The 288358-nt window shown below is 42.1% G+C and overlaps 1 protein-coding gene, 2 long non-coding RNA genes and 1 pseudogene across 3 annotated transcripts; 1 reads left to right on the forward strand and 3 right to left on the reverse strand.

Moving 5' to 3' along the window:
• The window catches only part of LOC131489569 (centromere protein N-like), a 2336-nt pseudogene extending 1876 nt beyond the window's left edge, over nucleotides 1–460 (reverse strand).
• Nucleotides 461–5633: 5173 nt separating this feature from the next.
• PHLPP1 (PH domain and leucine rich repeat protein phosphatase 1) lies at nucleotides 5634–220191 on the reverse strand. The gene is made up of 17 exons (XM_058691881.1): nucleotides 218536–220191; nucleotides 115142–115338; nucleotides 108386–108511; nucleotides 88428–88594; nucleotides 61833–61979; nucleotides 60777–61007; nucleotides 56579–56781; nucleotides 54712–54772; nucleotides 51783–51878; nucleotides 48282–48437; nucleotides 38134–38334; nucleotides 34493–34655; nucleotides 24062–24192; nucleotides 19117–19221; nucleotides 11131–11325; nucleotides 8642–8870; nucleotides 5634–7729 (listed from the first exon to the last, which is right to left on the reverse strand). The coding sequence occupies exons 1-17, from the start codon at nucleotides 220067–220069 to the stop codon at nucleotides 6596–6598; spliced, it is 5076 nt and encodes a 1691-aa protein (XP_058547864.1). The 5' UTR covers nucleotides 220070–220191; the 3' UTR covers nucleotides 5634–6595.
• On the forward strand, nucleotides 19215–28967 carry LOC131489966 (uncharacterized). Its single transcript, XR_009250858.1, has 4 exons — nucleotides 19215–19299; nucleotides 20379–20476; nucleotides 22819–22962; nucleotides 27705–28967. It is a non-coding gene; the product is annotated as an uncharacterized LOC131489966 (long non-coding RNA).
• On the reverse strand, nucleotides 25484–27708 carry LOC131489967 (uncharacterized). Its single transcript, XR_009250859.1, has 2 exons — nucleotides 26162–27708; nucleotides 25484–25931 (listed from the first exon to the last, which is right to left on the reverse strand). It is a non-coding gene; the product is annotated as an uncharacterized LOC131489967 (long non-coding RNA).
• Nucleotides 220192–288358: the final 68167 nt, after the last annotated feature.

Genomic DNA, 288358 nt, shown 5'->3' on the forward strand with positions numbered 1-288358 from the left:
TAGGCAGGTATGAACTTTTCCTGGTTCCCCAGGCATTTCGGATCCATACCGCATTCTCCACAGCCTCTCTGAAGCGGACCGTCACATTTTCTAACGCTGTCTGAAGAATCGTCCCATGTTGGTTCTGAACCAAAAAGGTCAGTGCCTTCACCTGGTCCTTTCCTCATCCGAAAAACATCTCAAACTTTCTGGTGCTCACAGGAGAGTATAAGCGGCATCCAGCAGGGCCGCTAACAGGGTCTCACGGAGCAGAAGCAAGGCCCGAACAAGAGATTCCTTTCTCTGCTGGAAGTCTACGGTCTGTTGAGTTTCAGACAAAAAGATTCCCAGGTTGGAAGAGTGGCATCATTTCGGTCATTGGGATCATCGAGACGGTCCTCACGATAAACTCGGCAACAGTTCCATCCGTTTCTGTGGCGTGGCTGTCCTCGCCGGCAGTTATCTCTTGTCTTGCTGCTTTTCAAATTCTCTTTCTCTGTAATCTTTGGCATTTTAACGATCGTGTGTCATAGTGTGGACTTCCTTGGGTTCATCTTGTTTGAAACTCTCTGTTTCTTGAACCCACGCGTCTGTTTGCTTCCCTTGGTTAGGGAAGTTTCCAGCTGGTGTGTCTTCAGATGATGTTTCTGCCCCTTTCCCTCTCTCTCCTCCTTCTGGGTTTCCTATAATGTGAATGTTTGCTTGCTTTACATTGTCCAAGAGATCCCTTTACCTGTCGTCATTTACATTTTTTTCTTTTTGTTCAGCTTTGCTGTTCTTTTTGCTGTTCCATGGCCCCGTCTTCCAGATCGTTGGTCTGTTCTGCATTTTCTAATCTGTTCATTCTCTCTAATGTATTTTTCACTTCAGTTACCAACTTCTTCAATCCCGACTGGTGTTTCTTATATTTTCTGTCACTTCGTTGAAGTTCTCACTGGGCACCTCCACTCTTCTCTCCATCCCGACGAGCATTTTTGTGAACATTACTTTGAATTCTTTGGGAGATTGTTTCTATCTGCATTTCATTCATTTCTTTTTTTCTGAGGTTTTGTCTTATTCTTTGGAGCATGTTTTTCTGTCCATTTTGCTTTTCTTTCTGTGTTCGTTTCTATGCGTTAGGTGGAACAGCTACTTTTCCTCAATTTTGAAAAAATTTTTTTAGAGAGAGAGCGTGCGCACAAGCAGGGGAGGGGCAGAGAGAGGGAGAGAGAGAATCCCAAGCGGGCTCCGCGCTCTCAGTGCACGGCCGGACGCGTGGAGCTCGAACTCACGCGTCATGAGAGCGTGACCTGAGCCGAAATCAGGAGTCTGACCCTTCACTGACTGAGCCACCCAGGCGCCCCTGCTTCTCCTAACCCTGGAGGAATGGTCTTGCGTACGGTGGTCCCCTGGGTGGACTGTGCCCGGTGACCTTGGCTGGCTGGCGGGAGCTGTCGCTGTCGTAGGCTGGGGGTCCTGGAGCACTCCGTTCTGGGGCTAACCCGGCGATGCGGCTCGAGCTGAGGCGGGCATCGGCCGGGGCTCCTGGGGGGGGGGGGCGGGGGGATGGGGGGGTGGTGGGTTCCGCAGACGGGACTCCGGGTGAGTCCTCTGTGGTCCAAGTGGCCCGGGACTGGAGCGTCGCAGTGCGCTCTGCACCCGCGTCGCCTTGGTGAGCCGCTCGGAGCTGTAGTGAGTGCTGCGCAGGGCTGTTCCGCGTGCGCCTCGGGTGGCCTCTTGCTGGGACAGCTGGGGCCGGTGGGGGCCAGGAGGAGCCTGCGACTCCCTGAGGCGACGGGTCAGCGAGGGCACCCAGCCCCTGCTCCCGTCGGCACTAACACGGGGGACGTGGACCGTCAGTCGCGGCCCTCGACAGCCTCTCTGCCCCGGCCGCCACTGCGTGGGGTTCCAGGCCTGCTTCCTTTATATTTTCATTGCCCTTTTCAACTGTGGCTTTTTTTTTTTTTTTTTTTCCTGTGCTTCACCGCAGACGAATCTGCTCATGGTCCCTCGGTAGTGTCCCCACTGCAGCTCCCGGTGTCGGGCTGGGGTTCCCTTCGCTACCGTGTCTCTCTCTCTCTCTCTTGCTGTTCTCTGTCTTTGGTGAAGCTGCTCAGTCGGCCCTCAGTTCGGCCCCAGGAGGAATTGCTCTATAAATAGCTGTAGATGTGATGCGTCAGCGCCGGAGGTGCGTTCAGGTTCTTCCTGCGTCGCTGTGTTGGACTGGAGATCTTAAAGAGCTATTTTTAGCCTCCCGAAACGTTCTAGGGAGAGGAATATTCAAGCAGTTCTTCAAATGTGTCATAGACGATAAAACAAATGGAAGAGTGAAGTTTGCGCGCAGGTTGTATCGCTGGCTTACGGCACGATTTCTAAATGGAAAGCTGCTGTTAATTACGGAGTTTTCTTTTTTCTTTTTTAAAAGATTTTTTTAATGTTTATTTTTGAGAGAGAGAGAGTGTGAGCAGGGGAGGGACAGAGAGAGAGGGAGGGAGACACAGAATCCGAAGTGGGCTCCAGGCTCCAAGCTGTCAGCACAGAGCCCGACACGGGGCTCAAACTCAAGAACTGTGAGATCGTGACCTGAGCCGAAGTCAGACGCTCAACCTTCCGAGCCATCCAGGTGCCCCTATGGAGTTTTCTTAAAGACCCAGGAAAGCCAATGACCTATTAAATGAGCTCACAGAGTCAACATCAAGGCACAACATTTGGGAAAATGATCTTTGTTGACATTTCAACGTTTTTCAACAGAGAAGACTAGTAATTAGGGCAAAGTACAGTCTTTGGAATAAGACCCAAATAATGGTAATGACTAGAACTTCCTTATAATTTCAGGTGAAAGCCAGTTTTAATTCCACCTCTTTCAGAAGAGGAATGACCGTTACCGTAGTCTGGTTGGTCATAAGCAGATAACAGAAAATTGCCTGCTACTCCCCTTTTGAACAGGATAGAATACACTTTCTGATTTGGATAATTTTTTAAGTTTATTTATTTATTCTGAGAAAAAGCACGAGCGGGGTAAGAGCAGAGACCGACAGAATCCCAAGCAGGCTCCATGCGAACGGCATGGAACCCGATGCGGGGCTCGAGCCCACAAACCACAAGATCACGATCCAAGCTGATCGAGGGTCAGACACTTAACTGAGCCACCCAGGCACCCCCGTGTTTCTGATTTGGAATAAAATGAAGGGGCTCATTAATCAGAGCCCAACAAGCAGGCAAGGGACAGCATGGCTTTCTACTCTAACCCACAGCCTAGAAAATGGAAGGTGGCCTCGGGGACCCCTTTGCCCATTTCCTCCTGTCAAATGTTCAACCTTAGTCTTCTACAAGGGAGGGGACAATATGCAGGGTCTTTGGTCCATCTTCCCTCTGGCTCAGACACTCAGGACCCCACGTGGTTGGCCCGGCCATCACCACCCCCAAGCCCCACTGCCCCTGAGGTCCTGTGAGCGCGTGTCCTGCGTCTGGACTGTTGAGTGAATGGGGGGTTGCGGTGACCGGGGACTTGCTTCCTGTTACTGGTCCAGAGCTCTGCCTGCCTCGCGTCGTTCGTGCTTTCACTCACTGATCAGGGCAGCAGGTGTGCCCAAGCCAGCCTGAATTTGTTTGCAGTTGTGTTTCGGCATGGGATGGGGACAGCCTTTTACTGTCCTCTTTCACATATGCAGCGGTAAGAACCAGTTCACGAGAGACGGGTGACGAAAGTGACACTGAAAAGCTTGCACAGGTTAATCTGCAGGAAATTTCTGTGGGAGGATGAACTAAAAGCAAAATGAGATTTAGTGGCAAGAAATGAGAAAAGCCGATTTTCTTTACTGTTCCCTCATCTCTGCCACCTGCAACCCCTCCAACAGACGTTTCTCTGAGAGCTTTTAATTTCAAAAGGTACTTCTGCTGTGCTCCCAGTTCTTACCGGTGACCGTCATTGGTTCATTCACAACCGCGACAATACTTCCGCTTGTATAAGGCTTTCCTCTCCACAAATTACTTTAAATACATTATCTGGTTCGATCCCTGGGAGGCGATCCCACACTGAACGAAATTCTCTTTGTAGCGGGTGAACTCACGGTGCCGTCTGACCAGTGCTCACGTGGGAGTCCTCACAAACGAGAATGTTCCGTCGTTCCGTGCTGGGCCGTGCCAGCAGGGAGCGGAGTCTCGGATGTGGGCCTTGAAGACCTAACACACATCATGGATTTGTGTTTCTCTCATCCTGGGGAATGGGGAGCTCAGTGGATGTTGGAGCCTGACTTCCTCTCTCCCAGATTCATGCTGAGATTCTGGTTACACCTTTTGATTCGTCTGCGTCTCCTTTTCCCACCTTGCAAGGCCGACCTGCCCTGGTGCCATAGTAAGGTTTAATGCAGCTTCTCTGCCTATTGGGTGCTTGGGATTGCTTTCTGGCACGCTCCCAAGAAAATGATAAGTAACTTTGTTTCTTCTGGAAGAGTGGAGGAAGGATAAAGAACCGAGAACCGAGTAAGCCCATTTCTACCCAGAGTCTGATCTCACCAGCAGGTGGCGCTGTGACAAAAGCAATCAAGAGAAACCAGGTCAGATCAGGTGGGTGTCCGGGCTCCAGAGACAGGCCCCGGCGGTGCCCCCTCTTCTGTAGAATAAGGCGCTCATGTGAAATCCCAGAGCTTTCCAAGTGTGCTCGGATCCCCCTGGGGCGGGGCAAAGCCTGAAGAAGGCAAGGCGTTGGTAGAAGGGTCTGGATTGGTAGATCCTGAGCCGGTTTTGCTTCCTGTCTAGAACGGAGAGCTCTGCCTGGGCTTGGGCAGTCTAGTCCCTTGATGCCTGGGTCCCTTATTGGGCTAAGATGGGCATATCCTTCTACGGCCTTGGTGGTTTTCAAAGAGCATGTGTACATGCAGCCAGACGCAGAATGAAGCATGGACATCACCAAGACCAGGCTGATCCACTGATCTGGACCCCAGTGAAAGAACAGACTGCCCATCACCGAGTCTACAGGTTGAGAAATACTATTTGCCCTGTCCTGTCACGGAACCAGCCAGGTCCCACACAAGGGCAGACCCGAAAAGGAAGACAGGTGTGGCTGGGAAGCTGGTCCACGTGAGACCGAATGACCACCAGCACCTTCCACACACGGTGCACAAGACGCAGGGTGGGGGTGAAGGGAGGCGCTATGGTCTCTAAATGGGGCCAGTAAGTCAGCTGGCAATACTGGGTTTCTTAGTGGATCCCACGGTGCCAACGTTGTTTCTGCTAGCGATGGAGAGTGAGGCAACCACTTCCTGACCTTCCCCGTTCACACGAAGGTCTATTAACCTGTTCCTGTGGGTCAAGGGGCCCCTGGGAGAATTGGAAACGAACTCGGCTTTGTGGGAGGAGTTTTCCAGGGATCTCTGCATAGCCTCTGTCCACCCCCCTCTTAATGTCCACCCGCCTCTCTTAATGTCCACCCTAGGTGATAATAACAGGAAGCAGAAAGGCTTGAAGGTCAGCTCTTTATATCATTAACCATAGGGCTGACTCCAGTAGTTCATTCAGTGTAGGTTAACCTGTTGGGTGTTTTCCCTTCAAAAACAAACAGCACCAGTCAGAGGTATCTGATAGCCCTGAAGTCACATCCATTCATTCCAAACCCAAGCTGGCCGTCATCTTCTAGACCCACCTGGCTCCTGGGACAAAAGCAGATGGGTCCAATGCTTGTAAATTTCGTATTTATTATAACAAAAATTATGACATGTTCATTTGTGCATTCTGCTTTAATAGAACTCTCGGTATGTAAATGATCTAGTTGAAGGCTCTACAGTCATGCTGATTGTGGCAGCAGTAAGGGACACACCAAGTGTCTGCGGAGGGCAAGGGGGTGGGGACGGGAGAGGAAGAAAAACGGCTCAGAGGCCCCTGTGTGCAGGTTAGTTTCCAGTGGCCTGAGATCCACCTGGTTGGAACAGAAGCCCCTTAGCTGCTCTCAGCCTCCACACCGAATGAGCTGGAGGCAGGTTAGGAGGGGGGCGAGGAAGAGAAAAGTCAGTCGTTCAGGCTTGTCCTTTCGCCAAAACTACAAAACGTCTGAAGCGTCACTATACAGCACTGAGCTATTTACAATAGAAATTTCTCAATCAACTGTTCTCTCAGAGAAAATTAGTGAATCCCAGTGACTTAAGTCACCTGACAGAGTAAAGCAACTCCTAGGAGTTAGTCTCCATATTCTACAAATGTCTATCATTTTCAAGACACACACACACAAAAAAGCCTTTTCCCCCAAAGAAATACAGAATTACAATATTATTAAATCATTTAGCACTGGCAACGCACCCTGCCCTCCAAACAAAACAAGAAAAAGCCATTTTAAAAAATATTACATTATCATTAACCGTTTCTCTGTAATATATTAAACCTTTTGTTCTTTGTCTTTACACATCTGATACGTTAGGGGAAGAAGTTAAACGTAAAGCCTCGCTAGAAGAAAAGTGGTGATTATTTAAACAAAATGACCAAGAGAGGGAGAGCCCAGGACTAGGTGCCGAGACAGGGTGGGAAAGCGGGAGAGGGCGTGGAGTGAACCCCTGGTTTAACGTGAGCCTGGGAGACTCTTGCAACTCAGTCTTTCTGGGTTAGTTTATTTGTTCAAGAGCGCCGGGGGGCAGGGAGGGGGGGGGGGTCATAGTGGCGTGTCACAGCAGTCTGGCAGCTGGTCCCCCGGGCCCGGCGGCTGCAGGGGTGGCGGCGGCGGCGGCGGCTGCTGCTTCATCATCTCCTTGACCTCCTCCTCCAGCTCCGGGGGGATGATGAACTGATCCTCGGGGTCCGGCTGGGCCGGCGCCGCGAAGTAGCCCCCGGGCTTGCGGAGAGGCGCGTCCGCGGCCACCTCGATCACGTTGTGGCTCCTCTCCTGGGGCGCCACGGAGCCGTTGGCCCGGCGGCGCCCCACGGTCCCCGCGGCGGCGGGGTCCGCCCTCCTGGGCGGCCCCGGCTCCTCCTCGTTGGCGCTGATGACGATGCCCTCGTCGCTGGCCTCGGCCGGCCCCTGCGGCGGGCGCCGCCTCTCCTTCTCCCGCGCCCGGCCGCAGTGGATGTCCACCTCCACCTCCACGCGGCTGCCGTTGGTGAACACGCCCTCGATGGGCTCCTCGTCGTCGCTGTCCAGGCCGTTGTCGGAGAAGGCGCTGGAGAAGGTGGCGCTGGACAGCTGGCGCTGGAACGCGTGGGCCAGGCCCACCGGGTGCAGCGCGCAGCGCGGCTCGCTGGCGTAGGCGGGGCTGCTCTCGGCCGGGGCGCCGGGCGGCGGCTCGTCCGAGGCCGTGGAGCCCACCTCGCTGCTCATCTCGGAGGTGGACAGCTCGCTGCTCATCTCGGAGGCCATGCCGCTGCTGGACGACGGCACGCCCAGCGCATCGGCCGGCCGGTCCCTGGTGGCCACGCTCGCGGCCGGCGGGAAGATGCCGGGGCTGGGCGGGGGCCCGGCCCCGCCGGCGCCCAGCTCGCAGCAGCAGAAGCCGTCCTCGGCGACGCTCAGCTGCACCACCACGGCGCTGAGGCTGTCGCGGCAGCCGTAGCTCTGCGCCAGGGTGCACAGCTTCTTGGCGGCCGCCAGGGCGTCGGGCACGTTGCGCACGGCCGCCACCGCCTCCTCGGCGGACAGGCTGTCCCACAGGCCCTTACTGCCCAGGATGAAGAACTCGTCCTGGGGGGTCAGGGGCACGGACTGCACGTGCGGGCGCGGCACCACGCTGGGGTGCAGGAAGGTGTACCCCAGGATGCGCGTGGACTCCGTCACTCCGTTCACCTTGCCGTCCTGGTGGGGGGGGGGGGGGGGTGGGAATCGACGTTAAGGAGACGGGGAGTATCCGCCGGCCCTACTCAAGGCCTGTCTGGGATGCGTCTCTTCCTCCGGAACGGCAAGCTTTCCCCACTGTCTACCGGGTTCTGGGGGTTTCATCAATGACGGGGGAATGCACACGTCCTGTGGGCAGGCTGGCTTCTGCAGCCCCGCACCGTTTTCCACACATGCAGTGTGCGCTCACCATCCTGAGGTGAGGGGGGAGCAGGACTCCAAGGGCCCAGATCCAGTGCCTCCCAGGGTGGAGACTCACGCCAGGGTGTCCCAAGAGGGGCACTGTCACCACCGAGGCCGAATCATTCTGCGTTATGGGGCCGTCCCGGGCGCTGGAGGCCGCGGGGCCCCCTGCCGGTACCTACTGCCTGCCAAAGGCATGAAAAGAACCCTCTTGGGAGGCGACTAAATGTCCGGGGTGGGGGAGGTGCGGAGGAGCCCCTGGTTAGAAACCACTCAGAGGGAACAGGAGGTGTGAACCGAAATCACAATTAGCTACTTTTATGTTGGCACTCGCATCGGCCTTGGAAGACGCACAGGTGCATTACCATTCCTCCTTTACTGATCAGAGGCTCAGAAGGCCTAGCCCACCGAGCGGCAGAGCGAGGACCGACTTCAGGGGCAACGCCCTCACGCTCCCCTGCACCGGGGCACTTGCAGGAATCAGCAGAGGGAGGCAAGGGCCCCAGGCACTGGGCACAGCCTCTGACACAGGCTACGAACTGCTCTGCCACCCTGTACCTTAGGCCTTCAGACCTGTCCCACAAAGGAGTTGCTCTGTGACACCGTGGATTCGGAACGTTGCTGGTTTCTGCCCTGACCCTGGCCCCCTCCTCCCCGACATCCCGAGGAAAACTGAGGTGCTCTCCTCACCTCAGTGATAATGGCCTTGTGCCGCTTAATTCTCTTCAGTTCTTCTTCGCAGCTCATGACATATGATCTGGACAGAGGCAACGGCTTCCCATTCCGACAGAGAACCGTTTGGCACTTCCCCACATTAGCAGAGGTCAAGGTGAAGGACCCTCCTGGGTCCATAGGGTCGTGCTTGATGTGACAGAGGACGGCAGCACCTCCAAGTTTCTGCCCAGCAGTTCCAAGCTTCCTGGAATGCAGAGAGAGGGAGTCAAACCACGTACGACGTATCACACAGCAGTTCTGCTCCTTCAGCAGGGGCCGTGCGCCCCGGGCGGGGCCGGGAGGAAACCTGGAACCTGGGGGTTCCACTTAGCCTCTGCCACCAAAGCAAGCACTGCTCCGCTTCTCCCAGGAAAAGGGCCGTGGATTCGGACAACCCCTACCCTGAGGTGTCTGCTCACACCTGGGGGCATGGGGAGGGGGTATCACTTTGCCACCAGAGGAACCCTTGTCCTGCTGCGTCCAGCCTGCTGCTCCCTTACTTACCACACCCCGAGGGACAGCAGGAAAAGGGCCTCTTTGCTCTCCGTCCACCTCTTTACATCCTCTCTGCTCCCAGCAGAGGAAACTGAAGAGACCACTAGACAGGTGTAACCATACGCTGACGCGTGTGCCCCAAAAGTACTTGGACTTTACAAGGACGTCTCCGGGACAAGCCTTTAATTACTGGACCGTTCCCGTTCTTGTCTTATGTGGGCCAGTATTATCTATTCCAGAATGTTCATAGGAAGGCCTTTCTAGTAATTAAGCTCCAAAGTGCTCGTGATAAACCCTTTTATTCATGACCCCCCACTCCACAGACTGAGTCCACAAAGCACCTACAAGCTCCAACAAAGAGAGCCAAGAAATCCTACCACAAGCCCCGCAGAGGGCAAGGCCTCCTGGGCTCCTGACTTCTTGCTTCTGCACCAGCAAGAAGGTCCGGACAGACTCCTCTGTTTACGAGGGCAGACCCGCCTTCAGCCCACATGGAGCGGCCGTACCAGCAATGGAAACCAAACTGGGGCTGCCCACTCGAAGGCGTCAGGATGTCACGCGCAAAAACCCAGTTCCCCGAGGGCAGAAAAGATGACTGTGTGTGCTGTGTCCTATTAACAGGGAAAGGAAGCGGCATACAACTGACCCCGGAGATGGGCTGACAGTTTAGGTCTTTGAACTCCGGCCTGTGGACCCCCGGGACCAGCTGGGCTGCTTTCTCCCTTTCACAGGCACAGTGATCCCTCTTGGCAAAGCCAGAAACCCGATGGTACTTGTGAAAGGCCCAGCTAGGAACCAGAGTTTAAGGTCCTTAAGTTCTTACTTCCTATTTGCTTGCCTGGCTATAAAATTATAAGCAGACCTCTTCCGGGTGGGGGTGCGAAGGGCGTACGGTTTCTGATACACCTGTGCTTTTCTTCCTGGGACACGATGGCAAAAACAGAGAAGGAGATAGATGTGCCTTGCGGTTGGAACCTTCTGTGGAGTCTTGCTGCCCCAGGTCAAATTCTGGCTGCCCCTCTAATAGCCCTTACGAGAAGCTGGCTTCACTTCTCTGTACCTCAGTTTCCCATCAGTCAAGTAAGAACAGTCACACTAAGTGTCTCACTGGGTAAAGTGTATGTGATGCGAGGACTGGTACACATTAAGGGCTCGCTAATTGTTAGCCACTACCAGTATTTAGCTGCTAATGCTACACACCCACTAGAATCTGCAAGTGAGCCTAGGAGCAAAGACCCCTCGCTGGAGCTGCCTCTACCAAGCTCTTCGGGAGGCGCTGTTTATGACTTAGGGTGACTTTAAAGGCCGCTCCACAGGGGCGCCTGGGTGGCTCCGTCGGTTAAGCATCTGACTTTGGCTCGGGTCATGATCTCGCGGTTCATGAGTTGGAGCCCCGCGTCGGGCTCGGTGCTGACCGCTCAGAGCCTGGAGCCCGCTTCGGATTCTGTGCCTCTCTCTCTCTCTCTCCTTCAAAAATAAGTAAACATTAAAAAGAATTTTTTTAAAGGTTGCTCCAAACCAGCGAGAGAAAAAGGAGAGGAAGAGAAAAGCTCATCCTTGTTCTCCTGACCTTCACACACTGGTTCCCGGTCCCGCACGAGTGTTTGCAGGACAGAATTAATAGGCAATTCCTTCACAACCTACAAAGCCATTAAAGTGACCTAAGAAGGCACAGTTCTTTGAAGGAGGGGACGCCTGTAAACATTCATCCCTATGAGTTACGAAAAACATTCCAGTTTCTACGGTGACCAAAAGCTCTAAACTACATTCCTGTCATTGACTCGGCCTCCTACAAAGTTGTCTGAACATCAGTATGTCTCAAACGGAACACGGTGTGTCCCCGATGCTTACGCAAAAGCAAATCACCTGAATGCATCTTGAATACCCACATGTGACAACAGTGCTTTGAGACTGTCGGGCAAACGCTCACGAGAAGGGCAAGAAAACACATGGCAGGAACTGTGTTTCACCTTTGCATAACAATGAACGTATTGACCATGTATTCTTCTTCATTTTTGGTTTTCTGCAGCTCTTCGGCCAAAATGTCACTCATCGTACACTGGAGAAGGTAGGGCACCTCCACGTTCCGGTCCCCGTCAAACACCCCGTACAGGGCCTCCCGGTTGTCACAGAAGTTGTTCACCGACAGGGCTGCGACACACAACCTGCAAAGCAAGAGTGATCGGTCCTAAGGCTAAGACGTCTTAAGTCATCTTGCCTTGCCCAGACCCACGCTGTTAACAGCCTTGTCTCCTCCTTCAGGACCTCGGACAGGTTAAGAATAAGTTAAGGTAAAGTCACCCCAGCTGATTCATATCAACTAATTTTCTGTAAAGCAAAGAATGATAAACATTGATACTTCACACCTGGCTCCCCCCAGCCCCTATCTTCTGATTTTAGCTTTATTTTGAGAGAGAGAGAGAGAGAGAGAGACTGGGGGAGGGTCAGAGGGGGAGACAGAAAGAGAAGCCCCGCGCTGTTAGTGCAGAGCCCAACATGGGGTTCGATCTCATGGTTGGTGAGATCATGACCTGGGCTGAAATCAAGGGTCAGATGCTTAATCGACTGAGCCACCCAGGTGCCCCTGATTTTATTTGTAAATGGCAGTGAAAAACCCGAGAAGAGGAAGTATGGGGGATAATACAAGACTCTGAATCCATGGGTTCACATTCAGTCCTAAAACATTTATTAAAGAGAACTTTCACACTGGGCAAAATGGAGTAACAACTAAAACAATGGGACCTTTTCTTACGCTTTTAATCTTTTTCCAAACAACTTAAAAAGGCAGGGGAAAAAAAACCTCTGAAACAACAGTATTCAGACACTGGATGATAAGAAGTACAGGTCAGAGAGCGAGCTTGAAGCCTGCCCAGCTGATTGCCTGGAGGAAGATTCTGGAGGAGGGGGGTGGGTGGTTAGGGCCTCGGGCAGAGCCTGCTCTGGAGGCCTGCAGAGTCTCGAACCCAAATCCCATTGTTTCCAGGTAACTTAACCGTGGCCCTCAGACTCTTCAAAATGAAACCCAGAGGGAAAAAAAGACTGGCGGACAAATAAAAATTCAGGGCATTAGTGAGTGCGGGGTAACCTCAAGCACAGGGAACCGAAGTCTTCAACAGAGCAGAGACAGGAAAACTTTTGAAGAAGTTAATGGTTGAAAAGATTTCAAATCTGATGAAAACTGTAAACCTGTAGATACAAGAAACTCAACAGATAGCAAACAAAAGAAAATGAAAGGAAAGTGTAACAATTGGTGAAAATCAGGAATAAAGGCGGGCAAGTAGGATGGAGGAACAAAATTTTTAAAGTACTGCTTGAAAAAAGCTGTCAACCTGGATTTCTAAACCAGTGAAAATTGCTTTCAAAAGTTAAGGTGCAAGAAAGACCTTTTCAGATGCACAATTTCCTACAAAAAAGACTGGCAGTATAAGAAATACAAAAGGAATACATGAAGCAGAAGGAAATACCAGATGGAAATCTGAATCTACATAAAAGAATGAAGTGTACAAGAAATGACAAATAGATGAGTAAATATAAAACTTATTTAAAGATCGTTTTAGAAGAGTGGTTCTCAATGGGGGCAATTACCCCCGAGGAGACATCTTTGATGGTCGCAGCTGGGAGCTACGATGCTGTTGGCACTTAGCGGGTAGAGGCCAGGGGCGCTGCCAAACACCCTGTAATGTGCACAGAAACACCTCCCTCCCCTGCCCACCAACTATCAAGAATTATCTGGCTCAAAACGTCAACAGTACTGAAGTTGAGAAACACTGCTTTAAAAATGACTATTTACAAATTATAACCATGTATTTTGGGATTTATAACAGAAGTAAAACATGACAACAGCACAAAGACCAGGAGAGGGGAAATGGAAGCACACACTGAAAGGTTCTTATATGTGAAGTATTACAGTTTACCTTCAAATAAGAAGTTAAAGGTTTTACTACAAACACTAAACAAAATGGAATCATAAATAGTCCAAAAGAATGAAGAGAGATAAAGAACAGAAGAGACAAATAGAAAACAATGAACAAATGATAAAGATCATTTAAAATGATCTGTAAAACTGATACGATTTAACCATATCAATTTCATTAAATATAAAAGTGGTCTAAACACTATCCCAAAAGAAAGTCAGACTGGATTAAAAAAAAAAAAAGCCAGACCTAATTGAATTTTATAAAAAGACAAATAGGTTAAAAAGGTAAAAGACCTACTATGCTAACACCAATCAAAAGAAAGCTGGAGTAGTTACATTAATATCAAAGTATAATTCAGAACAAAGATTACAGAAATAGTCATTTCATAATGAAAAGGATCAGTGCATTCATCACAAAGCTATGACATTTCAAATGTTTATGCACTTAATACAACTTTGAAATGCATGAAGCAAAACTGATAAAACTAGGAGACACAGACAAGCCCATAATTATGGTCTCGCAGCCATTGACAGAACAAGTAGATAATCAGTATGGAGATTCAAGACCTCAACAACAGTATCAACCAACTTGACCTAACGGACACCCTACCCCAACAACAGCAGAATACTCATTTTTTCAAATGCAGAGAATATTTACCAGTGTAGACCATATTGTAGGCCACTAACATGTCCCAATAAATTTAAAGGATTCAAGTCATTCAGAGTGCATTCTCGGGGCACCTGGGTGGCTCAGTAGGTTAAGCACCTGACTTTGGCTCAGGTCATGATCTCACAGTCCGTGAGTTCAAGCCCTGTGTCGGGCTCTGTGCTGATAGCTTGGAGCCTGGAGCCTGCCTCAGATTCTGTGTCTCCCTCTCTCTGTGCTCCTCCCCTGCTCATGCTTTGTCTCTCTCACTCTCAAAAATGAATAAATATTAAAACAACAACAACAAAACAAAGTACATTCTTCAATCACATTGGAGAATTGCTTAGAAGGAAATTTACAGCTCTAAATGCTTATATTAGATGTTCTAAGCTCAAATCAGTGACCTAAGCTTCCACGTTAAGAAATTAGAAAAGTGAGAGCAAAACAAAAAGAAGAAGATAAAAACAAGAAGTCAGTGAACTAGAACACAAAAGCAATAGAGACAAATCAATGAGGCCAAAATCTGGTTGGTGTTTTTTTTTTCTTTTTTTTGAGAATATCAATAAAATTAATAAATCTTAAACCAAACTGATACATAAAAGGACAAATTACCAATATCAGGAGGAGAGAGCGAGTGCCATTACTACAGATCCCACAGATTTTAAAGGATAATATTAATAAGTTTATGATAATAAATTTGAAACCTAGATGAAAGAGATAAATTCCGGGGCGCCTGGGTGGCGCAGTCGGTTAAGCGTCCGACTTCAGCCAGGTCACGATCTCGCGGTCCGTGAGTTCGAGCCCCGCGTCAGGCTCTGGGCTGATGGCTCAGAGCCTGGAGCCTGTTTCCGATTCTGTGTCTCCCTCTCTCTCTGCCCCTCCCCCGTTCATGCTCTGTCTCTCTCTGTCCCAAAAATAAATAGAAAACGTTGAAAAAAAAAAAATTTTTAAAAAGAAAGAGATAAATTCCTCAAGAGACACAAATTACCAAAGTGCATTCGTGAAGAAATAGATAATCCCATAGCAAAGAAACAGAATGTGTAGTTAAAAACCAAAGAAAATTCCAAGCACAGATGGCTTTTATTGGTAAATTCTACCAAACATTTAAGGAAGAAATACTAATTCCGTACAAACTGTTCAAGAAAACTAAAGAAGAAACACTCCTCAACTCATTCTATGAGGCCAGCATTACCCTGACACCAAAGTCAAAGACATCACAAGAAAACTACATGCTAATTAATATCCATCATGAATATAGACATGAGCAACAAATTACCAGAAAATTGAATCCAGCAGCATATAAAAAGGGTAATATGTCATGACCAAGTAGAATTTATCCTGGGAATGCAATGCTGATTCAACATTCAAAAATCAATGTAATTTACCATATCGACAGATGAAGGAACAAAAATATGATAATCTCAACTGAATGCAGGAAAAGCCTACGACAAAATTTGATACCCATTATAAAAACTCTTAGCAAACTATGATTAGAAGAGAATTTTCTTAACTTGATAAAGGGTTTCTACAGGAATACATTCAGCTCTATTTAATGTGAAAGAATACATTCTCACCAAAATGGATGGATGATAAACACATGGAAAGATGATTAATATCATTAGTCATCATGAAAGGCAAAATTAAACCACAACGAGATATCACTGTTAGAATGGCCACCACTGCCACCACCACCTGATACCAGGAAGCACCGGTGAGGATGTGCAACTAGGATTCTCACACACTGCAGCTGGGAATACAAAAGGGTACAGCCATTATCAAAAGGAATTGGGCAGTCTTACAAAATTAAATATATAAACCTACGTGTAGGTATTTACACAAGAGAAAACATAACGTCCACACAAAAACCTATATGCAACTCTAGCATTTATACTTATATTTGCTAAAAACCTGAGATATCCTAAATCTATTTCAAATGGTGAATAAACTATGAATAAAAGGAGCATGGGGCATCACAGATGAATGAATATAAAATGCATTATGCTAGGTGAAAGAAACTAGACCAAGGGGGCTGTATTCTCTATAATTCCATCTATACAACATTCTAGGAAAGGCAACACCAAGGCAACAAAAACAGGTCAAGAGGTGCCAAGGGCTGGGGTGAGCAGAAGGATGACAACAAGGGGCACAGGAGAATTCTGGGTGTGATGGACCGGCCCCGTACCCTGACTGTGGTGGTTACATAATGCCGTTCATCAGCACCTGCAGAGCTATGCTCCTACAAGGGTGAAGTTTATTGAATATAGGTAACTTCTTACTCTCTAGATAATAATAAACATTTAAGCACCTGATACAAATGATGGCTAGACAGAGATCTGAACCTGAAAAGATAATCCCAGCTCTCAAGGAGTTAGGAGATGAATAGCAGTAATAACCATTATCCTTAAGCATAGCTCACACTTAAATAGGGTTTACCATATGGCAGACGTTGTTCCAAGTACTTCACACATGTGTGACCCGGGATCCTTACAATAACCCTATGAGTACAGGTAGGATTTAAAAAAAAAAAAATTTTTTTTAATATTTGTTTATTTTTGAGAGAGACAGAGACAGAATGTGAGTGGGTGAGGGGCAGAGAGAGAGGGAGACACAGGATCCAAAGCAGGCTCCAGGCTCTGAGCTGTCGGCACAGAGCCCGATGCAGGGCTTGAATTCACAAGCTGTGAGATCATGACCTGAGCTGAAGTCGGACGCTCAACCGACTGAGCCACCCAGGTGCCCTGGACAGGTAGGATTTCTAGTGCCACTTGAGAGTTGAGGAAATTTAGCCGAAGAGGGCTGCATAACTGGCCAAAGTCACACAGCAGAAAAGTACGAAGCCCAGGTTCAAAGCCAGGTAGCCCGGCTCTTAGCACTTTGTAATCCTTGCCTCCATTTGTTAATAAGTCATCCTAAGTTATATGGCTATTTGAAGCAAAGTAAAATTTAATACTCATAATTCCATCTTCCTTCTGTAAGCTCCCCTTGCTACTCAGAATGGGGGTGCATAAAAACATCTTTCAAAAATAGAGTAGTGATTCTTTTCTACTGAGGTTTCCTGTTTGTTCTTTAGTCTGAGAAAGAATCTAAATTACCCAGTTGTAGCTCCTGCTTGGGTTTCCCCAAAGGATCTGAAATGACCTGATAGGGAGGGAACACTGCACCCCTTGGGGAGGGAGAAAAGAGAACAGACATCTGAGAGTGGGAGGCAGGGACAGCTCCTCTCCTTCCTTCAAGATGGCAAGCAGCAAGCTCCTTGTTTACACGACCACTTTATCTTTTTTTTTTTTTAAGTTTGAGAGACAGTGTGCGCATGTATGCACACACATGTGGAGGAGGGGCAGAGAGGGAGAGTGTTAGAGAGAGAATCCAAGCAGGCTCCCCAAGGCCAGTGCAGAGCCTGACACAGGGCTCAAACACAGGAAACCGTGAAATCATGACCTGAGCTGAAATCAAGAGTTGGACATTTAACCAACTGAGCCACCCTGGTGCCCCTACATGACCTCTTTACAATTAGAAAACAAAAACAAAAACAAAACGCTTGAGAGACTTCTGGCAAAACCAAAGGGTAAAAGAGCAAGGGGAAATGAAGGGAGGACCAGGGGTGACAAGGACTTCTGACTGAGGTGCCGGTAACATTGTATTTTTTAATCTAGATGGTGGTCTGCAGATGTATTCACTTGAGGACCATTCCCAGAGTTGTATGCTTATTCACTTTTCTGCACCTATGTCATACTTCAATATAACAACATATTTAAAAGTAACACAGAAGGGGGAATTATGCAGGAAAAAAAAAACCTAGTTGGTTCCTTTCTTCATTATAACATACGAGTAGATAGTTTTAATATCCAGAGATGTTTCAAAACCAACCTTTGGTTTCACACAGTGGTCTAGAATTAGAACACTTGATTATAACCAAGACATAAGGTCTTCTAAGTTAAAAAGATCTCCAGAAGGGAACTCTGGGTGCTTTAAAGGAATATATTAGGGGCACCTGGGTGGCTCAGTCAGTTAAGCGGCCGACTTCGGCTCAGGTCATGATCTCACGGTCTGTGAGTTCGAGCCCCGCGTCGGGCTCTGTGCTGACAGCTCAGGGGCTGGAGCCTGTTTCCGATTCTGTGTCTTCCTCTCTCTCTGCCCCTCCCCTGTTCATGCTCTGTCTCTCTGTGTCTCAAAAATAAATAAATGTTAAAAAAAAATTAAAAAAAAAAATAAAGGAATATACTAATTTCTCCCCCAAATACAATGATAACACAGTGCAAAATACACAGAACGAATACGACAACCAAAGCTCGGGCACAACCTTTATCGGGCAAATGGAACAGAGGCGCCGAGATGGGGACTAGACCTATTCTCTGGACCGCACAAAGCCAGGGCACACCCTTAGGGGAAGAAGAAGGGATCAATGTGTCAGACCCAGAACTTGAATTGATTCTACTTTCTATCTCAAAAAAGAAGAAAGCAGTCCGCATGGCAACCACAATTGTACCTTTTATTTTCCATGAAAGGTATTCAGCTAGTCAGTGGTTCCCATTCCTGGATGCACATTAAAATCACCTGGGGGAGATTTTAAAACATTCTGAAATACTCGGCTTGGTTGAAGAGTATTTTTTTTAAAGTTCCTTACCTGATTCTGATGTGAACCCAGGGTTGAATACTAATTTAGGTAGTTGAATCGTGTTCCACTTGGTTCTTTCCCTGTTCCCAATATTTTGTGTTCTGATACCTTAGCTAATTATGACTATTCTAATTTATAGGATTGTTTCCCTTTCTGGTACTAATTACTAATACCTCTTCATAAAAAGCAAGCAAGCCTGAAGAGCTTGATTACAATTCTCAGGAAAATCAATATTCGCATGTAGGACAAGGAAGGAAAAGAAACTGAGACGGACAAGTCCCGGTGGCCAGACCAGCAGGTGATGTCACAGGGAATGAACATGAAACTCCTTCCAGGATAACTTAGATTGTAAAAACTAGCTTCTTAGAACCCTGACTAATCAATACCGGAAGTGACTGAATATGGACAATCAAGGCTACTTCTCCTTTAATACTAGCCCCTGTTTTGCTTGGCAAACAGGCTTCAGAGAAAGATAAAGAGGCTTTTCAAAAGGGCAGGGATGCATTTCAATACTTACGTCTTCTCCAAACACTGGAGTCTCACACAGACGTGATGTGTCAGTTACGCCGTATCCTAGCAACATCTCACAAAGAGAAGAGTGTGTGATGCCAAGCAAGGCTTAACCTAGTGTTCAAATGTAAGTCATGAGGTGGCCTCGCTTTGGGGACTCCTGTTCAAGTAAACGTTACCCGAGGAAAGTGTGTGCTAGCACTGGGCATCTTCCCCACTAAAGAAAGGAGGTGGGGGGGAGGTGGTTCTCACTCCAGAGTTTCACCCACTTGTTTTTCACTCCTGAAGCTTCGGTGTAGCCGTGGCTCCATACAGCTGGGGCTCCAGATCCATCTCCCGCTGAAGGCTGATCAATCTTGAAACAGCGGATGTTACTAACGAGAAAAGGAAGAGACGGGAATCGTTAGAATCAAATAATGTGTGAATTGCTACCTTTGTCTGCTAAGCACCAGGTACTTACCACTCCTGTGTTTAACGTGTCTGAAATCTTTTATCAGCCAGAAGAACTAGCTACTCAACAAAGAGAAAGCAAAGGAGCGTTATATAGACAGAGCCTCAAAACTCGTTTTCGTCCGCGTCCTAGGGTGGTTATTAGAGACCTTTACACATCGCCCTAGATGGCGGCTGTCTCCCAGGAGCGAGAAGGACCCCTCTCAACCTTGGCATGAGAAAAGAAAACATTACGTTGGGTGTAGTCTTACAACATGAACACCAGATTTGAAAAGTAAGAAATCTAAGCCACAATTATACTGTATTTGAATGCTGTGAGCAAATTCTGCAACATTCATCCTCAAATCCAATTTCTGCCCATTTCGCCCCTTCAGAAGTTTCACAAATCCTGAGGACTTGCCATCCCCGAAGCTTCCGGTTCTTTCCTCACTCACACGGCCATTCATGCTAAGACTAATGACCATAAAATTATGAAAGGGGTATTTCAACAAATCACACATGAACTATGTGGATTTAAACTGGAGAGAAGTCATCTCACTTGCCACAACTGGCCCAACAGGACCCAAGACTGAAATACTAAAAGCGTAAACTCTTGAATGGGGTTTTTAAAATCCACCCTACTAGAAAGCATTCTGTGCCCCCAAACAGGAAATTCTGCAGATGTGAAATAGGTTTTTAAAAAGGCTGGCTACCGCATGGTGAACTTAATCCCACTTATAAGTTGCTACTAGTTTTCTCCCTCTATCACTTAAGAGAAAAATCATGTGTGTCGTCTCTTAACACAAACACTTTTGTCATGACCCCAAGAATTTATCCGTTGGCATTCATTAACTCCAAAATACAACCCTTCAACTTTAAGAAGGAAATCTATATCTAACTGCATTCACTTTGATTTTAGAAATAGCTGGTGGCGGTTTCTTTGAAATTTAAAAATATTTCGTGGAAGAAAAGTTTCTACTCTCAATCGGCAGCAAACATTCGCTCTTCCCTTTATCCTCAAAAGCCAAAAAAGCACCAACGGAAAATCCTGAAATGAGATTAATACCTTATTTTACAGCAGGGCTATTTATCCTCTTTTCAGAAGTTGTCATTCCTACCAAGAAAAGAGGGGCATTGAATGAGTCTGTCGTTATCTGCTGTTCATGGGACCCTGCTAGCAGATTTCATCCATGCACAACGGTAAGCACATGCAAAGGGTTTCTTAGTAAGGCATCACTAAGGGTTTCACTGCATCTCTGCTGCCTTTCTGAATTCCAGAGAAAAACTGAAGGCTCATTTCTAAAGACAGTTATGCTTTTTATTATAGAACACAGAGCCTTCAAAGAAATAATGCCACTTCCCGGCCTGAGTATGCTATTTTTTTCCCCTAGCCTGAGTATGAACGGAAAAAAAAAAAACAATCCTTGACCTACCCCCCGCCCCCCAAACGCTTCCCAGTGAAGCAGGGGTTTCTCCTTCTCTGCCCAGCTGATACAGGGTGGCTGAGCAGCTGTCCCAAACGACCTGAACGCCGACTCTTGCACATCTTCCGAGGAGTCTGAGAGAACATGCGAGCCGGAGCTCAGTCACAGTCGCGCAGAAGCGTCAGCATATGCCCTTACCCTGTCTCACACAGAATAAACAGGCCATCCCTCCAACAGCACAGGAAATACAGTAGATACGGAAGCTCTTCCAAGTTATTAAGAAGCCACAGCCTCCCAGCTGTGAAACAGAAGGCATCATTTTTACATAAAAGTGTTATGTGGGCCCCCGGGTGGCTCAGGCGATTAAGTGTCCCACTCTTGATTTCGTCTCACGTCATAATCTCACAGTTCCTGGGGTGGAGCCCGTGTTAGGCTCTGTGCTGACAGCAGGGAGCCTGCTTGGGGTTTTCTCTCTCTCTGCCCCTCCCCCCCCCCCATGAGAACTCTCTCTCAAAATAATTCTTTAAAAGAAAAACTGTGATTTCATGTCTGTTCCTTTTTAAAATTTTTAACTTTTTTAAAATTTATTTTTCGTAGCTTATTTGAGAGTGAGCGAGCACGAGTGAGGAAGGGGCAGAGGGAGAGGGAGAGAGAGAGAATCCCAAGCAGACCCTGAGCTCTCAGCGCAAGGCCTGATGCGGGGCTTGATCCCACGAACTGCGAGGTCATGACCTAAGAAGCCGAAATTAAGAGTCTGACAACTGGGTCACCCAGGAGCCCATGTCTTTTTTTTTTTTTTTTTTTTTTTTTTAATCTTAGAACACACATCTGATGCTTTGTAGTAGCTCAGGCCAGTCTAGTAACATGTCCATTGCAGAGACTTTAACAAATAGATTTTTCTTACGGATAATAGTGGGGTAATCATAAATATGTGGTTTTGCATCTTGTTTCTAATTACGTCATGAACATTTTCCCATGTCACGTTATATTCATCCTAAATATAATTAGATTGATGATCACCTCTGTGCCTAAAATGAATACCACAGTTCTGATTATTTTTTAGAATGAATTTTGCCATAGAAAACCTTGATCTAAGTATATGAATATTTTTAAAGGCTTGATACACAGAGTCCATAGCTTTTAAGAAAAGTTATGTTCAATTTACAGTACTCCAGCAGCACCAATTTGAGGGGGGAAGTATTAATATTTCCTTGATATACTAGTAAGTTTGAACATGACATTTTCATGCAAGTATCTGTACTTCTTTCGTGAAATGTTAACCTCCTTCACTTATTTGCTGTTCGAGTACTTTTCTTCTAAGAACATTTTTTAACAAGAATATTAATGCTTGTATTTTTCCTGTTTTTTTTTTTTGGCCACTGTTTCTTCTTAGTTTGTCATTTGCCTTTTAGATTTACTCTTGGTTTTTTTCCTGGAAGGAGATTTCAAACTTTTGTGTATACAAAGTATTTTTAAATACTTAGAAATATCAAAACCAATTATATATATTGATTTCTACTTTTGCGATCCCCACCCTCCCACCCCCACCTCCCACTTTTGGACAGAAAAAGATGTTTTCTGGCTTGTGAATATATTCATGTGATTTTTTTCTTACTTTTAGAAATTATTTCATTTTATAGAGTTCTTTAATTTAGCTTTAATTTATTTTGGTGTGTAATACAAATTCAACTTAATTTTGATATAATTGTGTTATGCAAAATTTCATATATTTATAAAAATACTCAAAAGCTAGCTGCGTTAAGATGAAAATATATTTTGATAATCCAGGTACTCTTAGTTCTAGAAGTCTCTTAGGACTTCCTCCTCATCATATGGAGGAGAAAGCTGAGGTCTGGACAGATTCAAGGATTTGGGCCGAGGCTCCACTAACTGAGAAAAAGTACAGAGCGCCTAGACCCCCTGCAGCTCTCCTAGGACACTCTGCTTAGGCAGTACTCCTCAATTACAGACTGAAATCAATCAGTACCTGAAACAAACAGGCACTAACTAGGCCAATTCCATCCAGGAATCGCCTCGAGCGATATTCAGATTTTAGCTGGCAGTAAACACCTAGGATAATATTAATGACTGCTCTTTTAAAATTCTCCTGCTTTTCAGTTTTGTTCTAAGACAACGGAAGAGGACTTTTAGCAGGAGACAGCACAAAAGGGCTTAAGCATAGAAGGCAAACACAATGACTAACGTGTGTCAGTGTCCAAGACTTAAGCTGGCTGCAAGAAAATTCAGAAAAGTTTAAAGAAGGTAATGATGACCATCCATAATCCTATCATCCAGAGAATAACACTATTTTAACATTTTTATATCCTTGCAGGCATTTTCTAGGTGTACACATGCACACAAATTTATTTTGGAAAAAGTGGGAACATACCATACAAATATTGTGTAAATATTCTTCTCGTTGAACTTCATACGTAGGGATCTTTAACTCTACATCATTTTAAGTGTATTATTTTGAGAGAAGAGAGGGTGCACATGCATGCATGGATGGGGGAGGGGCAGAGAGGGGAGACACAGAATCTGAAGGGAGCTCCAGGCTCTGAGGTGTCAGCAGAGTCGGACGTGGGGCTCGAACCCATGAAGCGTGAGATCATGACCTCAGCCAAAATCAAGAGTCAGACGCTCAACTGACTGAGCCACCCACGGACCCCTACAGCATTGTTTTTAATGGCTATATAATATTCAATTATGAAGCACAATTCTCTTGACAGACATTTAGAGTGGTGTGAGAAGAAATTTTTAAAGACGGTTTTTTTCTAATGAGGTTTCCTCCTTTAATGTTTTACCCAGTGAACTTCAACCTGCAATTCTTTGCCGACATCAAGAACGACACCACATCAATGAATTCTCTCCCCAAACACGATAACTTAGCAGGATCTAACTATCCCACACTCCCAGTTTTGTTCAAACCATCTGCATTTTACCAGATTGTTAGTTTTTCCCACATCATGCATCTCTTTCAATCCTTTCCTAACATTTGCATTAAGCATCACACCATATCCTCAGTAACTGAGATGTAAGTTTATGTCTTAGTTATTCATGGCCCTCCTCTGCGTTTTTCTTTATATCCACCCCCCCCCCCCTTTGTATTCATTATTCTCATTCTCTTTTTGCCTGGATACTTCCTCAAAGACTTTCTGAAAGTACACTTGAGTATCCAACTATTTGAAATTGTTTTTGGCCCTCCATTCTGGTGAACTATGGACTCACAAATCGCTCCAAATGTGTGTAGATACAGCTAAGAAGCCACCGGGCACTTGATACTGTTTAATGTTTTCACTGAGTTACAAATCGCGTTGTCAGTGAACGTGGACAGGGCTGCAGGGCATCACGAGATACTTACTTCAGCAATTCCAGGGTTTTGTGATCAAGGGCAAGTCGGGGGTTTCCAGTCAGGTCTAGTTCTTGTAGTTTTGGAGGCAGGTTTTCTGGTAAAGTGACTTCGCTTAGCTCATTACAGCTCAGGTCCACGCACTGCAACAAGAAGGGGAAACAGGAAGTGATGGCCCGGACAAGTGGTTCAGGTGGCTCTATGCTCCTACCCGTTGCTTGAGAATCAGTCTGCCATTCACTAGACTATGCTGGCCAAGTGCAGAAAAATAAGATTGTCTGCTACCCTCCCATAAACATTTAAAACAGATTCTGCTATCTGCAGCTAAAATGTTCACTTTCTTTGGTTAACACAGAAAACCCGTGTTCTTTATTCTCCCCCTCGTTATCTTTTTAAGTTTATCTCTACATGTAAAACAACAAGCATTAGCTGAAGATCCCAAGGATAGTTTTTCTGATTGCTCACAAAATCTCCACACCTGTTATGGCCATAAGGGGTAGAGTCAACATCGAAATGGAACTTTGAAGGGGCTTCCTTAAATCAAAATACCTTCAAAATGAGAAGATAATTCAAAAGAAGCTCAATAAGAAACTGGTAAAAGACTAGCTGTTGGGCCTGCCTGCCGCCTGCAAGGAAAAAGGCAGGAGTCAAATAAGGATCCCACCCCCCCAGGCATCCAGTACCTAGATCTTCCACCAGCTCCTGCCTAAAATCACTCGAAAACAATGACAAAAAGGGTCAGCGTGTTGATTAGAACAAAACTTGTGTTATCTGCGAATGGGGATAATACCTCCTTTCTCACAAAACTGAGGTAAGCCCTAAAAGAGGTGCTGCGTTTGTGTTCTGAGAGCAGGGAACCGGAGGAGAAGGTGGCTCACCATCGACAAGAGGGAAAAGGAGTAATTGGCAATTTTTCCGGAGAAAAGAACATGTAATCCACAATTTGGCAGAAAGGGGTAGGAAGAATTCAATTATCCAGCTTGAGGCTGCACCTTCTTATGATTTCAGAAAATGCCTCAAGAGCCTGTTAAAAATCTTAAGATGGTCTGAAAGGCAAATTGTATCCAAGAATTTCAGAATCTTTAAAGCAGACAAAATCATCTTTTTTGGAAAAAATTTTAACTTAAATCTGTTATGGATTGGGGAGGGACAGAGACCGAATGAACACCTATATTTTTGGAGAAAAATATTCTCAACTGACTTCAAATAATGCAATGTTTCCACACAAATTGTTTTATACCCTTGCTCTCAAGCAGTAGCAACGATATAAAATTATATTGTAATTTTAATTACTTTGTATTATGAGAGTGTTGTAACCACTTTATAAAAAGTTGGACAAGTGGAAAAGCTTAGAAAACTTGCCTTTATATGTAGTGCCCTAACATAACCAGTGTTACTATCCAATTTTTCTTATTAATATAAACAAAAATTAAAAAAAAACATAAATGTAGATACAATTTCATCACTTATTCCATATCTGGACTCCTAGCACCTTTAATGGCAGAAGACATATATTCATTGAGCCTAAACATCAATAGGGAGGTGGTCATCTTTTTGTTTTGTTTTTCCATTTATAAATAATGGTTGCATCAATAGTCAACTGGACTGTAATGAAAAACCGCTAATACTGAGAATACTAAAGATGGGCTGTTCCATCAGGATAGTCCGTGTACATCAGCACAGAGAAGGCAAATGCTGCCAGTGCTATGTGCTGGGCAGTGATGAAACACAAGCTTGAGGACTGGCTGGTGTGCGTAACTTAGAACGGGTGGTTGACAGAAACAAAAACAAGGTCAGAGCATGAACTATGGGGAAAGACTGTAGACATCTCAGAACATTATGGAATTTTATGAAATTGATAGGCATCGTTTTCTAATTTCACCTAATGATTTAATTTTTTTTTTTAACGTTTATTTATTTTTGAGACAGAGAGAGACAGAGCATGAACGGGGGAGGGGCAGAGAGAGAGGGAGACACAGAATCGGAAGCAGGCTCCAGGCTCTGAGCCATCAGCCCAGAGCCCGACGCGGGGCTCCAACTCACGGACCGCGAGATCGTGACCTGAGTCGAAGTCGGATGTTTAACCGACTGAGCCACCCAGGCGCCCCTCACCTAATGATTTAAACACTCATAGCTCTGCCGGTGTAAAATTGCTCGTTCTTTAAATTACCAAATTATAACATGAGTTCAGTAAGGTGTTTATTTATGACGACAATGCTGGCGTTGTCTTTATAAATAATCCTCTCAGAAGTGGTGCTTACCACCATCAAGTCCCTCTGTCTCTCCCCCTTCCCCCTCCCCCCAAGGCCCTTAATTCACTGCAGCCAGTTCCTGTGCCCTGTCCCACAGTGTTGTCGCCTCTACAGGGAGGTCTGGGACCACGGGGGTCCTGACTTTGCTCTTGTCTCATCTCCCTCTGCCCACTCCCCACAGGGCTGTCAGGGGGACTGTGATGCGCTTAATCCCATCTGATCACACTCGGGCTTGTCTTTCAGTCACTCCCTACTGCCTTCCAATCTGCCACCAGACTCCTGAGCCTGTCAAATAAGGCCCTTCATCTCCACCTTTCAGCACCTGCTTCCCTGCACTCTATATTCAGCGGTGTCACAGTTAATTCCAGTTCCCGCGTGTGTCATGTTCTCACTTGTGCTCTGCACATACTGCTCTCTGGGACCGGGACTCTTCAGGCTTTCCTCGCCCCTTACCTGGCACAATCTGCCCCATTCTTGTCAGTCTCAACGCCAATTCCACTAGGACCCCTCGTTCAAAGTTTCCGCTTATTTATTCCTCCCATTAGACTACGAGCTCCTAGAGAACAGGGCCGGTGGCTTCTCCCCCATGTCCTTAGTGCAGCACAGAGAACAGATGCCCACAAATGCCTGGGAATTAGTAGACAATTATTTGTTGAACAAAGAAATGAACGAATCTTCCGAGAAGATCCTCCAGTAATTCAATCCGCTAGGATGGAAACGGAGATACGCGTGCTGAGATTAAGTTCAGTCTGGAGTAAAGAGCATAATGGCAGATAAGGAGAGAAATACCCTTTCATAGTTCTATACATTGGAGGAGGTTTGATCATGAAAATTACAGGGTGTTGGTTCCCAGCGCTGACCTACTGGCATTAACATAAACAGTCAGTGCTCTACTTACAAGCTCTATTTCTTATTCTTTTAGTAGTCTTCAACAAACACTTGTTGACTGAGTGGTTGTAATGGCTACCACTAGGAAAACAGAAAATGTGGGGGTGAGACTGGAGAAAAAAAATAGTACTTGCGTATTCCATGACGTTTAATGTATGTTTCTCTATTGTTTAATGCATTAAAATTTTCTTGAAAATACATTATTAAATAGAATGTTAAATCAGCCTACAAAGTTACCTTTCCCTCTTTCAGGCCTATTTTAGGACATAGCTTACAAAAACTACTTGGCTATAATACAAAATTCTGGTAAGAATACTCAAAACAGAATTATCCAACCCTTGGAAAAAGTGAGATAACTCATAGTTGGAGGAACTCAAGGTTTAGAGGGAAAGGACCGCTAATATGTTTAGCTAAGAGCACAGGAAAATAATCAGTGCGTCTTAAAGAGAACTGATCCGACATTTAAGTATAATTATCACCAAAGCTCTGATATCTTTATTATGTTTTCCTCACAGAACCTTACCAAAGACACGGGCGTATCACTTTTCACAGCAGCGTATTACCTGTTATCCCCCCAGGAATCGCCTGGACTGCCCAGAAACAGCAGGGTCACCTGCTAACTCTGAGCGATTCTGCAACCGCTTGCTTCAGTCTTCAGACCACAGCCAGGCCACCAGCGCAGCCACGCGGCCCTCCAGGGCGCAAAGGGGCACTCCCAATCACCTTTGCACTCCCGTGCTCACGGTGGGAAAAGCTGCTGATGTAACTATTTCTGTAATTGTTCAGAAATGTATATGGTTTAAACCGCCCCACCTTTTAGGGGGTTGCAAGAGAAGACCTTTCATCTTTTCTAAAGCCTTCCCTCTCTGTATTTACATACACTGTGATTTTCCTCCGAACAGGTTCACTAATTTTCATTACGAATTCCTAAGAAGCAAATAAATGCAAGTGTTCATCCAAAAGAGCCTTGATTTAGCACCTACCTGGTGGCAGACAATAAGCCAGACGTCAGGGATCTACAGAGACGGCATCACAGTCCCCACCCTGGGGAATTCCCAGGCCAGAGTGGGAAATGATTCTCCCTCCGGCTGCGAATCAGTAATAGGTACAAGTGTGCACGGGTGTGACAGGTTAAGGCTTCCGAGAGGGCCTTCCAGGAGGGGATTTTTGTGAAGAATCGAAGATAACGAGGCAGAGAAAACAGGAGGGCATCCAGGGAGAGAGAATAGCACACGGCTTACCAGGACACGAACCACGAGTGACTGGCGTGGCTGGCGTGGCTGGGGATGGCGGAGAGGCAGGCAGGGACCAGGTGGGAAGCTAGAGACTGTGCCTCAGGTAGAAGTGGTCTGTACTCCCTCCCTCTCTTACCGTTAGGAGACACAGCCTTTTAGCTTAATAGTAAAATAAATACACACATGTATTGTCTCTCACTATGTAACTTGTAGCCAGATTCTCTTGAAACACTTAAACTATATTTATTCCTGATGTTGTATAGACTAAGTGGTCAGTACTGTAGGACGTTCATATATCTAAGTAAACTTGTTAACTAAATGAGCCAGTCGGAACCTGTCAAAGATACTCAGACTCCAAACCCAAAGCTGGAGTTCTATTTTTCTATAGAGGGGCGCCTGGGTGACTCAGTCGGTTGAGCGTCTGGCTTCGGCTCAGGTCATGATCTCGTGGTTTGTGAGTTCGAGCCCTGCATCAGGCTGTCTGCTGACAGCTCGGAGTCTGCAGCCTGCTTCGGATTCTGGGTGTCCCCCTCTCTCTGCCCCTTCCCTGCTCACACTCTGTGTGTCTCTCTCTCTCTCAATAATAAACAAATGTGGGGGAAAAAAAAGTAAAATTATTTTTCTATATAAGATTGTATCTGTCTGTCATTATTCAGAAATGTATATTGTTTAGACCTCCGCACCTTTCAAGGAGTTGCAAGAGAAGACCTTGAATCTTGTATACGTCTTCCTTCTCTATATTTACATATACTGTGATTTTTCTCAACTGGATTTTAGATTTAGAACACCTTTATTGGCAATAATTTGATAAAAATGACAATCAGGGTAAAAATTTCTTTTAAAAAATCCTCATTCCACCAAATAGTATTCCATTTCCCCAAACATGAATTCCCTTAAACACTGAAACTAAATTATTTGCAAAATTTGGCTTTAAGAAAAGGCATCCTTTAGGGGCACCTGGGTGGCTCAGTCGGTTGAGCGTCTGGCTTCGGCTCAGGTCATGATCTCGCGGTTTGTGAGTCTGAGCCCCACACTGGGCTCACTGCTGTCAGTGCAGAGCCCGCTTCAGATCCTCTGTCTCCCTTTCTCTGCCCTTCTTCGACTTGCGCTCTCCCACAAAAATAAATAAAAAAAAAAAAGAAAGAAAGAAAGAAAGAAAATGCATTCTTTATATAAACTGAGCAATTCCTTTCTATCACTACTTCTTAAAATTGGTTATGTGTGCCTTTGGAAGGATGCAGTGGTAGGTATATCACAAAGTTACAGGGCACCCGGCCCATGCTTCTGTGGGCTTCAGTTTTACTCAAAGATTATGGACAGAAAGGGCCTTTATGTTTACACGAAAACTAACAGAAATGGTAAAAAGCAGAATGCAAAAGGAGTGTGTGATTTTAGATTGCAGAGGAGACTTGAGAGAAATCTGCTTGTGATTTCAGGCCATACCCCAGACTTCTGGGCCTATCAGCTCACTTCTCTTCAGCCTTAGGGGCAGGAGACTTTGAAGAGCATGACGGTGACCACGTCACTGCCTACTTCCTGAGGACTCAGCCACGAGCGCTCCTTTCGTTCATCTGCACGTATCCATGCCCCACCGCATACGATGCACGCGGCGTTTTGTTGGAAAGGACATGGCTCTGAAGTTAAAAGGATCTGCTGAAATAATTGTTTCAACTAGAGTTTAAAAACCATCAAACAAACTAGTCTGACTTAATTCGTTACTCCAGTTTTGAAAGAGCATATGCAGTCCTGGCTCCCTGCTGTTCTGTCACGAGTGAGGCAGGGAGAAGAGTGGCATGAACGGCCACCTGTGGTCTATAGACGCTGCGTCATCCCTTTCCTTTGCCCTTGTCAGGAGCCCTGCCCCACACAGAAATGGACACAAGATTCCTGGCACGTTAGAAGATCCCCTACATAATTATTACTGACCCAGATTCTAGAACCCTAGTGACGACTGCTCCCAGGTTCTGGTTTTTAGATACACAGGACAAAGGCCTCCATGACCTTTAAAGTCTGCGAGGTCAGCTACTCTACCCGGCTGACACCGAACTGGTCCCTGATCGGTCTTCATTTGCATTATCCTACTTTCCAAAGAATTAATCCCTTTTCTTTCATCCATTTGACCCAGCAGTTCCCCATGTTCTTTGTGTCTTTATCACAGAACTGGTTCTCTCTCTCTCTCACCTCACCTTACAAACAACAGCAAACAGAGTTTGATTCCAAGGGATATTCAGCTTCCTGTAATCAGTGTTCTCAAGAGTGTGGCATATTAAAAATACTTCATGCTGCATTTCCCAGTGAAAAGAACACAGATCCTAGAGGTGAGTTCGCTCAACTTATCCAAGTAGTTTATTACTGCACAGTACAGCATGGAAATAATCTGCAGAAAATTTCAAACACTTTAAAAGACACTGTTCACCCAGTAATTAAAATCAAGATGCCACAGGAACATGTCAAATTTAAAAAAGAAATCGCTGACATGGTGTTTACACTACAAATTTCACTCACCATATGTATCACCTGTTTGTTTTATCTACTCAAACCACACTGCAAAAGGGGTTAGAATAAATCAAACAACTGGAGGTTACTCAACTAAGAGCTTGGGGAACCGAGCGCTGTATTCATGGTCACTTTTGCTTTTTGGATTCATCAGCCACTAGTAGCCCAAGTGCAGACTTCGGCCTAGGACTAAGCGAGCAGAGTCTGGCTTACGTAGTGACTCTGGGATCATGTTTTCCTGTCTAGCCCACGGAGAGCTGATCTACATCCAGACAAAGCCTGTCTATTTTAGAACCAGAATAGAACACAACCTGCTCCAGGAATACAGGACTGGAGGTAGGGACGACTAATTTGAAAGAGATAAACAAAGGGGAAGACAATAAAACCAAGGAACAAAAGTGCTCTGGCACTGGGTCCACGTGGGCTCACTGGAAAATTCTGAAAGGATACTTTTTCCTACTACCAACTTCTATGACCTTCCTGCCCAAGTACAGAAATTGATGCTGGAGGATGAGCAGATGTCACTGAATGTACCAACATGAGAAAAGGCCACACCTAAATTTTATCCAAGATTAGAGGAGGGTGCATACAGCCTGTTTTAGGGGTACAAGAATAGTGGCTTAGTTCCTCAAGTTAAAAAAAAATATATTTTAGCATATATATTTTAGTAGGGGAACTTATTTACCCTTTTAAATAGTAATTGGCTTTGAAGCTTCGGTAACAAAGCTGTGAATAAGCACTTTCCTTTAACGTCTTACAAGATGAGACTGTATGGAGAGAACAAGCTAGTTAAATATACCAGGGCCTGTCCCTCTTTAAATCATGTTACCTGCTCAGGTTTTATAACTGCAAGGATCTTAATTTATGATATACTTTAATTGTGGCACTTTACTTTCAAGAAGCAATGGGAATATAATCTAGGGTTATTAACTCAACAATGAAATTTTAGTATAGGCCGAGTGTTTCAATTGAGGATAAAAATGATCTCTTTTACATTAAAAACATGCTAATTTAGAGCTCAGTTTGCGGTGAAGAGGCGCCCAGGTGTTTTATCACTTGAGATGCAGCAACTCTTTTTACCAAGAATTTTCTTGGTTTAAATGCATGTACCTGCTTACACAGCAATTTAAAATATTCTCATGTGAAACAATGACATTTCAGCTCAGAGTTCTAAAACAACAGATCTACTACTTTTTCGACACTAGCTGCCCAGGGCTGCAAAACGGATACTTCTGTACATAAAGGATGCGAGAGGGTGCCCACCGCCACTCCCATCCCAGAGCAAACCCCGACAACAAAACCTCTATCTGCTGGTAGTGGAAGCGCTGCATGGTAAAGACCGGATGTTGTTAACATGCGGAGAATGCTAAGGTATATAGTAGCTGGGATAAAAAGAAAAGTCAAAGAACAAAAGAAAGAAAACCATTAAAAAAGCAATACCACAAGTAAAACCTTTAAAGGAGCGATAAAGTCAAACAGAGCGAAGGCAACGGGAAGGCGTTAAACAGATTTACAAGGCGCCGACCGACTTTAGAATCCAGGAAGGCAAGCAAGGGTCTTGGAGAGGATTCGGTTTCACAGAAGAGTCAGATTTTGCAAAATCTAGTTAAAGCCTGAAAAGTTTAAATGTCTATCTGTTATCTGTACTTTAAACCAGATACTTGGGGGAAAAAAAAAAGCCTCATCTACAATTTCGAGTAAGAAAACACTAAAAGACAGGTGCAGAAAGTTAAGACCAGCAAACGGGAGGTTGTTCTTGCGACTCTTCCCTTCTCGAGCTGGTGCCCCACCGGGCACGGTGCACAGAGACCAGTTTAACAGCCCCCGTGTCCAGTAATGGGCAGGAAAGGAGCCCTGGGAAGCTTAGCTGTCAACCTCGTGCCAGTGCTGGAGGCAAAGAAACATTTGTTTACGTAACAAATTGCCAGATTTTGATGGTCATCAGCCAGAATAGCTGCTGCATATAATCACAGCTGAACCACATCAGGAGTGTATTAATTATAGCTAACATTACAGAGTTCTTCCTGTGTGCCACTCCTATTCCAAATGTTCACACGGAGTATTTCCCTCATCCTCACAGCAAGACTGTAAAGGAAGGACTCGTCTTCCCTCAGTTTACATATGAGGAAATGAAGCAGTTAAGGAACTTTCAGCTGGAATAAAATTCCAGGTCTGTTTCCTTTCAGAGCCCTGCCTCTTCACCCTTGTGAAAGGTACTATATGGAAAGCAGAAGTAAACTATGTCTATGAGCTTATAACCAATGTTCTAAAATGCCACTGATGTATGAAGTGATAGTGTGCTCTAGGTAAAATATATCATGGCCCAAAGCATGCACATACTTAGAAAATGACTTGTATATACCTCAACCATGTAAATGGATAAAAACCACTGTAGTGAAAGATTATGCATGCTACTTAAAGTGTCTTCAGTGGGGCGCCTGGGTGGCTCAGTCGGTTGAGCGTCTGACTTCAGCTCAGGTCATGATCTCACGGTTCGTGAGTTCGAGCTCCACGTCAGGCTCTGTGCTGAGAGCTCAGAGCCCAGAGCCTGCATCGGATTCTGTGTCTCCCTCTCTCTCTGCCTCTCCCCTGCTTTCTGTCTCTCTCTCTCAAAAATAAACAAACATTAAAAAAAATAAAGTGTCTTCAAATGTCTACATAATTTCTTAAATCTGATACATAAAGATCATAACAGAAAGTGCCTGGAGGGTGGCCAAGAAAGATGACTTTGGTTCCTTTTTAGGAGATTAAAATGTGCTCCAAGTCTATAACCACGGAGTTATTTCTTACTAAGCACAAAACTGACGGTCAGAAATGCTAAGGTACAAATGCAAAAATACATTATATGTAAATAACTCCTTACTTTTGCACCAAAAATCATGACTAAAAAGCTGTTACGTGGCTTTCATTCTGGCAGGCTGGTTTCATCCTATGATCTACCCTGAGTCAGAAGTCGCGAACTGCAGACTGTTTCTGCCGCCAATTTACGGTCTTCATGGACACAAATCCCTTTGTTTTCCAGCACCTCACATCAGATGGGAATAACAGCTCTTCTGCTAGTTTCATTAAATTGAAATGAATGTTTGGGGATGGGAACGATGCGGGATCTATCAAGGGAATTAGTACTAACTGGGTGCTGTGCTGGTGGATACGATTTAATCGCGTGAGTCTGGGGGAGGAGCATGCAGTTTGTTAACTTTTTCAAACTGCTGTCAGGCATTTGAGTGACATACTCTTTGAGCCTCACAACCACCCTGGAAATGAGGAGGACAAGTATCGTTAGATGGGAAAGAGTTAGGTGACTATATGGTTAGCCTCAATTCACACAGCTAGTTATGGACAGAGCCCAGAGTATCACTTTCCCAGCTCCTGATCCTGTGTTTTTTATTTATCGCTGTTGGTTTTTCCCTCTGCTGACAAGGCAGCGTAGCCCAGTGGTTGGAAAAGATGGGGCAACGTCAACCGAGAGTCTTGAATCCAACAAAGGTGCAGACATCCTGAACTGATGAATTAGACAAAGCAATTCTCTCCTGTGACCTGCATCTTGGAGGCTACGGAGTCAGACCACGTACCTTGATTTCTGGGAGCTGCATCACTTCAGGAAAGACTTCAATGCAATTAGAATGTGCAATCACGGTGTGCATACGCCTGCAATTCATGACAGTGGTCGGGATGGCTTTCAGTTTATTCCCACTGACATCAATTTCTTCAAGTTCCTCCAGTTTTGCCATTTTACTAAAGAAAGGAAAATCCAAGGGGGAGCAGGTCGTAAAATAATCCTAAGGCAATTAAAAAATAATAATACATAACAAGAATAAAAAAGGAATTTACTATGAACCTAAAGATTCTTTAAAGATTCACTGTATAATATAACTGTGTGCTAACTATACTGGAATTAAAAAATAAAAGATTCACTTGTAGTCATCATTTTAACAAACAAGACCCGGGCGCCTGGGTGGCTCGGTCAGTTCAATGTCTCCATCTTGATTTTGGCTCAAGTCACAATCTCATGGTTGTGAGATCAGGCCCCGTGTCAGGCTCTGCACTGACAGCACGGAGCCTGCTTGGGATTCTCTCTCCCTGTCTCTCTGCCCCTCCCCTGCTTGTTCTCTCTTTCTCCCTAAAAAAATAAAAAAAAAAAAAAATTTTAAGACCATTTCCACTACTGGTTTTGAGTATCAAAGTAGTTTAACACCTCCTTTCCTAGTATAAAACAAAAACTATTAACTTCAACTGTTCAAATTAGCAAAAAAAGAAAAACGGATGTCTCTTTCCTCTTAAAACTGTGTGTGAATTAAGTTATCCTGGCAACAGTCGCTTTGCTATGTAGCTTAGTCTCAACGCCAATAAAAATCCTACTCAAGTGGGATAATAAGTTAGCATTAATCCACTGGAAGTGCTTTAAAAAAGCTCAGTTTGAGGGGCACATGGGTGGCTCAGTGGGTTAAGCATCTGACTTCAGCTCAGGTCATGGTCTCACAGTTCATGAGTTCAAGCCCCACATCGGGCTCTGTGCTGACAGCCCAGAGCCTGGAACTTGCTTCAGATTCTGTGTCTCCCTCTCTTTCTGCACCTTCCCTGCTCACAGTCTGTCTCTCCCTGTCTCTCAACAATAAATGTTAAAAAAAAAAAAAAAAAAAAAAAAAAAAAAAAAAATCAGTTTGAGAGAAAGACTTGTCTTTGTATTGGCTCTGAAAGGTCAGGGGAGGCAGCGTAGCCCAGGGCGTTTGCTCATATGAAGACATGCTTTCCCCAAAACCCCACTCCCCAGATTCCTGTGACATCATTTGTGATGGACCATCTCTGGACCTGGCAGGGCCCAAATTCAAACCGTGCCCAAAAGAAATTCCTTTCACCTCCTGTTAAATATCTGCCAAGGAGGACTCTTGCTAACCTTACTTTAATAACACGTCCTAATACACTGAACACTTTTGTTTAAGAATGTCTTTTACTGTGGTGGCGTCCAAGTCCTGATTTCAGCTCAGGTCATGATCTTGCAGTTTGTGAGCTCAAGCCCCATACTGGGCTCTGTGCTGACACAGCAGAGCCCATTGGGATTCTCTCTCTCCTATCTCTTTGCCCTTCCCTCTACCTCTCTCGAAATAAATGAACATTAAAAAAAACAAACAAAAAACGGTTAAAAGAATGTCTTTTATTTTTCAGTCTTAATCTACAGTTGATCTTAGTAATATTAACCAATAATTATAGTAACCAAATAAAGAAAATGTGTTAGGGTTTCTTGCCTTTTCTGCAAATGTGGAGGGAAAAAACCATGCACCTCTACAATCCTGTAATAGCATCTACCACTCCTCTGACCCTTTCTCTACTACTGGTGATGCTGGGCTCCAAAAACTGCAGGATTTCCAGTAAGTATAACTCAAACTTTGAATCATGTAGTTTACAATTGTTGGTATCTCTTCTGTTTGTTATGGTTTCATTTGTCATAAGAAGCCTTCAAAAAACATTTAGCAAGAAATCCTTTTATTTACTTTTCCTTCTGTCATCTCTCAAATATAAAATTTATCTTATTTATCTTGAAAATTAATATATTCCGAAGATACAGTAAGAACTAAGTTTTCATTTTATGACATCAGGTCTTTTAATATCCTGAGCAGGAATCAGGATATGCTACAAACAACACTGTGTACACAGACTGTGAAGGGATCGAGCTCCGACTGCCCGAATTTGTGAGACTATTACTTGAATATGCTGTTATCATATTTGGAAAGAAATATGGAGAAATCCATGAGTAATGGGGCATGGAAAATGACCAAAAGTATAGAAATCGGGCCCAAGAAAGAACCTAAACAAGTTTCCATTCCTCCACGTACAAAGAAGGTGACCAATGGACGAGACCACTGGAGCATGTTCTCTAATTTGGGAAGCCATTTGTGGGGTGTCTGCCCCAGACCAGACCTCATATATACACGGCACTGGAGGTGACAAATCACAGTCCTGGCTCTTGAGGAACTTGGGGTCTTTAGGGGGCACCTGTGCTACATCACAGTCCGTAGGGAGACAGAAATTGTAGCAAAATGCATTTTTGTGAGGTACAGAAAAAATTCTCTGTAGGTGGGGTGATTACAAGTGGCATGGGTCACTGGAGGCTACTATCGAAATCTGAGCTAGTGGTAGTTTCTCCTTCGGGGCTTATTTGCCTCTCAAATAGGATGAGGAGTCCTTTCAGAGATATTATTCTTAGGTGATTGCCATGTTTTCTTCCAAAAATATCATCTCCTCATTCCACAGTAAAATACTATGTACACAGTAAAAGTACATGGAAAAAAAAAAAAAGTACACAGAAGTAAAGTACCTAGAAGAAAAAAGAAGGTTTAATCATTAATATCAAACGAGAGGAAACAATACAGAAATAAATATGTACAACAACAACAACAAAAACCCAGAGCAATACTTTAAGTCCATGCATATTTGGCCTTCCCCACTTAGTGAGGTTTCGATAGGCTCGTAGCCTTGAGGGCGGCAGAGGGAAGCCGTGCCACTATTTCTCGCTCTGCCCGGTGCTCAGCTGGAGCTAGGAGCAGAATACCAGAAGGGGCTGGCGGCCGCCTCTGTGCTGGGCGTGTGTGTGTTCCAGGTCCTAACTTGTGAGATGGACAAACGCCAGTGACACGCACGTGGAGTATTTCCTTCGTGGCAGGCTGGGTGTGTAGATTCACCCCAAGTTAGACACCGTGCCACTGCCCCCCCAAATTACAAGTTCAGACTACAACAGAATTAAAAATGGAATATTCTGAGAGCCAGAAGTTATTTGTAATATGACATGGTGTCTCTGGTCGCATAGGCCACCGGGGCTTTTTATACCACAGCACAAATAAAAGACTGGTACCTAGTTAAGAACCGTCAGGTTCCTGGTTTACATTCTAATTCCCACATACCGTATTAGGTTAATTAAACAGAATAATAATTTGGTTACAAAGAACCAAAAGAAAAAACATGCCCACGAAATAACAAAACCTTATTTCAAAATCATAAGAATGCCATAGTGATTGGGTCCGTGGATACATTCACAGGAGAAAAGCGAACACATTTCTCTTTAGGGAAATGTTAATCACAGCTGATATGAAAGACAACTGTGAACTCAGGAGGGACAAGCTTTACTTTATCTGGGAAATAAACATTTTAGCTTTTGCCTTTCCACCTGTGAACCCACTTTCAGAAATGCACTGGAGAACACTTTGTGACCTTCCGTTACCTTGCTGGAAAACTCTGAAGTCGGTTATAGGCCATGTGAAGGATCTTTAGGTGGGGGTGTCCTGTTAACAAGGGCACACATTTATCTGTGAGGCTGTTATTTGTCAAATACAACTCCTGCAGGATGCTGCTCGTCTCTTCCGACAGAGTGGCTGGCGGAAGGGTTTCCAGTTTGTTGGCAGACGCATTCAGGAATCTCAGGCTACAATGACAAAATGCAACAAAATCCCACTGATAAGCCAGAGCTCTGGTCCAGAATCCGCAACACATCTGGAATTTTTCTGACTGATACCTGGCGTGTTCTAAACTGGGTTTAGAAACAGGCATTTAAAAATAAACCCTGCGGGGCGCCTGGGTGGCGCAGTCGGTTAAGCGTCCGACTTCAGCCAGGTCACGATCCCGCGGTCCGTGAGTTCGAGCCCCGCGTCAGGCTCTGGGCTGATGGCTCGGAGCCTGGAGCCTGTTTCCGATTCTGTGTCTCCCTCTCTCTCTGCCCCTCCCCCGTTCATGCTCTGTCTCTCTCTGTCCCAAAAATAAATAAAGAACGTTGGAAAAAAAAAAAATTAAAAAAAAAACTTTAAAAAAAATAAAAAAATAAAAAAAAATAAAAATAAATCCTGGCTTTCCTCGCCTGCATATGGATACGTGACCCCACGCTCTGTGATGAACACAGTAACTATCGATACGTGCTAGACACGAAAAGGTAAAAATCAACGTTTACGGAAGCACCAAGGTGAGAGGAGGGCATTCATTCTACAGCTGGTAGGGAGTGGAAGGGAAGGTGGCACGGGAAAGTTAATATTCTGTCTTCAGGAAGAGAAAAACAATTGCCTATTTTTAAATAAAAGGGCCCTTAGGGTAACAGGACAATCAGACATGAGGTCACAATACAACTAAATCACACGGTGAGTGTGATGCCCAAACCGCGTTTTGCAGACACGTGTTCGCGACGGCGGCGTGTGCTCCATCCACTGTCAAGCTGTAGCCCCCGCAACACGGCGAGTGTTCACCCCGTCAGACTCTCCCCTGTGGTTACCAAGGTCAAAGCTGCCTTGCCTCCCCACCTGGAAAAGCCTGTTAATGAACCACCTTTCTCTTGTTTCAAAACCACCTAGGTTTGAAACTTTCGGCATCCAATTCAGGACCATTCTGCCATATGTTAAGAAAAAAGAAGAAAATCTTCCTTAAAAAAAAGAATATGCAATATGAGGTATAGCAGTTTTTAATCCTGGATAAAAAGAAGGCTTTGTATTGAGGAGTCATCCCCAGGACTGTCATGCCAAGCTGTCAATCCACTAATACTCCCCAATCTTGCAACCCCCCCACACATACTTATACACACTGTCCAACTCCACTACTTGTCTAAGGAAAAGCAGTATCCCCAAAATAGAACATTTTCCATTAAAGAAACACGTATTCAGTTGACATTTAAAAAAAAAAAAAAAGGGAAGTTAGAAAGGGCTGTACAGACCATAAATAGTCATGGGAAATTATAGTCGTGTGTGCCACACGGAAGAAAATAAAGGCCATTCATGCAGTTTCTGAAACTAGTTTTGAACTAGGAAGGAAACCAATTTCAGCACCATAGTTCTTTAAAGTATTTTTACGAGTCTGGTTCGTTAGGTCCCATTTATATCACCTGACTTAAATACCCTGTTAAGAATTTCTTCAGTATTGCAATGCATTGCCCTAAAATATCATGGACTGGGGTTGGGGGGGGGGGTAAATTATATGACAATCTCATTAAAATATAACTCTCTAGGGAATATATCAGTTATGGACACAAGGGAAGAGAGAATTCATGAATGTTCACCTGTCTTCAGGCCAGAAAAAAGAGGGAACACTGTTGGGAAAGGAAAAAAGACAAAAGCTGCCAGAGGGACTTTGAAACCCCTCCCACCATGTGAATGAGGAGGAGACCGTGATTTCCAAAAAGACTCGTCCTCTCATCTTGTTGAAATTTGCTGCAGTGAAGGAGCCAAATACTCTTTTATGGGAAAGTAAGGGGGAAAAAAACCCTTACATCCTACCCCTCCAGGAAATGAAACTAACTTAAAACTACATGGGCTGGTTCCAAAGGATTTGATTTGAACTGAAAGGGCCTGGTTGAATCACCGTGTTAGCTAACGGCCAGAGAGCAGACAATCGGGCTAAAAAGTTTTTGATTAAATGGTCTTGGGAAAACTCAATTCAATACCCATCCTTTTACAAAAATTCCTAAAGCACTGAGTTTCGCCTCAAGTCAAGATGATGTGATAACCTCAAGCTCCTTCCCTTATAGATTTTGTGATAACTGTAGAGAACACGGTCTCGTGTGCCGAGAAAGGTTTCATCCCTATAATCCTCTTTACCAGGCAACCCTCTTCTGCTAAAGAGAGAAAAGGCAGTAACATAGGACTGCTTTCCATTCATTTGTAAGGTGCTATGCTGAGGCCACAGCTCTTTCCTATTTTCTATTTCATTTGATGCTCCCATCAGCCCCCAGAGATGGCTCTCATATTTCACAGAAGACAGAGACTCAAGCTGAGAAAAGTCAAATTACTTGGCAATTGTTAAAAAGTAATTAATGGCAGAGCCAGAAATAAAACCCAGACCTCATTAATCTTCAGAGTCCGCAATTCCCTGACACGTCTCTCCAAAATTCAAATGTTAAAAAACAGTACTAATAACACATTTTCCTGAGGACATTTTCATAGGCCCTCCTCGTGAAAAATGCTGGAGGTCGAGCAGGACACCTGCGGGCAGTGTGGCGACCAAATGCACACAGCACTTCAAGACAACTCAGATTCAAAAACCATTCTTAGCAGAAAGTACAGAAGTTGTGGAGAAAAAAGTCATGTACGGCTTCTGCCCTAAAGCATCTGGAAGGCTGCCCACAACAGCAGGGAGAGACAAATCAACTTCCTGCTTCTTGAGCAGTCGCTCTGTTCCTCCCTGACACGTTCTGTCCATCTGCTCTGGCTCATCTAGGCTCTGTATCCCGTTTTGTTTTTGTTTGTTTTTCAGTAATTTCCAGCACACCCTTACATTTTACAGCCGAGTCTGCCACTGAAGCCAAGCACGGGATTTGGTGGTGAAACCGATTCCCCTATTTGTAGGTGCGCCAGGCTGCCTGCACTTTAACAGTGTTTTTTTGGAGATCAGGCCCGGGACTTGTACTCTGTTAAAAATCCAAAAGGTTGAGTCTGAGCCCAGCAACTTTCCTACTTTTAGACAAAGACTTGATTTCTGGCCCCCAAATGTCCCAGGAAGTGCGTAACCCTCTAAATTCCTTATCATCTGTCTGCACAACATAACACTTTTACCAACTTCATTGTCTTCATAAGGTTGGTAGCTCGTAAAGGGCTTCCAAACTTTCATGATAGTAACCGAGAGTACAAAGGACATTTTACGTGACCACCCAACACAGATGCAGCACACACACATGTAATTAAAAGTTTCATGAAACAATCACTACTTAGTCTCACTTTATCCTGCAGTGACATTTTCCATCCTACTTAATTTCCTAAAGTGCTGGGAGGAGCCCACTAAATTAATGCCATACTCCACTCTTCAATTCGAAAAACAAACCACAATTATTGTCTGGCAATACCACCTAACAGTGCTGATTCCGAGTGGAGAAAAAGCACATGCAGTCTAACAGAACTATTGTTTCAAAAGGTAGGGAAATCTGCCTGGCTTGGGCACTAAAGGCCACGAGGCTACGAGGTAAAGGAACAAAAGGTATACAGATGAAAGAACTGTTGAACAAGAACACGAAAAGAATTAGTTTTAAAAAGAAGTACAGTTATAATTAACAGTGATGCAATGCTACGAGTTCATCTACAGACCTTCGCCCAGCTTCGTCAATTATCCCACTGACGTCCTCCACCTGGTCCAGGACCCAATCCGGGATCCCACCTTGCATTTCGTCGTCGTGCTTCCTTAGCCTCCTGTAGTCAGTTTTATTTGTCTTCAACAACTTTAACATTTTTGGAAAGTACTAGACAATTATTTTGTAGAAGGTCTCTCAATTTACATTTGTTTGATATTTTATCATTACAACACGGTGGTACGTTTTTGGCAAAAACACAGAGTAGTGATGTTGCACCCTCCTATCGGAAGGTACACGATTCTCGAATTCAATGCCCAGATACACTGATTAAGTCAGGTTAAGGCTTCAAAAATCTGTGGAATTAAGGATTCTGATGATCAGCCACACTGAGACAGCAGAACTGAGGTAAGGGCCAGGAATCTGCATGTTTAATAAGTTACCCAGGGCATTCTGAAGACACACTTTGAGAAACACTTTAATTTTATTCTCAAAACACCAGTACTTCACCAGTTAGCTCCCTTCACTTAAACAAAATAGTGTAGGCACCTTAGCTCTCAAAAATGCCAGAAATATCTGTCTTTGCCAAAAGGCACCAGTTGTCATGGTCAATTGATCACGCTCTCCAAATTCTCCGTTCCCGTTTAGTCCCGTTGATATTTACACATGTTCTGAGTCACTAAAACTTATGGTCTGTAATGTGACTAATACTCTCAGGGTATTTAATAATTACCATGTACTTCATCCGCACATACACTCTCCCCACTGCCCCCCTGAAAGTACCTTGTACCGCTCCAACCACGGATAAAAACAGATCCTAATGTCCACCCACGGCAGGAATCTACAACCGTCCTTTAAAGGGTCAGCTGCGACTTTGTTAACTAGACCAGCCGAATTCAGGAGCAGCTCTCCTGTGATCAAAAGAGTATTCAGGTGTGAGATGGACGGGGAGGTGGCCATCACCAAGATTTCAGGAACAGAAGGGTGGTGGTCCCCCCTCCACTCGTTCCAGTGACGCAGGGGGACTGTCTACCCCACCCTGCCCAGTTGTTGATGAAAAACTGATTATCTGAAACTCTCCTGGGGGCTTCCATCAAGGAGATCTCCAACTCTAAGCAAAAAGAGGTAAGCTGGGAGATCTTGGCCAGTGAGATCTGGATTAGAATACTGCCAGTTCACCCCACAGAACACAATCCCGCCCTCATCATAAGACACAAAATCACAGCTTCTCAGCAACACAAGGTCCATAGCATCTCACATCTGTCTACAGTTTTTGACACAGCTGCCAGTGAAAAGCAAGTCAAAATAAAGAAAAGTCAAAGAGGCATACAGAGAGTAAACTCATAAGCTAACATTGCCGGTTCAAGCTCTAAGAACTTTAATAAAATTGCTCTAAAGTTTTCAGAGGAAGAGAGAGATATTACTAAAAGTCACCTAATTTAGGGGCGCCTGGGTGGCTCAGTTGGCTAAGCAGCCAACTTCAAGTCATGATCTCACAGTTTGTGAGTTCCAGTCCCACATCAGGCTCTGTGCTGACCGCTCAGTGCTGGTTTCCGATTCTGTGTCTCCCTCTCTCTCTGCCCCTCCCCAGCTTGCTCTCTCTCTCTCTCTCTCTCTCTCTCTCTCTCAAAAATAAATAAACATTAACAAAAAAGTCACCTAATTTAAAGCACATTCCCTTCTCTCATTTGGTTACCAGATACCCTCCCGCCACCAGGTGAAGAAGATGAATATACACCACTCTAAAGCTGTAACACTTAACAGACAATATCATGTAATTAAAACCATGACATTGGTTTTAGCAGACGAGATTCAGAGCTAAAGAAAAACTCACAAGAAAGGGAGTCAAAGTTCAGTCTTTGGCTCTGTGTCCAGTGACGCAGGCTTCTCTGACAGTTCTCTTACAGCTTCCGGGCACAGGTTCTACGTAGAGCGCTAGCGAAACCACTTAGAACTTACAATGACCTGTATCCAGGCCCTCTCCTCAGTTATATAACCAGACACGGAGCTGGCAACAGTAATTTATTATCACAAAACGAAGAAAGAAACAAGGAGCAGCTCATATTTGTAAGATTTGTATCACGGAGCAAACTGAAGAGAAGGATCGGAGCAAAGTCTCATTGCTACCAAACAGCTCTGCATCGCACGGCAGCCACAGGCTGTTTGTTCTTCCACTCCAGGAGCTTCCATTGAAACTACCCGTATCAGTTCCCTCCCTCTTACCCTCTAAAACCCGCCTTTCCTTACGGTTTACCGTGCTGTGGTTTTAGAGTCTGCATTTCACTGTTAGCCCCTTGAGGGCAACACCGACGTCAGGCACTTTCAATGCCCCGCGGCACCCAGCAGGTACCAGGACCGCAGGATGTTGGCCTGGACCGTGCAAACTAGAACCAAGCACAACTGAAGTCACCTGCAAGAAGCCAGTCACAGAGATTCTTTTCTCAAAAACCCACTTTCATATTTTGAAGTTCGTGTTTTCTGGGCTGACCTTCTGCAACGGTCAGTTCTGGTTTATTCCTTCCCCCCCAAACTCATCAAACCAAATATACAGTATCTCCACATTTTCCTGCATGTAGATTACGCCCCAGTCAATTAAAAAAAATTTTAGATGACAAAACCTCCATTATTTAGACATTGGAAAGGGGAAGAAGTATTAACTCGTTAAGAAGTGGCAAATAGTTCAGTGAGAATCATTATAAAATGTTGCGTTTCTTGTCTTCCAACAAGTAACACAAGAACACTGCTCAAAAACAGCAGTCGGCAGCTTCACACTATCCCTTTCATAAGCCAATCTGCCTGTGAGGACCAAAACTCTTAACTTTTCTTTCTGACTCAGAGTCATGACTAATAACACACTATGCTGGAGAGGTGGCTATTATGGTGGTTGGAAAACAAAGGCACTAAAATATGTCTTCTTGAAAAAACTCATTTCAGCCTTTTTTGGTCATTTGCTTTTCTCTCATAAAATAAAGGAGGATGCTTGCTCCTAGTAATTCTCCCGGCCTTTTACTCCAGGACGTTCCTGTGCCAGAAATACATTTCACGTGGCCTGCCCTCCTCCCAGGATGCACAGAGGCTGGTTAATCCCCTGACAGCAGCTCCTATTTTCCAAAATGCAGCTGGCTCTGGATAGACCCATCTATTCCGTCTATGGGGATTTCTGCCTAAATGCCTTTAGCTTACACTGTTAGCTCAGCCTACACTCTCCATGACAGCAATGTCCTCTTTCAGTGGCTCCTAATTTTCCATGTTGCTTTACTAGAAATATTCCAGTTCACACAATCCTTCCTCTTCCAAACTACAGATTCTGTTTGGGAACTGTCCAGAATATGCAACGTGCAGAAACCTATATGCAGAGCGAGTTGCACAGGATCACAAAGTCACCAGTAAGCAGAATCACTGATGGGAGAATCTACATTACAGATGTCCCACCCAAATCCTTTTCTGAACACAAAAGCATAGTCTCCTTGACTACACTTGGGAGCTCCCGCTCAGGGACGTGTTTTCAGGTCTGCCCCAGCACCAAGGAGACTGAAGGACTGCTCACTGATTGCTTCTAGGGAATTAAAAATATCCAGAACTGTCCTTTTAAAATCAAATCCTCAAAAATGAATAAAGACTCACTATTATCTGTTGGAGAGTTCCAGCACTACTTACCTACTCTATTAGCCATGAACTTATCAGACTTGGCCAGATCCAGAAATGATTTTATCTCACTCAAAGACTCCTAAATCTGAATCCATCTATCTGTTTCTGTAGATTCAGTATAGACGCCCAGGAGAACAAGTAGATTGTCATTATAAAACCGCACCCAAGTTTTGCCTAGTTAGCCTCTTATGAAAGAGGACACAAGGTTATAACATAACTTAGAATTCCCCACAGGGAAAGAGATCAAATCCCACCGTATTCATGACAACAAAAACCATGTGTCTACAGTTGCCCAAAGGCTGTGCGTTGCAAAGTTGACCCCTGAACAGCACAGGTTTGAACTGCATGGATCCACTTATACATGGATTTTTAAAAATGTAATACAGTACTATACATGTATGTTCTTTCTTATGATTTTCTTAATACCTCTTTTCTCCAGCTTACTTTATCATAAGAATACAGTATAGAATACATACATAACATACAAAATGTTTGCTAACTGATTATTTACATTATCGGTCGGGCTCCTGGTCATCAGGTTTGTAGCAGTTAAGTTTTTAGGGGGTCAAACGTTACACACAGATTAAAAAAACACTTTTTTAATGTTTATTTTTGAAAGAGAGTGCAAGTGAGGGAAGGGCAGAGAGAGAGAGGGAGAAACAGAATCTGAAGCAGACTCCAGGCTCCAAGCTGTTAGCACAGAGCCCGATGAGAGGCTCGAACTCACGAACCACGAGATCATGACCTGAACCGAAGTCAGATGCTCAACCGTCTGAGCCACCAGGCATCTCCCACACACAGATTTTTGTGCCGGGGTGGGGGGCGGGGGGGTGGCGCCCCCTGTTGTTCAAGGGTTAACTGTACTTTGATATGAACGCAAAAGTAAGAATAATTCTTTAAATGATCTTGAAATATTGCTCCTTTGTCAGGGGAATGATAGAGCACTGGTCAATTACAATTTAACAATCCCATTTTCTCACAATTCCATTATTTCTCTGTAACTATTCCAGTAGGAATTCATTATAACTTATATTAGGTACAAAGAACAAATGTTTTTTAAAATGAGGATAAAAGAACAAAAGGAAAAGGAAAGGAGAACTAGAAATGTTCTCTATCCTGATCTGGGCGATGATTACAGGGGCATATACACATTTGAAAATTCACTGAGCAGTATGCTGAAGGGTTGTACTTTTTTTTTTTTCACTATACGCTATCTCTTGATTAAGAAGGGTTTTTTTTAGGGGCGCCAGGGTGGCTCCGTTGGTTAAGCATCCGACTTTGGCTCAGGTTATAATCTCATGGTTCATGAGTTTGAGCCCTGCATCGGGCTCTGTGCTGATGGCTCAGAGCCTAGAGCCTGCTTCCGATTCTGTGTCTCCCCTCCCCCACTCACTCTCTCTCTCTCCCTGTTGTTCAAAAAAATAAACATTAAAAAAAAAGTTTTTTTTTTAAAGGACATAGAAGAAAAATGAAAATCCACAGGTGAAGGTAGTATTTAAAATTCCTTAAATTTTCTTTTGTTCATTAAATAAGTATTTGTTCAGCACCCTGTTTTATTCCCAACACACTGAAAGATGCTGAGGCTAACACTGTAATTAAGACACAGTCATTGGACACAGCGTTCGTGATCTAAGAGTGGGGACAGGCAAGTAAACAAGAAATTATAATACAGTGTGTGGTGAGTATTATGACAAGAATAAGCACAGGGAGTTGGTACACATGGTCAGGTATCTAATTCACTTTCGGAGAACCAGACTTCTTTTTGCCCATGAAAAATCTCACAGGTTGAAACACATCTCAAGTTTTTATTTTAAGGCTGAAAGACCCATCATTATTTTCTTTTTTAAAAGCACCACAAAATTAACTTTTTTGTCTTTCTCATGAGGTATACTAGAAGTTCAATCCTTTATGTCATCTCTAAGGTCACAGTCACTCACTAAAAATAAACATTAGCAGCGGTCACAATGATGCAGGCCATCAGGCTAGGAGCTTTTTAGAACGGTGCACAAGGACTCTGAAGCAAACAAGATGTTCCCAAGTAAGTTACCACTCAGTTGACTTAAAGCTTTCTTTAAGGAAAGTGCTGCATGTGGCCACTCTTACTTAATGTTTAACCCCCTCCTCACATCAAAACAATTTCGTTAACTACTTAGTGTAACATAACAAGCTACCTGGAAAAAGTCTGTTCAAAAGGAAATAATTTAAATGCAAGGGGAAAACCGTGGTAAAGGTAAGAACAACTGGTTAGAAAACAACAACGAGAACTGAGCAAACCCTAGGGAAACGATGGCCGTTGCCCAGAGTCACAAGTACGTGAAAGCAAGACCAGAGAGGCCTGAGAGAATGTGGCTAAGACTGCCGCAGCTGCACAAGTCGGAGCAGCGGCAGACTTATCCTCGTGTTACGGCTACACCCCCACGACACGTGCTTGTGAACGACTCCAGGCTGTTCTCTCCGGAAAGCAGTCAAATTAATAAAGAACCTACAGGTTCTTGAGTCCAGGTTCTCGCCCTGACTCCACACGCTACCCAACAGAGACGTGGCTGGCAAAACCGTGCTCTTCGTAAATCTCGGGCAGATGAGCAGAAAACCCACACAAACGGTGTCCTGCCACGTAAGACGGGCCTGCTGGCGAGGGGACGCTCGCTCGGCGACTCAGATCAGTAACCGAAACACACCAGCTGCGTTACCTGTCGGCCTTCATCAGGAGGTTCGGCGGCAGCTCCAGGAGCTGGTTGTGCTGTACATCCAAGACCTCCACCGAGGTCCTTTCCAGCCTCTCAGGGAGCCTCGTCAGCTCGTTGTGTCCCGCCAGTAGCTTCCGGAGAGCGCCGTTACAAAATAAGCTGCACAAAAGGGGACAAGACAGAAGGAAACTCACTGAGAGCTAATTCGGGACAAAGAATAAAAAATGAACAGGAGTCGAGTACTTAAAACAAGCTCTCCGAAGAAACAAATTCATTCAGAGCAACTGCAAATTCACATTAGCCTAAGTTCAAACTTGGAGCTCTTACATTTCAGTGTTTTCCATACTGCGTGAACAAACAAGTAAATAAGAAAACCTATGAGCAGGAATATTTAACAAAGAAGCTCTACTTAGTGAAAGCGAAAAAACAAGTTTCATAGGAGATACTGAAGAGAACAGTCTACCCTTGTTAGACTCACTGGGCGAGCTTTAAAAGGTTGTAGGCTTCCCACGGTAGGCCTTGTTTCTCGTATTGCCCTGGAACACGGGTGTTTTACCCACAACAGATTCTGAGTAAATTCAGTCGATCAATTTTTAACCATAGGATCCACATTAAACGAGGATTCTTCTATCCAATTAAACTTTTACAAATGCCAACAGATAAAATGTTACGTTTTTCCTCATCTGCATTTCACAATCACAATTATTTCTCCGTTTCCTCACTCCCTCCTCTTTGGTTTAATCCTAGGCCGAACAGAGACCCTCTCCTAAAGAGAAGAAAACACACTTAATCCACTATTTTCTCTCGAGACTCAGAGAGCTGTTTGGAACCTTGGCTGTGTTTCTTCCAGGAGTTATCAAAAACGGAAACAAATGTTGAATACTTTTTGATCAAGTACAAGTCCGTTTTATGACCAATTCAGACTTCTCCAACAGTGGTAGAGAACAAAACGGGCCCCAGGGTGAAACACAGAAGTGTGGGGCCTGTGGGAAAGAGAAGTTATCATTTGCATCCAGGATCATCCGGAGTGAGAATTCACTTACACTGCTGTCAAAGAGTGAGGCTGCCTCACCCCACCTCCTGTCTTCTGGCACTCTGACCTCACTCACGGACGGCCAGAGCTGTTACAATCACTCCACATTACGGTATAACTTTATTCACCGAGAATCAAGCTAGATCCTTCGCTCACAAAGATGCAACCGACCTGTCTCAGTGCTGTGACAGCACAGGCTGCCACGAAAGGGGTGTGGCCTGCCCGCCTTTGAAGATTTAGCTACCAGTGTAACAAGACAGGTTATCCAGGACTGCCATTCAGTCACAGCTACTACAGGGGGCAGTCTCTGTCATTTACCTGACACCAGTAATTCAGGACTTGCTTCACCATTTTTACTGTCTCACTGGGCCTGGGGTACAATTCAGGATTCTTAGAGGGTAGAATGTATAATTTATTACTACACACACACACACACACACACACACACACTTACACTTACTTTACCCTTAAACAAATAAATATCTGAAGGGCCGGTGAGAAAATCTTTATTTTGATTTTTCCAAATAAAGGAGATTTTATAACTACAGTATGAGTCTTAACTGCTAATTACTGGACTTAGCTAAATTCTTTTGGATACTATCTAAGCACTGTTTTCCTTTTAGTACATTTCCACTTTTTAAATATTAATTTGTCTGGTGAAGTTCTTCACATACATGGCTTAGATAAACAAAGCTTGAATATCAAATCAACTTCTAATGAATTGCTGTCTTGCCTGAATATTAGATCAATGATAGGGCTGACAGAAAGTGTGCAAGTAAACACTACAAATAGGAAAACGATATGTATTCTTTTTGTCCCACATATTACACACACTACACACACACACACACACACACACACACACACACACACACAGGCTGTTTAATTCCTCGACAATAGGGCATTTAGAATTTATTTTGAATAAACATCCGTTTAGATCCCCCAAAAGCATGACTAATGCAGACCCAATCAAGGATGAATTAACTTTGGAGAAAACTGGATAAAATATCAGTTATCTTGTTTGTTTAATTGTTGGGTTTGTGTACAGAATGTTTTTTTGGAGCCTCCCGTGAAACAGAGGCCTTAAATGCCAACGTGCTATCTGTTGGATTGGGCGGGTCGAAGTGGGGAAGAGAACAGAGAAAACAGAAGAAAGGTAACATTGCAAGATTTTTCCAACAAAATTTTCCCCCATTAGTAATAGCCTATTATGGTTTTTGCTGTTTTGTCTTCTGAAAGGGTCTGTCTCTCACACGTATGCACACTGCTGTCCACAGGGCACACCATCAAAATCATCTTGATAATGGAGATGGGCTACACAGGGTCACCTACATGCTCAGTCAACACAAAACTCTAAAGCAGAAAGCATTTTCAAATAGAACTGAAATTCCAGGTATAACATATGGCCAAGGAACAAAGTAAAATTAACTGAGCTTTCCAGGGATTGAAATGTAACCCAGATCTCTTTTATGAGATCTATATTCTAACAGCATTAACCAACGGAAATCTAACGCAAGCCACAAATGTCATTTAAAATGTTCTAGTAGCGACAGTAAAAAAGGTGAAAAGAAACAAATTCAGTCTTACATTTTATTTGTCCCAGTATCTCCAAACTATTATTTTAACATGTAACTAATATACAGTATTGAGATATTTTGCATCTGGTGTATATTTTATACGCAAGGATGAGGAACATTCTAAATCTCAATGGTCACATGTGACTAGTGCATACCATACTGGACAGAAGAGATACACACTCATATAAAAGATAAATAGCATTTTCATCATCACAGAAAATTCTATAGGATAACACTGGAATAGCCTACCTTTTGTTATTAATCCATGGCTAGTCACTAACAGTCAATACTATTTTGTACTAGAATTAGTTCACCTGAAGGTATCTGTATCAATGGCCTTAGACATCATTACATGGCTGTTTTACAAATCTTGCCATTAAAATGAAAATTTACGAAATTTACATTAAGAGAAAAGAGAAGGAAAGAAAAGTCCTTGGACCTTTCTTTCATACCAAGAAAAGGAGAATCTAGTTTGCTCTTTCTAGGTTTAATGATCTAATAATCTTTTTTTCCAAGGTTATGTTTGAGGAAAACCAAAACTTATTTGTGGGGAAGGCAGGCATGTTAAGTCAACAGACAGAAGTGGAAGATTCTGAAAGAACTGAGATTACAGAAGTGAAGCAATCGTATTGTTGGCTGAGTTTTCAAACAAAGCTTATTTAAAAACATCCCTAAGCACGGCCCCGCATGGCTCTGGAAAGCCTGGTTGACGAAGTCTCACTCTATCGTCCACTGCATGAAGAAAGTTTGTAATTCAAAGACACCATAGGAGAGAAAAGATATTAAAAATGAAGCTTTAAAACAAATTCTTGTAGGAGTTCACAATAATAAGCTAACTTACTTAAAAACTGCTGATCTAATTTGAGACCCTCTCACTTGATCTGTAATACTCACCGTGCAGGAAGTTCGCATATTTGATTATGACTAATATCCAAAACTTCCAGCTTTCGGCTTTCGCATACCCACTCAGGCACGTTTTCTAAGCAGTTCCTAAATATAAGAATATACAATTTTGTTGTTGTTGTTGATTGGAATTTGGCCTAAAATACGGTTTGAAACTGTAAATAATTATGTAGAATAAAACTTTAAATGAAATACCAAAGTATAGTGAGTATTAACCAAAAGGATATGTATATTCACTTTATATTCACAAGATGAAGTGTGACAAGGAATAGGACAAAAAGAAAAAGTAGAAAAGGACACAGCTACAGCATTTCTAAAGTCTTCAAAAAAAAAAAAAAAAAAAAAGAGGTATGTTTTTCGGAATTGCTATCCTAAAAAGTCTATAAGCCCGTGCAAGTTTAGCAAGAAGATGTCTTCTATTGGAAAAAACAAATGAACAAGTAAACATACACATTCTTTCAATTAAGTCAAATGGCATAAAATAGTTTTATTTTCCAATTTACTTTTTTCACACTTAACATTTTTTAAATGCTTCTCTACTCTCGTAGGTATCATGGGATCACAGGTAAAAGGAAAGAAATGACAGCAGAGAAAAGGCACACTGACTCTTAAGAGTCAGAATTTTTATTTGAAAATATTAACTGAGGCATTACACGGTAATCATAATTACCAGTAACGAGTGAACTAAACTAATGCTGACTTTATTGTTAAACGAACCGATCACTTGTTAGACAAATCTAATACCATGAGTACCTCCCTAGTCATGGATGATGAGTAGCCTTTTCTCTTCTTTTTTAAATATGTGAAGTGACCAGGCACAAGGAATGTAAAGTGCTACGTACATTATGAGCAGGTGAACAATTCCATGAAAAGATGATGCTTGGGATGGGACTGTATTAGAGCAAAAGTGAAAACAGGTGGGATATTAAAGGTGGTGGCCTTGTGTGTGACTTAAAAATAATGCTCTTTAATTTTTCACGAATACTACCTTTTCCATTAAAATACAGAAAAGGTGGCATTGTTTTCTGCTCAGTGTTTGTATAGGTACACATGGTTGTGGCTTTGAAGGCCAGAAGACACAATTTGTTTATTTTCCTATAGTTAACCCCTACAACATCTTCCCAGGATAAGAGAGTGAAAGTCCCTCTCGCTGTACAGAACCTCATTATACAGCAATAAGACTCACAGAAGTGACAAACATAACCAGGGACTTTGCTCTGGAGGACCTAGTAAACACCATGAGGGGGGACAGCTCAGTTCCTGTACCCGACATGAATACAGAAGAGGAGGAAGGGAAAGACTCAGAGTCACGTCAGGGGAATCAGGTTCTCCGAGAGCAAGTCCGATAGTTGGGGAGGCGAATGAGGCAGAGCGTGTTATAGTGAAGGTCTGGACATGAGAGTTACAAAGCAAGACGAGCAGCATTTAAGGGACAGAATTCAGGGAAAAGCAAGACAGGGTTTCCAATTCAGTCTCACCCAGGGGTTTTAATGGGAACCATTTGCTAATTACGTCCTGTAAACAAAGGGTAAATAGATTTACTCCGACTCTCTTACAATACATCTGTTCAAGGTATTTATATACACTCATGCATGCAAACCCCACTCTAGTACCATTCTCATTTAAAAGTTAATGCGGCATTCAAGATTGGTAGGAAAAAATAACAATTTAATCATGCAATAATCTGACTAAAAGTTTTATTAAACAAACCTGACATGAGTTTAGTAGAAAAAATGCACATAGCACTACTCACAAAGTAGTTTATAATTACAAATTTATGATAAAATTGTAATTGTAATAAATCTGACACTTTCTTACATAATTCTGATTGAGAACCTTATCAGAATAACGAGGCTTGTGTATTTTCAGGACGAAAGGCAAATTCGGCACCTGAGCAATTACATGGCAGTTGTAACGGATTTTATACACTAAAATGAATTAGCACTTGGTGAGCGGGTCATGTACTGTGGCTATTCAGAAAGTTTTCCTTTTTTCTTTTCTTTTAATGTTTATTTTTGAGAGAGAGACAGAGACAGAGAGAAGGAGGGAGGGAGGCAAGAAGGATGAGTGGGGGAGGGGCAGAGAGAGGAGAGACAATACAAAGCAGGCTCTAGGCTCTGAGCTATCAGCACAGAGCCTGACGTGGGGCTTGAACTCACAGACCACGAGATCACGACCTGAGCTGAAGTCGAACACTTAACTGACTGAGCCACACAGGCTCCTCTATTCAGAAAATTTTGGATATTTCCTTTGGAATTATGTTAAAAGTAAATTTCAATTTTTGTGTGTTAAGATTATTAAAGTCTAATTTGTATACATACATGTTTTATGCCTTCTGGAAAAAGTCTACTATAATATTTGTGGGAACTGGGGTCAATATGACACATTGCAGTAGTGAATTTGTATAAAAGGTGACATGGTCTGCCCGTTTGCAAATGAGCTAAGTAAGCAGGCTGTATGGAAATCCTACCCTGGGAGGCTTAGTTGCTAAGATGTAGGTACACAGTTAACAGAGGGAAGGAAAAAAAAATCAAAGAAACATAGCACAATATTAAAAAAAAATGAAATTAACATCATTTCAGCAAAAGACCGAAGATATGGTTAATAATATTAAAGAACCCCTAGACCTTCCAGCCATAGAGCTTCAACTCACTAATCTTTCAGGCTCAAACATGGTGGTCAAATCGGGTCCATGGGGACCTAATACCTTGATTCTCCTATTTTTTAGGTATACTTCACAAATATTATTTTAACTGACAGATATTTACATACATTTTTCAGAGGACAAGTAAAACTATTGAATTTAATTTGTAATACTTACAGTCAAAATATGTAAAAAGTTTTTAGGCAGAAGCTCAGACAGGATCATCTAAATAGCTTTCAAGCAGCCTCTAGAGTGCTCTAGGACTTGGCTTCTTACCTTGAAACGTCCATGTAGGACAGATAATTTGGAACTGGGTAAACATCCAGTTGTACAAGTTCTAGGAGGCAGGAAAAAAAAACCACAAAGACATTACCATTCAAGTCACACAGAGACTCTTTTTGTATACAGAACATCATTACTGCGCTTTATTCTCCATTGTTTACATTAGGAAGTACAATACATCCATTTGTTAAACTTGGAAACTACAGGAAAGTACAGAGAACTTCCAATTTAATCACAAGATCTTATTCAGAGATTGAAATAAACCACTCGTTCTATTTTCCTACCTTTTCCCCAGCCACTTACTGTGGTTCTCCTCTTGTTATGCATGCTGAATGTTTACCTAGAAGATTAACTTTTAACATTTAGATTTCCTTTCAGAAAATCAAATGCATCTGGCTTCTGCCTTCTTCATTCTAGTGAAACAGCGCTCTTAAGGGTCACCAATGACTTCCTCTACTCAGATCTGAAAACCCTTCCTCAAAACTGTATGAAATGCGACACCACCATCTACCTAGGGCTTTGTTTCCCAGAGTAGTTTCTAGATGTCCTTATGCTTCTCCAAACACTTACCGTGTCGTTCACAAGTTCAGCACCTGTCTGACACCAGCTGTGAGGGCTTTGTAAGTCTGCTGTTGGTGCCAGCTCCCTTCTCTTTCCCAGTTACCTTACTTCCACAGTTCCAGGTACCACCTCTAAACAGATGAGTGTCAAACCAACATCTGTAGTCTTGACCGCAAGTTCCCATTTGCTCCCAGGAAAACCACTCCACTGACGGGGATCAGCAGGGTGGCGAGGACTCCACTCTTCTCCCATAAATACACTCTGTACTCTACTCTCATGGGAACAGTCTTACAGCATCCATCATGTGTCCCTCCTCTTAAGAATCTCCACGGGTTCTTACAGCTTACTGCACAAGCTTCAAAGCCATGCGTCCCATAATTACTTCTTACCATTTTCTAGCAGGCACCTAGGAGTTCAGAATTCCCTGTCTTCTCCCATCTGCCGAACAGACCACATTCAGATTCCTTCCTCTTCCACGCCCACTTTGTGCCTTCTGGCTATCCAAATCCTATAACCATTCAGTGATGGAGACTTATCGCTATTTGAGGTCTAGCTGGTTTTTCCAGTGAGATGACAATATTTAACTCATTTAAAAAATAAAATCCCCTATCCTTTAGGACTCCTGCACAGCACGATGCATGGAACGGGTGCTTGATAAACACTGTTCAACTTGGAGTACTAAATACTAGTTTTCACTCAGTTTTCTGATTGCAGGGAATCAAAATCCTCCTGTTGGCAAATATATGTCCATATGATCTTTTCTTTTTTAGAAATGTCATGATTTCTAGATTCTGAAGAAGAGACCTCATTAAATGAGTAAGACTCTTGACTTGTGGTGTCCCTGTGGGTATATAATTCAGGTCTCTCTTAAGATTAGCTCCTTTGTTAGTGGAACATGAAATCTGAGACCCTGAATAGAGTCCAGAATGGACCTTCCTTTCATTTTTACTCTCCAATATTAAATCACGGTTCCAGATTTACTATCCTAACAAGGTAGTCCAAGAAATAGTTTATTAAGGCCCGTTAAGCAGAGGAGCCAAATCAAAAGTGGGAGTAACTTACCTAAATACCACAATATGAGAAAAACAAATTCGAAACTATAAAATCTCCTGCTTTGATTCCTTTAAATACCATACCAGCATTCTGCTTTTATTATTTTTATCGCAGCAAAATTTGACACTTATTTTAGTAAACGGGCAAAGCAAAATCAAAGTGAGGCATCATCACATCAAAGCAATGATGTTGCTGAGTAAATTCTTGGAACCAAAAGAGAAACTTTGATGTGGTGTATGTTACATACCGTTAGAAGAGGCATAGAGTGCTTTTAGGAAGTAGCCACAGATGTTTAATGTCACCAGCTGATTCCTTTCACAGTGCAAAACTTCAATGTTGTTGAAAATCATAGCATCGAGGTCACCAAGCTTATTGTCGCGCAGATCCAGCTGAGTGACGTGCTGGAGAAAGTCCACTTCATCTGCTATTAGCTTCCTAATTATGTTCAGTCTTGAAGAGAAAGGCCACAAACAGAGACTCTAATTAACCGCAATGCTAGAAATAAATGGCCACACCCTGATACGGTGAGCTAAGGAGAAGGGATGCACGCCTCACTATGTTACAGTCTTCCATCATTTCTTACATCTCTGCATCTGGACTTCCTTAACTGGCTAGATTCTTTGGCTATTTTTAGCGACAACTCCAGGAAGGTCTTAATCTTGGCAATATATTCTGAAACACACTTTGGACCACTTAGGCTGGAAGAGAATCACACACATTGTTTTTACCTTAATTCATTGCAAGAGGGAAAAAAAAAATCCACTTAATCATTTATTTCCACAGAATTTGATTGAAAGAACACAAGAAACACAACCCAGACCAACCCATTAGGCACATTACAACTAGAGTGAATGTTTAAGGAAGGAGAAAGGATTCGTGAGCAGGGAGGTGAGCAGAATTTAAGGGAGAAGGCGGGAGGGGTGTGTGTGTGTGTGTGCGTGCGTGTGTGTGTGTGTGTGGAAATGAATGGGAGCCACATATGCACCAGAGATGAAAATGCAAACATCTGGATTTCTGGCTGGCTTAGACTGAGGACTGATTGCCAAAACTATCTCCATCATTAAAATATTGCTTGAAAGAGCGAAGCACAGAAAATACTGACATTTGGCATCTAGGATTCGCTGAGAAAGTAGAAAACAAAGGACGACAAATCTAGGACAGAGCAAGGCACAGGGGAAAACTGGCAGAACCTCCGCCAGGAGAACCAGCTAGCTGACGGACTGAGGTGGCCACAGATGAGATGCTCCCAAGAAGATACGGAAGTAGTAACGGGGACTAGGAATCAGCAGGATGAAGACACACTTAACTTCGAAAGGGAGAAAAAGAGACGGAAATCTCAATTCCTAGTCTGCTAGGCTACCCCCAACTCCTTTACCAACCAACAAACAAGAACCCTGCACTTCTCATAACAAAGTGCTGAAATAACGCACGTGGGCTACAACAGCATTAACAGGAGGGCTGGAGCTTAGGAAAAAGCTAAAGGCTCCTGGCTGTGAATTTCTGCCCTTTGAAAAAATAAAATAAAATGATGAAAATGGAATTACTACTAGCAATATCATAAAGTCACTGGAACACTGTGATGAGTGACGGACAGCAAAGAGCTGGGATTTGTCAATCTGTAAGCATAGCATATGGCCTCTTTAAATGTCCCCAACAGGATTTGTTTTTTGCTTTTCTTTTTTTATTCTGGGTTGTAAGATTTAAAAACTGGCCTCAACCCAGCAATTTGCCTATTTCCAAATGCTCAGGAGATTACTAGACTATGTACACAGAATTTTTTAAAAAGTCTCATTTTGGAAGCAACAGACTGTAGGAGCTGAAAAAAAATGTCCCGTGTTCTTCCTAATTTACACTGTAAGTAACTTTCCTAATGTGGCATCACCATCTTCGTTTGAAAGAGCTCCCTCCTGTAATTTCATGTATTAACACTAAAATAATTAAAGCGTTTACTTAATGAGGAGGCAAAAGAAAATCTGTAATGAGAGGGAAATGTTCAGTTAAAATTGCCAAGTCTTACCAGGGTCCCAATATCAAAAGTTTCCAGGCTCACACAATAATATAATTACCTAGGATGAACTTTCAAAGAGGCAAAATGTGATGAAAATTTCCTTTCAATAATCCCCTCAGCTAACACAGCCATTTTATTTATTCCATAAACATTCACTGAGATTTACTTTGTGTGAAGCAGCATCACATTCTAGTTCCTGTTTGCTGCTCATCGCATAGGACCTTGAACAAGTCACTTTCTAATTCTGGTTAAGCCTAATTCGAATCTGTAGAACGGGGATTGCACCTTACTTGTCCTACGAGGCAGCTGAGAAAGTCAAATGAACGTATGTGCCCATAGTTTGCAAACAGTGAAAGGTATGGTGGTGATCAGCATGGTGACCTATGGCTTGTGTCACTACGAGATGAATAAAACAAGGTGTTTGTCAAGAGATTTAGTACTTGAGCGAGGAAAGTCATATGCTTTAAAATACAAAGACCGTAAGTACGTGGCGAGTGCCATAACCGACGCACGAAACACACAGAACGGTCAGAAAAGGTGCAACCCTGGATGAAGCACCTCATCCGAATGGCAAGGGGAGGCGGAATTTCACAGCTGTAAGTGGGCGAAGCAAGCAGTGCATGAGCTCGGGCAGAATGGCCTCTGGACTGAAGAGAAGAGCGAGACAGGGAGAACTCCACACACGAGTGCGGGAGAGCAGGGCATTCGAGAGGCCGCAAGGACGGGTCAGTCAATTAAAGTACCAACCAACTGCTAACACTGGCTAACAAGGATCAAGGACAGCAATGCTGCTTGGTTATCTGTGGTGAAGGAGCTCTGTGCTAGACACTTTTTTTCAAGTTCATTTATTTTGAGGGAGAGAATGCGGGCAAGAGTGAGCAGGGAGGGGTAGAGAGAGGCCTGGAGGAAAGCAGTTACCTAGGCACAACCGTTCAACATTTAGAGGGTCCCGTGTCTGCTTCCGGTATTTAAATATCCTGTAACCGATCTCATCTAAAAAGACCCAATTAGAACTAGAAATCTAGGTGGCTCAATTTAAAAGGGCTTAAATTCTTTAAGACCGAAAGTTTTCTAAGTCTAAGTGACTCAGAGACAAATAATGTTGACAATTTAGAAAGAAAGTTAACGAGACAAAGTGTTCAGTGTCTCCTCCTGTCACATTCGAGAAAGTTCTCAACTTCAGATCCAGGATTACCATTTGTCCTCCTTCAATGAAGAACCGGTTCGCAAACTGCTAACCAACACTTCCCCAGGTGCAACAGGCTTGATTTCTTTAGTCTGAGGAAAGGGAAAAGGAAGCCATTCTTTGAGGGACTGGAAGAAACGGTTTCCAAGGTCAGACCGTATGAAGGAAGAAAAGGACCAAAGATGATGCTTCTTTACACTGACAAAAATCGACAGCTCTGAGTGAGGGCCTAGGGTTATCAACACAGAGGAAAGTGGGGAGTAAGGTGAGGAAAGAAACACCCTTGACAAATGAGGAGTCGTGAAGACGCCAAGAATGATAGCTGAGTTCCACGAGGAGGAAGGCGTCCTCAATCAGGTAAGATAACAACACATAAGACATTGGGAGTAGGAGGCATTTAACTCAATTCCTTCCCAAACCCTATGATTTAGCTTCTGTTACTAACTATAATTTAGAGATGAGAACACAGCTGCACAGAGACATTAAGTATCTTGCCCAAGATCTATCACGATGACTATGTGGTCATTGACCTCTGGACAATGGGGGGATTAGTTTGGCTGAAAAAAGTATCAAATTGGGCAAATTAGTATGAGACCTCTAAGCCTGATATGCTGCTTTACAGGAACTCAGTCCCATGACAGGCTTTTGTTTTTCCTTAAGAAAGAGAAATTTAGAATAGATCCCTCCTTGTATACCGGTTCTTTGTATATTAGACACTAAAACTGATCCTCGCGTACTAAAGGACGATTGAATCTTTAATGTGGCAAGGACCGTGCTGGTGGGTTTTGGTTGGAGTTGCGCACGATCAGGATTCAAAATGCAGGTTCCTTGCTCTTGCAAGGGGTGAGAGTGGAGGTTCTAGTCAAACTTGGGCCTAACGAGGGATTATGAGTTTTGTATTTTTGTAAAGAACAATAAACTAAGGGCAGAGCCACCTGGACAGAAAAATGGGAAATTAAAATAAATAAGTTAAGCAAATTAATTTAATGAATACATTATATTACATTAGGGAAGTCAAGGAAGGAAAAAAAAAAGTAAGGAGATGCTCAATGGTATTAGCTGTCTCTCACCACAGAAAAGGAGGACAAAGAGAAAAAACATCCACTTTGCTCTCCGTGACAGGGTCTTCATTCACCAGAAACTGCAACCAACCAACCAGCTTGCTTGAGAATGTCACCCCCACAGCTCTGACCCGCTCCCAGATCGAAGCCAACTACTTACAAATAGGATAGATTTCTTAAAATTAGTTACCTCAGATCCACATGTTTAATGTGAGGCATTCTTCTTAAAGCCTGTAGCCGCAGGGTTTCCATACAGTTTCCAGACATACAAAGTTTATCCACAGCAGTCAATTTCTCCAAAACCTCTGGAATGTCAGTGAATTCATTAAAAGAAAGACCAAGATAACTAAGCTGGTGCATGTTCTCCAACTCAGGAGGAAGGGCCTGGAGAAAGTTTCCATCCAACAAAAATGTCTGTAGGCTGTTAAAGAAAACAGAATAAGGAAGAGAACGTGTAAATTTTACATGTTTATTATCAACATACCAGTTCCACAGGTATAGATCATATTATTAGAAAAAGAAAATGAACTAGATCTTTTGCAAAATGCGTAAGGGCAGCGCCTGAGGCAGTAATATACCAGACAGAAAAGATCAGAGATAAGTATCTTAATCTTTTATTGAAAACCAAAATATGACCAATCTCCCTAACTTGGACAGGCACAAATAGCAACAACGTGAGCTAAATGCAGTGAGAATCAGCCCAAATACCCATCTTTCGTTGTTATTTTAAATTCTTAGAACTCAACAGAAGTCAGAAAAAGAGAAAGGAAGCCCTTGTCCCATGGGTAGGCACACTCATCTGTGGGGATCTTCAGCTCTAAACAAGGATATTTTAATATTTTACGACCCTATAGAGTGTAAAAGCTAAGACATGAACTCTGCCCAACACCCTGCTCTCTGGATTTGGGGTCAAGACTTACACACCCAACATAACAGGTTGGCTAATTTCACGTGCTGCGGCTCGATGCAGCTTCCCGGGGGTTTCCGAGGGATACAGTGGGGTGGGGCTTCAAGGACGCACTTGTGTAGGGGCGCCTGGGTGGCTCGGTCAGTTGAGCGTCCGACTTCAGCTCAGGTCATGATCTTGTGGTTCATGAGTTCAAGCCCCACAACAGGCTCTGTGCTGACAGCTCAGAGCTGGAGCCTGCTTCGGATTCTGTGTCTCCCTCTCTCTCTGCCCCTCCCCTGCTCTTGCTCTGTCTCTCTCTCAAAAATAACGATTAAAAAATAAAAAAGAAGTACATACTTGTGCATAACTCGGACGGCTGCTGGGACTGCTCGAAGGGCGTTGCAGGACACATTCAACTCAGTCAGGGTTGGAATACTGCAGACAGCTAATGGGAATTCCCCTAAGTGATTATTGGAAAGGTTAAGACTCTTCAACTTGGTGAACCTATCACAACGAAACAAAAGGAAAGAAAAGACAAATGTGACAGATGCATAACGTCACATAATTTTAGCACAGGTCATCTAATCCAATTCAACGAAGGAGGAAACATGCCCTCAGAGGTCAAGTGCACAACAGAGCTGAGTGTACCTCTTCAGACTCTAAGGCCAGTGTTCCACCTAAAATATATACATTATATTTAAAAACAAATTTGGGGCGCCTGGGTGGCTCAGGTGGTTAAGTGTCTGACTTTGGCTCCGGTCATGATCTCGCGGTTGGTGGGTTCGAGCCCCACATCGGGCTCTGTGCTGACAGCTAGGAGCCTGCAGCCTGTTTCTGATTCTGTGTCTCCCTCTCTCTCTGCCCCTCCCCTGCTTGTGCTCTGTCTCTCTGAAAAATAAATAAACATTAAAACAAAACCCAAAATAAAAACAAACTCGTCAGTCTAGAATGAGACTGAATGCGTGAAGAGGTGAGTTCCGCTGGAGTAAGTTTTCTAGCTCTTCCTGGGCCGGCTTCATTAACACACCAGTAAGTGATGATGGAGAGAGGGAAGGGACTTGCAGTCTTGCCTTTCTTAAGTTGTGTTATCCCACACAAGCAAAAAACCCTTCCATTTCACTTCTCCCCAAATACACACCTGCAATAAAAAATTAATTTATTGAAACTATACACTCTCTCGGGAAACCTAGTTCCATAGTTCCCAATTTAAGGACCAATTACCATTCTTCAATCTCAGGCCAACACTGGATACCGCTAACCACATACCCCTTCCTGAAAAGCCCTTCTCATTTCACTTGCAGGACATTTTCCTCACCTGGTCTCTTCCAACACTCTCCAAATCCTTCCTCCTGGGTTGCCTTCTTTCTTCTTCTTCATCTCCTCTTCCCCACTCCAAGGGTAAATAGTGCTCACAGAGCTGTTGTCAGTTTCTTCCCTCTCTCTACCTTGCCTTCCTCAGAAATCATTTCACTGCTCTGGGAGGAGCTCTCTCTAACCCACCACAGCCATCTCCTATCTCCTGAGCTACCCTGCCACATTTCCAGTGGAAACTCAACTGCCTGTCTGTCTCCCAGACCAGCACTTCTCCTATTCCATTTTTGTGAATGGCTCTTTCATTTTCTCAATTGTCCAAGCAATTAAAGAACTCATCTTTAAGTTTTAACTTGTCTGTGTTTGAAACCTGTTGGCCCACTGCCAACCTCTCCATTTTTTTATTTGAGATGAGAATCAGATTAGTTATTGCAATTATGCCAATTACTCATAAAACCACCCAAGACTAAATACGGGGCAGCACGTACAATGCCTAGAACAGACACACACATCTTAAAAATAAATCCAATTCAATCCAATCAGCATTTTAAGGAAATTGTCATGTGACCTATCTGCTGAATTCTATGATAAAAAATACTAAGCTTTGTCTTAGGTAGCAACATAAAGTTTATTCTAAACAGAAAAGTGACACAGGGCCTCTTTGACAGGTTAAAAGTGTTACGTTGATTTTTCTTTTATAATAGTTGTTTCCTTAAATGGCAGAGTATAGACCTAATAGTATGTCAATTAAAAAAAAAAAAACTTATCCTCTATTCTGATTAAATTATCCATGATCTATACTCTACAAGCTAGAGTCACAGGTTCTATTGTTCTTAGTTCAGAGGTTCTCAATGGCTGGAGGACCCTGGAAGAGGGCCCTGAGACCCTTTCAAGAGATTCCCAAGGTCAGAAGTACCTTATAACAATACTAAGACGCTACTTGTCTTTTGCCATTCTCCTTTTCCAGTGGAGATTTCCAGATGGTACAGGTCTTTGTGATAGCGCACCTGACTGGACGCAGAAACAGGAGAATCCAACGATCTTCTATTAAGCTAGACATTAAAATATTTACAAAAATATAACACAATGACAGTCTTCTACCTTTTTTCCCCTAAAAGTTACTTTTCATAAAAAACACGTATGTTAACAAGAATGGGTTTATTATTTTTCTAAAGAATATATATTATTTCTCAGTTTAAGTTTGTAATGTTGTAAATATCAATAGATTTAATCCACATAAATAAAAACTCTTCAATTTTTGAGAGGGTAAAGGAGTCTTAAAATATGGTTGCCAGATAAAATACAGAACGCCCAGTTAAATAAGAACTTCAGATCAATAAGTGTTTAGTGTCACGTATGCCCCAAATATTTCACAGGGCATACTTATACTAAAAAAAAAAAAAGAAAAAAGAAAAAAAAATTGTTGTTGTTGTTTTTCTGAAATTCCAATTTAACTGGGGTGACTTTTTTTTTTCCCCTTCTAAATCTGCCAACTCTATCCTGAAATAGATGAAAGTGCTGTTCTAGTCCAAACAAAAACAGTATCCTACTTTCTAGATATGATTCCTCATTTGGTAGAACTGGCCACAGTTTAAAAATACACATGCAATTAAACTGAACCTAAAAAAAAAAAAAAAAAAAAAAGTCCCTCTAGGAAGGAAAAAGACCCACTAGACATTATCCAACACAATGGAGTACAAAGGCTTTTCAGAAAGTAGGCATGAAGTGATTACAGTTCCAGTACTTATGACTTGGAAAAGTATTAGTCAATAACATGGGGGGAAGGGTGGGGAGGTATATTCATCTTTACAAACAAATTTACTAGAACCACAGCACTTCTGACAACAAAGGAAAGCAGCACAAGTACAAGTTGAATGAATATAAGGCAGTTGACAAGCTTAAACGGAAAAAGAGAGACACAAAAATAAAAAACTCCTAACAAGTACCCTCCATCGTCTTAGGTATATATATTTGCATTTCAAAATTGGTGCCAGCTCTAACTACAAAGTGCAATTATTCTTTGCATCAATTCAATGATAAAAACTACCAGACCTCATGATAAAGAGAACCGCCCTCAGTCCTGGGGAACAAGCGCGCACCGCCCCCCCCCCCCCCCCCCCAGAACAAGGAGTCTCCACATCCAATAAAACAGCAATAGTAATAGATGACCACTGAGCACCTGAAATGGCTGGTCCCAGTGGAGATGTTCTCCAAGTATAAATACACTGAAAAGAACACAAACTAGGTAATAATTTTTAGAACAGGTAGTAATTTTGAAATACTAGGTTAGATAACATTATTAAAATTAATTTCAGGGAGCCTAGGTGGCTCAGACAGTTAAGCTTCCGACTTCAGCTCAGGTCACGATCTCATGGTTCACGAGTTCGAGCCCCGCGTCAGCCTCTGTGCTGACAGCTCAGAATGTGTGGAATCCCAAGGGGTCTGAGGATTCTAAACTTGAATCTACGCTTGCAAGTCTGTTAAGGTAGGAGGAGAGAGCATATTTTATTTAACAGTTTATTAGCTTGATTATAATAAATATTTACATATATGGGGTGGGCCTCCATTTATACTCTCGCCCTAGACCTGTACATTTTAAGCACCGATTCTGATTTTCAAATATCTTAAATGTCTTTCCTTCCTTCTTATCACATTCCCCACATCCCTCATACTACTCTTGCTGCAGCCCATCCCCCAAATTCTTCCCAGAAAAGAACACAGTGTCCAGCAGACTTGTTTAGCAAACAAAGTGTGTATTGTTTCTGAGAACTCAAGTTCTTGATCCGAACACATTAAAATTCATTTGTTTTGGAAACTCTAACCCTTACTCTCCTTAGAGTTCCACTTTTTCTTTATAGATGTGAAAGGCAGTCAGATTACAAGCATCTGCCGATTCAAGAACCCCTTCAGAGAAAGATAAGAAGGCCCACCTAGAATTTACTTCTCTTAGGTCTTAAAACAGGGAAGAGACACCGAGAGGCAATGGTTAAGTTAAAAGAGAGAGAAATCAAAATGGGGAGTGGATGACCTTTCCTCCCTTTACCTTCATTCAAAGAGAATGTAGAAGAGGGATCCAGGTGATAACATAGTGTTAGGGAAGAAAAGACTAGAAAATCTCTTTGTCTCCTACAAAATAAGATTTTTAGCTCTGTTATCAATTATCAAATGTGCACAGACCCAGATTTAAAAAAAACAGGCTAGTTTTGGAAAGATACATACTTGTCAAAATACTTCAAATAATTTCATTTTAAAACTAATATCATTCTTAAACCTTAAAATTAAATCCTTAAAATGAAATTACATTATATCCATGCAGGTATACAGATATTTTCTCAAAGCTGTTCAATATAGGTATGCAGAGGAGAATCAGAACATCACAAATTTAAGATTAATAAAAATTGGGACGCCTGAGTGGCTCAGTTGGTTGAGCATCCGATTCTTGGTTTCTGCTCAGGTCATGATCTCCTGATTCGTGAGTCTGAGCCCTGCATTGGGCTCTGTGTTGACAGCATGGAGCCTGCTCGGGATTTTCTCTCTCTTTCTCTTTCTCTCTCTGCCTGCACTCTCTCTCACTCTCTCAAAATAAATAAAGATTTTTAAAAGATTAATAAAAATTACTTTAATAATGATTGTAAAAACTATAGTGTGGTTGGTTTAGCAGTTAATGAGGAATGATTTTTCTTGATATTTTAGAAACTAAAGGACAAGAAACTCTGTAGTTTGTTTTTTAAACACATCTGTTATATATATATGTAACATAACACACACACACACACACACACACACACACACACAGTATATACACATACACAGTGCTGAGGCTAAATAAAGTTACTTAGAGTGGATGTATCCTCTTCATGTCTCAGTTATCTACAGTGAGACTAGAGGGGCCTCTGAGGTCATTTTCCTTCATTTGTTTCCACGCTGACAAAGAAAGAAAGTGGGCTCAGAGAAACCAGGTAAGTATCACATACAACCTGAATACACTGCCTTTCAACATCAGCACTACTACTCTTCATCTCTCTTGTTCTTTTATCACATCTTATTAGAGACTTTAATACAAATAGATATCAATTACTAATAATTCTAAGTCACAGGTCAAAGAGTGGTCTCAGACCAGAGTATGGAACACAGTCCTTTTTCGGCCTCGCATCTCCCACTGAGGGTAGCACTGTCGGTAATGGAGGACATGGTTATTTTGAACGCCGTGTGCCATTCCATTTAAACCAGTTCAGACACAGCCCAGGGCTCACAACTACCCAACAACCGCAAAGACTGACTTCACTCTGCAGAGCAAGCAATCTGCTTTATGGAAAGAGCTGTAACTTATGTCCATCTGTTCTATAACAGAGCTCAAAGTAGGGGAAAAAAATCAAGTTAACATCTATCCTGAGTCTAGTAAAGAGTAATTTTAGTTAATTCTTAAAGTTAGAGGTACAGGATTATAATATTACAGTTAGCTAATGGCAATGGGCATCGTGGGCTTTTAGAACTCAGGTCTTACTTCACCCAGAGTTCCAAGGCACACTTTTGTTTTTTAGTACTGAGTGTCACAGAAAAGTATAATCAACAAAACACACTTGAGAAACTACACAGAGGGAAAGCTTTAATTCTGTTCGCAGAGAAAACTGAAGTCCCTTTCAAACAAGTATCCTAAAGGCCATATAACAAAGTGCAAGAGGCACCCGGCTGGCTCAGTTGGAAGAGCACGGGACTCTTGATCCCAGGGTGTTGCGTTCAAGCCCCATGGTGGGTGTAGACATTACTAAAAAAACAAATAAATAAAACAAACTTAAAAAAAAGGGTGGGGGCCTTGAAATGATGGAAGGTCACGCGTGGAAAGATGCTACAATGCAGCTGACACTGTCACTGCTCTGCCAAACTGACGATATTTTTTTACAACAAAATTTCTTTTTGCCATTTATTCGTTTTTGAGAGAGAGAGAGAGAGAGAGACAGAGCGTGAGCAGGGGAGGAGGGGGCCGAGGGAGAAAGGGAGACACAGGATCCAAAGCAGGCTCCAGGCTCCGAGCTGTCAGCAAAGAGCCCGACGCGGGGCTCGAACTCACGAACTGCGAGATCACGACCCGAGCCTTCGAAGTCAGACGCTGAACCCACTGAGCCGCCCAGGTGCCCCGTGGGGATACTTCTTTCGTTTGCATCTCCTTGTGCGTTTACATTATAAAACCAAAAGTACAGTAACCAATGATCCTGTATCTAGACACAAAACGCGCTTTGCCGTCAAGGGGTTTGATATATTAATGTTCCTGATTTTTCCTTTCTGTCTTCCATTTCACACCGTAACTAACCAACAGCACAACGGGACAGCACCTGTCGTGACACTGCTCCCGAGGGAACTGTGGTGACTGCTCGCCTAGCCTCCACCTTCATCCAGACAGCAGCATGATGCGTTAGCCTACACTCAGCCTGAAGTGATTTTTTTTCCTCAGTCACCAGCATTTCCAGATACAGGATCTTCCAAGCTGCTCCCTCAAACAAAGGATTTCTCTCCACCAAAGGGAAGGGTACTTAGTTTCAACTGAAAGGTTAAAAAGTACCAAAACCACTTCCCTTCCCTTTGTTAGATAGATACGTAGGCCTTTCAAACAGATTGACCACAGCTCTGTAAGCTTGTTTCATTTTGGCTTCTGAAAAGCCACCAGGGAGCAAGCGCTCCTGACAAAATTAAGTGGAGCCACGTCTTCCAAGGGCAGGAAGGAAAAAGCAAGTGTTGCACGATATCTAAGTTGAGAACAATAAACAAATACAAACACTGCCAATTTCTACATCCCTCCCCCTCCTGAAACAGCATGATGCCTATTTGGAGGCATAATAATTAGCTTTAGGTCCATCTAAACCTTAGTGATTTTCTTCTCAGGAACTAAGGATATATTGGGAAATTTTGACCATAAGATAAAATCACAGTACAGAGGAAGTACTCCCGTTTTAAAACATATTCCAACTGTGCTTAACTAGAAGGCACGCGCTGCACTCATGAAGAGGAAACCATACTTGTTTTGCTCAATGATTCTAACAGAGAAAAATCAATATTATTTTCTGGAGTTATTATTCACTACAAGTGGGTCAATTAGAAAAAAGGTTCCCTGGTGACTGGATTCCCATTTCATGGTAACAGTCCATGTCTAGCTTGTTTTTTTCCCAGTGGGGGAACATGCTAATACACTTTGGAAATGATTAGGCTCCGATATTAAGTAATGAAGGATGCGCGTGAGAGCTGGAGTCGTGAGCCTCGCCCTGGGCTTGTCTCCTGCTTTCCATTAATTATGAAAAGTAGGCTCCCTAATGGCTCGGAGTACTGAGTACAGGCCTGGGGGTGGGGGGGGGGTGGGGGGGGTGGGGGTTGCCAGTCCCTCAGTGCTCTGGAATACTCACTAGATGAGCTTGTAAGATGGTTGCTTTTATTTGATTACCAAAATAACACATGATCATTTTAACAAGTCAAACTAGAGAAGCATACAAAAGAACACACTGGCCGTCTCTACTTCCTTCCAAATCCCATGCCCCGGAGATAACCAGGGTCAAGTTTGGTACACACGCTTCCAAAGCTTTTCCTCCTCATAAAACACATACATGAATAGGAAGTAACCTCCCTCCCTATTTTTTGAATGGGATAACACCACACGCATTTTTTCCGTGACTTGTTTTCTCATCTATACAAATCACCTTTTTGAGACAGTCAAGTCTCACTCTTTTGACAGAGTAGGAGTGCTCCGGTTTTTGTTTCTTTGTTTTTGTTTTGCTGTTAGGAAAAATTCAGCATTTCCATTTGTGCTTCGGTGCCTTCATTTTGCACTATTTTTTTTTTAATTTTTTTTTTCAACGTTTTTTATTTATTTTTGGGACAGAGAGACAGAGCATGAACGGGGGAGGGGCAGAGAGAGAGGGAGACACAGAATCGGAAACAGGCTCCAGGCTCCGAGCCGTCAGCCCAGAGCCTGACGCGGGGCTCGAACTCACGGACCGCGAGATCGTGACCTGGCTGAAGTCGGACGCTTAACCGACTGCGCCACCCAGGCGCCCCTCATTTTGCAGTATTTATGGGTGCCCAATGACTTATCCAAAATTCTGAAATCCAACAGGCTCTGAAAATTCAAAAATCGTTCTCGGATTCACGTGGTGACAAAAGCCGACATGCGTGAATATTCGGGCAGGAATGCGTTCTCTTTAGAAACATCAAGGTGTCTGTTTCTGGAGTCCCAACCCGACTGGAGGTTTGGTATAATAGGTAATATATGTGCCACATTACCTTCAATGATCTGAAACTCCCTGAAATCCGAAACACAAATGGCCTCAAGAGTTTGGGGTAAGGGGTTGTAAACCTGTAGGTCTAAAAGTGTAACCGATGGGTCCGGGAGTAGGTAACATCTAGATTGTGATAGGTACTGGAAAATGACCAGACGGCTGAAGAAATGCGTACCCCCAACCCACCGCGTGGGAGAGGGCTTCCCTCCATGCTGCCTCCGCTAGCGTTTAACGTTAGCACCCTCTCCTGTTGCTAACCTGAGGGGCAAACAGGGGTGTCAGTCCCCTCCAACTTGTACTTCTCAGAGGAGTTTATCTTTCTGTGAGGTTCATCTGCTTTGAAATACGCTTTCACATCCTTTGCCCGTTTTTCCGTTGGGTCACTAGTCTTTAACGTATCAGTTTGCAGGGGGTCCCTGAGTACTAACTGCCACGCGGAGTGTCATGTTCGTCACACGACACTCCCAGCCTCCTGTTTCATTTCCCCCCACTCCGTTGATGATAACGTGAGCCATTCACTAATTTTCAGTTTTTATTTGCTCAAACTTGGCCAACTTTTCCTTGCTGGAGTCCTTGCTTGAGAAGGTCCTCTTACTCCACCCCAGAGTGGTATAAAAGTTCTCCGATATTTCCCAATTTTATGTTGTACATTTAGATCTTTACCTCACCTTACATTTATTTTTACATGTAATGTTTGGTAGGGGGTCTAACATTTTTTGTCCAGTAGCTAAGTATGCCAATATCATTTACTAAATAAATCGCCCTCTTCGATATTCATTCAACTTAAATAAATTTCAAAGTGAACAAAAAGAGAAAGCCTATTCCTGTCCAAACAAAATAGCCAAAGAGAAAAGCTTAGGTAAAAACAAGTTACATTTACTTTTTGTATCTCCTTCTTTTCTCCCAAGAGGATTTATAAAATCAAATGCCTGCTTTGTTGTTCTTCTTAAGAGCCCACATCGTAGTCTGGAATGCATAAAATGCTTCAATTAAACAGTTCATTTGACAGAGTAACTTTTTTCTCTATAGAAGGACAAATCTTGGAAAGAATATCAAAGTACTTTTAACAAAAATGTGTACTAAATGCACTTTCTCTCAAGAAGCCTTCGTTAAGGCAGCGAGTGCGAGAGACGTCAGTCAGCAACTTCTTAATTTATCTTCCATGGACTTTAAATTCCGACTCCTTTAGAGCAGAACTTTACTATTGATGAACTTCGTCCTACAGCCATGTTTTAATATTTTTGCCCTAATCCAGGTACGACATAGGGCGACCAGTGCTGTCCTATTTATGTAAGAAAGCAAAACAATTTGCAAAAGACTTCAAAGGCTCCCTTTCCTGGATACAGAAGGAAAGAAAGAATATCTTTTGCCCCATGTTCCTCTCGGATTTGTCTGTGGCTGCAGTAGCATGAGAAACATTTGAGTCACTGGGCCTGCTTCAGAAGTGCTGGGAACACCTACTCTTCAGAAAGCATGACTCAGCTCGTTTGAGCCCTCACACCAGCAACCTCTTCTGCCCTGGAATTGAACTCTCACTGGTGACTTCTCCGCTTCTTAGTGCAGTGACTTTTCCTGTTGTCCCTATCGAGTCACTGGACTCAGACCCAGTGAGTACCTGCCAGGCTTTCCTGGGAGGTTCAGCACACGTACAAATGTACAAATGCTAAGGTGCACACAACCAGCTTCTTAACATTTGAGCCAAAATAAACAGAAACCATCCCATCTTAATCCTAATCACCATAAATGACTCTCAGTTCAAGCTAAACAGGCTTATCACCTTTTCATATGATCAGAAAACAAACACATGCATATCCTGGATAAAAATGAAAATTTACAGCCCCAAAAGTATTTGGGCAAAATTTTCTTAAGAATTGCCACAGAATAAGTATACTAAAGCTACAACTCACAGACATAGTTTTTCCAAAACAATAATCGAGGAAATAGAGAACACTCTGTGTTGGCAACAATTACATTGAACATGTTGCTATCATGGCAAATTAAAGCATTCCCTAAAGAGAGACATTGCTATTTTAATCCTCCTTTAAAATAATTTGGGGTGCCTGAGTGGCTCAGTCAGTTAAGCGTCCTACTTCAGCTCAGGTCATGATCTCATGGTTCGTGGGTTCGAGCCCTGTGTTGGGCTCTGTGCTGACAGGTCAGAGCCTGGAGCCTGCTTCGGATTCTGTGTCTCCCTCTCGCTCTCTCTGTCCTTACCCAGCTTCCCCCCCCCCCAAAAAAAAATCAACAAACATTAAAATAATTATAAAATAATTCAAACAGGAGGCACTTATTGGTTACTTACTTCGTGCCAGACCTAGGCCAAGTTAACCTACCTAGTCAACAAGACGGAGCTCCTACCCACAGGCAGGGTGGGGGAGACGTGCAAGTGAAGGTTCCCATGAGTCAAGTACATTATCTAGGAAACCACTCCAAATCACAGGACAGTAATCATGCGGAAATAGCAGTCACTAGATCTACAGTAATCTATAGTAACCCTACACTGACTAAATTCTTGAAAACTGAGTCACAAGCAGCATAAGTCTGTCACTTTCTGTTTCTTTCATAAACTGGCGATATAATCACCGAAAACACAAACAAGAGGTAAGTTATTATGTTACAGTTAAACACACCTTTCCTATGAAATAATTTCTTTATTCAATTTATCCATGACAACATTTTGTTCATTTTCTTACTAACAGATCTGCCCACAGCCAATTCAACTGCAACATTATTCAAGAGATGTTTAATATTAAGCACTATCAAGTAGGACAAAGAACAAAAAATGTAAAACTATTTCTGCAAAAAGCAGAAAACATCTCTATTTCCACGTCTCGGAAGAAAGACAAAGAGAAGATCTACACAGCATACTTGGATAAAATCCCAGCTGAGTCATACAAGATACATTTACTGTACCTGTAAACTTTTGGGTGATGGATTTTTTTCTGTTACGTACCAGATATGCTTGGTTTACTTGTGATGTGAGCTTAAGCTACTCATGACCTTAGCTTATGTTTACTTTCTCCTTTGATAATCTGATATCTTTGATAGAGATGCTATCTGGTTTTCATTTTTATGTGAATCACACATGGTTTTCACCCTCCAGGAACTTATGAATAGTTTGGGAGCAAAGCTGCTATAATACAAAGCATAAGATGAAAACTTACTGGGGGGAAAAATCCCGAGTATCTACAGAAAAGAAAACTCACTTTTATCAAAGGGACACAAGGGTTCAATGGGGAGATGGGGACTGGAAGAGAAGACATTCAAAGAGAACCGGGTAGCAGGACAGTATCTCAAATGTCGCATGCATTGTTAAAAATGCAGTTCTCCTGGCTCTTATCACCAGAGGTCCTGACCCCGCAGGGATGGCATGAAAACCAGGCATCTCTGTTTCCTGTAAATACCCCATGTGATTCTGATGTAAGCATTTCGTAAATCATATTTTGAGAAACACTGATTTGGAGGGCAAAAACTAAACGGTAGGCTTGGGAAACATGAAGCCAATGACAGCGTTAAACAGAAAGAACGGCTTGTAGAGGGTGCTTAAAGATTAAGCACAGAGCACCCCTCAAGTTCCAGATGAAGACACTGCTATTTACCTATGAAAAAAATGTGAATAAAGGAGTGAAACAGTCTATGCTAGGATGCATGGATTTGCCTATCATGTAAATCAGATATCCTCTGCTTCCCTTGTGCTTCCCCCGTGTGCGCGCGCACACACACACACACACACACCCTGCACACCATCCTACCTCTCTACGTGGGGTGAAAAAAAGGCTGCATTGTGACAGACATCTTACAATCGGAAAAAAGAAAACTATTTGGAAAGTCAGACTTTCCCCGGGGTTCTCTTGTTAATTATACGTCCCAAAGACATCAGCAGAGAGGGATGGGTGTGCCCTCCTTTAGAGAAGCCACTGTGAAATATCCTGCCAGCTTTGGCACCAGCATCCTAACCCACCCGTGGGAAATGACAGCAGGCGTGCGACTCCTCCCATCCACGGCTCTGTTACCATGGAGAGCACGGTGAGTGACATCAAAATTACAGGCACTCTTGGGAATAACAGCAACTCTCATGGGTCTTTCCTTTTCAAAAGTGACACAAGTGCGTGGTCAGAAGGAGCTCCAGAGTGAGCTGGAGAGAGTCGTGTGTGACCTGAGGCAGAGAAGGGAGGGAGAACGAGGGGCATGATTGGTTTCCTTCGGTGTTCTCACACTGGCAACCGAAGGTTTTTTTGTTTTTTGTTTTTCCAGAAGTCATCAGTAAGGACAGTAATCATGTTCCCAAGGCGGGCACTTCATCATTAAAAACCACAAAATAAGCATCGGTTGGCTTCTCCCTGCACGCTTATCATCATCCTAAGAGCTCTGCAGATTGAAAAGTTGGTTTCCACTCGGAATAGCAAATACTACAAATATTGTGTTTAATATTAACCGCCTGCCTTGAGTTACAGCTTGCAGAGCAGAGCAAGGAGCTGACTAGAACAGAAGAATGGAATTGGCCAGAATACAATAGCCTCACTGGAATCAAGCCAAGGCTTCTGAAGATCCCTTCTTTCTTTTTATTTAAGTGGGGGGGGAAAAAAAAAGTTAAACATCTTAAAGGATCCCAAGAAGTCAATAGGGGCAACTGTAATTTAATACAGTCTGGCTGATAAAGAAATCTTTTGTTTCTTTCTGAGCTCCCTCTTCTACGTGCGCCACGCGAGGGAAGAAGAAAATCGGCTATTATTTTCAGAAATGAGGTTGGGAGCCCACACCGAGGGGAAGACCAAAGGCTACGCGGTATCAGTGCCCCAACCACCAAGTACAGGCTTCCCTTTGACGGGGAAGGAAAACGGGAGTCGTGTGAGATGGAAAGCTTCCCAAGAGGATCAAAATTCCATCTGTAAAGCAAAGCTGTGTACTCAAGGCACTTCCACTGCTGGGAAGGGCATTCCACACAGTCTATGACATTCCTCACACCTCGGGCAAACCTCGCCACACCCCTGTAGTGGAAATCCTTCCCGAGGGTCCTCATCCCAGAGCCGCAGAGGTGCTAAGAGTTCTCTAATACACACCAGACACCCCCTTTCTCCAGCACTTAGCTCTTGTTTGCTTGTAGTATATTTTGTGTGACGGCACATCTTCAAAGAAGCTGCATTCGGGCTAAGGACTGCAGCTCCAGGTCTGGCAAATGGGTTACCAAAGGATTTTAGCACACCACTCCTGGTTCTGCTGTGAGTGAGTGAGTCATCACTACTCCCACAGAAAGCGAGTTTTCAGAAATTACTGATAAAAACAACATATTAAAATCTCTCTTTCTTTAAACACCTGGCAATGTGAACTTCTGGTGTGGGTAAGTAATTAAAAATGAGTAACTTTGTAGCTCTGGAATGCCAAGATCCCCAAAAGAACAGGGTAGGAAGTAAGGTCATTTGTTTTCCCCTCCGTGGGGATCGAAAATGTAGAAAATTGAGCTTTCCAAGAAGAAAGGTGCTTGATAAATTCCAGGCATAATTATGAGTTTTTCAACGCTCATTTCTTCATAACTTTCATTCTACTCCGCCCACACACTTGTATACCCAATTCAACTTCATTCCTTCTCCCCACGGTTCTCCCAGTTGAAAAGCCGCTGCTCGTTCTTGTCCCTCTTATTACACTTTTCAGCTAAAACACCGTTCACATCTAAACAGAGATTAAATCACTTCTTTCCTCCAAGTCTTTAACTCACTCTCTCCTTGACCCAAAGGTAATTATAATCTTTACCTTAAGTTGCATTATACTGATTTTATAACACAGCCTATGGGACACAATTACACGCTTACTCCTAAATTCCTTGAAATTGATCTCTAGGTGCTATGTGGTGTAACGTGACAGATCTACAACCATTCTAAATGATTACCCTCCCCTTCAAATAGTCACCCAAGCACTAAATACACCAAAAGGTGCCACTGTTCAAAGCATTTTTTTCAATGCTCTTTTCTGAAAGTTTTAAGATCATATTTCTCTGATTATCTTTGGTGATTTGGTGGTGAGAGAACCAACAAATTCAACACATATTTATTAAGAGGCTTGTCATATGACATCATATATATATGATTTTATATATTATATCTCTGGCTAAATATGGGGGGACAGCAGAGAGGGAAGACAAAGATAAGGAAACTACCTCCATTCTCAAGGACTTTACATAGATGGCAATTTTTGAAGCTTTCAAATGTTTATTAGAAAAGGTATACTTGGTGAGTGCATTAAGTACAGAGAAAGCTAACAGTTCAGAAGAGGCAAAGGTCACGTCGAAAGGGGAAATAAAAGCTTCAAGAAACAAAAGTCACTACAAATGTGCTTTGAAGGGAAGGAGGATTCACTGGGTTGAGCCTGGGTTTGGCAGGTGAAAAGCAGAGGGAGCGGCACATTCCTTGCAAGGTGAATGTGAAGTATGTTTAGAGAATGGTGAATAGACCCATAGATATTTATTTTTTTTTTTTTTAGGAAGTCCAATATCATACTGTCCATTTAAAATCTTATGTTTCCTGGGGCATCTGGGTGGCTCAGTCAGTTAAGTGTCCAACTTTGGCTCAGGTCATGATCACATGGTTTGTGGGTTCAAGTCCCGCGTCGGGCTCTGCGCTGACAGCTCAGAGCCTGGAGCCTGCTTCAGATTCTGTGTCTCCCTCTCTCTCTGCCCCTCCCCCACTCATGCTCTGTCTCTGTCTCTCAAAAATGAATAAACGTTAAAAAAAGTTTTTAAATAAATAAAATCTTATGTTTCCTTTTCCAACTTCAAATCCCTTCTAAAGAATCTCTTTCTCTCTCTCTTCCTTTCTTTCTTTCGAGACAGGAAGTGAGCACAGGAGAAGGGCACGGGGAGGAGAGAGAATCTCAAGCAGGCTCCGTACCCAGCATGGAGCCCAATGTGGGGCTCAACCTCACAACCTTGAGATCATGACCTGAGCTGAAATCAAGAGTCAGATGTTTAAAATGAGTCATCCAGGCACCCCAAGAATCTCTTTCTTCGTAATCTTTCCTGAATCACCTCGCCAAGCAGGCTGTCCTCTCATCTTACCTTCAACCGAAGAGAAACACTTCGCTTCTACAAAGCTGCTACAAATACTTTTGCAAGGAAGTGGTGTATTCTTTTTTTTTTTTAATGTTTATTTTTGAGGGGGGGGTGAAGGAGGGGGAGACAGAGAGAGAGAGAGAGAGAGAGAGAGAGCGAGAGAGCGCACACACACAAATAGAGGAGGGCAGAGAGAGAGGGAGACACAGAATCCGAAGCAGGCTCCAGGCTCTGAGGGGTCAGCACAGAGCCCAACACGGGGCTCGAACTCACGAACGGTGAGATCATGACCTGAGCTGAAGTCGGATGCTTAACCCTGGAAGTGGTGTATTCTTAACACAGAGTTCAATGAATACAGATAAGTCCCACCACCATTCGCTCACATATTCATTTGTTTACCAAGTATGTATTTAATGGCCCACCTGGCAAAGGTCCTCCCTCTGAGGAAGAACAGATCCCTGTTCTCTAGGAATTTGAAGCAAACAAGATAAATACAGAAAGCAGTTAAAAAGGTGACAGGCTGAAGTCAGCTCTTACAAAAGTCTCAGTAAAGTCACTCAGGCAAAACTTAAATGCAACAACAAATGTCTAGAAGCCGAAGCAAACTGCTATTCCTACGCATTGCCTCTTCATGAGAGCAGGCTGTCTATTAACTATTGCATAAAATATTGTGAAACCGAGCACAGTAACAAAACAGCAACAAAGTTCACTATCCAAAGAAGAATGTTTGGGGGGGAAAAAGTCAGTGGTAAATTTGAGAGGTTTTGTTTGTTTGTTTGCCTATTTCAGGATCACATATGGTAAAAAGTATATTAATAAATTTGCAGACATGGGCACCTGGCTGGCTCAGTTGGTAGAGTACACACTGGGTGTAGAGATTTCTTAAAAATAAGATCTTAAAAAATTTTTTGCAGACATACGTGGTTTACCAAGTATTTTGAAACCCCAGCTTCCACTGAAATTAACATTAGTAATCCTCCTATTAAAAAAAACAACTCCATTCCTAGAACTTGCTGGCCCTCTAGCCGTGTTAACTTTGTTTTTCTATACCAACTCACCTACAAACAGCAAGAGCTGGAAATCATATTTACTTCCCTTATTTATGAATGGAAGTGACAGGTAACCACCAGCTATTAACACAATTGAAACATTAGAATCAATTTGTACTTATATGAGTAATTCTTTTATAATTTGTCTAATTTCCAACATGTAGAATGAAGCAGTTGAAGTGTGTGTTTTAATTACCAACAATACGCCAAATACTTACTAAAACACAGGCTTATCCAAAAAAGTGGTAGGCAGAAGAAATTAGTAAATTAAAATGATCTAAGATGAAGACATTTAAGTCAACTGAAATGGCAAACTTTCCAAATACCATGAAACATGGTACATGTTTCATGCAGAAACATGCATACACAAGTTATTACTATCAAACTTTGCTTCTGAGTTTGCTCTCTACACGGCTCTTTGTAAACACTGCATTGGATATCGGCATAAAAGAACTCTCTATCATCCTTTACAAACTCTAGACTCTTCAGTGCAATATTACTACCCATTAAACTTTAACAAATGACCATTTTAAAAGAACTAAATTTGGGGCACCTCAGTGGCTCAGTTGGTTAAGCGTCTGACCCTTCAGCCTCAGGTCATGATCTCCTGGTTCGTAAGTTCAAGCCCTGCATCAGGTTCTGTGCTGACAATAGGGAGCCTGCTTGGGATTCTCTGTCTCCTTTCTCTGCCCCTCCCCCACTTGTTTGTGTGTTCGTTCTCTCCCCCCCCCCCCCCGCTCTCTGTTTCTCAAAAATAAATAAATAAATAACCAGCAAAAAAGTTGTCCTCTCCACTGACTTCACAAAGAAACTTTTTGTATTTTTAAAAAATTATCCATTGAGAGTAATAATAATGTTGGTAGTAATACCATCTGGGTCATCTAAATGGGGTTCTGGTTGATGTATGTGAAGTACTATCTATTAACAAAGTAGAGGTCAATAATGCATTATAATTAACAGTAACATACATAATCAGGAAATAAACCATTAAACTACCAAAAATTACTCTGATTTTGCCTCTCCTCTGTATTTTGAAAACTAACTTGAAGAGTTCCAATGCCAATAAAGGAAAAACAAACAGTGGTAGTTCCAAGAACAATGTTTTCCCTCTGAAACTGCTGGCCTATGTGTGTACATCAGCAAGCCATCTTTCCAGATTTAGAATACTGCTGCAAATACCAACGTAAATGTTCTGTGAAAATAGCTCATTTGTTTCAGGCAAGAATTTCCAATAGGAAGACAAATTAAGGGGGCATGTGGTTAGGAGAAAAAGTCTCAGAACTCTGACCTGTTATAAATGCATCGTACTTAAAGTAACTCCCTGGATATCTGCCCTAACTAAGTCTGAGAATCTAAAAATTCATTCCTTGAGGCTTAGATAGAAATGCAGTAAGTTCCCCTCTGGTACCTCTCTCGCATATCCACTGTGAAATACGAAATATCCACATATCTATAGCACAAATTTCCTAAACACACAAATACAAATAAGCAACTCCACATATGGCGTATCTCAAATCTGCCATATTAACTGTATTAACATGGAATAGCTATAGTAAAGCTTTCTGGAGAATAGATAGAAGTTGTAAAAATACATGATTTCAATTCCTAGCACAAAGTATGTGTGTGTTGGTGTGTGCCTGTATATACCATACTTACAAACTTATGACTTTGAGAACTCTGCAGTAAAATATTTCTTGGACAATGGGGGTAGGGGACGAACGGTTCAGAGTAGTATGTGGTGGCGAAAAAATCGGTTTAAAGCCCATTTGTTTTCCAAAGGGCAACACAACAGCCGCTCACCAATTGCTCAGACCCCCTCTCACTCTATCTCCCCCAGGGCATAAAGCAACAAACGGAAACCTCTGTTGCAGTGTAAAACTGAAAAACCTTCGGCTTTAACCAAAGTCAAGGCTTTATACTGCTCACTATAAAGTACGAGCTGATAATATGTAACTTCATATGTATTATTTTTTTAAATGCAAAGGAAAGAAGCTGGACATCACTACACACTACCCATTTGTATCAAGTACAAAAACAGGCAAAATTCATTTAGGCTGTTGAAAGCTTAGGGGCTCCTGGGTGGCTCAGTTGCTTGAATGTCCGACATCAGCCTAGGTCATGATCTCGCCATTCCCGAGCTCAAGCCCCGCGTCAGGTTCTGTGCTGATAGCTCAGAGCCTGGAGCCTGTTTCAGATTCTTTCTCTCCCTGTCTCTGCCCCTCCCCCACTCATGGTCTGTCTATCTGTCTGTCTCTCTCTCTCCCCCCACCCCCAAACATTAAAAAATATTTTTTGGGGGTACAAATACAGACACTCAGATCAATGGAACAGAATAGAGAACCCAGAAATGGAACCACAAACGTATGGCCAACTAATCTTTGACAAAGCAGGAAAGAATATCCAATGGGATCAAGACAGTCTCTTCAGCAAGTGGTGCTGGGAAAACTGGACAGCGACACGCAGAAAAATGAACCTGGACCACTTTCTTACACCATACACAAAAATAAACTCAAAATGGATGAAAGACCTCAATGTTAGACAGGAAGCCATCAAAATCCTTGAGGAGAAAGCGCGCAAAAACCTCTTTGACCTTGGCTGCAGTAACTTCTTACTCAACACGTCTCCGGAGGCAAGGAAAACAAAAGCAAAAATGAACTACTGGGACCTCACCAAAATAAAAAGCTTCTGCACAGCAAAGGAAACAATCAGCAAAACTAAAAGGCAACCGACAGAATGGGAGAAGATATTTGCAAATTATATTTCAGATAAAGAGTTAGTATCCAAAGTCTGTAAAGAACTTATCAAACTCAACACCCAAAAAACAAATAATCCAGTGAAGAAATGGGCAAACGACATGAATAGACATTTCTCCAAAGAAGGCATCCTGGGGGCGCCTGGGTGGCTCAGTCGGTTAAGCGTCTGACTTCAGCTCAGGTCATGATCTCACGGTCCATGAGTTTGAGCCCTGTGTCAGGCTCTGTGCTGACAGCTCAGAGCCTGGAGCCCGTTTCAGATTCTGTGTCTCCCTCTCTCTCTGCCCCTCCTCTGTTCATGCTCTGTCTCTCTCTGTCTCAAAAATAAATAAACGTTTAAAAAAGAAAGAATTAAAAAAAAAGAATTAAAAAAAATTAAAAAAAAAAAAAAACATCCTGATGGCCAACAGACACATGAAAAAATCACTCATCATCAGGGAAATACAAATCAAAATCACAATGAGATACCACCTCACACCAGTCAGAACGGCTAATATAAACAACTCAGGCAACAACAGATGTTGGCGAGGATGCAGAGAAAGAGGATCTCTTTCGTACTGCTGGTGGGACTGCAAACTGGTACAGCCACTCTAGAAAATAGTATGGAGGCTCCTCAAAAAATTAAAACTAGAACTACCCTAGGACCCAGCGATTGCACTACTAGGTATTTATCCAAAGGAGACAGGTATGCTATTTCGAAGGGACATGTGCACCACAATGTTTATAGCTGCCTTATCAACAACAGCCAGAGTATGAAAAGAGCCCAAATGTCCATCGATGGATGAATGGATAAAGAAGATGTAGTGTGTGTGTATTAATATATGCATTAATATATATACACACACATTAATATATATACTAACATATATATACACATACACACAATGGAGTATTACTCGGCCATCAAAAAGACTGAAATTTTGCCATTTGCAACTATGTGGATGGAATACAGGGCATTATGCTAAGTAAAATTAGTCAGAGAAAGGCAAATATATGACTTCCCTCATATGAGGACTTTAAGATACAAAATAGATGAACACAAGGGAAGGGAAGCAAAAATAACATAAAAACAGGGAGGAGGACAAAACCTGAGAGACTCTTAAATATGGAGAACACAGGGTTACTGGAGGGGTTGTGGGAGGGGGGATGGGCTAAGTAGGCAAAGGGCATTAAGGAATCTACTCCTGGAATCATTGTTGCACTAGATGCTAAACTTACTTGGATGTAAATTTAAAAAAATAAATGAATACTTCAAAAAAATAAAAATAAAAATAAAATTTTTTAAAAGTCTAGAGAGTGATTATCTTTAGGGTAATTAGAGGAGGGGCACAGGAGGGTTTCCCGGGTGCCAGGAATATTCTATTTCTGAATCTGTGTACTGGTTACATGGATGTGCTCACTTCGTGAAAACGCACCAAAGCATACACTCCTACTTGTGCCTTTTCCGTGTTTTTGTTCTACTTCTGCAAAAAGACTTCGTAAGCTTCTATAAGGAGGAGTTAGACCCCAGACCCCCTCCCTGTTTCCAGCAGAAGATAATTTATTCCCTAGAAGAAACTGGAGAGTCCCCAGCTCAGAGACCTCGGGCCTAATAGAAAACACTGTTCTGAAAACGGGGATCAATTAAAAATCCATACACTAAACCCTGTGATTCCAGCTCTCTTCCCCACTCTTCTTGGTGAATCTTGGCACACATTACGCACAGAGAAGACCAAAGGATTCCTCAGTAGTAAAACTGACGTGCCCTAGGGAAAAGAGCTGCAGGTGCTGTCTCTGGAAGTTCCCCAAACTACAGCCTAACCCCTGAGAGCCATGGCAGGGAAGCTGTATGGCGGTGAAACCCTGCCCATATGTCATGGCACCCGATTCACATTTCGGTGAGTCACCATTAAATAGGAACAGAGGGCAAAGGATCACCAGATAGTTACATTTGTGGCGCAAAAGTCAGACACCTACACAAACAGGAAAAAAAGAAATCAAGGCAGTGTAAGAAGGAAATAAATACGTAAATAAATAAATTTCATGTCCTCAGAAACAGAAGAAATGCACCCAGGAAAAAAAGGACAGAATGCTATTAAAATGCACACAAATGAAAAAACGAACAAGAAAGAGCTCTTGAAAAATAAAGACAGCAGAAATTCCAAAGAGTTAAGATGAAGCAGAGAACACCCATCAAGAAATTGGGCTTTAATGGGGCGCCTGGGTGGCGCAGTCGGTTAAGCGTCCGACTTCAGCCAGGTCACGATCTCGCGGTCCGTGAGTTCGAGCCCCGCGTCAGGCTCTGGGCTGATGGCTCGGAGCCTGGAGCCTGTTTCCGATTCTGTGTCTCCCTCTCTCTCTGCCCCTCCCCCGTTCATGCTCTGTCTCTCTCTGTCCCAAAAATAAATAAAAAACGTTGAAAAAAAAAAAAAAAAAAAATTAAAAAAAAAAAAAAAAAAAAAAAAAAAAAAAAAAAAGAAATTGGGCTTTAAGACAAAGGGAAAGGAAAATCAGAAGACAAACAAGGAAGTCCTCCCCCCACCCCCCAAACTAACAGGAATTCAGAGAAAGAAAAGAGAAAAACAAGGCAGTGGAGAAAATTATCAAAACACCATAATGAGAACATTTTCCAGAATTGAAAGACACACCTTTTTTCAGATCGAGTATTCGTCAGAATGGCTGATATTAATAGAGATATTAGGATAATAATTCCATAAAAGGAATATCCTAATATCTGTTGGAGGTTGTCTAAAACCAACAAAACAAGCAAACAACCAGGAAAGACAAAAGATCACGTGCAAAGAGAAGAATCAGAATAGTGTAACACTTTTTAATAGCAACGGTAGAAGCTAGAAGATAATGGTGCACTGGCTTCAAAATTCTAGGGACACTTGTTTTCCCATCTACAAGCCAGCCAACTCAAGAGGGAGAAAATAGCATTTTCAGACATGGTCCAATACCATGTCCCCTTTCCCAGGAAGATACTCCATTAAAAAGAGGGAGTAGACCAAGTCTTTCTTCAAGTTACTAGATGTCAGAAAACTACAGGTCCAACACAGGGGAGACAAAAAGGGAACTACCAGGAAAATGCCAGAAGGTCACCCCAGGACAACAGCTGTGCATCAGGCCTACGAGGCAAGTCCCCACCCTGACTCCAGGAGAGGTGTCCAAGAAAAAGGTGTCAAGAAGAATGTTAGAGTTCTGTCAGAAAACTTAGAAAGGCTAGAGAAAAAGGAGAGCACACGAGCAAGAGGCTACACTCCAGGCAGCACAAGAAAGAAAGCGGAACCGTTGCGTTTGAGTCCTCAGCTGTGGGCCACAGCTCCATGCTCACGATAAGGACAACCAAAGCTGACACCTCGTCATGGGTGAAGCAGCAGTTTGTGCACATGGCCTGACAGTGAGAAAGGGTGAAATCTTCCCCTTCCATGTAATAAGTCGGCATATAATCCCCAATAACAAAAAATGCTAAAATGGCAGTATATGCAGAGTATTTCAGAAGATGGAGGAAAACAGCAAAAAGAGCCAAAGACCCAGAGGCGGCTGCCTGGGGAGCAGGACTGGGGCATAAGGACAGGCTGTAGGTCCAAGCACCTATTTCTTATTACGTAAGTCTTATCGGAAGAACTCTATGTAAGTCTTATTGTAAGTTTCTTACTACGATCTTTGAAAAAATCTGCATAGAACGTTACTTTGATGGAAAAAAAGTTTAAATTTTTAAAGTATGAAACAAAACCAAGGAATGTACGAAACAGCAGGCAAGAAAACTGGAGAGCGTGGGCTGCAGCAGGAAAATGACAGGAAGGCCACCGTTCTGGAAAGCCCCTGCCGTGTCCAGGTGAGAGGGAAGTCCTTCCTCTGACAGCCGGTGGAGAGGCTGTGTGCTGAGAGACGGGGAGCACAAGAGAAGTAAGGGTAGAAGAGAAATGTATCGATGTAGCATCAACAGATAGAGAGGGCCAATCAGGAAACTCGGAAAGAGCTAATTAACAGGCAGGACAACGGCCCAAATATCTGTTCACCTGCGTATTTATGTGTTTAGTCCACAAATGCTGGCTCCTTGGGAGTGTCACAGCCCCCCGTGGAATTAGAAGCACTTTGATTTTGTGTTTAGGTTTTAATTTTGAAATTATTATGAAACACGCAAATAGAAAAATACAGAAAATAATAATGATCATTCAAGTATTCACTATTCAGCTTTTCCAAATATTAACATTTTTTGTCAAAATTGCCCCTAATTTTTATTTTATTTTTTTTAAATATAATTTATTGTCAAATTAGCTAACGTACAGTGTGCAAAGTGTGCTCTTGGTTTTTGGGGTAGATTCCCATGGTTCTTCGCTTACATACAACACCCAGTGCTCATCCCAACAAGTGCCCTCCTCAATGCCCGTCACCCATTTCCCCCCTCCCCCACCCCCATCTAATTTTTTTTTAAAGAAATAAATACTATGGGGACGCCTGGGTGGCTCAGTCGGCTAAGCATCTGACTTTGGCTCAGGTCATGATCTCACAGTCCATGAGTTTGAGCCCCGCATCGGGCTCTGTGCGGACAGCTAGGAGCCTGGAGCCTGCTTCGGATTCTGTGTCTCCCTCTCTCTCTCTGCTCCTCCCCCACTCTCACTCTGTCTGTCTCTTTCTCTCAAAAATAAATAAACATTACAAAAAAATTGTTAAAAAAAGAAAGAAATACTATGAATATCGTTGAAACCGTCTTCAGACCATTCCCTAATCCTACCCCCTAACTGCCTCACAGGACGTAACCATTAATCGGAATTTGACAGTTAACGTCTCCCTCCACTCATCTCTAAAACGAAAGCAATGGTTTGAATGAATTCTAATGCCTCTTTGTTGGTGTCTTAGGAGTTCTTGATGTTCTGTAATGAAAGTTACAGAAGCCTGTAGTGCTATGAAATACACAAAAATATTTCAAAATAATTTCAAACCTCAAAAACAGACTGAATCACAATGTAATCGCCGCTTTGGTAAAAATAAAAACCATAGTACCTTTATTATAATGATGTCAGTAAAAACGTTACTATCAATACTTAGGGCATATAAAAACCTAAGTTCAAGGATTTCACTGTGGTTTCCTCTCATTGTATCCATTGGCTCCAGGGAACAATAAGGAGGTAGTTGAGCGAAACATCCTGGTGGGAGTTCTTACTGCCTAAATAACCAGGTCAGTACCGCACCTGCCTGCCACGTGTCACTGTATTCAGCTCTACCAGGCAAGCACAGCAAAAATACTCCTTGAAATATTTGTAGACGGCACAGGGAATAGAGTCAATAATCCTGTAATAGTGCGCAGTTCCAAGAGTGACAGAGGGTAACTTGTGGTGACGTATATATTAGCGTCTATAGTTTTGCAAGGTATATAGCTGTCAGACCACTACGTGGTACACCTGAAACAAAGAGATGTCAACTGTACTTCAGCTCAAGGCAAAGAATAACCTGTAATGTTCTTTTTCCTTAAAAATGTCCTTCACGATGTCACAAAAAGTTATTTGCGCTGCATCTCGACCCTTGAGTACACATCTCCTTTATCTTCTGGGTGGTAAAACAGGAAGCATGTAAAAGGCATCTCTGCTGTGTACCACAGTAGGATGCTTATCTCAAAGAAAACACGTGCATGATTATCTGAGCTGTGAGCCAAACGAGTTAATAACTCCTGGAATACCTTTGTTACATGGAAGGACAACTGACCAGCCCGCTACCCAGACCCGGGTGTTTGGCAGACAGTTTCTCTACAACACTCAAGTGAGAAGGTCATTTCAGGAGAAACAACTGACAGTATTTGTTGCCAAGGATAGCCGTCAAGCTCCCAAAATAAAAATCAGAATTTTGGAAGACTTGTTCCTACCGTGAACTTCATAGCTTCCTAATACTTAAAGATTTTTCTGATAAAATCAGTGGTGATACTAACACCTGGGAGGTCTTGAAATTGCACAATAGGGGCGCCTGGGTGGCTCAGTCGGTTAAGCGTCCGACTTCAGCCCAGGTCACGATCTCATGGTCCGTGGGTTCGAGCCCCGCGTCGGGCTCTGGGCTGACGGCTCGGAGCCTGGAGCCTGCTTCCGATTCTGTGTCTCCCTCTCTCTCTGACCCTCCCTTGTTCATGCTCTGTCTCTCTCTGTCTCAAAAATAAACCTTAAAAAAAAATTAAAAAAAAAAAAAAAGAAATTGCACAATAAAATGTGTTAATGTTTGTAATATCTTCATTATCTAATGATCCAGAATTTTCCAAATGGCCAACAATTAATACAGTAAAATGATACGTGGGCAAGGATTCAAAGTGCAAGAAAGACCAAAAGAACCTAATGTAAAAGAATTTTTTAAAGTTCAACGACAGGGTTTCGGATTCCATACCGGAACCAACATTTAAGAGATGACCACTTGCCAAGTTTTGGTATAGGATCAAAGAAGACTATTCACAACAATCTGAAAAGACAATTAGAATGCTCTTCTCTTTTCCAACTACATACCTGCGCACACTTTATAATAAATATTTACTAGGTTATTCTTTCTGGATGTTAAAAACCACAAACACGTAATCACAGTGGTAAGTTACCATAGTTTAATCTGGGATCATTAGCAGTCATTTAGAAAAAATGAAAAATTCATTATTTATTTAAAAGTTACATTCTTCTGCAGTTATAGTCTCATTAATCTTCAATAATTATGTAAGTATCAGAGGCTTAATTTACCACAGAATAAAGAATGATCATTGCTCTAAAAAAGAAATGAATCTAGTAAATTCTTAAACCTGCTTTAGGTATCCTCAAATAAAGTCCCTTCTCCCCAGTTATAAAGGAGCAGACGCTTTTCATTTAACATTTTACTTTTTTTTAATTACAACTTTTTAAAACTTATTTTTGAGAGAGAGAGAAAGAGAGAGTGAGTGAGCAGGGGAGAGGCAGAGAGTGATGGAGACACAGAATCCCAAGGAGGCTCCAGGCTCTGAGCTGTCAGCACAGAGCCCGACGTAGGGCTCGAACTCAAGAACCACGAGATCATGACCTGAGTCGAAGTCAGACGCTTGACTGACTGAGCCACCCAGGCGCCTCTAACATTTGACTCTTGAAGGCCAACACTAATCACCCAGAGGACATGGTGTTAGTGGATTTAAACCTTCGTTCGTAAACTGCTAGGGAAATGTCTTTTCACAGAAGAGGAAAAAAAAAAAAACCCTCAACTTTTATAAATTTCAAAAGAAATAATTTAATCTGACTGAACCTCTGCAGTTTGGAAGACACCAAATAACAAACTTGCCACAGACAGGTTAAGAAGCAAAAGTGTTTTTAAGAGAAATATTCTTCTTACACAGATCCATCCAGTTAATGAATATCATAAATCACTTGTTTCAAAGGCAGGGACCTTGAAAAAATTTTCAGAGTAAAACTGATAATGTCCTTGCTTTAATAAAGTCCTATTACCCCGCCCTCTGAAAGAGAAAAGTTATACACTGTGGGCTTTTAGGTCAGAATATTCCAGACACAACCAGAGGCTGACATCCTCTCCCCTTTCTAATCATCTACCCATTTCGGTATGCTTACCTTTGCAGTTCATTGAGCCCCCTGGCAGTTGGTAGGCAGGGATTTTGCCTTAGGAAGTTTTGTTTTAAGTTGAGGTGCGTGAGGTCCTGGCTGTAGAAGAGGTTGGCAGGCAGGTGCTCCAGGCTACAGCACGAGAGGTCCACTGAGCTAATGCGCTGTGAAGCCACCTGGAGGGGATAAAACCCAGCCCGATTTTAATACCATCCATTTATCCCACAGATGCCCTCTCTGGACAGAAACACGATACCCCCCTGGGAACACAGACCTACTGCGCACGGGGCACGTGTAGCCCAACTATAAACCAGTATTTACTTAATACAGAATTGAGCCAAGTACTGTAAAGGCAGAAAACAGCATCCCTGCCTGGAAGATACTCGCAGTAACCGAGTATAGGAGACAGGTTGCAAAGAGCACAGATTATCCTATCGGGTTCAGGGGTATCAGTCATCTCCTCCCACTGTAGGGGTTAAGTTCCTGAAAACACTCGTGGTAAGAGAATTCAGAGCCAAATAATACAAGACTTTAGAGGAAATACAAGGTTAGGAGATAGACACTAAGATCCAGATGGAACCTATCAAAGCCCTTGTATACACTGAATTAAAACAGCACAAATAGAGAAAGCAGCGTCGATGGCCTCGTACACGTCTTCAATAACAACGGTAGCATATGATCAGACTCCACTGCGTACTTGCTCTCAACTTCTCTGGCTGTCTCTCCCACAGAGCTTCGTACATTCTCTGTGCTTTGCTCCACGTAAGTCTTCCCGGTTAAATGACTCTTACCGTGGCCAGAGTCCCAGGTCTGCAGACCAACTAGCATGCAGGAGACAGAAAAGGTGCCGGATGCCCTGTATTTCTCAAACGCTTTCTCCAAAATTCCAGGTCACGCGGTGCCACTTTATGACTGGGCATGTGGCTTCAGCCCCACTTACACACACCTTGGCTGCTTCTCTCCTCGCAGAGGTCATGGGAGTATTATTCTAAGCTCTGGGTTCATTCTCCCTCATGCTCTTCATGTTCACCACCGCTTTATGGCAGAAACTGCACTCCTCATCTGTGATCAGTCTGATGTCCTTTTCTGTTACCAAACTCCAGCCTTCTGTTTCCCAATTACAGAAGGACGCAGAGCGTGGTCCTCAGGACTGGGACTCCCAGCTCCCCCACTTAGGAGCTGAGAGGACTTGAACAGATCACTGAGCCCTCCAAGCTCCAGTCTTCTCACCTGTGTCACAGACATCAGGACGACGACCTTCACCTACATGCCGGCGCAGAAGCAGCATTCAGCCAACGGTGACTGCCAGGACCGTCACTAATATTATCCCTACTACCCGTTCCAAATAGAATGATTCGCAGCTTCTATCTACTGAAATCCAAGTTCTCCTGATGCTCGGAAGGTATTCAGAAGTAAGCCTGCATAAAACCTATTCTGCTGATGGCACATTTGAGGTTAGAAAGAAATTACGGAGCACACAGGAGAGCTGAGGGGAGGCAGGGATGGGAGAGGCCTGGCAGGGCCCAACTCAAAGACTTGACAGAGGAGGTATGAGTTTGCATTTTAGCAATTACATCTTTCCTTGAGTTTTCACTATTAAATAAGAAAGAGAAGAAGCTGTTTTCCACACATGCAAAAAAAAGAAAATCCCAGTCAGGGCCAAATCACCCATATACATACACCAAAAGATGTAAAAAGAGCCACGGGGCATGTAATGGTCCTAAAAGGCAGGGGCAAATGCACCACACAACCTGCTCGAAGGAAGTTAAGGTACACACGCGGTGAGCACGTAAGGGCCCGCCGCACCTCGCATCTCCTGCGGTACAAAAGCAAGGCAGACACAGTCTCTGCCCTGCACGAGCACACCTCCAGAGAAGGAGGGGGAAACGAAGGCACCACATGAAAACAGCTACAAGAGCTCTAAGTGCAAGGGACAGAGCATGATCTAGGAAGTCAGGGAAGGCTTCCTAGAGGACCTAATGTCCAAGCTCAAACTTGAAGCTCGAGTGGAAATCTGTGTTTTCGTCTGCCCCAAATCCTTTCCCCACCTGCTCCTATGGCAATCCTTCCAACACGGGAGACCCTGACAGGAGCTGCAAACAAAGCATGCTGACCCCCAGGCCACAGGGGGAGTAGGCATGAGCAATCAGGGCACCCCATCGACCGAGCCCACGGACTGATCCAACGGGTACTGTACTGACTGGCATGTGAGCCGAGGTAGGCTAACCAGAGGCCCTCTCTGGGATTTACATATTCTGCAGCTGGAAGAGAGAGAACACACACACACACACACACACACACACACACCACTCCGTATATTATGTACAGATAGTTATAGAGAGGTAACTTTTAACCACATAAACCATGCACTGATCACGTGCCAAATTACCGATAGTGATTGCTTCTATGTGGGTAGGGAGGAAAAAGGACATAAGAATGGGAAGATAGGAGATTTGGAGTTTATCTGAAATGATTATTTCCTTATAAGAGGGACAACGGACGATATGAAGGAAATATGGAAATATGTTAACAACTGGGGAAGACAAGTACACGGAAATTGTAATATTATCCTGTGTGCTCGGGGCGTGTGGGTGGCTCACTTGGTTAAGCGACCAACTTCGGCTCCGGTCATGAGCTCACAGTTCATGGGTTCGAGCCCCACGTCGGGCTGTGTGCTGAATGCTTGCTCAGAGCCTGGAGCCTGCTTCGGATTCTGTGTCTCCTTCTATCACTGCCCCTCCCCCGCTTGTGCTGTCTCACTCTCTCAAAAATAAATAAGTGTAAATATATATATATATATATATATATATATATATATATATATGTATGTATCATCCTGTGTGCTCTTCTCTGTGCATGTGTACGTGTGTTTAATGTGAAATGTGAAAACAAAATGTAACTTCAATTAACATTTCAGTAAGAAGAAAACGGGTAAGAGCAGTCTTCTGGTTTTCCTGGCATTCAGTGTTCCACTAGGTGGTATCCCGGGGTCATAAATTCCTCCTGTAACCAAAGGATCCCCTTAACCCACTGTAGAGGGCTGAATGGTGGCCCCAAGAAGGATTTGGGGCAGAACGAAACACAGATTTCCCCATCCTAATCCCTGAAATCTGTAAATATTATTTCATATAGCAAGAGTGAATATTACCCTGTATGACGAAAGATGTGATAAGAATCTTGACAGGAGGTGCTTCTCCTGGATTATGCAGATGAGCCCTAAGTGTGATTATACGTGTCCTTGTAAGAGAGAGAGGTGGAGGGAGTTTTCAGAGAGAAGTCCATGCGACTCCGGGGGCAGAGACGGAGTAACAGGGGCCACAAGCTAAAGAATGCTTAGAGCCACCAGAAGCTGGAAGAGGCAAGGGATGGATTCTCCCCCAGCGCCTTCAAAATGAGTACAGTCCTGCCAACATCTTGATTGTGGACTTCTTGCTTCCAGAACTACATAAATTTCTTTTGCTTTAAAGCCACCAAGGTTTGGTTAATTTGGAAACTAATACACCTTTCATAATTTTTTCCACAATACTTTTCATTTTCATTCCTTCACCGTGTTTACTGGATATCTACTATGTGCCAATTAACTGACCTAGGTGAGCACATGGAATGCCTTCAGTAAACAAAATAAAGATCCCTGCCTTCTTTAAACTTAGATCCTGTAAATAAGTAAATTATATGTTAAAAACTGGCAAATACTATGGAAAATAGAGCAAGGAAAAGGGGGTCAGGATTGTTGGAAAGGTGGTAGGTTATATTTAAATAGGTCGGTCAGGGCGGGCCTCACTGGAAAGGTAACATTCAGACATGATGGACATGAAGAAGGTAGCTGAAAGGATTTGTCTAGAGGAACACTCCAGGCAGAGGAAGCAGCAAGCGAAAAGGCCCTACAAACTACAAAGGGATGTGCCGGGCATGTTCGAGGAACAGCATGGAGACCAGTAAGGTAAGGGGAGAATGGCCTGCAATGAGATCAGAAAGGTAAGGCGGGCGGGGGTGGGGGGTAGTGGGCAGCAAATCCTTCAGGGACTTTTAGGGCACTGTAAACACTCTGGCTTTTAACGTGAGCGAACTGGGAGGTGTGGAAAGGTTCTGAAAAGTCTCTGTCTCTAGACCGGAAGCTCCCCAAGGGCAGGGACTCTTGCCTATTTTTTCACTGATACACCGATGCTCAGCACTTGGTGAGACCTCAGAGAAGTATGTGCCAGAAGAATGGCCACTAGACTTTGTAGCCCTTCCTTCATCACCAGCTCACATCTAACCCACCTCGTGTATTCTTTCACACGGAGACAGACTACTTTGAAGAGGACAAATTCTGATTCGACTGAAGCATCACACTAAATACTCTTTGGGCAACTAAAGATAACGATTAAATGTCAAGTGGGATTTGATTCCTTTCCTCATTCTGGACCACAAGCTGTTGCTGCTGGAAACAAGGGGGAAGAAACCGCAATAGCAAGGCTGCCACAAACACGAGCAGTCTGTGGGAGCCGTGGCGGAGCTGGGAACAGCTGTATCAAGAACAGAAATGAGGCAGCTGGGCAGGGGGCTGCCGGGGTGACCTCAAAAGCTACCACGAGTTGCACCTTTGCCTGGTCCCTGCAACAAAGGGGAAACATAAGTGTCTGCACCCAGACCAGCCTGGGCACATAAAGACCATGCCACCAAGAGGTTCTGCTTGAACCCCAAATGAAAAAACTACCAGCTGAACTACCCACACACATAGCACCTATTAAAACTAAGATCCTTCACAAGAAAGACCTAAATCAGTAATAAATCAAAAAGCCACCTGGATACACCTCGGAGCAAGTAGCCTTTTATTACTTTCTCTTTTTTTTTAATGTTTATTTTTGAGAGAGACAGAGAGAGAGAGAGACAGAGACAGAGAGTGAGCAGGGGCGGGGCAGAGAGAGAGGGAGACACAGAATCCGAAGAGGCTCCCGGTTCCCAGCTGTCAGCACAGAGCCTGATGTGGGGCTCGAACTCACAAGCCATGAGATCATGACCTGAGCTGAAGTCGGCCGCTTAACTGACTGAGCCACCCAGGTGCCCCTACTCTTTTTCTAAAGTAGTGAAAACAAGAATAACATCGACCATTTGGGGGTGCTTCAGCTGTGAGAGGTACTCTTTTAGCTGCTGCAGACATCATATGTCATCTTTACAACAACTCAGTACAGTAATGGTTTATCCTCATTTCAAAGATTAAGGTAAAACTGAGGCACAGAGTGTGCCCGTGGTCACACGGGTAAAGCGGCAGCAGAACCCGAGTCTGAATGGGGGCCTGTACTTAGGACGCTCCTGGTAAAACAATAGCATAACTCCTTTGACCGAAGAGGATCAGATGTCATCCCTAGGATAATCTTAAGCCTCAGGAACGGCAGTGACAGGAGACAGTCCTCCGGAAGAGAAGCAGAGACCATCTGCGGACCACAAGCAACCTCTAGGGAAGGAAGGGGTGAAGCTCTGGGGGGTGGGGGGCACCATTCGTTTTGACCACGGGCTCTGCCCACTCCTATCTACACAGCTTGTCCGCCTGGGCAGCGGTGAGGCCACCTGGTGAGCACCTAACTGTATTTTAAAAGGAGACAGGAAAAGTTTAAAGGGTTACAGAAATTTGGAAAGAAAGTGAAAGGAACAGGCAGAAGCAGAAATCGCCTCAAAGCTTTGTCATGGAAAGGGTCCTCAAAGGAACTCACAATTAGAGTATAAAATCCTTTTGGCAAAAGCCACTGTACTTCTATTGCACCTCCTGACATCAAGACAGTGGAAGACACAAAGAGGAGACACAAGCAACGTGACACACAGGACACCGGGCACAGTCTTCAAAATACTCAGGGCATAACAATTCTACCACTTCCTAGCCATGTGGCTCTGGGGTAAGTCACTTCACCTGTCTGTCCTTTGGCTCCCTCATCACGGAAGTGGAATAAATACCTGCCCTGACAAATTTAACGAGCTGCCGTAAATAACACCCCTTTTCTCATTTTAAAAACATCAGGAGAGGCTCTGCAGACCTAGTATCCCCCGACCAACGTCCACAGCGACACGTGCTACAAACCTTGACGACGAAGAAAGGGCTACGGCACGGTCAACTCTTCTTGCCGCGGCGAGCGGTTACACAGATGTGGCTCGATTAGACCAAGGCAGAAAATTACAGAAGGTGTGCGGCTCACGGACCGTCCACGAACTACACGTGAAGGGATCCAAGTTGTCAGGTTTTCGAAGATTACTTCAATGTAACCGTGGAGAGGGAGAAGGGTGCGAGTCTGGATTAACGGCAAGACAATTTTCTAAGCATGATAGAGTCAGAGGGGCGCCTGGGAGGCTCAGGTGGTTAAGCAACTGGCTCTTGGTTTCGGCTCAGGTCACGATCTCATGGTCTGTGAGTCTGAGCCGCACACGAGGCTCCACGCCGACAGTGAGAGGTCTGCTTGGGATTCTCTCTCCCTCTCTCTGCCCCTCCCTCGCTTGTGTGCGCGTGCACATGCGTTCTCTCTCTCACTCACAATAAATGAACTTAAAATAAAACAAAGTGTTTTTTTTTAAAGATGAATTAAATGGGATTTGCCCCCACGACCCTACACACTCCAGAAGACACATTAAAAGTAAACATGAAATCAACCACCTTCTCAGGTCGTCGTCTTTTCCACGTTACTTGTAAACATGCGTGGTGAAGAAAAAAAGTTAATTTGGCCCTCAAACCATTTCCCCCAAAGAACACTGCAGGGCAAACATAAAAACGGTAATATGTACAGCAAACTTTTCAGGCTACCTACTGGGCTTCCAGATATTTCTAACATGCTACTCAGCTCAACACCTTCCTCGGCTGTTTCTTGGCAAGTCTTTAGGACGCTTCTGTCAAAATTAGTCCCTGCTCGGAGCTGAGGTGTATTTCTAAACTAACATCTCTCTCCTATCCTAACCTATCCTCACTAAGCTTTTGCCATAATCATCCTCCCTTGCAACAGGACTGTCCTCTGCATTATTCCCATTGTTCTTGATGTTCATGGAGTGGGCGAACACCTTTTATTAGCAAGGGAAAGTTCAGAAAAACAGTCATGGGAGTTTTTTCTGTTGTCGTTACCACTATACTTTAGTGGAGTACTATTTATCCTTATTATGTGCCAAACATGCTCAAAGTGAAGCAAAATGACCCTGAAAGGCTTGGTCAAAGCAGCTGAAATAGCAGAAGTAATTCTGCTGCTGTAAAGTAAAAGGCTGCTATAAACTGGCATCATAAGTCACGAATTGCTCTGGCCGAGCCGCCAGTGGCTGCAAAACCACGCCCTGGCTACGGGGATGGTCTCTGGGGAGTTTACTACACTTCTATAAAAAATTCTTAACCTCTTAACTGACCTAGTTTTATTTAATCTTCACCCCCTTAAAGATGCTTTGGGAAGGCATGATGTAGGAGAACCTAAACTCAGACAGGCATTTACTGGTCTTTATTAGCTAAGCATTCGAGCAACTTATTTTCACTTTCATCCTCATCAATAACTTTGTAACGCTTTATATCGAACCAGTTTCCAATATTAATAAAATTCAAACCATCACTGCTCTACAACATGCGATTGATCATTTCTTTTAAAAAAATTTTCTACAAATATATAAGAAATGCCTTAAATTGACCCGACCTTTTCCCAGTGACATCTCTTTACTTGATCCTGTACTAACACTACCGTTTTACAAGATGCGTTTAACAGATGGAGAAAACTTTGGTACATTAATAAAATCTAACAGTTAATAATAAACAACGAGCCATTAACACTCACTAATAGGAGCATACCACGGTGCCAATTTTGTTAAAGCACTACTAAAGCGCCAGGCTCTCACAATATAGAAAAAAGAACACCAAGAAATGTGGAACAAGAGCTCTGCCTCAGCTCCCGCCCGCTCTCTGCCAGGGGAGTGGAGGAGACGGGGGGGGGGCCGGGGAATCCTTCCCCATGTGGTTATCAGTTGCCGTTATGAACCAGGCACCACACCCGGTCCTGGAGGGACGTGCTCTGTGTCTTCAAAAGCTTGGTCTCTTGAGACGCAGACACCTACACAACTGTCATTAGAGGAGGTGTGCACGGTAGTGTGATGAGAGCACACAGAGCCGAAAATGCAAACCTCAGAGCTCCCGCCACAACCCCAACACCCACATCCCCCTCCCCTGACCAAGTGGACAGGTCTCCCAGGCGCGTGGGCAGAGACTCGCCCATCACCACCAAGAGCGGACAGAACCACGGCATCCGTCCGGGGAGCTCACGGCACGGCCTGCACTACCTTTCTGGGAGCCAGAAGCAGAGGCCAAAGACTCCGAGGCTCTGAGGAGACGCACGGTCAGCCTCCCAGGACGGCCCCGTGTCACTCAGGCAGTTATCTCCCCTCCGCACACACAAACCCCATTGTGTTTCTGAGTAACAACAGAAAAACAGGGCTTGGCTTGGGTGGGGAGCAAATCTGAACTCAGAGTTCCTTCCTCATTTCCTTATTGGCAAACTAGGTGTAAACAGTCCCTTTAGAAAGAGGCCACCTGAGAAAGTGGCATCTCCCTGACCACGGGGAAAAGACAGCCAACCACAAAAATACTTAAATTCTAACTTTCTGGAAAAAGTAGTAACATAAATGCATACTTAAATGATTCTACTATCAGAAATTAGCTACTTGTTTTGTATTTTAAGTTCCAAGTCTAACATACAAGGCTCGGTATATTTAACATGGAGAGGTCAATGACATTTTTCTAATTACTCCACTATTCCCTACTTTATGAAATTATAAACCAGACCAGTGGGTAGAAGAATTTAACTCTTCAGAGTAGTTATAGGAAATTCAATACAAATACTGGGATATTCCAATCTAGGCAAATATGTAATGGAAACTAAACTCTTGAGTATTTTCTAAATACTCAGATTCAGATGACTTAACTTCATAACATGACCGGGGCGCCTGGGTGGCTCAGTCGCTTGGGTGTCCTACTTTAGCTCAGGTCACGATCTCACCGTTCCCGAGTTCAAGCCCCACGCCGGGCTCTGTGCTGACAGCTCCGAGCCTGGAGCCCGCTTCAGATTCTGTGTCTCCCTCTCTGCCCTACCCCTGCTTGTGCTCTGTTTCTCTCTGTCTCTTAAAAATAAAAAAAAATTAACAAGTGAGGAAAAAAAGGTTAAAAAATAATATAACATGACCAGAGAGAGAGATGTGGTTGATCATATATGGTAAATTCCTAATATAGCAATACTTGACAGGTTTTTGAAGAATTAGACAAGTAGCCTCGTCAATACCATATCAATGTAATCTGCCTTGGGTGATTCAGAAAGCATCTGAATCAAGATTTCTTAAATATCTCTTGATCGTCACTTAAGAAGGTCAACGATCAGTGCACAGAGCCTATGCTTGTGTCCCTAGCAGCACAAGCCATTCAACACGCTGCCTGACAAACCACCTTTTATTCGACCCCTGAGCTGTCTGGATTCTGCTGACAACTGTGTACGTGAAGTACTTCCCTTTGATATTTTCAACAAATTTCGGCTGTCATTTGAGTCTTGATTTGTTTTGTCCCCTCAGGCCACTGTAAAACATTGGGAGTACATTTAAAGAAAAAAGAGCCAGGGAGCAGAACTTCCTGCACAAAGCAGTGCTGGATACGTTATAGCTCAGTTCCCTCATCTGCAAAATGGGGATGTGACAGTATATCAAGAGTTACCAGCGCTCACTGTAAAGCCCAGTGACATCCTAGAGATGTAATGAGTAAAAGACCTCATAAGGCTACTATAAAGCATCTAGAAGAGTACTTGGCACATAGAAACAGTTATCAAAATGTTAGTTGTTACTATTTGCATTATTGTGGTCACCACTAGATCAATTCAGTAGGCTAAGTGGTTTTTTTTTTTTTTAATATTGTTTAATGTTTATTTTCGAGTGAGAGAGAGCAAGCACGCGCATGCGAGCATCAGTGGGGGAGGGGCAGAGAGAGAGGGAGACACAGAGTCTGAAGCAGGCTCCAGGCTCTGAGCTGTCAGCACAGAGCCCGACGCAGGGCTTAAACCCACGAACCACAAGATCATGATCTGAGCCGAAGTCGGACACTTAACGGACTGAGCCACCCAGGCACCCCTAAATGATCTTATTAACAAAATAAATAAACAAAAATTCTTTTTATTTTGGTGTTGACCTCATAAATGAATAGCTAATTCACGTTGTATATAATGTCTAAAGCAAGGAAAATATCACATACTCCGTGCTCATCAGCTGGTATCTGTAAGTACGCATATCAACAGATAACACCCACAAGGAAGCTAAAGAAGGGACCGGAGAACCAAGTGAGAGAGGAACTTTTCTCATTTACCAGAGAGGTTCGTCCTAAAAACAGACTGCTAAGGGGTAGGGGAGGGCACAGAAATCATGATAACTTCAATATTCAGAGGTTATCAAACAGGTGAGAGAGCAGATCTGGTGTTGTGCCCAACAGCAAAACTGGATTACTGTGTTGCAGCCACAGGAATAAAGACTTCAGCTCACTTTCAAGGAAGAACTGTCTGGTCAGACACTACAGGTCTCTGAAACACTAGAGACGGTTTTTAGGAGGGAAGGAAGTCTGGGAATCGATAAGGTCCTTTTCTAATCTTAAATTCTAAGTCTCTGAACTAAGAGCACTTCACGATGACTACAATTTAAGGTAAAACTAAAGAACGCTTTCAAAGAAAATACCAAATAATGGTTAAGGTAATTATTCCAGAAAATGACAACAAGTAATATTGCCTTTTTTGGTGACTACCTTGCAAGTGCCCTTCCCAATCTTAAAATAATACGTTGTAACTTAAAAACACACCTGTTAGCTCCTCACTTGAAACCTAGAGTGTCTTTTATTGAAGGTAAGAACAATATACAGATAAAATCCACATGAGGAACATACCTCTTCTGTTTGCAGAGGTCCTGACCTAGAAGTAGAGCCTAGAAAAAAAGTGGGTGCCCAGCATAAAGAAAGGGTGGCATTCTCTCGTCCCTCCCTCCCAGTATCTCCCAGAGCAGGTGACAACTCCAACAGAGCTAGGAAAACAAGCGGAAGGGGGTGAGAAGACATGAGCAGGCAAGATGGGAACACAGGATCAGTTTAAACTGCTAAATGTATAAGCCAGCAGCAAAAGTATGCCTCTTTTGTTGTTATGATATGGTCAGCAAACTAGGTATTTTTTGGCTCGTACAAAACTGGATTATAAAACTTTGGAGAAAATAAAATTAAATGGCTTTAAACTGAAACGACTCAGAACTCAAGAGAAAAAAAGCCCTTCTTTAGGAATATATTAGCTGGGATTCAGAACCCATAGTTGCCACAGGAGAAAAAAGAATAGACAGGATCAGCAATGTGGAAATAAGACGAAGCATATTTATAACCACAAAGAGATAAGTTTAATATTTTTACTAACTTCATCACAGTATTATGTATTGCAAAATCAAAATTTAATGGCACCCAAAATATTTCACCCTCAGCTTAAATTCAAAGCAGAATTTCTAAGTTCCCCAATGTCATAAACTGCTGCTCATCATATCTATAATAAAGAAAGATTGAAAAATGTGAACTTTTATGTAACAAATCCATTACTATGTTGGAAAGTTAGTTATAATATTTAATAACTCATAATCAATTTCCCCAGGAAACGACATGGAACTAGCAGGAAACAAGGCAGACTGACCAGCACTTTTTTTTTTACTTTATCTAGCTTCTGTTTCTTTCCCTTTTTCACACTGTCAGACACCTGAGATATGGCTACATTTTCACATTTTACACAGTTGTGCCTTTGTACATACTTGACACCTCTCCTTGTTTTTGTTTTTTAATTTGAGAGAGAGAGAGAGAGAGAGAGAGAGAGAGAGAGAGAGAGAGAGAGTTAGTTCAAGTGGGGGAGAGGGGTAGAGGGAGACAGAGAGACAGAATCCTAAGCTGGTTCTACATTCTGCAAGGAGCCTGACACCAGGCTCGATCCCACGACCCTGGGATCATGACCTGAGCCAAAATCAAGAGTTGGATGCTCAACCAACCGAGCCATGCAGATGCCCCATTTATACCTCTCCTTTATATGCCCTTCCCTTGGGTGGCTCAGTCGGTTAAGCGTCCAACTTCAGCTCAGGTCGTGATTTCACGGTTTGTGAGTTCGAGCCCCGTGTTGGTCTCTGTGCTGACACCTCAGTCTGGATCCTGCTTGAGATTCTGTGTCTCCCTCTCTCTCTGCCCCTCCCCCACTCACACTCTGTGTCTCTCTCTCTCTCAAAGATAAACGTTAAAAAAAAAATTTAATGCCCTTCCCTGTTGTCTTTGTGGTGAACTCTTATTCGTCCTTCAAAACTCAATTTGCCCATTACCTCCTTGAAGACTTCCTGTACCCAAATAGCTCATATATTGGATTTCCAAACTTTTCTCATCTCTTCACTACAGAGTTTGTATGAGAGCAATCTCCGTGGGATGCAGGGACATATTAGAAACTAAAACCCATGTCACTTGGTTTCACTTAAGATTCTACCACACATCTACTAAATTATTCTTGGTCAAATGGCCCTAAATGCTCTATCTAAAAAATGGGCATAAAATGTGAAGTGAGAGTTTCCAAAAACATGCCGTTAAGCCCTGGACTCCTTAGCAGAACCGTACTGAGAACAAAGCCTCTTACCATTATGATCCCAATGGAAGCAACTACAGTTACATCCCTAAAAGAAAGGTGGCAAATCATGAGGACAAAAAAGCAGCACATCCCCTAACCTACACTTCAGATGGTGTGTACAAGGTGACTACTCTTATAGGGCTCCTTGCAGCTAGGTCTCATGACACAAATCTCCATACTGGAAACCTTAATCCCATTACACTAGAGTAATCTGACTCAAGTAGTTAATGAAGTATTCTTTGAGTGAAACCCAGACAATAAAACATTCCCTTTAAGCACGTGAAAGAAAAAGTTCATTTGTGATTCACCATATACGTTATTTTTATTTAAAGGGTGATATATTTACTCATCACTTCTTGTCATCTTTAATTCAGCATGACGTGTGGCCCCGACTTGCCTACACCATGCATATTAAGAGTGAACCCAACATATCAAGGAACCAAAGGTTCACCACAGTGACTTAAAGAAAAGAAAAACAAGAGGCCTAGAATTAAAATACTATGGTTCACGGTGGAAGAAGGATAGGAGAGAGAGGGACTGTGATAGCCATAGTCACTGGCAACTGCTAGCCACTGACAAGGAGAGACACTTGGGCCCTTATGGGGCATGAATTTATAGCGATGGACCATATAACATACACATGCAACACAAGTGGTCACGATTGATAATTGTGGAATCTGGGTCACAGGTATGTGGGTGTTACTCTACTATTGTCTCTACTTCTAAATATTTGACATTTTCCATAATAAAAAGTAAAAAACACATTCACGAACACCACCAAATCAGTGATCTGAATCCCCCTTTTCAAAATCTTCCTTGAAATGGAGAAACAGACTTTAAGGTGGAACAGTGTTGCAGAAGTGACTACGGCATAATTAAAGAGTTAGTATGCTTAGGCTGTAGATGTGTATAGAAACTAACTTTGAAAAGAAGTCACAGGATTAATCAACATGTCTAAAACTAACATGCTCCAAAAAGCGGGCCACAGAGATGGGCATCAAGGTCAGCATTTCTGCAATGTCACTCGTACATTTCACAGGAGCTCTTCCAAATTCCTATTCTTCCCTCAGCTACCACCCTTCAGCCTTCTCCCCACTCAGAAAACGTGCTGGCTACGTGTACCCATGCTGAGCAAACAGAGCCCTTTCTTTACACTGCATACAACAGGATGTTACAACAGGATGTTTACTGAATTTTTAAAGCACGTTGTGCATTAATATCTTAGGGATGATTTTACAATCAATATTGTCATCCTCCCAAAGGAGTCGTTTTCTTCATGGTATCTGCTGCTAACACCCACCCCAAATAAAAACTCTATTGGGACTGTCTTGGGTGTTCTTTTTGCAAGAAATACCAAGTGCTAAGTTTTAAAAATATTAAGTATATAAGGGCCTATCTTGGTAGAACATTTCTAATTAATAATCTTTTATAAATGTTCCCCAAATCAAACAAATTAGAACAAAGATGAATATGTCTCTTTTAGCTAAGATCCAGAAGCATAAGGTGAAAATAAAGAATTTTCCTTTTAAATTAATTATCTAATTCATTTTAATTTAAAAATCACTGGAATTGGTTCTCTTTGTCCTCCTACTCAGACTGAGGTGAGGATGGTCATTAAAACTCAGAAACTTGGGGTACGTGGGTGGCTCAGTCGGTTAAGCATCTGACTCTTGATGTTGGCTCAGGTCATAACGGGTACAGTTTCAATGTCGCAAGATGGGAAAAATTCTGGAAACGGATGGTGGCGATGGCTGCACAACAATGTGAATGGACTTACTACCACTGAGCTGGACACTTAGAAATGGTTACGATGGGGGGGCGCCTGGGAGGCTCGGTTAATTTTGGCCGAGGTCATGATCTCACGGTTGGTGGGATCGAGCCCCACATCAGGGTCTGTGCTGACTGCATGGACACTGCTTGGGATTCTCGCTCTTCCTCTCTCTGTCCCTCCTCTGCTGTCTCTCACTCTCTCTCAAAACAAATCAATAAACATTTTTAAAAAAATCAGAAATGCAGATATTTCTTTCTGTTCTTGGTTTGTTTTTCTTTCATATCCTTCTCAAAATGAATCTCATTTAAACATCAGGATGTAAAGACAATCCATTCTGTGAAGGCTTTGTTTCTGAATAAGAAAAAAGAAAAGAAAAGAAAAAGAAGAAAATCTCCATAGTAACCCTGAACATGACTAAGCTGTAGAACTTCCTAATACCTCCGGACATGAGCAATACCTCTCACAACCTCCATTATGAGAGTCACCCTTGACCATGCCAAATTCCCCACAAGCACATATGCCCCAACGGATCGAGCTTCTGCATCATCCTTCTTCCAGCAGCCCCAACCTACTCTCCCAGGATGCTGAATTAAAGCAGAAGATATGCTCACAGGACTCTCCTCCACATTCGAAGCTTAAAGAAGAGCATGGCCCTGTCTTACATGCAATTCATATCCGAATAGGGGGTTCTCACACTGATTTCTTCTATAATACCTACCCTCTTCAACCAGCCCCTTACAACTGACTTCTCCTTCCATTCACTAACCCTAACAACTTCTAAAAACGTGTATCTGGTTTGTAAGACTAGAGAAAGGAAAGACACTGCATCTAAAATCTGCATTTACTAAGATGTTCTGCCCTTTGTCCCTGACCCCTGACTTTTCAGGAAGAAATCTCTCTTTCCGATGTCTGCCATCCTCAATTGTGTTAACCCCAAAAGGCTCCTGTGGTTGTCAAGAACAGCGGAAGGTCCTTTGTTCAGATAAAGCAAGCATATGTGTGTCTTTATCTCCTTAAAATATACATAAAAACAAATAATACTTTAAAAAGATTGTCTGGGGGCGCCTGGGTGGTTCAGTTAGTTAAGCGTTCAACTTCGGCTCAGGTCATGATCTCGCAGTTTGTGAATCTGAGCCCCACGTTGGGCTCTGTGCTTACAGCTCAGAGCCTAGAGCCTGCTTCGGATTCTGTGTGTCCCGTTCTCTCTGCGCCTCCCCCACTCACACTCTGTCTCTCTCTCTCAAAAATAAACATTAAAAAAGATTTTTTTTTAAATAAAAAGATTGTCTGGGGGGGCACCTGGGTGGCTCAGTGAGTTAAGCACCCAACTCTTGGTCTCAGCTTGTGTCATCATCTCGCAGTTTGTGGGTTCGAGACCCATGTTGTGCTCAGTGCTGACAGCATGGGACCTGCTTGGGATTCTCTCTCTCTGCCCCTCCCCTGCTTGCTCACTCACCCTCTCACAAAAATCAATAAATAAACTTAAAAAAAAAAAAAAAGATTGGCCAATCAATGGTAACAGCAGGAATGATGGCCATAAAATTATTTTATTTCTGTATTTAGTCAGTCACTCTCATACACACACACACACACACAAAGTTAGAATTACTATGTGTTGGTATAAGACTATCATGTCCACCTCTGACGTAAGCCCTAGGAGGTACTATTGCTAATCCCTTTATCAAATGAGAAAGCCTAAAATTTAGAAACTTACAGTGACAGAGTCCGTGAATGGTGGAACCCGAGTCTACCTTAGTTTGAAACCTAAATTCCTTACTCCCACACCATTTGACTTCTCCAAACACTGAGAGCCTTTCTGAAAGGAAAGGAGGTTAAGGTTCTAATTCAAATTCATTCTAGTTAATACCAGTTAACTACTAGTTAACTACTTGTTAACACTAGTAACTTAAGGTAATTAAATTCCACCCCCCCCCCCACCCTCCTGGAAGCACTCACAGACAGTTGTGTGAGATGTAAGCTGAGTCTTGTTGTGGGTGGATATGCTTGTGAATTATCTTCTCTTGTAGCTACATTACATATCAAACACTTTCTGATGGCAATGTAGTAATCAGTGGAAGAGGAAGACTCACACCAACACTTCACCCTGCCACCATCATGTATCCTGGGCCACAATCCTCCCCCAACCCCCACCTCTCCTATGAGAGTCCTGATGGGTGCATCTATTCATGGTTTGGATAATCAGAGACAGTACCTTGTTACAAATACACTATCCTATGAAGACGGCATGTCAGCCACCCAGCAACAGCAAAGAGTCAAACATATGACATTTCCAGCTGCCAGTTAGAAATCAACAATTTCCACACCTCTTCTAAGAGGCATTTCATAATCTACCCTCTTTCATTTCACTTCTTTGCTGTCTCTCTAGAAACAAACTCTTCGAGGTTAAAAACTGTATTTTGCCATTGCTTTAAAGGTGCATATATAGTCTAATTAGTGCTGTGGTTTCTGAATGAGTCTACAATTTACCTAGCAATTCAAACCAAGAACCTAGAAGGCATTTTTTTATCCCCAAATTTTCCTCATGCTTTGCATGTAATTATCAGTAATCCTGTCTCTCAATCTTCAAAACACATCCCAAAATGCATCTATCCACTTCTCTCCATCTCTCCTTTCACCTCTTACCTGGAAAATACCACAAGAGCCTCCTGCCAGTCAGACCCCACCCCTTGCTTCTCTTCTTGTCCTCCATAATCCATTCACTACACAGCAGCCAGTGTCAGATTATGTAACTTTCTGAAAGAGAAGTCTTTCAAATGGCTTGCCATTATGCCAATCATATAATCCAGAGTCTTTACCCTGTTTTGTAACCTAAAATCCCTGCCTTCCCTGACTTCATGTCCCTTTTTCTAGTATTAGGACTTTCACACCATCTTTTCCAACTACCTGGAAAGCTCCTCCCACCAGGTCTTCAAATAATTGGATACTTCTTTTCATTGAAGTTCCAGTTTAGGGGCGCCTTGGAGGCTTAGGAAGTAAGAGTCCGACCCTTGATTTCGGCTCAGGTCATGATCTCACAGTTCATGGGATCAAGTCCCACGTGGGGCTCTGAGTTAACAGCATAGAGCCTGCTCGGGATTCTCTCTCTCCCCCTCTCTCTGCCCCTCTCCTGCTCATGTGCACACACTCTCAAAATAAATAAATAAACATTAAAAAAAAAAGTTATTCTTCATCATTCTTTGTCATTATAACTTGTATTATAGCTCTGTGATTATTTGATGTTTTCTTTCTTGTCTGTTTGCTTATTTATCAGCTGTTTCCCCAATGTAAGTGCTACCGAGAGAGAGGAATTAGACTTGTTCATTGCTATATATCCCAGTGCATAAAACACATACTTGACATACAGAAGGTGCTTCATAAATGCTGGCTATCTTTAGAACAGTGACTTATCAGTTGGGTGGATGTTAATTAAACTCAATACCTATTAATCTTTTTGTTATTATTGTTTTAATCAAAACAATTGTCATTGGTAACCTTGATAATTTACCTGTTTACTCACATCCTTATCCATGTTTAAGAATTTATACCTCTGACTTGTTCCAAAAAGAATGTAAAGCAGCTGACTATGACACTGCATTTGGTTTAAAAGGTCAAAGCATCTCCACATAGGACATTATAGGCAATACCTGACCAACACTCTTCAAAAGTGTCAAGGTCATATGAACCACCGAAAGACTGAAAAACTGCCACAGACCAGAGGAGAAAAAGGAGACATGACAATCAAATGAAATGTGGTACTCTGGACTAAATCCTGGGACAGGAGAATGAAAAATGCTAGTAAAAAACACTAATGAAAAAGCCAGTAAAATCCAAATAAATTTTGAAGTTTAGATCAGAGTAATGTGTTAATGTTGGTTTCTTAGTTTTGACAACTCTGTCATGGTAACGTAAGATCTCTGGGAAACTGGGTGGGGCCACATGGAAACTCCCTGTACTATCTGTATAACTTTTCGCTAAATAGAAAGTTATTCCAAAATACAAGTTTATTTAAAAAAATCAACATCTCAGGGTGCCTGGGTGGCTCAGGTCACGATCTCACAGTTCACGAGTTCAAGCCCCACATCTCGCTCACTGCTGCCAGCACAGAGCCTGCTCTCGACCCCGTCTCCACGCCGCCCCACCCCCACGCGTGCACATGGGCTCTCTCTCAAAAATAAACATTTAAAATAAACACGTCCATCAATCAACATCTCCATACAGAAAAAAAATTCAATGTACTTTGACCACAGTTTGGCATTTTATTCCGAATAAAACAGAGTGTAGGCCGTTGACTTGCTGCTTTGAACCCATGTAACCATTTAAATGTAAAAGCACAGTATTATTTAATATTTGTCTCCTCACATTTGCGACCACAAAAGTAATTTTAAAACGACCATGCAGATGTATTCATTGCCTCTAATAGCACATTAATTCTACAGGCATGCCGAAAGAAGCGTCATCCCTCCCATTTTCTCTAGCAGGATGCTGCCCTATGCAATTAGAACCTCCACTGGCCAACCAGGTTGGGAGAATCTTCTGAGTCCCTATCAATCTACATTCTGCCCATCGCTTCTTCTCTAAAAGGAGGAAGCACTAATGTTCTTAAGTGCATTGCGTCATCAGAGAACATAGCTTTTACTTGACAATTCACATGTAGCCAGTATTTCAAGAAGTCTTTCTAGACATTATTCTCGAATTTTCTGTTAACTGTTGACAAAGTTATTCCCTATTCATTCACTTGATAAACAATTACATCATACAGCAGTTGGGATCACACTGAACTTGGATAGCAAACTGGATTATAAATTAAAAAATATGAAAGCAAATTCCAGTGTAATGTTTCTACACCCAAGAGAGGTTTCATCATTTCATAAACACACCCAAAACCAAGGCACAAAGTACTGCAACCCACCCATTTTACACATAATTCTATAAATGTGATGTAAAAATCATCTTCACACAGAGTACCTGAAATACCAGCATTTATTCTGGCTTCCATTACACACACACACACACACACACACACACACACACACACACACACAGGTATACTGTTTCAGAGGTCATGGTGATCTCATTTAAGTAGGAGACTATTAAACAGTCAAGAAAATGACGATGTGAAAAGAAATTAAGCCATTTGAAAGCCAGAAGTTGGACAGGTGAAAGGGAGTGGCACAGATTAAACCACTTAAATGAAAAAATAGAGGAAGAGGGGAAATTTGTAACACTTCTCTGGGTATTTTGTGGTTTTGCAGTTGTCTGACCCTGGGCCAGTCCCTTAAATATTCTTAGTCTACGTTCTTTATCTACAACATTAAGATAGTAATGCCAGTCTACCCACTGAGTTCTTCTTTTTTTTTTTTTTTTTTTTTTTTTTTAAGGGATAAACAGAACCCAGCAAATGAAGCACAATTTAAAAATTTTTCAGTTGGCTACTTTTCAGCCAAAATGAGCTTTCAGAAAACTAAAAAAAATATTAAGTATAATACTATACTCTGGAACTGGGTAAAGCAGAAAGCAACTCTAGCCAGCTAGAGGTTGAAAAATATTCTTGGGTAAGCACTTACCTTGGAGACTTGTCGAAGCCACCTTAAATACTCTGTGAATGTATCAAAACAAATGTAGTAAGTCTGGCTTTGGGGTCCAGAGGAGCTAAATGCTAAACAGTGCTGGTGCTTTTTCACTTCTTCTACCTATAAAAACAGAGACAAAAACACATCAGGAAAGCAGACCATTTACATAGTTCATTAACCATACCTTAGGTCAGTGAGCCTACACAGATTTGCATCTTTCCCCATATATGTTCCTCTTAATACTTAAAACACGTAAGTTCCCGAGTCTGACTAACCAACTTGAATTACAAGGAAATCGAAAATGGGGAGTTTTATCTTCTTTAGATTTCCCCACAGTAGTGAAATTCTCTTCTTCCTGTTTAGATTGGAACAGAGGCCCTTTCTTATCTTTCTATATCCTCACAATAGGCTGCTGGGGTTCTTCCTTCCTTTGGGAGGAGTTTTACTTAAGACTTAAGGATTTTTACTGCAGAAGGATTTTTACTTTGAGCGACTTTTGTATTAGTCTGCATTACAACCTTTTTTAAAAAGAGGTCTTCAAGCGTGTTAAGTTTTTAAAAATTTAACGTGAGGTTGAGTTTAACATGAAAGAAAACTCTACCATAAGAACTTTCAAGTCCTAATAAGGCAGCGATACAGTCAAATCAAATTTCCACTCCCAGTAAATGCTTCCTAAGCAGGAAAAGTCCAGACAATAAAGTAACATGGTATTCCACAAGCTCCTATGCTGCAGTTACAAAACTGATCACAAGTCATAAAGAGTAAAGAATTTTCAAAAAGATCAGTATCACAGACTATGTTCTGGGACCAAAAGGCAATTAAAAGTTAGATGGCAATAATAAAAATTCCATTTAAAATCCAAGTGTACTGGGGTGTCTGGGTGGCTCAGTCGGTTAAGCGTCCGACTTCAGCTCAGGTCATGATCTCACAGTCTGTGAGTTTGAGCCCCGCGTCGGGCTCTGTGCTGACAGCTCAGAGCCTGGAGCTTGCTTTGGATTCTGTGCCTCCCTCTCTCTCTGCCCCTCCCCTGTTCATGCTCTTTCTCTGTCTCAAAAATAAATAAAGACATTAAAAAAAAATTAAAAAAAAATAAAATAAAATCCAAGTGTACTTAGAAAACTAGTAACACACTTCCAAAAAACTAAGTAAAAAAAAAAAAAAACAAAACATAATAGAAATTTAGATAGTCTTAGAATTGAACCATTAAAAAAATACATATCAAAATTTATGGAATGCAACAAAAGCAGTACATAGGGAACATTTATAATTTTAAATACTCAAATTAGAAAAGAAGGCAGAAAATTATTTTGATTGATACATGTCTCAAGAACTTAGGGGGAAAAATACCAAACCAAAAACTGAATAAATTCAAGCCAGAATAAAGGTGACATCAAAAAGCAGAAATTAATGTCATGAAAACCAAATATACAACAGAGAACATGAACATTAACAAAATACTGGTTCTTTGAAAAGGCTAATAACAAAGTAAATGTCAACAGATATTAGTTCATGATATCAGCTGAAGACAGACATAAATAACATTAATAATGAAAAGAGAGATAGGCCTACAGATTAAGCAGAGATTAAAAAGAACATTATAAACAATTCTGTGGCAAAATCTCAGAAAAATATATTTTACTAACACTAAATCAAGAAAGAAAAAAAAAAAACCCGAAGGCCTACATAGTCCTATAATCATTTAAGAAACTGAATAAACAAACTTTTTCTCAAGAAATATCAGGCCCATATCATTTTATAGATGAATTCTATCAAAGTTCCAAGAAAGAGAACATTCCAAATTTGTGCAAACTCATCCACCCAACAAAAAATGAAGAAAAATACCACAAATTATTCTATAACCAAAAACAGATCAGAGTAGTAACAGAAAAAAAAAATTATAGGCGAGTCTCAGTTATGAACACTTATCTTGAATAAAATGTTGCATCACAATCCAGAAATACAGAAGGAAAAAAACTATATCAAAAACAAATTGGGTTTACCTCAGGAAAGGCAAGATGATTTAACATTATTGGAACTATAAAATCGTTAATCATATTAACAAATTAAAGAAGAAAACCAGGGGCGCCTGGGTGGCTCAGTTGGTTAAGTGTCCGACTTTGGCTCAGATCATGATCTCACAGCTCGTGGGTTCGAGCCCCATGTTGGGCTCTGTGCTGATAGCTCGGAGCCTAGAGCCAGCTTTGGACTCTGCGTCTCCCTCTCTCTCTGCCCCTAACCCACTAGCATCCTGTCTCTGTCTCTCTCAAAAATAAAATAAATAAACATTAAAAAAAGAAGGAGAAGGAGGAGAAGGAGGAGGAGGAGGAGGAGGAGGAGGAGGAGGAGGAGGAGGAGGAGGAGGAGACGACCATATGATCATCCCCACAGCTGCAGAAAAAGCATTTGGTAACATTCACCACCCATTCATCATTCATGATAAAAACTCCCAGCAAACTAAGAACACAAATAACAACTCAAGCTGACAAAGTGTATTTATCAAACATCTAAGGCAAACTTCAGTGTTAATGATGATATACCACTCTCTTTAAGATCACTGAGAAGACAAGTATCTACTGTTTCTACTCAATACTATACTAGAGTCCTGGCCATTACAGTAAGACACAAATATGTATTAAAGAAGAAAAAAATTGTCATTATTTGAATATTACATGATTAGCTACATAGTACACTCCAAAGATTCTATAGACAGTATATTAGAATAAATAAGAAAATTTAGCCAAGTGGCTGAATATAAAATCAATACTCAAAAGTCAGCTGTATTTCTATACACTAAAGACAAAATATTTTTTAATGGGATTTAAGCTAATCAATATAGACAGAAATTAGACCAGTGATTTCTGGAGGATGAGGAAAAGAGTGGAAGGAAGGGGGATAAAAGGAGCACAAGGAAACTTTCAGGGGTGATATGATCATTCTTATTCACTGTGGTGATGGTTGAATGGGTGTGTTTAGCTAGCTATACTGTTATCAAATTATCATCAAAATGTGCAGTTTAATGTCTGTCGATTATACCTCCATAAGGTTTGGTGAAGATGCAGAGAAACAGGAACACTTGTACACTGATGTGAGTGTGAAATGGTACAACAACTGTGAAAAGCAATCTGACATCATCTTGTAGCATGTGCATATGCCCTATAGTCCAGGAACTGCACCCCTAAATGTGTATCTAAGAGCAGTATTTCTCAAGGAAGTAATTTATTTTAAGGATTTTGAATTAAACAATTCATTGTACATTGTGCAGGACTGTCTAATACTTCGTGTGACTTTTGTTTCACTGAGCCCCTGCCCTGTAAAGGCCGATAGTGTCCCCTTGCACCAAATATATTGGTATCAACCAAACACTCTACTTTCCACGTTTCCCAGACTTGCCGCAGTCAAGGTGAAGTCATGTGACTACTTCTGGCCAATGAGCCACGAGCAGAAGTGGCATGCGTCACTTCTGCATCCAAATATACAAAAGCCAGTTTATGACTCTCCAGTTACCTCTTCCCTTGCTTAAGCACCAAAGGAAGGTTGCATGTTCCAAATGTTATAAGGGAGCAGAGCAGGCTGGGTCCCTGTACAGTTATGTGAAAAAAGAAATCTCTACTAATCTATAGTGAACGTTTAGTGGAATGAGAAAATTTAAGTCACTGACATCTGGGGGGGATTTGTCACCATAGCATAATTTAGCTTACATCAACTGATACGTTGACTGTTCAATCACTTCACAATCAAAACACTTGCAACATATTATCCAATGTCCCCTTTGGGCACAGTACCTCTGAGAACTACTGTCCTAGAACAACTACTTGTGTACCAGGAGGCATATCAACATAAGCCCATTTTGGCAAAATCATTTATAATGACAAAAAACTAGAAGCAACCCAATGTCCAACAGGAAAATTACTTAAGAAATTATGAAAATTTAGAACACTTACAGAGGGAAATGTTATACAGAAATGAAAACCACATACAGAAAGCAACATAGAATCTTATTATGAAACATAATACTGAGTGAAAAAATTCAATCACAGAAGCCCACACATGGTATGATACCAATTTTATTCAGATCAAAAACAAGCAAAACATAGTTACATCATAAAACTTATTTTAAAAAAGAAAATGATGAATACATATTCTAGGACAATGGGTGGATACCTTTGGGGTTGGGGGATCCCAGTGGGGCAGATGTAAAGAGAACACAGGTAGAAAACATTGGTGTTTATATGGCTGTGATTCCTAAACTGAATAGTGGTAGGTAAATGGTTATTCAATTTATTATGCATCATAATTTAACAAATATTAAGTAAAATATTAAAATGTTACATCTAAAAACTGATGTTAAATTCTACAGGATAAATTAAATATAATGTAATACTTGCACAATGAATAGAAACTTATCTATTAAATAATTTTCCCCAATAATGAAATTTTAAGAGTGCTTCATTTAGCCTTATATTTGGAATTCGACATTTGAAAATGTGAATTAATGATCATGCTCAAGTAGTGTTGTGTTTGATTTATCAGCAATTATTGCTAGGTTATGGCCAATCTATCTCACACTTCATTTCTAGCTCTGCTTCATAAATATTTTAAAAACAAAACCAAAAACCTTCCATTTACTCTTAGCTTTTCCTTTAACAGAATAAAACGGAATGAGCAGAATGAAAAAAGGAACAGATACACATTAATGAAAACTCAGACGGCAAAGAGTGAGTTATTTTTCCCTAACTCGGTCAACAGGTTTTAAAAGACTGTTTTTCGACATACTCAATTATTTTTAAAGGCATAGTACAAAACAGGTTTTACAAGGTTTGTCTGTGAGAAAAGGAAGCCATTTCAATTCATTCAATGGTACAAGTCCATCCAATAATAGGCCTGGGAAACAAGACAAGTCTCTAGCCCTGAATGAAAATGCTAATTATAACTTGATCTTCTGAACCTTATCTGAACATTCCACTGCTTTCCTGCCTCAGCTTCTCCGAGCACAATAATCTTTCTGGCCATCTCCTTCATATGTCAAAAGATTTTTCACCCTTCAAGTTCCACCATAATTGCTACCTCCTTCATCACAGAATTCCCCGATTCCCCCAGAACAAAATGTAATCTCTCTGCACTACTTTTTTGCATCTCTCTTAGAGCAGATTTTATTGCGTCCATCCTTCATCTCCGGATAGTAAATTATAAGCAATTCAAAGGCAGGGATGATGACTTATCCATCTTGGTATTTCTGGGGCACCAAGCAAAGTGGCTTCCCCACAGAGGTTATTTAATAAATAGTTACATTAAATTTGCCTAAGCAAACACCTAACATCATAGAGAAGAAAGAAATAGACTGTTGACCTAACAGGGCATCAAACATCAAATATGCATTTTTAATGATGACCTATTGGAGTAGTAATGATGACCAATTTTTCAGAATTCAATCCAAAGGACAAAATCTTCAGTACTAAGACACCAGTAACTCTCCAATGCTCAGACAAAAGTTAAGTAATGGCTTCAAAATAGATGACTGAAATAGATCTAAATGTACCTTGCAGCCTGGCCAGAATCTTTTTAAAATGATCAAGTATTAGTCTTCTTAGGATTAGACTGTCTAATAGCAGAGGGGCGGGTAGGGAACTGACATGGGCTATTCACATAAGGAGAGACTACTTTAAATTATGAATGAAGAATGAATTTGCTACATAGCAAGTGAATAATAACGGCATTTACTACTGCACACATCTGATTTTACCTAATTCATTCCTAATCCCTGGAATAAACAGATCAAATATTTGCCAATTTTAAAAAGTTCACTTCAACAAAAGTGGTGTTTTATTTTCCCCTCTATTTATATCCTCCACGTTCTGCCGTCTTTCCCATGCCCATTCAGGGAAGAAAACAGTAAAGAAAATATTTGCTTAATATGCCCCCAATTTTCACACACCCTTTTCTTCATCCAAATTTGCCTTCCCATTTATTAAAAGATTATCCTATCATTTAAAAATCAGGAAATACTAACATATAATTATGGTAATGATACATCTACCAACACTTGGGAATTAATAAATTGACATGGCAAAAAAAAAGAATGTAACATTTTCCCAAGCAATTTGGTTCTATTTCATAAATGATAGGAATAAAATAATTGACATGCCCAAAGAAAAGCAGCTAGCAATGTTGGGAATAACTATCAGCCATATCACAGCTCTTCTCTGAAACAAGGTAACATTTCAATTTCAAAAATTATGAATGGCTAAACTGATAAACTAAAAAATGCTAACTTCACTGGTCACTAAACAAAAATAAACAGAGAGGTAGGGCAAAGTTGGATCAAAGATTCATGCAAGAGAGAAAGAGTCTAACCTTTGGTAAGAATGCTTGAATGATCCTTAAGCCCTGGACTTAAGGATCATTATTCTATCCGACACAAGATACACTCAAGATATCAAGAGACGTCTGCTAATAAAGAATAACTTCTCATCTGTAGCCTAAAATATAACACTGACTTTTAGTTGCTCTGTTTCAGGTCTGTAAATAAGATGCATGTACCAATAAAGTGATCGTCACCAGGGCCTCGCGTGAGCCGATGCGTGGCCATTTTCCACAACTCCACCATTCAACAATGCCCACTGGTGGAGCAAAACAGGAATTGAGTAAGACCTCAGATGAGTGAAAACCATGGACCCCGTATTACAGAAATGGCTCAAAGTGAGCTTAATAACACTGGGGAACCCGTTAGCATTTTGTTCATTTTAAACTTACTTTTCCACCAATGAGAGGCAGAACATGCATCTTTCCGGCCCAGCTGTCTTTCACAGATGACACCATCAGGCAGGTCCCACACAGGATGACTTGGCGTCTGGCCCATCGGTTCACCGGCAACTGCATTTTGCCTTTACGGACGTTATACATTCCTGAGAGCTGAATCCGTTCAGAGCCACCAGTGCTGTGGGGTTTTCCTGAAACAAACACGCAAACATCTGAGTCCAAAGAAATGAGTTTTCATCTCGTTGGCATACCAGATAAACCACCTGGACCACAGAGAATAATTATGGGCAACGACCTAATTTATAATCGAGAGAGTCTGAAATGTGCAGTAATACAACTATGGTAAGAACTACCACATCTACTTCACACGTGCATTTTAATTTTGGGCGAAGAAGAGCTTTTTCCTTAAAACCCAAGGAAACGACCATTTTAACTCCTCTGTTACAACCCAAGTGTTATTTTCTTCTATATCCTCCACCATTTTTGTTTACATTTAAAAAAGGGATGACTTCAAGATTTTTATAAATGGCTCGAGTTAATTTCAGTACACTTGGAAGAAAACATTACAGACCAAGATAGGAAAATAACCTTCAAGATTTGGCATTTAATGAAACTAATCTGTTGTAATGAAATTAACTGATGACATTCTTCCTTCTACACTGACTCAATGTACACGTACTATTAAGGAGATGGAAAATAAGTAACTTTTCTAATAAGAAAATACTACTTGGTGGCAATGGTTAAGTCCTCAAAGACAGACTTAATGCCAATTCTATGAAGGTTGGTGAGTGGTGCCTCTTGTGCCTCAGGAAGACAGAGACACAGGGAGATGCACTGAGCCTCAGAGACAAAGAGGGCACTGGGAAAGATCTTAAGAGTCTTTATTTCCAAGCTGGAAATGAATCTGGCAGAATGACTTGCAGACAAGTCCCATCAACTAGATGGGAGAACTCCTGTGACTCACGTGTCACAGCGTTATAAACAAGGAGAAAAACATTGCCAGTTGTAGACATTGAATGTATAGTATCAAAGAGGACCGAAACCCACTCTCAGAAATAAATTAATGAGAGACATGTGTCCTTGCATAGGACCCAAGCCAGAAGTGTTCTATTTACTTGGAAATTTGCCTAGTTGCCAAAGGCTAGCAGAAGAAACATATTCAAGAGACATTATATTCTTATGAATATTAAGAACTAACATAAATACCAAGTAGTTTTGGTAGATGTCTAATACCTACTGGAGAAGGAAACGAAAAGAGCACCAGCACCAAAAATAGATCTCAAGAGATCCAGCGTGTTGGAACCATCCCAATACATACCTTTGGGCAGAAATAACAAAACCAGCAGGTTTGAATTTCACTTCCTCTTTCTCCCGGTACATCAGAATGTTTTATAAAATAGATACTGCACACTACATAATTTTGCTGGGGCCGGGCCAGCATGGAGTGTAACAGTGGTTCAGCTATTTAAACTTGGTGCCCAGCAAACAACTACACAGCTGCCACCCGCAAGGGAGCTGAGGGCCCCGCTGAATTGTTCAGTCACCAGATGCTAATGCCCCACAAAGAGATAGGAAGCCCAGGAGACTTCACATCAGACACGACTTGCCAAAGGCTGCCAATGATGGATCAGACCACAGTCAGTCGCTTGTCCCCTTCTGTACTAGTTCATTTACACCCAGAAAGAAAACGCTCAGACTCCCAGGCTAAGAGCTCCTTTCTACATGACAGACATTTCCTGTCGGAAAGAAGCGCAAGATTACTAGATTTCAAAACTCCAATCTCCACAAATGCAATAAAGTAACACAGGCTAACGAGAGATCTGATCTAAATATGCACACGTGTGTGTGCATGGGCACACACACACACACACACACACAAGCCTACATACAGACTAATGAATGCAAAGGGGACATTTTATTTAGCCCCATCTGAGAATGGCTTCGAGGACACATGTTAACCTGTCACATTCATGTAGATCTGTGAGTAGAAATTAATGAAAAAGACAACAGGGGTACATAAAGTCAGCCCTTCAATTCTCCCAACTCCATAAAAATCCTACAGAAAGTCCCAGAACAAATCACCAGATAGAGTGGACTATATATCCCGGAGATTATATATATATATATATATATATATATATATATATATATATATATATATAGAGAGAGAGAGAGAGAGAGAGAGAGAGAGAGAGAGAGAGAGAAAGAACACATCAACAGAGATAGGTTTTTTATTCTCTAGTTAGAAAAATTCCCAAAGTGCCTGAATAGTCTTGGAGCCTAATGGTAAGATCAGTCTGTCCTTGGAAAGCCCTAAACATCCCAGCCTGAATCAAACCCCTCCTTGTCTTGTTCTGAGTGAATTTCAATATCCTTGTTGTCTGCTCCCTCCCTGGGTGTTCCAGATCACACACGCCCTCGGGACTTGCTGTGTACCAAACAGGGCTCCGGGGAATATGGAGATGAATAAGACTCTACACCTAGGCAATCAGCCACGTGCACCCTCCTTTGCGTCAGACTTCTTTATTCTATGACATAGGAATTATTTTCTCTCTCTCTGCCAACTCTCAAACTTCTCATTTCGGAGGAATTCCAACTGTCCCATGCTCCAATAAATATTGACAACACCAAGTGACCAATGCCTGCCAATTCAAAGTTGGATCGGTCGTGAAAACTTTTACTTTAGAAATGTTACTCTAATTCCCTGCAGGTTTAAGGCATTTCTTACATGACGCAGGAGGAAAGATAGACAGCAAAAGCAAGTATTTCAAGCTGAGATAGAGACCTGACCACAGCAACGTTTACTGCAGTCTACTTCAGTTTCATCTACCGGCAGAGAATTTTACTAAATACATGATTCAAAGTATTTATTCATTTAAGGGAAACTACGGTTCTGCTACAGTATGTGATTCATTAATACCAATGAGCTCATATGATTGTAAATAGAGGACTGGTGTCATTTTAACATGCTGTATTATGTTGGTTCATAAAGATTTACTCTAGGCAAAAGGAGCCAGATTGGTAGAATTCTAACTTTCAACAGCAAAGGGAAAAACCCACAGTAAATACACCGTCTCTGCACCCACAAGGCAGCATTACTACTGCTCTGTTACTGTGCATTTTTAATATTCCTTAAGGCAACTCAACTTCCAGCCTGCCTGGGCTGCCTGGGTTAGCTCCTGCAGCCCCATCGTTACTTTTGTTAGTATTTTGGTTATAAAGATGCATGAACTTAGAGCCCTACCCCCTTCCAACTGCATTTTCCCGTAAACTTTTATTTCTCATTTACAATTGTGGAGAACAGGAAAATTTTCAGGAACATCTACAGAGTAACAGACACACCTGTTTTAACTCTAAGACCGTTGAAACAGCAGAGAAGTAAGTACAAATTTGGCTGTTGCCAATTACATGCCTTTGCGAAATATATAACCACGTCTATCATTGCAGTGGCTTAAAAAGACTCCATAAAATTCTTTTAAACTCTTCCCCTCAAGAGAGGAGTCTTAACTCCACTCCTCTTGCATGTGGACAGTACTTAGTGACTGGCTTCTAACGAAGAGAATGTGGCAAAAGTGAAGCAACTTCTGAAACCAGGTCGTAAAGGGCATCTAATCTCCTCCTTGCTCTCTCTCTAGGATCACTCCCTCTGGAGAAACCAGCTGCCCTGTCACAAGGACACTCTGGAGACCCTACGAAAAGGCCAACAAGGTGAGGCACTGAAATTTCCGGCCAACAGCCAGCAAGGAAGTGAGGCCCCTTTTCACCAGCCGCATGACTGAGCCATATTGGAAGCAGATCCCCCAGCTCCAGGCAAGCCCACGGAACTGCTGCCCCCAAATCATCTCGACGGCGGACCTCAGGACACTTGGGCCACAACCACCCAGCTAAGCTGCTCCTGAATTCCCGATTCCGAGAAACTAGAATAAATGTGTGGTATTTGAAGCCATGAAGTTTTGGGGCAATAACTAACACAACTTTACTAAGTCGGTGTCACTTCTATTTACCCAAACATAGCATTACTTTAATAACCCACTTTCCCCTAAAATAATCCACAGAACTTTGTACAAATAGTAAAGGTCTACTGTAATCAGAAATATTAACAAACAAGAATAAGAATAGTATATAAAGCAATCACGACGTCCGCAACTTAGGAGAACGTTAGTGTTCATGATGATACGGCACCAAAACCTAAGAGAGCCTGATCGCTGCATAAAAACCAATGGAAGAATTTACCATGCCCCTAGAGCTGGAAATGGTCAGGAATAAGTGAAAACATTCAACCCTCACCTGACCTTCTCTACCTTTAGAGCTTAGACTGACGAAACTCTAAAGCATGTTTCTTATTGCATATAAATCCTTAAATCCTTCTTGACTACCTTCGGTGACAGAAAGACTGAATTAAATTACTTGCCTAGGGTCATTTCAAGAGCTGGCAGAAGGATTTCAACAGCCCATAACAAGGTCTAGAGACCTGAGCACTGAACTGGCACCTGGGAATTTGGTCTCACAGCTGAAAGGCTAAACAGGCTCAGCGAGACGTGCTGGCAGGAGCTTTGAAACAGATTTAAGACTAGCTGCTTTCAGCTAATGGAAATGACAACCAGCTGCTAAATAGATTTGGGGAGGGTTAATTTGTGTATCAGATCAAAATATATAAAGTCAACTGCCCAATAAATCTTGCTTCTTACTGACAGCTACTCAATTCGATTAGGTTTATTTGTAGCCCCCAAATTACCATAGACTCTTTTCCCTGAGAAATCTCATGCCTTGAACGTTTCTCTAATCTCTAAATTCTTGAATACCACTGGAGCTTACAATTTCCCTTATAACATTAATTAAAACAGCACCTGGAAAATGTGAGCTACCTCTTCATATTCTTATAGATGCTGTAAACACAGAGCCAATATAATTTTTGAAAAAATCCACCAAAGCAAAATCGAAATAAAACTATAGTAAAATTAGCCATGAACTTAAAAAAATCCAAAAAGTCGAAGTCATGAAGATGATTACCACAACATACATTCTACGTAATACATAACAAGCGATACTAAATTCAAATGCCACAAGAAAATGCTGAATGAAGGAAGACAAGTTACAGCGGAGGGCCCCAAACTTCAGCGTGCACCAAAATCACCTGGAAGGCTTGCTAAAAACAGATTGCAGGGCTCCATTACCCAGAGTTTCTGATTCAGTAATCCTAGGTGGGGGTGGGATATTCTGCTGATGCTGTGGGTCTAGGACCACCATGAGACCCACTGAGTTACAGCATTAGGTTAACAATGTTTTTTTCAACCAGGTGATCGTCAGCATTTGCTTGATAAACCTTGACCAAGGAAGCAAGTGCATCAATTTGGGGAAAGGATGACAAAGGCAACCAGGAATGAATGAGAGAGCAGGTGCTGCCTTTATACCCGCTCGTCCCTCTTTCTTCCCTCACTTCCTGTCCTCACAAGGAACTTGATTCATCTCTCAGGCATCTTTAAAGTTCCCTCCATTCCATCATCAAAATTACTCCTTTGTTGTCAGAATCCCTGCTGCTCACGTCTCTTCTTGGGATGTATATTTAGAGAAGGTATTTTCTTCAAAGGTGGGTTTCATTACAATCTTGAATTCACAGAGTACATAACCCTTCCCTGCTTTATGTGTGTCTTCAGCTCCGTTCCAGGAGCCATACGTGGTTAGCTGGTGTAGCCTCCCCTTATTAACTTCACATTTGGCAAAGAAAACGCATTTGAGAAATGTCATCAAATCAACCTTCACCTGTCAGGTCAGTGTCTTTGCCATCTGTTCCCTCCCTGAAACGGCAGTCTCATCTCTCTGTGCAGAATCAGACCACACCTTGAGAGCCTTTTCAACATTCTCTTGAGTTTTCTTTCTCGTTGGATGAGCGATTTTTTTCCTTGACTAGAAAAATCACTGTAATGGTTTCACAAACTTTTTGTTGTCCTTTCCATTATGGTGCATGGTAGACTTGTTCAGGTCCACAGGTTTGTTAAGCCTCAGCCACATCCAACATTCTCAAATTACCTACAACTTCTATTTTCTGGCTAAAAACCATCATTTTGGTAGACGGGAGAATTTTCGTCACCTGCTTTCCCAGCTGGCTTTATTTTTGTCATCCTTCTCCACAAAGGATAATGTCATAAGGCAACAAGCATTCAAGCATGAACCACCACGAGTGAGGAGAAACAGCTGAACTTCTCAGAAACAACGGGCAACAGGCCTCATGGTATGCTTGATTCAAATTTAGGCCTCAGAATCATTACAAATTACTATTTATCATGAGGCTTTGGAAGCCTTGGGAGGATTAAATACTAAGTCTGAGAATGCCTAAGGTCTAGTATACCCATAACAGCTCGCAAAAGAAAAACCATACTCACTCCCTCCTTTAGATAAAATTGTGACTTGTGTCAGAGGTGATGCGTACTGCTGTGGGTGTGGAAATCAGGGTGATGAGGCTAGACAGCTCCATCACTCCAGCTAAGTTTTCCCTGTGAGAGGCTTTTCTTAGGAGGGTTGTGAAGTTCCAAAGAGGCGTGCATGCGTTCATAAGTAAATGCTAAAATAAGAATTCTAAACTCACGCATGAATGATTTGGGGATAATCCACACCACTACCCCACTTTCCTAGTTAAAAAAAAAAAAAAAAAAGACACTTTGGCCGAGATGACTTGAGAAGGTTACAAAGAGCAATGTCCACACCATCACATTCAGACCCAATGTGATTCAAAACGCTTATCCCCAGCAGTTCTCTCTGGGAGGCGGGGTTAGGGTTGATGTTCCACTTTATAACACATGTCCGTAACGTTTAAGTTTTATAACAAAAACAAAGATTCCAAGAGGAAAGCAATTTCCTAATTCCTCTCTACTGCATTACGTAATAGTTAACTACCTACCTTTTCCCCTACAAGGTTGTTCACACTAAAGACACTGAGTCCAGATTCAGATGTTCCAAAATGGACCTTAAAACTTATTGTGTACAAACGTCACCTCAGAAATGTCTGAAACTCACCCATTTCAAATAATGACCATCCTTCCAACTTATTAGGAATCTCAACAAAAAAAATCGCAAAACCTCCCATAATTGGCCCATTCCTATAATCTACCTATAGGTAACTATGGGAAACCTGATGAGCTTTATTTTAAGCCTTCTCAGAGTAACACACAAAATCCACAAAGTCCTCACTTATTTTCTGTTGCTATTTCAAATGCAGCCCAATCATCCAAAGTTTAGAAGAAAGGGTAGTAAAAAACAACAAAATAAACATAATTCTACTTTCTTCGTAGTATTACAAACAATTTTGGTGAATTTTTTCAATTTTTTATTTGCAGATCATTTATATACTTATAACATACACACCATCTTATGTCCTGCCTCTTCCAACTACACACTTTCCCAAGTTGTCAGTCGTTATATCTTAAAGACTTGCAAGATATGCTATAAATTATCTTTTGTTTCCTCATTTCATTACTGAGGATTGTTTCCAAATTTTCATTGTACGAATTGCTGAATCAAAGAGCCTGATTTTACCAGTTCTTCCTAGGCAGCAACTCTAAATCAGCTATAAATCAGCAAAATAAGCAAAATGAGCAAGAATAAGTATGCTTCCCCTACTGAATATTTTCCCCCAAAGGAATGAGTGACCTTTACAGACATCCTAAGAACATATGAAAGAAACAAAAGCACAGTAAACCATACTATTAATAAAAATGAACCCACACCCACTCTCTATATGGAAATAGGTTTCAGATTGCTGATACCAGTAGATATATTTGAATACGACATGGGAAGTCTCTGCTTTTTAAAGAATGATTAAAAGAAAATAGACTACACAAGCAAAAGAAAGAGGAAAAAAAACATCTAATTTTTCTGATGAAAACATTTGTTAACATTTGTACACAGGCAAATAGCATTCTGACTTTATCCAGCACTCTGTATTGTTTTCCCAATCCCAGATAACTTTTTTACCAAAGGGGTAAAGTCAGAGGGAGAGGTTACTCTGCACTGAGTCACTAACTGGCTGTGACTACGAGGAACGGCAAAACACTTAGCAATGGATTAAAAAATAATAATAATAATGAAATTCCCAGGCAACCACAATGAAAATAGTTGTAAATGACTGTCATGGATTTTATACTGTTTGTTATCATGAAAGCATATTTAATAAATCTTTCAGATCTAGGGTACTGATTTAATTCCTTGGTGACCAAATCACTTATTCACAAGTAAGTCCTTTAATCTTCAGAGGGTTCTAGAACCCTAGAACTCCAGTCTTCCTGGGCTTTACACTTCCTTCAACTCACCCCTTCCCGTGGCTTGTAAATTCCAGAGTAGGCCAAACACACAGTCTACAGTGGCTCTTTCCTAAGCGCAGGTCCAAAGCCTAGCACAGTATCTGGAACAGACTAAGCACTCAACAAGTAACTCTTGCATCGATGAATATACACCTATGTTCGGGCCAAAGGAAAAACCACTTCTTAACATACACGGCTCAAATTACGAAAACTATGTAATCTATAGCTATATGTTTGGGGGAAAGACAGGATGGAAGAAAAAAACAGGTGGCTCAAAACAAACTTTCTAGCTTCTAATAATTCTTAATTTATATTACAAAGGAAAACATTTGCCTGGAATTCTCAGCCAAATATTTCAAACTTTTTTTCTAGAAATATCAAGGGAGTTATTTTTTAAGTAAAGGAAGGGAGGTGTTAATAATGGCGTTTACAAGCCATCATTCCACAGCAGGAATGATGTCCATTGATCGCTTTTAGTGTTCCTGGAAACTAGAGAGCAAAATCTGTCTCCAAAACTTGCTGACGAAAGGAAAAGAGTATTTGCTAGCTCATTCTTCAGACTACAGATAAAGTTACTAGAAGAACAAAAACTTTTGAGGAACATGAATGTCCAGGTACTGTGGAACCTTATATCAGAAATTCAAGGGGCACCTGGCTGGCTCAGTCACGAGAAAGAGCATGCTGCACTTGAGTGCTGGGTTATGAGTCCAAACCCCACGGTATAGAGATTACTAAAAAATAATAATAGTAATAAATGTAAAAGAAAATTTAAAACCAGTTCTTCATTTTCATTGTGATTTATAGAAGTAACATTATATTGTAATGGAACATGATTCCAGGTCATACCTGTCAAATCTAAATGATCAAAGAGAAGTTTTCATTTTAGTAAGGCAACAAGATATAAAATGTCATTGTTCAAAACACGGGGGAGTTTGAGTGACTTAGAACACACACTGGGAAATCTAAATCCCACATCCAAAACAATAAGATAAAAGCTTCATGGTTACCAAATATATTAAAATGATTTTTAAAATATGAGTGCACCAAAACACTATTTTGTATACATTCATGGCACAATTACATATGCTATTTTGGTAGAAACTGGTTGGGTGTTTCAACAATCCCGTTTCATCATCCTAGAGCACACATAATAACTGCATTTGTCAGCCTCTCTTGGAATTCTGCTGGATTCTTGCAACTAGTCTGGCCAAGAAAATGTGGGCAGAAATATATAAGCCACTTCTGGGTCTGCCTATGCCATACATCCTCTTGCACAGGCTCCTCACCCACTGACCAGCTGAAGATGGTCCAGCAGAATGCTCAGGAGGCTCAAGGGGGTGGTGAGCCACAAGATGGAAGGAGCCCAGGTTCCTGAGTCACTTGGAACGGAGCTGCCTGACCAGAATCATCAGCAATGGACTTGATCATGAGAACAAAAGAAACTTGTACTGTGTTAAAGAGTAAGATTGATATGGTTGATTGTTGCAGTAGCTAAAATGTCTCTAACACAGTTACATTCAAGTCAAAGTTTCACCCTAACTAGAACTGAAATAAATTGCTATCATATTGCATAAGCAAACTTCTAAAACTGGGAACACCAATATGCGTTAGTAGGTTGCTAAGCCTCCCATCCTTCTTACGACCTACAAGGGGAAAAGGGCTCTGATCATTGTGCTACCTGTCACAAGGGAGAGGGGTAAGGGTAAGTGATGCTGGCACGCTTCTTGCAGATAACATAATGGCAGCCAATTCTCCAGAAGAGGGGCTCTGAGCAGCAGCCTGCAAAGCAAGTAGAGTGGCTCTGAAAGTAGCAATGATCCATCTTTTGGTGAAAATTACTCTTGGAATCCTAAACTATTTGTATTAGTTATGGACCCACATGCCTAGGTCTGCCATAAGTTGGGTAGCTTCAAACAACAGAAACAGCTGTAGACTCCAGAAGTCTGAAATCAAGGTGTCAGTGGGGATGATTCCTTCCAAAGGCTTGGAGGGAGAAGCTGTCCTATGCCTCTCTCCTCGATGCTGGTTACAGGTAATCCTTCACATTCCCTGCCTTGTGGCAGCATGATCTCAATCTTTGCCTCTGTCTTCCTATCACATTATTTGTGTGTCTCTGTGTGCATCTCTTCTTGGAAGGGCACCAGTCTTTGGACTTAGGGCCAACTTTAATCCAATATGACCTCAACTTAACTTATTACATCTGCAAAGATGCTGAAGTCACATTCTGAGGTTCTGCATGGACATGAAGTTTGGGAGGACACCTACTACACTATTGATCCCTCATCTGAACAAGTCTAATTTTCTTTGGTTTTACAGTTCTTTTTCAAAACTTGATAATAGTTACAGTACTACGCTTGTTCGGTATACCATCGTGCATTCTCCATACAATGCGGTGAGTATATTATTAAGTTTGCGATAAAACTTAATCATGAAGTGCCCCCTAAGATCAAGCAATTAGTGTTAGCTGAGCTCTAAACAGATTGCTAGGTACAACACGGCATTTTGACCTTTAAATGTTTAAGGCAAATGCCCCAGCTGATGAAAGTATTGTGTCTCTACGCACCGTATCTGGAAATTCAAACTAATAAAGATACATGAAGCAAGCATTCCATAATTTTTGCCTGTAGTAGGGCAATAGCTTGGCTACAGACCAATAATTGGTCCATTTAGTAGACTGTGCCAGTGTTAGCAGATCACTTCCCTCTAAGTCAAAAAAACTTCTTTCAAAGTTAAACAAACCTCATTGTTTATTTAACTGTCTTCAGGAGAAGCTCTTAGTACTCGAAGAAGATTTAAAAACCATGAAGATTAACCTGCAGACTATCACAGTCTTACATATTTTTTCAACAATTTTACATATTTTTGGTACCTATTTAAAACTCTAAATGAAGCTAGCATCCATCAATTAAACAAACCAACGAGACGGTGAGCTAAAATGCCAACACATGTACAAACAATGTGCCCATTAGTTATAAAACACTGAACAGAGCAAACTTACTGAGCATAAACACACTTAACCAACATTCAGGGTAAAAATCACCATCAAAAATAGTATACCTAACATTCAATTAGTTGTAAGACATGCTAAGAAATGCCAATACAATTTTTAATCACTTACATGTATTCAAGGTCATCACTATAAATCATTCTAACTACCTGGGACTAGCAACTATATATATGTCAAAGTAGAAAAGCCATTCATTCTCAATTTCCCTCTCTCCCTCATTATCTTCAATTCTTATCAGTTCTATCTCCCAAATATATCCCAATCCAATAGCCGTCATCTTTTGCTGAGTGAACAACAAACTCTCAGTTAGTTCCTTTGTTTCCGTTCTCTAGGTCACTGTGGCAGCCATCCACAACCCCTGTTGTGGGTTGAAATGCATTCCCAAAAAGATATATTCAAGTCTTAACCCCCAGCACCTGTGAATGCAACCTTATATGGAAATAGGGTCTTTGCAAATGCAGTCAAGTGAAGATAAGATCATACTGGATTAAGGTAGCTCGAATCCAGTGACCAGTGTCCTTATAAGAGGAAAATTTGGGGGCGCCTGGGTGGCTCAGTCAGGTAAGTATCAGACTCTTGATCTCAGCTCAGATCATGATCTCATGGTTGGTGAGACTGAGCTCCGCGTTGGGTTCCGTGCTGACAGCAAAGAGCCTGTTTGGGGTTCTCTCTCTTCCATTCTCTCTCTCGTTCTCTCTCAAAATAAATAAATAAATAAACTTAAAAATTAAAATAAGGGATGCTGCAGCCTCATCTTAAAAAAAACAAAGGAAGAAAATTTGGACAGGCACACACAGGGAAAATGGGCATGTGACAACAGACATAGGGACTGGAGTGACCCAGTTGCAGAGCCAAAGAACACCATGGATTGCCAGCAAAACCAGAAGCCAGGAAAGACCAGGAAGAATCCTCCCCTAGAGGCTTCAGAGGGAGCACCTCTAGCCTCTAGACCTGCAAAATAAATTTGTCATTTTTTTAAAGATTTAAAAAAAATTTTTTAACGTTTTATTATTTTTGAGAGAGAAAGACAGAATGCGAGTGGGGGAGAGGTACAGAGAGAGGGAGACACAGAATATGAAACAGGCTCCAGGCTCTGAGCTGTCAGCACAGAGTCCGACACGGGGATCGAACTCACGAACCGTAAGATCAAGAACATCACGAACCGAAGCTGGATGCTTAACCGACTGAGCCACCCACGCACCCCTAAATTTCTGTCATTTTAAATCACCCAGCATGTGATAATATGTTACAGTGGCCCCCAGAAAACAGGTGTCAGCAGGGCTGTGCTCCCTCCAGATGTTCTGGGGGAGAATTTGTTCCTTGCCTTTTCCGGCTCAGGAGCTGTCAGCATCCCTTTGCTTCTAGCCACATCACTACAATCTCTGTCTGCAACTTCACCTTTTTCTCTACGTGTCTCAGATCTCCCTCTGCTCACTCTTGTAAGAAAACCTGTGATTGGATTTAGGGCTCTCCTAGATAATCCAGGATAATCATCCCATCACAAGATCTTTAGCTTAATCGCAGCCGCAAAGACCCTTTGTCCAAATAAGGTAACACTCGCAACTTCTGGGGATTAGGACATGGTGGACAAGTCCGGGGGCCATTACCACCTACCATACTAGGCATCAGAAACTCACAAATGTGTCTGGCAAGTGAATATACCTTTGTTAGAGAGGAGGAGGGGGGAAACCGAGGAAAGAAAACTGAAGAAATGAGGAAGGTCAGAGGGAGAGGGAATTGTATGTTACGAAGCACTTCTCCCAGTGGCACTCTACCCCAGTCATCTCTACCAGGTAAGCTCCTACCTTTCAAGACCCAATTCAAATGATGACTTCTCTGCAAAGCCCTCCCCCGGGCCCACTTCCCAAGGGCGGAGGGTCCCACACCACTATTTTCATATCTTTATCCCAACCTTCCCCCCACCTTACCCTCAATTGCTAGGACTACCAATTCCCTGAAGGCAGCAGCCATGACTTACTCATCTTTCAAGCTTGTATAATTGTCACAGTATATGAGGAGTAGGAAGAGGAAATAAAGCTAACAGTTATTTCACATAAGCTATCTCATTTAATAAAAAAAGAAAGCACTTTAAAAAACTGTATTGAAAATGGTGGCGATGTCTGTCAACTTTATCATTACAGTTAAGAAAAGGCAAAAAGGGGATTCTAGTTGGTGTCTGTAAAATGTGGAAGTCCCTGGAGTGGCCGTCAATACCATCTGGTACCATATGCCTTCGTAAGATAAATCGGTGAAGTCAGCACAGCAAGCAGCTCTGAGAGAGAGCATGCCAAGGTCATGCTTCTGCCAGGACCTGGCCCAACAGCATGAGAACAGGCCCGATAACCTAGACACTCCAACCAGCACATCCCAGGGCTTTGTCCTATATTTGGGCTGGTTTTGTCCAGTTTTTCACCTACAAAAAAATATACAGCCTCTGACTCCACAGTCAAAGAGATAAGTAAAACTCAACCCAGACCAAAAGTGTGTGCTTTCATTCATGGCACGGTATTGATTTTTGGTGTCTCTCATGAATTTAGAAAGGAAAAAAACAAAACAAAACAAAAAACAAAAAAACCTAATTTAGTATACAGAATAGAGTCCCCATAGTTTTAAATAAAGCCTAATGATAAATACATTGATATTACTTTAAAGAAAATATTAACATTGAAGTCTAAAATGAGAATTAAGGCAGGATTAAACTGAAAGTCAGATCCTGAATTCTAGACCTGGCTTTGCCACTAACTAGCTCCATGACTTGAGAGAAGTCATTTTACTTCGTTAGGCCTTTATCTCTCAAATGGGGACAGAAAATGGGAAAATCAGATTAGATCACTGGTTAACAAACTGTGTCCTCAATGGTCTTAAATCCCATCTTTCCCCCAATCCAACTCCTAATAAAGAGGGGGAACGAACACACACACACACACACACACACACACACACACACACACAAACTGGATTACCTGATTATTAAGGGTCTTTCTTGGCACAAGGTCCTAGAGCTTTCTGTGATTTACACATTAACTATTCCTCAGATACTTTTTCCCAGCTGTATACAGGGTAGCTCCTTAATGCTCCCTATTTTTGTAAATAATGGTGATAGTGCCTTCAGTGTTATTATACCTGTTACTGGTGCTATTTTCTTCTGTAAGAGGTCAGAGGACTGCACGAGCTATGTCTTTTGAATATACTAATCATTCCCATGTGCAATCTGCTAAAATCAAGCAAATTTTTAAAGATCAGAAGAATGTTCCTTCCTACTCATCAAACTGTGGCATGATAATTAAGGATCATGGTTAGGAGTCAAAGTTAATGTTAGAAAGAAAAACATGACATTTTCACTTTTATAACCTTTCCGATGTTTACCCCTGTGTATGTCTTCAGAAATACCCAACTTCGGACAGAAAAAGATAGTCATAGTAGAGCTATTTTGAGCTTCTCTCAAAGTAATGACTTTAAGTCCTTTGAAAATGTACATGGCGATGGGCTGGCTCAGTTGGTAGGGCACATGACTCTTGATCTCAGGGTTGTGAGTTCAAGCCCCACGTTGAGTATGGAGCCTACTTAAAAAAAAAAAAAAAAAAAAAAAAGTTACATGGTTATAACTTAATTTCCACTGATATCACTTAGGCCTTGTCTCCCTAAAGGTAACCCCCTCAGGGAGAAAATAAAGAAAAGGAAGGAAAATTTTTTTGTTATTTTTTTGTTTGCGGCAACAAAGTTTTGTGTAAAAATGGAAAGGTGGTGGTTTCTAGCTTTTATGTAACATATATATTCTTAAAAATGCAAATTTAGTTACACTTATAATCCAGTCCTACTAAATTTCAATTCATATTAAATGGAGTTTTGTATGATCTACATAAGCACCTCTATACACTGTAGTGGGCATACAAGACATCAGGTTCCAGCCCGCAAAAACCTTACAGTCTAATAAGATAACCAGGAAAGTACAACATACTTTGATAGAAACCATGACAGAAAAAGTACAATGTACTGGGGAATCACATGAGATACTGATTCCAAACAAACATGATTATTTTAGAAAAGTACTCAGCATTAGAGAACTATTAACAAGTTTGCATATATTAGTGTGACGATTACATGATTACATGCATGGATGGAATCCAAAGAATGGGCTCATCACATCAGACTTGTAACTTCCCAAATGTTTATATCCAGCCCAGTCTTCTTGCCTCTAACTCTCATTTCCTTTGTCCAGCTGTCTACTCCATATATCCACCTGAACGTCTTCTCCCACTTCTCCAAGATTAACCTATCTTTGGGAAAGGCGATTCCATCCAGTAAGTATCCCGGGTAAAAACCCGTGGTGTATTCCTGGACTCTTCTCTTACACACCCCAGATCCAATCCAAGCTCCACCTCCGCCCTATCTTTAAGATATATCCAGAACTCAAACCACGTATCAACCTCGCTTCCATCTACACCAGATGTATTACCCTAATCTCTTTCAAGGATTTCTGCCATAGCCTGCGAGCTGGCCTTCCTGCTTCTGTCCTTGCCTCACACTAGTCTGCTATCAACACAGCACCTGGAATAATATTCCTCTGCTCAAATGCCTTCAATGACTAGGGCTGCAAAAGCCCAAGTCCGTGATAGCCTAGCAATTTCCATTGACCTGGCCCTCTCCTAACTCTCTAAGACACACCAGCCTCTCACTTGCCCTGGCCATGCCCCCAGTCACACAGGCTTCCTTGTCTTAAGGCATCTGAACCCCCAAATATTATCTCTGGTTCTTTCTGTTCAGCCTTCCTCCCTCTACTCTAAAATCACTAACTTCTCAGACTAACCACGTAAAAACTTCTATATTAATTCTGGGTTTCACATTTGGAATTTGGAGCCTTTCATATTAACAATTATAAGCAGTTTTAAATGGCATTTATCCTTAGCTTGGCTCTTAACACTAACAAAATTAATTCACTAATTACCAATGAGTAAAAATTAAAAATTATATCACGTAGAGGGGCGCCTGGGTGGCGCAGTCGGTTAAGCGGCCGACTTCAGCCAGGTCACGATCTCGCGGTCCGTGAGTTTGAGCCCCGCGTCGGGCTCTGGGCTGATGGCTCGGAGCCTGGAGCCTGTTTCCGATTCTGTGTCTCCCTCTCTCTGCCCCTCCCCCGTTCATGCTCTGTCTCTCTCTGTCCCAAAAATAAATAAAAAACGTTGAAAAAAAAAAAAAAAAAAAAAAAAAATTATATCACGTAGAATGACTCTGTAGATTACATTACACGTGCTAGATAAAGCCTGGCAGCTATCAAGTAGGAAAAAAAAGTTCCAAGCCAATAGAATCAATCGTAAGAGAACCCACATACACATACATTACACGCAAGGTAAACAGAAATCTGAAAATGAATTAATAACTTATTTTCAGAGAAAGCATGAATTTTTTAAAAAATCTTTATTTTTGAGAGAGAGAAAGAGCACACAATGGGGGTAGGTGCAGAGAGGGAGGGAGACAGAGGATCTGAAGCAGGCTCTGTGCTGATAGCAGAGACCCACGTGGGACTTGAAACTGAACCGCAAGGTCATGACCTAAGGCAAAGTTGATGCTTAACCAACTGAGCCATCCAGGCACCCCATGGATTTCTTACAATCACACCAAAATTTCTTTAAAATTTCTTACAATGGATCACTACTAGAACCAGATATTTTCAAAGCTGTCTCAAGTCCAGTCAATTCTTTTTATGAAAACCTTACTAAGAATTATTTTAACTTCTTTATTTAACAGAATAGTTTTTAATCTAAGAAGACTACAGACAAGAATTTGGAAATTTGAGGGGAGAGGAGTTTTTCAGATTTGTTTTATTTGTTGTAATGGAATTCGGCCTACATAATTCTAATAAAACACATATTGTCTTAACATCTGTATTTAAATCAGAAAACCAATTCTTATCCATCCTTCAGGCCCTGCTTAAATAGCTCACATTTCTGCCTTTTTTGTCTATCAAATTAATTTCTCTCTCATCTGTCTTCCCGTTACACTCTACATACACTTCATACTTAAAACATACTTCATACAATGTTAAAATTATTAACTTTCTTATCTTCTGTTAGTTCAGGAGCAAGAATCATGCCATTCACCTATATTATATTCTCAGAGGGCCTAGGTCAATGACAAACACACAGTAGACATTGTCTACACAAATTAACTGGAAATAAGAAAATAAGAAATCACTTCTAATGATGAGAAAAATTCAATTTACATATTGTATTTTCTCATAAAAAACTGGATAGAAAAGAGGAAGAACATTTAGCTGACGGACTGTACATAACTTGTCCTTCATACACAAAATGGCAAATTTAAACCTTTTTGTATTTTTAGGAGCAAAGGAAAACTAATTACTAGTTATGGATACAAAATTATAGACTGCAGTGATCAACGACAACCAAGTATAAACTAAGAGACTACAAATATGACCAAAAACCATGCATTTCTTATGCCAAAACCACCTTCAATTTCCATATTTATCATTGTTAATGGTGACCAACTCCTTTAGGGAGTGAAAAGCATTATTAACTTCTTAGCCGTATGACTACCTTTTTTACCCCAAGTTTAGAAGAAATAAATGTTTCTCATTCGTCCACCTCTTGTCTATCGGCCTCTGCTTATTTACATCTTCAGTTTTATCTGAGGCCTTCAGTTTGTAGGTGCAAGTGGAAGGGAGATGAATGTCTCCAGTCCCAACAGGAGGACAAAACACTTCTCACCTCTCCAAGTGAACGCAGGCCGGAGCCAGGCTAACGTGTCATCACGCACAACTGGACCCTCTTCACCACTCTGGACTCCCCCACTCCCTTCCTCGCACACCGCGGAGGAGGACTCAGGAGGACACCACTGAATCAATTACTTCTGAATTCTCACCTCAGAGTTATCCAAAGATACAAATGCCTTGGCTCTAGGTTTGTTTGCAACCTATGTGTACAAAACGGCATCTTCTTCTTTATGCTTCTGCCCCAGAAATCATAAGCCTTAGAAGAACTAACTGCTCAATACACACAATTGAAATAGACTTAAAATTTTAGCCTAGTCCCCTTATTTGCTGTCCTTGCGTTTCAGGGTAAATACAATTCATGGAAAATATAACTTCCAAGACAAACTAAGATGGATTATGATTAATAAGGACTCATCACCACCTCATATTTTGCCAATAATGCTATATTAGCATATATTTGTTGGCCAAAGATGTGAGAGTTTCCTTTTCAAATGATAAAAAAGAAAATTATTTCGTCGTTGCATACAATCCCTAAATATTAACTTGAAAATGGAAAACCTAATTAATACATTCATCTTATAATGAACCAGATTTCATTATGAAAAGGAACAAGGGCAGCTTTTTGTGTGAAAAGGATTTGAAACTACAAGCTGACTACTTTTGGATAAATAACATACTGACTTGAATTAATTCCTGATGAACTGAGCATTTCTTGGCATTTCCCCAAACAGGTTCTGATTCTCTTTATCTTATCTCTTTTAGACAACACTTCAGTTCAGATAATCCCAAACAAATTTATAGGGAAAATAAAACTGTACTTAAGAGCTTTAGAGTTAAAGAATATAATCTCACACTAAGATCTGAGGGCAAAGTTCTGTTTAGATAAATAGGAAATTATGGATTTCAAAACAAATGTTAAACTAATCTGCAAAGATATAATTTCAACATTGTAAACAACATTTAGATAGTCTAACTACAGACAGAATTAGTGTATACATAATACAGGACAGAATTACTATTTATCATCTTTATATTTCCCTACAGTATGTTTGCCTCAGAAGTATTATCATCTTTCAGAAGAAAGGGGTTCTCTCAAAATCTTGGAACCAATACAAATAGCAACTACAAAAAAGAGTCAACTAACTAAATAATAAGCTATTTTGAAAGTATAATATATTTGCTCACCAGGCCCACTGCTATGATCATTTTATGTGCTATGCCTAAAAATGGGGAAAGCAGGGGAAAGGAAAAAGTATAAATAATAAATAATGGGAAGGAATAACATACAAGATTTCCTTTCCTTCTGAGTCTATCAATAAATTCACTTCGGAATTACTAAAAAAAAAAAAAAAAAAAAAAAAATCAGTCTAGAAAGAAATAGAAAGGAGTCATGTAATAGAAATTACTGGTTTTCTCGGGGCGCCTGGGTGGCTCAGTCGGTTAAGGTTGGCTCAGGTCATGATCTCGCGGTCCGTGAGTTCGAGCCCCACGTCGGGCTCTGTGCTGACAGGTCAGAGCCTGGAGCCTGTTTCAGATTCTGTGTCTCCCTCTCTCTGACCCTCCCCTGTTCATGCTCTGTCTCGCTCTGTCTCAAAAATAAATAAACGTTAAAAAAAAAAATTAAAAAAAAAAAAGAAATTACTGGTTTTCTTGATTGACTTACCTAAATTTTATCTACCAATCCTCCATTCATCTCTATAGGCATAGACACACCTAATGACTACCTCAAAAAGTGTAAGAGATACTTCTTGTGTTCAACAAAAAGACACGTCCTTCTGAGGGCAAAGATGTATATAAAACTCTTGAGCTTGAGTTTTTGTTTTGTTTTCTCTATGGATAGATGAAGAAAAACAGATGGGCAGGCGAAAAAGCCATTTTGTTCGAAATTTAGGATATTATAGACGATCAGAAACAGGACAAACAGAACAATCACTATTCGTATTAAGAGAACATTTTTAACCCACTTAAAACTATTTTCAGAGGAGACTGAATTAGGTAAAACATTTTGAATACTTTATTTCCAATGATTTAAAACTTAAAAACAAAAACAAAAACGCATGTCTAGCTATCCCAATGGATAAAAGGAAGGGGTGGGGGAGGCGGGGAATCTTGACCTCTATCTCACACTGTAAGTAGATATTAGCATAGGAGAATATCGACATTACCTTAACATAGACAAAGATTTCAGTAGGACACAAAAAGGGATCATTGTAAGGAAAAGGTAGACATGTTGGAATACATTAAAACTAAGAATGTCTGCCATCAAAAGACAACATTAAGAGTGAAAGAATCAGGGGCGCCTGGGTGGCGCAGTCGGTTAAGCGTCCGACTTCAGCTCAGGTCACGATCTCGCGGTCCGTGAGTTCGAGCCCCGCGTCGGGCTCTGGGCTGATGGTTCAGAGCCTGGAGCCTGTTTCCGATTCCGTGTCTCCCTCTCTCTCTGCCCCTCCCCCATTCATGCTCTGTCTCTCTCTGTCCCAAAAATAAATAAACGTTAAAAAAAAATTAAAAAAAAAAAAAAAAAAGAGTGAAAGAAGCAAGCCACAGAATGGGAAAAAAGGTATCTGCAACACATATGAGTAGCTAAGTAAGGACTCATATTCAGAATATATTAAAAAAAAAAAACTCTACAAATTAGTAAAAATAAGTGTTTTAAGGAGACAACCCAGTAAAAAACTGACCCTCCCCCCATCTTTCTCTCCCACATACACACATATATTTACAGAGCCAATAAACATATGCAAGGTGCTCAACCCAGTTATTGGGAAATGCAATTTAGAATTACAATGATACAGGGGTGCCTGGGTGGCTCAGTCGGTTGAGCGTCCGACTTTGGCTCTGGTCATGATATCGCAGTTCATGAGTTCGAGCCCCACGTCAGGCTCTGTGTTGACAGCTTGGAGCCTGGAGCCTGGTTTGGATTCTGTGTCTCCCTCTCTCTCTCTCTCTCTGCCCCTCCCCTGCTCACGCTCTCTCTCCCTCTCAAAAACAAATAAACATTAAAAAAAAAAAAAAAAAAAAAGAACTACAATGATACAATTCTATGTATACACAGTCCAAAACAGGCAAAATTAGCTGACATTGTTAGAAATCAGGAGAGTGGTTATTTTAAAGGCAGAGGGTAAAGGTAGTAACTAGTAACTTGGTGATTAAGATTTGTGCCGCTTTTTGAATGTGTATTTCAGTAAAAGATTTACTTTTTTAAAAAAGCAATTTGATTTCAAAAGCTAATGAGCAAATATTTAAATTAAAATTTCTATCTTGCCAAATTTGCAACGACGTGGATGGAGCTAGAGTGCATCATGCTAAACGAAGAAACTCAGTCAGAAACAGGCATATACCACATGATTTCACTCATATATGGAGTTTAAGAAACAAAACAGGTGAACATATGGAGGGTTGGGGCAAGGGAGGGAAAAAAAACCATGAGAGATTCTTAAAGATAGAGAACTGAGGGTTGATGGGATGAGGCGGGTGGGCGAGGGGCTAGATGGGTGATGGGTAGGTATGAAGGAGGGCACTTGTGATGAGCACTGGGTGTTGTAACTGATGAATCACTGAATTCTACTCCTCAAACCGATGTTGCACTGTATGTTAACTAGCTAGAATTTAAATAAAAAATTGGAAGGGAAAACAAACAGGTTGCTCAGGTCCTTCACAAATTTTCCAACAAAAAAAAATTGATTTCTAGCATATACCAAGTGTTAACACCAATATGAACCCTTAATATATCCAGAGAGCATACTCTTCCAGCACTAAACGTTTTGAGATTATTTTTAAGTCTGACTTCGTTTAAGAGAGACTATTTTAAGGCATAAAATACATAAAAACAAAAGTATAAGTGATTAAGGCATAGGCAGCATGCCTTCTTGATTTTCCAGGCTATTCTGCCAATTCATCTTCTGTACTCACCATACACCCAGCCCTCACTAGGCTCCCCTCCACACTTATCTGTCCACACTGCCCTGCCTTCATTCCTGCTATTCTCCCTGCCTGAGAGGACAGTCCCAAACTCCTACCCCAATTCAGTTTTTCATTTGAACTTCATCAGTCTGAACTCTCCCATCCAAAAGGCATAATTAGTCGGTTTCTACCTAGTTTATATTCCTCAGACAACCTTAAAAGCTGCCCAACTAAGTTCCAAGTGACTACAGAGGACACAGTCTCATTCATTTCCACACTTGTAGTGCCTAGCAGCACAGTGGGAAGATGGAGGACAAGAGGCATGTGTGCATTTAAAAAAAAAAAAAATTATAGAATGAGACCAAATTCCTTTTAATTCAACCAGTATTCAAGTGTATTTTAGCTAAGATATTTAGCCCTAATTAGTAGATGAGAAGTCAAGTGATTCTGATTCAGCTGCATTTTGTAGTCCATCTTGCTACCTCTCTCCACCGATTCCACATGGCGGTGAGATGTTCTAGAGCCACATCTACTGTAACCGCAATGCCTAAACCAGCTTCGATCATCAAGATTCACAGTCATATTCTATTTGGGAGAGGGTTCATCCCCACTTGTTCAGGCTCCACTGTGCTCTTTCCCCTCCATGGCATTTAATCTACTCCCTTCCCCAATGCCGCCCCCAACCCCCCCTCCACCCAGCCCCTTAAGGAGACTTGGGGTTTGTTCTCATTTGCCTCCTGGGTTGGCTCTGCTGTTGTGCTGATCTGATTCAGCTCTTCAATGTGCCACTCTCCCTCTCTCCCTGGGCACGTAGTCTGTCCCTTCCCCAACCAGTGCTGAGTTTACCCTTCTTTTCTCTGGCCTCTCTTCCAACCAACAATGGGAAGAAGGGGTAGTTCACCTCCCCTCTGCTCCCTCCCCCAAACTTCCTCTGCCCCTGGGTGCTAGTGAACACACTGGTCCATGAAGGAAGGTAGTCGGGAGAATGAACGAAACGGAAGGTGAAAAGGAAAAGACGTGAAAGAAGATGGGGAGAGGGGAAAGAGAGCAAGTAAAAATATAAACGGTACAGACATTCAGCAAAACAACACAAAGGTAACAGTGTTCCCGGAGACCAGGAATGACAGCTTCGTGGTACGTGAATGTGGACATGACATGAAAGGTAAATATAAATGATGGGATGTGGGGAAGATAAGAAGTAGGTGAGAAAATGTGTTGAGATGCTAAAGGCTGTTGAGACAGAAGGTAAATGCCTAGGACTTGGTAAGAAAAAGGGGAAACTATGGACATAAAAACAAGCGGGACACCCACACAGCTCAGTGATGAAGAGTATGGGCTGTGGGGTCAGGCTGTCGAAGTCCAAACCCCAGCTCTGTCCTTTAGGAGCCAGACAAACAAGTTCCTTAACAACCCCCTAGCGGTAGATCTGTTGTTGTTGCCCGGCTTTGTTTCTAATGGTTTTGCTGGTGCCTTATCCACAGCACCTAGAACGATGGCTGGCACTCAAAACACAGTTCGTGAATCAACGAATGAATACCCTTAACCTCCCTGAGAATTTCCATAGATATGAAAGGAAGATTATATGAAACCAGATTGCTGTGAGGGTAAGACTAATGTAAAGCGTTTAGAACAATGTCAGGCATCACAAAAAGCATTCAATAAGGTGAACTTTTTACTAGACATCAAGCTATCATAACTAGAGAGATCTGAGCACACCTGCAGAGAAGTATCCCTCCCCACAGTCAGCTATGAGCAAAACGAGCAATAACATAATTTAGAAATAACTTATTTTACAAAGTATAGTGCTGACAATTTTTTAAATCTGGGTATAAAACTTACACAAATATTTTGAAATTTACTAAGCTCTTAAGTTTAGTAAATATGATCATCACTGATACAAGGCGTAATATGTTCTTTTACTAATTGTTCTAGAAACATGAGAACTAGAACACAGTCCTCCTGGCTCATTCAGCAGTTTTACAACAGACCGTACAGGCCATCCAACTCCAGGGGCCTGGGATCCAATTTTTAACATAAACATTAAGATCACCCCAGTAGTTGATCCCAAACACTAAATTACCCAAGTCCTTTATAATTACTTTTTGACATGTTTGTCTCCATTGCAGCACTGACTAATTTTGGTAGTGCAGTTGTATGTTATATAAAAACAGTCCATGCTTGATGCATCTCTTTAGCTCCAAACCACACCTTCCACGTAAAACATGTCACCTTGGCGGGGTGCCTGGGTGGCTCAGTCGGTTAAGCATCTGACTTCGGCTCAGGTCATGATCTCACAGTTCGTGAGTTCGAGCCCCGCGTCGGGCTCTGTGCTGACAGCTCCTAGCCTGGAGCCTGCTTCGGATTCTGTGTCTCCCTCTCTGCCCCTCCCCTGCTCACACTCTGTCTTTCTCTCTCTCTCAAAAATAAATAAACATTAAAAAAAAAAAATGTCACCTTGGCAAACCCCCCATTAAGAATGAATTGCTCTGGATAATTACAGTAGAAATTACCATTAATTCAACTCGCAACTTAATGTGTACAAATACCAAGAAGGGCTATTTCCAGTTAAGTGAAAGCAGACAGTAAAAAGAAACTTCATAAAATAAACTTCAGCTGAATTTCTCTCCGTTGGTACGTCTACCACCAGCAGTGACAAGAGACCCTCACCCCTAAGGATTGAGGTTGCGAATGTTTACAAAAACTCACTAAGCCAGGCAAAGAATGTAGGTACCTTGAGAAGCCCGGTCAGCACCTAATACCTCCAAGGCACTCGAGAAAGTAAGTCCCTCGCTCAGTAAGTTATTATCAGGATCACAAGCAATTAAGACAAACTCTCAATGCAATAAAACAAACAATGAGAACCAAGGCAAGTGTCACAACTGAGATGGTCATTCCCCTCTGTTTCTATGACCCCCTGGAGGAGTGCCTCCATTCTTCAACCACCCTCACTTCACCTCCCTCGTGGGGGTAATCTTAACTGCGTGTAATGGAAGACATTAAGGGTGAGAGTCTGTTTGCACTACGAGTAGATCAGCCCTAGAGGGGAAAAAAAAAAAGTTGAGACCACCACGTACCCTGGTATCTAATATAAATATCTTCAGAGCTAGTTTTAATTTTTTTTTTTTAACGTTTATTTATTTTTGAGACAGAGAGAGACAGAGCATGAACAGGGGAGGGTCAGAGAGAGGGAGACACAGAATCCGAAACAGGCTCCAGGCTCCGAGCTGTCAGCACAGAGCCCGACGCGGGGCTTGAACTCACGGACTGTGAGATCATGACCTGAGCCGAAGTCGGCCGCTCAACCGACTGAGCCACCCAGGTGCCCCTAGAGCTAGTTTTAAAACATGAAGACTGCCCTTGCTACAAATAATCAAACCACAAACTATAGAGCTGACCCAAATAAATTAACATTTATGCAACACAAAATCTAAAGCCTTCATGTATTTGCTCTGATTATGGTGGCAAAGGGTAGAATAAGCTATGTCAAAATTCCACAATGTGCGCTAAATAAACCATCACAGATTGTAACTGGTGGAATAAAATAGGGACTCAAATTCATCATGGTCTGTCTACAGCAAGCTGAAGAGTGGTAATAAGATTAGAGGAAGTGACAAGCATTGCAGTTAATTAACCACTTGGCTTGTTCCCTCATTTCCTTCAAGTCTCCTCAAACTACAGTAAAGGCCTGCCCTAACCACCCCACATGTATAATACCAGAGCCTGTCTCCTCCCAGTATGCTGGCACCCCCTTACCCTGTCCTATCACTTACTATATTACATAACTGACTTCTTTCTGCATTATGCCTCTTACCTTTTCTCTCCACTAGAATATACACTTTACGAGACACAGATCTTTGTTTTATTCTTGGTTGTATCCTGAGAACCTGCAGCAGAGAAGTTGTTCAGTGCTTCCACATAGTGGCCCCAATAAAAAGTTATAACAGTGAGGGTGTGCCTGGGTGGCTCAGTCGGTCAAGCAACCGACTCTTGGTTTCGGCTCAAGTCATGATGATCTCACGGTTTGGGAGTTCGAGCCCCACATTGGGCTCTGCGCTGAGGGCGCAGAGCCTGCTTGGGATTCTCTCTCTCCCTCTCTCTCTCTACTTCTCCCCTGCTCGCTCTCCCTCTCTCTCAAAAATAAACATCAAAAAAACAGTTGTAACAGTGAATCACTGGCTAATACTGAAGATCCGTTTTACTATGGGGGTGCCTGGGTGGCTCAGTAGGTTAAGTGTCTGACTTTGCCTCAGGTCGTGATCTCGTGGCTCATCGGTCTGGGCCCCACACTGGGCTCTGTGCTGACAGCTCAGAGCCTGGAGCCTGCTTCAGATTCTGTTTCCATCTCTCTCTGCCCCTCCCCTGCTCACATACTCTCTCTCTCTCTCTCTAATATAAATAAACATTTTAAAAAGTTTTAAAATAAAAAAGACCCGTTTTACTATGATAAAAGTGTCTTAGTTACAAAAGAATATTCTTAAACAGACTAAAAAGTAAGAATTTTATTTATCAGTTCTCTTTAAGTATCTGAGGCTTTAACTGAAACAAATGAGTAAAGATCAAAGTTAACTACTGTTCAATAAGGTCAAATATCTGTATCTCACTTGGCCAACATTCATAGATCACTTGCCTACGTACAGAATTCTAAGAAAGGACAATTTAGGCGTGGATTGCAAAAGAAACAGAAAATAGAATTTCTCTTCCCGAGCAATTAACAATCCAGATGACAATATGCAATCCAAAAACAAAACAGTAATCAACAGTTTTCTGAGACAACTGCAAATTCTTAACAAGTTCATTTCTATCTTCCAGCAGATGGCTGACCAAAACTGTGCTTTGTTGATGTTTTTAACAAATTTTCACAATGAATAATCATGTTCAAATGCTTTCTCTTCTCTTTGCCTATGGAGAGAGTCCCTGGCAAATTCTATGTAAAGGCACCTGACTGTGCTCCAGGAAAGGAGCTGTACTTTTTCTGTTCTGATAACCTTCAACTCTTCCCTATTTCAAATGTTCAAATAATTCCATCTATAAAGTTCAGCCAAGTTCATAAACTATCTGGCAAAACAGCAAAATACAAAGAGACCTGGGACCTTGGCAGGGAAAGGGATGAAGGTTAAAGCTATGTTTGAATGATTCCTTCCTTTCCTCTACTAGGTTCAAAGTCTTTCTTTTAGCTATTAATTCATTGTGGAAGCAATATAGCACCACGGTTCAAAACAGCCTAGGTTTGGTGCCAGACAGCCTAGGTTTGGGTCCTAACTCCGTCACTCTGTTGACCTCAGTCTCAGTGTCCTCCCTGTAAAATGGTAAAAACAACAGTTACCTTCCCATTAGTTTGTTGCCAATATAACTATAAAATGTAGAGACTGACACTTCACATTTCTATTATCATTAAGAGCCTCTGAATACTACCTGTAAGTCTTACAGACTTGGAATTTACTTTTAACAGTGTACTTCAACAAAACCCATTCTGATCAACAATTTTAGGTCTGTCCAGAAGGTAATCATAAGATATAACCTGCTTTATAAATTGTAGGCTCACAGGGGCGCCTGGGTGGCTCAGCCGGTTAAGCGTCTGACTTCGGCTCAGGTCATGATCTCGCGGTGTGTGGGTTCGAGCCCCACGTCGGGCTCTGTGCTGACATTTCAGAGCCTGGAGCCTGCTTTGGATTCTGTGTCTCCCTCTCTCTCTGTTCCTCCCCCACTCACGCTATATGTCTCTCTCTTTCTCTCTCTCAAAAATAAAGCTTAAAAAAAATTTTTTTAATACATAAATAAATAAATAAATAAATAAATAAATAAATAAATAAATTGTGGGCTCACATAGCAAATAGGAAAAATGCTCCATGTATGAGAAGCTTGGTAACCTTTCAAAGAAGGACCAGTTTCAGTTCATATAAGAAATTAACACACCTTCAGTGAAAGATGACACAGTATAACTGTATCTCCAGAACATTATTTTAATTGCTATGTATAGGACATCTGAGACCACTAACAGACTGGAAACAGAGAAACCTCCGGGCAGGCGATTACTACAATAATCTAGGCAACAGGGCAATACGGGGCAGTGAGAGGTTAGAGGGGGAACTTAGCAAGGAAGAGGCAGACAAGCCATACTAAAAGTCTGAGTAGGGAGGAGAAACAAGACACTGGCAGGAGAAGGGGATTCTATACCTTCCAGAGGAAGGGACAGAAGACAAACTTACATTTATTTCAGGAGCTCACAGGGCTCAACTGAAAAAGCTCCTTTGAAGCAGAGGTCAGCAAACTAGTGCCCAATGGCCAAGTCTAGCCTGTGGCCTGTTTTTGTATGGTCAGTGAGCTAAGAGTGGTCCTTAAATTTTTAAAGTGGAATTTTAAAGAGTTGTAAGAAACAAATAAAACAAGTAAGAGTATACAGTAGATCTGTATGACCTGCAATGCCTGAAATATTTCCTGTTCGGCCCTAAGCAGAAAAAATTTGCCAACCCCCGCCTGAAAGTAATATAATTTTTTTTTTAAGGTTTGTTTTTGAGAGAGAGAGAGAGAGAGAGAGAGAGAGAGAGAGAGAGAGAGAGAGCGCGCATGAGTGGGATCAGGGCAGAGAGAGAGGGAGACATGGAACCCGAAGCAGGCTCCAGGCTCCAAGCTCTCAGCACAGAGCCTGACGCGGGGCCGAACCCATGAACCACGAGATCATGACCTGAGCTGAAGTCGGATGCTCAACCGACTGAGCCACCCAGGTGCCCCTATAAAGTCGGATTCCAAAATAAACTGGAACCGGTAGATAATGAAGAAGTTGGGGGGCTATGTAGTACAAGGTCCCTGATTTCCATTTTCTCTACTCTGTTGTCAAGAGAAGCATTTTGTTTTCTACTCCACCCACTTAATCCCTAATGTGGTTTTATGTTAGTAAAATGAGGGATACTCATTAAGAAACTAATTCTCCCCAGCACCACGAACCCAGGCCTACAGAGTCCCCTTTCAATATTATTTTTTAAAAAAACAAACCCAAAAACAAAACAAGGGCCAGTTTTGAGTACTTCATCCTTTTTTGTCATCAACAATAAAGCTAAATAAATAAATAAAATCTAAGTGATTTGTGTAAAAAATTAGTACTTTAAATTGCTAATTGTAGATTAAAATGGTAATAATGAAACTATCCACAAAAACATATGCTTGTGTATTTATGACCTTTCTCCCAAAGTTCCAAAAGGCTTAAAGAGAGCCACTTTTATCCCCAGGATAAAAGTGCTGATTTAGAATTTCTTTAACAGGGGGTACCTGGGTGGCTCAGCTGGTTAAGCATCTCTCAATTTCAGCTCAGGTCATGATCTCACAGTCATGAGATGGAGCCCGTATTGGGCTCCTCACTGGGTATGGAGCCTGCATAAGATTCTCTCTCTCCCTCTGTCTCTCTCTCTCTCTCTCCCCGCCTCACTCACAAGCATGCAAGCATGCTCTCAAAAAAAAAAAAAAATTAAAATAGAATTTCTTTAACAAAACCTATCTTTCAGGAAAGCAGATTAGTGAGTTATGGCAAAGGTCCCTAGGCATGTGGATAGCAAAACAGAGACTCATCCATATCAGGAAACCAAACTTGTAAAACTGACGTTTGATACAGGATTGGACACAAGAGAAACTAAGACCCAAAAGTAGGCCAACAGGCCCCAAGTTAAACTCATCATCTCATCTCCTAAAAACTGTTCCTCCTCATATATTTTCTCTCTGGCTCCCCCCATTTGTTACTCAAACCTTAAGCCAGCTAGTTTGTCTGGACACATTGGTTTTTTTCTCCATATCGAATCTATCACTAGCCAAGTCTCCACTCTTAATCTCTCTACTCCATCCTTCCCTCCCACCACTACCCTTGCCAACTGCTTCAAGTTCAGGCCCCATTCTGTTTTCCTAGATGAAAGACTGTGACCCGTCTTACTTAATCCAGTACACCTCATCCCGCCACTCTGCTAACGTCATCAATTACTCTCCTGGCCGATGCCCTTTAATGATTCCCTTACAGCCTTTAGAGGACAGTAACAATAATTACATCACCACCACACCATCATCAACAACAGGAACTGGCATTTATTGAGCACGCACTCTCAACACTCTCAAGCACTGACCTAATTTAATCATCATAACACTCCTATGAGCTAGGTACAATTATTTTTTTTTTTAATTTTTTTTCAACGTTTTTTATTTATTTTTGGGACAGAGAGAGACAGAGCATGAACGGGGGAGGGGCAGAGAGAGAGGGAGACACGGAATCGGAAACAGGCTCCAGGCTCCGAGCCATCGGCCCAGAGCCTGACGCGGGGCTCGAACTCACGGACCGCGAGATCGTGACCTGGCTGAAGTCGGACGCTTAACCGACTGCGCCACCCAGGCGCCCCTAGGTACAATTATTAACTCCAATTTGCTGATGGGCCAACGGAGATCAAGAGAGTTGTCCCAGGTCACAGCAGGTTAGGAGTAGATAAAGCCAGGATCCAACCCAGAGCCATGCTGGACATCCGACACTGGACAGTAGTGCCTCATCTAAACTAGCAATGACAGAGCAAGTTCTTCAGGACCCTGTCCCTACGGACTTTTGCAAACTCGTCTTTCTGTACATTCTAGGGTAACTTTCCATTCCACTAGTCACATTAGAGCCACCTGCAGGACCCCAAACACACTAACGTGCTTGCACGTGTCACTGATGTCCCTCTGCTTAGAAAGTTCTTCCTTACCTCCTTCACCAGATTAACTTTCCTTCTCATCTTACAAAGCTTGGCCGAGACATCGCCTCAGGAACGCTCTCCAGGGCTTGTCTTGCACATCTCCTCATCCACAGTACTTAATGAATGAAGGTGATTTGCCATCAACACTATGCAGCAAGCAGATGTTAGTATCTCCGTGTCATAGAGGAGAAATCTTAAAGCTCACCCACTTTCTTATATGTGCTCACTGCTGTTAGAAAGTCCCTTGAAAGTGTCTGAGAGCTGTATTTCTTAATACACAAAATCCCGTCTACATTATTAAAAAAACTTTCCACAACTGATTTTTCTATGTAAATATCTAGGTGACTTGAAGGTCATGACAAGTACCCCCCTGCAATCTACATTCACCGGATAAATCTTATACAGATTTTCTAATCAAACTATGCTCTCATTTCTATTCCACAAGTAAATTTTATTCTTAAATGCAAAAGTGTTTCTTTGTGTGGCACAAATGTCAAATACAGGGGGAAAGCTACACTTTGAAAAGAGAGGTAAGGGAAAAAAGGGAAACTTAAGAAGAAAACCCTTATTGGGGTTGTTACTAAAAAACAAATTCAAGCTCAGAGCTTGATAGTAAAAGGAAGACTTTTTTTTTTTTTCTTGTAACTTGTTCATCAATGGGTGCTCCTTTGCATTAGGTTTGGGAAGCCAATATTTATAGAGGGCATTAGAATACATCGATAAAAAGGCAAGAGGTGGAAGAAAGTGAGAATAGAACAAAAGCAGTCGGTCAGAAAAGGGCAACAAAATCAGATTTTGCCAAGTGAAAAAGTGATGCCACTTGAAAAAATTATGAAAAGTCATTTATACTCAAAGGACTTCAGCAATAAAGTAAACTGTTTCACGTCAGTGTTGTGGACCATATATGCACTAACAAATACAGCTCTACTCTGACAATGAAAAATCATTAAATATTCAATAAATTATTCCTGAGAAAATACTTCTTTTCTAAACTGCCTTCAGGCTCCAGCACTTTTGAAAGACAGGAAACTCTCCAAGTCTACCCCCCTTGAGTGTAGTGTCTTATTTCTGCAGCATTAATTTGAAGTAAGGTTGCAGCCTGGAAAGACAGGTTTCGTTTAATCACTCTGATTAGAAAAACGGGTGCTAAGTTTGTAATAACAAAATCTTCTCCCTCGCTCTAGGAATCTAAGCTGATTATATTCAGACTGAAGAAAAAAAAAGTTATTTTTATAATTCCTTTATTCAGAAAAAGAAAATGTCTCAATCCAAAAAAGTAGTATACTCACTAATGTGCAGGGTAGTAACTTTTTTAAAAGATATTGATCCGGTGCCTGGGTGGCTCAGTCGGTTAACCATCCAACTTCGGCTCAGGTCATGATCTCACAGTTGGTGGGTTCGAGCCCCGTGTGTTGGTCTCTGTGCTGACAGCTCAGAGCCTGGAGCCTGCTTTGGATTCTGCGTGCGTGCGTGCGTGCGTGCGTGCGTGTGTGTGTGTCTGCCCCTCCCCCACTTGTGCTCTGTCACCATCTCTCAAAAACAAAAATGTTAAAAAAAGATTTTTTTAAAGATACTGATCCAAGTCACTGAAGACTTGACTTTCCTTAAGGTCACCTACTTAACCACTTGGATTAATGACAATATCCGCAGTGATTAATTAGCCATTTCAATAAAAAGCATCATTTTCTAAAAAGACAAAAGTCTTAACTAGTCCCTTCAGGCATTCCCTATTATCCTATTATAAATCCAGCCACAAAAAAAGTTCCAATGATAGGAGCTATATTATCTTGCTTTCCTCACAGAATTTCCTAATGCTCTACTAATTTAGGATAATTACATGAAGATCATGGAAGTAACACAGCAAGAACATTCGATGATGTACCAAAAGGACTGTCACACTGCTGGCAAGAAATTGTATTTCCCTTTAAAACTCAGGGGCAAAGCATAGCTATGTAGAAGCAAGAAGAGCCAAGCAAGCGGCATCTGGCTGCCGGCTCAAGAGGCAGAACAGGTGACTGTTGATCTCAGGGCTGTAAGTTCAAACCCCATGTTGAGTGCAGAGCTCACTTCAAAAAAAAAAAAAAAAAACCTCAAAGAGCCACACAAAACCACAAGAGAAACATGGTAGGAAACTCTTCAACTTGGATTGATAGCAATTATTAATACCTTTATATTTTAAAAATTATATTAAAATAAATATCATAGGGTAGAATGGAGATTTTACAGAACATTTCAACAGAAAACCCAGGACCTGACAGCAACGTGAGGCCAGCAAGCCTCCTCGGCTTCTGTTCCCACTCTCCAAGCTCAAGAGGAGGTCTAACGACTGACTTTTTACTTGAAAGTAAAAACTATTTACCCGAACAAAGTTTGTTTTCAAGCAAATCAAAGCATTCCACAAAACTCAAAAGAACTACAAACCAACCAATAATTTTTAAGTGCAACAATGAAAGCCTGCCTGTCACCACGTGTCTTGGGAACAGCTACGAAGAGGCTCTGAGAGCTCCAGGCTCTCAAGGCCAAAGGCGGCCAGGTCTCCGACCAGCTCCTCACCTCAGCACCAGGAAGACAAAACCAGTCTCCCTCCCTGCAGAATCAGCTACCTGTCCCGTTTCTGTGGTCGTAAACAACATGCTCCCAGACTTAAGAACTGCAAAACCTGGGGTCACTTTTAAATCCTCCCTCCTCTTGCTATCCTTATCCAGCTGGCCACTTCACCCCGCAGGCTCCACGGAATCTCTTGCACACCATCCCCTCCTCTCCGTTAGCCACATCTACACCCAGGCTACAGTTCTTGACCTTAACTCCCCACCAGCCCCTCAACTATGGCAACGGCCACCTAACTACTTTTCCCGGCCCCAGATTCTTCGCACCGCAAACCACCAGGTACTGTGGGTAACTTCTCCTGCCCCACTTAAAGCCCGGGACTTTCTCTGGAACATTTTAAATACTGGTAGTTGGTAACAATAATATCTTGGCTGTCCTAAACGTGGAGAACATGTGCCACTCTATATTCTAGATTACTGAGTTTATAGATGTCCAAGAATTTATTCTTTTGGCAATAAGTTTATCTCAATACTTTGGAATGTACCATAATTTGTCCTGCCTTGTCAAAAGTCAAATAAACAGTGAATACTTTTTCTTGATGGTCTTGAGTCATCATTATTAAAGGATATGTAAGAGTATAATAAATGATATTCATAAAAATGTCCTCAGGGACTACTGAGGGCGCAGGCTGGCTGGCTCCCACTTTATGACTGCTGCTTCTGAATTACCCCAAGTGCTTTTACTTAAATTCTGCAGTGTCTATTTGGGATGCACAGAGGCCTTTTTTGCAGGCTACCTGGCTTATGGTTACGTTTACAACTGATAACAGTGCCTGACAACCAAACAGGTAAGGTGTACCTATATATAACTTTCTTATTTATGAAGTCCTGCCTTTCCAAATTCTTTGGAAAAAACTATGAAGGCAGTGACCCTGTATTATGCAACATATTTCCTCTTATTTCTAGCTACTAATATTATCATCTCATAGCTCATAAAATCACTAGCCTCATACAGAATTTACTAAAAAATTAGCTGGAAAATAAGTGCACTTACACATAAGATTACAACCACAATAAATGACATATGGAATACAATAAAGAAGAGAAAAAAACAGAGAATTTAGGTTGTTGCTAGGAAAAGCATTTGAGTTTGTACGTTATGTTTAGTTTTCTTGTATTTGTATATATGTATGTGCACATGCATTATATATAAACATAATTGACCTCAAGTGCAGCGTGGGACTACTTACCTTCATCAGTCAGAATTCCCTCAACCACAGAAGAAGAAACCTATGCTCCAAATGGGTATCAGGGATTTGAGGCATCAAAAGAACAGAAGCCAGACAGCAGGACCACAGTACCTAGAGACCAGACATCAGAGGCTCAGAAGGTCTGAGGCTGAGTAAAGACACACTGATGAAGAGTGGAGGGTGTGGACCCCTCCTGGTGTTGGGCTTTCCTGCCGCACTTACACCTTTCACGGCAGGGAGCTGGATCCGATTTCACGCCTGCATAAAACCTTTTGTAAAATATCCTAAAAATTCTGGTAAAAAATCAGTATTTTATGAAATCCGAGATATACTTGTATGTGCTTCAAAAACGAAGGCACTGTTTTGCTTTCATTCAAAAACAGCTTAATGTATTTGACGGCTATATAACTACACGTGCACGCACGTGCGCGTGCACACACACACACACACACACACACAGCCAATTCAGACTTTTCAAGCAGTGATTCTCTCAGAATAGCAATACCACCTACTAATATGGAAATGTTCACTGCTATGTTTGTTTCTATGAAAACAACGAATAAAAAGTCTTACATATATTCACTAACGAAAGAAATTGCACAGCATAGTTCGGACTCCTAAAGTATTTTTAGTTAATCTTCCTCTCCCACATGCCCACGTGTGTTCATCTGACGTGGTATCAGAGCAGCCCTCCCTGCCTGGTTTATTGCCTTGACACAAGTCTTGATGTGGCTTCGCTTAATTCAGCTTTATGGGCTTCCCTGCCACAACATCAACATCTCCAGTGATGGGAAATAAAGCCAGCCACCTCAATAGCTGGTTAAAGCTGCTTTTTCCTCTCTCCTTATTGGTTAACACCCAGATGGAAGGGTCTGGAAGAACTGGTTCCCTTTGCACAACACAGAAATAAACATAAAATACAAATAGTAAAAAGGAATATAAAATATATGAAGTTTCTGCATACAAAGATGCTAACAGAAAGGGGGGGGGGGGAAGACATGTAAAATTTCAGATACTCCAGAAAAATCATTCTTTAGTGCACTGTGATTTTTCTGAAGGGCCAAATTCCCATTAGCTTGTACTTCACGAACACTTACAATAACTACTGACTTCAAAAGGAAAGAGAGGGTGACAGTAGCCAAGATATTCTGGAAGTTTCTATATGACTATATCTCACATAGAGAATTGGGATTAACCATATTTCAAAAATTGAGAGCAATTTGCTAAGGAAGAAGAAGAAGAAGAAGAAGAAGAAGAAGAAGAAGAAGAAGAAGAAGAAGAGGAGGAGGAGGAGGAGGAGGAGGAGGAGGAGGAGGAGGAGGAGGAGGAGGAGGAGGAGGAGCCGCCGCCACCCTGAGTAAATCATCTTTTCTCTGGAATCCAGAATATCTTTCACATAAATCTGTCTGTTTTAGGTTTATCCATCCAGGATCAAAAACAGAAGCTGTGCCTTATCATCGGCTTGGTACGGTTATTTTAAACTTAAGATTGGTGTTTTTAAACACATAAGATGTAACAAGCTTTAATTACAATTTACGGTGACACACCACAGTAGACTGAACGAGAACAGCCCCTAGGTTAAACAAAACAAACAAACCTACCTACCTCTCACTACCCATCTACTTTTGAAGGCTCACTTGAATCACTTAAAATGATGCTCTGTTATAAATAGCACACAAAGGGGAAAAGCTTTTACCTTTTGCCAGAAGGCAGGATTCCAGTATGAAGGGAGAAGGGGAGGGGCTGATTTCATGTTAGGCTCACCGAGGTGATTAGGGAAGATTACACATCCACTGTGGGCCCTGCCTCGTCTGGCCCTCTCGGACAAAAGTCATCCCTCCCTCTTCCCACGGTTCCAGTCCTCGCTTTCCCACCTTGGCTTCCTGCGCTCCCAGTATCCAGCTCATACAGGAAAACACAAGTGTGCCAAACTACACAACACCAAGGCAATGAAAGCTGACCCAGCTCCCAGAGACACTGCCTCGGGTTCTCTGGAGCAACGGATTCAAGGGAAGGAATTTAAAGCAAAGGAACATAAAAGGACCTCTAGGCTGAGCCCAGGAGACCACAGCCTTAAACAGAGAGAAAATGCGAATGGCATAACCTCTTCATTGGCAAGTTACTAGGATATCAAATAACATAAACTAGACATGTTCATGACAGGAGGGCAGTGAGTGAAGGCTGAGGGCTGGTATAAAGAGAAACATTCTCCCAACAGCAGGAGACTTGAGAAAGACTCTGGACAGAGAAAATGCTCTCCTAACCAATCTCCTCTTAACCTACCCACCAGATTAACCACACTAAGCCTCCATTCCTTCAATAGAATGCACCAGTGAAGCCCATGGCACGGTGAGGTCCTCACAGGATCACAGAACTTTTCTACCCCTACCTGCTCAGTGGCGGGCTCGAACCAAGCCTGTGGTGCTCATTGTAATTATATTCACATTTACATAGTCAGGGAAATAGGAATGCAAAAGGAAAAGTTATGTCTATGAAAACTAAGTTGATGGCTTCGGAGAGACTCGATAAAGGGAATCAGTTAATAAAATACTAAAATAGGCTTGTGGAGAAGAAACTGTAAATAGTGGGGGGAGGTGGTACCTGATAAAAATCTAGTCACCGGGTTCTGTGGCAAGAAGTCAAATAACAGTTCTGTTCCCGATTTAGTTCCTGGAACTACCTGTCAGCCTAGGATTATAACACTAGAAATTGTTACTCTTTGCTCTTCTCAGAGCCCTTCTTCAAAATGATGCTTTTAGGGGTAGCCCACACCCCCCCACACACACCCCCAAGTCTAGCAGGAGGAAAATAGAAAAAACCTTCAAACATTTTATGTTCTGCTTTAACCAACTTTTTCAATTAAGTGACCAAATACTAGTTACAATCTTATTATTAAGAAGCTGTATACTAAATACACTTAACACAAACCATCCATAGGCACAAGGACAAAAAAAAACACACACAAAAAAATGCCACTACCTGTTCGTCACAACTGGCAATTATGCAACCTCTGGAAGAGGCCATTTAGTCGGAACAAGTCAGAATAGACTGTGAATCAAAAGGCCACCGGCACCATTTTCCAAAGTAATTCTAACAAAGGTGGCTGTGGGAAAAGTCAACATTTTATGCCTCTGCTTTGTAAATAGCATTCTGAAATTACAGATGACTGTTTTTCCCCTTAATACTGATGAAGAGAAATGTATGTTTAAATGAAAAGTTTGGCAAACAGAGAGGACAACAGTAAAGCTCATGGGAACAGTTAACTTTTTTTAATGACAGTAAAACGCACAACATAAAATTTGCCATCTTAACCGTTTCTAAGGGCTCAGTTTTGTGACACTGAGTGCATTCACGTTGCTGTACAATTATTACCGCCATCCATCTGCAGAATTTCTTCATCCCAAACTAAAGCTCTATACCCATTACACACATCTCCACATTCTTCCCTCCCCCCGAGGGCCACCATTGTACTTTCTATGAATTTGATGATTCTAAGCGCCTCATATAAATGGAACCATACAGTATTTGTCCTTTTGTAACTGGCTTATTTGACTAAAAACAATGTGCTCGAGGTTCAATATATGGACTATATGGAATATTACTCAGCCATAAGAAAAAAATGAAATTTTGCCATTTGCAACTTGGGTGGCGCTAAAGAGCATTATGCTAAGCGATCAGTCAGAGAAAGACAAATGCCATATGATTTCACTCTTGTAGAATTTAAGAAACAAACAGATGGACATAGGTGAAGAGGGGGGCGGGGCAAACCAGGAAACAGACTCTTAACTATAGAGAACTGAGGGTTGCTGAAGGGGAGGTGGGTCAAGGAAAATGGGTTAAATAGGTAATGGGTATTAAGGAGGGCACTTGTGTTGAGCACTGGGTATTATATGTAAGTGATGAATCACTACATTCTAACCTGAAACTAATATTACACTGTACATTAACTGGAACTTAAACAAAAACTTGAAGAGAAAACTAAAAACTAAAACTAAAAACAATGTTCTCAAGGTTCAACCATGTTATAGCATGTGTCAAAATTTCCTTCTTTAAAAAAAATTTTTTTTAACGTTTATTTATTACTGAGAGACAGAGAGAGACAGAGCATGAGCAGGGGAGGGGCAGAGAGAGGGGGAGACACAGAACCTGAAGCAGGCTCCAGGCTCCGAGCTGCCAGCACAGAGCCCGACGTGGGGCTCAAACTTGCAAAAACTGTGAGATCATGACCTGAGCTGAAGTCGGATGCCCAACCGACCGGGCCACCCAGGCGCCCCATAATTTCCTTTTTAAATGCTGAATAATATTCCAGTGTATGTTTATACTATATTTTATCTATTCATCCATCGATAGACATCTTTGGCTATTGTGAACAACGTCATTATGAACATGGCTGTACGAACATCTCTTTGAGATCCTGCTTTCCATTCTTTTGGGCATATACTCAGAAGTAGAATTGCTGGATCATATGGTAATTTTATTTTTAATTTTCTGAGTAACTGCCATATTGTTTTCCATAGCAACTGTACCATTCTACATGTCCATCAACAGCACACATGGGTTCCAATTTTTCCATATCCTTGTCAACGCGTTTTTTTAGAGTAGCCATCTTAATGAGTTTGAAGTGGTATCTCATTGTGTTTTGATTTTATTTCCCTAATGATTATTGATATTGAGCATTTTTTTTCATGTGTTTATTGGCCATTTGTATATCTTCTTTGGAGAAATGTCTACTCAAGTCCTTTGCTCAGTGTTAATCAAGTTGTTTTGTTTTTGTTTTGTTTAGTAACTCTTATAAGCTTCCAGGTATTTCTTTCTCTTTCCTACGGCAGGCGCTTGCTCTTCCCTCACAGCTCACACCCAGATGTTCACCACGCAAGCCACTGTACTTCCCGCCCCCGACCACGGCACAAGTCTAGGAAGCCCCACCACAGACTGCATCAGAGTTTCACAGTGCACAGCAGAAACATCTGTACGCAGTGGCCCTGCTTTCACCATCCACAGGCTAAATCTTAAATTGGAGTTTCCCTCCTACAATGGCTCACCACTGCCAGGCACTCACTGTATTTACCCCAAATGCTACCTTCTCTCTCACGTATCTCTACGTCTGGCCCAAACTCTTCCCTTTTTTTTTCATCTGTTCCTCCAAATAAAATTCAAGTTTTTATTGAAACAGATCCTTTAACAAACACTATTTTGGCATTTCTCTATAAGTAAACCCGTTCAATTACAGAGATATGGAATACTGTTAAAAAGTGAAAGGGGGGGCATGGAGAGACAGAGAGAGAGAGGCTTGCTTTGGAATCCTCCAGACCTTGGGATAAAATCCCAGCTCTATCATTTACTATAAATTGAGTAATATCTCTGAATCTCCGTTTTCTCATCCATAAAATGTGAATACTACTTTTTAAATCACAAGGTGGTTATGAGGATTAAGTGAACTAAAATGTACAAAGCCTGGCCCAGTGTACTTTAGTTTTCTTTCTGTTGTACTGGTATTTGTTTTCTTCTCTCTCTCATTTCTTGGTCTTTCTCTGTCTCTCTCAAATTGATGGCCTGATCTGAGGAAGGAGAAGGAGAAGGAGAAGGAGAAGGAGAAGGAGAAGGAGAAGGAGAAGGAGAAGGAGGAGGAGGAGGAGGAGGAGGAGGAGGAGGAGGAGAAGGAGGAGGAGAAGGAGGAGGAGAAGGAGGAGGAGAAGGAGGAGGAGAAGGAGGAGGAGAAGGAGGAGGAGAAGGAGGAGGAGAAGGAGGAGGAGAAGGAGGAGGAGGAGGAGGAGGAGGGTGATAAAAGATATACTTAGAACATAGTAATCTCCCTATAAGTATTTACCTATGATTACCTATAAACTATTATAGTTACTGATTAAGCACTTTTTATGGACCAGGGACTAAGCTATGGATTGAAACTCTTGAGATAATATTCAATTCAAAGACTAACTTACCTAGTCCTCTAGACTCCCTGCTTACCACTCTTCACCCTGCACTGCCTGCTTCTGCCATGCCAAATGATGGCACGGTTTCCTTGTCTCTAAAATATAAGTGTTGGACTGCATACTCCTTTCTAACTTAGGCTCCAAATCCATCATGAAGGGTCAACAATCCAGGGAAAAGTCATGCCAAAATCTTGGCAAAACAGCAGCGTACAGGGGACAGCTGAAGGCCTTTGGCATTTGGAAAATTAGTTTTAAGTGAGGCTCCTCCTGACCAGAAACAAGTTCCCCCTCCCTCGCCCATATATCATTGAAGTCTACATTCGTGGCATTTTCTTTTCCCCAAGGGAATATTCCTTATCTGTAAACACTATTAAAATTTACAATCTAGGTAGGTCAGTTTTGCCCAACGCCATCTACTAGCCACACTGCGAAGTCAGAAACCAGGATTATTTTCCCTATCTTCCCTATCTCACTCCCAAAGTACTGCTTCGAGTTTCTGCTTCTATTCTAGCAAACAGAGCAACTGATTCGCCCCCTATAAACAGTACTCTCTCTTTTCCTGGATGATACTAAATATAATTTGTAAATTACATAAGAAATTAAATGTTGAGAACATTATCATTTAAGGCAACAAAACAGAGGAACACAGTAGGAATCTTAACACAGCTTCCTATTTTGCACAAATTCTCTCCGTCCTAATGATGGTTACAAACAGTCTTAAATGGCTCTTTATCTACTGACTGTGACATCACCATTGGCAGCCACTGCATTATAATCGTTTTGGGGGAGAAGCAGTGCACGTCTTTGAGTTAGTACATGCTTCCTTTACTCCCTCCCTATCCTCTGAACACTGTATTTAGTGAACAATATAAACAATACATCAATTAGAGTCCTTTAAAATTGAGAATCAAACAGAAAAACATACCAATTATCTGGTTTCCCATGTTTTATAACAACATAATTTTGGAACTCTGATTTATTTGCCTCGAGTTATAAATAATGAGTTTTCAAATTATTCTCTCCTCCTCTAGCACTTATGTCATATTAATCTTTTTTCCACAAATATCTATATATTTTCTGACTTCATGACTCATTTTGCCCTGAGCAGGCCATGCTTTAATTTCTTGATTATGGCAACTACGTCAAAAAAGAAACCACAATTACTAAATTCCAAAAAAAGATCCCTATAATCTTCCGCTGATTTAAGTGTCAGCGAAAGTAGGTTTGTGCTCTGATCCAATTCACTCTGAAAAAGTCGCATGGAGACTGAATGAAATGACAGGAAAGCGCAGATCCAACGATGTACCACATACTGAAGCAGGCTACATACCGTTCTGCAAACTAAATAAGGTATTTGGGGTGATGATTCCCTCATTTCTTTAGCACACAGACAAATGGGTGGCTTTAGAAGTCTGAATTTGCACCACTCACTCAAACGGCCTGCACTGGAACTATCCGAGTCCACAACCTTCTCTCCCTTCTAAATACGAGGACTTGCAGATAAGGGCCACGACGCCTGTGAGGACTTACAATTTCTACTACCTCATTCTAAGGCAGGAACTAAAAATTAGAATTCTGTTCCTGCTTTCTTTCTTAGAACTACCCTTCGGGGTGAGAATATCACACTAGAAACTTCAGTTTCTCTCTTGGACATGATGCTTTAGCAGTAGGTTTCTCAACCATGGAACTACTGACATCCTGGGGTGCCTAATTCTTTCTTGAGAGGCTATTTTGCATACCGTAGGATGTTTAGCTGTCCACTGATGATAGATGCCGGGAGCCACTTCCCAGTGTGATAACCAAAAATGCCTCCAGAGGTTGCCAAACGTCCCCTACGAGACGAAACTACCCAAATGAGAAACACTTCTTTAGAGACATCGTGCTGTCCGTCTGCTTCTATAGAGTCTAGGCCGAGGAGAGAGTAGTCAAAGAATAAGAGGACCTTCAAGACTCTTCCCATCATCTCACATTTTAAAGATTAACAGTCTTGAAGACTGGGATCCTGGATCTGAAGTTGCTGGTGCAGCAGGGGGCCCCTTCTCCCTGTGGCCAGGATTCCACTCGCTGTCGGGCCCGGAATGACAGAGCTAACCTAATCTGAGAAGTCTGCGTTTCCTAAAAAACAAGTGTAAGTATTCCCTTTTTCTTTCCATTATGGGCACTGTCATGCCTATCGTCACTCATTTTACCCTGTATGAAAGACGATTCAATTAGACTAAGACACAGGTTATTAGGCTATGTTCTAAAACATAAATCTGTAGCTGCTCTGAGGGAAAAAAAAAAAATGCGTCAAGAATAAAGCGCATAAGAAAAGCTTTCTCCGAGCTTCAAGTGTCCCCTTGATAATGGTGGTATTCACGGATCAGAAAAGATACTCATTTCATGCGTGCGGTACAATAGCTTCTTGTTGCAATAACCATTACAACCCAGCATTTATCTAAAGGCTTGTGGGGCGTAGCATCACAATCTAGTAACTACAGGGGACTCACCTTACCTTTATTTATTTATTTTTTTAACTCTGAAAACAACTTGATTCTAACACATCAAGTTTTACCATGAGTACCATTGGTGGGTACCATTTCCATACCATTTCCGTCTTCGGGCAAGAATGATATTTCACGGTTCCCCAACCTACTTAAGAGACTCTCATAAACTTTCACCAAAGCTATTTGCTTAGAAGAGCTGAAATGAACCCAAACCACGGTAAGTGTTTGAAACATTTTAAAAACAAATAAATTCATTTTACTCCAGCACAGATGCCAAAAAGCAGGCCACTGGAAGTACAAAAAGCAAATAGCACTTTGCTCCAAAAACATCTGATCTTAATCTGTCAAAAATTACCACGTTGCTCTCTGCTATACCACCTTCAACAACACTAAAAGTACTTACCCTGTTTCTACTTCTACTCTTAGCTGTATCTTACTCAGGGATACATGATAAAAGTAGTGAAGAACAGGACAAAAATCACATTGAAACTACCTTTATAAATTTCTTCATGTGTAAATTCTTTGACATATACAACATGCATAGTTTTTACAGAAGATGGAGTGAATGTAGCTGAATTCTTTTAAATTAAATTTGTATACATGCCTGCACAATAATAAAAGAGCTTTCAGCAAGAATATTTAAATGGCAGGGAGAACTCCATTATGCATTATTCAACGCTTCATACTAAACCATATCTTTGTGGGTGATAATATTGAGTGCCAATCCTGGATTAGTCGACCAATATTCAAATATCCTAATTCAATCAGGTAAAACTACTAACTGCATCTTGTTCCACACACCTAACATATATTTTTCATAATTCCATAAATGGTAGTCTGTAACGATGCTTCCGTTCTCTCTCCGTGATTTCTACTTGGTCCAGTATATTAGGCTTGTCACGTGCTCACAAATGCAAGCAAAAATCATGCTTAGAAGACAACTGTTCAGTCAGACTCATGTATTTGCTAAACTCCCACCCCCACCCCCACTGAGCCAGATGAATACTGATTCACCGAAAAGGAAGTAGGAAGCAAAGTGTTTGTGTAAATATGTAACAAAGACAAATCTTTTCTGTTTCTGAAAAGCATGAAATCATAAATATGGCTGAAAGCACATCATCACAACAGGCCTTGGAACAACAGAGAATTCATGGTCATGTCCCAAAAAAAGAATGTAGAACAACAACGAAGAGTCAGTGAACCCCTGACATTGCCACCAAGCATAATCTGTGACGGGACGAAGTGGCACTTTCTCACCAAACATTGTTAGAGGCCAAAACCATTTCTTAGGGGATCTCTACCCCAATCAACAGAACTCACAGTTGAAAATTTCCCCAATATATTCTAAGCTAACTAAAATCTGGTGACTATAGGTACTTTTTAAGAGAATATATAGTAAATCAGATTTTTTTTTCATTGGGCTCTATGTCTAATGGACACCCAGTTTGAAAACTGGCACTTCAAATGCACAAGAAAACTCTGTCCCTTAAATCTGATAAATTAAAATCACACACATTTTGGAAGACATATTTAAAGATTAGAGTGGGTACTTTCATGAACAACAACAAAAAAACCATCTCATCCCAGGTAGGGGGTGGAGCTATACGCCTGTAAACACACTGGGATATGTACTTATATACAGCCAGAAAGAGGAGCATAAAATCACCCTGGAATACGGTTGAGGATCACAGTCAGAGAAACAGGCTGCAACAGGTCCTGAGAGCAGGAAGGGCTTGATGTGGGCACCACAAACCAGAGTTAAGTGCCCAGGGATATAGAGCCAGGTTAGGCAGGAACAAGACACAGCACTTCCAAACAAGTAAGAGAAGTGGGATCTGTGCAAACATAGTAGACAGCTAAGTGTCTACTGCCCATGGCTAGGCTCCTTCAGGCAGGTTGGGTGAGCAACTCACCTAAAGGCAAGACATGAGTGGTTACCTGAGAGAAATGCCATCCACAACTACATGGGAGTTATGACCATTTATACAGACATATGACCTTTTATGAAACCACCAAACTATTGAGTCATACCTTATGTAATTAAGTCCTTACGAAAATCGTATAAGACAGATACTATCAACCCTGTTTTATAAATAAGGAAACTAAGATTCAGAAATGTTACATAATTTTCACAAACTTAAATAGCCAGTAAGTGCTAGAACAAATCTCTGGGCCAAAGTATTTGATTCTAAAGCCAGTGTTGTCAAACAGACAAGAGGAAATTGCCCATCACCTCTCAATGCATGTTTTCCCATTTCAACACACACTCCAAAACGTTAAGTTACCAGCAGCATGCCACTGTTAAGGGTTCCGGCTGCATTTAACGATTTATTAGGTATCACACTTACCAGGAGGCTGGAAAGGTTTTGAGCTACCATATAATAACAGGGAATCAAACAACCACAAGGCAAAGAGGGAAAGGAGCCTGGGACTGTTGAGATGCATCGCTCTACAATCAGAAGGAACCTAGACTCCTCTGGACCACGATGTCACCATTGAGTACAAATGATTTCACAAACTACAGCAAGGGTTTTCCAAGTGTGAGTCTTGGACCCACAGCATTGGCATCACTTGGGAACTTGTTAGAAATGCAAGTCATCATCCCCGTCAAAACGTGGGATGGGGCAGCAATCTCTGTTTTAACATATCCTAGATCTAGTCCATTTTGATGCCCATGTTAAAGTGTGAGGACCAGTGAGCTAAGAACATAGACTGAAACATACAGTATTCTTAGTATTTTTTTTTTAAGTTTGTTTATTTACTTTGAGAGAGAGAGACAAGAGAGCATGCGTGGTGGAGGGCCAGAGAGACAGGGAGAGAGAATCCCAAGCAGGCTCCATACTGTCAGGGTGAAGCCCAACGCAGGGCTCAAACCCATGAACTGTGAGATCATGACCTGAGCCGAAACCAAGAGTCGGATACTCAACAGACTGAGTCACCCAGGCGCTCCTCAGTATTTCTCAAAACTGTTATGTATCTAACATCAATGAAGAAGTGTATGAACTTTAAGTAAAACTGGTATGTTAAAGTAGGACACATTATGCCCAATTATAAAATTCTTAAGTGATTTCCAAAGAAAAAGACTGAGAGCCTTTAGTGATAAGGCCAAAACTAGTGTCCTAAAAACAAACCTTTATTATACATGCAAATACTAAATATTGTCACTTTTAAAGTCAATACTTCCAATAAAGCATGTATGGTATTTCTTACCACAGCTGCTACCATTAAAAAAAAAAAAAAAAAAAAAGTAAGGGAAATAAACCAGAGCACTTACTTCTGAACCTTTCAGACGTTTTCATGTTCTGCTAAATTAAACAAATTTGACTTTCCATTCTTGCAAAAGGTTACTGATATCTAGATAACTATCATATATATCACATACCCATACAACTTAAAAAATTCCCCAAAGTGAAAAAAAATAACTGGTTCATGACTGGAATTACATAATTACACACTGTTAAAAGAGGACAGGCTTTTGTTGTTGTTGTTAAGTAAGCTCTACGCCCAATGTGGGGCTTGAACTCATGACCCCGAGATCAAGAGTCTCATGCTCTACTGAGCCAGCCAGGCGCCCCAAAAGAAGACAAACATTTAAGATCATTTCAGTCAACCCTATTATTTTATAAATTAGGGAACTTAGGGCCAAAAGACTCATGTGGAGAGCTGGCTACTGTCAGAACTAAAACCAGAGTCTGGGCCTCCTGACCTCCAGGCCAGAATCTTCTCAATCCACCACCCGGCCACATCCATAATTTAATTTAATAAAAAACCAGGGCACATGATTTAATGACATTTCAGCGATTTCCAAAAAGCCTCTAAAATATAAACTTCAAACTTTAAAAAAAAGAAACTTATTATTCAGCTATCTCTTTTAAAGAGTTGAGAGAAATCATGACCTGACAAATGGAATAAAAGATAGGATCTTGTATCTGCATACTGGCCCCAGCCACGAGAGAAAGGATCTGCTTGTAACCATAATTGAATTCTGAACTATGTAGTGAAAAGATGAATCAATTACTGAGTAATTTAAACAGACAATCTTATGAATTAGCTGCATATTGTTTTTACCTTAACACTTTATTTCAGGGAGGAGAGTTAAAAAGGAACACTCATCCCTCTGAATGCTTACAAAGTCCCCACCCTGTGTCTCCCTCCATGCACGGGGATACAGCAGTGAGTGAACCAAACAGCAAGGCGCAGACTCTCCTGACAATTACCGACCAGTGAGAGGGATGGTGAGGAGTACTAAGGAGATAGTAAAAATAGTGTAATCGAATAGGGTGACTGGGGAGGAGGAAACACTGGCAAAGACCTCTCTGAGGGGATGACATTTGATCTGAGAACTGAAAAAGGCATCTGAAGGTCTGAAGGAAGGGGATTACAGGCAGAGGTGACTATTAGTACAAAGGCCGGAGGAGGGAATGAACTTGAAGGCTCAGAGGGCAGTAGCTGAAGCCACGCTAATACGAGGAAGAGGGACAGGGGATAAGGCTGAGAGGCCAGCAGTAGCTTGTAGGGCTGAAAGGGTGTTTGCATTTCATTCTAAACGCAATGGGAAACCTTTAGAAGGTTTTTAATAGGAGCACAACAGGATCGGATTACTTAATGAATACAACAGAATCATTACAAATTCTAAAGGCACCTTTGAATCTCTCACCACCCCCCCCCCCCAACAACTCTCACTTCTGGAGGTAACGATACACAAGCCCACAGCTAACCTCATGGGACCACAGGAGGCAGAAGGTTTAATTTAAAATAGTTCCAAAGCATAGTTGGAGCAAACATTAAAGAATGACTTGAAATCTATACTGTATCATCAAGCTGTAAACACTAAATCAATATACTAACACACAGTTACTCTCCAGGTTAAATTACTCTATCTCCCGGATACTTAGTTGGTGTGTGATCTAGAGTAACAGTCATAAAATAGTTTTATGAGATGCCTATTAGAGCGTTAATGCTACCTACATTAAAATAGAAATCATAGGGGCGCCTGGGTGGCTCGGTCGGTTAAGCGTCCGACTTCGGCTCAGGTCACGATCTCGTGGTCTGTGGGTTCGAGCCCCGCGTCGGGCTCTGAGCTGATGGCTCAGAGCCTGGAGCCTGCTTCCGATTCTGTGTCTCCCTCTCTCTCTGCCCCTGCCCCTCCCCCGTTCATGCTCTGTCTCTCTTTGTCTCAAAAATAAATAAAAAACGTTAAAACAAATAAATTAAAAAAAATAAAATAGAAATCGTACAAAGAGCAAACTCAATTTGAACACATGCTTCTACATTCCTAAAAATATGTAATCTTGCTGCCTAGAAACCTGTCTCAAACCAAAACAGCAAGGTTCTGATTGAATAGCCATGGTTTACAACATGTCAAAAAAATTCAATGACGTTCTTATCATTCTCTTCAACACATCTTCCACTGACAATTCAACAAGTTACTTCCTAATTAAACTGAAGGCTATATTTAGTCTTCCAAAATATTCTCTTCAAATTAGGCCCTCTACATATAAAACGGAGTTTTAAAAAATAATACAGCATTAAAAAGTTATTGGCTACCTACTCTTTTCTTCAAGTCAATGATTTCCACTACTGTTCTTTTAATTCCTAAAAGGTCCAAAACCAGACCAAACCAAAAAAACAGGTTTGGTTTATATACACAAATACTTCCTATGTCACAATGGTCTAGGTCAGGAGCCAGGAAGAATATGAAAAACAAGGCACTAAAAGGAGTACAAGCTAATAAAAGAAATAATGACAACGGAATGTTATCATGTCTAAGTCCTCCGAGTTTGGGATCATTCTTTTATATAGAAAACTGGCTGATTTGCTCTCTAAGCCCTATTCAGTAATATGGACATTCCATCAGAAGATGTCACCTAGACATAGACGATTTTTGGGAAATGGATAATAATTGAGGATTTTTCAGCAGGGAGTACCATGAATAGATTGAGGTTAAGAATAATAACTTGCAGAATTACAGAATTGGATTGGAGAAGGAAGACACCATACATAAAACATCAATGAGAAAAATATTTCAATATGAAGTTCAAAGACAACAAAGGCTTGAACACAGGAAAAAAAAGTTTAAGAGAGTCTTTAGGAGGGAAAAAAAAAGCCCTTTCTGAAGAAATTTATAACACATGATATCCAGTTATGGGGAGTTGAAGGCCATAAGACCAAAACCTGAGGTTTCCCAGAGAAGAAGGAATTCTGCCTCATAACTGTAATATAGAAACCCTGCCTGAATCTCCAGCCTGCCTTACAGATTTTGGACTCAAGACTATAATATCAACTCCTATCTGAATTTCCAGCCTGCTGGCCTGCCTCACAGACTTCACACTCGAGACTGTAACATCGACTCTTCCATTAGTTTTCACTGTGCTGGCCGGCCCTAAATATTTTGGACTTGTGAGCCCTTATAATCATGTGAACGAATTTCTTAAAATAAACCTTTTTCTATATCTATAGATATATATATATACAGCATCTATCTACATATCCATCCTATTAGTGCTCTTTCTCAGTGAACCCTGATACAGCTATGAATCCATTTATACAAAATTATAGAAAATGCAAACTAATCTATAGTGACTGAAGCAGAGCACTGGTTCCCTAGGGCCAAGGGCAGAGGAAGGATGAAATGATTGCAAAGTGGCATGAGAAAACTTCTCAGGCTGATGGCAATATTTCCTATCTTGGTTATGGTGGTGGTTTTACAGGTATGTATATATCAAAATTGATCAAATTATATAATTTAAATGGGTACAATTTACCGTACACAAATCGTACCTCAATAAATTACACCTACCACGGGCAACTGGGTGAATGACAGTGCCCCTAACTGAGATCAAGAATATAAGAGGTACATGCTGAAGTGGATTTAGCTTTAATCATGTTAAGCTATGGTTCTGTAGGGACGTCCTGTGGTAATGCCAAGAGAAGCAATGAGTTTAGGCTTCCAAAGATATATCCGAGCTGAATGCAGCTTTTAGGAGTTGGTTCTGGAGGAAGGTATTTTGTTTGAATTTTGCTTTTGCAATTCATTTGACATATTGTTTTGTTTTGCTTATACATGGAAAAAAAAACATGAATGCTATTATAGCCTGAGAGAATTAGCCCATAACGTGGGTAGACTGGTGACAACAAATGAGAAGGGCAAGGTTTGTAAATAGTAGAACAACAACACAGGTGGACCTACACCTTAGTCATCTCAATGGGTACTACAAATTCTCAAGACAATCTTCAAATTTACCGTGCACACGTGTATGTGGGGTGGGGGGCCTCTTTTAAAGGACAGGGTAGGGATCATTACGATATTAGCTCAGTCAAGGGTAAGGGAAGAGGTGATTTACTCAGTGACCTCTATGTCAAATGCTTTCACATTTATCATGGCACTTAAATGTCACAACTTTGCAACATTTGTGGATGAAGAGTGGGAGCTCGGAGAAGTCAAGTGACTTTCCCAAGGTCAAAAATCTTGGGTAAGGGAGTGCCTGGGTGGCTCAGTCAGTTGAGCATTTGACTCTTGATTTCGGCTCAGGTCATGATCCCAGGGTCCATGGCAAGCCCACTGAAAGCGCTAAGTGAATAAATAAATAATTCATTGATGTACAATAGCTCCAAGCTACATACACTACAGGTCTTGAAAGGCTTTGAGAACGTCCCACCTTCTACCTAACTCTGAGACTTGGACTGGCTAACACAAATGTCCCGTTATATTTCTTGAGGTTTTCCAGCCAACTAAAATCCGCGAAACATTAAAAACAAAAAAGTAGTGTGCGACACCTGAGAATAGATGCCACCGAGCACTACCACAGAAACTAAACTGAAAGGACAATCTCAAACCTAGCAGCCCAAAGTGGCCAGTGTGACCAAATCCAGACCTTTTTGCTCATGTTGTTTCTGGCCTCCATTGCTTCTCCTCTGATTCCATGAAGTATCTGCTACTCCTACCATCCTGAGTGGCCCGCGTCAAACCACCATGGTCCATTGGACCAAATTTTAGTTTTTGAGTTTCTTTTTCAAGCAGTTCTAACTATTTGTAAGGACTGTATTTCATGACTTATTCTTTCTTAGAGGTCTTCCAAATAACAAAGAAAAAATCTACCTATTCTTTTTTTTTTTTTTTTTACCATTCTTTTTTTTTTAATTTATTTTAAAGAGAGAGAGTGGGAGAGATGCAGAGGGTGGAAGGGAGGGAGACAGAGAGAGAGAGAATCCCAAGCAGGATTCGTGCTATCAGCGCAGAGCCCAACACAGGGTTCTAACTCACGAACCATGAGATCATGACCTGAGCCAAAATCAAGAGTCGCATGCTTAACCGACTAAGCCACCCAGGCGCCCCCTTTACCATTCTTTCCAAAAACAGAATAAAATTCATTTTATCTTGAAATTACCAGATGAGTTCAGCAGACTATTTTATAAATCTAAAATACATTATGGGATCTTAGTGATCTTATTTTTCCTGTATCTTGAAAGTTTGCTATTTGCAAGATGTTTTACCCTTACAAATTACCCTAAGATTATTTCACTATTACTAAACAATTATTCCCAACTTTGCACGAGAAGAAAAAAAGACTAAAATAACAGAAGAATAGTGGGATCATCTAGAGAAGGATGATTTAATACTGAAATACATTGGGGGCTTCTGGGTGGCTCAGTCGGTTAAGTGTCCAACTCTTGGTTTCAGCTCAGGTCACAATCTCATTGTTTGTGGGTTCGAGCCCCACATCAGGCTCTGCGCTGATGGCACAGAACCTGCTTGGGATTCTCTCTTCCCCCCTCCCCCCACCCCTCCAACACTCTCCCTCTCAAATAAATAAACAAAAAAATTTAAAAACACTGAAATACATTGTTACTACTGTGTCAACCTTCAGTTTTCTAATGTACTGCTCAAAGCATTACATGATCTTTCAAGGAACTTCTAGACTGAAGATACTAACTTGGTCATCTGCTTTTAGCTTTCATTGAACACAGCATAGAATTGAGAAATTATTATTGTCTGTCCATAATGGCAAAGAGAATAAAAATGACAAAGACATTTCACAATTAGACAAATCAGAGGAGGAATGCAGAGACAGATGACAGCAGTCTAGACTCCAATGACAGTGATGAAATTAACCATGGAAGCAAAATTTCAGACTATAAGTCTTCAATGGAATATAGTGTAGATGGATTTTTCTCATATTCAAGAATTGATACATGAACAATAGATTTCTAAGTACAAAAAGTATGGCATTCTCATCCGATAAGTCATTCAACAGGAAGGGGGGCTACATCATGCAATATTTTCCAACAACGTGGACCACAGCATTTTGCTAAAAGGGCTTGTACCAGTATTCATTCATTTATTGTGATGTTTATGTGATAAAATTTACTCCATATGGTTCATCAGTAGATTGCAATTTGACGTGTTGATGATGGGGGACTGAAAGGAAATACATGACATGAAAATGAAAAATATTCATTAGACTGACCGTGCCAACTGACATTTACAAACCTGGGAATAAAAATGTTTTGCAATCATGGAGCAAAGATGATGGTTTTCTCTTCAACAAACCTATGAGTTGTCCAAGATTTCAAAAATTCTTTAGGCATGGTATTTGATGATGCAAGTGCAAGAAGAACAGGAAGGAATGATATGCTATTAGAGAAATATTTGAAATCTGGAATCAACACTTACAACATGGGTATTTCCAGATTCCTGCGTAACAGTTGAGGAGCAGTTGTTTTCAAAGAACGTTACCCATTTTGGACTTGGATTTGCTATGCTTAAATCGCTGTTAACGAGTCCTAATAAAGCCATTTCTCGCTATCCCTTCATCATTCTATAAAGTATTTGTAAATTGACTTAAAAACACAAAACAACTTTTAAGGAGACATTAAACCCAGATAATAAATGGGAATGGACTATTTTTCCTGGTACATGGAAGATAAAGCAGCTTTGAGACATTTTTGTGAAAGTTTAAAAGATGATTTATAGAAAGACAGAATGTATACTTTTGAATCCTAGCATGATCAAACAAAAGTTTGTTTAAAATCATGGGTGTTTATCTTCCCTCCCTACAGCAATCACAGCTAATTATTCTATCTATTTCAAAACCAAAAATCACTTTTTTCAACTTGTCAATAATTTTTACTTCTAACACGATAGGCTTCAAAATTTTGTAAAACAGCCTGGCAGAAACCAGGGGTTACATGAAATCTCTGTAAACCCTTCCTACATCTAGATTTCTGATGCCTTAATACTGCAAATTTTCGTCAAGATTTATATCCAACATTCCACTGAAACCCAACCTACAACTTCAAATCACATGACTATCTTCTGTTTCTTTCAACTAGACAATCTCTAAAACTGTGTATAGAATGCTACGTGAATGACAAGTTCTTAAGAGTTTTCTAGACATTGGAGTTATTCTTTTAAGACTCAATCTTTACCATCATCCTTATTATTATTAGCAACCATTTTACACAATGATGTAGTAAACTTTCAAAAGGTTATCTTCTATTCAGCCATGATGATCAGTGAAGGTCGCAGACATCACTAATAGACTGCCATATCCACATCCACAAACTCTTCCCAGAGAACAGCATATAAACTATTTTCTTAACCTCTATAAAATAACTTAAGTGTAATTCTGATACCTAAAGGCTTACTAAGATATATACTGTTTGCTGTTATCCTAATTAGGGCACAACTTTTAAATCCCTGTATTTGCTTTTGACAGTTTTGTATCCCCCTTTTCATAGCTAGATAATCATATAATTTTCATCCCCACCCACATACTTACTTGCTACCGTCACTGCAAATGCCTACAGCAGCCTCGTTCTCAACCGTGTATTTCTAATATAGCCACATAATCAAGCTTACTAGAATCATATTCAAACATAATGAAATCTGAGCTAAGTAAAGTTTACGATCATCAATTTGGGATATTCAGAGAAATTTTCTGCCTATTTTCCTATTTTTGCCTATATTCCAGACAGGTAAGGTTATTACAGAGCCTTTTGTCATTGTGCTGTTTCTGTGGCTTACAGAGTAACGTAATTATTAACCTCATATCTGAAAGAGTTCTAAAACACCCTTCTCCGTCCGTAGCCAATGGTATCATTGTTGAGTTGTTTTCAATAGAGGCTCAAGTTGTACTTCCTGCCTTAGAGGTCATGTCTGGTTCTGTTCAGGGATCTTCTCCATTGTGTTCAGTCTCTTTGGTTCCCAAGGTGCCTACCCACTGATTTAGGGCTTAAGGAAGGGGGCGGACAATGTTGTTTTTGTCATTTTTGCTTTTGCTTTTCTTTATTCATAGTAGCTGAAATTTTTCATCCACGCTGTGGCTTCTTTGACTACTACACTGCAGTTCTCAGACTTTTAACTTTAGACTTCACTGGATAGTTGTTGCTTTTCTCCCCAAAATTGAAATCAAACAGATCTGCAAAACACGGCTTCTCAGCAATGCCCCTTTTCCCAGATACAGAGGTGCCAGTGGGTTCTCATCTCTTTCCCAGGAGCCCTAAGAGGACTTGGGCCACACACCAGCTCTCTTTTCTACATTCTATGTGGTTAACTAGCATCTTTCATTCCAAGCCACTTTGTGGATGAAGAGGGCCAGATTTAAATGGGCTGGTCCCTGAACTGATTAGGTCCTTGTTATTGTATTCTATTAAACCACAAGGAGAAAGGGAGGAGGAGCACAATTTCTCTAACATTAACAGCGGTACACTCGATCTTCTCCCCAAACACATGTTACTACCAGATTCAAACAGCTGTTACCTACTTACCTACTTAGAAATGCAATTAAATATATTCTCAGAGAGAGTCCAGTCCCCGGATTCTAAAACTCTATGGCAGCAGCAATTCTCATGAGTCATTACGTAGGATTTCATGCTTATGCCACAGGTGAGTCATGCTACAAAGCATTAAATCACTTCATCTAAAACCCTCAAAAACTAAACTGGGTTTTGCCATGTACAGGCTGTATCATTTCATATATGGAAGAAAGGATCAAACCCAACAGAAAAACTGCACATGGTTTTATTTCTAGTCTTATACAGTAACAAGTGTATTCTCCAAAATTCTAAGACTTTCTCAAGTGAGAGTAGGAATAGTATAGTTTTGCTCCCATATTCCAATGCAAGCACATTTCCCACTGCTCATTAACTGAGAGATAGCCAAATAACACTGTGGTATTTTTGAAAAGCTGAGGCAATCTCCTTTGAAATTATTCAACTTTCCCCATTCCTGTTGGAAAATTCATTTTCTTGATCTGGTATTTCATCAGGCCCATATTCTGTGATACCATAATAGTATAATTTAGAGCCTGATAACCCAGTTAATATTCAAAGTGAGATCTTTTTCACTTGCCGTTTGCACTCACCCCCCTCCCACCTCCCATAATCCAGGGACTTGGCAGGGGTGGCTGGCAGGAGCTAGGATTTAATCTGTGGACGGCAATTGTAAAAGTACAGGTCCCAGCTCGTTGCTACTTTCCATTCTAATGAATATTTATAAATATCTATACATTTGTAGACAGTTTATTTATCAAAAACTTCACTTTTTATATCCTTTATCCTTATAAAACAATTTTCAGGGGGCACCTGGGTGGTTCAGTCCATTAAGCATCCAACACTTGATTTTGGCTCAGGTCATGATCTCCTGCTTCGAGACTGGGCCCCACATTGGGCTCTACGCTGACATCGCAGAGTCAGCTGGGGATTCTCTCCCTCTCTCTACCCCTCCCCTGCTCATACTCTCTCTCTTAAAGTAAATAAACTTTTAAAGAAACTCTCAGAGTTAGTCATTAGTAACTTGATTTTAGAGATGGAGGCTTCCCCTTCTTTCCCAAGTTTAGAACCAGCGAGAAACAAAGTCAGACAGACGGGGTTAAAGTGTATATGTAATTCAGCTTTATTACTAATAAAGCCCAGGATGGAAAAGGTAGCTTAGGTCGGCTAGCCAAGTGGTCTTACTAATATTTCAGCCCAGAATTAAGCCAGCTTACCTACCTGGTCACAGGTACAGCTCAATGCCATAAGCCTTCCTGGAGAGGCCTGTGCCTGTAAAACTTATGGCATGAATAGGTAGGGCAGAACGCGGGCTCTCTGCAGAAAATAATGAGCTGAACTAGACATACGCCCAGTTCCCTTTTCCACACTCCGGAAAGACAAGGCACTCCTCCTCCCCTAGGAAAGAGTAGGTGAGGGTTCCTAGTGAGGCCAGAAATATAATAGGACCCTAACGAATGCCCACCCCATACAAGCAAACACAAAGCCAGAAGAAAGGAGGTTCTCACCCAACATGCAGCACCAAAGGGATGTTAAGCTGCCCCAAATCCAGAATGACATTCCCAAGTTCCCATACACTGTTCTGACTGAAACACTCTACCTCCCCACCCCATCTAAAACTTATTCATCTTGCATTATTAACATTATCTTCAATCTCCTTTTTCGTAGGAACTTTTATAAGTCATTTATCCATTTTGAGAGTATTTGCTTATTAAACATGAATTCACTCCCTATACCCACTTAGGGAGGCACATGTAAACTGTAATCAGTTGCAATATGCTAAAATGAAATAAACAATGGATGGCTGTTAAATCACCTTTCATTCTTCCCTTAAGATGTTTCAAGGCACATAATAAAATAAATGCCTTATAGATCCAATGAAGGTTCCAATGTCAATGTCCACATCAACTATTACTGAAGCTCAATTTAAGCATAAATACAAGCTTTCATTATCTTCTTCCCACATCTACATGAATCTATTTGTATATTCTCTATGATACAAGCACCACTTGAACAATGGGGCATGACATCAGACCTGAACCTTAAAGAAGCAACTCTGGTAGCAATGTGGGGAGGGAAAAATTAAAAGATCTGAAACCTAAAAGAGAATAGTGGCAATGAACATGACTAGGCTATGCAAGAATGACAGAGGTACAATCAACAGGAACTGGGGGGAAAAGGGCTAGATCTGCAGAGAGGAAATGAAGGAGAAGACAGAATTTTAGATGACTTCAAGGTAACAATCCTGAATGACTCAGAGAATGCAATAGCATTAATCAAAATGCACAAACAGCAATGTGAGGGAAGGACACTTAGATAGAGAGATCCTTGAGAAATATTTACATTTAAAGGACAAGTGAAACAGAAGTTAATGAAGAAGCTAAAAATGGTCAATGACACTAGAAAAGAACAAGAATAGTAAAGTGTCATAGCAGCCATGGGAAGGGAAAAGCACCTTTTTTAATGTTTATTTATTTTTGAGGGGAGGGGGGGCAGAGATAAAGGGAAACACAGAATCCAAGGCAGGCTCCAGGCTCTGAGCTGTCAGCACAGAGCTGGACACGAGGCTTGAACCCAAGAACCCTGAGATCATGACCTGAGCCAAAGTCGGCCACTTAACCGACTGAGACACCGGGCACCCCAGGAAAAGCATTTTAAAAGGATGAGATGATCTTCTGTGTCAAATGTAGTCAGTAATTAAAGAAGACATGGGACAATGACATTTGTGGACGTGGCAGATAATAATAACGAAAGCTAACATTACCACGCATCAAGCACATTGTTCCAAGAGTTTCACAAGTACTAATTCGTTTAATCCTCCCAACAACCCTACAAGTATTATTACCACGCCCATTTTGTTGATCTTCAAGAAAATTACTTATATAACAAGACAGAGGCAGAACTCAGATTGGATGAGGCTGAGAACATAGGAGACTTGAGAAGAAAGAAGAGTTATAAAGGATGCGCTTATTTAAAAACAAGCAAAAAATAGAGGGATAGAGGATAGACCAGCAGCTGAAGGTGAAAGTGATTTTGTTTTGTTTTGAAGCTATTTGAACGTTTAAATGTTTATGCACTGAAAGGACAGAATCTAGATCTACTCAGTTGGAAAAGCATCTCAGTGCCACTCATATTTGGAGGAAACAGAGGCGTGCTATCGAGAGTTGGGGGGGGGGGGGGGAGCAGGTAGGGAAGGACACGCAGAAGAGAAAAGCACAGAGCCCCCAGACAAGTGTCGCAGTGCCAAAGCCCGGGTGACTCTGCAGAGTGAGAAAGGGTCAGATCTGAGGGGGGATGGGGCAGAAAAGGCAGTCAGGTAGCAGCCTCCACCTTCCTTCTTTCTGCCAAAGAGCTTGGGTGAGGTGGGGAGAGCCGGTTCGGTACAGGCAGTAAGAGGCTGAACGAGCCGTGCCCAGGACCTCTGGTGGGCAAGATGTGTGTACCACCCCGAAGGGCAGAAGCCACGGCTGATGTCCAGGGTCCCGCTTACAATCTACATGGAAATCACTCGTGATCTTCCTCCTGAATTCCAGAGGAGGTGAGAGAGCACAGTTACAGGCCATTACACCGTAACGACTTGAGAAGCACACAGAGTTGTGGACAGAAAAGAATGCTCAGAGCAGTGGAGGAGGGTGGCAGGCAAGTTACTGCAACCACTTTGGTCCAACTGTGTCCACACAGGGTGGTGCTGCCCCAGGCAATGTGCGAGCACGTGCATATCCCGGAGGCAGAACCAACTGTTAGAGAACAAAAAATGAGTAACTACGTCACAGCGGGAAAATTTCTGGATAGAAATTTTAATTGGCTTAGTGGAATCTTGGGCTGGTAGGTTTTGTGGATTTAGCTGCAAAGTGGTATTAAAGGGCATTAAAAAGTAACAGCTGTTTTAGATCATCTTATTTTACAATGTATATTTCCAGGGTAAAAACACGAAGAACTCCTCCCCACAGACACCTCTCCCACAACCTTTATAGCAAAGTAAGAAACAGAGTTTCAGCATTTTCAAACAGATTACAGATGCACACCAGATACTTCCCTTGAGCAATGTATATCCTACTTGGATCAATTCTAAAGCCCAGTCACAAAATGGAAGAACTGCTCTAATGTTTAAATTTTGATTTCAAAGTATGAATCTACATGAAAGTCTTGTAACATCAAGAGAACAGAAATGATGTCTAGAAAGACACTTTTTTTTTAAAGTTACTAAAGAGTTACAGAAAGAATGTAAACTGGATGGAGAAGACCCAAGTCTTAGCTCAGGGTGAGCCCATCATTCCTTGTGCGACCTTCAATACCCAGTCCAGTCCGTCTCTTCCACTGTCAAAGAGTATGCTGGGCCAGACTCAAAGTACATCAAAGCCACCGCTTTGCAAACACAGATAATTAATTTTCCAGAATAAAGGCAGGTGTCTATTTAGCTGGTCAGAATACTCTCATAGCATCTATAATTTATGAAGGGAAAATCAATATTAATTGCTATTAAAGATAATAAATGCTATCACTTAAGTAATCACACACTAAATGAAAACTATTAGATCTTTGTTTGATCATCTGATTATAAATAAAAACAGAGTCCAGGGCACTTTTCTGTTTTCTCCATCTTTAAAAACATGCTTACAGAAATATAGATTCAGTATTTCTATTTCAAATTTGTAGAATGCCTATATTTTTTATATGTTGCTGATAGCCTCATATTCTCAATTCTCATATTCTTTTAGCACCTTGCTTTGAAAATTGTACTACTTAACAATCACCATACTTTGAATATTAAAAGAAATGCTGTACTGCTTTTAAAGTTTTAACTTAAGATTTATTCATCTCCAGAGAATCCAGAGATATGCAGCCCGTCCTCATGAAAAATGCCTTGGAATGGATGTCACTGTGCAAATTTCATCAACTTTTACGAAGCAGACGACTAATAATAAAAAAAGACTACTTATCTTTTTTTATATTCAGCCTGCTTTTCCCATAATTCTGGATTTCTTACACGATTAAATGGTGTTACCTAGTTTACAATGTAAAAATTTTAAATAATACAAAACATATTACTGGAGGAGAATGGAAGTAGCAGAAGAAAAACAGAAGAGGGTAAGAGAACATTACACTGAGGGCCACAACCACCCCATGGGGTGGGAATTATACCCATTACATACACCAGGAATCTGAAGCTTAGGGGGATGCTGCAAAACTTGTCTAAAACTTGTAAAACTTGTTACTTATGTCCAGGTAAGTAAATGGTAAAATTAGGATTCGGAACCAATTATATCTGGCTCCAAAAATCATGGTTTTTTTCCCCCACCAGTTCACAAGCCACAGTAAGCACAGAATCAGCAGCAATAAAGGCAGAAAATCTACTGCCATAAAAATGGGGAAGCACCTGTAGCAAGAAATCTGCAGAACTGCAAGCTGAAAATGCCTATGGGGCCAGGCAATATAAACTGAAGGGGCCAGTGTAACTGGCCATCAGGAGATGATGTATATCCTCTAAAGAAAGCAGCTATGCTCCGCTACACGCAGGAATGCGGGCTTGGTTTTGCCAGACTCTGTTTCCTTTAGAGAGACACCAGCAACAATCTCATTTTTAAAATGAGGACAAATAATTTTTAAAAATTAAACACTATGGGCGCGTCTGGATGGCTCAGTTGAGCGGCCGACTTCAGCTCAGGTTATGATCTCACGGTTCGTGAGTTCGAGCCCTGTGTCAGGCTTTGTGCTGACAGCTCAGAGCCTGGAGCCTGCTTTGGATTCTGTGTCTTCCTTTCTCTCTGTTCCTCCCCCGCTCACACTCTGTCTCTCTCTCTCTCTCTTTCAAAAATAAAGATTAAAAAAAAATTTTTTTTTTAATTAAACACTATGCTCCTCAAACACTGTAAATCCTGGGACCACTAGCATCCAGCCCCTGGAAATGCCAGACTGCAACTATCTGGAGGTGCTACTATCATTTTTAATAGAAACAGACAAGTATGAAACCCATGGCAAAAAGGTTCAGGTCTGGCAACAACTAGAAGACTATAAAGCTAGATGAATCATTGTATCTATTTAAGCTAAGCTGAACTTAGTTATTAACAATGTTTCATTCTCAGTTTGTACTGGTTTTATTTTCTTTGGTTTGGGTTTCAATTTCCCAAAGTTAAAGAGAGCTAGAGAGAAAGAGGGAAGAAGGACAAACTGTATAGTAACGATTTCAATGCCCAAGAAAAATCTACTCTCAAGTGTATCAGTCAAGTCACCAGTTATAGAAACTCTGTAACATCACCAATTCTGAACCAGTTAAGATCACTTTCGGTAGGATGGATAATCCCAGTTTCATCCCACCTTCTCAAGTTTCTAATATGTTTCAGAATTACACTGATGTTCCTAACACACATATAAGTATATACATAATAGGTTTGAAGCAACATCAAAAACATAATTAAACTGAAAGATAAAGCTGAAATTTCTAACACAGGAAAAATAACATCATTTTCCTATTTAGATTTATATATTTGAGAAACTAGACTGTTGACAACCTAAAATTCTAATGACCAGGCAGGGTAAAAGCATCAGAAAGGGTAGAGGAAATTTTTGAACAATTAATTGTATGGATTTCCCAATTATTTCACTATTTTGAAGGCTGTTCACTTTGAACACATGTACCTGAAATGGTTCGCTTTTAAAAACCAGATTGGGAAAATTACTAGTTCGACCCATCCTTTTTTTATAGACTCCAAAAGGAAAGTAGTCTGGTGGGGGTGGGGGGGGTGGGGGGTAGACAAATACTTAAGCCATAAAAGATCCAAGTAACCAACAAGTAGAAGTTGGGTCTGTACATAAGGGTAAAAGAAAGTAATCTCCAAAACCAGTATACAATACATTTGTGGGTTTGCAAGCAAAGTATAGAATTAGTCCTTTTTAATCAGTTCTTGATCCGAGCCAACAATGCATAGTCAAGGGAAAGTAAGCGTATCAGAAGATTACATTTCAAGGAAGATCTTTACATTAAAAATATTTCATATGTCCAAGAGATTTTCACAAAATCTTTGTGTAAGCCAAAGATACAAATGAGAACATAACCAGTGGAGCTAACTCTAATTCTTCCCATCTCTCTCTTCTCCATGCACTCTCACTCTGTTGCATTTTCAAAGAAATATGTTTGTAAATAAACTCAAAACATTTTAGTTGCAAACACAACAGAATCTCAAAGAGTAGAAAGTGGCCTAAGAACCAAAAGTGCTTTTACTTTTACAGGTGAATGGCAATTTTTTTAAGCTTTCAAAGAAAACATCTTCCCAACTTTTTTATTATTTGAGGTCTCAAAACAATTCGTTTTAGCTTTGCCTTTTTCGACAGCAATCTTCTTATGAAATGACATGCCCATTTGATAGACTCCACACCATTACAAGCACTCAGACCTTTGATGTGAATTTCACATCTACTAAATCACTTTTTGGTCTTTATGTGACTGGGAAAAAAAAAAAAAGCAGTGATAAGTTATCTTGAGAACTGTTTGCTACAACTTCTATAATTCCCACAAAATAGACTGACAAATTCTACCAATAAACATTCCCATATAAATCCTATTTTGACATACATACATCACCGTTGCTTCTGTAAATATATATATATTTATGTGTGCGTGTGTGTATGTGTGTATGTATATATACATACACATACATCAGACACAAATTTTCCTTTTTTCTTGGTTTAGAAAGATTTGGATTCAACAAGAGCCTCCATTCTGCACAGGGACTTAACCTTACAACCCTCCCATCACTGAAATCACCATGTGAAAAGAAGCTAATTTGCATTTGGTTTTCATGTGAAAATAATAAGGTTTCATTCTTAAAACTGAAGAATTTTCAGAAATGAAGAGCGAGCTTTCCTTCCTTCCTTCCTTCCTTCCTTCCTTCCTTCCTTCCTTCCTTCCTTCCTTCCTTCCTTCTAAATCTCAGGGAAATAGTTCATGCTATTGGCAAGGGTTTTCCACACGCAAAGTCCAAGTATGGTCATTATCTCAAATTTTCTTTTCTGCAATGGGTTTACTGAGGAAAGTAATAAGCTTAACAAGATGCTTCATCTCTGCCTCAGACCAAGTCACCGAATAATACCTAGAAAGTTAAGATGCCAGAGGCTCTGCTTCAGCAAAAAGAAACGAGATTTTCCCCCTCTTTGGTCAGTAATTATGGGCTTCTGTAACTACCCAAAAATGCACTGGGGAATAAAGATTTTGCTTTTATCTTTAAAAATAAAGAAAAAAGTCTAATAGTCACTAGCCTAAAAGAAAAAACAAATATATAGTTCTAACCTTCCCCTCACTTTTTTAAAACGAGAAATGCACACTATATTGAAGGGAAACGAAATGCTAAAGGAAAAGACTAAGGAGAAACTAATGTCATAATAGCAAGGTTGAACACAAAAGGTTGCCCACTTACTTGCCACATAATCTTCATCAAGTTACTTGGCCTCCCTGTACCCATTTCCTCATCTTCAAAACGTCAGTTTCCTGGCCATGAATGAGGTATTCCACTTTTTTCCCCCGTTTTTAAAAGCTATGTTATTAAAATATTGGATGCCAACGGTATGATTTACTTTGCTAAATATACCCTAAAAGTTAAAAAAAAAAAAAAGAGTTTACCACTATAATCAAATAATTTTACCATCCAAAGTGTAATAAATTTTCTTTGTATTTTTCAAATACTTAGAGAAAAAGGCATCTTACACATGCAGAAAACAGCTCAGTGGGTCAAAATGTGAGCTGTCCCCACCATTCCATAATCTGTAAGGATTTATTTGGAAGTGTCCATAATCTGGAACTTTCCATGGAGGAAAACTAGTTGAACATTTCTTTCAAACCCTAAACACAAAAACGAAACAGCCTTGCTCATAAAACAAATACCTTAAGGGTCCAGAGCCAAAAAGGCAAGATGAAAAGGCTTTGGCAGGAAATACTCAGAGGTGAGCTGTTCATACAGGTCTGTAAGCAGGTAAAAGAGCAAGCCCGGAAGGAGGGCTCAAAGCTAAAATGCAAAGCTGGGAAAAAGCACTGGGCAGCCCAGCGCACAGATGCAGTCAGGTATTCTCCGCCGACAGAGGAAGTGCGGGGCAGTCCTGCTACAGAATTAGAAGGAGAAACAGCAAACACAAAGCTATGAAGAGAGAGAGCACACCTCTAGCAGCCCCTTGCAAGTTTCAGGCAACAGCACCCTTTCCGAGTGCCTCAGGTGCCACACAGAAGACTGAAGCTCAACTCTGTGGGAACAGAAGAGAAACAAAGGTTTCAGAAGTTAAATGCGGCCACCCCATACAAATGGGTCGCCCTATCACAAGTGTAGCCTGCACTAGAGAGATAAGAAATTGGAACACCACTTCTTCAAAACTTCAAAGAAACACCAAGCCTTATTTGAAACACGGCAGAACAAATCACTACAACATTACTAATACATCTTTAATAGAGAACAGGAAATGAAATAAAAGCTAATTAAATTCACACTTGAGTTTTATCTCATCCAAGCCAAAACCCAACTGTTGGAGAGATAAGAGAAGCAATGGCCCATTTCTGGTGTGTTTCGTGTAGGTTTCCTTTTGTTTAGGTAGGCGTTCTAATAAGGGACGGCAGACGATGCATCCGAGTCTTATATTTCCTGTAATGCATTATCTGGCACTTACTGTAGCTTTATGCATACAGTGTTGACTTTTGTAAAAAACAAAACAAAAGGAAACAGTCATAGGCTGCATCTGCTGAACTATCTGAGGAAGAGGTCTTAAAGTCAAGGTTACCCCTTGTCCACTCAAGTCTCCCATTTATGTACCACCTTTCACCCACATCTCTCATCACCTCCAGGGACAAAAGCCTCAACCGTATGTATACTGACTGCAAAGAATGTGGCACACGCTGTGGTAGCTCATTGCACATTCCCCTTCTTCGCTGAACCCCACTTTTGCTTAAGGATCCACTTCTGCTGACAGCCATGTGCTTCAGGGTAACGCTGACCCAGTCCTAGCTCCAACACGTAGACTGTGATTTCTAAACCAACCACGGTATCTGGTTTAGAATGGACATGTAGCAGTCTTCCAAATGAAACAAGAAATCCAGCTGGGAGATTCTGGGAAAGATCTCCTGTGAAAAAGCACCAGTTTCTTCCTGGGCCTCTTCTTCTACAGACTATCGTGTCCGGAAGTCCTATCAGGAACCGCCTGAGAGCAAGCTCCAGGTTGGGGATGGCAGAAGTGAGAGACAGACAGGACTCAGTTCCTTGATGATAGCACTGAACTCTGATCACACTACCTGGGGTCTGAACCCCATCAACTTTTGGATTCTCAGTGTTGTGAAATCCTAAATTCCCTTATGATTTATGCTTGCTTAATTCAGGCTGCCCATTGCTTGCAGAAAAATGAATTCTGAGTGGTGTGGGCCTCCTCTTCTGGGCACATAGTAGGATTAACTTCTTGGCCCCCTTGTGGTCAGATGGGTCATGTCACTGCAGCCATGGGAGCTGAATCCCTCTAGAGCTCTCTTCTCCCTGTTGCATGGCCACTGGTTCCAGACCATGTTTGTTCCATCAGCCTGGATCCCTGGGTAATAATGATGTAGAGATCCCACCCCCAACCTTACACACTGCTAATCCACAACAAACACATATAATATGAGCAGGAATTAAACCTTTATTATTTTTTTTTAATTTTTTTTTCAACGTTTTTTATTTATTTTTGGGACAGAGAAAGACAGAGCATGAACGGGGGAGGGGCAGAGAGAGAGGGAGACACAGAATCGGAAACAGGCTCCAGGCTCCGAGCCATCAGCCCAGAGCCTGCGGGGCTCAAACTCACGGACCGCGAGATCGTGACCCGGCTGAAGTCGGACGCTTAACCGACTGCGCCACCCAGGCGCCCCAAAACCTTTATTATTTTAAGCCACTATCTCATTTAGGAGTTATTTGTTAGTATAACATAAGCTAGTCTAATACATTTCATTTTAAAAAATAAAAAAAAAATTAAAAAGGAAACACTAATCTGAGTTCCCAGTGACTACAAATAGAAGGGAAAAAAATATTCTCACAAATCATGTTTCCATTTTCCCTACCCAGATGTAAAGAAGTGGCAAAAAAGAATTTGTTAAGGGAAAATAGGAAGACAGACTTTCAGAGAATATACCTTCTAAGAAAACCCCAGCAGTAAACGCCCACTTTAAACAAATAAAAGTAGTTACAAACTATCTTGCCAGCACACTGTAAAGCAATGTTCTATATAAACTTTTCCTTCTTCATGCCCCATGGGGTCTTTGAAGGGAAAGGAGTTACCTACATAGAAGGCTGGTATTAGTTAAGAACCTGAAGAAAGGAAAAGAATGAGCCAATGAGCTAACAAAGCGTGACAGGATCAGATTTTGGACATTCTCACTAGTGCAGTAGTTTTCAGCTTTTCTAGATCTACACAGAATTAAAGGATTTACAATGATCATGTATCCAGAAGACAACAAAGAAAGGAATATAAAACATCTAAACCTTAATAGCCTTCAAAAAAAAAAAAAAAATACTTGTTAGCTTGTTTCACTACGTCAGTTATTTCAAAATGCTATCATCTATCTCACACAGAAAACTTTGTCAAGTGTTAATTTCGAGAATATTCTGGGCCTAGTGACACATATGAGGGATCCAAGAAAGTCTACATTTGGTGCTTTCTATCACACATTATAAACATTAAAATCTCAAGTTGCATTTTTCCTCTCTTAATTACTATTGGTGGAATCTGGTACACTGTGCGTGGCATTCAGTTACCCTTCAGCAAATCAGAAGGGAAACGACTTCCATCACCCTTTGCTGCAATAGCTGAGCTTTCCTGTCTGCTGACATCTGTCAGAGCCACACTACTTTTTGACACGGTGGATCCAGAGTAGGTGGTTCCACCACAGCCCCCCAGGCACTATGACCCTCTCTTAGCTTCAAGGCAAAACACAGTGTGCTCCTTCTCATCAGAAAGTCTTCTTTGACAGCCAAACACATTTTATTTGTTTATGTGTTTGTGGAACACCTGGTAGGGAAAGAGTTCAGCAAAGGTTAGAGGCAGCAGCCTGTGCACCTCTAGGAGCAGCCAAATTTATAGACAGGACCCTGGCACAGGTTCCAGTGTGCACCCAATGTGCCCTACTGCTGCCCCAACGTTTCTATGCCTGCCAACAGCCCCCTGGCCTCACGCACAGTAGGCGGGAGCGACAAGACAGGTGAGGGGGATGCCTGCTGCACTAGGATGAAAGGAATTCCACAGAACAGGGACAGCTGAGCAAGCAACTCGGCACAAGTGAGAGGCCAGTCTCTAGACAGAGTACGATGGGCATGCTCCCCCGGAGAAAGCCATTCAGAACAGCTGCAGTGGTTAGGACAGAACCGGGGGAGCCAGCTGGCTGAAGGGCTCGTTACAGGAAGGTAACAAAAGGCTTTTGCTTGGTTCCTTGGGAATCAAGAACAGGAGACAGCGCCCAGCTCCAGAAGAGTGGACTTGAAGAGAAACCAAAAGCAGTCACTTTCTCCAAGCAAAGTTGCAGAGAGAAAAAAAAAGCCAAACTTTAACTTGAAGAAACTACTCTTTCACTAATCTAATTGTTTCAGTACACAATGCCACATGCCCAGTAAGGTGAAGTTCATCCAGACAGCTGGCAATGTGGGTATGGCGTGCCCTGTTTCAATGTTTATACTGCAATCAGTAACTAATGACCTTTGAAAGCCCCAACCCTTAGCACAGCCCCTGAACACAGCTACACACATTTCCTGACAGCAACCTGATCAAATTCTTGGTAGCAGTGAAAAGAGGATTCACACCTCCATCAGGGAACAGGACTAGAGGCCAACAAAGTGTGCCAAGAGCCCATGCAGCCTACAGAACACGGCATGGGTTCAATAAATATGGTTATTGTAATTACTATTCTTAAAAAAAGCCCTCAGTTATTTTCCTCTAATCAAACTCTTCATACACACCACATTGTAGAAGACTTCTTATATGAATTAGATTCACTTGACTAATACTTGAAAAAGAGCCTATGAAAATGATAAAACATTTCAAATGAAAACATAAATACCTTAAGCAATTACACTTTAACATAAAACATAAATGTGTACTCATTTATCAATCTTTTGATGTAGAGCCAAGTATAAACTCATGGTTCTTACATAAACCACACTTAACAATGCACTCTCTAAAACATTCAGTTTCTGTTTCTTTAAAGTGGGAGCCATTCATTTGTTCAGCAAATGCTGAGAGCCCACTACAAGCCAAGCACTGTCCTGGAAATCAGTAAGGACTTTGGCTTTTCCTCTGAGACAGAAACCATTGGAGGGTTTTGAGAAGAGTGCCATGTACTGACTTTCATTTTACCAGGATCGTTCTGGTTGGGAGAGTGCAAGCAGGGAGACAGGGGGCTAGGAAGCTCATCATAAATCCAGGGCAGAGACGACCAGACTTCAACTGAGGAGCTCCAACTAAGGAGCGGTGGAGAGACGTCAAACCCCGGACATATTTTGAAAATGGAGCCGCTCTAATATTCAACTCAACCGACACGGCAGAATTGCACAGGCAAACCAGAAAACAGCCTCCCAGCCTCAAACACTAGTGAGGAGCAGTCAATGCTGCAAAGTGTAGACAGTGACGTCAATTAAGAGAGCTTCCACCATAAAACAAACCTTGCTTCATCTAAGAATAAATTTGCTAAGCGGTTCCTCCTTAATTCCAAAACAGTATCTATATGGGTCAGTTAAATTATAAGACCCTAACAATGTCTTTTCTCTTCTTCAGTAAGAGATCAACTCCAGGGGCGCCTGGGTGGCGCAGTCGGTTAAGCGTCCGACTTCAGCCAGGTCACGATCTCGCGGTCCGTGAGTTCGAGCCCCGCGTCAGGCTCTGGGCTGATGGCTCAGAGCCTGGAGCCTGTTTCCGATTCTGTGTCTCCCTCTCTCTCTGCCCCTCCCCCGTTCATGCTATGTCTCTCTCTGTCCCAAAAATAAATAAAAAACGTTGAAAAAAAAAATTAAAAAAAAAAAAGAGATCAACTCCAAATACACTACTGTGGTCAACGAGCTCAACAAATCCAAAATGGAGCTCACGGACTTCCTAACATCTCACAGTTTCTTTACAGTAATTATACCCATCTAAACATGCTATTGTAAGGATTAAATAAAAGTGCATTTTACTGAAATTTTATTGAAAGCAGCCAGGCCCCTTGTGTTTTCAGCATAAGGAGGAAGTACTATGGAGCACCGAACTCTAGGATTTACAGCCTCATCTCTGTGACTGGGGCCCCTGAGGTTGTGCAGTACACAGCCCATACGGCCATGCTCGGCAGTGTATCGTGGGAAAAGCCCAGAGTTGCATGCTCACCTGACCACAAACCTACCTGTATGAACCTCAAGAGGATTCTTGACCTTTCTGGGCTTCAGGTGTCAGTGGAAGCAGGTAGAATACCTTAACACCAGGCACCGTCTCACAAACTTTCTTCTTTTATAGTCTTCATTTCCATAGGAGCGAGAATCCAGTCTCATTTTTTTTTTCTCTTAAATCCTCATCATCCTGAAGGTTCTTTTTCTAAGCAGCTCTGAACTTGGCCCCCTTTATCCCCCTTTCCCATTGCCTCATTCTTTCTCAAATGAACTTAAACAGCCAATCTTCTAATTGGCCTCCTTGCTTCTATCCCTCTTATACTGCCCTAAAGTAATCTCTCTTTAAAATAAAAAAAAAAAAAAGTATTTTGAGAGAGAGAGAACGAGCAGGGGAGGGGCAGAGAGAGAGAGGGAGAGAGAGAATGAGCAGGAGAGGGGCAGAGAGAGAGGGAGAGAGAGAATCCCAAGCAGCCCCATGCTCAGCACAGAGATGCCTGACAGGGAGCTCGATCTCATGACCATGGGATCATGACCTGAGCCCAAATCAAGAGTCAGACGCTTAACCCACTGAGCCACCCAGACACCCTTGCCCTAAAGTAAGCCTTCTACAATGAATACTGGGTCACTCACCTACAAGGTTCCCTCATGCCTACAAACTCAAGCCCACACACTACATAACATAGCAGACGGGGTCCTTCACATCCCACTCCCACTTTACTGACTCCAACCTGTCTCCTTCCATCCCCTCCAACACGGTCTTCCACCTCAGTCCAGTCGCATAACACTAACCACTTTTCCCAAACTCTGCGCAGTCGTTCAGTGCTTCAGGGCCTTCATAAGCTTCCCCCTCCTCCAAAAATGACATCAGTATCCCTACTCTCTTCACCTGGCAAAATCCCACTATCTGCTTCACACATGAAACATAATTTCATCAGTCGAAGGTCATGTCTTCTATGAAAATGGCGTATCTGCCAACGGAGACGTTCATTCCTTCTCGGCCGTTCCCACAGCATCTGGCACATACACCTATCAGAGCACGGCTACGATACCCACGTGAGGTTTTGGGCAGAAGGCGTCCAGTCTTTTACATGTTTATATCCTCTCCACAGTGCCTAACAACACCTGGAATAAACAGAAGGTACATACATGTGGGAGAAAAAATAAAAACAAGTTCCAACTCTGTAGGCGGTTTTAGTTTAACGGAGGTACCTCAAGGACAGATGGTGGCTGCACTTGTGAGCATAGAACACATGAATTTGTCGAATCACTACGTTGCTCACCTGACACTAATAGAACATCGTGTGTCAACTCTCCTTCAGTAGAAAAAGAGCTGTTAAAAAATGTAAGTTACCTCACATGGCACTATTTTTCCAATTATTATTTTGTATTTTGGGGGGCATTTTTTTAAGGTCTTGGGAATCTCAGTGTTCTCCCTGTAAGAGCTTTTTCCTTCAAAGTTCTTGGTAGACAGGCATATTTTGTGGGATTACATCAGAGCTCTTCATTTTCTCTTTGTAGGCATTTGCTAGATCAGGGCTTCTTAACTTCAACACTGTTGACATTTAGAGACAGATAACTCTTTGTTGTTGGGGGCTGTCCTGTGCATTATAGAAGGTTAGCAGCAACCTTGGCCTCTACTCACTAGATGCCACTGGTTTAAGCCTCCTCCCACCCCCAAGTACTGGCAGCCAGTACTTCTCCAGAGGTTGCCAAACATCCTCTGGGGGACACCTATATTCTGCTTGAGAACCACTGTTCTAGACAATTATTCCTGAAGGTGACAAAATCTTCCCACTTTACATTGGAAATTGAACAATTCACTGTGACAAAAACTATAACTTCAATGAAATGAAATAAAGAAAAATCTGGAAAAACCCCAGCATTAATATGAAAACATTCCACTCAAAATGGGAGAAACCATGTTCTCTTTCACTTCTATTTCCTAAGTGCCTGGCTCACGGGTGCTTACTAAGTTGAACTGATTTCTAGACATCTTTAAAAGGAACTGAAAAAAGTAACAATAAAGACAATTGTCCCATGAAAAAAATCTTTCAACAGGACCACTTCAGATTAAACAGAAAAAAAGTTTTAACTATGTCTTCCCACTTATGTCTTAATTTCTCTAAATTTAAAACAAAGGATGAGTGAAAGTGAATATAAAAACAAAATCACCACTCCTACTGGGGTGTCTGCTCTGGGCAGTGGGGATACAACAATGGATAAAAGAGAGCTTTTGGTACCCCCCCCCCCCATCCCCATCATCAGACTGGAAAGCCAACAGAAAGCAGTAGTGGTAGGGTGCCCACTTAGTACCCCCAAAAGCCACACTTTACGAGGTTTAAGTCTAAGACTTAAGCACATATCCTAAAAGAAAACCATCACAGCATGAATAGCTATAAAGGATATACAAATTAGCTGAGATAAAATTTCTCACGAATTATAACATTTATTAGCAAATACAAATAATGATAAAGAAAAAGGTAATGCAGAAAAGGGTAATTTAAACATGATGAACTTATCTCAAAAATTATTTTCCTAAGGCATGGAAACAAAAATGCTTGGGAATATACCACATGAAAATACAACCTGGCTCTCTTTCATAAATTATTTCAATACCTATACACTAGTATACTGGAAAATCTCTGGTATAATACTTATTTCAAATTTAACCAGAAACCTGTTTGTTATCAGCTTCCCATAGAGGGAAAAGACAACTTCCTAATTACATACTTAAACGTCAAAAAACATTACTACACATCATCATTCCCACCTTACCACAAAAAACAAAAATGAAAACTCTTGAATTATTTCTATGGAAACTAATGAATGTTCATTCAATTCTTTGTCTTGATTCCATTCTATTACGTGGTTTCCTACACATCCAGTCAAGGACTCCACATGTCAGGACTTCTTCCTATCATATTAAATAGCTATTTTTCCTGTGTGTTCGATTTTTTTTTTTTTTTAATAGAGAGAGAGAGAGCACACATGAGTGGGGAAGAGAGACAGAGGGAGAGAGAATTTTAAGTAGGCTCCATGCTCCATGAGGAGCCTAATTCGGAGCTTAATCCTATGATCCTGGGATCATGACTTGGGCTGAGATCAAGAGTCAGACGCTCAACTGACTGAGCCAGCCACTAAGGCTCCCTGTGTTAACAATTTTTTAAAATGTACTTCACAATACAAAACATAGCACAACATGAAACTACATTCTTCACTTTCCTTTATTTTCTATCCACCCATTCACTCCTGTTTTCTACTGACGATATGACAGAGATCACGGGTTGTCGAGGGGTTATTTGATTTTGTTTCGTTTTTTAATTGCACGGCCAGCTTCAGTAAGGGTCTATTGAGACAGTGAGAGATCAGAAACTTAAAATAATACCACATGCTCAAAAGGCCTGAAAGACACTAAATGTGTAACCAGAATAGAATCTAACATTGACCACCCCCTGAGAACTCCATTCCATTTACCAAGGTTTCTAGGCAAACAAAACTCAATAACATCGAACTTCCTTGGGCTACAGAACCATCATTAATCAAGGTAATATCCTGGCAATTCAAAACTGGTGCACTATTTACCCTCAAGAGTCCACCTACATTCATCGTCCCTCTATTTCCCACCACCACCAGCATCCCAAAACAAAACAAACCAAAATTCAGGTCATTTCAGTTGCCTTCCTTGCGTGCATACTTATTTAGAAAATTGGAAACATAAGCAACAATTCAGCATCTATGAGTAAAAGGTCACATTTTAGAAACCAGACCTAAAGTCATACTTATTTTTAAAAATGCTACAGAAGGAGGGGATATAAAGCAGCCCCTGGCCTCTTTATATTCCTGTTTAGATTTTAAGATGTTCACTTGAACTCCTCTCCTGTATCTCTGTGTCAACTCCCCACTTGAGTGCTAATACAACCTTAAGAACTATTCTTTACCTCCCCCCGCCCCCCAAAAAGTCCTTTAAAACACATTCAGTTAAAAGAAGTAAATCCTTTGGAACAGACTGCCATCTATTATCCCAATGCCTCCTACCCTCATCTGACCCGAAATGTTTTTTCTGGGTGTTTTAGTACTATTTGTAAATAGATGCCAGAGGCAGACACAACTTTTCTGTGATTTACCAGGAGTTATCAATCCATTGAGTCACTTGAGAATTTCCTTTATAGCTATCTTCTTGAGTTTGCTTTTTGTTTGGGGTTTTGTTTTGTTTTGTTTTTAAGGAGCAGAGCAGGAAATGGAGGGGGGAAAAAAGATCCACACAGTCCTTCGCCTCCCCCCATCTCTCCCCTCCCGCCCCCCTCCCCAGCCTTCATCCACCCTCAAATGAATGTGAGAACTTCCTGCAGTGAGAACACCATGAATAGGACCTGGCATCTAGACAGGAAAGATAGTACAGGACTATGAATGCTCTGAATAAAGCTTCTATGCAGCCACTAAATTAAAGGAATTCAGGAGCTACACAAAGGGCCTGGCTATTTAATGGATTCAGTCTTTTATTTTACAGTATAATTAGGCAGCACACAAATGAAAGCCTTTCCCAAGGAGCTGGACTGCACTAACAAGGCCAGATGACTGTCCCCTACTGCTCCCCCTTTCTCCCCTTGAGTTGATGTTGTTCTTGCTCTTAGACAAACATTTCAGGAGGAAGTTGGCTAGATATAATAATTTAATCCATCCTTTTAAGAAGTCCAAATTATCTCTTACCTAGAGGTCAAATTCTGAGGTAACTTCAAGCTTTACTACTTTATAGAGTCTCATACAAGTACATTATTATTTTTTTAATGTTTATTTATTTTTGAGAGAGATAGAGCACAAGCGGAGGGAGAAGCAGAGAGAGAGGGAGACACAGAATCCGAAACAGGCTCCAGGCTCTGAGCTGTCAGCACAGAGCCCGATGCGGGGCTCAAACTCACAGACCGTGAGATCACGACCTGAGCTGAAGTCGGACGCTCAACCGACTGAGCCACCCAGGCGCCCCAAATACATTATTTTGGAAGCAGTGGTCAGACAAGGAAAGTGGACTACCTCCTTCCTCCCACAAGCACACTCCATGCTTCATACTTATTTTTAAAACAATAATAATAAAAGCAAATGTTTCCAGAACAATCCTGCCTATTAGGCTTATGAAAAACTTGTTACACATCTCAGAGGTGCAGCTGTTCTAAGAATCAACCCAAGATTCACTCTGGAGTATCTGCATCTGAGCTGCCATACTCGAAAATCAAATGGCAGTTAAGCTGGTATTTAAAAGCAAGATGCAGCTCTCACCTCTCGCGTTGGGCACCTGAGGAATCGGGGGTACCCAAGAAATAGTATGTACAGTAGACAGACACACAATCAACTCCACAGATTTGTCTCTTTTCCCCCCTCTACTGTACTTGAATCCTTTCATTTTCTCGTTCTTTATATTCTTCGGCCCGAGCCCTCCACCCAAAATGGGGTGATTGGACACCTAAACCTCTAAAAGGAGGGTGGGGGAGAGAGCTTTTTTGAGATGCAGCAAAAAGTAAACGCATTAATGAATTGCAAAAGAGAGAAGAATTCCCAGTAGCTTCTAACAACCTAAGACATTCATCGTCACGACCAATGAAACTATAGAATCCAGTCTTTTTTTTTTTTTATTTTTTTTTATTTTTGGACAGAGAGAGACAGAGCATGAACGGGGGAGGGGCAGAGAGAGAGGGAGACACAGAATCGGAAACAGGCTCCAGGCTCCGAGCCATCAGCCCAGAGCCTGACGCGGGGCTCGAACTCACGGACCGCGAGATCGTGACCTGGCTGAAGTCGGACGCTTAACCGACTGCGCCACCCAGGCGCCCCTAGAATCCAGTCTTTACACAACAGTGACAAGTGGCATAAGAAGCTGGAAATAAAGGAAAAAGAAGGAGGAGCATAAATATAAAGGACAAAACGTCAGTAGTTAGAAATCTAGAGACAATTTGAATCTCAGCAAAGCTCTTAAAAAACTATAAAAATATTAAGTGCTAGGTTTTCAAGACTGTAAAGGCTTTTTCCTCTATGCAAAAGGTAGTGGTTTCAGGAATGATCACAAAACAAGTACAGTGCGTGCATGTGTATGTAAGGAGGAAAGGGGTAGGGAGACAGGTAGAAAATGGATGAGAGTGGGGAGGGAGAGAAATTATTCTACATGTGCATAAGACTATAAAATAAGCTTCATGATGATATGAACTACTTCTGTCTCATTCACTACTACAGTCCCAGTGAACCCACATCTGCACAAGGGGCAATCGACAAATCATTTGCCAAAAGAAAGAAGCAGGGAGGTGGGTATTATGGGCTGAACTGTGTTCCCCCATAACTCACATGTTGACACTTTAAGGCCCCAGTACCTTAGAATGTGACTGTATTTGGAGATAGGACCTTTAAAATGGTGACTGGGTTAAAATGAGGCTTTGGAGCTGGGCCTTAATCCAATCTGACTGGTACCCTCATAGGAGGAAATCTGGGCAAAGGCACACTAGGGTTCCAAGTGCACAGAGGAGGGACCATGTCAGGACACGGCAAGAAGACAGCCATCTGCAAGCCAAGGAGAGGGGTCTCGGGAGAAACCAAACCTGCCGACCGCCTGATCTTGGACTTCTCCAAGAACTGTGAGAAAAAAAACCAAGATCACTGTAGGTTAAGGCATGCAGTCTGTGGTATTTTGTCATGGCAGCCCTGGGAAGCTAATACAATGGGAAAGACAGAAACTGGGAAAGACGGAAACCGGAAGGAAAGAGTGAAGTTGAAAGGAAGAAGCTAAATAGTTAACCCAAGTATTAAGTGTTACCTTGGAATTTCCAGAAACTTATTCTTTCTCCTATATGCTTTTCCAAATCACAACAAATATTTTTTTGACAAGAACTATGTACCATTTTTTACAACGGGGGGGGGGGGCAGTAAGTCTGTCCTTTTTTTGGTAAACCCCAAACGTTTGGAGTTTGATCATATGAGGTTACAAAAACTTACATATTTACAGAGAGTACCAGTATGTCTGTGGGTAAATCTAAGCATGTGCTAACTAAATAAAATAATGTCTAATTTCAGGAGTAAAAAATAAGAACAAAGATACCAGTCAAAAGTTAACACGAAGAACAAGAGAAAGGTTATCAGAATTAAAGTAGTCTAAAGTCTTTGGGGCTTTTGTTTGTTGCAAAGAAATACTGCTTTGGGGGGCGGGGGGGGGGGGCGCCTGGGTGGCTCTGTTAAGTGCCCAACTTTGGTTCAGGTCATGATCTCACAGTTCGTGAGTTCAAGCCCCCTGTTGGGCTCTCTGCTGTCAGCACAGAGCCTGCTTTGTATCCTCTGTCCTCCTCTTTCTCTGCCCCTCCCCCATACTCTCGCCCTCAAAAATACACAAAAAAAGAAATACTGCTTTGGAATGGTGATTAACTACAGACTTTTTAGGTCACATGTTCAAGTTAAATATTTTAAGGTAACCACTAAAATAATGAAACACATCTAAAACTTCCAGATAAACAAAAAGTAAAATGAGAACTAAAGAAAACCCTATCAAGGAAAAAGAATATCAAATCTAAATAGGAGAGGGAGCATAAAATTAAAAGCAAATAAATGGACTAAAATGTAAATAAACAGACTTAATTTAAGATTCTCAGGTTACATTTTAAGCCTGCTATATGATATTTAGAAGAAGGACAAGAATAGCAATACAGAAAGAATGTTAAGGAAAGCTAGTGTGATCACATTAACATCAAATAAAACGTCGTTTAAGGCAAAAGTCCTTTTTAGAAATAAAAAGTTACTAGGTAATGAGAGAAAGATTAAAATTCTGATTTTAACAACAATTTATCAACAGTCTCAAAATATATAAAGGAAATATCAGCTGAATTAAAGGAGAAATTTAATGAATTCGCAATCACTGAGAAAGATTTTAACGTACCATCAATAGACTGAACGCTCAAAAACTAGTAAGGTTATGGAAGGTTTGAATGACATAACTAACAAGCATGATCGAATGAACACAGATTTCAGTGCAGCACCCAGAAATTAGAATACACCTGCTTCTCAAGCAGACATGGAACAACTGTAAAAAGGCACCAGGCCAGGGCACCTGGGCAGCTCAGTCAGCTGAGCATCTCTTGATTTCAGGTCAGGTCATGATTTCACAGGTTTGTGAAGGGTTCCTGAGATCGAGCCCCGTGTGAGCCCCTGTCCCGTGTGGGGCTCCAGTGCTGGGCTAGGCATGGAGTTTGCTTAACATTCTCTCTCCCTCTCCGGCCCTCCCTCTGCCCCTCCCCATCTGCCCCTCTTTGGCTTTGCAGCTCTCCTGCCTGTGCTCACTCACTCTCTCAAAAAAAAAAAAAAACAAAAAAAACACCAGGCCACAAAGTCAACCTCAATACATCCCAACAAATCAGTGTCATACAAGCACTGCCCATGGCATAATTGTCAATTATGCCATAAAGTTAACAACGAATAGCTCATGAAATTAAAAAAAAAAAAAAATCACATTAAAAAATATTTAGAACTGAACTGCATATCAATGGAAACTAAAGCAGTTCATTAAAATTTATGGGATGCCAATAAAGTGGTATTAAGGAAATATTTATGGTCTCCTATAGACCATGTATGTATCTCCCCACCCATTCATGTATTCAAACCTAATTCCCAATGTAATGGAATTAAGAGATGGGGCCTTTGGAGGTGGTCATATTATGAGGGTGGAGCCCTCATGAATGGGATTAGTGCCCTAATAAAAGAGACCCAGAGAGCTCCCTCTCCCTTCTGATATATAAGGACACATGAATTCAAGTCTGTCACCTAGAAGAGAGTTCTCACCAGACCCTTGCCATGCTGGCATCCTTCTCTCAGATTTCTAGTTTCCAGAACTGTGAGAAATACACTTCTGTTCTTTAGATGCCCAGTCTATCGTACCTGTTACAACAGCCCAAACTAAAACAAATGGTCCTAGAAAAGGGCTGAAAATTAATTAGCTAAGCATCTGACTTTAGTTAGGAATAAAATGAAACTTCTAAAAAACCAATTGACAGAATTTAAAATAAGGGCATACATTAATTAAATACGGGGGAAGGGAACAGAAGTTTCAGCAAAACCTAATGCTGATTCTTCCAAAACACAAATAAGAGTTACAAATCCATGGTTAGACCAACAATAAAGAGAAGGCACATACAAAGGAAACACTGCAAATCTGGCAGAGATTTCAGTAATGTTGGAAATACAGACATGGAAGATTTCCCACAAAAATATACAGTATCTTCCCAAAACTGAGCCAACAAGAATCAGAAAACCTGAATCTAGCTATAGCCATTAGATAAATTGAAACACCAGTCTAAAAGCTATCAGGTCCAGAGGTTTAAGCAAGTTCCACCAGCATTCAGGGGACAAACTGGTAACTCCTATCTTATACAAACCGTTCCAAAAAAAATTTTTTTTAAGGGATCACTCCCAATTCACCTTTTGAGGCCAGTATAACTTTGAAACCAAAATAGAAAACAAAAACAAACAAAAACACTTCAAAAAGAGAAGTTCAAGTTAATTCTACTTGTAAAACATAAATAAAACACTACTTAATAAAATATTAGCTAATAAAATTCAAGGTAACTTCTAAAATTTCAAGAATTCATGGATCATTTAACATTAGAAAAAGCTAAATATATAATGCATCACATTCCATAGATAAAAGGGGGGAAAAAGAATATCATAAGATGTCTAGATACAGAAAATAATACATTTTTCATGATTTAGAAAACAAACTTCTCATAACACTCTTAACCATATAAAGGTCATCAACTCATAACTTAATCAAATTAAATGGCAAAATGAATTCAAAATTCAAATTAAGTTACCACTTTCTTTCAACACCGTATGGGAAGTCTTAGCCAGTGTGACAAGAAAAAGAAATTACATGTATAAGACCTGAAAGAAATAATACCACCACTATTTGTAAGGTAAATGGTTGACCATACAAAATAATTCAAACAATATACAAACTATTAAAACCAACAACAACAAAAAAAGCTCAGCAAGTTTGCTAGATTTAAGATCAAAACACAAAAACAAATTGCATTCTATACACCAGCAAATTTTTTTTTTAATTTGAACCCACCACGCATAATAATATGAAAAGACAGAATATGTGCAGGAATGAGTATCACAGAACAGGCGTCAGGTTGCTGAGACTGTAAGACATACACAGGTAACTGCATAAAAAAAGAACAACCACATGTGAATCAAATACAGCAAAATGTTAGATTCAACAAAGCTGAGTGACAGTAATACAGGTGTTCCTTATATTTATTACTCCCAACTTGTCTTCAGGCTTAAAGTAGCTCACAACAATTTTATTTTAAACAAAAACAGTGCCACAAAGCTAAAATTCTTTGGGCAAAATCGAACGAAATTAATTGCTATTTAAAGCACATTGTTCAAGTAGTGTTCATCTTAACAATCTTCAAAGGCTGTTACAGGCAATAGGTAGAAGAGAAAATCAAATTGCATAAATAAAACGTAACTATTTAACAGCCGGGGAGCGAATACTAACATCCGGGAAAATCCCAGTTTTTCTTCCAACTATCTTCCTCTACTTATTAACATATAACAATCCATTAAGCATGCATTAGTCTTCCCCTCAGAGGCCCAGAATGGAAGCCAGCAGTCAGCTGTCCAGATTTAACCCCTCTGACCCAGTCGTCTATCTCTGACCCAGTCCATCTCTGACCCAGCTCACTTAAAATGAGCACAGTATTTCAGCTTCAAATCTTCAACATAGATCAGATCCTCTAAACTGTAAAGACTCATAATTTCCCTTTTATCTTTATGTAGAAAAGAAACCTTAGCTAACATTTACCAACTTTTTTAAATACAGTAACTAAAAAGGGCAACAGTAACATTAAGAAATTTTCTTTTAATCAGAATTCCTCACAGCTTTGGTCCAGTGATGATCATCATTTCAATGTTGAAGTTGCTTCTAAAAATGTAAATAAAGCCTTTTGTTAGTAGAGTGCTAGCATTGCCGTTGTTGCTACTATTAAAATCATCCAAACAAAACCCTCTACGTCCCCGTAATGCTCCACATGCAGATACCAGATGTTTTCAATAGGAGTTTATCATTTCTCCCACAAATGCCACTGAAGGTCTTTAAAACGGAAACTCCTTACTTTGAACAGGACCATTTGTTCTTTCCAGGTCACAATTAAAAATGTGCAAAATGAGCCAGATTTCTCAGAGACATCTCAGTTTATTGATAGTTTAGGGTCACCCAAACTACCTCCTCTAACGTTATCACCAAGAAATATGAATTTCGACTGTGCTAGAACATGCTACCAGTAACACGTATTTATTTTTTTGTTTTTGGGGTTTTGTTTTCTACTCATGATAATTAAATATTCTCTTGGGGTCAAAGTGTACAGAACCTGACCTCACCCACACTCTTTTAAAAGGGCTGTCTGTCAATAAGCAAGGAAAAGTTCAGACAGGCTTAACATACCCCCCCCCCCAAAAAAAACCCTCTCAGTTATAATTTTTTAAGTTTGCATTGTTACAACACAAATAAGATTTAACTCTAAAATATAAAAGCATTATTTTTTTCCTCTTTATTTTTTTAAGTTTATTTATTTATTTTGAGAGAGAGAGCTGGGAAGGCAGAGAGTGAGCTAGAACAAGAGAGAGAATCCCAAGCAGGGTCCATGATGTCAGTGCAGAACCCAATACGGGGCTCAAACCCACAAACCCTGAGATCATGACCTGAGCTGAAACCAAGAGTCAGAATCTTAACCGACTGAGCCACCCAGGCACCCCTCTTTCTTTCTTAAGTAAGCCTTATGCCCAACGGGGCTTGAACTCACAGCTCCAAGATCAAGAGTCACATGCTCTACTGACTGAGCCAGCCAAAAGTATTTTTCAACTATTGTTTTTGGTAATATCCAAATGCCAGCTATAAAAACATTGTCAAATTATACCAGGTACATTTCCTAAACTACCTTCAACTTCCTAAACTACCTTCACAGACAAACTACAGCTCTGTCCGTGCTGTACTCCTTAACTTCTCCACACTTGCTCCCTGCCCATGTTAAGACTGGACAAAAACCAAAGGAGGAATTAAACTCCAAATTCTTAAGGCAAAATAGGAAAGCCGAACTAGCGTGTTCTCCAAACACAAAGAAATTGAAATCTCTTGGGGCGCCTGGGTGGCGCAGTTGGTTAAGCGTCCGACTTCAGCCAGGTCACGATCTCGCGGTCCGTGAGTTCGAGCCCCGCGTCAGGCTCTGGGCTGATGGCTCGGAGCCTGGAGCCTGTTTCCGGTTCTGTGTCTCCCTCTCTCTCTGCCCCTCCCCCGTTCATGCTATGTCTCTCTCTGTCCCAAAAATAAATAAAAAACGTTGAAAAAAAAAAAAAAAAAAAAAAAAAGAAATTGAAATCTCTTGCTAAAAAATCTATCACCGATTTCATGTTATTAATGAGATAAATATTTGTACATCTGTCAAAGTTATTTCTAATATTGTACAGTGTGGGACACTGCACACACCACAATTACAGTCACGCTTGATAATACATGCCCATGGAAGAAACAGAGGATACTAATAACATCAATGAAATGTGAAACACGGATGTGCATTGCTAGATTCTTTTCCCTTCCTGTGTTTTCTCTATGGGGTAGTTTTGGGTTTCTTTCCTCTGTCACGCATTCAATAAGAATTTATTGAGCACCTACTATGTGCCAAGCATTCTGTTCGATTCTAAAACTGTAAACAGCAGTTTTCACAGGGGCATGAGAATAGATTCAGACAATGCACTGAACAAGTCTTATGATGGATACACAAAGCACAATGGGAACATCAGCTGGCACTCTGACCATTATCTGAACAAACATCAATTGTTAGACAGTAAAATAGCCCAAACACCAGCTGAACAGTAAAACGTGTAGCAAAAAAATCAGAAGTAAACCACCATGTGTAGAATTTAATACCACACAGATGAAAGCAATGCCTGTTTCTCTAAGTTGGGGTTCACAAACCCACCAATCCACTGGGGCCAGGCAGGAAACCATGAGTGGAGCACGTGGGTTATGGTGGAAAGGACAGCACTCTCTGAAGTGAGCTGCCACCACTCATCTGCTATACCCGTGGACATTGCCATAGACGCCTATGCCCGCATCTCCGGACTAAAAAAAAAGAAAAGAAGAAGAGGGGAGGGGAGGGGAGGGGAGGGGAGGAGAGGGGGGAGAGAGGGGAGGGGGAGGAGGAGGAGGAGGAGGAGGAGGAGGAGGAGGAGGAGAGGATGAGGAAATCTTGATATTTATGTGAAACTTTATAGTATTTAGCTGGTGGCAATTAATTTAAAAATATTTCAAACAGCAGCCACCAAACAAAACAGCTCTGTGAGCCACATATAGCTCAACAGGCACTAGTTTAGCACCTTTTTTCTAAGTCCTCCAAAAGACCCCACTTCACTCTCTTGATCAAGCTAAAGTTAAGCAAAACTCAAAAGGAGAAAAAAAAAATCAAAAGTATATACCTAAACTTTAAATATACTCCTGTTAATGCCACAGAGATGTAGTCACAAAAATCTAAACTGCAGGAAACTCTAGAGGACAAATAACCTGGTTTTTTCCACAATTAAATTGCAAGAGGAAGAGAGTGAGAGGGGGAGGCTTAAGGGGGGAAGAAATTTAAAGTTAAAGAAATGTAAAAAACATAAAAACCAATCACAACGTATTGACCACATTTCAATCATAATTCAAACTAAAAATTTAAGACAGTTGGAAATTTGAGCACTGGGTATTTGTTGAAAGATAGGAATATTAATTTTTTAACAAAATTAGTGCCATGGTTGTTTTTAAAACAGAGTGCTTATACTTTAGAGATACTTACAGATGAAATGAGAAGATGCCTAGAATCTGCTTCAAAACAATCAAGGCAGAAGGAAGAGACTCCAGATAAAACAAGTAGGTAATTGCTAATGCTGGGCAAAAAGTACACAAAAGTTCAACAGGTAACTTCAACACTATCTTGCCTACTTTTTAAAATGTTTTTGAAATTTCCCTAACAACAAAAACCCTCAATTAAAAACCTGTTTTTACCTGTTTTCTGTTTTACTATCACTTGATCTCATCAAAAGTGGGAAAATCATGCAAAAGATAAAGATGACCAAGAGAAAAAAAAATGGGAGAAAGTAATAGTTTCACTAACACCTATAAAGAAACTCATGAGCCTGCCCTTAATTGAAAATTTGACTTTGTGCACAAATGACCCCAGGACCTTTCTTCTCATTTATGGATAAAAAGAGTACAAAAAAAAAAAAAAAAAAAAAAAATCCTAAACAGGTAAAATCTCACTGAATGTCTTCCTGAAAGGACATAAATTTCTCAGTGCAGAGTCAGTATAGCAGGGCAAGGACGTGAGTGGCCACAGGGAAAGCTAGAAAGAGAAAGAAAGCACATGTAGGGAGGGTACACAGGAAAGCTGACAAACTGGCCGTTCTTGGTGTATCCTGATAGAAGACTTAAATATAGAAAAGACAGAGTCACTTTTATCCTCCCTTTATCCTTCCTACTGATAAGACAAAGGAAAGTTACAAAATGATAGTTATCATTTGACACCTATCCTAGAAGGAGAGCTAAATAACTTTTGAGAACCCAATGGAATGGTTTCCTATTTTTCTTAAAATCAATTCCAAAACACTAACTATGGTCTAAAAGGCCTTTGCAGCCAGATATGCATATCTACATATTTTGTATTTAAGTGGGAAGAAAAAACTATGATGACCAAAGCACTCAACTTACCACAAGTTGACCCCAGACCACATGCACCCATGATCCGGCCTATTCTCCAGCCTTGCCTATTGATACTCTCAATCCCACTCACTATACCACACTCACAGAGGTCCTTCCTCAAGGCCCTTAAATATGCTGGGCTCTCCACCTCATGGCCTTCACATATACTGTTTCCCCATCTGGAACACTCTTCACCGTACCCTATACCCCAAACCCTCAAACCACTATTCATCCTTCAGGTCTCAGCTTAAACCTGAGTGAACCAGGATTCACTGCAAACAACAACAACAACAAAAACTATATTTTTCCTTAGTGGCAAATACCACAGTTATTTATATAGGTATGTGTTTGACAAGTCTCCTCCTTGCTATGAAGTCACAAGAGCAAGGATCATGTCCATCTTGTTAAAGACAGGCATGTAGTGGGCACAAGTTTCAAGAATTATTTGCAAGGAGGAAAGGAGGGAGCCTTCTCCCTGTGCTGTCTTACTATGCTCTGTTTTTTTGGTTTTTTTTTTTTTTTTTAAATTTTTTTTTTTTCAACGTTTTTTATTTATTTTTGGGACAGAGAGAGACAGAGCATGAACGGGGGAGGGGCAGAGAGAGAGGGAGACACAGAATCGGAAACAGGCTCCAGGTCTGTTTTATGATCATCTGTGTCCTTGTGCAATCTGGCTGAAGTTTCTAAAAAGGCAGAGGATCTGTCCAATTCATTGTTCCCCAGCCTTCAAAATACTTCATGCCTTGGGAAGCAAGCACTTTGCAACTGTTTGAATTGACTGAGAGAGAGAAAAAAAAAAGTATCCCATAAAAAGTTTCTATTACAATGATCAGTGAATTTTGAACATAAATATACAACTGCCAACCCCCAAAATAGAAAATTCCCAAGCAAATAAAAAACCAACAAAAAAACCCATAAAAACAACTCTGCTGCCATTTCCACCAGGTTCTCCAAATCAAAAGCAATGGTTCTTCTTTCTCCCAATATTACTGCTGTTTGGTAATTCACCGTGTTTGATATGAAGAGTTAACAATTATGATTCTCTCTCAAGAGTTTCTATTCTATTCTCAGGACATTTTAATTTTTTTATTAATTTTTTTTAATGTTTATGAATTTTTAAAGAGAGAGCATGAGGGCGGCGTGGGGGTGTGGGGGGGGGGGCAGAAAGAGGAGGAGACACAGAATCCCAAACAGGGTCCAGGCTCTGAGCTGTCAGCACAGAGCCTGATGCGGGATTCGAACTCATGAACCACGAAATCATGACCTGAGCCAAAGTCGTACACTTAACTGACTGAGCCACCCAGGCACCCCAACATCTTTATTAAAAAATTATAGAAACCAACTTTGCAACTGGAATATAAAAATAACCAGATGACCTAGAGATTAAAGTAAATATCTGGGAATTATATTCTTAAGAACAACCGAACTGTTGGTTAACCACAATTTGAAATCTCAGCATCTAGTTCAAGACTGAACACAAAAAAGCAAGCAAAAATTATGCTTGCTACAATTAACAAGAAGAAAAATGATAGTTTTGATATGGTTTCTTAACAATATTTATTACTTAACAATAATTGTCCCCTATACAATCTGGTTTATACCCATCCAGTCTTATCATTTCTCATGTCTTCATGCTCACTTTATGTTCAGATTCAAGCCACAAGTCACTTTGAGAATCTAGGAATGGAAAATGTGTCTTCAGAACCAGCTCTCATCTCTGCAAGTATAATCTTATAGGTGACGAGGAAGGAAAAAAAAAAAAAAAATCTCAGAAGTTTTATTACGCCACGAGTGACTTTATGAGCGGAATGGAAATGGGGACATAACAGAAGATACAATCCCCGCTTTGTCATTTAGTACTTCCAACTTTTCTGAAGGTTTCTGACCATTATATCTATACACTTACCCTCTCTCCCACAACACACACACACGCGCACACACACACACTCTCTTACAGATTGGGAGCAGGGGGAACCAAAACTGTGCAAAACAAACAAACCTGCCCGATACAAGCACTATCAAACTTGCAAAGCCAAGTTTGGTGATCATTTCCTGCACCTCTGGTTCACTAACACCCCCCCAACCCAGCCCAGTATAGTAAGGTGCATATTACAAGAAATACCAAGACTTGACTTTTTCCCCTACCTGCCAATTCATTAAGAACACTAAGGCCCAGCTTCCTGAACTCTCACTTAAATGAATCTTTATTCTTTACCCAGACTCAAAGAAATAGATGGCCCTCTACCACCCACAGCTAACTCTTCCATCGGTGTTCATGATATCACCCCTTTTATTTCCTTCAGGACTTTCCTTTATTTTTCCCTCTCCAACTCATGCATCATCCTTAGCCTTCCCCGGTCTCTTTCCCTTTAGGATAGAAACTATGTTCAAGCCTCTTCCTTTGGAACCACTTCCCTTCTTTCTGCTGAGGCTTAACTTACATCGAGTAAAGCACGCAAACCATAATGGTACATTCAAACACCAGGAACTAAAACTCAGAAAACTACAAAGAACTTACCAACAGCAGATGGCTCAAGCCCCTGCCCATCAATATCCCCCCGAAAGGAAACAACTATTTATTATCACTTAGCACCAAAAATTCGTTTTGCCTGTTAAGTGACCCTCATATAAATACAGTCATACAGTAGGTGTCTTTTATATCTGAAGTCTTTGAGTCAACATAGTCCACTCCCAGGTTTTAACAGAGGCACTCCTCAGAGTTGCTTCCTCAGCCCTCTCCTCACCCCATCCACTGCCGAGCACTATCACTCAATCCAAACACGTCAATGAATGCCTACAACAGATGCTCCCTGAGCTCTCTCCAGACATACCTGAATGTCCTCAGGCACCTTAAGTTTAACACATCCAGATCTAATCAATCCACCAACTCCCCCCTCCCCCAAGCCAATTCCTGCTCCCGTGTTCTGCCTGTTGGGTGATGGGATTACAGTCAAACCAGAAACCTCCAAGTGATCCTGACACACAAACCCTGTCCGTCTTATGCACACTATATCCCTGACATGGGATACAGTGACCCACTTCCTGACGTGGAAGACATACTCAAATGAGTTCTGGAATGAGTAATAAATCCTGTACTACTCCTTCTCCCCCAAAATATAATCATTCAATAAGACCCAAGAATTCTACATTCTAAGCAATTCCCATTCCGCAGCTCTTCGTCTGCACTGACCTAGTCCAGATCTTTCTCATCTAGCTCCCAGGGAGCCCCTTGGTTGTCCTACCAGGAATGCCCTATCCCATCAACTCCCATTGCTAGTCTGCTCTTTCCAATATTCAAAATCCTCTCCACCCACCCAACTGCAGCAGACCAGGTTAGTTTCCTATTTGGTAACCACGCCGTGCAAACCTCAAAAGTGACGTATTCTGTATTGCAATTATTTCTTTCTCGCTGAACTCCTTGAGGCGACACCATCCTTCCTTTGGATCTCCAGCTGGTCACACAGTGCGTTAAAATGTTTACGAAAGGCCCAGCTAAGGCAGCATCCACGTTTCTAGTTGCTCCCTCTCCAATCCATCCTCCAGCTTAGCTGCCAGTTAACGACCTAGGATACAAACCTAATTGTGTTACCCACACACACCCTTAAAGTGCTCAGTAGCTCCCACTGCTTATCAAGTCAAATCCTTAGCATGTGAGGCCTTTCATCATCTGGCCCCAACCTCCTTTTCAGTCTCCCCTCCTACCACTTTAACCTCATCACCAAACACTTCACGACTGGACCTGCGCACAGGGTGCCCTTTCATTCATGCTTTAGTTCCTGACACACCCTTGTCGTGCAATGCTCATCCCCCATTCACAAAAGGAATCCTTCCCATGGAGCCTTCCAAAGCATTCCACTTCCAGGGAAAGCTGTTTACAGGGTTTCCGTGTTCCCTTGGCCATATGTAAATGTCTTCATTAAGGTATCTCAAGTGTTATTACAATTGTTAATTTACACACACACACACACACACACACCCATATAGGAAAGTCTTACATTCAAAAGGCGTTCATCCTGAGAGCTTCATAAATTTAATATAAACATTCTTTTTAGACCTGTTCACTTTTGCCCACAGCCACAGCCAGCACTAGCATTTATTTTGGTTGAATGTGAAAAAAAAAAAGTCATAAGAAAACCAAGTAAATAAATACTGTTTATATCACCTTCCTGAAAATTACTGCACATACTGTAAGCGGCAGAAAGCAAAGAAGTTCCACTGAACTCGGGGAGCTGGGTGGTGAGCCTGGTGCTTCAATCAGCTAAATGATGGCTTTAGTCACTTTCACATGTACTACCATTTCAAACTCATCCTCTGCAAAATCAGTCCTCATCTGATAAATATTAGTAAATATTAACAGAAGACACACCTTCGTTCATTCTCACATCACCAACCCCTAACTCTAGCACGTGGTCCTTCAGCCTTACTGAACTAGTGACACGAACTACTGTCATGAATTGACACAATTCTCTCATCAAACTGCACACGCGACATCTTTGAGCTTCTTTCACCGAAACAGCCAATTAGCCACTGAGTCTGAGGATAACATCTTCGCACGACTCCTTTTCTCCCTCTGCTGCTCTCAGTATCTCTCTAAACCACACAAGCTCCCAATGATTTCCTTCCTGCAATACTAATCTCTCCCACTCCCAATTCATCCGATGCCGGCACTTTTTTTTTTTCTTTTTTCAGGGAGGGGAGTGGGGAGGAAGGGAGGGGAAGGGGAGGGAGAGGGAGCAGTGAGAAACAGAGAATCCCAAGCAGAGGCTCTCCTCTGCTGAGAGCCCGACACCGACACCGGGCTCGAACCCACGACCCTGGGATCACGACCTGAGCTGAAATCAAGAGTCAGACACTCAACCAACCGAGCCACCCGGGCGCCCCCAATGCTAGCACTTCTTCGAGGTCTGAGGTGGGGCCTAAGATTCTGCATTTGTAACACACTCCTGGGAGATGCTGACGATGCTAGCCCATAGGTCACAGCTCGAGGAGCAAAGCTTCACTCAACGTGATCCTGGAATAAAATACCTAGTAGGCAGTCCACAACACAGGCCAGATGACCATCAATCAGGAAAGTACAGATTTCCAGGCTAGGAAAGAAACTGGACTAGATGCCAGGGTCCCTTCCAATGCTCCAATTCTGTGCCCTCCCCCCTCAGATATCCATGCAGTTGTCACCCAGTTTAGACCCGTGAAGCCTGGCAAAGCTATAGGTAGCAGGGATTTCTTCAATTATCACATTCATTAGATTCTGACTCAGTAACTATTCACAGACACCTCCGGTTAAGTCTACTCCAATATCACAAATGTTTCTACAAGTAAAAAGATACTGTACAAAGGGGTACGCATAGTTGTGCTTATGAGAGTACCTTAAAGACAAATGATCAACACTTTCCTTTATCCACCAGCATTATTTGAAGGTTGAGGCTACTGGCGTTAATCTGTCAGTTTCTTAGAACCAGGAAGGCTAGCAATCATTTTTGTTTTGTTGCTCAGTTGTGGGGAAGGGGTGGAGGTGGGAGACCTTACACATATCTCCAAAAGCAGGAAGCAATGACAGGTCCCAATTCTCTATTAGAAGCTGCACACCAGTTTCAGGGTAGAAAACAAGCATTCTGACTGTACTAACTACAGGACAAACCCTACTTCTGGAAATGGACTTTTACGTGGTATCTTCAGAATGACATTATCCTCTGAAGTTCCAACATAATCTGTTTACAGAACTTTTGTCACCATGTATTACTAAGACAATACCAGTCAGACTGTGGTTAAAAACACTAAGTCCCTCTTACTGCTTTGGTTACAGAGCAAGGGATTTTGAGCACCTGCTTTATAATCACAAGGACCAGTAACTATTCTCCTTCTGATTACACTGATGGTAACGTAATGGTTCTGTTAATATCCCCCATAAAATCAGCTTGTCAGGTGTTGATATTACTCCAATGAGGTAACTGAAGTCTCTGTAAACCTGTGTCACAGAGGGCAAAAAGGTGCTAATGACAGTGGAAAATACACATTGGCAGGTGATTAACCTCGATGTTGACGAGTATGAATTCGTATTTTCATTTGAATTAGAAACATGACTTATTTTAGACGGGATCTGAATAACTTTTTTTTTTTTTTTTAACCACGGTCTTCGTCATAATTTAAAAACAAAACAGGTGCGCCCGGGTGGCTCTGTCGGTTAAGCGTCCGACTTCAGCTCAGGTCATGATCTTGCGGTCTGTGAGCTGGAACCCCAAGTCAGGCTCTGTGCTGACAGCTCAGAGGCTGGAGCCTGCTTCGGATTCTGTGTGTGTCTCTCCCTCTGCCTCCCCTGCTCACGCTCTGTCTCTCTCTGTCTCAAAAATAAACATTAAAAACATTTTTTTCAATAAAAATAAAAACAAAACCAAAAAGCAAATGAAGACCTTTTTTCCAGTGATGCCATTCACATTACTACACAAGACAATATTCCACAGAGACATTTATTTCCCTTCTATTTAAAACAAAATTTATAACGGGCCATTAGTAAAGATTTAACTTGCCATATGCATAGTACAAGCTTTCCAGCCATGGATTCAAGAGCTAATATGTTGCTTTTGCTTACATGAACACTTCAGAACTGTGTTTCCTCCTAGTCCACACAAGAAGTCTTTTAAAAAGTTCCTTCATCAGTGGAGACTGAGCACAGTGAAAAATAACATTCTCAGATAAGGACCAACTCATCATCGTCCAAATTTTACATTAATGCAGTCTACTCTGTGTCACTAAAGTAAAAGAAAGTAACTGCCTCCGGGGGCACCTGGCTGGCTCAGTTGGTAGAACATGCGATTCTTAATCTCAGGGTCGTGAGTTCAAGCCTCACGTTGGGTGTGGAACCTAGTTAAATAAATAAATAAATAAATAAATAAATAAATAAATAAATAAATAAATTTTAAAGAATAAAAATTAAAAAGAAAAAACCGACACCAAAAGATAATCACATTTCCCATAATTCCAATAAATCTGAGGAAAGCAAAACCCTCACAGGCCTTAAAATAAGAAATAAGAGAATGTCTTTCAAATGTACTGCAGGACCCCTGCACCAGGCTTCAGGGCAACATCAAGTATGTGCACATTTGCATTTCCTTTTCAGAAAAGCAAAATTCATATTTGCTTAACCCAGAATTTATATCCTCACAAACTCTGATACCAAATGGAGCCCAAATAATTCAAGTGGATAAAAAGGCCCAGATGCCTAGATGGAAAGGTACTTAGTAAATCTTAGAGGATAAACTCAGTCTGACTGGACTTTGAACCAGTAATTTATGGCTGCTCCTCAAACAATTCAGGATCCCAGAATTAAGACAACAGCCTAGTCCTTCGGATCCTTCAAGACTTGGCTCAAGGGCCCTCTGGGGCCTCACACAGTGGAGTCAGGAGCCTTCCTCATTCACTGCTACGACAGTCATCTGGGAACACTGCCTCCACCAGAACGCTTTTCACCTTTGTGTGGAAATGCTGGCGGGCTTGCTGTTTCCAGAAACATCCTCTCAAGATGGAAAGCATGTCAAGGGATCCTAGAAAATTCAAATCAGTCATCTTTGATTCCAAAGCACTTCTGACCTGGTAGATAATTACTGGATGGGTGGGTGGACGGACGGATGGACGGGTGAAAAGTGTATGGTCTGCCACTGTCACTGAGCACCAGGGTCCCCCATCTTCCTTAATGGGCCCTAATTAAGTCTAATTAACGTTTGTGGCAGTTCACCGTTGCTAAAAATAATAGAACCACACTATATTTGCGTAGCTTATCACAGTTTACAAAGCACCTCCACATGTATCACCAAATCTGAACCTCACAAAGTTCTCTGAGACTGAGTTATTTTATCACTTTTCTCCTCCTCTTTCTCTAATGAGGCTTGAGGAGGTTAAGGGGCTCATTACAGGCTTCCCATCAAGTAAAGAAGCCCACAGCCAAAGCCAGGTGGCTAGTCCCCAGTCAGCACTCCTCCCACCCAAGACTAGGGCTCGGTTCATAACAGCCGGTACCGCTGTGCCAGGCACTTCCACAGATTTCAGTTGATCTGCTCAACAACCTCATGGGACACTAAGGTATTGCCTCTTTCAACAGAGAAGGAAAGAAGCCAAGGGAGCCCTAGGGGCAGCAGCAGATGCAGAACCCAAGTCCAGCCGTAACTATTTCAAAATCCGTGTTTCCTGAACAATGATATGCTCAGGCTGGCCCCAGAAGGTTATCAGGGACAAGTTCTCCACATGCAGCAAAACAAGGTGGGTACTAAGGAGTTGATTCCGGGGTCAGATGCCTGGACTTGAATACTGCCTGTGCTTTACTCACTGTACAAATCCAGACAAGTTACTAAACAGCTCTGTGACTCAGTTCCTCTATCTGTAATACTGAAGTAATAACACGGTCTACCTCGTAGGGTTGTTATGACAATTAAATTAGCTAATATATACAAAGGACTTAAAACACTGCCTAGTATGTAGTAAGGATATAAACGTTTCCTAAATAACAAAATATTATTCAATTTTGTGAACATTATATATAGTAGGATACAATTATGCTGAGGAAGTTTAATTCTTTGCACTTGTTTCTTCAAATTAAAAAAAAAAATGCCATCTGGTTGGTCATTGTGGAAGAAATGTTACTTGTAAACACCTAAATAAGTTTGGCAACGGCATCATTATTTCATTTAGTATTTTAGGGCAATGGGTCTGGAGATTTTCTCCTTAAATATTCATGGATTCAAGTCCGGAATCCACTCCAGCTAAGACAACTTTGAACTTGGGTAATACAGCTAAAAGCCTACAGAGAAGAATCTCAGCTCTCCAACAAAGAGGGTCTGATAAGGCCACGAAATGCAACGGTAGTACAATTTTTGTCTTGTGGTCCCATGACTAAGAACTGGTCACTAGAGCATGAGAGCCTGCTCAGGTGGTAGATGTTCCAACTTGACTTGTCTAGGTTTGACATTTAGGACCCACTAAAACTATTTCATCTTTCCGGGGACTTCATTTACCTATAGCACTAACGTGCCAGGACTGCCATTAGGACACTGGTCCCGTTACACCATTTTCAGCTCAGAGTTATTTGACATTATGTCCTTGTCATCTCAATTCATGGCCACCTACAGAAACCCCTTCTCAGTCCAACTCAGGAAAACCTCAAAGCACCACTGGCAGAGCTGTTACTGATTTTGATAAACATGCTAGTCTTCCTTTTTCTATATTCAAAAGATAAATCCTATGTGCTCCACAGTGACCTTCAGAGTAGTCCCCAGAAATTCTTCAGAAGGAAAAAAAAAGGAATCTCTTCAGCATAAATAAGCACCTGAATGCTCCCTAATGCAATGTGTATATTGCAATATATATAATGTATATTATACAAATACTTACACACACATTTGTAGACACACATATATACATGTGTATCTATACATGTGTCTATACATCAGCATTTTATATTCCAGCTGACCCCACTCCCATCCCAGCTACTTCAGGATGACAAAGTATCCACAGGAAAAGAGAATCCTGACAGATCCATATTCCAGAAGGACATGAGTCCTGGAAGTAATGGTCACAATCTGCTACTGGGAAATTAGGGAGTAAAAAAGAAATGTAGTGGAAATCAGATAAGCATCCTTCTCTTTCTCCCTATTTTCTTCAACAAATTCAAAATAGCTTCTAAACCTAAACTGTCCTATATCATAGATTCTAATCTCAGTTAAAAGACAAACTGAGGAAAAGTGGCATTTAAATCAGTGAAGAAATAACTCAACTATTCAATAAAAAGTATTGACACAATTTCTTCCCTACTTCCTATCTTTCTTAAACAGATTAAAATTTTCAGCAGAGAAAATAGAACTGTAAGATACCACAGGAAAACACAGGAAATTTCATTTTTTAATCCTAGGATAGGGAGTCTTTTTAAACATGACACAGAACCCTAAATATCTAGAGGAAAAGACTGACATAAAAGTGTAACGGATAAAGAAAATATTAGTGACTTACAAAATAAAGCTAGTTTCCCTAAATATACCCCCCAAAACCAATCTATAGACCGGTAGGAAAAAGGCAAATATCAAACAAAAAGTGAGCAAAGGGATATAAATAAGCCACTCACAACATAAATAAGTTACAATTAAGATGTGAAAAAAATGATCCACATAATTAAGAATGGCAAATTTTTTCAAATCAAGATTTTTTTCTCCCAAGCGTATTTACCCCACCCACCTACCCCTCCCTCCCATCGGTAAATATGACTACCACCTCCCATGAACATCCTGCCTCAACATTCAATGCAGAACGCATGTGTGGGGCATGTATAAGAGAATGAGTGTCCTTCAATTACAGAATTTACTTCCTCCCATAAGGAGAGATCGTTATTACATAAAACTGAATGTCAGCTGCCCCCGGCCATACCACCTCTCCAAGAGACCATCAAGAGAAATTTCTCCTCTGTTTCAGCATCTGGAGTACATATTCTACATGTCAGATGCAATGTATTTTCACCCTTTTGTACTTCTGCACTTTAAGAAGTTCCCTTCCTCATATTAAAAATGAACAGTCATCTTTGAGGAATTAATTGACTCAGTAGATTAACTTCCCTATAAGGAAAGCTAAAACTTTTGCTTAAGGTAAATGCTTAAATTAAAATAGAGCCTAATATAGAAGGAAATCTTTCTCATACCCCTAAAAATACTCACAAACTGTCTTTTTGCTAACAGGAGCAGGAATTTCTTTCTGTTCTTCTCCCTCTCCCCCTCTTTTAGGGAGAGAAAGGAGATATTCAAAACAGGAGACTTCATGATAAAGACTTCCAAAACCGACAAACGACAAAAGCCCAAAGATTACTGAAGTCAGTTGTTTTGGTTTTTCTTTATATGAGACAAAAGTAGAACTGAGTGTGTGTACCTGAAAAAGCTATGCTCTTTTCATTGTGAGAAGACATCTTTAAAAATTTTGTTGAAATAAAGAATATAATGAACACTGAATCTTTCCAATGAACATATTTAAATGAGAATTTTTCTTCAAAATCTCTTTTTAAAATTTTTCCCAAATATTTTTTAAAAGTCAATGATTTCTTTTTACAGTTCCATTCTAACAATTTCAATTTCAAAGTACTAGACAAATCACCATTGCTTTTCTGATTTTCTAGTACTGGAAGTCCTCTCAGCCAACCATCTGTCAACTTTAAAGTTCTATCATTAAATCCCCCAAAGGGTAACATTCTAATTTCCCTCTATGCAATTAAGATATCCAACAGCTCCATTAAAAGCCCCCCACCCTTATGTCTGTCAAAGTGATGGGCAGCCTCTCAAAAGCACTGATGACAATGAAATGAAACCAGAAACACCTTGAAGTCACAGAGAAGCCACCAAATGTGGTAAGTACACTCCATTTTTCTTAACTTTCATTTTGAATACTAAATATAAGGAGGATCCAAAGACCATAAATTCGTAAGCAGGCAGTACGGTGAGAAAAAGAACAATGGACAGATAATCCAAATCATGAGTGCTATTCCTAATTCTGAGAATGACTTACTTGATCAATGATCTTGGACCAGACACTTAACCTCTACGGACTTGCTTAGGATCTCTGTGGGATCCTAAAGTCTATCATCTAATCAAAATAACAACACAAAAATTCCATTTTCTTTAAGTGCTTTTTCTCCTGAGACTCTAGGCACAAGGAGACAGGCACACACCTCAGCAAAAATTAAAGCTAACAATCCGGTAAGTTTTGTACATCTGAATACCTCAAATACAGAGTTACTGTTACAGTAAACTTGATAAGCTGAATTATGATTATTATTGCTTTATACGCCAACTTAAGAAAAAACTCTAGGGGTGCCTGAGTGGCTCAGTCACTTAAGCATCCAACTTCAGCTTAGGTCATGAGCTCTCCATCTGTGGGTGCTGGGCGCTGACAGCTCCGAGCCTGGATGGAGCCTGCTTCGGAGTCTGTGTCTGCCTCTGCCCCTCCCCCACTCGTGCTCTGTCTCTGTCTGTCTGTCTCTCTCTCTCAAAAATAAAACATTAAAAAACAACAACAACAACAACTCTAACTTTTAAAAGGATGTATTTCTTTAAATCATCTCCAGCACGCTGAGGTCTAGGTTGGGAGGTAAGGCTGACGGGGAGAGAGAATGAACCAAACATTACCTATGCTGTCATTTGTCCGAATCTATACCAAAAAGGTGGTCTACTTTGGCTGTCAACCTCAGGCTATCTTGCATGTATGAGGTCCAAGTCGATTCCTTTCTCCCTGACAAAATGCAGGAGATTTGACTCTTTTAAGCCCATGGGCAGGTCTTATAAAACAAAACAACTACAACTTTTAGCCTTCCTAATGGGAAGAAAAGGTTCTCGAATGGAGCCCCAGTATGTTAAGAGTTGAAAAAGATCTTATGCTTACTCCACTCCAACCTCATCATCAGGAAAGCAACGCCCAGGATAGGTTAATAAAATGAATACCCAAAGTCAGACCAACTTTCAGACTAATTTCCTTAAACTATACACCTTCTTTTCTCAGAGTGTGAGATAAAACCATATAATTTTTTCCCAAAAGTTATTTTTGAAAAACAAACAAACAAGGATACTTTCACCCGACCCCAGGACACATCAGCCAAACTCAAGAACCATAATGTAGCACCCATTCAGGACGAAGACACCAGCATGCAAGCTCTCAAGATATATGAATGGGAAAAAGACAGAACTCCTAAGGAATATATTTCTCATCATTGACAAAATAAAAAACCAAACTGGTTCTGTGCATAAAATTTCATTCTTTGGACTACGTGTCAGGAGTGAACGGACTGTAAAAATCAAAGTAATTCTTGAATAGGCAATGAAAACAAGTACAGATCATATTATCACTATATTCAAAAACATGCCTCATATTTGAAAAGAAAGCCCAAATATTCTAACATGTTGTTAACGGAGGGTATATGAAAAGATTCATTCTCTAATTTTTTAACAAATGTATGAGTCGGTAGGAATAGCAAAAAATACAAAACTCTTCCTGCTTGAAAAGAATGCAGGGGAAAAAAAAAAAACAAAGCTAAAAAGAAAAATCAACCAATTCAAATCATCTCAAACCTCAAAGTTCTAAAAGACTTTTCACTCCTTATTTAAATGGTCTAAAGCAAAATTATTTCAAACTGTGCTCAGTCTTCAACTGAATGCTTTCATATAACTGGAAATGACACTAATTTCATTTGGGAAAGTATATGCCAAGTTCTGAATTTTGGGGTCTTTTCTGCCAAAATACTGATATTTACAAACTTACAAAATGTGTACAACCTACAAATAGACTTTTCCACTCCTTTTCTAATAGCACCTCGAGTCTCCAAACTCAGAAGCTCCCGGACTTGTACCCGAACAAGATACTTTATCTTTAAACACATTTTACAATGTATTAAGGCAATCTCAAATGTAAAAATACAACAGGGAAACAACTGTTTCAGCAAGAACCTGGCTTTCTTGGAAGGTTATGCATTGTTTCATTAAACATACTAAAAGGTACACCAGGCGTATGTTACACACGAGGCATACAACAAAACCATTCTACCTCCAAATCAAAGTGTAATAACACTTCAGTAATCCCATAATTGTCATCATGCTGGATTCTAAAGTACGGTATCACTCAACCTAGAGGAGTTGCTATTTCATAGTTAGCCAAATATCCTAACGTTTTTTAATCCAAATATCACTAAAATCTATTCTTTCCAGATCTCTGAGCTTCAAATTTATCAAAAATTCCCAAAGCCTAGAGTTGAAGTCTCATACAAATCAAAACACAACCAGTCACCACAGACTTAGGTTGTAAATACCTAATATGTCTAAAGAATCCACATGGTCAAATTTTTTGTTTTAATTATACTATCTTTAGAAAACCAAAGGTAAGTATAAAAAAGGGTTTGCCCCAGAAGCACAGGGACAGGAGGCCAGATTCAAAGGCCCTCATTACCAGGGCTGCACCAGATGCCTGGGATTAAAGAGGTGGAGTGGGTTTTAGAAGGTGGGATTCTTTTTTTTCTTTTTTTTTAAAGGCTTCATTTTCCCAGACATTTTGGTAACTTCTCTTTTTCAAAATGTCAGGCATCTTTTTTAAAGGAAAAAGCTTTTCTCCTGAGCGGCTTCAAGATCTCCTGACTTTCACAGTACAACAATTAAACCCGTCTCCTGTCCAGATAAACTGAATTGTGTTCAACCCTGGCACGTAACAAAATCATTAAATCTAAGATGCCTCATTTGACAGATGTCTCATTAAGTTCATCTCAAAGTTGAGGTAAGAGATGCCTTTGAAAAGAAGGGGGAAAAAAAAACACCTGTTAACTCTAAGAAAACTTGGGAGAGAGAACTGCTCTCTTAAAATCCACACAGAGCTTCACTCACGTGAAAGAGTAGATATTAATAGTATGTGGCACATCTAAAATCTGCTGCCATGGGAGAAATGCCTCCGCGTGTATGTGTGTTTAACGCATCCCTGGGGACCCAAACAGGATGGAAGGCTGAAGAATCAGGGCATACACCACCAGCTGCTTAACAAAATTCCACAAATTCAATTCAACAAATGTTTAAACTAAAATGCCAAGTATTACACCAGGCTTGGATCATAAAGAATGTCAATGACTGTTATGTTACCAATAAATCAAATGCAGGACTCTTGGAAAAAAAAAAAAAAAAAAAAAGAGCAAGAAACCAAAACACTTTACACTTTAAAAAATAATGACCTTGAGGTCACCAATCATTTAAGGTGGTTGATTTAACAATCTTATAGCAACAAAAAGATACAACTTTTAACCCGGAAACCTTACAAACTAACTTACACACATCTCCTCTCCCTGCATTATTTCACCCAGCACAAAAGACACACATTTTAGAAGTTTCAGAAGCAACAATGAAATTCAGGGAGAAGAGCTTACTCTCTAGCTCTATATAATGTATGAATTATAAAAATAATCATAACAATAGCATAGTAACACCAAAAAAGCACTATCACTAAAGTACCAGTAATTCTATTCTAAAAAGACTTAAGCAAACCTTTTATGATGTATATTTTCAATACTTTACAAGTAAGGCTATATTTTAAAGGAACTGAATTGTCTGTCACACCTCCACCCTGAAAAGTTATCCACTTTTCAGATGAAGTGTTAATTTTCTAGAATGAAGATTTACTGTTTAACAGATAAGGCATGGTCAGACAAAAAAATTAAGTCATTAAGTAAACTTCATTTCCTAGCAACTTAAATGCAAGTATCATAGTTTGCAACCAGAATATTGACAACACTTTAGTACTCTTTCTGTATTGCCTACCAATTTGCCAGTCTTGGTACTCTGGGTGTTTAAAGGCAGCATGATAAAAAAAATAAGACCATCAATATTTCATAAGGAATACCACTTTGGACTAGAGGATAATATCACCTCATTACCAACAAAAATAGCATATTTTCTGAATGCTTCTAACCAACTGAAAAATTCAAGTGTAAATGAAATTCAGCATCGATTCATGGAAAGTGATATGAATTGCAAAATAGAACAGCCCAGCTCTCTATATACTCAGCTCTGCCAAGGACTGAAAAACCACAAGCAAGAGGCAAACCTCTCTGTGCATGTTTCTCTCTCTGAAAAGAGGATTGACATCGACTCCTCCCTAATAATGTTTTCGAAAGGACAAATAAGATAATTTATGTGAAAGCCCCCTAAAATTTGTGAAGATGCTAAAACTCAACATATTAATAGATGTTCTCAAACCACAGTTACGAAGGAAAAGATAGCATACAGTTTATACCAAAAACAACAAATATAAAATGTAAATCTAAAACAACAAAATTAAAGTTAAACCCTTTGTTCTTAAAATTGAAAGGACTGTTCGAGCACACATTGGTGTCACATGTTCATAGCACGTTACTCAATACTGCTGTAATTATAGTAATAAGAGCCTGCTGGTCAATATTACAGCTTAATGCTGAACCACCCCTTCTCAGTTTCCATGCAGGAAACCATGTAAGGTTTGATCATTCCCAAAAGAGAAAAAGAGAAGAAATATGAGGGGTTAGGAGATTGTTCTGAGCAATCCCAAAAGTCCCATAAAAACATCTTGTCCAAGATTTCACTAGGCACAGTGGGTGTGCTCTCCATTCTGCCAACACCCTTTCCCACTATTACAATTGGAACTGAAATAGCTAAACCACTAAATCTAAAAGGTGGCAGAACAGAGTCAAAAAATATATAGTTTAACACTGCCCTTGGCCAATCACTCAGACTCCCTGGGGAGTCCAAAACACAAAGCTCATTAATGTTTTGAAGTCCATAACTTACGTCAAGCCACATAAATTTTTAAACTTTTTAACCTAAAATTACTCTCTTCCAAGGAAAATTTTTTTTTTTTTTTTAATTTTTTTTCAACGTTTTTTATTTATTTTTGGGACAGAGAGAGACAGAGCATGAACGGGGGAGGGGCAGAGAGAGAGGGAGACACAGAATCGGAAACAGGCTCCAGGCTCCGAGCCATCAGCCCAGAGCCTGACGCGGGGCTCGAACTCACGGACCGCGAGATCGTGACCTGGCTGAAGTCGGACGCTTAACCGACTGCGCCACCCAGGCGCCCCTCTTCCGAGGAAAATTTAAGATAGTTAACTTTAAGAGGAAATTAAATGTTAACATACTTAAAATACTTAAGACCAGTAACTTCATATACAGCCACTTAAATTTTGTCATATTTTAAATCAGCAGCTTAAAGAATGCTTGAAAGATACAATTTTCAAACTAAGTTTTCATTAACAACTCTGTAATTAGATAGCACCTTTCGTCCAACACCTTATACCTCATTAAAGACTTCCATTTTACTTTACCCAAATAAGTATTAAATATTCAAAGCAACTGTGAATGCCTTTCAAAGACTTTTAAGAATAACTTGAGTCAAGTTATAAATACTAAAATTCCATTGAAAGGTGACCTTCAAAAGAATGAAAGTTCTCTGTTGAACAAGAACTTCTCAAAAAAAAAAAAAAAAGTAGCTGACTAGATAACTAGATATCAGATAATGAGTTCAATTTAAATACAGGAAAGTATTCAAAATGCTTCAAAGGCAACTTCCTAATCTATCCTTAACTCCAACTACACACCTAAACAAAAGATACACAGCAAGAAATTTAAAAGTCATACCTAGAATTATAAAAACAAATGTGGCATGCGACACCTTTATCTAAAATAAACTTTAATTCTCTTTTTCCTAAGGATAAGAAATACTACCAAAATGTAACACGTTCTTGTTGGGTGTCCTACTACATTCATTCGACTGCCAGGGTAATTTCTAGGAATCTCCTCCAGCGAGGCACAAACCCTCATTTGCCTGTGAAGTCCTGACGGTGTTCCCATAATAAGTAAGACCACCTTATAACAAGGCCCTTTTGTTCATCAATAACTAAACTTCCTTGCAAAAGTTCAAGTACCATCAGCGCAATTTAGTTCTGTGGCAAATGCATATCAACAGAGACATTTTATGTATTACCTTGGATTCAAAATAGGCTCAACTCTGTGTAAAAAACAAACAACCAGACACCTCTATAACAAGCATCTTGCTTTTGGGACACCTGTACACAGGCTTCATATTCAAGGACAGGTTGGATACCGCGTGTGACGCCCCCATTGTATTAGCCATTCTGACAAGCACATACACAGAAGTATGTATGTATTTATGTTGTGTACACAGAAATGAAGCAAGAAACAACTGCTGCTTTTCATAAACAAAAAAGATCAAAATGCCCACACCAGAAATTTGACTTAACCAGAAAGAAAATTTGTCACTTCTAGATTGATAAGCTTAAAAAAAACAAAAACCACTGTAGATCAGTCACTTAGAATATTTTAGACACACTTGAAGAGGTAATTAAGGGAATCAAAGATTTAAATTTCATGACTAGGACACCCAAAACCTTTGCCATAGACATTTATCATGATCAACACAAGGACAAGAGACACAGAGCTTTTTATGTATAAAATGTTCAGTACTGTTTATTCTACATATCCCCTCCTCTCTATATATTTCATTCCATGTAATTGGCTTGGTGATAAGGGCATTTATCATTCTCATGTTAGTATTCTCATTCCAAGCGTGATTATCATTTAATGCTTTTGTAAAATAACAGTATTTTACAAAATACATGAGCTCCAGGAGATAAGGATGCACTTGTTGTTCCTACATTAAAAAAAAAAAAAAAAAAATCACTGATTTTCTAGGCCATAAATTTTTAAAGCCATGTCTTTCAGTTGAGATGTTATCTTCAGATGCCACAAATGCTATAATATCATGATATGGTTTTCTTTAGAAGACAAAAATCCATCAGAAATCCACCTCAGTTATATTAAAACTTCAGTGAAACTTAAAAAGACACCTCACCGGGAATGCTCCTGGTCTTGCATATTTCAGTGTGGGAGTAAAGATTTATTCATTGACTCAACTGCCACTAAGACACCAGTTGGACTAAAAAACATTAAATTAGAAAGAATGGCAACAGATTAATCAAGTTACAAATAGGATTACTTTTCCACCAGCACCTATACGCTAGAATTGTAAAGCTGGGGAAGAGTTGAGTCTTCTAATTTTATTACACTAACTTTATTTTAAATAAAATTTCTCATCACTAAGAACATAATCAGAAAGGAAAAGAAAGGAAACATGCAAAGATGCAAACAAATATAAACCTCAAATATAACACCCAGGATGTATAGCTCCCTAATTTGGTATCTGCCAAGTCTTTAATCAAAAGAGAAACATTAGTCACCCCTAGTAAGAATCAGATCTAACACGTCAGTCGTATCTCCAAAAGCTGGAAAAAAAAAAAAAGAGAAAAGTAAAAAAGTTTTAAGCTGGAACTGGAAAAAAAAAAAGTAAAGAAAAAGAATCAATGAATGAGGAAGATTTTAGATCACATCTCAAGATATGGTAACCACTTCAAGTATTATTGTGATCCCTGCGGCCAGTCACACAGTCATGGTCAGATCTAGCTAGAAAGGCTGTAAGTCAGAAATGAGAAAAAGAAATGACACATCACTTTTGATGGGAAAATCAAACTTGCAGGTGAAACCGAAATAAAGCAGAAAAAGCTCTGGGGAAAAAGTCTCACGAAGAGGGGTCCTATCTGCCAGCGAGGACTAAGTGGGCAAATAAGCATGACAGCATGACAGCTGAACCGGATGACGAGAAAGGAGCTCCTGGGAGTCATGCGAGAATGGCAAACGGGGACAACTGCACAAAGAGTGACCTAGAGCATTTCTGTTGCTCATGCCCCCCCCCCCCACCCCGTCGGTATTGTGTGCACGAGACCGTTTACCTGCAATCCCAAACCGCCTCCAACCCAACGTGCCCAGGAGGGGCGGCCTGAAGGAAGTGCCCTCTCTGTTAACATGAAGTCCCACCGCCGTTCTCAGAAGTACCTGCCACCTGTACTTCCTGGTGGCTGTGCCACCGTTTCCACATCGCTTCCCAACCTCTGAGCCCTCAAGACTGACGGCAAGTCTCGGGTATTAAAACTGCTCGACATACTACTACACAGATGGTCCGTGAAAGCTGCAAAGAAGCAACAAAGACTCCCGAGGACCCGCGTTTACTCCTGGTTGGCACTCAACTCCTCGGGATCTGGAAGTGTTTACAGCCCGCACGTCAACATACAGGTGATTCCCTTACCTGCATAGAAGCGGATGAGGCAGCCAATCTCCGAGTCCATGCCTTCCTCCTGCACCCTCCACAACTCCCCAAATCCCAGTTGGAAGAGGTAGTCATTTTGAATCTGCAATGGCTTCTCGTCCGCCTCCAGGCGCCGGGTGGTCTCCCCGTGGAGCTGCACGTACAGGGTGGGCGGCGGAGGCGCTTTCTCCGGGGCCGCCCCGTTCCCACCCGGGGTCGACTGGGGGCGGCCGAGGGCGGAGGCTGCAGCCGCCTTTTCCTCCCTCGGCCGGTCCCGGGCGGCCCCTCCCGGGCCATCGGCCGCCCTCGGCGCTTTCGGCTGCAGCGGAGGCGGAGAGGCCGTCGGGGAAGGCGGCCGGCCGCCCGCTCCGGGCCGGGACGGCGCAGAGCGGCCGGGCAGGCGGGGCTGGCCCGGAGCCCCCGACGGGGCCGGATCAGTCTCGAGCTCCTCGGACGACGACGACGAGCCGCTGCCGCTGCTGTAGGGGTCCAGCCGGTCGGACACGCTCTCGGCGCTGGGGCTCAGGCTGAAGCTCTCCGTGTCGGAGGTCGGGCCCGCGGCTGCGCCGTCCAGGGACTGCGGGGCGCCCGGCTCCCCCGGGCTGGAGTCAGACGGCGCGGGGCTGGCGCGGGAGGAACGGCGTGCCCACCCGCCCGGGCCGCCCCGCAGCTGCAGGTCCGCGGGAGGCGCGCGCGGCGGGCCCCCGACGGCAGCCAGCCCGCTCCTCCCCGGCGGCGGCCCAAAGTCCCGGGGTTCGGCAGGCGCGAGCCGGGGGCCGACGTCGGGGAGCCGCTCCGCGCCGGCCGCGGGTCCGGGCCCCTTGCCTAGCACCTTCACCACGCCGCCGCCTTTGTGGCCCACCTGCAGCAGGCGGGCGGCCACCTCGCCGGCCGTGGTGTCCAGCGTGCAGAGCACCGGGCGCAGGTAGGTCGAGGCCAGGTGGCGGTCGAAGACATGCACGCAGCCCCGCTGGAGCTGGTGCCTCACCCAGTCCCGGTCCGACGGCTGCAGCTGCAGCATCTGCCGGTGCTTCAGGAGCAGCGTCTTCCTGTCCAGGCTCCGGGTGCACAGGGACGCCGAGGCCGAACAGGAGGCAGAGAGGCCGGCGGCGCCGGGGCAGTGCGAGGCGGCAGCGGCCGCCGCCGCCGCCGCCGACGACGACGACGAGGCGGCGGCGGCCGCGGACAGATTCCTCTTCAGCCGCCCTCTCCTCAGCAGGAGGGAGTTGGCGCCGCTGCCGGCCCCGGGCACCGGGGCAGCCCCGCCGGCGGTGGGCTGGGGCGCGCCGCGCCGCCGCCGGCGACCCGTGCCTCCCGCCCGGCCCGGCGGTGGCCCCGGCTGCGCCTCGCCGGGGGCCTCTTCCCGCGCCCCGCCGGTCGGGGCTGCCGAGGTCTGCGCGGGCTCCGGGCTCCGGCCGCCCCCGGCCGCTGCCGCCAGAGCCGCCAAAGCCGCCGCCGCCGCGGGAGCCGGAGCTCGGTCCTCCCTGCTGGTCTCTGGGAGTCGCTGCGCCGTAGCCGCGGCGGCGGGCTCCATTGCAGTGGGGCTTCGCGCTTCCCCCCCAGCTCCGGAGGCAGCGGGAGGAGAGGGAGGCGATGAGGCGAAGGTGGGAGACGGCGGCGCGGGGAGAAGGGAGAAGCCAATGGCGTTCCGCGCGGCCGTTCCAGGGGATTATGTGGCAATTCGGAGCATTCCGTCGGTGTCTCGGTGTTCCATTCCGCGCGCCCGCCCGCCTAGCCGCCACCGCCCCCCCCACACACGCCCTCCCCGCCCGGGTCGCGGGCTCTGGAGCGCAGGCCCCGCCCGCTCCCCCCACTTTGCCGGGGCGAACCAGCCGCGTAGCTGGGCTCATTGAATATTAATCACGCGCCGGGAGCGGGAAGGCGGGCGGCGGGCAGGGCGGGAGCTCCACGAGGGCCTCATGAATATGCATCATTAGCATGACGGCATTCCTGGGAGAAGTGGAGAGAGCTGGAGGACGGCGGAGAGGCGGGGCTTCAGGGTAAACAAACGTGACGCGTGCGTACGAGGGCGGGGCGGGGCGGGGGCGGGGACAGTATCCCGGGAGGTGCCTGCGATGCCTGGGAGAGGGGCCGGCTGGGGAGGGAGAGAGAGAGAGAGAGAGGAGACACACACACAGACGCGCGCTGCGCTTTGGGAGTTGCAGTTCTAGTGCTGGAACGAACATGCCGAAGGAAACAGGGCGAACCACAGGCCCCAGAGTTCCTTATTTTATGCCCCTCCTTCAGCCAGCCGCCGGCTATGGGCAGTGGGTATTGTGCCCTCTGCTGTTAAACTCTGTGCCCGGGAATGTTCTTGTTCATTAATTTGTGCCCAACCCGCCCATTCCCGCTCCCCAGAAGACTTTCGTTTTCCCTGCTAATTTAAAGTGAGGGCTTTGAGGGACGCTAACTGGTACGAAGGTCCCAGTTCCTTGGTTCTCACTTCCACCCATTGTATGAGATGCAAAAACACGCCCACAGCACCACAGGATAACTGGCCATAAAAGTGGCCAACCTCACTTTCCCCACTTTTTCAAGTCCAGGGGAAGACAAAGTCCAATGGGCAATTGTTGAATACGCGTTTTCGAAATCGTGCAACCTGGAGCCTATCCTCTTCCACAGCCATATGCGGGAAGGAAAAGGCAAAGGGCTGCTGTCTTGTTTTTTCCCATTGACCTTAAAGTTTGAAGTAACTTAACGACAACGCAAAGCAGTGGAAAGGAGAAGAAATGGACTGGAGACGTGGGATATGAGATCGGTCCTGTGTGTTCCCTCTTACGTCTTACCTTGGTTTTTCTTAAAACATTAATAAAAAAAAAAAAAAAACGTTTTCTGCTCCTACAATGTTTAGTTGTGGTCTGAAAAGTTGCATTTTCTCATCGATTTAAACAATATTGTAGGCTAGACCAGAACAGGTTGCTGTTCAAAAGAATTTAGTAAACATTTGTAATTGAATTACCATTCCCCCAGATTTATTTTTATAAATTTTCACATGTGAGACTTGTCAACTGCCTCTATCCAGGGCCTCCCTTAACTTCAATAAGGTTAGTAAACCTGGAGGGACATTAGGGGGTGGGGGCAAACAAGCAAGGAGAGAAAAGAGGGAGATCAGGGGCACCTGTCTGGGTCAGTCAAGGGAGCATGAGACTCTTGATCTCCGGGCTGTGAGTTTGAGCCCCATCTTGGGTATAGAGATTATTTAAAAATTAAAAAAAAAAAAAATCTTTTAAAACAATCAGCTGGAACTTGTCGCTGAAATAATAGAAATTGGTAAGGGCAAGTAAAGCCATACTTAGGTTACCTACACTGTTTCACTGAAGAGGAATGGAGGAAGCTACCAGGATGAAAATAAATATTTCTCTTGATGCTGGAAAGTCTTGAGAATGATTTTCTATATCTTTCTTTTGAAGTCTTACCCCTTGGCCTCATGAAACTAATTTTTATTGCATTTCATTTCAATCAACAGAACCAAGTTCCATGTTTTTAAAAATAGGGAGAATGCACATTCTCCCAAAAGAGATAAGATAGTCATGTCAATTAATTTAATAAAAACTATAAACATATTATATACTAGTCACTGTTAAGCAACTAAAAAAAATCAGACACTGCCCTTGCCTTCACAGAGCATATAGATTACAAAGAAAGTCAACAAGTGAGAGCGATCTAGAAAAGGGAAAAATACAAGGTGCCATGGGAAAAGACAAAAAATTACAACAAGGGGAACTGACCTTGTCCAGGAAGTCAGACAAAGAGACTACCATTGGATGAATTTTTTTGTAACGAAACTGGGTACTTGCTGAAGGATCTGTCTCTGAAAGAAAGCAAAGAGGCAGAAAAAAGGTAATGATACTGAAGATAAATTTCAACTACACTAATCCATATGTTGCCTTGAGTAGCTCCTAACACAAACTGTCCTAGAAATGAAAAGAATGGTATTTTAATTTATCTTTTATTTAATATGATTAAAAAACAAAAGGCATGTTAAATTTCAATGCTAAAACATAGACTGTTTACACAGTCTTCAGTCTTTATATTCATTAGTTCCTTAGTGGATTTCCTACAAACCTGTTTAATTTTTGCTATTGAAGAAATGTATATTAACTCCCATATAGCTAGCTGCTTTCTAGAGGTATATTTGTTTAGCTAGTATAACAAACTCAGGAAACGTTTATTCTAATCATAAATACGGTCACTATTGGCCTAATGTCCATTTGCACCCTAAGAAATTGTAGTACTGTACTTAATCTAGCTCTGGTTCCTGTCATTCAGCTTTATGCAGTCACTGCCTTTTTATCCTCTAGGAATTTTGTTTAATCTTTGAAGGTATTTATAACCAAAACACCTCCTTTTCAAGGGGGAAAATTTTAAAGAAAAGGCATAGCTCAGAGAATTTAGTGTCCAAAATACTGGAGGTGGGAGGGGTTGGGAGTCATCATACACTCCTGCCCTATAGCTGTGAGGAATTACCGATTTGGGAAGAGGAGGGAAATAATGAATAAGGTTAATGTTAAAGTATCTCAGCATAAAGAAAAAAAGATATACATTCCAGCCTACAAAACAAAACAAAAAATCCTGTGTTGGGGGATAGGGCAGGGAAGAGAAAGAAGGTAGAATATAATTCTTACATAGATAAACGATTTCCTGCACAGTGCCTATAGTCTGAAAGATGTCATATTCCATTGTACCCAGCGTAATAAAAATCAGAGGTGAGGGAAGAACAGAAGAATAAGGGTTCACAGTGTGATCCATCCCTTGTTCCACCTCCAAACCTTCAATAAAGTTACTAAACTTGGGGGTGAGAGGAGAGACAGAAAGAAAATGGGAGTTCGTAATGAGTAGACAGTCCCCTTAACCACTAGATCAACTGGAACCTCATAGTTGAAATAATAGACAAGGGCAATGAATAGATAAGGGCAATGAAACTTGTGCTTAGAACTTGGTAGTATCATGGAACGTCATCCAGACCATCTGAGCCAACCCACACTATATGATTTCTTCGAATAAGAAAAGGATTTCAGTAAAGGACAAATGTTTTCCAGACAGCCATGAAATAGCAGCTTCTCCTACTAAAAGTACAGTGGAGAATAGGCCAGTATCCTGAAGCTGCATAACTCATGAATGCCCCCTACCCTTTTTAAGGTGTTCCAAATTACAATCTAATACCACATTTCTGACAAGCCACACTTTGCAAAGAATCACATCTTAAAATGCTAAAAGATAATCCTGAAAAGAAACAACAGATGTAAAAGTTGCAAACCCTGATGCCAACTTGTTAAAATATTTTCACAGCTAAGTATAGAAAAAGAGAACATAATTTTCAATTTACAGCCACAGTTTATTTTATGCTGTGTGATTTATAACTGACTTGCTGTGTTTTGCATCTAGGTTAATCCTGTTTGCATCCTTAGATCCAAGATAAAAGAAACCATCTTTGGAATTTTTTTCTAATATAAGCAGTTGGAATTTTAATGGAAGCATGAATTGATAGCTGGGATGGTTTCCGTCTGAATTGTTAAGGGCTCAGCTGTGTCCAGAAATAAACTCAGAAAGATGCAATATACAATGTAATACATTTAGTTAGTACATTATGAACAAGGGATCTAATTATAGTTTCACATTCTTATATCCCTTGAGCTACTAGTGGTTTACCATGCCTAAATTGCTCACTATTTACTCATTCTATTTTACTATGAGGGACCCATTTAGCAAATTACTGCTCTAGTGCACTAAATGGGCCCCAGGTGGCTAAACTGAATTCGTATGTTCCCTGCTCACTGGCAGGAAGATACCTTCTGTTCCCTCTAAAGCCTTACCCCTCCCTCACAAAATTTACCATTTGAACTCTATCAGGAACTTAGATTGTCACTGTCATCTTAGGCAGTCCACTTTATAAATACACTTGATAGATTTTCAGATTTTAGTGCACCGTTTTAAGTCCCGTGATTCTTTGTTTTTTCCTTATATCTCACATCCTGCCTCACAGAAATAAACAAATGTGTTAAATTACAGCACAACAATGAAGTGCTAGACCAAGAAATAGAGACCTTGTAAGCCCCCCTCTTCCAGGAACAATGTAAATCACCTGGGACACTTCTGGAACAGATTTATTGAAATCGTATGTGTAGGTACCATTTACCCTGAGTAACTAGTTTAGACAAAAATACCTGCCCTAAGGAAGCTTATATAAAAGCATTATCATTCTTTTTAAATCTTTAGCTAAAATTGACTTACTCTTTTTTTTTTTTTTAATTTTATTTATTTTTGAGAGAGTGCATGCCCACAAGCAGGGGAAGGTTGGGGAGTGGAGCGGGGACAGAAGATCTGAAGCAGGCTCCAGGTGTTGACAGCAGAGAGCCTCATGCAGGGCTGGAACTCAGGAACCATGAGTTCAGGTCAGGAACCATGACCTGAGCCAAAGTTGGACGCTTAAACAACTGAGCCACCCGGCTGCCTCGACCTACTCTTTTCTTTTATATAAACAGTTCTTGTTTCAGGCAAATGGGAAATACGGAAATCTACATAGATTAGTTACATATTAGTGTATAAATATTTCTTCCCAAAGCATTCTTTGTTCTTTATCTTACATAGGAATTCATTATACAATTGTTTAAATAGTGGGCCTTTGTAATATTTACACATTTAAAATATATTAATTTTAAAAATCGATTTACACTCAGCTTTTTAGAAACTCATTTTGGATTCTAGTCTGTCCCATATGCCTAAGATCTCTTTCCATCAAGATTCCTGTCTAACAAAAAAAAAAAAAAAGAAAGAAAGAAAAAAAAGTCTTTCCAAAATCATCCCAAAGCATTTCCCCTAAATCTTCCATGACTAAAAATAAAAAAGTAGTCTCCAGATAATGATTTCCCTATATTTATAGTCATTAATTATACCCTAAAAAAGTAGCATGGGTATTCTCTTTTGTTGTCCCAAAACAGAGTGATTATGGAACACACAATCAATTCCTAAAAATCTTACCCTTTCCCCCTTACTTCCCATCACACCCACCAGTCTGGACTCCTAGATATAGTCGTTTCTTAGGGCTGTCATAACAAAGTACCTTGAACTAGATGGCATAAAACAACAAGTTTATTCTATCACAGTTCTGGAGTCTGGAAGTCCAAAGTCAAGGTGTCAGCAGGACCAAGCTTGCTCTGAAGGCTTGGGGGACCTCCTTTCTTGCCTCCCCGTTCCAGCTTCTCCCGGTTACAGCCCTGCTTGGCTTGGAGGTACATCCTCCAATCTCTGTTTTCTGGCACCTGTCATTGCATGGCCTTCTCCCTGTGTCTCTGTGTCCAAACTCCTCTTCTTATAAGGGTAACAATCATTGGACCAGGGACCATTATGGTCTCATCCTAACTTTGCATCTGCAAAGACTCTATTTCAAAATATGGCCACCCTCTCACAAACCAAGTAGTTACCAATTGGGGGTGGGGACACTCTAGTACACTAGATGTTTTGTAGTGCTCCCTAGGAGACACAGTCTGAAATTTATCAGACTACTAAATTTCAGGGATTCGTAAAATCCCACCACCCCAAAAAATTGATGACCAAACTAGGGATTTCAACCTTTTACTCATTCCTTTAAATATTCACTGAGTCTCCTACATCAGGCACTAAGCTAGGTCTGAGTAAATAATAGCGAATAAAAGAGTTGTAAGCATTGCCCTAGAAAATATTTTTAAACTATAAATACCATAAAAATACTATTAAAGAAAGTGCACTTTAACACAGAGAAAAACATAGGAATGACAAGTCTCAGCATAAACAAAGAGGTAGTCTCTTTAAATCAAACAAAATTACCTTTATGGAAAATTCCTTACTTTGTCCTTTTTTCCCTCGTGTTACCATAAATCAAGAAAAATACCATGGCAAACCAGTGCCAGATCTCCGGCTAGCCTTTGGTAATCACAGCACTAGAGCTTGCAAAGAGTTCTCTCTAGTGCTCTTCCATTCTGTAGCCCATAATATGTGGTTAGGTAAGTGCAGAGCTATCACCTTCCAGAATTCAACAATACAATTTATAACCATCTGTTGCCATGTAGATCAAACTACTACAAAATGTAACCACTGCACCAGTACCATATAATGCCTGTGATCTTACCATACCTCGGTGGTAACAATGGGGTGCCAGGAAAATCAAGCAGACATGCTCAGTGGGGTGTATGAGTAAGTTTGGATATAATGATGGTGACAATGGCAGAGTAACATTCTCAGCCTTCTACACATTCCATAATTGAAAGGTCGCTACATGTAACATTTTAGAGGAGTTCAATAATGTCTAAAGTTGGAAGTCAGAAGTCCTCATTCTAGTCCCTATACAAACTAGTTAAGTATGACCTAAGGAAGACCTCCAACCTCAAGGAGGTTTCAGTTACTGATTTATGAAATGAAGGGACTGGACTAGACAGTGTCTCTAAAGTCTCTTCTGGCTCAAAAAATATATATATTTCTGATTCTGGCTAAAAACAAAATTGTCTAATTTGGAACATTGGCAAATGTTTTTGTTAGTCAAAAAGCAGAGAGCTTCACATTTAGATGCTATTAATTTGTGTGTGTGGGGAGCCTTTTAAGACTTATTCTTGCCATTTTAAAAAAATGTTAATGCATTGAAAATAACAGCAGGTTTATTCTGACATTTAAGAAAACTGCTGGGCTGTCAGTCCTTTGAAATCGGAATTTGTCATCAGTAGGAACCAGTCTATGACAACAAGATCCATGGCTTCGGATTCCCAAACTCCAGGGTCTTTATCAGTTTTTTCTTTTATAGTCACAGATGGGTAGAAATCTCAGCACAAAGTAAGGTCAGGGCACAGAACGTCAGTCCCAGTGAGCACATGTGTAGTGGGAGACACTGACAAGGATATTGACAGCACCTGCAGTTAGTGACACGAGAACCTGGGTCCATCAACAGTAGAACAGATGAATCAGTGGCAGTATAGTCTACGCTGAAATACCCACACAGCAACAAAAGTGAATAAATGATCACAATGCTAAGCAATATGAATGAATCGTAGCATGTTGATTAAAGAAGCCAGGCATGGCAGAATGCTTACCATATGACTCCATTTATATAAAGTTCAAGAATAAGCTAAACAAATCTATATCTTTTTAGGGAGGCAGTTTATGTGGTAAAACTTAAAAGGAAAAGGCAGTAATGGCACAAAACCACTAGGCAGGAGCAATGGGAAGGGGCCTAGGGTGACTTCTGAGGCTGATAGTGTTCTGTCTTGGGTTATCTAGGTCCCTCTTTTTAGAAAATGTGTTCAGTTGTACTTTTGTGTTTTATATACTATCCTATTTATATTATACTTCATAACAAAGGTGTTTTTTTCCCCAAAAAAAAATCAACTGTGAGGTTTTTGTGACAGTCTGAATTTCTACATTTTGTCCACAATTAAGAGTTTAAACTTATGTTAAGTTTCCCATCACTTATTTAATTCGTTTAAAATGTTATCTATAAGGGCACCTGGATGGCTCAGGGCATGATCTCCTGGTTGGTGAGTTCAAGCCCCACGTCGGGCTCTGTGCTGACAGCTCAGAGCCTGGAGCCCGCCTGGGATTCTGTGCCTCCCTCTCTCTCTGCCCCTCCCCTGCTCATGCTGTCTTCTCTGTCTCCCCAAAATAAATAAACATTTAAAAAAATTTAAATAATAAAATAAAATGTTATTTATAATTTAAAACAATCAATAAGCTATAAACCTAATTTAAGAGCCCTAAATATTAATTCTAACAGTTCATTATGGAAAGTCTGGACAACACTGAAAACTGTAAGGATGCAAAGGAGAACAAAACAATCCAATGACTCCTAGTTATTTTCACATATTTCCTCTCAGATTTTTAAATGCATTTTAATGTAGTAGAGATCATAATGTAGCTACAATTTTTTTTATCCTGCTTTTCTCATTCGAAACTATCCCATAAATACTTTTCCATGTTACTAAAAGAAAAAAAAACTCACCACAATTTTTAATTTCTAAATAAAAAATGCATCATTTTGGAGAACCATAATTTATTTAAGAGCTCTGTGAAAAGTGAATTAATGATTGGGTTCAGGACACTACTGGCCCTCAGTGTTTTTATGCTATTTTTTGTACCGTTCTTCCTTGTGGAAATAGGAATATGGTGATAGCCTATTTCACCATAGTCATCTTTTCTGATCTCCCCATCTTTCTACCACAATTTAGCAGCATTTCATTTTTTTTAAGTTTATTTATTTATTTTGAGAGAGACAGAGACAGCATGAGCTGGGAAGGGGGTTGGGGTGCAGAGAGACAGGAGAGAGAGAATGCAAGCAGGCTCCGTGCTGCCAGCTGAGGAGCCCGACACGGGCTTGAACCCATGAACTGTAAGATCATGACCTGAGCTGAAACCAAGAGTAACCACTGAGCCACCCAGATGCCTCGCTATTGTTTCTTTCTCAAAATTGCCCTTCACTCCTCTGTATTGTTACGTTAAAAATGAGTACTTAACAAAACAAAACAAAACAAAAACCCGTACTGGACCCAGGTGGTGGGCGGGGCCAAGCCTGATTGGCAGAGCCAATCACTTTGAACGTGATTAAAAAATGAGCCCCAGGAGGGACGCCCAGATGGCTCAGTCAATTAAGCATCTGACTTAGCAGCAAGGGGGAGCCCTGACACCCCCCTCTTCCCACCCCTCCCCAACCACCATACTTTCTTTTGACAGTCAAATGAAACACTCCTAGAAATCCCAGGAGTGTTTGGGTATTTGGGTTTTTTGGGGTTTCTCCCCCAAGAGCCGCCCCCCCCCCCCCCCATATTTTGGTTTAAAGTAAGTAATGCAAAGATAAACCGTCCAGAACTGGCCTGTCTGGAGTTTGGAGGAAACAGGACCAGAGTGTAAGTTACCTTTGTCTTCTCCCATCCAGGCACAACCCCAGCCTGACCATGTGGCTCATGCCAGGCTCCTGGAACAACCAAAACTATCTCTCTTACTTCTCCTCATTGATTCGCTTACTGCTTCCCTTCCCCAAATACACAGATTCCGTTTGGCAAATACCCAGATTCACTACCTCTCTTGCACAAGAGGTAAAACTTCGCTAGGCCCCGAGATGAATGACAAAGTTGGCAGGGAGTGAGTGCAGGAGACAGAGCGGAGCTGAAACAGGAAAAAACAGGCTCAAGCCCCACCTATGCTCCTGAGATTCCCATGGACGTGGCTGTTTTGATAAGCCCAGGTAAGGCGGTAGGGCTTTGGAGAAGGACACAGACCTCCACGGTGCCACCCACTGAGGCCCTCAGTCCTCACTCCAGGCAAACACATCTGGCCAATGGCGTCCAGTTCAGAACCAAAGAGGACCGGAGGGTCTTTCGTTCTACACCTGGGGACACAGGTGTCAAACGCACACCCAGCATCTGGAGTCCAGTCCTGACAACCATCAACTCCCAGAGCAGCTCCCCAGCTGGGCGGGGTTCCCGCAAAGCCCATCCAACTTGCAGGCAGGTAAAGCAGTCGGCATAGGCAACAGGTGGTAACTCCAGCATGCGTTTATTAATAGTATCTTTACCAGGTCCCTGACCAGAAGGTGACCAGGACAACCTTAATGATTCCCTCCGCTGAACTAAACTTGAGACAGGCTTCTTTCTGACTGCAGGCCCCCAGCCTCCCTTTATTTAGAGCTCTTTTTTTTTTTTTTTTTCTTTTAATGTTTTATTTCTGAGACAGAGAGAGACAGAGCATGAGCAGGGGAGGGGCAGAGAGAGAGGGAGACACAGAATCAGAAGCAGGCTCCAGGCTCTGAGCGGTCAGCACAGAGCCCGACGCGGGGCTCGAACTCACAAACCGTGAGATCATGACCTGAGCCGAAGTCAGTCGCTCAACCAACTGAGCCACCCAGGTGTCCCAATTTAGAGTTCTTCTTTAGAACATTCAAAACTGTTGCTTCTCTACCCCTCTAAGATGTATGTCAATCTTTTCTTAAACCCTCCTGTGAGTTTTTCAACCCAGAAATGTTTTTCTCAAGGATCTGTGAGTCATCTCTTTGAAATGTCATTGAAGGAGAGAGTGGAGTTATCTCCTAGTCTCTATGGGAAGGAAAGAGCCTAATTTCAGTGGGGGTGGAGGTGGGGAGAGGGGGCTTGCTCCAAGTTGCAAAACGACCTCCTAAAGTAAAAAAGGTAAGAAATTTATTGTTCCTTTGGAAAATTCCATTTGCAAATACAGGTGGCCTAACATCCTCCAGTACTCTCTTATTTGCTCATCTCAGCCCTTAAAAACTCTTCTGCCCCTCCTTTAGTGGAGGTGAGCTCGGGCTGAACTTCTTTTATATTACTTGTTTTATATTACCTTATTAATAGAGCCTTAAATAAAGTCTTCCTTGTCTCTTTAACTTTGGCTCATTTTTGTTTTGGAACAGAAAATCTAGTCTCTGACTTTTCCCCAACTTCTAAACAAGTTACAATTTTTGCACAGTGGCCTCATGCTTGTGAATAAGAATTCCCCTGGAACCTAGACTCAAACCTGCAACAGTGGACAGTTAAGAGAGAGGACTTGAGAAGAAAGGCTTTCCTTCCCTAGAACATCTCCTTAGCTTCTCCAGTTACCTAGACAGAGTTGCAGTGACTATATTCAGATAAAGTAATAGATGGGAGGACCAAGGTCTTTGAGAAAGACAGAGAGAGCTCATTATTCTTAGGCTATAATTAAAATGCTATGGGGCACCATACCAAAAATTTAATCTGAGATGGATCTTAGATCTAAATATGAAAGTTAAAATAACAAAACTTCTGAAAATGACCTTGTGATAGGCAAAGCTTTTAAAACACAAAAGAACGTCTGCTCATCCAAAGGCATCATCGAGAGAGTGAGAGTAAAAACCACAGACCTTGGGGAGACAAAGGATTTATATTCAGAATGTAAAAGGAACTCCTACAAATCAATACGAAAGAGACAATCTGTTCAAAAATAACAGGCTAAACAACAAACCGCTTAAGTAGGCACTTAACAAAAGAAGATAAGCAAAAAGTCAACTAGCATGTGAAAAGGTGCCCCCAGGATTACTCATCTGGAAAATGTGAATCAAAACTACATACTTTAGAACGGCTGAAATTGGGGTTCCTCGGTAGCTCAGTCAGTTGAGTGTCTGACTCTTGATGTCAGTTCAGGTCACCTTCCCAGGGTTGTGGGATCGAGCCCTGCATCAGGCTCAACGCTGCGTGTGCCCCTCCCCTGCTTGTGCGTGCTCTCTCTCTCTCTCTCTCAAAATAAATAAACTTTTTTTAAAAATGGCTAAAATTAAGAGACAATGCCAAGCGATAGAAAGATTGTAAAGCAACTACAATTTTTCCCATAGGTAGATCTGTGTGATATGAGTACTTTACGGATAATCCTTTAATAAAAGGTTTTGTCTTTAAGACATGGGAAAGTTGGATTTACTTAACACTGTAATTACATACGACTCTGGGCTCTGGGTGGGTGAGATAGGAGACAGGTGGAGCGTTGGGTAAGGTAGGCAGACCCAGGGAAAAACAAAACTGGGTGGAATATCTGGAGACAACGCCCAAATAGGCAGCAAAATCTGAAGAGAAAGTCGAATGGTATTCACCTTGCAATTTTATCCATGATTCTTAATTTCCACATTTTTTTCTGAAAGAGAAATTTTCTGTACAAAAGCACATGGACCAGGACTTGTTTCTCCTTGTGTTTTTCTCAAATGTTTATTTATTTATTTTGACACACAGAGACAGAGAGAGACAGTGTGAGTCAGGGAAGGGCAGAGAGAGAGGGACAGGGAAAGAGAGAATCCCAAGCAGGCTCCATGCCATGTGAAACCTGAGGCACAGAGGCTGCATCTCACAACCATGAGATCATGACCTGAACTGAAATCAAGAGCCGGATGCCCAACCGACTGAGCCACCGGGGTGCCCCTGTTTCTCCTTGTTTGAGCACCATGTGAACCTACAGATCTGGACTCAAAATGAATTGTATTTATTGACTTTGGGCAATACAATACGATTCCCTAAATTGTGACGACAGCAGCTACATTGATTAACTCATTCTGGGAAGTTTGATACCAGGCACTGTGATAAGTATGAAGAATACAGCGATGACCACATCATCCATATGGATCTTACAACTTTGGAAGGGAAAATGCCCAGCTAGCAACAAGCACTGCTCCTGTAAAACTATATGCCCAGCTCTCCAACAGGAATCAACTTCCAACTGGAATTCAGTTCTGTCCTTTAGAATAATGCCAGCTGGTAAGTGAGAGAGGAATTGAGGCGGGGAAGGCAGGAGGGAAGGAGGACACAAGGAAGTAAGTGCTTCCTTCACTGGATTGGAGTAGGATATAGTTTTTAAAATTGAAAAATAGGAAAAACTCAAAATCTGACAATTAGAAGAGGGCTTTCTGCCCCCAGAATACTGCAAAGAACGAAAAATTCTTTCCTAATTATGCCTTTTCCGTGTTCTGAAAGTTGACACTTTCATATTAACATACATCATCTAGAATTATGACCTGCTTTTCCTCTGATACTTGAACGTGTAAAAACCTAACTGTGAAATCAATTCATGTTAGATCTGAATCAGGCAAAGTGCACTGAAGGATAATAGCATGGAAGATCTCATATTTTCCCCTCCTCAAATGTAAGTACATAAATACTATTAATCAGATATGATTGATGAGATTTATAATTAATAGTGATACCAAAGCACAGGGAGAAAAAGGAAATGTTAGTGTGTTTACATTTTTTTAAAAAGGTTGGAGACTCATAATCTAGCATTTTAAAAGACTCAGGGACAGAGAACCACTAGAATTTCAAAAATAAGTATTAGAGTATTTTAGGGTATTTGAGTATACATCAGTTCTATTTTAAATTAACTATTGTTTCAAAATGAACATAATTTCTATGTAGGACTGAACACAAACAAGCCTGATTTTTTTCATTAATATTGGGAGGGAGCAGGCATTTTTGGATGAAAAAATCTCAAGCCCACTGCAAAAAAATGGAAGAAGGAAAAAATAACTAACAAAGCTCTAGCTGTTGTTCTTTTGTGTACATAGGAAGTCAGCTTGCATTAAATTTATATCTAAAGGTCAATTAAATTATAGAACTTTTTTTCCAATTACAGTTCATTTTCTAATCCATCTAACTTTTTTTTTTTTTCAGTCTGGACTATAGACAAAGAATAAGATGTACTCAAAAAATAATGCCTTGCATCCTTATGGCACATTTCTGTTGACAAAGTGTTTTCATGTACATCATCTCACCTGATTCTCCCAACAAATCTGGGAAATAGATAAGTGACATCACCAGGACATAGGCAGTTCTGATTTGGCTCTTTCACTCACGAACTTTGAGGACAAAGTCTCTGCAAATAAAGAGTCATTGAAATTTGTAGAAATAGACTGTACTAAGGTGTAAATATATTGCTACGGAGACCCCAAAACTACCCCAGCTCAATAATCCAGGTGATTAAGGTATACGGCCGCCTCGCCAACTGTGTAGTAATGTAATTGTCTAAAAGAAGGATGTTTCGGCAGAAGGGTGTTATCATCTGAAGGGAGCCAAAGAATAAGAATTGACCCACATCGTCTGGGAAAACAATGTTCTCTTCAGTAATGGAGGTAAACACCGGTTGTTTAGGCAGCATCTGGTGAAGACCCCTGATCAGCCGAGAGAGGAAGGTTGGGAGTGAAGAAGCCTACCCAGAGGAGAAATGAACTGATGCTGAGTCCTGGGAGACTAGACTGGTCATGCCAAAGGGAAGGGGCCCAGCAGAGCTTATAGCTGATTTACTGTGTAATACTTACCTCTCTGGATTTCACTCTCTCATCCATAAAAGTCTGTGATCCCTTGTTCCATTCATCATGCTGGGTGACCAAGTTCACTAACAGAAAATCTGAAATCCTCCTGCTTGTGGCCAAAATAAAGTTTGGTCCCTTTGTGACTTCTCGGCAAAAGCCATCAAGGGCACCTCAGTGCACTTGTACCCATTAGTAGGTACACGATGTCTTCTCTTTCCGATGTGCAAATACAGAAGTGCAATGCTTTTTCTATGCCCATTTCAAAGAGTGACAAAGTCCAAGTCATTCAAGGACAGTACAAAAGTCAGCAAACTGGCCAGGTAGTCCGGGTGTATAAGACAAATACATCATCTACACTATGTGCAGCATGATTTAACAATACAGTGCAGCTGTCTAACAGTACAGCCATCCATATGTACATTTGCCCCAGAAACTGGTCACCGCATGCGCAACCTGGGCGGAAACCATGAAAAGACCAAGAAGAAATGGAAGAGGACAAATATAAGGAAGAAACTATTGAGAGAAAAAAAAAAAAAACAGTCACAAAATTACCTTATATACAACATAGTAAAAACAAGATCAATTTCTGGCACAAGAAAGCAGACTAAAAATACTCATTTAATACTCATCTCTCAAGAAATCCCACTAAAATGGTAGTGGACTTTAATGATGATAGATAAATAATAGAAAGAGAAATAGATAGATAGGTAGGGACAGATAGGAAGACGCAAAGCAATAAAATAAAATTTTGGAAGCTGAACACCTAAGGGATGCGTGGTAACTGAGTTAGCAGAACTAAGAAACTGAACCCTAAACCAGCAGTGGGGAAATCTGAGAAGCACCGTACTTTGCAATGAAGAACTTCCTAAAAACACAAGAGCTGGTGACACCAGGCTCTCCTTGGAAGGAATAAATGTTGGATTTAAAAAGAAGACACGGGGCACCTGGGTGGCTCAGTCGGTCAAGCGTCCGACTTCAGCTCAGGTCACGATCTCACGGTCTGTGAGTTCGAGCCCCGCGTCGGGCTCTGGGCTGACGGCTCAGAGCCTGGAGCCTGCTTCCGATTCTGTGTCTCCCTCTCTCTCTGCCCCTCCCCTGTTCATGCTCTGTCTCTCTCTGTCTCAAAAATAAATAAACATTAAAAAAAATTTTTTTTTAAATAAATTAAAAAAAAAAAAAAAAAAGAAGACACTGCCAGTCTATTCAGGAAGCAGTGATAGCATTTAGATCTCCTGTGCACTTCACCAGGAGTGGGACTAATTGTTCTTCAGAGTTTATTCCCTGGAAACAGATTAAATAGAGTTCTGGGATGTGGAACAAGCTTAGTAGCACGACTGAAGTGGGGATTAGGGTGAAGTTTTACACGTCCTCCCAGTCCTGTTCCTCCGTGCAGCCTCCAGGCCCCAAACTATCACATGCAGTGGGACATGGTCAGCCCTGCACAGGGCACCTGACTGAAGGAGTGAGTGAGCCTGAAATCCAGCTCCTGCTTCGCTCACCGGCCGTGTGCCCTGGTGCAGGGCTGTGCCCAGAGGCAGGTGCACCTCTTCCTCGTTCTGCAGAAGGTACTATCTAATCAACAAGCCCTCCTTCTGCAGACCTGACTCTCAGAGAAGCTGCTTTTTCTTGATTCTCACAAAGCCCCTGCCCGGGGCTCTGGCAGCCTAACTTATCTTCGTGAAAGATCTTCGCAGGGGTGACTGGCAGACGTCCCCCAGAATACCCACCGCCTCCCAGCCAGGTTGCTCTGCAGCAAAGTCCACCGTGGAGGAGCCGTGTGCACACAGGTGGAGGGAGGCACAGCCGAGAATCAAACCCGGGGGAAAACTTTCGCAAGAAAATGGAAGCAAGCTGAAAAGAGCAACTCAAAGGAAACAGACTTTTTAAAAAGGACTCCTGGGTGTCATCAGAGAAGAGAAAATATTGCCTGTGTGAACCAAGAACAAGAAGGCATAAAAAAGAAACCGCAAACAAGAAAGAGATTTTTACATTAAAATAGGACAAAGGAAATGAAAACTTCGAAAGAAAGCTTGGCAGAAAAGTAGAGGAAATAGAAAAAAAAAACAGAGAAGAAAATTAGAGAAGGGTTAATATCCAAATACCAGAGAATAGAAATCATAGAGGACACTTTTCTAGAATCAAAGAACGTCAATTTCTAGATTTCTGGGGCCCATCCAGTACCCAGCATGGTAGATTGAAAAAATAGATCTAGATCGAGGTGCATCATCATGAGATTTCAAGACATTAAGTACAAAGAAAAAAAAAAAAACTAAAGGTTCTATAGTGTGGGAAAAGTTATATTCAAAGTCTGAGGAATCAGAATTGCTTCAGACTTCTCAGGAGCAAAGCAGCAGACAGTAATGCCTTCATATTTCCAAAGGGAAATGACTCCCATCTTAGCATTAGTCAAATGACTAATTATAACTCAGGATAGATAGGAAGGAAGGAAGGAAGGAAGCAACGAATGAATGAACGAATGAACAAGGGCAAAACAGAGTCATGGTACTTTCTCAGATATGCAAAATCCTGCAAACTTTATCTACCATTTTCTCTTTCTCAGGAACCTCCTGAAGAATGCGCTATAGTGAAATGAAGAGATGTATGTACCAAGAAATAGGGAAGTTAGAGGATCTGGAAAACATAAGACCCCAGCTCAGGGGAGGGGAAGAAGATCCCCAGGTTGACGGTCAAGGGAAACTCCATACCAGCAGCTGTACCAAAAAGTCCCGGAGGGCAGCCTGTCCAGGGTGAAGAAGTTCAGAAGCCTCCTCCGGAGATAAAATTAGTAAATTTCCTGGTGGGTTTCAACACAATGAGAAGATACTTGCTCTCCCGGGAAAGAGTTTGGGTAATTCATGGTAATTAAGACAACCAAGTGAATGAAAAACCAAGACAATTCTTTTTTTTTTTTTTTAATGTTTATTTATTTTTGAGCAGGGAGGGCAGAGAGAAGGGGACAGATGATGTGAAGTGGGCTCTGTGCGGACAGCAGAGAGCCCTACAGGGGGCTCAAACTCATGACCCTGGAGATTATGACCTGAGCTGAAGTCAGACACTCAACCAACTGAGCCACCCAGGCGTCCCCAAACCAAGACAACTATTAACTTCAGGGGAAACAAAGTTTTAAGAGATAGGACAAGTCAGGGTGCCTGGGTGGCTCAGTTGGTTGGGCATCTGACTCTTGGTTTCATGACCTCAAGATTTGTGGGTTCAAGCCCCATATCAGGCTCTGTGCTTATAGTGCAGAGCCTGCTTGGGATTCTCTCTCTCTGCACCTCCCCCTCTCTCTCTCTCTCTCAAAAATAAATAAATAAACATTTTAAAATAAGATAGGGTGATGGGGTGCCTGGGTGGCTCAGTCAGTTGAGTGTCCGACTTTGGCTCAGGTCATGATCTCACGGCTTGTGAGTTCGAGTCCCATGTCAGGCTCTGTGATGACAGCTCAGAGCCTGGAGCCTGCTTTGAATTCTGTGTCCCTCTCTTGCTCTGCCCCTCCCCTGCTCATGCTCTCTCTCTCTCTCTCTCTCTCTACCAAGAGTAAATAAAACATTAAAAAAAAAAGATAGGATGAGTAGTCTTAAAAATATGACGTTACTCAGCAATATGACATCGTCCAAAAAATTGTTGAAAATTGATCTAACCAAAATTGTGATTTCAGTCTTCAGGGAGGATGCCTGGACAGAGAGTGTAAGCGTGTGATACTAATGGTAAGATTTATAATGCCTCCAATGGAAAAACGCAAGAAGTAGCAACTTAGGTTATTTTTTGATGAGGAAGAAATACCAAAATAAATAGTTAAAATGTTTGAAAGCATTTGTCTTTTAGGGAGAAGGAAATGGGGGAGCAGGGAACTGCCAGTTTATGAAGTAAAACTATTTGGCTGTTTATGAATAACACTGATGAAAACAAAAATTAAATTTTTAAAAATCAGAAGGACCAGAGGCACCTGGGTGGCTCAGTAGGTTAGGCGTCTGACTTCCGCTCAGGTCATGATCTTGCGGTTCGTGGGTTCGAGCCCTGCATCGGGCTCTGTGCTACCAGCTCAGAGCCTGGAGCCTGTTTCGGATTCCGTGTCTCCCTTTCCCCCTGCCCCTTCTCCACTTGTGCTGCCTCTCTCTCTCTCTCTCTCTCAAAAATAAAGGAACATTAAAAAAAACTGTTTTAATAAAAATATCAGAGGGACCATATTTTTTGTTGGACGGAGGGAAGAGGAGAAATAAATTGGGTTTAAAATCAAGTATCATTTGCAGCAGAGGCAAGATGTTCAGGCCATCAAAAACAAGAGATGGGAGCTTGGGAGGCAGGACGAGGTTCGCAATAGAGATTTTGTAATTATTTAGACTAGAAGAGAATGAGCTCTATAGGAAAAATGGTGCTGAGCAATAAAAGAGAGGTCTTGAAGATAAACATGTCCTAAGTGCCGTTTAGAGTGTCAGGAGAGAAAAAAGGCTCCATTATGAGAGCAGCAGAGAAAACCAAGGAACATAGGAGTTTCAATGGGGAGGGAAAGGGAATGATTAAGGTCAAGTACTCAGAGGGTCAAAGAGGCCCAGACCATTAGAATAAACAATGAAAAATTTCTAAAGAGGGTATTGTAATCTAAGGATTAAGTTCACACCCTATAATAAGCCTTAAATTAAAAAAGGTTTTGGGTTTTGGAATGACCTTGTATTTTTCCAGGACACCATACAATGACTGTGACCCTGTTTTCAGTAAATACACAGTTGTCTTTCATGGTGCCGTCGCACAAACCCTGCATTAATAAGAAAGTGGATCTTAGGGCATATTGTCATTACCATTCCCATACAAAGCTCTGTCCCTGGTTGTTGTGGGGTTTTTTTTTTTTTTCCACACAAGGGCTGGCATTGTCTGTGTCAGAGATGAGCATTTGGACTAAAGTTCATGGCTTGGCTAGGATCTTCCTTTTGGCTGCATTTCCCGGGTGATCAGCTGCCTGTCATTGGCTGCGGCGTTACTGAGACCCCAAACAAGAAGGAAGCACGAGAAAACAAACAAAATGGCGTGTCAAAGGCTACATTCAAAATACCAAATATTATGTTAAATCTCAAGAAAGATTTGACTATTTCATTTTGCTGAGTGAAATTGAGTGCTTGGCTTCAGGACTAAAAGTACAATTGGTAGCAAATGTTCCCTAACCTCTCATAAACATTTTCTCTTTCGAGTATAAATTTCCTACACACGTCCACACTCTCCAAACAGAGGCAAGACGAACAGAAAGTCTAGTTTTGTATTTTTCAAAAGCCCACCACGACACCGAAATTTCCCATTTGCATGTGTCTATTTTCCCACATTGCTGCCTCCCAGACATTGCCACCTCAGACACATCGGAGGGACGAATGGTTAGAAGAACGGTGTTGATTTGGAATCCAAAAAGCTCACACAAGTCCATTAACACAACCCCAAACAGCCTGGTTACCAAACACTTTTGTGCAGGTGTACTTAGCAGTTTCCCACCGAAGCGTTAACCAGATTACTCTTCGGGGGGCAGAGCAGGATTTCCCGAGCCCGCAGGATCAGAAGTTGGGGAGTGCCCCACAGTGCCACTGTTACATGGCTGCTTTCCCACACAGATCACGGAAACTTCTGTAAAGCAGTAAAGAGCTAAAATGTATGCATATTTGGGGGAGGGGGCGTGGCTGGTCCTGACTCGTGGGAAAGCAGTGTACTCAGATGTCCTGTGCTTCTTCTTCTGGGATGCAGTCAGGCTGAGGTCTTTGCTTTGGTGGTCCCGTTGGATGTTGGAGCCTTTTTAACAACGAGAAACATGAATCCCAGAGTCAACACCTTCTAAATTAGCACCACGAGGGTTGATTAGCAATACCTGATATGTTCCTTCCAGCCAGGCCGGAGGTGAAATGCATATTTTAAACACAAACGGAGGAGTGATGAAATTGACACCGCTCAATTAGAGATTTACAAACATTTAGGGGCACCCGGGTGACTCAGTTGGATGTCCGACTTCGGCTCATGTCGTGACCTTGTGGCTGGAGAGTTCAAACCCCACATCGGGTTCACTGCTGTCGGCAGAGAAGCTGTCACTGCAGTCTGCTTCAGATCCTCTGTCCCCTTCTCTCTCTCTCTCTCTCTCTGCCCCTCCCCTGCTTGCGCCTCTCTTTCAAAAAGAAATAAACATAAAAAAAAAAAAATTTGCAAACATCTATGATGCCTGATAAACAGTCCTGGGGATAGAAGGACGATCCACCTGTGGGCAATGTATTCGTACGTAATACCGTCTCACACTTCTTTTTGCGCATTAAAATGTCTTTCAAACGAAAAGTACAATGATGAGGTTTAACTGTTACGTGAACATCTGAAGTCCGTTAACTTAGATCAATCACAGGGCCACTTTGGAAATAAAAGACATAAGAGTCTGGTCTAGAATCTAAGCCATGTTCCTCCAGTGTTTATGGAAGGGCTTCAGAGATGACCAGGGGTGAGGACAGACTACAGGACAAGAGGTTTATTTCCAACCCAACTAGCTAACCTTGCTCTGCAGGTGTCCTGGTTTACCAAGTGTCCTCCTTAGGAAAAGTTACTTGCTGGAGTTTATCCGACACAAGCCCTAAAATGCTGTCCCTTCAATGATGGAAAATGTTAGATCCTTCATCAGATGACCAGTTAAGCAGAAAAGAACTCAGTTGGAGATGACAGTCACACCAAACCCAGAGAGAGAACTTTCTTAATGTGCCGTCTTAGGGCTAGGAGGGCAAGGGAAGCAAGGGGGAGGAAAGCTGGAATTTCCACGTGCCTTTCAGCAGGTCCTCAGTGGGTAAGAAATCATACCTCCTTTAGCCTCACTAAATTCCCAGGAGATAGGCAGATTCCAAAATCCTCATCTTACTCTATCAGGCCACAAGCGATCTTGCTCCTGGCTCCCCACCTTGTCATCCCTTGCTGGCCCATTCTCCCCAGCCACACAGCTCTCTCCACTGTCCTTTGAAGCCACCAAACAAGCTCCAGTTCTGGATGGCTGCACTGCTGTGATGTCTCCCCCACGGGGGGCTACTCCCCTGGATGAATGGCAACATGCCTCTCCTTCACTCATGTAGGCCTGCCCCCGAATGACCTGTCCCTATTCAAATAGCACCTCTTCACTCTTATCCCTTCACCCTGCTTTATTTTCCTTCATAGCATTTGTAGTACATTGAACCATGTTCCCCAAAGTCATGTCTATTGAGAACTTCAGACAGGGACCTTGTTTGGAAATAGGGTCTTTGCAGATGTAATTAACTAAGACAAGGTCATAACGCACTAGAATGAACCTAATCTAATGTGACTGGTGTCCTTACAAGAAGAGGACAGGACACATATAGGGAGGCATAGGGAGAATGGCGAGTGACTATGGAAGCAGAGATTGGAATAGTGCAGCTCTGAGCTGAGGAACACCGAGGATGTAAGCAACCACCAGAAACTGGGAAGAGGCAAGAAAGGTTCTTCCCTGGAGCCTTGCCAGCATATTGATGTCAGACTTCCAGCCTCCAGAACTGCGAGAGAATCAATTTCCGTCATTTTAAGCCACCCAGTTGGTAGTATTTTCTTTGTTACATCAATCCAAGGAAACTAATACAGCTAAAATCAAAAAAACACAAGAAATAGCAAGTATTGGCAAGGATATGGAGAAAAAGGAGCCCTCTTGCACTATTGCTGGGAATGCAAACTGGTACAGTCACTGTGGAAGACACTACGGAGGTTCCTCAAAAAATTAAAAAAAAAAAACTACCCTATGATCTAGGAATCACGCTATTGGGTAGTTACCCCCCAAAATACAAAAATATTATTTCAAAGGGATACATGCACCCCTATGTTTATTGCAGCATTATTTACAAAGGCCAAACTCTGGAAGAGCCCAAGTGTCCATTGATAGATAAATGGATAAGGATGTGGTATGTATACATATACATACACATACACAATGGAATATTATTCAGCCCTAAAAAAGGATGAAATCTTGCCATGTGCAATGACACAGTTGGAGCTCTAGAGAGTATAATACTAAGCAAAATAAGTCAGTGGGAGAAAGACAAATACCATATGATTTCACTCATATGTGGAATTTAAGAAAGAAAACCAATGAGCAAAGGAAGAAAAAAGAGAGACAAACCAAGAAATAGACTCTTAAATATAGAGAACAAACTGATGGTTACCAGAAGGGAGGTGGGGTGGGGCAATAGGGTACGAGGATTAAAGAGTCCACTTATCATGATGAAAAAGTAAAATAAAATGACAAAAAAAGAGAAGAAAATGACTACAGCATAAGTGACACCTGACATAGTGCCTATTGGTTGGCTCGTCATCTTTGTCTTCTCCCCCTGGGACACATAGTCCTTAAGACAAGGCTCTTGTTGTTGCTGTTGTTCACTGTTGTGTTGCTAGTGACTTGCACAGTGCCTGGCACATTAGCAGGACACAGATGTTTGTTGAATGACTGAGTGAAGAATGAATATTCCCATTTTGCGGAAGAGGAAACTGAGGTTCGGAAAGATTCCACGGAGTTCAAGTTCACCTAGCTAATAAGTAGCACAATTGGGTTTTAAGCCCGTCTTACTCTAAAAATCATAACCTTTTAACCGCACTATGCAGGTTCTTATTACACTGTCACCTTCTCTTTTAAAACCTACTAGGAGGGGGCCTGGGTGGCTCAGTGGTTTAAGCAACTGACTTCGGCTCAGGTCATGATCTTGTGGTTCATGAGTTTGAGCCCCGCGTGGGGCTCCGTGCTGACAGCTCAGAGCCTGGAGCCTGCTTCGGATTCTGTGTCTCCTTCCCTCTCTGCTCCTCCCCTGCGCTCTCTCTCTCTCTCTCTCTCTCTCTAAAATAAATAAGCATTAAAAATTTTTTTTTAAATAAAAAATAAAACCTACTAGGAAATACAGCCATCCTTTCAGCTATTTAGAGTCTGAAATGAAAGTTCCAACAAACAATTGGAATACATATGGAAGTTAATTCTTTGGGTGTTTGTGATTACACTTAGCTTTGACAGACATCAAACTGCCTTTTTTTAATGTGGGTTACCATGATCATGCCTCTCTCTCTTTTACTGAAAGCATACTAAGTTTTATCGGAATCAGATTAACTTTTCTACAACCAATAGCGTTCTTCTGACCACATAAATTCGGAAGCCCTTTCGCCTAGATGCCTTTTGTTTATTTGTGCACAGCTGCTCTGTGGGATAAATATTAGCTCCATTAATGCTGAGCAAATACTCATTTTGTATAAAGAATTTTACCTTACATTGTTCATAGGACTACATTTCTCTTTGTCTTCCTAAGAGTACATTTTTCTTTGTCTTCTTAAATCCAAGTCAAAGAATATAAGGTAGACTTTCTCCAAAGTGAAATGTATAATGACCTTGAAGTCTTAGTTGCAATATACAAAGCACAAAATATCTTTACCAAATATGGCAGAGAGAGAAAGAGAGAGTGGGAGAGAGAGAGAAAAAGTTGTTTTTGTGTGATCTATCGGGTTTTTTTTTTTTTTTTTTTTTTAGAATTAAGGGAACTGTTTTTGTTATTTTTTTAATGTTCATGTTTAAGGGAGACAGAGAACGTAAGTGAGGGAGGGGGTAGGTGAGGGGGCGGGGGCAGAGGATCCAAAGTGGACTCTGCTGACAGCAAAGAGCCCCACTCAGGGCTCAAACTCACAAACCATGAGATCATGACCTGAACCGAAGTTGGACGCTTAACCGGCTGAGCCCCCCAGGCGCCCATAAGTGATCTATTTCTAATGAGGGCATCGGAACTGGGAAACTATTGTCCTTTTGACAATTTCTTTTTTGCTTTTTTTTTCCCCCTCCATTTCTTTTTTGCTTTTTTGTGACTTATGATTTGATTTCTAAGGGGAAGCAACTTGAAGCCCTTACCATTCTTCTTGCTGTGTTTTGGGGACACCGATCTTCCCCAGTTACCGGTCAGTGTGTTTCCCCTGGAAGCAGAATATGGAAAACATGCTTTTAAAGCTCATTTTACCATCTCACCCCGCAGCGTGGCAAAGATTTGGCAAAATAATAATGTCCAGATTGAGTAAGGATGGCAAGAAGGAGGCACACCCAGTCATTAGAGCAACGTGGTCAAGTGCATGGGTCAAGTGCAAAGTGGTCGAGACAGCTGGTTCGAATCTCAGCTCCCACATTTACTGCCATGTGCCTTTGGATTGGGAGATGGAGAACAAGAAATGGATGGATGTGCATCTAATTACTGCTTTCACTAAGCTGTCACCCCACCTTTCCTCTATCGTGGAAGCTGCTAATAGTTACGAATTGTTGGATGAGAACTAGAAACCAGTAACAAAATATACTTACAACAGAAAGTATTAGGGAAAAAAAAAAGCTTGGGGATGAATTTACATTGAAACCATTTTGCCAGGTTATTTCAGTAGGTGCTATGAACATACCAATATGTCTTATTTGTAGAAAAGTAGACAATTAAGTTCACATGCATACCTTTGTGTATTCAGATACGTCAATTCGTTCAGAGAAACATTTAATTTTAGCATAAATTCAAAGAGGTGGAAAGGTGCTTAATTAGGAATTGTGAAGATCTACCTTGATTAGATGTCCTTATGTACTATCTTCCATTTTTCCATGTTCTCTGAAATGAAGTAGAAATCAACATTGCAAACTAGGAATTGTAGCATCTTTGCTTTTGGGGGGACAGGACATAAGAACTGTGTGACAGCTCATCATTAAGCAAATTAATAATGTCCTAATAAATGTAACTGGGGCACTTTGTGGCTGGATCCATTTTTATGCAGCCTGCGTTGGAAATAGACTTTCTTAAGAGAAGCAGGAGGGCCTTGTCATTAACAAATGCTCCTCTTTACTTTCTTTCCTTTGGCTACGACTAATGTGAATTTAAAAAATCTCATTTTTAGAGCACTGGATTAAAGAAACACATTTTTGAGGAGATAATAATTGCCTTCCCCTACCCTACTCTGAAGCAGACCATAAAAATCTCTATTCGTGCATGATAGCAGTTCCACGTTAAAATGGACATGCCTCTTGGTGGTCCGCTCGGCTGACAAGCCAGATGTGGTGAGAGTCTGGACATGGTGAGATATGTTCCCAAATGTGATGCTTGTGAGTCTTCTCAAGCCATAGAGGCCTGGGCGATCCCAGAGCATTACCTTGGGGAGGGAACCTGGTAGCAAAGTAGAAGAGCCTACAGCAACCAGGACCACACATCCCAGGGGAAAGGACGGGAAAGAATGAATGACCGACATGCTTTGGGTCTCTAATGTATTCTGAGAATGGTCAGGGAAGTCTCCCTTGTTTTCTTTAGAAACCAACTGCCTGATTATAGGAAATCTCTTCTACGATGCCATTTTATTTCACTTAGAAAAAACCCTTAGCTAGTCTCAATTTGCATGACACCATTAGAACGACAGCAAAGAGAGAATAAAGAGGCATCGATAAGTAGTAACATAAGCATCCTACACAGCAGCCAGCATGGTCACAAGGGAAAACAAATAGTATAATACATTATTTCCCCTCTTAACTATGGCCCAGCAAGTACTCTAAAAAGAATGCAAATATATAAATAGGGCCTTCCACCCACCTCCCAATGCATGTATTATCTTAATGATTTAATGTTTATGTAGTACCTTTCCCTGGAACAGTTTGCACGAAAGAGCATTTCCCAACTTCCCCATATGAAGTGGGTAGGACAGACCAGAAAGACACAAAATCTCTAATCTTGAACGTGACCACATAGTTACAACATGGCCTCTTGTGGAAAATGGCTCATTGGTGGAGGTGAATAAACATTCTTAGCACAAAAGGCCAGATATCAGATCTGGAAGGACCACTTACTAAGTGACAGTCTGGTTCATGGGGGAGAAAATCCACTACTTTCATTTTCTGGAAGGTCATCTCCCGTGTTGAGTATATATTTTGGCTTGTGGTGTGCTGGTACATTTTTAAAAATGTGCAAATACCTATGTTTTTGAAAACAAGCACATGGTACCAGATTCAAAAGATATAAGTGTTTTCAGGGAAAAGTCCTTATCCCATTGCTACTCCCCAGGGTAAAGCACTGTTACCCATTTCTTGCGTTAACCTTCTAGAAAAATTCCTATGTACATGCAGACAAATACATGCTGTCCTGAACCTTGTTTGGGATTGGATTTTTTTTTTTTTTCACTTACTCTTTATCTTGGATATGGTTCCACACTGGTACATAAAACAGGCTTTGATATATTTGTTTAACACGCTGTTGAAGAACATCCTACAAATAAATGATTTGATTTTTACCTTAAGGACACCGGGAGATTTAAACAAAACAAAACAAAACAAAACAAAACACCTGTATTGAGGGGCGCCTGGGTGGCTCAGGCGGTTAAGTGTCTGACTCTTAATTTCATCTCAGGACATGATCTCGGTGTTCATGAGATTGAGCCCTGCGTCCAGCTCTGCACCGACAGTGTGGAGGCTGCTTGGGATTCTCTCTCTTCCTCTCTCTCTATGTCCCTCCCTTGTTTGCTTTGTCACTTACTCTCAAAATAAACAAATAAACATTTAAAAAAAGTCTAGGGGCACCTGGGTAGCTCAGTTGGTTGAGTGTCCGACTTCAGCCCAGGTCATGATCTCACAGTATGTGGGTTCGAGCCCCGCGTTGGGCTCTGGGCTGACAGCTCAGAGCCTGGAGCCTGCTTCCGATTCTGTGTCTCCCTCTCTCTCTCTGACCCTCCCCCGCTCATGATCTGTCTCTCTCTGTCTCAAAAATAAATAAACATTAAAAAAATTTTTTAAAAATCTACTCAGGTACAACTTATATACTACAAAATGTATCCATTTTAAGTGTATGATGAAATGATCTTTAAAAAAATTTTTTTTAAGTTTATTTATTTATTTTGAGAAAGAGCATCCAAGTGGGGAAGGGGCAGAGAGAGAGAGGGAGAGAGAGAGAATCCAGTGCACAGCCCACGGTGGGGCTCAAACCCGCAAACCATGAGATATGACCTGAGCTAAAGTTGGATGCTCAACCGACTGAGCCACCCAGGCTCCCCCGATTAAATAATCTTTAGTGCATTTACGGACTTGTGCGACCATCAGTACAAGCCAGCTTTTGAACACTTTCATCCCTCCAGGAAGATTCCTCCTGCCTGTTGACCCCTCATTCCTAATCCCAGACCCAGGAAACCACTAATCTACTTTCTGTCTCTAGGGGTTTACCTCTTCTGGACGTTTCATATAAATGGAATCATACACTGTGTGCTCTTTGTAACTGGCTTCTTCCACTTAGTATAATGTGTTCAAGGTTCATCCATGTTGTGCCATTTATTGGTAGTTTATTCCTTTTTATGCCTTAATATTATTCTATAATATAATATAAATATTATATATATATAATAATAATAATAGAATAGAATAATAGAATATTCTAAACACCTGGTGTTTATCCATTCACAGGTGACAGACATTTCGAGGGTTTCCAGTTTGAGCCATCATGACTGGTACTGCTATGAACATGCATGTGTGAACATACGTTTTCATTTCTCCTGTGTAGATGTCTAGCAATGGAATGGAATGGCCTCCATATGGCAGGCCCATGTCTATCTTTTTAAATAACTGCCAAACTATTTTACCAAATGGCTGTGCCATTTTATATTTTCACCAGCAACAAATGAGGAGTCAATGGAATCTTCAACTTGGCTACTAGAAGTAGGCTTTGCCTTTAAACTGTAGGTTGGCTTAGAGCCTCTTATGGGTTGAACTGTGTCCTTCCCCCCACTCCTCCCAAAAGGATGTTTAAGTCCTAACCTCTGGTGCCTGTGAACATGACCTTATTCAGAAATAGGGTCTTTGTAGATGGGTAAGTTGAGGTCATTAGAGAGAGCTCTAGTCCAATATGACTGTGTCCTTATAAAAAGGGGAAATTAGACACAGAGACAGATACTCAGAGAAGGAAGACAGTGTGAAGAGACAGGGAGAACATCGTTTATAACCCAAGGAACACCTGAGGCTCTCAGAAGCAAGGAGAGAGTCCTGGAACAGAGCCTCCCTCACAGCCCTCAGAGGGAACCAACCCTCCTTGATCTTGGACTTCTAGTCTCCAGAACTGTGAGACAATAAATTTTCTGTTATTTAAGTCACCCTAGTTGGTGGCATTTTGCCATGGCAGCCCCAGCAAACTTACATAGGTCATCAACTCTCCGGCTGTAAAATGAGATACAGTGTGTTTAAACAATCTATTCTTATCAGAGCAGTGAATAAATTGTATCTTCTTAGGAATAACTAGGGAAAAAATAACAGTGAAACAGTTCTCTAGAGACCATCCCATTTGCCCAGTAACTACAGAACTGTCTGATTTATGGCCAGCCTTAGTATAGAAATTGTCTCTTTCCAGAGCTTGAACAATGCTGGGGCCCTAGTGTAATTCTCGTACAGGGGCCTCTCGAGGAAAGCATGTTTGTGACGACGGGCTGTGATTAGCCCACTTAACAAAGGGAAAAGGAAAGGTTTGAGGCACTTTAGTTTTTAGGATACTTTACTAATTTTACCATGGAAACCAAAACTCTCACTTTTTTTTTCCTTCCTTTTGCTGTCCATTTATATAGGTAACACTATGAAGGAAAACACTTATTTTTTTTCCCACGATGGGCCTGAGAATCCCCTGGTATGAGAGGTACATTCCATGTGTCCCTCCAAATCCATCGTCCACCTTTCTCCAGCCTGCTCTGTGCCCCGAGAAGCTGACCCATGAGACCAGTGTAAGTGGCCCCCACCTCACTGCCTTCTGGCAGGGTCCGTTAATTGGAACACTGGGGGGGGGGGGCAGCGGGGTGCAGAGGACAGGTGAGTGTGAGATCCGGCCTTCATTCTCCAGCTCCCTCTGTCTCTGGCCACTGCAGGGTGGCCCTGTGCCCACCAGAGGCCCCAGCTCTGCCCCCGTCTGCCCTCTGTTTGGGTTCTGGAAACTGCTCCTCCCCCATACCTCAGGGTTCCTAAGGGGACGTAACACCCTATGTCTTGCGACTTAACAGATCAACACAAACTCAGTGGCTTCAAATAACAGGCATTCACTCTGTCACATTGTCTTAGGGCATTCGGGCTGCTATAACGAGGTGCCACAGCCTGGGCACGTACAAACAGCAAATTTGTCTCAGTGTTCTAGAGGCCAGGAAGTCTGCGATCAGGGTGCCAGCCCAGTAGGGTGAAGATGACTGCCTTCTCGTTGTGTCCTCACACAGCAGAAAGAGGGCAAGATAGCTGCCTGGGTTTCTTTTATGAGGGCACTAATCCCATTCTTGAGGGCTCCACCATCATGACCCAATCACCTTGTGAAGGTCCCACCTCCTACTCTGTCCTAACCGCCCCCTAACATTGGGGGTTAGGATTTCAATTTAGGAATTTTGGTCGGGGTGGGGGGTGGGGAGAGTTGTCACAAACATTTAGGCTGTAAAGCAGCCCAGGCAGGGTGCCTAAGGGGGGGGCGTGGCTTAGCTGGGTGCTCTCTTCAGGGTCTCACAAGGCAGCAATTTAGGTGTGGGCCAGACTGCACTCTTTCCTGGAATTTAGTGGGGTTTTTTTCTTTAAGTTTATTTATTTTTGAGAGAGACAGAGACAGAGTGTGAGCGGGGGAGGGGCAGAGAGAGCGGGAAACACAGAATCTGAAGCAGGTTCCAGGCTCCAAGCGCTCAGCAGAGAGCCCGACGCGGGGCCCGAACTCACAAACCGCGAGATCATGACCTGAGCTGAAGTCGGACGCTTAACTGACTGAGCCACCCAGGCACCCCACTTAGTGTTCCCTTCTAAGCTCATGTGGTTATTGGCAGAATTCAGTTTCTTGCCATTGTTGGGCTGAGGTCTTGCTTTCTTACTGGCTGTGAGCCTAGGGCTGCTCTCAGCTCTTAGGGGTCGCCCATACTTCCCTGCCATGTGGCCCTTTGGTGGCAGGGCGGCTCACTTCCTCCGGACCAGCAGGGAGATCTCTCCTCCTGTCTACCGTGATGTAGGAGTCTTCCACCGTGACTTAACCACGGGAGTGACATCCATCACATCTGTGGTATCCCGTTGGCTACAAGCAAATCATGGGGTCCACCCACATTCAAGGGCAGGAGGTTTGACAAGGCTGTGACACATTGGAGGTCATCCTAGAATTCCACTGGGTAGCCAATTCACTCTTCCTTCCCTGGAGTTGTTTTCCTGAAACCCTGCCTATGCCTTTGTAAATGTTCCCTCAGTTAAATTCTCCTCAAATTACCCCATCAGAAAGCTCCATCTGCTCCTTCCAGGACCCTTATGAGACAATCCCTCTGCAAGTGGCCTGTTTTGGTAATGTGCTTTCCTGAGTCTTCTGTGAGCCCTGGGGCCAGCTGCTGGCTGGGCTTGAGGGAGCCGAGCTGGAGCTAATGTGCTCAGCATCACACAGGACAGGACGGCCGTGGTGTCCACTTGGCTGCGGCGGGGGACAATGACGGGGGGGAGCGTATGGCTCTGTACTCAATGGGGAGCCGAGGAGATGAGATGCCCAGTGGTATGCAACTAAGCCCTCTCACAGTCCATAAAACTTACATGGCTCACTCCTGCCTCAGGTGGCATCTTCCCTTGAGGGGACGGAGGGAGAACAGAGCCCTATGCTTCCCATAGCACTTGGAACACTATTGTTGATCAACACTAATGTTGATCTTCTTGAAATTTTTAACTTTCATTCCCCCCCCCGCCAATTATATCATTTTCACACTTTTTAAGAAATTTTTCTCGTTAAAAAGTTCTCATGTTTCTAGACCACTGGGCACAACGGGTAGAGAGGTCTTCCCGGAAGCTTGGAAACTTGCCCTGTTACTTAGCACCCCATGTTTGAGATTATTCCATTAGCTGCCACCCACAATAACCCCATGATCTGTCTTCATAGGATTCCAAGGCCAGAGAAATAAAACTAGAATATAAGCAGCCTGAACAAGGTGATGGGTCACGTCTTGCCCATTTATGTGAGTATTTGAGAGATGAGGAAGCATTACCTTCAAGTCCAGTCTGCCGAACTGCTTCCTGATGACAAAGTCCTGGGAGTCACCAAGGCCATTCACAGACATAGCATGGAACAGTGGTCTTCAAAACATGGTCTCCAGACCAGCAGCACTGACATCACCTAGGGCACTTATGAGAAATGGTTCCTTGGTCCCCACAGACCTACTGAATCAGAAACCCTGCAGGCGGGACCCAACCATCTGTGGTTTAACAAGCCGCCCAGGTGATACGGAGAGATGCTCCCAGGGCTGGAGGCAGGAAGATAAAGGACTTAGTCACTTTCACCTGTCCACTCTTTAAAAACAGGGGGACAGGGGTGCCTGGGTGGCTCAGTCGGTTAAGCGTCCGACTTCGGCTCAGGTCACGATCTCACAGTCTGTGAGTTCAAGCCCTGCGTCGGGCTCTGTGCTGACGGCTCAGAGCCTGGAGCCTGCTTCCGATTCTGTGTCTCCCTCTCTCTCTGACCCTCCCCCATTCATGCTCTGTCTCTCTCTGTCTCAAAAATAAATAAACATTTAAAAATAAAAAAAAAAATAAAAACAGGGGGACAAAGAGAGTTAGTCTCATTCCTCCAGTAGCCGAGAAGCAGTGGTGTGGTTCCATCCGCTTAAAATCAGCTCTCCGGGATGTAGAGTGTGGGGGGCACAAGTCTTGCTTTACGGTATTTGCCAATTTCCATGGTGTAAATACCGTCACTGCAGCCGATTTCTGGCCACCGACGTGAGGTCTCGGGACATGGGATCTTGTAGTCCGGCACAAGCACCCTCTACTACTTGGTCAGACTAGGGATGGGACCTGTGACGCGGCCCTTGATAAAGCCAGTCAAGCTCCCTCGGATTGTTTATCAGGTTGAAAAAGTTTCTTAGATCAGGGTTTCTCTCTCAGTCTTAGCGCAGTTGGCATTCAAGCCTGGAAAGTTCTTTGCCCCGTGCGTTGTACCGTGAGCAGTATCCCTGGCCTCTACTCGTCAGATGCCAGGAGGAGCATTCCATCTTAACTCACTGCCTCAGACTGACCTTAGCCCTTCCCGATTCTTTGTTGTTTTTTAATTGTTTACTTATTTTTGAGACAGAGTCAGAGCACACATGCGGGACGGAGAGAGAGAGAGAGAGAGAGAGAGAGAGAGAGAGAAAGAGAGAGAGAGAATCCCAAGCAGGCTCCATTTCACAAACCACGAGATCACGACCTGAGCCGCAACCAAGAGCCAAACGCTTAACCAACGGAGCCACCCAGGTGCCCCAACCCTTCTCAGTTCTTTAGGGCATCTTTTCATTGACATCCACCCTTTGGGTTCTTCGAGTTCCCTACGACTCCAGATCTGGCAGCTTTCTTTCCTCTGCTAACTCTACCCAGACATGGACAGGACTTTATGATCCGTGTGCCAGATGTGGCTTCGTATTCACTCTGCTTGTTGTTATTATTATTGTTGCCCTGCCCTGTGCCCCCGAACCTTGTTTTGCGATCAGCAACTTTCAGGTGATGCAATGTATCACGATGGCATTTTCCCAGCATCTCTACAATCTGTTCTACCTGTTGCCTTTTCTTTGTTCTTCCTTGGTTGTCCCTGGATGATTTGACATCACTCTTCCTCCTCACCAGACTAGGGAGTAAAATGATTTATTTGTCTCTAATCTCCCTCTCCTTCTCCACTCCCTGCTTTAAAAAGTAACAAATGAGTCTTATCTCCACACAGTGTAAAAGCCCTTCCAGTTTGTTAGACATTCAATTGTACTTGCCAGGCACATCTGCCCTATGCAAATAGACCTAAATGAACAAAAATCAGGAAGATTTTCCCAGCCCCTAGCATTTGAAAAATCATTGTTAGCCGGTTCAACAGCAAGAGTGAGGGAGGCAAGTAAACTTGGTGCCCTCTCAGTGACAGAGATACCATCAGAACCTGGAAAAGTAAGGGTCCTTGCTCGGGGCCACCTGGAACACCAGACAGAAGGCGCAAGCCTCTGGCAGGTGCTCCCTGTGGGCTATTAGGCAATTCCATGTCTTCTCCACACCCAGACTTCTCCAGTCGGGTCCTTCGAGGTTAGTTTAGTGTCGGAATTTAACAGTTTCAGCTCAGCAGCTCCAGATATTGAAAGACTCCTCATCCAAGGATGGTCTAAGGTATAGGAAACTATTTTTAAAAGGTCTTTTTTTTTTTAATGATTTTTTTCAACTATGTACTTTAGAAACTGGAAGTTGAGACAGATGACCTCTGATAATCCTTCCCCATTTAGAATTTCTAGAGTTCATAGGCATTTAAAAAAATTTTTTTAATGTTTATTTATTTTTGAGAGAGAGAGAGAGAGAGAGAGAGAGAGACCATAAGTGAGGCAGCGGCATACAGGGAGACCCAGATCCAAAGCAGGCTCCAGGCTCCGAACTGTCAGCACAGAGCCTGATGCGGGGCTCGAACCCATGAACTGTGAGATCGTGACCTGAGCCGAAGTCGGATGGTTAACTGACTGAGCCTCCCAGGTGCCCCCAAATGCTACTCTTTTTTTTTTTCTACGTTTTTTATTTATTTTTGGGACAGAGAGAGACAGACAGAGCATGAACGGGGGAGGGGCAGAGAGAGGGGGAGACAGAATCGGAAACAGGCTCCAGGCTCCGAGCCATCAGCCCAGAGCCCGACGCGGGGCTCGAACTCACGGACCGCGAGATCGTGACCTGGCTGAAGTTGGACGCTTAACCGACTGCGCCACCCAGGCGCCCCTCCAAATGCTACTCTTAAAAATATTTTAGGGGCGCCTGGGTGGCTCAGTCGGTTAAGCGGCCGACTTCGGCTCAGGTCATGATCTCGTGGTCCATGAGTTCGAGCCCCGCGCCGGGCTCTGTGCTGACAGCTCAGAGCCTGGAGCCTGTTTCAGATTCTGTGTCTCCCTCTCTCTGACCCTCCCCCGTTCATGCTCTGTCTCTGTCTCAAAAATAAATAAACGTTAAAAAAAAAATTAAAAAAAATTATTTTAAATGTCATGACTAAAAAAAAAAAAATCAGATGAACCAACAGTGTGATGTTTTCTTTTTGAAGTATTTCTCATGTTGTCTCCAGTTACTGCCTCTAATGTCTCTTTTGCCTATGCTTTCCCACAGAAAGGGAGGATAATCTGTATGTCATTACTCATTCATTCATTCATTCTACTAATTTTGAGGACCAAAACAATGTAGGAGGAACGGAGCCAGGTGACAGGTACACAAAGAAATTCCAACCCCCTTTCCAAGAGAAAGACATGGAAATAGATCACTACAGAAGGGGGTTTGGATGCAACCACAGGAAAGGGACCGACATGTAGCAGGACCTCAGAGTAGGGACCTTGAGGATGGGGTCAAGGAAGGCTTGGAGGACGAGTTGAGTAGGAGTTACAAAGCAGAAGAAGGAGGGAGGCACAGAGGCAAGAAGCATCATGGTGAACGCACGGAGATGACTGCAGTCCAGATTTTCTCTAACAAAGTCAGAGGCAGCACGTGCTGGAGATGAGACGTGCAGATCAAAGAAGGGGCTATGGCAGAAGAAAAGAATTAGAGGATGATAAGACTGAGGAGGAGACACTGGTGAGGATTCAGACATAGTGGTCCAAGAGACAATGATGCCCGCCTGGACGGGGACATTGGCAATGAGGATGGAGAAAACTGGACCACCTTGAGAAATACTGAGTAACTGTCTGGGAGTTGATGGTATGGGACAGGAAGGAGTTTAGAATGACACTCAGGTTTCTGGCCTAGTGACAAGTGGTGTTCCCCTCTGTGATCAAGAACGTAGGAGAGGGCTGCCTGGGTGGCTCAGTCGGTTGAGCATCTGACTTCAGCTCAGGTCATGATCCCGCTGGTTTGCAGGTTCAAGCCCCACGTCACTGTGCTGACAGTTTGGAGCCTGGAGCCTGCTTCTGATTCTGTGTCTCCCTCTCTCTCTGCCCCTGCTTCCACTCTGTCTCTCTCTCTCAAAAATAAATAAACATTAGGGGCGCCTGGGTGGCGCAGTCGGTTAAGCGTCCGACTTCAGCCAGGTCACGATCTCACGGTCCGTGAGTTCGAGCCCCGCGTCAGGCTCTGGGCTGATGGCTCGGAGCCTGGAGCCTGTTTCCGATTCTGTGTCTCCCTCTCTCTCTGCCCCTCCCCCGTTCATGCTCTGTCTCTCTCTGTCCCAAAATAAATTAAAAATGTTGAAAAAAAAAAAATTTTTTTAAAAATAAATAAACATTAGAAAAAAAAAAAAGAACATAGGAGGAAGATATAGTTTAGGCTCTGTTTTAGCATTTGTGAAGTGTGCATTAATCTAGCCCTCAAATAGGCAATAGGATAGCTGAGTCCTCTTCAAGGGGGGGGGGGGGCAAAAGTGCTAGAGAAAGAGATTTGGGAGTTATCTGTGCGTAGACAATGTCGAAACAATGAGTGTGGATGAGGTCACCTAGAGAGAGTGTAGCAAGGACTGTGGGTGAAGGATTAAGCCCTGGAGGACCCCTGGAGTTTAAGGACTGAGTGGAGAGAGTCAAGCCTACAAAAGAGGAGGAATCATCATAAAAGTCAGGAATCACAAATGAGCAAGTGTCACGGAAGTCAAGGGGGGCAAGTGTCAAGGAAGGAGGGATAGGTTAACAAGGAACAATAACCGGGCAAGAAGAGGAGTGAGACGCTGCTGAGAGCGATTGGGAAGTCACGTGCGGTCTTCAGGGAGCAGAGCTTTCATAGAAACCAGAACATGGGCATTTAAGGGCTGACAGGAAGTTGAAGCGGAGAGAGAGAATGTAGACAACTCTTTAGAGAAGAGAAATTGGACGGAGATGCTTTGCTTTCTAGATGGGTGAGAATGGAATTATTTTTCACCTAAGGGAAGATACCAGAGGAGAGAAGAATCTTGAGGAAAAATTAGAGAAAGGAAATGACTGAGCAAAATCCAGTACATGGTTGATTGACATCACAAAAGAGGCAGAAGCACGTAAAGAGGAAAAATTGCTCGTAGATGCCCGGGGTAAGGGATGCGGGGCCAGGCAAGTGGCGGACAGACCTGAAAGCCTGGGAAGGAGGAGGCTTGGGAGGAACCACATTTTGGTGGCCCCTCGATAAGTGAAGCATAGAATTATCATAGGACAAAGCAATGCCACTTCTACGTCTATGCCCAGAAGAACTGAAAGCAACTACTTACTGTACCTGAATGTTCACAGCCACATTGCTCACGATAGTAAATAGGCAGACGCAACATAAGTGTTCCTCAATGAACGAATGCATAAATAAACTGAGGGACGGCCATGCAATGGAATATTATCCAGCCAGTAAAAACCAAGTACTGATACATGGCATGCCTGGGTGGCTCAGTCGGTTAGGTGTCCGACCCTTGATTTCGGCTCAGGTCAGGATCTCACGGTTCATGAGTTCGAGCCCTGCGTTGGTGTCTTCGCTGACAGTGTGGAACCTGCTTGGGATTCTTTCTTTCTCTCCCTCTCTCTGCCCCTCCTGACTCATGCTTTCTCTCTCTCAAAATAAATAAATAAACTTAAAAAAAAACCAACAAAAACAAAAATGAATAAACCTCGAGAACAGAATGCCAAGTGAAAGAGGCCAGACACAAAAGGTCACTTATAATATGATTTCATGTATATGAAAGATCTGGAAGAGGTAAATCCATACAGCCAGAAAGAAGATCAGTGGTTGCCCAGGGTTAGGAGGACACGGAAATCGGGAGTGACTTCTTAATGGGTACAGGGTTTTACTTTTGGGATGATGGAACGATTTGGAACTAGATAGAAGGAACTGTTGCACAACATTGTGAGTGTGCAAAATGCCAGTAATTGTTCACTTTAAAACGGATAATTTCGTGTTATGGGAATTTCATTCAATGCAAAAAGTGTCCCAGGTGCCAAAAGAATAGAGGATCAAGGGGCACCTGGGTGGCTCAGTCGGTTGAGCGTCCGACTTCGGCTCAGGTCATGATCTCACAGTCTGTGAGTTCGAGCCCCGCATCGGGCTCTGTGTTGGCAGCTCAGAGCCTGGAGCCTGCTTTCGATTCTGTGTCTCCCTCTCTCTCTGCCCCTCCCCTGCTCATGCTCTGTCTCTCTCTCTGTCAAAAATAAATAAACATTAAAAAAAAAGTTAAAAAAAAAAAGAATAGAGGATCAAAACATAGGTGGAAAAGTTGACCTTGAACCAAAAATAGAAGACAGGATGGATTTTATTTATTTATTTACTTGAGAGAGAGAGCAGTCACAAGTGGGGCAGAGAGACAAAGGTAGAAAGAAAGAGAGACAGAGACACAGAGAGAGACTCTTAAGCGGGCTCCATGCTCTGTGTGGAAACTGACCCAGGGCTCGATCCCACAACCCTGGGATAATGACCTGAGCCAAAATCAAGAGTCAGTCGCTCAACCGACTGAGCCACCAGGGGTCTCAGCAGGTTGGATTTTAGATGTAGAGCACTGTATAGCTGGAAGGGTAAGAAGAAGAGGGAAACAAGCTTTGGTAATGGCCTCTATTTTCTTAGTAAATGAATAAAAGGAGAATTTGTCTCCCTTTGGGAAGCCAACCAACTATCACTAGTAGAGCTGGTGTTGTGAGGATGGAAGGGTGGCCTGGACCAGAATAATGACTTATCACTGAGCATCCTAATCTTGGAAGGAGGGGCTGTGGAGCCCTCGATTTGACTGGCTCCCGACACGGAGATCATTCAAATGCGATTGTTTTTCCTCGTTTGTTTTGAGGTCAGAATAAGAAAAATCCCACAAGTAGATTTTGCTTACTCTAGGACATTAGAAGGTACTACAGTCTCCCAACATTCCAGCTGCAGGGCCCTGACGGTTGTGTTGATCCTTGGTCCCTGACCTAGCTTCTGGTCATCACAAATCTTCCAGAATTTAACATGGCTGCTGTTTTATTATTATTATTTTTAAAAATTTTTAAATGCTTATTTATTTTTGAGACACAGAGAGACAGAGCACGAGCAGGGGAGGGGCAGAGAGAGAGGAAGACACAGAATCTGAAGCAGCCTCCAGGCTCTGAGCTGTCAATGCAGAGCCTGAAACAGGGCTCGAACCTACAAACCACGACATCATGACCTGGGCTGAAGTCGGACACATAACTGACTGAGCCACCCGCTCCCCTTAACATGGCTGCTCTCTTATCAGGGTCTCTCTGATAATAAATAGCAGGGATACTTTGTGGCCAGGAGGCAGGTTGGGTTGTAAGACCTGTTTAATTTCTTCCAAGAAAAAACACAATACAAAAAATAAAAGAAAACAATCTCTGATCACCGGCAAGAGGAAAAACCAGCCCTCTGCATAGAAATGTTTACCTTCTACAATTGCAGGAGATCCAACAAATTCATGGACTCAGATCATCATCATTATTACATTGGGTCACCTCACGTAATTTTTAGAATGAGTGAAGGAAATAGATGAGTAATTGAATGAATGAATGATTATTATGGTTATAATGATTATAATTAATTAAGGCATAATAATGCCCAGCTCTTATTCTGGGTCAAGCTGCCAAATGCTTTATCCCCAAAAAGATCCCTAATTTGGAATCTGGTAAAACACAGAAGGCTTTCATTAAAAATGACTGATCACATTAACTCAGAATATGAGTCTTCTAATGTCACCCTGGGAGAAAAAGGGCCTCTATACAAGATCTGTAAGTTAAGAGTAAAACTAGGTGCCCAACAGCTAGAGAGAAAGCAGAACTTTTTCAGGAAATCGGACTCATTTGGACACAGTGTCTTACAAAGGGCTCTCAGCTGGCCTGTCATTTGACTTCCGTCCACCCTTGGTTCAATAAGCATAGAAACTCAGGTTCCCATGACAGGAGCCCTTAGATGGGGAGTGTGTGTTGTTCCAGGAAGTCTCTTGGATTAAACGGCAATTTTTACTCCCTTGTACTTAAGTGGCACGGGTTTGGGTGGAGTCCTATGTATAAAGTGTGCCCAGCCATTCCCACTTTACAAACACTCAGCTTACAACTGGCCTTTGCATTCGCCCCTGGAGATACCTCTTCACCTCCAGGCCTCGTACCTCCAGGGAGGGACACCGCCGCTGCCCCCAAGCCCCCCCTTCTGGGCTGGGCTGCTCCCCACCCAGGCCCCAGAGTGTTGCAGTTACTGTGGCAACAGTGAGAAATATTCTGGTATTTGTGGGTTAGCCCTTCTGCACCTACTCACCATGACTCACGTTATTTCCATGGGAAAATGCTTTCTGAGGTCTGAACCCACAATTTGCGACTCGCATTTGAATACTTCTATTACCCTTCTAATGCCTCTTCTTGGAATTTTGTGTAAATGAATGTTCCTAATCATCAAAATGAACCAGCGAAGTAGCTGAGCTCAGGGCTACAAAGCTCTAGAAATCTTAAAAACACAGCTCGTCCGTGTTTCTCTGGGTAAAATAGTAAGTTACCTTACTATTACTATCTCAGGCCAGAAGCTTTAGTCTTCTCAACCACGCAGGGGGATGTTGAGGATCAACTGAGAGAATGTGAAAGTGCTTTTGAATTTATAGATGATCATGTACCTTCGATATTTGTATCCTTACGCAGTCATACAAACGAAGGCTCTGGAGTAGGACTTCTTTGGTTCAAATCCTGGCTTTGAACCATTCATTCTATTTGAGCTCTTCTAGCCACGTGACTTGTACAAGATGCTTAATTGCTCCGTGCCTTATTATCCTGCCTGGGGTCATAATCCACTGTCACTGCAGGCAATGACGGTTGTGAGGCTGAAAACGCGAGAAGTTCTGGGCACACACGAAGCGTTGTGCAAGTGTCAGCTATCATACTCCGTATCTGCAACTTTTCCAGCAGCGACATCTGTGAGAGGCAACGCGGTCTAACGGAAAGACAATGGCCTGGAAAGACAATGGGCTGGGAGTCTGATAGTGCTGAGTAGAGTGAATGGTTCTTATTATTGTAACCATCTGCAGCCGCTTTATTGGTCATTCAAGAGGAAACTTGGTAACTACTTGAGATATTTGTTTAGTTAGATTTAGGCATCTCTAGATAAAACTGGGAAGCAGATCAATGCTTTTCTTTCTAACTTGCAATTCTTTTAATAATCCGTATGGGTGTGGATGTGATCTAAAAGCCTGAGATTTCTTAGCGTAGACCCGCCCGGGTTTGTCTTCTCAGCTACCGCCGTCAATTTCCCGTTAACTCTGCAGATTGAATGCATCTCTCCTCCCCCTCCAAACCCACTAAGGCAGCAACAAAGGAATAAGATAGGAGGAAGTGGATGGGAGAGGGAATGCAAAGAATATCAACACGTTTTTGGAAGATGTAAAGGGGTTGGACAAAGGGCGTCTACTTCTGTTTTAGTTTTCTCCATTCTGCCAAAAGTCGACACCCAGAGAAGCCAACAAACATACACTGAAACCATCATGGATTCTCAAGAGGCTGAGGGTTTGGAAGCACCAGACATCTCTGAATGCAGGGGTCAGGATGGGGCTAAAACCACGAGAAGTCGCTCGTAAGTCTATACGAGAAGGAGCTAGACTCAGACGTTCCTCCTTGCCCCACACAGTCAGGGGCTATTTATTGCCCCTTTATCTTCCAGCAGATGATAGATCTGCTCTTGTCTGAAGGTGAGCCCGAGTTATTCTGATCCAGGGGACAGGAAGCACAGCATAGGGCAAGAATACAAAGCCTTTCTGAAAACAGTAGGGCTCCCAGGGATCCTACTGGACAGACCACCTGCACCCACTTGCCCACGCCTCCGAACACCACAGTGCGGCACTGCTTTCTCTGTAGGGACACCGTATTGCGGACTCTAGGGAGCCATCATTCCGTATACTGAGCGTGAATGGCGCTCCCTGGAGCTGTGCGGTGAAGTGGCCCTGGGGGAATTGGCTGGTTTCTGCCAACGCTTTTCCTATTTCAGGCCTTGCAATGGTGTGCCTCGCGGAAGAAGAGGGGCAAGATCTCTCACGCTGTGACAGCAGCTGACACCTCATTGGACAGAACTGTGTCACATGACTGCATCTACCAGTGAGGGTGGCTGGGAAACTCCAGTTAGGCACTGGCCGTCCTGTGTAGAGATACGCTGCTAGTAATAAAGAAGAAAAGATGTACTAGGTAGGCAATTAGCAATATTAACTGCAGAAAGAAACATTTTCTCTAGAATTTAAAGACATGCCTTGATAGATTTAAAGAGTCCGCTGAGCACCTAGAATGAAAACACACACACACACACACACACACACACACACACACACACACACACACCAAGCTATATAACATTGTAAAAGGAAAACATGAGGGGTTAAAAAAAAAAAACAAAAAAAACTCCTAGAAGCTTTCAGAGAAAACAAGCAGGTAATGCATGGGGACCAGAATAAGAAGCATCGGTCCCCATAGCAATACTGGAAGTGGGCCCTTTAAATGGCTTGGTCAAGATGTTTGTTGATATTTACATCCACCATGGGAGCTGTTGTTCTGTCACTGATCACAGGAAAACCAGAAGGCACTGCTCAAGAAATAGCAGCGTCTCTTTCAAGGTAGCATTTATTTTAAGAAGTTAAGTAGCTATTCCCACAGACAACAATTTGACATGTGTAGCTGTCATTTGCACATCACTCTGTGGTGTGAGTGTTTGTTTATATCAAATAACTGTTCTCCTAAATTCATCTTGCTCTTTTTTATTTCGAATTCTCTCGCAGAGAGGAGACCTGAGGCAATCGCTCTTTGTGTTGGCTCCATTAGCAGCAACAGGACTTTGCAAAGGGCTGGTGACAGTGGTTTGATATGCGCATCATCGGATGTTTCAAAAAGAAAGGCAGGTCAGCCCAGTAATGGCATTTATTTGTTGTTTCTTACAAGTCATGGAATCGGTGTAAAGTTTGGGGAGGTTTATTCTGCTAAAGGTGAAATACATGATGTTATTGCTAATTCCTTTGTGAATTCAGGTCAAAAGGTCATCATTAAAAATAAAATGATTTGTTTTTGCAGGTAAAATGTAAATACAAGTTTTGGAGGAGCACTGCACCATAGGAAAAATAATGCACTTACTCTTGATATTAAAAAACCAAACGGTCTTGGCAATGATTTCTTGGACATGACAGCAAAAGCACAGGGAACAAAATCAAAAATAGATAAGTGGCATGACAGTAAACTGAAACGCTTCTGCGTAGCAATGGAAACCGTTCACAGAGCGAAAACGCAACCTACAGAATGTGAGAATACGTGTGCAAACCATATACAGGGGTTAAGATCCAAAACATATAAGGAACTCCTGAAATTCAGTGGAAGAAAATAACCCAATTAAAAATGGGCAAAGGACTTGAATAGACATTTCTCTAATAGAAAGCATATGAATGGTCAACAGGTATATGAAAAGATGTTCAGCATCACTAATCATCAGAGAAATGCAAATCAAAACCACGACGAGCTATCACCTCGCACCTGTTTTAATGGCCATTGTAAAGCAAAGAGAAAATAACCAGAGTTAGCAAGGATGTAGAGAAACCAGAAGCCTTGTGCACTATTGGTGGAAATGTCAAGTGGTGCAGCCACTAGGGACATAGGATAGAAGTTCCTCCAAAAATTAAAAATAGAACTACCATATGATCCAGAGATCCCATTTCTGGGTATTTATCCAAAAGAATCGAAGAGAGGATCTCAAAGAGATATTTGCATACCCATATTCACTGAAACATTATTCATAATAGCCAAGAGGTGGAAACTCAAATGTCCATTAACAGAGACGTGGATAAATATGTAGTACACACTTACAATGGAATATTATTCAGCCCTATAAAAAAGAAGGAGGGGCGCCTGGGTGGCTCCGTCGGTTAAGCATCCGACTTCGGATCAGATCATGATCTCACGGTCTGTGAGTTCGAGCCCCACGTCGGGCTCTGTGCTGACAGCTCGGAGCCTAGAGCCTGCTTTGAATTCTGTGTCTCCCTCTGTCTGACCCTCCCCCGTTCATGCTCTGTCTCTGTCTCAAAACTAAATAAACATTAAAAAAATTTTTTTAAAGAAGGAAATCCTGCCATACATGGCAATATGGAGGACATGATGCTAAGTGGAATAAGCCAGTTACAGAAGGACAAACACTGCAAGATTCCACTCATGTAAGGTACCTAAAGTAGCCAGGCTCACAGAGGTGCAGAATATGATAGTGGTTACTAGGAGCCAAGGTGGAGTCGGAGGGAAATGAGTTGTTATTCAATGGATACAGTTTCAGCCGTGCAAACACGAAGCTCTAGCCATCTCCTGCATTAACAGTGTTCATGTAGTTAACAACACTGCACACTTGAAGAAAATAGATTTCATGTTATGAGTTTGGGGTTGTTGTTTTTTTTTCAGCCACTGTTCTAAAGAAAAGCCAAATGGAGCAAAAATTTCTTTGAAATTGTTCATGATACACGTAATTTGTAATTGCATCTGATCAAGCTGTGATAGTCTTTCATTCAACAAAGTGGTGGTACTTCCTCCTGGGACTTCCTTATTGTCTCCTCACTGAATCTCCAAATCTACCTGACTTTTTCTGACCTCTAAGCATGGCAGTGCCTTGTTTCACCCTGGTCCCTTTTCTCTTTAGCTGCAGTCACTCCCCAGGTAATATTAATCAGTTCCATAGTTTAAATACCATGTATATGCTGACAGATCGCAAATCTCTAGGCCTGAAATGATCCATTCGAATTCCTAACTTGAATATCTGATCGATTGCTTAAATGCAACCTGTCCAAAAAGAAATTCAATTTCCCCTGACTGAAACCCACCTGTCCCTAGTCTTTTTCCATCTCAGTGACGAGGACCTTCACCCATGTGGTTCCCCTTTTCCTCCACCCACCACGTGCCATCTGTTAGCAAGTGCTGTCACTTCCTCTCCAAAACAGATCCTGAATTTGCACCTTTCTTCCATACCCATCACTCCTCCCCCAGTCCCAGCTATTATCATCCCCTTCCCGGACCTCAACAAGTCCTTCCTGACCTGCCTCCCTGCTTCCTACTCTTATCCCTTCTTCTTGCAAAACCATTCTCCTTGCAAAAACTAGGAGATCATCTGAAAACAGAAAGCCAGGCTTGGGACTCCCCTGTGTTTGAAGATTCTCCAGTGAGAGGATACCTCTTGTTCTCTACTCTGCTCTGACTTCTGCCAATTCCTAGAACATATCAAGATCTTTCTTACCAGAGGGACTTTGCACCAAATTGTTCCTTTTGTCGGGGATATTCCTCCCTCAGATCCACATGTAGCTGGCCCCCAGCTCCTCAGAGAGGGTTTCTCTAACCAGTCTATCCAGTGCCGCTGTCTACCATATTACTCCATTATATTTTCTTACTTGTATCCACCACCACTGAAAAGCACTGCTTCGTTGAATAAGTTTACTTTGGTCTGTATTCCCCACCAGAATTGGAGTGCCACAAAAATAAGGTGGCCAGATTCAGCAAATAAAAATACAGAGCACCCAGTTCGATGCAAATTTCGGATAAACAAGAAATAATTTTTAGTATAAGTATGTCCCATGCGATATTTGGGAGATGCTTATGCTAAAAACAATTGTGTTCATCACTTATCTGAAATTCACATTTTAACTGGGCCTCCTGTACGTTTATCTGCAGCTCTACCAAGAGCAGGAACCTCGACTGCCTTCCCATCCAGGCACGTCTAGTGATATCTGGTACATGCCAAGCACCCCATAAAATATTCATAAAATGACACAGTGATTGAAACGAGTGAAAGAAAGTAAAGGTATCAATTTGCCTGATGCTCCATCTAAAGACTGGTTTTAGTTATGGTGACAGTTAATTTTATGTGTCAGCTTGCCTGGCCCAGAGGGCTGGTAAAACATTATTTCTAGGTGTGTCGGTGAGGGGGTTTCTGGAAGAGATTAGCATTTGAATCGGTGAACGGAATAAAGTAGATTGCCCTCCCCACCACGGCGGGCATCGTCCAACCAATCCACTGAGGGCCCCAACTGAACAAAAAGGTGGGGAGGAAGGGCAAATGTGGCCTCTCTGCTTAAGCTGAGACACCCATCTCCGCCTGCCCTCAGACACTGCTGCTCCTGGCTCTTGGGCTTCGGGACTCAGATCAGGACTTACCCCATCGGCCCCCAGACTATCAGGCCTTTGGATTCTGACCAATTCCAACACAGCTTTCTTGATTCTCCAACTTTCAGCTGGCAGATCGTGGGACTTCTCAGTCTCCGTAACTGCTGAGGCAATTTCTACAATGAATCGTCTCATAGATATATCTCCATATATAGCCTATTGGTTCTGTTTTTCTGGAAAACCCTAATATAGTTAATTAGTCTGTAACCCAGTGGTCCCTGTATCAGGATCACCCAGGAGCTGGTTGAAACAGATTGCTGAGCCCTGGCTGCCAAGACCCTGTTGCAGTAGTAGGTTTGGAGTGGGGCCTGAGAATATGCATTTCTAGCACCTTCCCAGATGAGGCCGTTGCTGGTAGTCCAGGGCCCTGGCCAGGCTTTGAGAACCACCGGTTTGGCTCAAAGCTGAGGTCTCTGACTTGCTTATTCAATAGACAACCTTTACTTCAATTCAAATCGGAGGATACAGAAAAGAACACTGGAGAATGTGGTTCTAGTCCATCCGGAAACAAAACACAGACTGATTCTCATCTGTAAAGCAGGATTACCTTTGACCTCATGCTGTATACAGTGGATTCAATGTTGTTGTTGTTGTTTTTGTTGTTGTTTTTAAAGACCCCCAAGGCTGAGGAGTAAATCTCTAGTCATATAAGAACGTATTTTAGGATGAGACACATACCTTTAGTGAAAACATACAACTATCAGAGAGCATCTCAGTCAGGGCAGGAAGCTGAAGGGTCACGTGATGGTGTCTTAAAATGTGGCCAAACAGAGAGAAGTCTCCTGAGGCCCCATTTATGTTTTCCAAGTTAATTAAATTTATTTCATCAGTTGTTTCAAAGCTAGTCCTCTCTCCAGGACCGGTAGCCCCTGACAACAGACAAAGAGGACAAAGGCACAGCTCCACCAGGTGGCCATGTAAATTGTGTATCAGTACAATTTACAGATGTTCAGGGGCTCCTTAAACCCCTTCATTTCCATAAAATGACTCCTCACCCCTCTTCCTGAGCAACTTTACCCGTTTACCTTGGAGACAGTTTTTTCTCATCTCATTTTCTCTTGGTCCCATGTGGCCATAATAGCACCTTGTAATAAATTTTAATGTGCTTACAATTATGAGTTTAGAGACCGAATCCGAGGAGGCCTATATTGCAGGACTGCAAGTACACCTCGCAGATTCCAGCTACAACTCCAGCCGCCCCTCCCCTTCCTATGTTCCCCCTGTCCCAGGTTTTCAAGCGAGAATCCATTTCCTGCTGCCAACTCCCATTCTTCTGCCGGTTCTACTACTGCATAGCCTTGACCCACCATTCTTGTCTTCACCCCCACCCCCACCCCCGCCCCGGTTCAGGCCCTCGTAACTCTTTCCAGCGTTCCCTGCTCCCACTCTCTGCCAGTCCATCCTGAGCACACGTTTTTATTCGTTGATCCACTCAGTATCATTTAATCAATACTCACTCCGTGTCAGGTTGTGCTAAACACAACGAATGGGGAACAAGATAATGTCCCTCCCTTCTTTTCAAAGCAGTTGTCTGGTCATCTCATCCTTCAGAGCCAGCCTGAACTGGGACATGGCCTGAACTCCAAGCATTTGGATCCTGCCTGAGCTTTCTCCTCTTGGGAAGTGCTCTGTGCCTCTCTTTGTTGAAGTTCTTCCCCACATAATTCTCTCTCCTGCACTGTCCCCTATCATGTTAAACACATCATAGTCATTCATACTGGTATTGTTGTGGCATGTGTTGGGTCTGCTTCTTGGCTTCACATGCTACTTATCGTCAGGAAGTTTCCCAAGAAATTATTCCTCTAGGATTCCTTTGTGGCGGTAGGAGAGGCAAAACTTTACCGCTACTTGGCTTAGGTTTTCAGCTGGGACTCTTCAACAAAAAGATTAACAAAAGGAAAACAGTTTACTGACGTGTGCATCACACATCATACAACAGAAACCAAGAGGAAAAGTAACTCAAAATGGCGGCTTAGAATTCCAGCTCACGTGGCATCTTCCACAAAGAACAATAACACATTTCTGGAGCTAAGACGAGACAAAGAGGTTTGGGCCTGGGTAGTAAACTGTGGAGCAGTAACTAGGAAGATAAGGGTGAGTTTAACAAGGTTTGTTCGTACAGATTCTCAGCCCCAGTTCCCCATCTCTGGTGATAAGAATGTCTTCTCTCTCCGGGGACAGAAAGGACACCTTTCACACAGGAGTTTATCCCCTGCTTTCAAGAAGAAAAGGAGGGTCAGGGTGCTTTTCTTACAGCTGCTATCCCTCAATGGCCTTTCACTCAAAATAATTAACATGCCAAAGTAGAATATTTTGGGGTGACATGCTCTGAATGCCTTCACAGTTAAAGGATTAAAAAGGGTACAATTGTACTACCCATCCACTGCAAGATGGCATAAAGGTCATCAGTATACAGTCTACGTCTGGAGAGAAAAAGCATGATGGGCTCATCTTTATTAAAGCACATGGAGGGGCGGCTAAGTGGCTCAGTCAGTTGAACATCTGACTCTCGATTTGGGCTCAGGTCATGATCCCGGGGTCACGGGATCGAGCCCCGTGTCGGCTCCATGCTGAGCAATGAACCTGCTTGAGATTCTCTCTCTCTCTCTAAAGTAAAAATAATAATAATAATAATAATAATAATAATAAGGCACATGGAATGCTGGTAAGTCCTCCCCCCAAAGACCTCCACCAAACAATTAAATCTGTCTTCTACTCCCTCGTGTTGGAAAACCCAATACGACAAGTGGCACTTAAGCAGCATTAGAGTCAACCGTGTCACAAAATTGACTCGAGCCAAAAAATTCTGAGACCAGCAATCTGTTGTCTTTTTCTTTTGACTCTCCTTATAGTTGTTCTAATGTTGCATTTTATCTATTTTTGCTTATTACAAAACCTTTATTATAACAACATAAAAGGGGAAAGAAAAAAATCCCCACCTCAATTCTAGCATCTGAATACATCTGTTCTGATTTTCTGTATTCCTTCTCAGGCTCCAGGCTCTGCTCTTCAGACATTAGTGTGTTTGTTTATATGTATATATAACATATAACATATAACATATAACAACATATAACATATATATTATATATTACATATTTTATACATATATATACATATATATATTCTTAATCATAGGACATGAGCAATTGTGCATTCTGTTGTTACCAATGAGTATTATATTATCAAGTTTCTCCTACAGTGTTACCTAATTACGACTTCTAATTGCAGCATAAAATTCTACTGTATAACATGCTCTAATTTATATAGCTATTCTACTAATACTGAATAATTGATGATATGTCCCTTTTTCCATATGCATCCTTCCTCATAGAGTCCACCGCAAAAAAAAAAACAAAAAAACAAAAAAACCAAAACCATCTTGAAGCAAAAATACTTCAAAATCAGCTAAACATTTCTTGGGATCAATTCCCCCAGCAGTGAGGGGTATTATCGTATGAGGCAAAATTTTTTATGATTTTTGATTTTTTTAATGATTTTTATGATATTATGAACATTTTTATGATTCTTGACACCACAGCTAAACTGCTTAAGGGACGTTATCAGTTTATGTGGTAAATTTGTACAATACATGGTCAGGATGCCCCCACACCTCATATCAACACGGGAAACGGTCCATTAAGCTGGTGTTCTCGGATAGGACTTTCTGAGCGCCACACCCCACATATGAACTGAAGAGTGTTATGTTCAAACCCACTTACGGTCTGCCAAAACACAGGCACAATTTATGCAAAGCTATAGCAATGTGACCTCTGTTCCTAGACAACTTCCAAACTAACTGTATAGTTACTTCTTTCTCTTGAGGAGTGACATTGCTGGGTGTTCTATGTGTAGATCTCTACTGCAACTACCCAGGTCCCAAGCAGCGGGGAGGGAGGCATGTGAAAGAAAGGAGGGGATCCATACTGAGAGTCCACGGAAACGCAAAGCCATGGGATTTTCCACAATTGGCAAGAATTCAGGGAAACTCAATATGCAACAAAGTGCTAACCTCTGGGCTGCCATTGTTCCACCTCTGAAATATTTTCTTTGAAAATCAGATCTGGCTCAAAAAGCATTGGGGTAGGTAACTGACAAGGAACAATCTAACATTTTGCAATCTCTCCATGGGGGCGAAGAGCTACTTGAGGCTTCTATCTGTTACTCCTCCCTGTCTGTACATTTCCCACCCCAGTCCCCACCCCAGCCCTGCAGCTGGGTCTCTAAGAGCAGCTTAGACACCATGGTGTCTCCTTCACGGTAAACATTCAGCTCGTTAACCCTCTTTCTATTTCACAGGCATGTGTGAAGGTGGAATCAATCATATGAAGCCTTTTAAAAACTAGAAACAAAGCATTAAGGTTCAAGGATAAATATTTGTTGGTATGAATTAACATGAGCATTTCCAATAAAAGCAAGAAAAAGAGATACTATTGCTAAAAGTAAGAAATCGGGGGGAAATATTGCTGATGTAAGAGGCCAATTTAAAAATCAAGTCGGACATGGTTTTGCAAGACAAGTCATAAATATATCAAGTTGGTATTAAAAGTGTTGCATTCTGGGTCAGTCCAAGTAAATAGCATTTTTTTGGCTTCCTGAGAAATTCGAAATTGTAGTGAAATATGGTGAAAAAAATCTGCTTTTTTGACATAGTCTTCTCTCCCACCAGATAGATATGTATGGAATTTTAGCTGATGTATGTTAACACGCCGTTGCTGAGATAGACACCAAGGCAATAACTGGGGGCCCATTAGTAGGTAATATTCTAATATTTATCCCATAAACAACCCTTGAAAGCTTGCAACGCTCAGCTTGCTGTGGTTGGCACTTTGGAAGATTAGATAAGAAAAAGAAACCCTATCATTTCCATTTATAAATATAACTTTTTCTCATAAGGAAGGAATTGATGTTTGGGTGACGTGTGCAAATTGCTTGTTGCTATACTCAGGGCTGAGGGAGACCTGGAATTGAACCAACTAATGAATCAATGGTTATTATTGTTCTAAACCCCTACTTGCCAATTCTGAGATATTAAAATGGAGATGCAGGGAACATCACAAACTGTCATTTGCCTATTTGATGTGATTTCTGGGGCACCAGGATAGCTCCTTTGAGCAACAAACTCTCTTGCGTACTGTTCCCTAAAACCCTGAGGTGCATGACTCCTTTGCTTTCGGACCCTGACCTCCTTGAAAATGATGGAGGCAACTAGTTGAGCTGGTCGTTGTTGACAGTCACACCTGTTGGTATGACTTAGTTTCAGATTTTGTCTCACAAGGGGTTTTGTTTAGGCAAAGAGCTTAAGACCCAAAATAGGGAGGTGAGACTTCTGACAGGTTGGGGAACTCCAGGGAAGGCTCTGGCTCGCACCACAAATTTGGTCTAGGATCAGCATTGTACAAAACATCAACAACAAATATTAAGCACACACATGCACACACACACACACACACACACACACACACACACACAACACGGAGCACCTGGGTGGTTCAGTTGGTTGGGTGTCCAACTCTTGCTTTTGGTTCGGGGCATGATCTCAGGGTCATGGGATCGAGCCTCTGGTATACTCTGCTCTGAGCATGGAGCCTGCTTGAGATTCTCTCTCTATCTCTTTCTGTCCCTCTCCCCCACGTTCTCGCTCTGTCAAATAAATTTAAAAAACCACAGCAGGTAAGGGCGCCTGGGTGGCTCAGTCGGTTGAGCATCCGACTTCGGCTCAGGTCATGATCTCATAGTTCATGGGTTTGAGCCTCATGTCAGGCTCTGTGCCGACAGCTCAGAGCCTGGAGCCTGCTTCAGATTCGGTATCTCCGTGTCTCTCTCTCTCAAAAATAAATAAACATTAAAAAAAGCACACACACACACAACAGGTAACTCTGTGGTCTTTCTGTAAAAATGTGGAACAATGTGATATTCCACAAGATGCATAGGGAAGAAAGTGAACGGGTCTCCAAGAGAAACTTTTGGACCCATCCTGAGAGTACGTTGCACTAAGGTGGAACTTTGACAATCTAGAATAAATCGGGCCTGGAAGAGATCGATGGGCACAAGAGGGAGCCCCCTGAAGTACTTAAGTGCCATCCCAGCTGCCAATGGGCAGTATTAAATAGATGGGACTGCTTTGTGGGAAGCCAGCTGCCATGTTACTCGAGCGTGTGGCCTTTTTCAGCACCTGCCACTTCCACTGCATGATCTTAAAGAGACAAGAAAGTACAGAATGCCCAGTGGCTTTCATTCTCCAAACTTGCTTTCGTACAAAATAGTTTGGGACTGAACATGCCGATTCTTAATCACCGTGTCCGCCTCAGATGTGGTGACTCAGGTGGAACGTTCCCAGCCACGTAAACCATGGCTCTGCCCACCGCCGGTCAAGGAGCGGTGCCCGACTTTCCTCCGCGGAGGATCTGTTCCAAGACCCTTAATCTGCAAAGCCCTCTGTTACAGCAGCCTAAGGAATTCTTCTTAGGACTGAAGTCTTGTAAAACAGCCAAAACCTCCCTTACATTCTTTCTTGAGAGGCCCCCTATTATGTGGGGAAATGCCAGCTCCACCCTGGAGACGGCTTCCTGCTTGGCAGTTCAGAAAGAAAGCAGAACAGTGAGCTTTCCGAGCCCATTATTCACCTCTGAAAGGTAATCAAAGGGAATGCCTTTCCTCCTATTATCCTATTGTTCAATTTTATGGAGGACCGCCTCTGAATACAGATGTTGTCGAAGAAGCCAAGAACCTAAGGTAAACAAAAATTTCCAAATAGTACTTGTTCTCATTATCTTATCCCCGTGGTTAGCTCTGCCGAGTTCCTGAAGGGCAGGGGGCCATCGCGACTGGAGCCTCCATGTAACTCGATTCACTTCGACAGCTCCACATTGGTCTGTGGGACGCCCAAGAAGGCCATGAGGGCACCAGCTTTCAATGTCATATAAATGGAAGCATATGATGTGTCTTCTTTTATGTCTGGCTTCTTTACTCAAGATCACATCTGTGAGAATTTATCATGTTGTTGTTCGAAGCCATAATTGATCATTTAAATGTCTGGCTAGCCTTCCATTAGGGGGAATATACCACCATTTATTTGTACATTGGGCTCATGGTGGACATTTGGGCTGTTGGCAGTTTGGACCACATGTTAGTTTCTTATTGCCACTGTAACAAATTAGCACAGATTTAGTGGCTTAAAGTAACAAAATTGTTATCTTATTGTTCTGGAGGTCAGAAGTCTAAAATGGGTCCACAGGGCTGTGTTCCTTTTGGACCCTTTTGGAAAGAATCCATTTCTGTCTTTCACAGCTTCTTCAGGCCACTTGTGTTCTTTGGCTCACGGTCCCTTTCTCCATCTTCAAAGCCAGTAACAGCATCTTTTTGCCTCTCTGACATCTGCTTCCATCCCTACCTCTTCTCTCTGACTTTGACCCTCCTGAGTCCTTCTTAGAAGGATCTTTGTGATTGCATTGGGCCCACCTAAACAATGCAGAATAATCTCCCACCCCAACACCTTTATCACATCTACAAAGTCCCCTTTGCCATGCAAGGTGACATATTTAGTTTCCAGAGATTCGATTGCATCTATACGTCTTTGGTGTGCACAATTCTGCATTTTTCTTGGCTGTATGCCTAATGGGATTGCTGAGTGATAGGGTATAAAAACATTCAGTTTTAGATTCTGTGAAGACAGTTTTCCAAAGTGGTACTAAGTTACATTTCTACCAGCCCAGCAGTAGCATATGAGAGTTCGAGGTGACCCACATCTTCTCCAACATCTTCTCCAACACTTAATAATGATATTTAACCGTTACAACTATATAAAGGTATCTCATTGTGGTTTTAATTTGCATATCTTTAATGACCACTGAGGCTGAACAGCTTTTCATATATTTATTGGCCATTTGGATATTCTGTCTTGTGAAATGCCTAGGGCTTCTTTCTTTCTTTCTTTCTTTCTTTCTTTCTTTCTTCTTTCTTTCTTTCTGGAGTTTTTGGCCCATTTTTCTATTGGGTTGTCTTTTCCTTATTGGTTTGTAGGAAGTCTTTATATGTTCTGTATCCAAGCCCTTTGTCATTTATATTTGTGATAAATGACTCCTTCCCCCTGTGTGGTTTACTTTAATGGTATCCTTTAAATGCATAGACATTCCTGATTTTCAGGTAGTCCGATATCCTCAAGGAAATCTCAAGAAATGCTATTAAATATTTTGAAAAAAATGAAAACAAAAACACAACATATCAAAATATATGAAGAGAAGCCAAATCAATGCTTAGAGGAAAACTTATAGTACTAACTTGGGGCACTTCTGATTTTATCACTCGTAGACTTATTTTCTATCCTACTAATTTCTGCTTTTTTATTTTTTTCCTTCTTTTTACTGTTAGATTTGACTTTCTGATTGCTTTTCTAAATTATTTAGATAGATTCTTAGATCATTGGTCATTGGTTTTTCAGCTTCTAAAACTTTTTCTAATATAGGCATTTAAAGTTACAAATATCTGGGGTGCCTGGGTGGCTCTGTCAGTTAAGCATCTGACTTTAGCTCAGGTTATGATCTCACGGTTTGTGGGTTGGAGCTCTGCATTGGGCTCTGTGCTGACAGCTCAGAGCCTGGAGCCTGCTTCAGATTCTGTGTCTCCCTCTCTCTCTGCCCCTCCCCCAGTCACGCTCTGTCTCTCAAAAAAGGAATAAACATTAAAAAAAAAATTAAAGCTACAAATATCTTCTACACTTGGCTTTAACTGCATCCCTCAAGTTTTGAAATGTGGAAATTTAATTATGGCTTAATAAAAATATTTTATAGTTTCCATTGTGATTTCTTTTTTGACCCATGGGTATTGTCAGTGCCGAATTTCCAAACATATGGAGATTTTCTCCTCAACTCCTATTCCTTATATTTGGCCTGCTTTCACTGTGGTCAGAGAAAACACCCTAACATTGGCACTGCAAATTCTCAATATCTTGGTGGTTCCCCAATGCCTCAAAAAATGTTCCTGTATTTAGTCCAGCTTTTCTAGCTGTTTTCAGAAATAAACGTAATACAAAATAACCTATTCTGTTATTTCCAGAAGCATGATCACCACCAGTGATCATTAGTTAATTATGGTGCCACCACACCCAGAGATCACCAGGAAGGAAGGAAGGAAGGAAGGAAGGAAGGAAGGAAGGAAGGAAGGAAGGAAATAAGTAGTCATCACTGCCTATGTGGTCGAGTTAAGTATTTCAATCTCAGAATTCCATCTTATCTTCTCCAAAGCCCATGTCATGCCACTTATCACTGCTCTTAAAGTCACCCCTGACAGACACCACATTTTCTATCTGATATTATTTCTCCTATATCTTTCTTTTATTGATTTATTTTGAGAGGTGGGGGGAGGCAGAGGGAGAGAGAGAATCCCAAGCAGGCTCTGTGCTGTCACTGGAGAGCCTGACAGGGGGCTCGATCCCACAACCATGAGATCATGATCTGAGCCAAAAGAAAGAGTCCGACGCTTAACCGACTGAGCCACACAGGCGCCCCTCTCCTGTGTCTTAACGTGGTCCCCCCACCACACTCTTTTGATACTCTTCTCCCTCCGGATGGCAAATACCAAATGCTGCACTCCCTATAATGTTCCTTTGTTACGTTATTCTTGGCCTCTCTTCACATTTCTTTGAAATGTCTTTCCTTTAATTATTTTCGTCCTACATGTAAGAAAATAGATACGTAAGTATTAAAGTAAAAAGGAAGGTCATCTCTGTGTCACTGACATTGTCTCAAACACCAGCAGTGGCACAGGCCACATTCGTGGGAATTGTGAGCTGGTGTGCAAGCCAGGGGCTTCACCTCACCTGGAGGGTGGGGGCAGGTCAGAGGGTTCATAGCGACCCGTGGGGATGTTATCAAAAGGAATTATATGTCTAACAGCATCACACGGCATGGTACATACAATACTTTACATTTTGAGTTTCTCATTCCCATTTCAAACTCTTGGAAATAGCACACGGTTCTAGAAGCATTTGTTTTATTTAATTATAATTTTTAAAATGAAAATACTCTCGGGGCGCCTGGGTGGCGCAGTCGGTTAAGCGTCCGACTTCAGCCAGGTCACGATCTCGCGGTCCGTGAGTTCGAGCCCCGCGTCAGGCTCTGGGCTGATGGCTCGGAGCCTGGAGCCTGTTTCCGATTCTGTGTCTCCCTCTCTCTCTGCCCCTCCCCCGTTCATGCTCTGTCTCTCTCTGTCCCAAAAATAAAAAAAAAAAAAAAAAAAAAAAAAAAAAACGTTGAAAAAAAAATAAAATGAAAATACTCTCTACAGCCCTCCTCCAAAGCTGGCAATTGCAGACTGCCCTCCAAGATGGGAAGCGCCCTTAGCTGGAGACAGAAATAACCGTACTATTCGTATCCATGGGCTCCGTAGTCGGGCAGATATCTGAGTGCAACCTGGGGCGAGGGCAGCCGACAGCAATCGCTGCATTCCCCAGACCAGAAGGCAAAGCAAACACACAACAAAATCACAACGGAACTCTCCTCTTTGGGGAAGAGGAGTTGGTGAAGTGGTTTCGGCATGACAGGTTTGTTCTTTCTCTCTGAGACTGTTGTGCAGGGTAACGCTGACCATGCCAGGCAGACTAACATCTCGTTGAGTTGTCAAGCCATGAGGAGAAGGCCACTCCGCCAAGCCCTTGCCGCTCCCATTCTAGGACTCGATCCTTCTGCTGTAGTCTGAGGCTATTTCCTCTTCGTTCCTTACTGGAGGTGGATTAGGTGGTCACCACATCTATAAAATAACCCCCGAGGTTCTAGACACCACAATTATTAACCTGTTCCTCAGCCCCTCCCTCCAATAATCACTGTCATTTTAGCCTTTCCTCATGGCCCTAAATGACCTGGACTCTAACCCTACCCTCTCTGACTCTTCTCTGAATCTGTCTCACCCTAAAGACAACAGAAGGGTGCAGATGACAGGATACGTATACATAGAAAACCCTAAAGACTCCACCAGAAAACCACTACAGGCACCAAACGAATTCAGTAAAATTGCAGGATACAATAATATACAGAAATCTGTTGTGTTTCTATCAACTCAACGAAGTAACAGGAAGAGAAATTAAGAAACCAATTCCATTTACAGTGGCACCAAAAAGGATATAAAGTATTAGGAATAAACTTAACCAACAGGGTGAAAGGCCTATACTCTGAAAAACTATAAAACACTAATGAAAGAAATGGCAGATGACACAAAACAAGTGGAAAGATAGTTCATACTCATGGATCGGAAGAATGCGTACTGTTCTGATGTCCCATATTATCCCAAGCATACAGATTCAATGCAATCCCTAGCAAAATATCAACAGCATTTTTTCCCAGAACTAGAACAAAGAGTCCTAAAATTTGTATGGAACCACAAAAGACCCTGAAGAGCCAAAGCAATCTTGAGAAACAAGAACACGGCTGCAAGTATCATAATCTCGGATTTCACGATATACTACAAAGCTATAATATCAAAACAATATGGTGCCTGTACAAAGACAGACACATAGATTGATAGGACAGAACAAAGAACTCAGAAAATGGTCTCACACTTATATCATCAATCTATGGTGAAGTAGGCAATAACATATAATGGGGAAAACCAGTCTCTTTAATAAATGGTGTTGGGAAAACTGGACAGACACGTGCAAAAGAACGAAACGAGACCACTTTCTTAAACCATACACAAAATAAACTCAAAATGCATTAAAGACCTAAATGTGAGATCTGAAACTATTAAATTGCTAGAAGAAAACATAGGCAGTCATCTCTTTGACATCAGCTTTAGCAATATTCTTCTGGATCTGTCTCCTCAGGCACGGGAAACAAAAGTAAAAACAAACTATTGGGACTACATCAAAATAAAAAGCTTATGCACAGCAGAGGAAATCACCAGCAAAATGAAAATGCAATCTAGCAAATGGGAGAAGGAGTTTATAAATAACATATTCTATAAGGGGTTAACATCCAAAAAACATAAAGAACTTACATGACTCAACACTAAAAAAGCAAATAATCTGATTTAAAAAAGGGCAGAGCACCTCAATAGACATTTTTATAAAGAAAACATACAGATGGCCAACAGACTATGAAACGATGCTCAGCACTAATCATCAAAGGAAGCAAATCAAAACCTCAACGAGATACCTGTCAGAGTGGCTAGAATCAAAAAAGATAACAAGTGTTAATGAGGATGTGGAGGAAGAACTGTTGGTTGGAATGTAAATTGGTGCCTTCACGGTGGGAAACAGTATGGAGCTTCCTCAAAATATTAAAAATAGAACCATACGATCCAGTAATTCCACTACTGGGTGTTTACCCAACCAAAATGAAAACACTAATTTGAAGAGATATATGCACCCCTATGTTCATAGCAGCATTATTTACAATAGCTAATAGACAAACACATAAAAATGTAATACACATACACACACATACGTGCATGCACAATGGAATATTACTCCGCCATAGAAAAGAATGAGGTCTTGCCATCTGTGACAACATGGATGGACCTAGAGGGTATTATGCTAAGTGAAATAAGTCAGACAGAGAAAGACAAACACCATATGATTTCACTTATATGTGGAATCTAAAAAGCAAAACAAATGAACAAACAAAAAGTAGAAACAGACCCATAAAAGCAGAGAAAAAAGTGAGGGTTGCCAGAGGGGAGGCGGGTGGGGGATGGACAAAATGGGTAAAGGGGAATTGGCGGTGCAGGCTTCCAGTTATGGAATGAATGAGTCACAGGGATGAAAGGCACAGCACAGGGAATGTGGTCAACGGCATCTTAACAGCGTCATATGGTGACAGGTAGCAGCTATGCTTGCGGTGAGCGTAGCCTAATGTACAGAGTTGTTGAATCACTGTTACACATGAAACTAAGGTAACACTGTGTGTCAACTATACTTCGATTTTCAAAACCTGTTTTAAAACCCATTAAAAAAAAGAAGTGAAATCAGTTCTGAATGTCACAGGACAACAGAGGAAGGGAGTGTCTCACCCCAGAATTACGCACGCTGTGACAGACAGGGCTACTGTTCTGTGTCTTCAGAAGTGACGTATCACAGTGAAGAAGGTACAGATCCTACTGGATAAGATCCCTGACAAGGCGCAGCTGACACAATGATGTCATTCCCAGGGGAGGAAAACAAACATCCCAGGGTTTGAGACCAACTCCCCAGGGAGATGAAGCCAACAGACCAGGAGGGCACTTGCCAGCAAAAAGTTGTCAACCAATTGAGGCAAACGTGAGTGAGGCCTTTTGTTCGAGGAGATTATAACCCTGGGAGAGCTGAGAAGCATCATACATATGTCATGCATCACGGAACTACCATAGAGCAAGGCATATACAGTAAATACGTGCAGTGGTGTCTTACACCTTGTGATGCTTACGCTTCACAAGCAGTAAGGAAACGTATCAGCTGATAACAAGCAACCATTTCCTTGGCCTCCTTGCCTTACGTGAATCTGAAGTCACGTGCTCGGAGTAGAGAGGTGGTAAATTATTCAGGTCCTGTTAGGGTCTTCGAGGGCTCCCAAGCGATGGCATTCTTCTTCCCTGTCTGATTGATGAACCAGTTGAGAAAGAAAGCAAGAGAGATGGCAGGGGTGGGCTCTAATATCACCTTTATTAATCTGATACTGAAGACGTAGCTTCTCTCTGTGAGCAAATAGGCTTTCCAATACTGAACTCCTGTCACAGCAGCCCGGACCGTGCTAGCCTCCCACACTGGCCTTGCCCTGCCCCAGCTCACCCCCTAATTCGTGCCTGGACAGCAGGCTGGCTCCCAAAGAGGAAAACAGAGAGGGTCTGAGCCAGTCACATTGGTTTGTTCTTCGCCGATTTTCTATCAACCAAGTCACTCCATCTTCTCTGAGCTGAGGGGTGTTACATAAAAAGAGCCCCCTCCTCCTGAAAGAATATAGGGAATAAGGGTACCTCGAAAATATAACCCTGGTGCCTCACCTCCCTTATTGGCTGCACTTGGGGTCCCTCACCAGTCCACATCCAAATGCTCTTGGCAAAACACCTCTTTAGCAGGTAATAATAAGGTGTGAGTGTCCATGTGTCTCCATGTGTGGGTTTGTATGTGTGCATGTGTGTGTGGCCATGTGTGTGTGTGGGTCTGCCTGAGGTGCAAGTGTGTGCCCATGTGCATATTATTCACTGTGAGCTTGCATGTGAGCGGTGCATGTGAGTGTACACCCATGAGCGAATATGTGTGCAAATGTAGGTGTGCATCCTACGCATGTGCATTAGCGTGTGCATGCATGGGTGTATGTGTGTGGGCCTGAACGTGCATTTACATAGGTGTGCCTACAGCACAGGTGTGCGTGTATGTCTGTATCAAGCTCTGGAGCCAGACACTCAGGTGCATATTTAGACAGACTCGCTTCAACAAACGTTCCTTGAGTACCTACAATGACCAATGCCTTTGACAACCAAGAAGAGGAGTATTATGTGTCTCTAGATGCAAAAAAGATTATAAGCTGGTAGAAAAGATAGACACATAAGCAACCATACTCAGCACGAGATCAAAGATGCTAAATGCCATAACAGCTCAAAGAGGAGGAGAGTCATTCTGACACGTGGGATGGTGGGGATATTTGAGCGCAGCTTGAGAGAAGATGGGAGATGCCAAAAGGGCATTCCAGGCAAAGGCATGGCGGGAACTCAGGTCAAAGGTGGAAATAGAGGGCCTGTTTAACAAGGAGACATTTGTTGTGGCAGGCCAGAAATAATCTGAGAGCTACTATATCGGGTCAGACCAGGGATAACATCTGGCCTTTCTCCACCTTATTTTGCAGGGTATGTGCTGATGAGAGATGGGCGAAGGTCAACTCATGGAGGATTTTGACTGTTGTACTAAGCAACATGAACTTCCCTTCTTAAGGCAAAGGGAAGCTGCTATGTTGGAGTGGAGATGGGGATTAGAAAGAGTCGTGTTGGAAATCTCGGGGGTAAGAACTTACTGCATTGGCTTAGCTGAGAGATAATGAGGACCAAACTAGGTGATAGAGAGGAGGGGTCATAGAGGGGAAATTTTTACAGATACACTCAAAAGTATTCTATTGGGGTGTAGAGGTTTTCAGACCTGGCAGCTGGCTATACAATGGTGTCAGCAACAGGAGGAGGAAGAGGATGATGGGGTAGGAAAGATGAAGTTAATTTTGAACTACTGTGTCTGCCCTGATAAACTACCAAAGCTAGACTTGGTAATCCCAAAGCTTACACAGATGTCGACTCTTGGGAATTGTGTCCTCCTGCTGGTGAGGCACCAAGGAATGAATGTTTTCTGTTGCCACCCTGCTCCTTCTACCTGAGAAAATCATTCACTTCTGGAGGAAGCCCATACCTCTCCCATCCAGAACCTTGGATCTGTAATGAATTTATCTCTACAGCTCTAACTCAAGAAGAGTCTCAGTTTGGGTCTTCAGTGGGAGTTCTGAAGAAGCACGGTTCCTAGAACACAGGAGATACTGTTCTTGCTCTGGTCTGCTCTGCTCAATGCCTAGCAAGCCACACCTGGACACTACAGTAGGCATGTCCGGTGGTTCATGACCTGACATGGGGATGAGGGGACATAACTCACATTGGCTGTGAGTAGGCACATTTGTGTGTCCAAGGGAAAGTCAAGTTCCAGTGGAGGACAGGCTGTAGGGTGGCTCCAGTCGATGGATAAGGATCTGCTGGGGCAGATGCAGAAGTGGAACCTAGGACCGTCAACGCGCCACATCGACCAAGATGGGTGGGGAGAAGGTCTTTAGCTTCAGAATTCAGCAGAACTGGGGCTAAAGATAGGATGGAGTTGGAAAGGCAAACACAAGAGTAACCGAGGTGGATTCTAAGAACGAGGAATGGCCAGAAATGGGTCAGATCCCAGCAGTGGGTGGATTTCCTAGTTTGGGGACCTGAGAAGCGAAAGGGACTGAAAAGTCAAAGATCCAACGACACAGTCACGCACGGCTGAGGGGCTGCTGTCTGAGACAGCCAAGTGGACACTGGGGCTCACTGGCCTGGAGCAGAGACGGTGGCTGTTAACTGAATCAGAAGCCCCTGAAAGGCAGAGAAGGCACATGTGACATCTTGGTCAGTAGGCAATCAATAGATATTGGTTGAGTGATTGCTTAAATAAGCTTTTCAAGAGTCTAGCCTCTAAATTGCTACCTTATAGCTTCGGAATGGCGTTGATTTCCTAGTTTCTCTCTCTCTCTCTTTTTCCCCTGGCAGCTGTTACTGCCTCAGCAAACTGAAGCTGTTGCTATTTCAGCATCATTGCTAAGAAGGGCATCAGAGCATCTTTATGTCAGGCTGAGCTCACTCATCCAGATTAATTCCTTAGATGTTCAGCATAATTTCTGGTAAAGTCACCTTTCGGTTGGAAAATACAGATAACTCACGTTATCTGTGAGCCTTCTATCTTGTCGGAAAACCGAAATTCTCATCCCTTCCAATTTTCATGGCAATTCAAGAAATTGCTAGAAGAGGAACCGTGGACTTAGGGAAGATAGGTAAAGCCAGCACTCTGCTCCTCGCTATCCTGTGAATGCCCCACCGTCTCAGCAGTTTCTGATTCGGTTCCATAGGGATTACAGACACATGGTGATTACTGTATTTCCTAAGCTTCCCACTGGTCCGAAGAAGTGACCGATTTTCACTTTTATTTATAGAAACCTCAAGAATTATCTCCAAATGCTCAGAGTCCAAGAAGATACCCAGAATTTGTTTGAGAGGACATATGAGGTCATCTCAACCCTTCGTGTGTCACTTGGGTAAACGAAAGCTCAGAAAAGTGAGTCTTGCCTAAGGCCCACCCCAGTGGAATGCTGGCACTTTGAACAGAGCTCCCCAGGTCCTACTGTGTCCCACCTCTTCATTAGCTGCAATACTTGCCCTGGATCCGGATATTAAAAAATAAATGCAAAAAAGGAAAGGATTAAAAATATAGCAAAAAAGCAATCCAACCAAACAAATGCAAAAATCAGGGGGAATCGTCTTTGACAAAAAAAATTAGCCTTATGGTATTTGCTCCCCAGACCAGGTAATCATTCTGCTAAACGCACACAGGCAGCAACAAGACGAAGCACTCTCAAGCTGTCTAAAGATGTATTTCTCAAAAGGTTTGTTATATTCTCTTTTTCTTTAAAAATTTTTTTAAAATGTTTTTATTTATTTTTGAGACAGAGAGAGACAGAGCGTGAGCAGGGGAGGGGCAGAGAGAGAGGGAGACACAGAATCGGAAGCAGGCTCCAGGCTCTGAGCTGTCAGCACAGAGCCCGACGCGGGGCTCGAACTCACACACCGCGAGATCATGACCTGAGCCGAAGTCGGACGCTCAACCGACTGAGCCACCCAGGCGCCCCTATATTCTCTTTTTCTATGCAAAAAATGACAAGCAATGAGCTAGGAATGACAACCCCCAGCACCCAGCATTATGGAAATGCAGGTATATAAGTTTCGAACTTCATGTTTCTGTGTTTATCCCCCAGAACAAAGGAAAAGTACAGGCGTTGTGCTGATAATGGAAATGCAAGCTTCCGCCCCACCCCGGTTATCTGTTGCTGGGGTATAAGACCACGTGTGCCATAAAACTCGCTCCCATCTGGCTGGGTTTTGAAACTTCTCTGGGACCCAGTTTCTACAGTTGAGCAGTTAATTCTCCTGAACACTCGGGAACTGTCGAAATAAAGGAGACTCCGAAGAGGGTCATTCGTGACCTCATGCCTGTGTGAGTTTTGCTGAGGCGGACATCTTGGGTTACCGGGAGAGAAAATCTACCAAAAATCTCTTGGGTGAACACTTCAACCAGATAATTTCACTCTGAAACTAACCGGTCAGTGCATTTTAGAAGGTATGGTAAGTGGTGTTGCCCCAGATATTAATATCGTTATAACTCTGGATATTATGCTTTTTCCTCAGATCCAGGGCTTTACTACATTTCACTAATTCCATTAGGCCACACCTATAACACTTGAACTCTGGTAAAAAAAAAAAAAAAACCAGGGGGGAAGAAAACCAACATTGTTTGGTATTATTGAAAAAACATCAAAAACTGTAAAATATCTATGAATTAGCCTAACCAAAAAAAATATATATATCACATGAAATTATGGATAATGACAGTAATGAAGGATGTAAAAGACTACCTAAATAAACAGAGATACGTGCGGATGGGACAGCTTAGCACAGAACAGATGTTAATTTCCCCTAAATTGATCTCCAAATCCATGAAATTTTAATGAAAATCTCAAGATGATCGCTTTATTGAGATAGAACATAACATTAAGTAAGCTTAAGGGGTACGATGTGATGATTTGATACATGTACGTATACATTGTGAGATGTTTACCACAATAAGCTTGGCCAACACATCCTTCGCCTCAGATGATTACCATCTCGTTGTTCTTGTTACGGTGAGGACATTAATAGTCCATTCTCTTAGTAACTTGTGAATCTACAATACGGTACTGTTAGCTACAGTCACCATGCCGTACCTTCGATCCCCAGAACCGGACGAATTCAAGATGATTTTTTTAATTGGGATTTTTTTTTTTTAATTTATAAAGAAGAATAGAAATCCACAAAGAGCCAAGGGAATTCTGAGAAAGAAAAGCAAAAAAGTACTAGCTCTATCGGATAGTAACCCATATTACAAGCATCAACATAGGAAAGGCAAATAGAACAGAAAGTTTGGGGACAGAACTACATATATGTGGGGAATCAGTATATGACAGGGCTTCCATCACAGATCGGAGGGAAGAAGACAGATGCTAGAATAACGGATCTTGGAAAATGTGGTTCATTCTGGGAAAAAAATAGATTTAAATTAAAAATGTTTTAATTTAAATGTATTTTTAATAATTATATAATACGCAATTATATTAATGTGTGACAAGTCCAAATATGTAATTACAAGTGAAATATTTAAAAATTTAGACAACTTATTCAACGACATTAAAAATCACAGTCTAAAGAAAGAAACACCAAATAGTTTTAAGCCTATAAAGCTACTAAGAGGAAATAGAGGAGGAAATCTTTATAAGCTTAGAGTAACAAGGTAGATTGGGAATAAAACAAAAGACAGAGCACAGAGGATTTCTAGGGCAGTGACACTACTCTGTATGTTACTATAAGGTGGTCACATGTCATGCTACATTTGTCCAAACCCACAGAATATACAACACCAAGAGTGAACCCTCAGGCAAACTATGGGCTCTGGGTGACAATGATGTGACAATGAAAGTTCACTGATTATAACAAGGGGGATGTTGAGAGTGAGGGAGGCTATGCATGCTGGGGGTGGGGGGCTAGGTGGGAAATCTCTGTACCTTCTGCTCAATTTTTCTGTGAACCAAAACTGCTTATTTTTTTAACTATGTTTTAAGGTTTATTTATTTCTGAGACAGAGACAGAGCATGAGTGGGGGAGGGGCAGAGAGAGAGGGAGACACAGAATCCGAAGCAGTCCAGGCTGTCAGCACAGAGCCCGACGCGGGGCTTAAACTCACAAACCGTGAGATCATGACCTGAGCCGAAGTCGGTCGCTCAACCGACTGAGCCCCCCAGTCTTCTGGAGACCCTGAGGCCACCATGTGAAGAAGCCTGGGCTAGCCGCCGGGAGCCCGAGAGGCCATGTGGAGTGAGAAGCCCAGCCACCCCAGCGATGTCCCCATCATGGAAGGCCACCACCCTTGACTATCCAGCCCCAGGAAGCAGGCCTGGTCCAGAAGACCCACCCCTTCCCCAACCCACAGCAATTAATCATCGTTGATTTAAGCCACTATGCTTTGGAGCGGTTCGTTTGATAGCAAAAACTAGCTGGTTTGAGCAGGGGCACAAAAAGTACAAACTTCAAAGGAAAAAAATAGAGGGATTTAAGGACATCAAAAGTAAAGCTCACCCTTTAAACCAAGACCTAGACAAAGGCAGCACACAGGAGATGTGCTGGAAAGAAGTAGAGTTTGCAAAACTGGGACAAGAGCTTAAAATCCAGAATATCTAAGAAAGTCTTGCAAGTCAGCAAGAATAGAAAAGTGGGCAAAACTATGAAAAAGAAATTCACAGAAGTGAACTGAATTGAATTCACAGAAGTGAATTGAAGTGAAACTGGAATGGCCAACAAATACATGAGGAGCCCCTCAAACTCCTCAGTAGTCAGAGAAAGGCAGACTTGTGTTTAAAACAAGACACTACCTTCCAACCATTAGACTAGCAAGAACTGAAAAGCTGTCGAACGGCAGGTGCTGCTAGGGATGTGGGGAAATGGAACCCCTTGTGGCACCACAGATGGGCAGGAGTCACCTGCTGCCACCATTTTGGGAGGTCAGTTGGGTGGTATTTGGTGAGAACATGGACGCGTGTATGCTTTGTGTGACCCAGAAATACTGTTCCTGGGGGACACCAAAGAGAAACCGAGGGTGCCCCAAGAGACGCACGTCAGCACGTTCGCATAAACATTTCCATGTCAGCAGCTGTAAACAATCTGTCCTTCCGAGGGAGAGAGGATAAGTAAACCGTGGCACGTGCATCGATGGAAAAACTAGGCAACAGTCAGAAGCAGTAAGCTTTGCTCATATCAGCAAGGCTACATCTCAGACACACCACAGTGAGTGACAAAGTGAATACAGTGAGCTGTATGAAGGTGTGCAAGGTGGGTTAGAACCCACATTGAGACCCGGAATGTGTGTTTGAGAGGAGAATCATATGGGCAGTTGAGGGACGAAACTAACATGAAATCAGAAAATTAATTTTATACTTGTACCTATTGCTTATGACAACATGAGTTTTACTGATAAAGATATGACTTGGAAAGCCATCAAAACACACACACACACACACACACACACACACACACACACACAAGAAAGAGCCTCTTTTACGTAAACAGTACAAAATGCAGAGCAATCCCCCCAACATTGACAACATTCTACTGGTACCACAAAGCATCATCATTAATCTGTATCGCTGAATCGATGCCCAGTGCAAAACACGACAGAAGTCATCTTTCCTCTTCTTAAAGGAAGAACCCATGTAGGGAGCCCCCCCAGGCTTGCTGCTGAAATCATATATGAAAAGGCCAGTGGTCCCCTTCCCTCATACCCAAGAGCTGGCCTCTGCTCACAGTGTATCGTGCTCGATGGCGGCCTTGTGGCTTTGTAACAACCACTGCCCCAAATATGAAACCAGGGCCTCCTACTTCATACCACCCTTGAGCATAATTTATTTCATCTAGTTTGCATCCAAAGGTCAAACCAAAGCTATTTTGTATTCTTACCTAAAAACAGCCATTTATGTAAGAATCAAGATGTTCTTTGAGTTAAGAGTTTTTCCCAGCCCTGGTCTTATCACTTGGGTTACATCCGGTTGACTTTCTCATAGCCATTTAAGTGTGTGGACCACAGATCCTCCCCTGCCTTCTCCCCCATCGGGTAATCCATGACAAGATTACAGGTATGAGTGTGGGGGCACTCTGGGTGGGGGAAGAGTCAGGGTGAGGACAGGGGAGTGCCCTGAGCACCCAGGCAGAGCGAATCTAAGCGTGATGGTTAATTTTATGCGTCAACTTGGCCGGGCCATGGTGCCCAGATATTTGGTCAAACATTATTCTGGATTTTTTTTTTTTTTTGTATGAGTATTTTTAGATGAGATTAACATTTAGATTGGTGGACTTTAAGTAGAACGGCAGACTGTCTTCCATATTGTGGGTGGGCCTGAATAGAACGAAGACTGATCACCAAGAGCAAGAAGGAATTCTCCAGCTTGATGGCCTTCGGATTGGTACCACAACATCGGCTCTTCAACCTGACAGCCCAAGCTGCAGAGTCTGGACTTGCCAGCCAATCAGTTCCTTAAAACAAATCTCCTTTCCATATATACACATCCCATTGGTTCTGTTTGTCTAGAGAACCCTGACTAATACACCAAGCAACTCCCGTAAGGGGCTGATCAGAAGGAGATCAGCCAAAGGGTTTCTGCCATCAGCTTTTGACTTCAGGGTTGGTGGGCTGGGATCAGCGAGAAGTAGCAACTTCAGAAGAACAGAGTGGAAAGAGATGCTCAGATTTCATGTAGGCAGTGCCCAATTTCCAACAAACAGAAGTGTTTGTCTGAAGGAGACACATCCCTAAAGCAACAAGGACCCGCCACCAACCCCAAAGCTCTCTCAGTTTTAACCACAATAATTCACCAGATGGCTCAGCTTGATTTCCCAGGATGTGAGACAATTCTGTGGAGGAAAACTAAGCCGATTTTAAACATTGGAAATAACTCAATTACACAGAATGCTTTTTTAAGTTTTCTTAAGGTTGTTTGCCTTTTGCTTTAATCTCTCGGTAAGGCCCATTTGCCAGAATGTAAGAATCCTGTGTGGGTAAGGTTGGATCCCAGGTTAAACGTTAATGAAATCCCAGGAAAATCTCAGGCAGTGAGTGGGAAGAGAAAGTGGGTCACTCAGGCTGTTGGGATAGTAGGACCACAGGGAATGTTTCTCCCTGTTTTAAACCTCTAATATTGCTGTCATGAAATTGACCAATAAATAACCTTTTCTAAATTTAAGCATCCTTAGGGACAAACAAACAAACATGCTAATCTTTCCTTTCCATCATGTTCTGGAAAAGCTGGGCTCACGCCCCGGGAGACTAGAATCAAAGCACTTTTTCCTGGTCATTCTACACGATTTAACTACAGGCAAAAGAGGACACAAAAAATAATCAGAGCCATAAAAGATGAGGAGATGGAAACAGAATTCTAGGGTTGGAAGGAATCTTGGAAATGTCTTTTGTCCATCCCTCCAGCTCTCGGGCCACACCTAAACTTTTAAAGCCCTTAGGAATTTACCTCTAAAGACAATACCTAATCTGTTTTAGAAACTCATTCTGGAGTCTAAGAATACTTACTGTCAGGAAATTTGGCGTTGTAAGTTCGGGCTCCACTCACACCCATTTCCTCTGCCTCTGAGCTCTGGGAGAAATGGACAGCAGCTGGACACACGTCCTAGCCCACTCAGCGAACACACGTGAGACTTGTCACCAAAACAGCCTCCCCT

Source organism: Neofelis nebulosa, chromosome 11 (genome assembly GCF_028018385.1).
Source record: "Neofelis nebulosa isolate mNeoNeb1 chromosome 11, mNeoNeb1.pri, whole genome shotgun sequence".
Lineage (NCBI taxonomy): Eukaryota > Metazoa > Chordata > Mammalia > Carnivora > Felidae > Neofelis > Neofelis nebulosa.

Bases quoted from the DNA above. Each gene is read 5' to 3' on its own strand.
- PHLPP1 (XM_058691881.1), bottom strand. From the start codon at position 220,069: ATGGAGCCCGCCGCCGCGGCTACGGCGCAGCGACTCCCAGAGACCAGC. The intron at 56,782-60,776 runs GTAACTAATTTT...TTTCTCTTCAAG, and splicing joins ATTAAACATGTGGATCTGAG to ACTGAACATAATTAGGAAGC. The intron at 7,730-8,641 runs GTGAGGAGAGCA...CCCCCCCACCAG, and splicing joins ACAAGGCCATTATCACTGAG to GACGGCAAGGTGAACGGAGT.